We start from the raw sequence: 288358 nt of genomic DNA on the forward strand, positions 1-288358 counted from the left end.
TGGATTTTGCAGTTGTTCGGTGGTGAAATTCCAAAGTACTGGAAGGGCCCACTGACCTAGATACTTGCCCATACTGTCCCACACACCCTGCCACTCATGGCTGTCCAGCCTCAGAGAAAATCTCTTGGTCCTCCTACTTCGTCGTTTAACCCCAGACAAGACCCAAACCTGACTCTGCTTAACTTTTGAAAACAGATGAAATAGTTGTGGCCAAAATACACTCTGTATACGTGCCAACATGGTGATCCCCATCACAATCAGCAAACAAGTCTCAATAGCATTAAAAGGCCATTCAAAACTCTCAAATGATGCTGTAAATGCTCTGGGGGGAGGACTGGGAGGGTAAAAGAATACCTCCTTCACAGGTTGACCACCCGAGAAGGAGAAAGAATATGTGTAATTGCTAAGCACTTCTATTATATACCTCCCAAAGTATAAAGGTGGTGACCATACTGGGAACATAAACCAGATAAGTTTCATGATCAATAATTCTATTGTGTTACAAGTCATCATCATAAAGTACACTGAGACAAGAACTTTAGCCTAAACCCCACACTTGAAAAACACTAATACAGCAAATACCAGATCTAAGTAAATTACAACATTCTGAAGCTGTGAGATCAAGAGGAACAACTTTGAGAGCCAATAAATCAGCATTGTGATGAGTGACTATTAATCCGGTCAGATCTGTTGTTATCTCAACCCCTTCGTGCCCCACGTTGGGCGCCAAAAAGAACTGTCGTGGTTTAACCCAACCAAACAGCTTGTTCACTTACTCCCAGTGAGTGGTGCCAGGCTGGAAGCAATCGAGGCCCACGTTAGTCCGCCCCCCCCCCCTTCCCCAGGGGTTGCCGCCCCCTTTTCCCGCTCCCAGAGGGGTGGGGAGGAGAATCGAAGGAATGCAACTCCCACGGGCTGAGATAAGAACAGTCTAGCAACTAATGTACAATACGAATCACCACCGCTACCACCAACGACAACAATGATAAGAGAAAATAGCAAAGGAAAGGAGTACAATACCACGCGCCGAACCACCAGTCCGACCCGGCTGACCCCCTCTCCTTCCGGGTACCTCCCAGTTCCCCCCTGGGCATGACGTGCTGTGGTATGGAATACCTCTTTGGTCAGTTTGGGTCAGGTGTCCTGTCTCTGCTTCCTCCCGGCCTCCCCTCCTCCCTGGCAGAGCATGAGGCTCACCAAGTCCTTGGCCAAACCAAAACATCATTTTTATCAGCTTTGTTCCCAGCCCGAAAGTCAAAACACAGCACTGCACCAGCTACCAAGAAGGATAAAAAATGACTGCTGCTGCTAAACCCAGGACAGTTCCATACAAGTACAGCTTGTCATAATTACCATCTATAGTTTGTGAGATACAAAGACTACAATCATCGACAAGTTTCTTACTGTTAGTCCATATGAAACCATGGAGGAATATTTTACATAAGCACTAGAACTGGTCAAATTCAGAATAACTGCTATGAAGTAATCTATTAATGAATTTTTACAGCTCTTCTGAAAGTCAGGAAAGGTATTGAAACATAAGAGTATTAGAAAGTTTTGACTTTGATTTGTTTCAACATTTATATGACACTCTCCTACACTTCCACAAAATTGTTTATGATCTGTATAATGCTGTTTATCACCTGAGTCTCTTCTATGGGACAAACCTACAATTTGCTGTTTCTCTGGGTGTATCCCACAGGTACCAAAGAGCAGACCATAGTGAAATGTGGAAGAAATCCTGGAAGAAATGTTGCCATTAGAAAAGAATGGGGTACTCTCCATGATACCATGAGGTATCATGGGAGCTCTTTAAGTACAAGCTAATCTCTGAATGACAAAAAATGTCAGTTTCTTAGTAATTCATAGAATTATTTAATTTTTCTGTCCACCTAGTTCCATGCAGAATCTAATTACTTCAGTTTCTAACAGCAAAAAATTAGCGAATTTACTAATTTTCCTGCAGAAAAGTGTATTTCCAAGCACTTAACTGCTTGTTGAAAAATATTTTGAAGCCAGTAAGGCTTATGAGCAAATGCATACTCCAGGACTGTGCTTTACTTTCATAAATAAAAAAGGAAGGTCTTCTTTGTATAAATTGCAACAATACTGAAAGCAGGGAGCAACATTTTCTCATTTCAAATTCTTCTGTTATTCAAAGCTATTTATTGGCTTCAATCTGAATGCTTTCACATATAAAACATTATAATTGTAAGATTTTTTGCAGTATTCATAATTCTACACAGGGCCTTGGAAATTGTTTATATTAAAGGTAAATGCTTCTCTCAATTTGCAAGACAGAGAGCTGGATTAAAACCACATCCTATTCATGCCTATCTGCAAACTACCCCAATACACCTTTCTAATTTTTAATAGCTACCATAATAGTTGATGTGTTATATTTTGTTCTTAGCCTCTATTATTTTCAGCTGTAGAGTTGGGCATTGTTATCAGTATTTTTCTTTTTCATTCAACTGCATTATTTGAGTGAGTTTCTTAGTCTGTACCCTTCAATTTGCCACTGAAAGCAAAAAGTATAAATGGGATTTTAAGAAGGGATTAAAGAATTTAGTCTTCCAGACAGCACTGAAGGTTATTTATCACCTTAACTCATGTGAAACTCAAACATCTATAAATCTCTCACCATGTCCCAAAGCACTAATAGTTGCAGTAAGCAAAATTAAAAACCACCCAAACTACCAGAGAACATTTTATTTCAAACTATACTTGATGTAATATCAAATATTGCATCTAATGTGTTTTCCACATCGACAACTAGTTTAACTAAATTGTCACTGAAATCCAAGGACCTTTCAGCATAAAACCTGACACACCAGCCAGTGCCAGGACTGCAAAACTCATTTTATTCAAAATCCTATAGACAGTGCATTGCTATTACAATGTATCTTTGTCTTTTTCTGGACAAAGTAAGAAATGTTTACTACATATAGAGCATAACTGATAGGAAAAAATCATGTTTACCGGTTTGTCAGTGCTTGTCCTGCATGCCTGTTATCTTCTCAAAGTTTTCTATTTTATTTGAAATTCATTATAGGGAGTTACAGGGCAATTATTCTTGCAGGAACTTTACTGCATCACAGTTATTGTGAATATCAAAAACTGCACATTGAAATTAATGTTGTACGTTCAGTGGTGGCTACTCAGCACAAGTCTTTGTTTAACAACATTATTTCCTGCTGAGGAATTTGTTTTCTTTGTGCCTATTCAACACAAGCTGCTGGAAGTAGAACTGGTGAAGAAATTCTGAAAAATAGGGTGCTTAATTGAAATCAGAGCATTTAATAAAACTGGATAATGTTGTCATTTAATTTCAAAAGAAAACCAGAATATAAAGCTCTGAAAAGATGCAAGAAGACAAAATGTTCCATCTTTCAATTTTCAAATCATTCTTTGATTTCTCAAGTCTCCAATTTGTGTAATAGCATAGTAAGAAGTCGAAATTTTAACACACAACAGTTTGATTTTGTAAAGAAGATAAATCTTGTTTAACCTATCTTAAAAAAAATATGTATTTTCCTAACAACAAATTTTAAAATGTTAGGGCTTGTTCATCAGGGGGAAATTAAAAGCCAGAGCAAATTTTTAGTGTCTTCAAGTCTTTGCAAAATTTCTTTTCATATATTTAACCTGTTGCCCTGATACTCATTGAAATATATTATATTAGAGCAGAATTCAAGCAGTGTCTTGGGAAGTGGGTGAAAGGAAAAGAAATACAGTAGAAATGTCAAAGAATTTGAGGAGGAGGAACAAGAGAAACCATTTTTAGAAGCAAAAGCTCGAGTGCGAGGAACTGAGCAAGACTGAAGCATCATACACCACTGTACCTTAGCTTTTATTTTTTGAAGGCAGAACTACCTTGATTTTTGGTATCTCTGCTCAAGTGTCTCCAAATGCTTTCTCCAGGTCCCAAAAAAACATACTTCTCTGTTCAGACACCAGGAGCTTCTTCTTCAATCTAATCCATTAGGCCTCAGTCAAATTTGATGGAAAAAAACAAGCTTTCTGAGTCATCCTAGACAGGTTTAAAAACCAAGAAGGGAAATGAAAGTACACAGACTGGAATGTAAACATGGCTTTTGGAATTGCATAATGGTCTAATAAAAAAATGGAGCTTGAAAGAAAGAAAGACATTTTTTAAAGAGGTCTTAAAGATGATAGGGCTACAGAACTGCTGGACAGGGGTAGAGCAGTTGATGTCATCTACCTGAATTTGTGTAAAGCGTTCAACACTGTCCCATACAACATCCTTGTCTCTAAATTGGAGAGACATCAATTTGATGGATGGACCACTTGGTGGATAAAGAACTGGCTGGATGGCTGCACACAAAGAGTTGTGGTCAATGGCTCAATGTCCAGCTGGAGACCAGTTACGAGGGGTGTCCCTCAGGGATTGGTGTTGGGACCGGTCTTGTTTAACATCCTTGTCGGTGACATGGACAGTGGGATTGAGTGCGCCCTCAGCAAGTTTGCTGATGACACCAAGCTGTGTGGTCCGGTTGATATGCTGGAGGGAAGGAATGCCATCCAGAGGGACCTTGACACACTTGTGAGGAGGGCTGATGCCAACCTCATGCAGTTTAACCATGGCAAGTGCAAGGTCCTACACCTGGGACAGAGCAATCCCAGGCACAGGTACAGGCTGGGCAGAGAAGAGACTCAGAGCAGCCCTATGGAGAAGGACTTGGGGGTACTGGTCAATGAGAAAATGAACATGAGCCGTCAGTGTGTGCTCAAAACCCAGAAAGCCAACTGTACCCTGGGCTGCACCCAAAGGAGTGTGACCAGCAGGTTGAAGGAGGTCATCCTGCCCCTCTGCTCTTCTCTCGTGAGACCTCACTTGGAGTATTGTTTGCAGTTCTGGTGTCCTCAACATAAAAAGGACATGGAACTATTGGAACAAGTCCAGAGGAGGGCCACGAGGATGATCAGGGGACTGAAGCACCTTCCATATGAAGATCGGCTGAGAAAGTTGGGGCTGTTCAGCCTGGGGAAGAGAAGTCTGTGTGGAGACCTCATAGCAGCCTACCTGTATCTGAAGGGGGGCCCATAGGGATGCTGGGGAGGGACTCTTCATTAGGGACTGTAGTGATAGGACAAGGGGTAATGGGTTAAAACTTAAACAGGGGAAGTTTAGATTGGATATAAGGAGGAAATTCTTTCCTGTTAGGGTGGTGAGGCACTGGAATGGGCTGGCCAGGGAGGTTGTGAATGCTCCATCCCTGGCAGTGTTCAAGGTCAGGTTGGATGAGGCCTTGGGTGGTATGGTTTAGTGCGAGGTGTCCCTGCCCATGGCAAGGGGGTTGGAACTTGATGATCTTAAGGTCCTTTCCAACCCTAACTATTCTATGATTCTATGAATACGAAAAAAGTAAAGAATTGAGGCATTCACAGAACATCAGAATTGCGTTGAAAACTGTATTACTAACTTAAACCTAAATTAGCTAATTCTTCTACAAGTTCTTCTGTCAAAGTTATCTCTACTCCTTTGTTTCCCACCATTTTTAAAGCAGGGTATGAAACTTAGCCATATATTTCAAACCTGTACACAGAAATGCAGCAATTAACTCCAGACTTTGATTTCTATAGCCCTGCCAGGGTGCTGTAGGGGCTCCCTGGGGACATCAGGAAGGGCCTGGCAGCTACAAGAGTGCATCCCACCACCCCCACCAGAAGGATAGCAGCTGGGGTACAACCCCATCCCTGGGCATCAGGCACCTTCCTGGCAGAGGGACAGGCCAATGCTGGGCCTGCAGGACTGTGGGGAGCTGGAGACCAGCACCACTGTGGTGTTGCTGGGACAGAGACTGACAGCTCTGGGGAGCTGAAATGGGGTCTTGGGCCCTGGGCAGATGGGTGGTGGTTCCAGAGTGTGGGCAGGGACACAGCACTGTCAGTTTCCTCAGGGGTATGAAATCCCCTGCTAAAGGAAGCCGAACTACAGGATAGCTTAGCTTGGAGACTGCATTACATCTATTCATTTGTGAACATGCTGAATGCCTGCAGTATTACCAGATGCTTTATTATATTTCTCTAGTACCCTTAGACTCCGGTTTCCCTTCATTGCAGAGCCATCTGGCCATCAGTTCCCTTTTCAGCCTCCATATTAATTCTGCCTATGTCCTTGTTCTGGCTCTTTCTCTTTCCCCTTGAAAATCCCTCCTTATGAACCCTGATAAAGAGCTGCATGGAGGAAGCCCTTGGCTATGGACAAGATAATATCTCAGTGTTACATGTTATTTAAAAACACCATTGCATGCTGACAAGTACTAATCTTGGCATCTTACATTTCTTCTCCTAGCAGAATAGAATAACAAAAAGTAGAGATGAAAGAAATCCTGAGAGATTACCTAGTCAACTTTTGCAACTCCAGATGGAATCAGAGACATTCAAACCATCTTAGACATGCAATTTCTTTCCCTAGAGTTTTGGGTTTTTTTCTCTTTCTCATTAATTATGCATTCATCTCCATAATCAAGGTTTCTAGGTGGTAAACATCCTACATGATGAACACATGAAATATCCTAGCTTTTCAGGCTAGAGATCATTAATCACGTACATCTTTATACTTCAGAAGACAGGGACATTATCTGTCCATATGGTTCCACTCTATTCTGAGGTTAAGTGTGTATGGGCTGTGTCATACACAGATTGAAACCTGTACATAGGAGTATAAACAAAGCTGAAGGTTCAAACACAGATGTGAATCTATACAAGCTTTCAATAACAAAAAGCAAAATTTTCACTGAGAGTCTTAGCTTTTACCAAACCCAAATAAAGACCAAATCTTTAACCTGTTGTTTGCATCTCTGTAAGTCTCAGAGAACCAAGCTGTTAACACAAAGCTAGGTAAGTGTTCACTGTAGCAGGTGGGATGCTCAAGAGAGCAGAAGATATCCTTTCAGCTGTCTCCAGTACTTTAATATGTGAAGCACAAGAAGGTTGTCACGAAACAAGCAAGGAGCCTTCCAGAGGAATTCTGAGACACTTGAATAGCAATCATCTAAGGGGGATTTTTGTTTCTTCTACAGTTTCAGATTTAAAGAGAAAAACCTCCATGGGAACTTGGAAGACACTTTGGAAGACTATTTCAAAATGTTCCTGAAGACCTAACAGTGGTAGATTCAGTCTGCTAGCGACCAGGATGTTTTCAGAGTGCAAAGTTACTAAGGTGTTTGTGACTCACTTCGTCATGTCAGGTAACTGCTCACATGTGCCAAGGTACACACCTGTTCAAATGCTTGCAGAATCACAGCTTTAAATTATAAAAATGCAACTTCATATCAGCAAAACTGAATTACATTTTATTATAATTAACTTGAAATTTCTTCCAGCATGGAAGAGAATGCCAGTCCTGCAGTAAAGGCAGGAGTCCCAGACACTTGGGTTTTATCATTAAACAGTATACTGGCTTCCCATGGGATCTCAGTTTAAGATTCATAAATCTTATAAAAAAAGACATCTGAAAGCTTCACTCATTAAATTCATATATATTCCTCCTTTAAAACCTCTTGTGTTTAATGTCTATGAAAAGCCAGATTGAAGTTAGGCAGTTCATGTAACAGGACACTTCCTACACTACAGCTTAACGTGTCTCACCAAATCCTAAAATTTTGTTGCCTATCATCCCTCATTTTTTGCTTAGATGGTAAATTCTTTGACAGGAGCTCATTATTTGCTTTTGCTTATATAGTGTGTAAAAGAGCAGAATTCCAGTCTGTGATAGGATCTTCTCTATGCCAGGAAATGACAAATAATCAAAGTAATATCTGATTTATTGTGGAAATCTCTCTCAAGTGATTTTCTCCATATAATTTTTATTCAGTAGAGCAATGCTCTTTGGCTTCTGAACTGTAGCACACATTTTGTATTCTACCCTAAATATTTTATTCAGTTATTCGTTATTTAATGTTTGTATACATCCCTGAACAGCAAAACATAATGGAAATCCTAAGTATTACTCATAGTCTTTTAGCACATTTTATCTTACTGCTCTAAATTCTGTAAAGACTTGCACACTGCCAAGACACTAAATTTGGTGTTGTCTGTTTCTATATACTATCTGAGCTTAATGGGATGTAGCTAAATCCACAACTGCAAACATTAATATTTTTTCAAAAATCTCAGATAAAAAGTCACATAGGAAAATATCTGGGGACACCATCATATGCAGCCCTCAGACAAAGGTTACTGCTATCTATGAACGAAAGCCCAGTTTGGGGCAGTACAGCGGTGTTACTTTTGGTCAGTCTGATGAGAAGACTGCTGAGATGACTGAAAGGAAGTGAATGAAAAGCCACATGAGGTAAGAAGTGTAAAAACAGAGGAAAAAGTGTAAGTTTGGACATGCTGATAGTTAGCAACGTGAGAACTCAGGAGGAAAAATGCCAAAAAAATGGAGAACCAGAAGAGGGCAACACAGCAACATCAAGGATCAGCACAATTCAAGCAGCAAAAATGATTGACCTCACCCATGTGATCAGCAAGCACTTGTCAGATGTCCCATCAGACTGGTGAGCGTATAATGCTCAGTCTGGTAACATTAATCTTTACCTTCTAGCTCGTTAGTCCTAGCTGTCCACAGTGTGCTTACCAATAAATAGCTGTTCTGTACTCTTCTGCTGTGTAAATTCTGTGCTTTGTGCTCACAGTAAAAAGAGCAAAAGGAGTGGAATCTGCAAAATGGATCAGATAAAGGTTACAATTGTAATTCTTAAAAAAAAAACAACAAAAAATCACCAAACCAAAAAATTAACAAAAAATGTTGTGCTTTAGAATTAGTTTTTTAAAAGGGTGAATTATGGTTGCAGTACCATAAGCCTATTACATCCTGAAGGCATTTTCATACACAAAATACTGCTAGAGGCCTTTATATCCACACTCAAGTGGTTATTATGAAATATATAGTCCCCTGGTGTCTTTGTGCTAGTACACATTCCATATAGAAGCTATGCATAGAAAGTTTCACCTGCAAAAATTATATGAACATAAGCTTGACATATGAATGGCTAAGAAGAAATAGGCTTTTCATACTGGAAAAAGTAACACAGTTGCATCCAGCGTGGCCTGTGCAGTCCTGAGTAGAAGTTTTATAATCTGATTCAGTGGTAATGTCCATATTGCCTTTGACATGCCTAAATTCAGGCTTCAATTTATAAAGACAAGTGATCTGCATCAGCAGTATCCATCCTGTAAGCTGCCTTTGCCCCCAGGCTCAAGACACTAGAACTCACCATACAAGACAATCTCTCTAATGCGCCACCGACAACAGAGCAGCATAAAGTGCACTCCTTGACTAACTCCTGTGCCCTGTCCCATCACAAGAGTCTCCAAACACATCCTTTTAGAGTGAGCTCCATCTCATCTTGATAACATCTGTGCTAATTTAGTTTCAATGAGCTTTCTACCAGCTGCTGGTTTGATAGTAAGTGCTCAGAAGCCCTTCATTACAGAAGACCTCAAGCCTCTTTCTCTGTGCTGATGCCAAGTGCAACAAAAGTCTCAGCTTACTGGCATAGGAAGGCACAGCATGCATTCCAGTTAAGGGGATGTCTATATCAGTGCATTTTACAGGAGACTATAAAAGTGAGAATTACCTTCCTGCCTTCTGTGTAGGGTCACCTGTGAAATCTGCAACACTGACACATAATGTTGAAAAGAGGGCAACCTCTGCTCCCTGGATTCTGGTTATTTCACTCAGACTAATGTGGAAAAGTGCACCACCCTATCACAGAAATAGGCTTCATCATCATCCAGCACATCTTCAATGCCTACACATTTGTCTCAAAGATGATACTGATCATTCCCCAGCTGGTGGTGGTTGCCCCCTAATCCACTGCCCACTGAAGGTGTATATTCAGACTTTCGGTATCACTGCACGGATGCCAACATCCTCAAACTTCCTGGCCTCCCTGCTTTCTGCCTTACCAGTTGAAAGTTTACACCACAGATAGTGTGTCTGCTCCACGCATTGCTGGCCTCCAAACTCACTGACTTTTTAAGAAGGCCCTGAGATTCTGCACAGGGAAGTGATGTACATGCTTAACTGGTTAACTGCGCTGTATTGAATTTCACACTATCACCTAGGTGCCAGCATCTTGACAGAAGAATATAACATTTTGCTCTAAGGTCATAAATTGTCTAGGGACTGCAACAAGTTTGTCTGTCACAGCTGAGGTGTCTAATGCTTCCCTGTTTTTCAGCTGATGAAATCAGTACAATCTGAGATTCCTGGATGGTTGAGCTTCAGCACAGTTTTTGGTCTTTAGGGGTAGAGTGGAAGTTTAAGATGGTTTTCTCCCATCCACACCAGACTGAACCTCTTTTTGTGATCCAATTTATTCCAGTTATAACTCACAGTAAGTACTAAATTTGTCTGCCTTTTTCGTGTTTAGACCTTTATCTAAGCTATGTCACTTGGATAAGCCCACATTGGGCACACAACTTTTCCAACAGATAATGTTCTGAAATGAATTTGATGAATATGAAGGGGAATAAGACAGTCTGATACAAGCTTCTGTAAAATCTCTCTAAATTATGCATAACATATGGATTCAGAAACCACATATTTTTCCCTCCTGATACACAAATGTATAAATCTCTACTCAGAGAGCTAAAAGCAGATCTTTCATCTAACCAAGAGAACAGTTTGCATACCTAATGTACATTGCGAACAATGGATGTAAAACTGGCCACACATAAATATCTAGTATTTACAAAATACCAGCATTTCAACATTGTCTCTGACAGATCTGGCACTTCCAAGCAGTTTTCATATGCTAAAATATCTGGGTTAATACAGTGAGAGAAAAGAACATTCAGGCTGAAAAATCACATTGTCCCATTCTCAGCACCACTGCAAATGTTTACCCTCCCAACATCTCATACACATGCAAACAAATTCAGAATTAAAGTAATGCAAAATGCTTTTTTGTGGAGATGCTTAAATTGCTGCAGATACTCTGAAATACTCTGAAAAGAGTCCAAATACAAAGAGTCCAATACACAAAATGTGCTGGAGAAATGTGGACTGGACTTTTTCAGTAAAACCTACCTCTCTAAGCAACAGAAGCCATATGTAATTAAAATATTTTGTTTATATAATAATCGTTGACAGTATCAATTATGAACCATAATATATAATTGTACAAATCAGTTGACACTAATGTATCTTTACGAGCAAGAATATGTTTTTAAATTATTATCTTCTACAAATTTTACTTTTTATCAAAAATAAAATTCAGTTTCTAACTCACAAACAATTTGATATATTGTGTAAGTCTTCATTTGGAAAGATGTGAAATACATTATACATCCATAATGCATGTCTCATCTATGTTCATTAATGAAATACAGTCAGAAATAAGGCTGAACATAGGAATACTACATAATAAAGAGCAATTAATTTTGTATCTTTCTCACATTTAGAAAGGAAAAAAATTGGAGTCACTTTATGTCTAAACATGGAGTCAAATAGCATCACTGACTTCTGCTTGCAAAAAAATCTATCAGGCTCTTACAAAACAAAATAGTGCTGGTATCAAAGATAACACTTCCAAGGATACCCTAATTATCAGAGTACTCTCTATCATTAGAAATGACAAAAAGTTTAATTAAAAACATTAACCAATTTTGGGGGTTTGACATGATCTCAGTGACTTTAAGATTCTAACTATAAAAATCTCCACACATCTGCCCCAGTTATGTCCACATCAATAGTGCTGTATTGTCACAAAGGGGTTTTCAAACCTTTTGCATTATGAATCCATTTTTTCTGTAGATGACAGTGCTTTTTCTGGAAAGCAATTTGTAGCATGTACCTAAGTGTTTTCCTGAGTAGTGATGAACTGATACAGATGTTCAGGTTTTATGTATTAAAAAAAGGAAGACAGAAAAGCTTTAAGCTCATCTGGACTGACAGAATAATAACAGCCACTAACCTGAATGCTCAAAAATGTGGAGAAAACTCATAATATGTCCCTGAACTTTCAAACTGGTAAAATAAAAGTTGTTCTTTAACATAGCTAGAATTGCAAAACATATTTCTCCCTGAAATATATTAAGGTTCTAAATATTCTGACCAACTGTGATTTACTCTTCAGATATGATGTGCTACAAACCAAGCACTGAAGCAGATAAATATTATACATTATGTGCCTTCTGAACACGTATCTGTTGCCATTCAGCATCACTGTACATGATGGCTGTCCTGTTTCAAGGTGTAGACAGGGAAAAACAGATGCCTCAAATGCTCTGGAAACGCAATGACTGGCTTCTGCTGTCATTGCTGGATGATCCAGCATGTGGCCAGCACCGTTCCTCACAGAAGCAGAAAATTTCCCTCCCACATCCTTTCTCCAGGAGAGAAATAGCAGTAGAGAAGCCTGGCCCCAGCCCTTCCCACAGAATGAGCATCCCAAAGCCTGGCCCCATCCTTCACCTCAGGGCATGACATTCAGTGTTTCTTGTGTGACAGACTAGTCTAGAGTTATCTCCAAGCAGGTGGATCTCTTCCAATGGGCTCGTTTCTGGCCTCTAACTGTGAGTTAGAGACAGGTAGTAGAATTGTTGAAGCTTAACATTAGGAAGGGTGAATAGAGTACCTAAACTGTACAAGAGATAACCCCAAACCAAATCTGTAGTTACTGCAAGAGAGGCATGGCTAAATTTAGTGAAGCTCTATCCACTGACATAATCCTAGAACAAGGCTCTTTGTATATTCAATAAACAGAGTAAATTCCAAAGCTTCCCGTCTTTGTTCAGTTGCTGTCAAGTTTCAAGAGGTTGGTTTGGTTTGTATGGGTTTGTGGTTTGCTTTTTGTTATTGTTGTTGTTGGTTTTTTTTTAATGATGCAGTGCTTGCCTTTTAATCAGCAGTAAAATCTATTTTAATAGTTTCCATCCAATCAGTTTTTTAAATGGGTAAAACAGAAGTCAGGATCGTGTTAAGTGGAATAGTAAGCAGATTTAATGCACTTTATTTGTCAGACCCTACTTCTCAGCACACAAGGTAACCCTGAACTTCCTGTTGAAGCCAGACTTTTCAGGGTGAAACTGATGGAGTTTCAAAGACCCTCCATAGACGTGTCCCTCCTATCTACCATCATATGCAACACCTCTTCATTTGCAAGCCTTAAGGCATTTTGACTGCAACAGTATTTGGTAAGTTTTAAGAAGCCAGCTGGGACTATAGAAATGGAACACATTAATTACTAGCACATTTGCACATGAAATGGCTCTAAGTGTAAGGCTCCAAATGTAAATCACATGCTTTTGACAGACCATCTCCCGTGACTCAAAGCCTTAGGCAGACAATCTTTTATTGTGATATAAAAAAAACATATCACTGGAGAAGAAGGAAGGTCGTTAGATGAAAAAAAACTTCTCTTGTCCTTCGAAAATTATGCACTGACACTTACTTTGCCGCATCATGCAAGAGGAGCTAGAGGAGCACAAAACGACTGCAGCTTTCTTTTTCACTTGGCTCTAAGGATAGTGATATTGGACAGCCCAGAGAAGAAAATAACTGAAGTGACACACTCTCTGGCTTGCTTGTCTGTATAAGTTTTCAGACACAAAATCAGCTGTGACTGTCCTCGAAACTCACAGTATTAGATGGATAAAAACACTAAGACACCATCTGGTGTACTAGAACCAGCAGCAGTTTTCAAGACATTGCAGCAGTAGCAAGAAGGGTAAAAGGCAGCAAAAGGTTCTAAGGGAACACAGCTGGGCCAGCTGACCCAAACTGCTGAAAGCAATATTCCATACAACATAATGTCTTGTTCAGCAGTAAAAGTGAAGTAGTGGAAGAAGGGGAAAAGCAGGTTGATTCTCAAAGGAGGGCACTGCTCACAGACTGGCTAGGCACCACTCTGCTTGTAGAAGGTGGTGAATAATTGCCTCTGCATCACCAGTTGGGTAATCCCCGCTCTTTCCTTCACTTTTTAAACTGTCTTTGTCTCAACTCACGAGTTTCCTGAGCTTTACTCCTCCTAGTCCCTTCCTTGTCCTGGTGGGGCAGGTGAGGGTGGGGTAAGTGAACAAGCACCATGGTCAACCCACCATGCATACTCTTCTAAAAAAACTGTCCTTGCTTGAAGAATGCAATTCTTCCTTGGAAAAGATGTTCCTACTTCACTGCAGTATTTATTCCAAGTACTTTCACCTTTCCCTCTTATTGCACAGAAAAGAAATGTATGAACAATAACAACGTGACACCATTTTAACATGTAATTTGCTTCCAGGCATTACTACATTTTCCTAACTTTTAAAAATCATTTCAGATCTATATCAGTTATGATGAGACATTCATTCCTATAGTGTTAAAAAGCTGACTCCCATTTACAACTTTGGAAAAAAATTGTTGCTGTCACAGAAGTGCTGCAGCAAGGAGAAAATGGCATCACGGGGGCAAAGAAGAAATCGGCATTAGCTGCTTCTTAGTGTTCCACAGGCCACAGCTTCATTAAATAATGCAGCAAATAAGAATCTCTTTTATATGAAACTACTTGTGCTCTGGTTAATATTTATTTTTTTCATTAGAAGTGAAAATAAGATAGGTAATTCGCATGTATTCATACATTTATACAAATCATATTCTATTGATCAAGTGGATCAATAAAAACTATTTAAACATGTTTTATTGTATGTGCAGTTTACTATCTAGTCATCATTTATAACATAAATACCTACCATGATCTAGAATATCATTGATATTTGTTAAACATAATGTTTGCATAACAGAAAACATGGTTAAATTTCTTTTTTTTTTGCAGCAATTTAAAGTAGGAGATTCATAACAACTTCACATTCTGTTTTGCCCCAAGCTTTTCTTTCTCTTTTCGAGTTAGGAAAGTTTCTTCCCGAAAGCTACCTGCTCTTACAAATGCCCCAGCTTTGAGCTGTAAGAATTTTACAGACTATGGACTGTAAAATGAGATAAAGATCACACTGAAAAAAAAAAAAAAAAGCCTTGTAGAAAAAGTCCAGCTATCTCAGACTAAACCAGTTTCCTATGCTTCAGCCAGTTCTTCACGTGCAGAAGACAGAATGCATTGATGTCTGGAGAAAGCTGTCCTGACAAATCTGCACTGTTGATCCAGTTTTGTAAATTTAACTTAGGGGTTTTCCCTGATTCTCACAAGGAAGTCAAGGGATTTTTTATAACACCTCCCACCTCTCCCGCGCTCACCTAAATCAAGGCAAAAAAGAATACTGTCTGTGGCCTGTGAAATCCACACTCTTCCCACTCTTCCCTTTATTGGCTGCATTCCTTTTCATTGCTACCTGATATTATCAGTCATACGAAGTCCTCTGATAGAAACTCTGATATCACACAAGCTTCATCATGCAAGAAAATAGCCAAAAATTTAAGATCACTGGGAATACATAGATAATTAAATGTGTTAATCTGCCTTTCAAAAATAAATCGCAATCAAGCCAGTACTGAACATCCAGTTTTGCAATGAAAATATGTACTTTCCCTGATTAAAAAAAAAATAATTAAAAAAGTCTAAATGCATAGGGGAAAGATTCAGATCTAGGAAAAGGCAGAATTAGGAATGATCACAAGCTTTTATTTTCTTGAAAGAAAATTTAGATTATTTTAGTGGATTTACTGATTTTTCATCTCTGTCCTGAAAATGTGCACATCTTAAATCTATTCTTTCAACCCTTGCTTATGTAAAGATATATCTATGAGCTTCTTTCCTTGAACTCTTAGTGGGATCTATATCATGTTGAGTTTTGTTTTGCTGCTGCTTTTTTTTCCCCGCAATGCAAAATGAGCAATCAGTGGCTGAAAATATAATTAATATTGTTTTGAATTGTGTAATTCTAAAACATGAAAAGCCCATGACAAATTTTTCAATAAGCTTTGTCTGTACAGGAAAAGCATCAATGCTGCCTAAGAAATAAGCCAAATGTAAATAAATTTTCATGGTAATTTGACAAGACTGTTATCAATTTCAATATATAAAGTAATACCATCTACTTCCCTAAAAATTCTTCTAAATGCATCTTATTTTATATCCATAGTATTTACTTACTACATTTTTCTAATGCTTACTGTTTATAGGACTGAGGGGCAAGTACAAAAAAGGGATAGACAAAAATGAGTGTTGATGTTATAAGGATCTTAACCTTCCTATAATGATTTTTTTTAATTATTATTATTTAGCTGTATTTAAAGATGCAGCTCAGACTTCCTTCCTGCTTTGGCCATCTCAATATCAACCACCCACTGTTACATATCTGCATGCCCAGACACAGAACCACTGGAGTGACTGACAGGAGCCCCTACTCTGGAAAACATCGATTTAAGAAAACAGGGAGCTGCAAGGTAGGTGCAGATGGAAAGAAAAGTGTTGAAATAGAGACTGGAAAAATATTCTCGTTTTCACTGTTTGTGATGTTTGAACACATAAATAAATAATCCTTCTGTTACTAGCTAAACCTCTGCAAAGAAAGTAACAATATCCCAAGGTTAAGTCAGCCTACACCCTGCATCAAAAACTGCTTCATCACTGAAAGAAAAGAAGACAGGCCATTGTCACATGAGAATCCCTTCTGAAGGGAGCAGAAGGCCCAATATTCAGCCTGGACCAACTTCTTGGGGAAGTCTGCTGCATCCCTGGGGTCCAGGTTAAACATGTGAAGAGGAAGCTTCCTACCCTGGTATGGCCCTTAGTTTATTACCCATTATTGATTTCAATAAATACATTAGCAAGAAAAGGAGGGCTAAGGAAAATCTCCATCCTTTATTAGAGGTAGAGGGGGAAAAACAGCGACAAAGAATGAGAAAAAGGACGAGGTACTTAATGTTTTCTTTGTCTCAGTCTTTCATAGTAAGATCAGTTGTTCTTCAGGTACCCAGCCCCTTGTGCTGGAATATTGGGATGGGGAGCAGAATGAAGCTCCCATAATCCAAGGGCAAGTGGTCAGCAACCTGCTACACTACTGAGACACACACAAGTCTATGGGGCCTGATGGGATCCACCCAAGGGTACTGAGGGAGCTGGTAGAAATGCTTACTTAAGCAGGCCAATTTTAAGATTCTAAGCAGGTCATAAAAAGCCTCAAATCAATCTCCAGCTTATCATCAGATATTTGTGGTGTTTTTTGTAAGTATGTCTGAAAAACATTTAGTGTTTTGGTAGTCTTATTAGAAACTCAGTGTTTATGATTCCAGCAAAAATTGCAAAACAGGGAAATGGACCTTAGTATCTTACACTGTTCCATCTACATCTTCCACAATTCATAGTCAACTGTATAACTGATTTTCAGCCTGGAATTAGAAGGATTTCCAAACCCTCTTCACCTTGACTTACTTGTTATGGAAGTTAATAGCAAATTTCTCACTGTTTTTAATAGCTGTGGGTTTAATTTCATGCAATCCACTTTAAAAATCCATCCTGCTTTCTGAAGGAGAAGTATCACTTCATGAGAACTGTATTGTAAATAAAATACCAGATATTAAACAAATAATCTAATTTGACATATAATTCATCACTGCTGTGAACATAAATCATTCTGGGCTTTCTTAGTTATTATTTTATTGAATTCTTTACTTTGATCTTAATGACTGAATACTTCTTCCTAGTGAAATCAACAAGAATTCTGGCTGAGTTACTGTTTCAATTACGTCAATTAAGCTTAGGTATTCAACATGTATGTCCCAAAATCCTTTTGAAATATAATTGTAGGGAACTGAGATCTTAAGTTAAAGACAATTTAAACAGTAAAGAAAGTAGTTACCATAACTTTCAAAGAGTGGGAGTCACTGCATGTGAGTATACTCACATTTGGCAAAAAAGGTGCTTCACAGAATTCAGTTTTAATCCACATAGACAATCCAGCATAACATGATAGGCATTTAGTTCCTTCATGCATTCATTTAATTCCTCCTATTGTAAATTTAAACTCTAAAAAATAAATTCAGTTGAGATTCATCTTGTTTTGTCACATTCTAGTGAAACACTGGTAAAGTTCATATATGCTAAATAATCAGGCTTTTTTTGCTTCAGCCTTCTCTTCTTCCCTAAAGATTTTCTTAATCTTTGTTCACATTCTGTACATCCCCAAAGTGCTTTGCTTTACTGCTCCAGCAACTTCACAGGCAAAACTGACAAAGCAGACAATTTAGTGATTTATTTGACAAGAAATGCTTATCTAGGTGGAGTCCATGAGAAACCAAATCCTAGTCCTGAACATCCTTGAAGTGAGAGGAAGTTTGGCAGCTACATTCTCCCATTATGACTTTGGAGAAGATTACCTGGATAAGGGTTGGGAAATGTATTTCCTTTATTTAATTGAATGATTTGTTAGCTTTTCTAGCCTTCTATTCTGAAATTTTACAATACCCAGTCATAAAATCTTATTGGCTTAAAGCATCCTGCAGTATTTCAACAGCATGAAGAATAGTCTTTATGGCACACATGCATTAATGTGTGTATATCTTGATCAAGAACTTTCCTTCTCTCCTTTGATCCCTGCCAAAACAGTGGCTTCAATAGTATAGTACTTGACCTGCTTCTGCCAATTCAAGGCCACAAACAAAATTTGTCCATACTGTGTATGGAATCAAGATGTAGAGATGCCCATGCTGGCAGCATGCAAGGTGATGTCTCACCTGGAAGTTGCTTAGGGTGACCAGCACAGTGTCAGGCTCACCCTATTCTTCCAGTCTGAGGGAAGTACACAGGTAGCAACTGCACCTGACACAAGCCCCTTTGCTCAAGCTCTTCCACTCTGTTTAGCTCATTCTGGTTTGAACAGGAATTTACTGAAGTACTAGAAGCTTATAAAGTCAGACTGTTTTGTGGAGTAAGCAGAAACAAAAGCTGAATTAGCTTACCTCCACATGTCTGATCATTCTCTGAGACAAGAAGTTCTCCTCAAGGAGAGATTTCGGTTTATGTCTTTGCTTTCATTTAGGCGGAATAAGAACTTAACTCTCTTCCCTTTCCCAGGTAGGTACTTTTACTCCCAGTTTACTAGTTTTTCCTTAATGGCTCACTATGATTTTGTTCACGGAAACTTTTTCACCAGAACACACAGACTACTATGAAGCAGTTCTGATCTACAGAGTTTCATCATGGCTTCTAGCATGTAGCCTCAGAAGATTTATACAGGGTAGGTAGAATATGATATGACATAAATATCTACATGAACCATACCAACGAGCCACTCAAAGTGAGAAAATTCACCATAACTCTGAGCACCCAGCACTGGCAAGACCTGTCTTCTGCAGAGACCATTGGGAAAGCCACTGCTCTTTTATTCCTTACGGTTTACACAACAGCTATGGAGCAAAAGCAGGAAAAAAGGCAATTATACATTGTGAGGAAAATTATTTTCAACCTGAAAGGTGAAAATGAAATGCGAAAATACTTTCAAAGAATAAAACACTACTTTTGTGTAAGCAAACAGTTCCTATGTCAAATATCTGCTAGTATAGTAATGCTATTGGGTTTATATTACAATAATTTAAATTAATTATTAGTAAATGTAAAATTGTATCATATTCATACTTTACTAGTTTTAAATGCATGCAGTTTTACATCAAGTAATATATGTTTATCAACATATATAGAATATATATAGAATGCATTTGGATGTATTTCAATATTTAAGACATCAAACCATTTATATGATAAAAGTATTAAAAACACTAAAAATATACTTTTTAGTAGTAAAAAAGTAAAAGCAAAAATTATTTCAATGAAGTATTTCTTTAATGGTTTTTATCACATTTGTTTTAGGTAATACTTTTGGTAAGATGCCATTATTAGCTGAGGTCAGACTTCTAAAACTGTGCTGACGCAACAAATCATTTAATCATGTCATTCCAATTAACAGTAGGAATGCTACTGCACTAGAGGTGTGCGAATTCAGAAAGCAAAACAAAGGAGACCTACGGCAGAAATAGATAGTACCAGGCAGCTGCCTGTGGGGATGCTGAAAGCACTGCTGGAAGCACAGTAATAAGTAAGTCTGCTATGAAAGTATTAAAAAAAGCAAGAAGTTATCGATCCAGCTAAACTTTGTCCTCTCACTCTTCCTATCTGCACACACACACACTCAGTAGGGGCCAGAAAACAGTATCTTATTGTCAACACCTAAGACAGTCTACAATTCAATTTTTCTTTCTGGCATCTGGAATGTATTTCAGATAGCTCACTGACCACTACGGTCTATTCACATATCTATTTAAGTGCAAAACTACTATCAAACTCCAGGAGAGCATCTTTTTCAATAACCTTGGACAGAATTTTTCCAGTTTAAAATTTCCAAATTGAAACTTAGAATTTAAAAATAATATGCAAGCTTGTTATCAGTTTGTTTGAAATCTAACTTATACTCTTTCTTCCTCAAAGAAATGCATCCATTGTTTTTGCATTTTTGTCTCAGATATTTAAGGAAAAACAAAGCAAAGAGATACAAAATTAGGGAGGGGGAAAAAGATAGGAAAAAGAAGGTTAAAGCTTGCTTTGGTTACGCTATTTTCAGTTTTGCTTAACTCATTAGATGACAGTGTGAGAGCATATTGCAGTTCTTCTGAGGTAAAATATGTTCCAGAAATTGGAATTCATCATATTTCACAGGTTGGTGGAGTCCAGCCATTCTGCATTATTTTCAGGAAATCAAGGCTCAGACCTTTTGCAATTTTAATAAAACTCTTGATCTTCTTGTTAACTAGCAGAGGTTAAATATTTTGATTTTCATTAGCAAAAATTAATCTTATTACGTCATGGCCAGTTCAGAGGATAGTCAGATTCTGATGATGTAATTCTGCAGTAAAGGACTATACCGGCAACCTCATAATTGCTATTATTTTTAAATACAAGGTAATATAGTAATAGATATTTATTCCAGAAAATCTGGGGTATTTGGGTATCAGTTTCCCATCCTTTCAATGAGGTTATATTTACACACGAAAAGCTAAAACTTTGCATCAAATGGAAATTCCAATGGAAATTGTCATTTGCAGCAGCTGGAGCTCTGAGAGCAATGCAACATTGTAGCTAAAAGCCAAGATTTGTTTTATTACTGTTAGTTCTATAGTTTCAGTTAACAACCAGCAAAATCAACTTTAAAAAAACAATCGGAAATAGTCCAATAGAATAATACCATTGTTTCTTATTTTCTCATTTTTAGACAACATTTTAAACAACAAATAAAACTACAGCTATCAGAAGTTTGAAGACAGCTGCCTGCCAAACTGTTTATTGACAAAGAACAAACTTCAACCATTCATAAATACTGCGGGGCTTTGGGGATTGTTTTGTTTTATTAGTATGACAGGACAGGTGTGGTGGACCCTGAAACGGACATGTTATGGAATTCATACAGCAAGTTTTCTCCCTAATGTTCTGCCCTTTGGATTAGAAAATACTTTTATAAATATGGTACAGTATTTTACACAGCTTCCAGTGTAAAATAATCTTCTGATTGTGACTGATGAGGAATGCTGGGGTGCTTGACTTACTTTTGTCCTCCTAACTCTGCAAGATTTCGGGTAAGATTTAGATGGACTTTATGTCTGCAGCTGGTACTTAACCAATTTGTATTGTTCTCTCCAGGCAGATGAAGATATAATTGTAACTACTAAAGTGGAACAGAGCAAATAATGTTAGAAAAGAACATCTAGACAAGGGAGCAATAATAAGATATTTGGTCTAGATACTTCTTTTCATCAGAGCAACTAGTGACCCCTTTTGGCTTCAAAAAGCCAACCTAGCAATTTTGTAATACCCCTGGAGGAGTCCTAAAGAAGAAACCTGTATTATTCTGATTAAAATAAGAAGCTGACTACTAATAAGTCAGGACAAATGTAACCAGAATATGCTAAAAGAAAGCCTTGAAACTACTGGTTTCACTGAAAATTAGTTTCACAATATCACTGTATGTATGGAGTTAGGAAGGCCATATTACTCATGAAAAATACAAAAGAGGAAAAGATTTAAGTTACCTATGCTATTAGAACTATCTCACCTGCATTATAGGAGTTAACTAAACTGATGAATTTCCTTTATTCATCTGGTGAAGGACAGCTTCTGATGATAAAACAGATTTTTCACAGGCTAAAAACCCCAAAATAAAATCAGCACCCTTTCTCTAAAATATCTGACTGTCATTGTTACTTTCAGATCTTCCTCCCCAGAGATATTTTAGGGAAACTATCTGGCCCAAAACCAACTCAGCACCAGATGAGTACGTCAGAAAAGGGATGCAGAATACTTCATTTTTACTTCCTCTTTCCAGAATAAACACAGGAACAGACCTTCCCAACACAAAACTGACAGGTCTACCAAGGTGCATGTGCTGCAGCAAGGCCACACTGGCTTTTCCTGGAGTTCACATTCCAGCCACATTCCTGATCATTTCAATGTTCCCTTTCACCAATACACAAGAGCTACACAAATATTTCTGAGTTTGGAAACGGTTTGTTTTTTTTTTTTTTTACAGCACTTTTGATTAAAAGTGTATTAAACTTTTTGACAAAAAACATCTTTTCACTTCCTCAATTTTTTAACAATATTAATTTGCAGAAATAAAATTTTCATTGGCTAACAGTATTAAAACAATAATCACCCACTATGTTCTTTTAATCATCACGTTTCTAATATATTCTGTATATTCTTTGGTATACCATTTAACAGCATTTTTTCAACCTATACAAGTCTACTTATTTTCCCTTCTAATGGTTCCGAGATAATAATTCTCAGGCAGTCTTTTTTTGGATTAACAGTGTTATTTCCTACTCAGAATTGGCAGAATACTTAATGCAATTAATGCCACTTGGAAAATATTAGTTGTCTTCAAACCAGAATTTTGTAAAAAAGTTTGAATTCAGATTTTTTTAAAGATGCTTAAGCATATTGTTTTGTCTATTCAAAATAAAGGGCTTGTAAACCATGATGCAAAAAATCAGAAGGAGAAAGTGTTACAAGTTATCAGTCTCCAAGTTATCCTGATTTGTACTGTTTTAGTGATTTATTCTAATAATGCCAAAGGCTAACAACTTAGATGCCTAAATGTTAAACCCATGCCACAGACTCACTGTGAGTGACTTCCTAATTTCTAAAGTTCATTGCAACATCCTTGTGAACCAATGACATTCCAATACACATTTAGATATTCCTTAAATGATTTTATGGTATCTGCAAAGAATAAGAAACAAACCCCTATTGAAAATTATTGGAAATTAGGTACATAGCATAGACTTCCAAAACTACTCATTGACAGACTTAACTCTGTTCATGCTCACAGCCACAGAAATATAACATTTGGCTACAATTTAACCAATGTTTAATGCCCTTTAACATTCATAGTCCCTTTTTTAAACTAATATTTTTTTTCTTTTTTTATATTTTGTCAGGATAAAAGGTGCTTTAGAGTTGAATTAAGAAGTGAAATGTAAATATAGCAATGTACGGAATACAGCATTTACAGTTAGTAATACTCTGGACTTTCAGAGCAAGCAAATTAAAATAAGTGTTATTTATCTAGAGGGAAAATACAAGGATTTATTAATACAAGTTTTTACAAATCATTTACAAACCAAAGGCAGGAATATTTAAAACCCAGAAATACACAAACAGACCTAAAACTATGGAAATTTCCAAAGCTCTCTGCAGATAAGCATGTATTTTCAGTAGACATATTTTGTCAGTATCTATAGAAACGTACTAAGGGCAGAGTTAACAAAGAATTTCTTTGTAGTTACCAGTACAGAGCCGCTCTGATTAAGTGCATATAAATTTGGAGCACATGACCAGTTTCCACTAATCTTTACTAAAGGCCATGTAAAATTGTGATAACATTAAAGTTTATGTATTATTCTAGACATAACTAGCTTCAGCTACATAAATCTGAGGAAAAACCAAGCTTCCTGCTTCTATAATTCAACAGTCAGATGCACATTAATATTAAGCAGATTTATACACACAAGTTGCTCCATTCTATGTGCATTTAAACACTATGTTAAGACCATTTTCAGGCTCTTTTGACTTGTATGTTAAATCTCAGTTTGTGAAAGAATGAGGACAGGTATGTAATATACCTGTACTACATTTCCAGAGCAGTCAATTTTTTGTGATTATTATTCCCTAGCTATATGCCCCAAACTGTGTGTTCCCTTTCCATCTAAGCTATGACAAGTTGAAACTAGGCATTTTAAAGTTGCAGCTGAAGGACTTTACTCTTTATCAAAACATGTAGCCTTTAGTTTAATTAATGCAGACATTAGAATCATAACAAAGTAGTGTGCAACCTAAATATTCAGTGGGTTTTGCAGAAGATGATCATCTTTGGTTCCTTCCCTTCTCTGCAGTAATACTATACCACAGAAATAGCTGGATAACGCAAGTCTGCTACAGTATATTCAGTACATTCCTTGAATTTGAATATAGAATCTATACAATTCTTTATGAGCAATGGCACTTTTTCCTTCTTGATTAAAAACCAAAAAAAAAAAAACTGTTCAATAAATTGGTTAGTGCAATACGTCATCACTAAAAAATGTAGTAAGAAAAACTTCAGTAAGAAAAAACAGGAATTTTGTACATCAGCTATTTCTTCTTTTCCTCCTGGCTCATATATACTGAAATGTATCTAAAAAAGAGGAAAAAAGTGGAACCTAATTTGCAAGCAGAGTTGATATGATGTATCTCAACAATTACCAATTCACTGTATATGTAATATCAAGTCGTTCTGCATTTGTTTGCAGTACCCATTTGTCTAATGTCATATGTAGAAGAAACCAGTGTACTTTGAAAAAGAGAGGAGACTTTTGGTGATTAATATTATGGTTCATGTTGCTCTGTTAAAGATTTGTGCTGTTTCAATGGACAAAGTTGTCCATTGACAAATATTTCCTGACCTTGCAGTTAAAATCTGCAGAAGCAGATTAGTGTCTATACCAAGAATTTGAGTCACAGATTCTACCTGGAGAAGACTACCTAAAATCATGTGCTGCAATACTGAGGGTACTGTGAAAACTGAGCTCCTTGAAGGAAGGATTAAGTTCTGCAGTACAATTTCAGAAGCTGTCATAAAGAAGGAGAATATTTTTCATCGAATCATAGAACGGTTAGGACTGAAAAGGACCTTAAGATCATCTAGTTCCGCCTCCCCTGTCATGGGCAGGGATGCCTCACACTACACTATGTCACCAAAGGCTCTGTCCAAGCTAAGATAATTCTTCTTAATGTTTCAGGGTTATGTTTTTAAGAGATGAGTGAAATAAATGCAAACAAGTCATTATTCATCTTTAATTGCAAAGCACCTTATCTACCTGGCATGTTTTATAAGCACCTTTGGCTCTGCTGGCTGACATCAGCACATACCAACTTCCTAGTATCAGAAAGAGGATTTTCCTTCCAAAAAAATATGTACTGTAATTTACAAGAGAATGAAAAAGGTTACAAGCTACGAAAAGCTTATTTAAGGAGAAAATATTTTGGAAAAAGACTGTTTACAGCCAAGAAACTAATCAATTGCTTCCAGAGGATACCAATAGGGAGTTATCTTGAAAGCTACTACTTGGCAAAAGCCTGCTGAGCTGCACTGCAAGAATTACACAGATGTACTAACACTGCACGTACCTCAGAAAAGACCTAATTTTTAGAGGATCCTGCAGTAAGAAGTCTCCTAGGGGGCTAGAAATCTAAAATACCACTAGACCTGACTACAAAGAAAACAGTAACATCTTTAAAGATGCAGTGAGGAATGAGTATTGTTTTAGGATATCAGTTTATGCTTGTTCACTTCTTCATATTCTGTGCATCTTGGAAACTCACTTTATATCAGTTTCCCACGATGTAACTGAAGCAAAAGACCTCATGAGTAAGCTAGACAAATATTCACACACTGAACAAGTAATTTACTCTCCATCGATACCATATTAGTGCCGCATGAGAATATAGCTGCACATAGACCAGTACGAAAAGATTCCAGTAAAAGTGTTATTCCCGCTTCTCCTGGGAAATTGTTCTATATTCAAATATAGCTTAGTAAATTAAGAACAAGAATTTCCTCATCATAGTCCACTTACATTTCACCTTTCCCTTAATCTTTTCCTGTTAACTCTAGTTGCACCACTAAAGGATTTTTCTTCCTTATTGTCACTACCCTTCGAATATTTATGGGTTATTCTCGTGTTTCCCAGAACTATTGTGTAAAGGACATGTAATTTGCTTTCAAAGTATGCAAGGTCAGGAAATGTCAGCTACATCACGATATCACAGAGCTATGCTGGCATTGTCTGGAACAGTCTGGATTTCTAGGATCATTACTGATCCACTTTTTAATAGTTTAATCAATTACCCAGCACAGTATAAAAATACTCTCCTGCCCTTTCTAAGTTTCTACAGTTATATGTGCTTTTTTGTGTGTGAGTGTTTTGAGGGAATGTGTGGATATAACTCTCATTTGATATGTAATATTAATAGACTTTTTTCTGGTTTATAATGGATGTATCTCATGCATTTTAATAAACCTTTAATGGCTATAAAGGAACATCTAAGCTGCTTGCAGGAAAAACAACACACAAGGCACTTCAAGTGAGATTTGTGGTTCTTTTCACCTCTGCTTCAAGACTGCTGTTACACTAAATGTTGTGAGTGATGAGTGAATTGTGGAGAACATCAGCAGAAAAGCCTTTCTACGTGTGAGCTTCTCAGAAATTCTTACTCAAGAACATTTTTTTCCAGAACACCACTCCCTGAATAATTCATATGTGAATGCTCTTGGTCCAAGATAACATGATCCATTTTGAAAACAGTTTGAGATAAACCACTGTGGTAATTCTGTCATTCACAAACACAGTTATTCTAAGGTAATTATTTAAATCCTTTTGTAACTTTAATTGAAGTTATCCATCAAAAGAAAATGAGAGTTAAGTAACTGAAATACTCCAAATACGCATGGAGCAGAACAGCAACAAAGCTGGAGATCATTGAGTGAGAAAAGTGGAATGAGCATCACATTCTACTGCTAGTATGTTTTTTTGAGGGAGTGATATATCTACTATAGGAGTTGTTTTTGGGGAGGAATAGGAGACAACAGTAGTCTAAAATAGCAACAAATAAGTAAGGCAGGAGGGAATTCACAGCAGGGTTTAGAGGGCCCTACCACCGGTCTAGAAGAGTGTTATGGTATCTCTCAGAGCCAAAATGGTAAATTAAATCCTGGAAAAAGATGGACAGAAGACTGGAAAAGAGGCTTTTCCCGGCACCAGGTATGTTGCAGCAGGGCTGATCTCTGGCACCGTGGGTCTGGGCAGAGATCAGAGGCCTGACAGCAGCCCAGCAAAAGCCTGCCACAGACAGCCAGTAGACCAAGAAATCGACAGCTCCAGGGTGGCAGGGTGAGCATCTGCTGGCACCAGCCCCTTGCAGTCCTTCATGTGTCATAGCAGCGCTTGTACTGCCATTTGCACCCTTGTACTGCCATTTGCACCCTTGTACTGGCTGTAAATGGCAACGTTTTGTTTGGAGGGAGACATGGGGATGCATGCAGTTAGGGCCCTGTCTTAGAAGGCGGGGGCTGACCCCTAACTGGCAACAGCTGGTTCCAGACATCTTCCAAATGGACAAGGCCCAGGATGTGGCTGAGCCTGTCAGGGAGCCTGTGGTGCTTCTTGAACCAACTAGAGCTGGCAGTACTCAGGGCTGTGGCCATGGAAGACCCACACCACAGTGGTGAATATGAGCAGGAAGGATGAGGCAGGGAAGAGTGTGAAGGAAGGAGCAGTCTTAGTCTTGTTTTGGCCACAGTGTGCTGCACCAAAAGCCTAGATCTAAAAACCAAGAAGATCCAATCAAAATACAGCAAGCAGGCTGGTTCACACTCACCTCTGGTAACAGCAACCCATCCCTCTCCCCTTTGTGCCATGAACTAAAGACAAATGGCAAGATAAACAAAGCAGCTGTCAGGCTTGCACTCTTTAGGGGCTTGGAGGGCTTTACTGTGCATTACCTAAGCATTAATCAAGAAGTCAGATACTATCTCCTTTGTACTTCTAGTACCAAGGCTGAAAGACAAAGAAATGCCATATAAAGCAACAGTGTTTAAGTTTAAATTCATCAAAATTATGGTATCCTAAACACATTTGCTGATGAGAAAATTGGGGCTGCTCAGCCTGGAGAAAAGAAGGCTGTGAGGAGACCTCATAGCAGCCTTCCAGTATCTGAAGGGGGCCTATAGCGATGCTGGGGAGGGACTCTTCATTAGGGACTGTAGTGATAGGACAAGGGGTAAAGTGTTAAAACTTACACAGAGGAAGTTTAGATTGGGTATAAGGAAGAAGTTCTTTCTTGTTAGTGTGGTGAGGCACTGGAATGGTTTGCCCAGGGAGGTTGTGAATGCTCCATCCCTGGCAGTGTTCAAGATCAGGTTGGACAAGGCCTTGGGTGATATGGTTTAATGTGAGTTGTCCCTGCCATGGCGGGGGGGGTGAACTTGATGATCTTAAGGTCCTTTCCAACCGTATTCTATTATTCTATGATTCTATGACATGGGAGGTAGTCTACAGCCCAAAGCTGAATGGTTTTTTTTGCTTGTCAGTACAAGACAAGGTATTTTATTACAAAGTCCTGCATGCACTAATCAAAAATACAGGCAGCCTGATATAATGCAGATAAAAACCTCATACTTGCTCTTCTCATCTCTAAGCTCATTTTCTCTAACAAGAGTTGCTAATCTGTAGGTACAAATATTATTCGAAAAAGATAAATAAATTGTGAAATCTGTCAGTTCTGACCTGACAAAACCTTTTAAAGTCAGCTAATTTCTGAACTTTCATGTGCTTTTATCACTCCAACCAGATACAAATATTATTTTTTTTTTAGTATTTGAAAGCTGTTGCTGAAAGGTATTTATTGCTGTCATCATCCACTCCTAACATTTAGATGTAAAAATTGACCCTAACTCGTCAACCATTAAGCAGCAATAATTACGTCTGAAGTGAATGTGAAGTGTGACAGCCATTTCATACCTAGCACTTTAACAGGTTTTATAACCTCCTGAATTACTTTTATTCTATGCACCAGTCAAAAGATAAATGTGTTTAGGGGAAAGAGTAAAGTTTGTACATGGCCAAAAAAAGTGAAATTTTATTGTACTATGGTTGCGAGAGAGTATGATCACGCGTCAGTTAGATATTAAGTTGAAAATTCACTAAGAAAATCTTGTTTTTTCATCTGTGGTTACACCAGTAACCAACATTTTTTAATTAGATACATTGGCATTGCAAACAGGGTCTTGCTACTGCAACTAAGCAAGAATTAACAGACTTTGTATGCAAGCAAAAGATTACACACTAATGGAAAGGTCTTTGTGAACTTCATGAATCGAACAAACCACACGATTTTGATCACAAGAACCATATAGATACATTATAAAAGTTTTCTGTAATATAAAGTGTGCATTTCAAGCACCAGTTTATGATGCCTTTTGGAACTGGCATATCTATTATTGTAAAATCTCTTTGGGTATGCTTGCTACTTGTCGATGCTTTCGCATGTCATAGCAGTAACACTACTGTGTACGTATTTCTCATTTATTTCATTCTGGGCACCAGAAAGAAGGACGAAGATAGCGCCTCACAATTTCATTTGCTTTGTTAAATTGGGCCTGACAGTGGAGTAATCCTTCAGGTAAAATTCCTGGCAGATACTTCTCAAGAACTGCAGTAAGATCCCCTCCTGCAGCAGCTCTGTAGACCAGGCAATTACTAAGAGCTGCTATATAGCATGCAGCCATACAATTAAATTCCTTTTCTCAAGTCAAATGGTTAAAAAAACATCACTATACATAGTGATATACATACAAGAATAAAAATCATTCAAATTTTAACAATGTGCTGCAAATTAGTATGCAAAACGCACATTTTCAACTTGTTTGGTTTTACATTATCACACATTAATACAGTTTATTTAGAATGACTGACTCATAATGGGAGATTTGTTTGACATGTAAAACTCACTTCATTTTTAATGAATGGAATTATTTTCATAACTTGATATCTCGTAAAGTTCTGCACTGACCTAGTCATATATATGCTTCTTGTTTACATTTCAAAAATTAAATAGCATAGAATGACAGGAAAGTTATATGCACATAGAGCCAAATTTGGTTGCCCGTTTATACGGACTGCACCTCAAAATCATAGAATCATAGAATAGTTAGGGCTGTAAAGGACCTGAAGATCATCAAGTTCCAATCCCCCTGCCATGGGCAGGGACACCTCACACTAAACCATCTCACCCTAGGCTATGTTCAACCTGGCCTTGAAGACCACCAGGGATGGAGCATTCACAACTTCCCTGGCCAGCCCATTCCAGTGCCTCACCACCCTAACAGGAAAGAACTTCTTCCTTATACCCAATCTAAACTTCCTCTGTGCAAGTTTTAACACTTTACCCCTTGTCCTATCACTACAGTCCCTAATGAAGAGTCCATCCCCAGCATCCCTATAGGCCCCCTTCAGATACTGGAAGGCTGCTAGGAGGTCTCCACACAGCCTTCTCCAGGCTGAACAGCCCCAACTTTCTCAGCCTGTCTTCATACAGAAGGTGCTCCAGTCCCCTGATCATCCTCATGGCCCTCCTCTGGACTTGTTCCAATAGTTCCATGTCTTCTTTATGTTGAGGCACCAGAACTGCACACAATACTACAGGTGAGGTCTCATGAGAGCAGAGTAAAGGCGCAGGGTCACCCCCATCAACCTGCCAGTCACGCTCTTTTGGATGCAGCCCAGGATACGGTTGGCTTTCTGGGCTGTGATCACACACTGAAGCCAGCTCATGTTCATTTTCTCATCGACCAACACCCCCAAGTCCTCCTCCTCAGGGCTGCTCTGAATCTCTTCTCTGCCCAGCCTGTAGCTGTGCCTGGCATTTCTCCAACCCAGGTCTAGAACCTTGCAGTTGTCATGGTTAAACATCATGAGGTTGGCATCAGCCCACCTCACAAGCTTAAAATTTTTTAAAGTAAATCACAAAACCCCTACTACTGCCACCAATAATAATAATGGTAAGGGAAATAACAAGGGAAGAGAATACAACCGCTCACCCCTCACCAACTGATACTCAGCCCGACTCAAGCAGTGATCTAGCCCTCCAGGTTACTGCCTCCAGTTCTATATCCTGGGCATGACATGCTGTGGTATGGAATACCTCTTTGGCTAGTTTGGGTCAGGTGTCCTGTCTCTGCTTCCTCCCGCCTTTCCCTCCTCCCTGGCAGAGCATGAGACTCAGAAAGTCCTTGATCAGAATAAACATTACTTAGCAACAACTAAAAGCATCAGTGTTATCAGTGTTGTTCCCAGACTGAAAGTCAAAAACACATCACTGCAACCAGGTACTAAGACGGAGAAAAATGACTGCTACTGCTGAACCCAGGACAGTATCCACCCCTTATTCCATACCATTCACGTCATGTTCAGATTCTACATTTTTCAATAGACCATCACACTTGTTCAGATGCTGTCCCATATAGTAAGTGCATTGGTTCTTCATCTTTCTTCACTGTATGGGTTGCTCTTTGTGCCTCTTGTTTGCTTTTCCCTTTGCGTGCAGGGGCAACCGATATTGGCCCAAATTGGTCCTCTGGTTCAACTGCAGTGCTTACCACTGTGGTTGGCATGTTTGCAGTATCTAAATAACTGAAAGTATTCTCCAGGGACTATATCTGTTAGCAAAATAAAAAAGAAAATCACAGTGCTTCAGCAACAAGGAACTGATGTCTGAAAAACATGGTCAAAAATAATGACGTTCATAAGATAGTACACAGCAAAAGGAAAAGGAAAGATTTTTCTCACTAATTCTACTGGAGGATCCTTCAAACTGGAGTGTCCTATATTTTAGTAGAGAATCTGCCTCTCAAATCATCCTTAGTCATATTTATTTATCAGGAAAGGTTCCAGAATAATTTTAAGTATTCCTTGGAAGAAAAGGGCAAAAATAGATATTTGGAAGCTTACATTTGATATTTTTAATGGCAAAAAAAAAAAAAAAAAGAAGAAATACCCTAATAAAATCTTCATGGCAATCTGAGGTTCAGTCAGATAATGAGAAAAAAAAATAGAACAGCTGTAGCTTTTGAAAGTTTCTTAACCTTTCTTAACACATTATGATGAAAGGTATTGGTAAGCAAAGAAGTAACACTAAGATTGGAAGAAGGAGTAAGTGCTAAGAACACAACCGGTAAGATAAGGCTGAATGAATTAAGTTTCCAAACCTTTCTTAGAAAAATGGAGAGAAGTTTGATACATTCAAGGCTAATTGCAGCAATCAACAGGCACATGACAGAGTATCATCCTACTAGGTTGGAAGGGACCTCAAACCAGTCCAGTCCAGTCCAGTTGAATCGTCAGTGTTCAGTGTTGTCAAACCCACTACTTCCCTGGGGAGATTATTCCAATGGCTGATTGTTCCCATTGTGAAAATGTTTCCTCTTGTGTTCAATTGGAATCGGAATCTCCCCAGGAGAAACTTGTGCCCATTACCTCTCATCTTTTCCATGTGACTCATTGCAAAAAAGGGGGCCTCTGTCCTCTCTGTAGCCACCCACTAAATACTGAAAGATGTTGATAAGGTCTCCTATGAGCCTTCTCTTCTCAAGGCTGAACAAACCTAATTCTCTCAGCCTTTTCTCATAAGGCAGGCTGAGAACCTTAAGCTGAAGTCAACCTGTTATATATATATATGTTTATTGTCTATTCTCTGAACACTCAATAGCTATTCCCAATACTAATAATGTTTGCAATACTGTAGTGTTCAGTTTTGCAAAACTGATTTTATTGAACCTTCCATAGCATACAGAAGTGTAGGTTAGCTTTCTAAGGCAGGAGTTACTTTTTCATTCAGAGCTTAACACAGTAGATACCTGGCTCATTACTAGCAGTGCTAGCCGATACATCAATACCAAGAATCCTAAAACGACATTTTTTTAACTTGCAACCCATGGGTGAGAGCATATACTTTAGGAAGAGAAGAATGTATGAAATACTATTTAAAGCTTTAGCATCTTTCTGCTTGTGCTGTCAAAGCCGCTCCATTTTGTGCAAAACACTTCAGTATAGATTAAAGCAAAGCCTGGGACCTACATTGCTCAGATGAATATGGTCTCTACCAGGATACAGTGTCACTGTCATCATCATTCTCTTTGGACCATAAAAGTCAGTATGATGATGAATGGGTATCTAGGTGATTTATTTCTAGACCATTTTTATATAAAATTGTTATGAAACTTTTCTTTCAGTAATGTGGTTTGGCTAACTGGATGAAGAAAATAGCTCTATTTTAGGTAAACTCAGTGTCAGTATATACAGATATGTTAGTTAAACTTCTGTTTTCATTGATTCGATACTTTGATAAAGAGCAGCGGATAGCAAAAATATCTCACCGATTTCTGTTAAAAGTTTTCTATAAGCATTACCTTCTTGAATACTTGTCTTTTTAATTTCAGAAAATGTTTTTCATTTAGTTGGAAGACAGTAATGTTATGGTAAACTGCTGTTCAGGGAAACAGAGTATTCTGATAATCAAAGTAACTGCTTCAAATTTGTGCTATTTCTACTTTCATTTAACTGAAAAATTATAAAAATCCTTTTTCTAGAGTGAAAACAGATTTGAGTATCTGGCATACACCTGGAAAACTTCTCCAGTAAAAACATCAGCACACTTCATAAAGCTCCAGTTTCTTTATAACATAATGCTGTACTTATGGCCTCATCTCCATTAAGAATAATTTTTTACAAATTATTGACATCAAGGTGTGTTCTGTGAAAAGCAGAATGGAACCATTTGGGCCATACATGTTTATTTCTTAATGTTTTTTTCCATAAAACAATAGAAGGTAGACAGAAATATTAGTAAAATGCAGAGAAGCAGTAAATAGAATTATTTCCAAAGGATTCCTTGCAAAAAGGAGAATATTTTTCTTCTCAAATAAAACACTAACACCCATATCTGGTATTCAGAATTCTAATATAACACAGGAACAGGAATCTGACCTGGTTTTAGCTGGTTATTTTATGTTGAAAGAAAAGGTAAATAACCATTACAGTTTTCAAGTATACTACTAATCATCTTCAAACAATAACTTGTATTAAAAATAAATTAATGAATACATAAATAAATAAAATAAATAAAAAACAAGCTTTTTTCGAAGCCTTCAATAAAATAATTCAGGCATTCTGCCTGGCCCACATCACTCCTAGGATGACAGTATTAAATCTTTCTGTAAGTTTTGCCTCAAGAGATTTGTGCGTAAATGGCAAGTAAATGCCCCTCAGTGAAGGAGAAGGTACATAATACGTAAATCATTCTCTTCTCACTGAAGAAGTTCAGCTGCTCAATGGCACTTCTGTCTTCCACAGCTCAGACTCAGTACAGTCCTCATTTTGGGGCAGATGACAAAGATTCAGCAGCCAAAGGAATGATTAGGCAGCACAGAGGCCTATCAGCAGTTTATGGTCTGGCATTTTCACCTACATACCATTGCATATTACCTGTTCCACAAACAAGAAAACAAATTCCAAAAGCAAACTGATCCAGAAGCAATGCTCATCAAAGCAAGTATGAGCAACATAATGGTATCCAGAGTACCACTCTACCTTTGACCCATTCCAGCTTATCTTCTTCATCTATTTCCAACAACTTCTGCTTTTTACCATTACTTTCACCAAAAGCTGGGAATTTGCAAATGTCTACAGCTGACTTTGGAAGAGACACAGAGGTTTTCCTTGGGCCCAAAAACATCTCTTAATACTTTTACTTTTCTAAGGAACAGTTCTGTTCTAAGAAGATGGATTACAGAAATGGACGAAAACGGATTACTTTTTGACATACTGCCTTGATATCCAGTTCAAATAATAATAATATGAAAAGTTTGCACAGATTGTACATGTCGGTATCTGCGGGGAAACGACAAATCTAGATTTCTTTTTCTAAGTGTGTGAGGATGGGAAGAGAATATGTATAAAACACCTGTGAACTTAGAAAAAAACTACACAGGTACACAAACGTTCACACACCTCATTATGGTGATGAGTTCACAACCCACCTTCTGGTGTGTTAGATACTCTCATCAGAGGCTGACAGACCTGGCAATGAGCAGTATCTTCTTCATGAAAAAGTTGAACCAATTGGTCCTCTTGTCAGGCACATTAAGAAAAAATATTTGTATTAAAGTAACTAAATCTTTTCTATTAGTCCTTTATAATGTTCATCATCACTCTAACGATCCTTTCCAATTTCATCTTACTTGGTATTACAAGGCTCCTCAGAATTTTTACTGTGACATTCCTATATGCAATATTTCTCATATCCAAATGTTATATTTTACCCTATCATTCCACAGAAGCTACCTTGGAATTTTAATGCCAACCACTGGGTTTGCTTTTGATACAATATATATTTATACTTGAGTCTTGAAGTCAATTTTGCTCTACAAAATGTGAATGGTAGCGATGTGAAAGAGGAGGAGAAAGTGGTAAAAATCATTTTGTTTCAACAGACAACCCTTTGAATTCTACTAACAATTAATAGGTGGGAAAAAGTAAAAATGAAATATTGAAGTAAAGACAAAACTGGTAAGTTTTACTCTAATACAAAAGGGAAAAAAAACTAACTTTACTGTAAAGAATTTGAAAAGTGTGCCTGGTTTTAGAAGATGTGTATAAATCAAGTGAATGCACAGGGTCTAAATTATCTTCATCTATATGCACTATACAGGAAAAGACTGAATAAGTAAATTGTAAAAAGGTAATGTCTACATTAAGGGCTATGTAAGCTACTACATGATGAAGAATTTGCTTCAGTCTAATCAGCGTGGATTTCACTGTTGGAGTAAAAATGAGCAAGATAAAAAGAAAGACAATGTTGTAACCTGTGCTAATCATAGAAATATAAAGGTTATGAATAACTAATACAGGGGGAAATGAGAAATGGAACACAGAAGACAGGCCTTAATGATGAAATGAAAAATGTGTCTCCAAGTAAAAGAGGGAATCTTCGTAAGTGAAAAATAGTACTAACGTAGCTAGAATTAACATCTCCATTATTTACAATTGCTTAGACTTCCTGACTGATTTTTGTTCTGCACTCGAGGTTCCAGTGCAAAAGCACATGAGCCAAAATTCACTTTCAATCCCTGAACACCACACAGTGGACATATGCTGCATCCTGAACATCACCTCCTGCCATGATACCCAAGAGAACAGACAGTTTAGCCATTCGTATTCTTGAAGGAACCATGTTATAACGAGTGAAAAGTGGGACAGTAATAAAGTTTAAAAAAACACTAATGAAAGAAATTTAATTATGCATTTACCTGTGACAGTGGAGGACTGATTCAACAGAAATCTCCAGTTCTTTGTTTTTACCTCAGCAGACTGCTGAGAAGACAGGCAAGTGTGTTACAGAAAACACTGGCTGTGTGATTCAGTTTCCATCCACTCCACTGTGTGAGATTATTATCTCAACTTTTCATTTTTATTCTGAGAAAGTATAGCATAGGCTCATGGCTGACAAGAAGTTCCTAATTTCAACCATCCCAACAAAATCACATTCACAAATACTGTTAGTAAAATCACGGGAAACCACCCAGTAAAATTATGCTTTCACATGGAAAGAAAATGGCAGCTACCTGCCCACAACTTGATCTTTATTAATGCACATCATATCAGACATTCAAATTCTGCAATCAAAATCAATATCATTGTGTTTGGGATTTTTTTTTACTGTTTACATCCAACAAGCCAACATTTCCTTTTTCACTTCTATGGTACTGTTCATGTGCTTATTAAAGTGTAGAGCCTGTAGAAATATTCATTCCACTCTTACTTACCTTATCCTAGGTAGTCTGGTTTATGAAGCAATTTCTGTTACAAAAACATATAAGAACTTTTAGCCTTCAGTGTTTTGTATTGGAAATCATGTTGTGTGGTATTTTAACGATTTTAATGTATTTTAAAAGACTTTTGTATTCGATCCATACAATTCTTTAAGTATTGCTCTCTTCTTGATGCATTTGTAAACAATATCATCTTTAATTATAGACAAGCTACAATTATTTTTCGGTACATTCTCAATATCTCAGTACTTTATTTTCAACACTTCTTACTGAGCTCATTTTTAGCAATCTGTCTAGTACTAAGTGTGCCAAATAAGCATGGAGGCAAACACCCATTGTAGCATAACTCCAGATTCTTCTATCACTATTTTTCTCACGTTAAAACTATATGACAATTTCTAAGCTTATTTAAAATGCAATCTGCATAACGTCTTTTTTTTTTTCTTAATAATTTTATAGTATATTTAGTCTGCTCTGCAGCAATGCCTTGAGTAAATTTTGGAGATCAATTTTATTATCATGACCACTGGTATTTTCGTCAATAACTTTTATACATGGCTTACATTCTCATTTCAGTTGCATGAATGGTTGGAACATGGTGCAAATTTCTGTTCATTTTCCCTTCCAAGTTTATTAATGATACACCTGCCCACTTAACTCAGTTAAGGTTACATTGAAGTATTTATTTCATGTAGACATCTCTGCCACTCACACTAGTACCAAATTTCCTTCAGTAATACATAGATTCTTCTAAATCCTGCTTTATCTCAGCTACAAGATTCTACCATTCTTTTCCTATATCACACCTCATTTCAAGAAAAAAAAAAAAAAGAAAAAAGCATTTTCCTGATAATTCCATTTCTAACCTCTTTAGGCAATTTTCAGTGAGAAAATTATAGCAAGACAGGAACCAAATATAGACCAGTATAATGCAACTATGAGAACTGAAGAGAAGCAACAGTGCAATAAAGATGGTAAACTGTCAAAACTAAGCATAGTTCTAAAGATCTCTGAGTAAAAAGGACTTAGCATAGGAATTTATACAGAAAGCTGAATGGAGCTGACTCAACAGAAAATTGTCTGTGGTGTGACAAGCAAAATCATGAATGGTAGAGATAAAACTGGTGTCAGAAAATGAAAAAAAAAATCCAATAGACATAAAGAAGAACAGAGAAACTACAAATGTAATACTGCACTTACGGATTCATTTCAAATCAGTAATGAAGTCTGAGTTGCCAAAGAAACATGCATATGTTATATACTGAGCATTCCACAGCAGGACACCTTCTGAATAAAGTACGAATTTGCTGTAAATCTAAAGCATAAAAAAATGATAGCAAACATACTCTACATATTCATGAAATAGTATTTGTAGGAATACCCCAAGATGAGACATGAGTGAATCTGCAAATTCATCCCAGAAACTGTTTATGAAGCAGTAATAACTCCTCCTTACAGTCTTTAGACTTCAACAGTAGCAGAAAAAGAACTAAACCTCATATTTCCAAAGAATCTTTCCAGGCTATTAATAAGACATTAGCTCTAATAAAAGACTTAAAAACATCAGTGAACATTACATTCTGCTTCCTTTCCATTGTTAAAGAAGATGAACATGTAATACAGAAATTGGATGATACTTAACACTGGCAACATTAATTGTTGCACCAGACTGTTTGGCAACTTACAATACCAGAATAATTTGCAAACATTAATTAAGCCATGCCACACCTTTCTGAAGTAAGCATAATTAGTATTTACATCTATGAATGGTACCAAAGACTCACGGAAGGCAACTGACATTTCCAAAACTCATCTGTCAGCCAGCATAATTAGTAAAAGATATCATAGTTGACTAAATAGGGAACATTAAACTTCCTTTTTTGCTAACATGAATATTCATCTTCATATACTAAATGGAATAAAACCATTCAGTAAGTTAAATCAATATACCTACAAGCAAGAGATTTAGATCTAAAATACCAAGTGAACAGAGTATTTACGAAGATTCAGGAGAAAGCTCTTTAGACTGCAGTCACATGAAGACTATATGACAAAACAAATTTAAATAAACCCAAATGTAAAATAATTATGAGTTAATGAGATTCTCTCGTGTAAACATACAAATCAGATGGAGCATTACGACAATTAAGCAACTCTATAAAGACACTGAGAATATAGTCCAACAAGCAGCTTAAGCCAGTCTCTGCTCTTTGTCCTTGCCTCACCTTCACACCAGCTTCCTCACTATCAGCCTGTGCCAAATTAGCCTATAAATCAGACAGTAGAACTGATACAACTTCATTTTTTAGCATAGCATACAATTCCATACGGTCTAAACATAAAAGTGTAGGGATGGGATTTGGGGGTTGTTTAGTCTGGAGAAGGCTCAGGGCGACCTTATTACTCTTATACAACTACCTGAAAGGAGGTTGTAGTGATGTGGAGGTTGGCCTCTTTTCTCAAGTAACAAGTGACAGAACAAGAGGTAATGACCTGAAGCTGTGCCAGGGAGGTTTAGATTGGATATTAGGAAAAATTTCTTCACCAGAAGGGTGATCAGGTATTGGAATATGATGCCCAAAGAAGCAGTGGAATCATTGCCCCTGGAAGTGTTCAAAAACCTGTAGATGAGGCCTTTGGTGACATGGTTTAGTGGTGGACTTAACAGTCCTGGGGTAACGGTCGGACCTGATGATCTTAAAGGTTTTTTCCAACATAGTTGATTCTATTATTCTATGATTCAGTTGGACCATCTCTTTTGCCTAGGTCACCAGTCAAGCTTACCACTAGTCTCACCTGGATAACATGTGTGGAAATGAGAAACCCAATTACACAGAACCACATCAAGAGCCTCACCATGGCCTCTCATCCATCTCCCACCTCCTCCACCTTATGCCTGCTGGCTTTTGCTCATGTTTTCTACAAGGGCACATAGTAACAGGACAAGGAGGAATGGCTTTAAGCTGAAAGAGGGTAGATTTAGATTAGACATTAAGGAAAAATTCTTCGCTATGAGGGTGGTGATACCCTGGAACAGATTGCCCAGAGAACCTGTGGACACCCCATCCCTGCAAGTGTTCAAGGCCAGGTTGGGCTGGTTGGAGCAAACTGGTCTAGTGGAAGCTGTCCCTGCCCTTGGCAGGGGATTGGCACTAGATGATCTTTAAGGTCCCTTCCAACCAAACCTTTCCATGATTCTGTGATATTCACTGAGAAAAGACAGAACCACAGTTAAGTCCATGTGGGCAGCTCTAACAGCACAAGGTGCTCTGAACTGGCTGCATCTTCATCCTTAGACAAACATCCTGGAGTGTTCCATGCCCCTTCGAGGTGGCTGCTAGCAACACCCCCAACCCTGAGTGGGACATGTAAGCTATGCAAGTGTATGACTGAGTACAATTACACTGCTCTGATTGTCCTGCCTACATTAACTCTGAAGCCAATTAAGCGGAAATGTTGATGTTTGTTGTTCATCTTATGCCTCATCTTGCAATGGGATTTGGGCTCTTTATGTGGAGATCTGACGTGCGAACTCCTCAAAAAAAAATCAAGCAGAATTCACCTAAACACAGATAATAACAACAGTACAGAAGTAAGAAACCCTCTTAATGTACATCACTTCAGTCATCATTTGGCATCCTCCATTTGTTCCCTTAGAAAGTACTGTGAGGCTAGAGAATCACAGGATTAAACCTCGTGGAAGAAAAACTGATGGATTTTTTTTCAGGAAGAAACAGCTGGTTATGACTTTATAACTGCGCAAGATCTGTACAAGACCAAGAAGTTGAAAAAACAGAAATATTCATCCTGAACCATCTAGCCATCACCTAAAAAATTGGATCCTAAAGACTGCTTAAGTGAACTCTGGGGGCAGGCTAGTGCTGCAAAGTATCACAGAGCTGGAACTACAAACTTGTTTCCATTTGTAAGCACAGTCATAAACGCGATCCACTGTTTTATACTGCAGAACATGATGGTCAGCAAAAATGGATACCTTGTAAAACTAATATAAACTAATACTGCGATCTACACACATCACTCTGCAATAAATACAGCTTACCTTAGGAACAGAACTTCTGAAACAGATGATCTGAAACTGTAAATCCTACAAATAGATTGTGTCTGAGTTATATCTATTATAAATTGTGTCTCAGTTATATCTGTATTATTTCAAATAGTTAAAGCAGTCACACAGAAATGCAGTTATTGGCAGTAGAGTCAAGAAATCATCACTGAAAGGCAGTGATTTAAAAAAATGGAGCTTTGGATGGGCCTTTGTTATGAACATAATTAGGTCCTCCATATGTGACAGACCTCTAAACCAGTCTCTTGGGGACAGATGAAGGATAAAGGTCAGAAACAATAATAAGGGAAACTGTAATTGAGCACAAAATGTGTAAGAAAATTGTTATAGCTACATGCTCTGTACCTCTAATAGTTGATTAGAGTCAACAGCTTATTGAGGGTGAGAAAAATTAATTTCTCATACAATATGGCTATGGAAATATGTCACAAAGCAGAGGCATAAAGCCAAACTTACTGCTGGGTCATATGGTCAGTGCCTCTGCTTCTGCTTGCACCAGCTGTAGCCTGTAGCACTTTCCTACAAGGTAAAGGTCCTTGGAAATGTACAGAAAGTAAGCACTTGAAAAGCTGTCTTCAGTTTTGGGGGGTATAATCAGAAACCACTTTCGAGGGGTGCTGCAGCTGGTTAGCACCTTCAGAAAGAAACCCAGCAATCTACCAGACACTCCCTCAACCTGTTAACCCTTTTGCTTTGCTTCAAGTATTGCCATAAACATTTAGGCCTATAGTCAAGTGTAGACAGATGCATAACCAGCTCTGATTTAATTTATTTCAATATCTCATGCATGTGTATAATCTGTAATTTAAATCAATAAACATTTATTAAGCAGGTTGTCTACTGAGGCACAAATGCTCTTGCATCAAATCATTACACTGACTCATGCTCCACAGTACCCAGTGAGTGCTGGAAGGAAAAGGTATTGCAAAGTAAAGTGATAAATGCTTAATGCCTCCAGCTCTTCCAGGAAAAAAAGTAAATTAAAAAAAAAAAAAAGAAAAATTAAAAAAAAAAGTATTACAGTGCTTGAAACTTGAGCAGTATTAGTAAAGAGTATGACTCAAACTCCAAGCTGGAGTCCTGCCATGTTTGATATTAGCTGGAAAATATTCAAGAGTAAGAAAAACAGCACTGTAAGACCAAAACCACTTCACGGTAACATCCTCAAAGCCTCAGAAAATGGACATGTTGCCCTGAAATTGTAAATGAATCACTACATTGCTAATCAATGACAGGTATGGCATAGAAATTTCATATAAAAACTTCCGACAACTGGTAGAATAATTCTCATGTTCACAGATTACATTAAAGGTTAACAGTAAACGTAGTATCTTCTTTGAGATGACTGCTTTTACAAATACAAGGGACATGAACGTTATATTCAGACTAAATAGGGTATTTAAATTTTCTGTGATGAATAAAAGCAGATGGGAGAGCAGCAAAATGACTTAGAAACAAGCACGGCAGATTGTAGATGAAAAAACGTAGTTATGTCCAAGTCTATTTTTAACTAGCAGTTGACAATCGTATTGATTGAAGTGACTGAAAGTATCAGAAAAACAAGTATCTTCCATTGTATATGAATAGAAGTTTCTGTGAAACTCTCCAGGGAAAGGTAAAACCAAACTGCATTTAAATAAAATTTGGAAGGAATGAAAATTCCTCAGGGGCAGCAGATACCCCTTGGGCCACAACACACACAACTGGTTATGTTGCTATTTGGATGGTCTAGATGTTCTAGGACATGCACTTTTTCAGAAATAGATGGACAAGCTTTGCCTACAGCATTGCAGTTAATCTCTAGGAAATGAGAGTTCCATCAATCCCTGGTGCTTCTGTCCAGCTGGTAGTCTAAGTAAATACCTCAAGGAGGTTACATAGATATCCATCTGCAAATTAATTGTGTAACTTTCAGTCCCCAAAATTACTAAAACCAGTATTGCTAATTAAGTGGTCAGAAGAGAAAAGAATGTCCACCATACAGAAGCCAACACTTGACTCAACATCCCTACACAATACTGGTTTTCTTCCACTGAGAACTGTTACTCGGATTAAGCTTTGCATCAAAGAAGAGGCTCAGAACTCACAAAGAGGTCCCAGGACAAAACAAACACAGATCAGAGTAATGTATTTCCACAAATACAAAGGTCCTTTCATAATTAAATCTAAAATGCTACATTTCAACAAAACAATGTGACAAACATTGTGACAATGTGACAAACATTGTTGAAGACAAACAGTCCTCACAAATTTAGATAGTATGACATAGCTATAAATAAAGGCATTAGCTGGTCCTTAAAGATAGTCCATTAGTCCATTCTCTTTGCATATTTAAATTGTATTCAACCATCCAGATAAGATATTGCACCCGAGTGCATCATGAAGTATAGTTTGTGCAGTCATTAATATATAACAAAGACAAGAGATTATTCTTTCCACAGATCCTATACAAACAGAGAAATAAAATACTCTCCTGCCACTATACAAATGTTGCTGAACTGTTCAACAGCTGCAGCACTTTAGTGAGAGATTCTATGAATTTGAAATCTAACATTTTTCTAGTCCTCAGTCACAGAAGTGCCTTCAGGTAAACTGGTGAGGCAATGACGGATAATTATCCCGAAGTCTGCTAGTTTGCCTAAACAGAGAAGCTATATCATACACTTACCTGTGTGAAATACACAGTGCACTAGATAATTTGTGAGAATTCCCCACTACACACAATCCTAGTTTAATCTGAGCAAGATTACATACTCTTCTACTGAAAAACATAGAGCATATCTACACCATTTGTCAGCATAGAGCACAGACAGCCTGCAGCTATCTCTGACAAGGCTGGACATTGACCTGACATTATGAAGAGCTATTAACCAGATCAATCTAAAAGGAGTATAGCTACATCAACTTCATTGCAATGTACCTGTGACATAAATGTACCGCTTTGATTCTGAAGCTAGCATGGGTGCTTCTGCACTACATATGGTGGACACATGCTCTGAAATTGTCTATGCAAGGAGTTAGTGTAGAGAGAGCACTTAGAGCAAATTATATAGATGAATATAAGCTTACTTTACTTGCAGCAATTTTCCTTTGTAGGCAAATCCTATTATTCCACAGGGTATGCTTAAATACTGACTTGGATTAAACAGCCATGAAATTGAGAGCAGGAATCTGAAAAGCTTTTATCACCAACAAAGAGTAATGTAGTATGGACAAAGAACTGAGAGATTTTAGTGTTTTTCAAGCTTTGAAGAGTTGGGGGGTTGTTCCCTCACATTCCCCACTCAAATAAAATCGGTAACAGTTACAGGCTAGCAGTTTTTAAATGTAGGTTCCCTTTGCTATCTAAGTCTAATTCCTGTAGTTTAAGAAGTCATAATCCCAAGTGAAGACAATGAATTAGCAAAGACTTTTTGATAATTCCACATTTTCTTCAACTTTATTGTTTGAGCACAACTCTAAGTCAGGAGACCTTAGAAGCTGTTCATGTGGGGGAAAGAACATAATTTGCAATTTACCAGGTACTTCATGCAACACATAAGGATACAGTAATGAGAATGAATTCTCACAGCAACAGAGAAATCTGTTAAACTTCTTAGAAATATGCAACTGATTGAAGCAAAGTAAGTACTAGTGTCAACAGAGATCTTTAAAAGCTAATTGGGAACTTGAGAAGAAACTGAGACCAAATTCAAGGATTTGCATTTCATTCAAGAAACTCCACTCATTCATTTTTGCCTGAAAAATAAGACAGATCAAGTGTCTCATAACATTTACCAATAAGACAGATCAAGAAAATAGGTAAGTTACACCTCTCGTCAGAGGTAACACGTTTCTATGATCAGACTGGTTGTAGTTTACTTGCATGCTCTGGAAAGAAAAACTAGCAAGTTCCCTTAATTGCACCATGAATGTACTTTGTAAGAGATTCATGCAGTCTTCGTAAGGGCAGTCATAGCAGAGCACGGACCTACTGTTGAAAGGTGCTCAAAATATGGAATTCTGTCACTATTGTGTAAAACATAAAACTCCAGTGGATTTAACTGACACCAAGCAGCCCCTCTTTCTGAAGGGAGCTGATTTTTCCAAGGATTCTCCAGTTCTACAGTTCTAGTCCAGAAGAAAACCAAAGACAGCTCTAAAGAACAGAGGTTAATCCGCAGGGTTAGCTCACAGCACAGACCTCATGAAGTTTCAGTTTCTGAAAAAGATTCTGGAAAACAGCATCCTTCAAAGTCTTTGGAAATTCACACCCCTATTTTTCTTTTCCTATCCATTCTAATAGAGGTTATTATTTCATTTAGAATAGCCCTCTTAAAACTGGCAGCAGTAACACTTATCCACCTATTCTTTACTTAATTTCAGGAAAAAAGTACTGAGTACAAATAATCTCTCACCAGCAGCCCCTCTCATTTCCTTCAGGTTGCATACACACAAAAAGTGCATACTATTTCCATCAAGAATCCAAACTACCACCAGCACTATACAGTATTTTCCATTTAAGTCAGAATACACTTAACATAAAAGAGAGAAAAGCACATAGCAACACCAACTAGGGGAGGGGGAGGAGTGGAGAGTAAGACAGGGAAAGGAGTGTCAAACATGCTATATTATTTTTGTAGACTTTTAGCATGAAAGGTTACTTAGGCTTTGTCAGTATTAATTCACGGAGAGAACCAAGGTTCATAGCTGAGTACTTAGCTCGGTATAGCTGACCAAGGAATGTTATTAATAAAATGTGCCACAAAGATAGAAGTTTCATTCACAGAATTCAAGTTTGTCCATCTAATTAAAGCTTTTTGCATTCAGTAATAAAGTGGGACTAAGCATTCCAATACCACTGGATGCTAAGTTCCCATAAAGTGCATAATATGATCAGTACAAACTCAGAACCAGGAGTAAGAGGTTACTATAATAAGAGGTGCCAAAAGTTAGTGGAAAAAGACTTGAGGTAATTAGCGCAAAATAATTCACCCCATATTCAGGAAAGCAGATTCTATAAATAAAGCAACATCAATGAAATGCATCCAATTTCTCCTTATAATTGAAAAAAGCTTGAATGTTGCGCTGGCCAGGTCGCCACTGCCTGTAACACTTTATATTTCATGTTACAACCTCTGCAAAGCAAATCCCATCACTGTGAATGCCAGATACATAAGAACCTTGAGATCACAACTAGAGATGTGTGCCCAAAGAAATGATTGCAAATTTGCTCTATTTAGTGTAAGCATAGTTCCCTATTAACATCTAACATATTATCTGTCCCTACAAATTCAACAGCACATTTGTAAAATAGCAGCCAAAAGATCCTGAAGACAAAAGGCATAATCCAGAAAACGACATTTCATTACATCGCAGAAAAGTAACATTAAACTTCAATATCAAATACCTAATCTATTCATTTACTTTTTTTCTGATAAAATAAATACATAACAGTAAGTACAGGCATACAGCACAAGAAGTTAAATACATCAAAGTGGAATCTGAACTGAGCAAGGACTTCAAGTTGAACTCAAAATGTTTTAATCAAGAAAAAGGTCTTCTTAGAGCAGGATTTCCTTTTCCGTGGTGCAATATTTAGATAGGATTGAAGTTGTTCAGTGACCTTGGTTACCACAAGGATATGCAGACCTGTCACTCGAAGGAAAATGTTATTACCTTTGGGGACTGGAGTAATTACAATCAATTTGCTGTGTTGATTGGCTGGTGACCTCTTCTTCAACTTCTGAATCTGCAATACAGACAAAGCTCCAAACGAAGTGAATGAAGGCCCATAAAGTGATCTGACATTCTAAGAAATACAGCCACATCACTGCTGAAAACTTCATTTAATATCAATTTGAAGTTTTAGAGCCACTGCTAATTCCCTCTTTGCTTTCACCTACTGTGACCCCTTAGGAGACCGAGCCTCAGTGTTGCCTAAAAGAGTGAATAATGTTAACAGTCGCCATTTACAGCTACTCGTACAGGGACCAAGAACCAATTCCAAAGTTAAACTGCTCTTTTCTGGTTGCGGTCTCACACCATTCTGTACCACTGCCATTTCATTGATTTATGTGGAGTGCCTGCTGCTTGACAGCTAGCTTCATGATGTGGTAACAAAAAGTACCTTTTCACTGATAATGTATTTTAAAAACAAAGCTGCAAATCATTCAAAAATAAATTCTTGGAAGCTGTAAATGCCTATGCCTGATTTATTACTTAACCATATCTGGCAAAATGAACTTCCTCTCTAATGTCTGCTGTGTTCTAGGTTCTTGTTTGAACCCCTTTCAGAAGGAAATCTGCGTTTGAGCTGACAATTTCCATGTCATGCTTCATTCAACTGCAAATTAGCCTAGCTGAATTGCATAAACCACTGAAAACAGACTTTAAAACAGACTTGGGTCCTCAACTCTGGCAATGCTGCTGAGTTTGACTGTAATTATCACTACCTCAGCACTTCATTTACAATCCCCTAATGCTCTATGTCTACTGCTATCAAGAAATTATGGATTACCAACCCAGTTGGTTGCTGTCAAATATATATTGTCTGTGTAGTTTTCAGACTAATAGTCTGCAAATAACTGACTGGAATTATGTCATGTCAATACAACACCTACAGGAATAAAAGGAAAATGAGCACAAATGAGAAAAAATAAAGTGAAAGGTGCGCATAGGTGATCTCAGCAATTTTTTCATCTTTTATAAGGAGGTTAAGTATATATGAAGCAAGACCAAAGAATCTGGAAGTTGAAGAATGCTTAACCTACTAATAATGGAACAAAAAATGTTCTTTGATCCAGGAGATAACTGCAACTTGTTTCACTTTATATTTTTAAATACCCTTTTCAGCAAAGCAAAGGTTTCAACTACTTAAAACAAGAAAATCAGCTTTGTGGAATTGTGATTAATTGATGCAGTCCAGTGACACAACCACAGGAACAAAAAATTCCTTGATATCATGCCAATACCTATTTCTGATAATAAGTGACATAATAAAGGAAAAAACTTTTCTGTTTGAAGCTTAGAGTTGAACTTTTTCTCTTACACTTTTCTCTACATTTCCTACTGTATTTTGGGAATGCTTTCCACTGGATTTAGTATTCAAATAATTTCCTTTTTTCTTTTTCTTTCCAGTTTGGGAGTTACAGAAACCCATAAAAGGTCGCACGTGCAGAGATAATTTTGGAAATCATTAAAAGTGTGTATATGTCTATGTCTATGTCTATATATGTATATGTATTTAAATATATATGTATATTCTCTTGGGCTCATAAGCAGAGTGATTAAAAAATTGATTGTATGAAATATCATAAGTATGGCTTTATGCACAGAAGCATGTGATCTATATGCCCACCAATGTGATGTGCAAAGGCTACCCACATCTTTTGGGGATATTTGTGGTGATCCCACTGAAGTGGTGTTCTGAACCACATGTTCTCACCTCCATTCGGACTTCAACCTTTCTATTTTATATAATGTTCCTGGACTATGTGGGAAATAGAAAAAATGCAGGTAAATATCCAGCTGAGGGAAGAAAGTATATAGATTAACAGTACAGCATATCCAGAGTCATAAAATGGACTTTATATCAGGACGTACTTAAGCTACTAAACACAGAAATCTGACTAACATGCCAGGGGAAATACCACTGTTGCTTTCTTTTCTAAGCAGGTGCTACAAACACTGGATGCCAGACTAGATCGACATCTGATCTGACCCCAGACCATTCTTCTCAGTCTGTTATTACTAGATACAGCAATTCCTGATAGTGTCGCTGATTGCAAATGTCCATCAAAGACATACTGAGAATTAACCAACATGCCTAGAACACATGCACAAATCCTTTGTGTATATGAACTGCTATAATTTCCTTGCTGCCAAAATTGCTACATTGATTTATATCCTGCCCTACAGGTCTCTTTGATCAAGTATATTTTACCATGCTATTATGACAGCATTTAATAAATAATCAACAGGGTGTAGTGAAATCAATGGAAGTATAACCTTTAATTTTAGGGACAGAAATGTTTTCAGTGCATAATGAAGACTGAAATAAATTTGTAATTAAGAAACCTACTTTTCTAGTGTCTTCTTATATTTATAGGCACGTCTTCAGAGCTCATTTAGTAAGTTCTTTTAGTTACACAGTATTATGTTTTTTTCCACTACTACTTTTTGCTTCTGCATTAATGCAATCAGTTCTGGTAACAACATTTTCTCTGAAATAATATTTCTTGAAAGCAATAAAATTGCCTGGAAATAAAGAACTTCCCAAAAAAAATTCTCTATGGAAATTTTGAAAAATCAATTTTCAAGAGAATATTTATAGATCTCTTAACTGAGCAAGGAGCATACCAGGACAAAGAATGATTATTCACTTTCTTAGAAGTCTTTTGTAAAGTGATTTTCAGAACATACAATAGCATAGGATAATAGCACATTACAGGAAACATCTTTTTGGTTTATGTTTACAGAGCACAAAGCACAGTAGGATCCTACAGCACAGATCAGAGCTCCTAGGACATGACAGAATGTGTACAAAGGGCAGTATGATGTAGTTTATATTTAAGTATATATTTTGATGCTATCTTTTTTTTTTTTTTTTTTACAATTCCTTCTTAATTTGAAACTGTTTGTCTGTTGTTTCCTTGTTTGCACCTGGAGGAGTAACTGCTGAAGATAGCTGCAGAAAATACTGTTTTATTCCTTGAGAAGAATGATCTGTCAAGCTCTAGTAAGAGTGACTGGCATATGAGAGCTTTGTAAACGAGGCCATCTCTTGACAGAATTGGCAGTAGCAATATATAGGCTGCTAGAGAGACAAGAGATTGTGGCTTCTCTAAATGCGGGCATGATGCTGTAAGCTGGTCATCTGCTGCATGGATCAGCTTCTTAGGGTTTACAGGTGTACAATTCAGGATTTCATAAATTTGGCTAAGAATGATCAAAAGCTCCTTACCTATAACCCTACAGAAAAAATAACTGCCCAAATAATTATGTACAGCTCTGTAAGCTGGTGATATGTTCCCACTTTCCTAACTACAAGGGCACAAAAGATGAAAAGATGTTCATTTTCTAAGGTATACAATGACTTTTGAAATGTACCGCATCCAGCTTGGTAGCTATTTGAAGAGTTTCACAACTACTGTTACGTTTCCTGTAACTAGGAGAGAATATGACACAAGAGGCATTTCTCTCATTGCTACCCACATCTTACGAAAAATGTCATATAGAATGTCAGACTGACCTTACAGAACTGAAACAGGGCTGCCATCTCCTTGGTAATGCTGATATCCCTTTTGCAGGGACTATGTCCCCTCTCATACTGGCTAGTAGCGATACTTGGTAAATTCTTAGCCCCATGAAGGACAAAATGGTGTCACAAGTGAAATGGTGCTTCCTTTCTGGGGAGACTTCATACAGATCCTGCTGAAATACCTTTCTATACTCTGGGCTCTATACTTCATTTTGAAATTACAGTTAACATATACGAAACTGAAACATGCAGCTCTTTACTGCTGCTTGAGTGATACATGACACGGTAGCAACTAGCTGTTTTGCATTTCTAAGTAATTCCAGTTTTACCTTTTAAGGAGACTCTTGAAAGAAAGGTAATAAAAACAGGGAGGAAAATGAGTGCAGGAAATAAAGGAAAATAAAGAGAGAGAACTGTCCTCATAACAGCAGAGTACTTAAAGCGGTAATTCACCTGAAGGGAAGTAACTACCTGATTGTCAGTGTACAATTTGCTTTCATTGATCTCTCGGTTAAATATTGAAGACGTTTGCCTGCAGCGTTCAACAAAAGAGAATAAATTCCTTAATCACCCTACTTTTTGTGCCTGTGCTTGTAAATCAACATGTGTCACAAGAGGAAAACTGGCAAGGTTTTAAAGAACACTCTACCACTGTCAGCTGTGTCTTCTAATTGCCCATGTCTTAAAATTCCCACAATGGTACCCTTTCTTTTACGGTCTGATATTTATTTCTTTCATAAAACAATATTAAATACTGCCAAATACATGTATTGAAAGTTGAACATGTGCCTCATGTTTCAACAATAGTGTTATCAGTATTTCAAATTCAGCTCAAGTTTTTCATCTGTGTTCTGTAAAATACTACAGTTGAGAAATATTCTATATAGTTATATGGTCATATAACAAGCACATATTAGAGTACACATTACAAGAAACAGCTTGTCAAACTTTGAGTTCTGTCTTGATAGACTTTTAAAAAAAAATTAAATTAAATTAAATTAAATTTCTCTACCTTAGATATAAATAAACATGGATTGATCTTGCTACATTTTTCACAAAGACTAACTCAAAAAATTGACTTACTTCTCTCCTCACTGAATTATCTGTGAAACAGTCAGGCACATAAAAGCCACAGAATCATGCTAGAAGTCCATTTAGTCCAACATCCAACAGTGGCCAAAATCGAATGCTCAAGAATTAGCAGAACAAGATAAGCATATCTGCAAAGCAACCTCACACTTCTGACCATTTTAGTTCATGGACTTACTAAGGCAGGTATGGTTAATTTGTATTCAGCAATCTCAAAGAATAATTGGACTTATTTTAACTTCATGTGGCTCTTCATTTCTCCGTATCTTGTAGATACTGGCCAAATACCTCTACTGCTTAGGTTATAGCTTTCCGCAGCACACCCCTGTTATTTTGAGTCCACTTTCTGTTGTCTTCATGTGATGTCCCTTACTTTTCATAAAAATGGAGGTTCTCATAAGATGTTCATCATTATTTTCCAAGTAGTCTTGATGAATATGTTACTGGTTATCTTTCAATTATTCATCAACACATTTAAATAATTATTAAGTTCACAGCATCAGCTGAGGATGCTTTTAAGGTCTGCAGCTGCTCAGGAGAAAGCTCACAGCTGCTGTCAGGGGAGTTCATGTTCCTTGCTCTGCCAGCAGCACCACTTTTCAGTGCCTGTCATTTATGCACATAACAAAGCAGAGGAGAGGATGGTTCCAAAAGCAAACAATCTAGAATTTAAAGCCAAGCTGGATTCCTGCCTTCTCAGCCATCACACTGCCTGGTTTTGCTGGCCAGCTTGTACTTTCAATCAAATCTGGGCAATCCATGCTTGTTTAAAAGAATGCCAAATAAGTAATATTTTACTGACAGCAGTACAAAAATTTTACAAAATAATTTGAAACTCTAATGGAGTACAGTTACCTCATGGACATCCAATCCATTTGTGCTGGACTTCCATTGAAGTACTCATGACTTAAAGGAAGCTTCCCCTTGAGAAAACAGAAGGAGACTTCTCAATTCAGCTACAGGTGTTCCATAAACTTTTGGGGTTTTATTAAAGAGCCATTTATCTTTGAGAAATACACTATCTTGCAAACTAAAGCCCCCTTTCTTTTTTGAAACTGCAGTCTTCTGCTTGCCTTCCTCACTTCCCTTAGTATTTTGAACTCCACTACAGACAAGGCTGTCATTAACGATCACCTCCTTGACTAATTTTTCTATGTTCCTGAATAGCAGATCCAAGAGATCCAAGGTGGCTACAATGACTTCCTCATGTTAATTGGCTTTTCTGTAAAAACACCCAGAAACAAACCATCCTTAATTGCCTCTCCTCAATCCTACTCCAAAAGGCCCTATTTGTCATTCCATAGAAAAGCTCCATATGTTCAAGCTGCTGCTTCATGTAAAAAGATACCTCTTTCCTCATCTTCCATAATGCCTTTTATATAGAGCCAGTCTCCATGCATCAGAGAAGGCCAGTCATCCAAGCCACCCCATGTATCTCAGTTCCACCAACAGTGCCATATTTCAGTGTCTGCAGAGGAAACTTAAAGTCTTCCTGGTTGTTTTCCAATCAAGTGTGCTTTCACCTATAAGCACTTGAAGTGAGCCCCATTTTAACATCTTATCTTTTCTGAGGACTCCCTCACTTCCATCACCTTGCTTCACACACTTGCTACCATGACCTCCAGTCCTCACTTAGATGCAAGGTATTAGCACCAATGCCCAGAATGAATTATCAGAGCAAGTTTTAATTCTTCTGCAAATTCACTGATGCATATGGAACACAAACTGAGAAAACACAGCAAACTCTGTTGTTTTCTTTCCTTGAATGGATTGCAAGCATTGATACAACTGCTTCTCATGACAGAAGGATAAGTATATAAATACTGTCATGTCAAAACTGAGCAAATTCTTAAACTCTTACCTGAATCAGATTTCAAAGCATTTCTTTGGAGATGCAGTGGTTGAGCACTTAGGTCCCAATAAATTTCAATGACTGTGGTCAGAAGAAATTGCCAGTATGTAAACTTGTGCTAATTTTCATTATAAACTCATAATGATGTAAGTTTTGTGTGACCGTACTTATGTTCATACCCAGCACATTAAAATCATAAATACTGCACTTATAAAGTGTTAAACAGGCAATGACTACATCCTATACTGTTTTACATTGTCCAATAAATAATATTGATGCTTTCAGGCAAACAAGTGTGCTGGGAATACTTCCTAAATGAATGAGGCTCTGGATCCTTATTTCTTTTATTGATGCTAAGAATTTATACTCTTTTGACTTAAATGTCCATGGAAAAAGCTGAAGCAATTTATTACATTAGTGTAAAATCACACCAGATAAATTCAAGTCGTTGCAAATGCCAATAGAATGAAACTTTTATTAATGTTGTACTTTAAATTAAAATGAAAATAAACTGCTTGCCAAAAGTGTCTAATATGCCATGACTTTTTATAGCAAAAAGAATTATATTTTAAATACCTTTCTTTTCTCTATCTCGCTATTCTTCCAACTGACTTCATTATAGTCAGGCTACAATTAACAGGCCTGTGAGTTCCTCCAGGGGAAAGGGGGACTCTGGTTAAATTCTGTAATAATTTGTGTACAAAAAGTTAAATATGAGCAATTTCACTTCTAACACAAGAAAAAGCTTCAAAATACTCATCATTTACTGCTATTTTGGATTCAGAAAAAGAAACCGCTTCATCAAAGGACACCTGAAGTACAAAAACTCAGTTTATTATTTGTATTCGTGAACTGCAGGTAAATAGGTAAATAGAAGGGGTCTGTGCTTGGGGAGCAGGGGTTTATGGATGACAGGCACTAGAGAAAATATTTAATAATGCAGGCAATATCATCTTGCTAGAGAAAGTGCTCTGGAATTATGCCTTTTCAGACAAAATTAATGACTTAGTTCAAGCATACTCAGCCTAACAATTAATCAGTGGAAGTTCTGTGAAAGACTGTCAAAGGAAATGGTGGAGGTGAAACACTTCAGGGATTTACCACACTCTTAATTTCTAGAAAGCAGCGGGTCGGTATACTGATCACATGCCTGCAGACTTGGAGCAGAATTTCATATGGTTCTGAATGCATTTTACTACTATCAACAAAACGTAGAGTATATTCAATGAGAGAGCTGAGTTCTTATTTGCTAAAGGCTATCTTAAAGGCATAATAGCTGATGTATGACAACAGAACCTTAATTTTGATTTAACAGGACTGTTTTAGTATTTTAGTATGTTACAGTTATTCACATATGGCCCACATAAGGAATTATTTTTCATGAACTCATCACAAGGAAAACATGTGGCATAGTAACTTCAGAGGGATAAACAAGGTAAAATACCTAATCATGCAAGTACTTGAGAACTGTGCTAAAGAGTTTGTTGACACTGGATGAAGTGAGAGCAAGATATCAATAGCTGAAAGCACTATTTAACTTTTAAATCTGCTTTTCATGCATGGCCTTAGTTAACTTAAGATTGCCTCCCTAAATAAATAGAAGAACCCAAAAACATTGACTTCACTGGGATCTGGATCATACTCTTAATACTTTGCATATATTTCAATGCACCAAATTTTCTTCATAGTCTGACAGTACAATTCCAGTAATTAAAAACTGACCTTCAGTGTATCTGTGGGCATCAACTGAATATGGAAATAGCAAGTAACTGGCACAAGTTCACAAGAAGACCCTCAATGAACACAAAAGCTCCAAACAGTTGTCTACTAAGCCATTCTATCTCCACACTTCCAATTTTTGCTTAGAAATAGAAGCAATTTCAACATAGAGAGTAAAAGGTGAATCCACTTCATAAAAATGTAAGAAAGCTTGGACTGAGATTTGTATCTGACCAAGTCCATCCACATCAGGATGTTACATTTATTATAACTTCTCTGAAAAAAATTTCTTCCCATTTGGAAAAGCTTTATTATTGCCTTTAGGCTGTATTAGAAGGGAAGAGCTTCATCTTAATTTAACCTCCTTTATAACTTTGCAGAGACTTTTACAGGAGTCAGGCTCTAAAAAGCAAACAGCAGATGTTGCTTTACAAAGTCTGTTCACATATACACCACACTTTCACCTGATAATCAAAAAATACAGCTCCTTACAGCAACCTTCTACATAAAAATCATAGTATCCGCCAAGATTCTGCCAAGAGTGTTTCGCATACTAAACATCTGAATAAAGGCCATCACAGATCAGATTCAAGTCTCACAAGTGTTCCATCCCTTCCAAAAGGCCTACAGTACACTGGTGGAGAGAAAGAACATTTAAATTATGACTAAGTATTTTTCCTGCTTCAACTAGGCTATTTATTTGTTTATTAACAAAGTCTCTTCTGCAGCCATTATGCCTTTTTTTTTTTTCATTAAGCAGTGCAGATAACATTTCTTCTCCTTTTAAATGTCAATAGACTTGATGGACGCATTTAAAACAGCATCACAATCAGACCCAATGAGCATTGCTATCAGATACTTCTTCACCTAGAAAAAATGTGTATACATATGGACAGAGATGCAGAACAAAAAAATACTACAATATCAAGCTGAAAGTATTTTCAGTTCAGAAAAAGTGTTAAGTTTTACAATCAAATGGAACCGTGAAAGGACTATGTTTAATGTAATGGTTTATACCAAGCACTCTCTAGTTCAATCCTACACATAAAAAAAGGTAAGAAAGATGACAACAGAGGTGTTGCACCTAGCACCCTTCATAAGGGTAATGGGGAGGTGTCACTCACAGCAGCCCAGCAGGGACCTATATTCTTACCTGGAGAGTAACAACAGTGATGAAAAGCAGTAAGAGCTGCTCAAATAACAGCTACTGGGACAAGCTAAATGTCCATACATCAGTACTAGACATATACTTGGTTACTCTTTGATTTAGTCATAGTCATGGAAATGTATGTCAGGGTGAAATCATTACTTGACTTTCAGTGTAGAGCATGTGCCTTGTGATACTAAAGACAATATTTAACTAGTTCTCCTGTGCGATCTACATTTACTTCTGGAAGCAAATAACTCTCAGCATTAAACATCAACATTTTATGAACATTAAACATCAAACTTACATGGCCATTAGGCTACTCAGGTGAAAAGAAACAGTGCATTAAAAAAAAATATTAAAGATGTTTATTTATTTAGATAACAAGCTTGGCAGTAATGGGTGTGAAAGGGACAAACTGGCTGATCCCAGAGCACCTTCCATGTTGCTGTATGACCTTATTTTTTCTTTTCTCCCATGCCATTCTCTTTACCCCATCCTTGCTTAGTGGACAGTGGACTGACAGCACAGAATGAGGTCACATCATTAAGTTAAACAGTATGAATAATTATGATAAACACACTTGGATGAAGCAGGATAAATGCAAAAGCAAGATAAGGAGCAATTCAATTCTCACTGTAACATAATCTTTCTGGTAGCTTTTACAGGGGTTGTACTGCAATCTAGGCATAGGGAAGAAGCATGTGTCACTTTCCACGCTCAGGGACAAGCTGAGTGAACTGAGATGCTAAAAGCAGAAGATTCAGATAGTGAAACTCCTTCCTATTTCTTGGGAAAGCCCTAAAAAAAGCTTAGCATCAGAGTTGGAGGCAGAGAAGAATTTGGGTATTGGGATGATAAAAAAGAAGAGTAAATATGTTCTTTGGTATAAATGTAATTTTAAAAATAATGTAATCCATGACTGATTGTTCCTATTAAAAAGGCAAATAAATTTCCTGTAGTCTGTAGTGTTTCCTGGCTACTATTTCCAATAAGAAGGCACCCAGAGAGTTTAGTACTACTTACACTGTGGATAAAATTAATCAGAATATGGTAAGCTCTATCTACATAATAAAAAAGAGTGTTTGGCCTTGAAATGGCCCCATCTATGATGCCATAGGCAAAAGTGGCTGTTGGCACTGATTTTAAGATTTTTTTCTTAGTATGTCACTCATGATAAGTTGTTTAAAGAATGATTGCTCTGTCTACTTTGGTCACATTTAAATGCCAGATTGAGGCTGTCAAATGTGACTGGATTTATCAATAAGGCAGAATGACACGGAGGAAATTAAAAGGCTGCAAAATAAATTATTTGGGAAGTTAATTACAAATAATATAAACTCCATATGCAAATATTAAATGTGTTTAATTAAATCACTGCAGATTTTGAAAGTTCTTTCTGGCTTCTTTGACATGTCATCTCATAAGGCTGTTTCTCGGGGATATAATTATTTAGTTAAATTATTAAATGAATGCTGTTATACATATTAGCTGTTCTAAGCTTTAAGCATATGAAACTGTTTTGTCAATATTCTAACAAGGGACTGAACTAATTGTGAAAGGTTATATCAGGGAAGAAGAAAAAAGTCATTAACTAAAAAAGCAGTATCATACAGTTATTCTCACTTGCATCTTGAGGGTCATGTGTAAGTTGCACACATAATACTATTAAGTCACTCAGACCCATTTAGAAGCTTCTCTTTCACTGGCCTGGAAGCCTCAAAATCATGGCTTGAACTCTGTCATCACTCAGGAAGGAAGAATGCAGACTACTTTTTACTTATTAATTTCAGAAATTAGCAGAGATGACTAAACCACTGTCATCCCTTGACAGAAGTAATAGCAAGTAATGATTTTAGCCATGTGTTTTAGACACTGTCCTTTATCACCACTTAGTATTATCTTAACTCAGCCCACATTTTTTAACAGATTAGATGAAATAATACATTAAAAAAAACCAACAATTTTTAAGTTTCCAAAACCCTTCTTTCCAATGGACAAACAGCATCAACCTATTGAGTTATGGCATTCACAGACACAAGTCTGTGGTCACTACCACAAGGTGAGCCACTAATGCACTACTGCATGGCTGAAAGGGCAGGGCCTCACAGCTCTAGAAGCTCCCTGCTTCACTCCTCAGGGGTGTTGTTTACTTTTGTGACATATCAGACAGCCACCACCAGGAGAAACTTGCTTATGACTTATCCATTCACAGCATGAGCCTAAACCTCAGTGTAGTCTTAACTTTCAGCATCACATTTTATAGCCCAAAACTGACACATAAAAGTGTGTTGCTCTTTAATGGCCTGTCTTTAATGCAGCTGGTTCACTACTTTAATTGCTTGGGCTCCTGGTTCATTCAAGCATAGTTTTGCAGATTACTCCAGCCATGGCATTCCCTGGCTAGTACTTCTCAGCTTTTGACAATATGTTTAGATGATTGTACGCAACACTGATAAGCTCTTATGTTTTATTACTCTTTCAATTCAACTTTGCGATGAGAAAAGAAAAATAGAACCTTTTAAAGAATAACTTACTTTCTCCTTGTCATAGTGTTTCTTTCAGAGTACAGAAATGTCTAAAGTAGCTATTTTTCTTGAGATCTTAAGCCTCTTTTATGTCACTACCAGTAAGACTGCAGTAGCACCAGAAAGAGTACGACACATATTAAAAACAACATAAATTGTTAATGATAGATGCTTCTGCATACTCAAAACTTTGCTGCTGTAGTTGCCAGTACAAAATGGTTTCCAAGATAAACTTCTTTTCAATATCTAATGGCTTTCCACAGTAGTCATCATGAATGAGGCAGTTTCCATTACGGTTCTAGTACTGAGGATCTCTTTCCTTAAGCATCAGTAAAACCCTCAGTTGCCTTTAAGAGAGCTCACTGATAAATCGACTAGAAACTTTCTTTTTAAAAAATGGATACTTAAACGTGTGTACTTCAAATACCTTTAAATGCATGAATTTTGTATCTACTTTCGAAACAGGACTTTTCATAAGCATTACGTAACTAGGAGAGTACACTTTTCTACATTAATTGAAAAAAACAAACAACAAACTTGCATTTTCATATCAGAAATATCACTCCTAAGGATGTTCCTTGGTGAGGAGAAAAGATCTCTGCTTCTCAGCTAATCCTGTATTTGCACTAGTTTAAAAATTATGCCAAGTAAGCTGTATCTAATGTTAACTAAAATCCAGACAAGGCATAAGGACCTTCTAGTGAAGCATGGGAGCATCATGCAGTGAAGAGATGGACATTGCTTGGAGATACTAGACCAGCACTCTGGGGTGATCACATTTCATGAAGAGACATTTTCTTTATTACAGCAGGAGCACCATTATGATGAAAATGGAATCTAGTGTCTTGTCATTTAGCCAATGACTAAAGACGACTCTAATTAGTATTGATGTACAGACTTTTCAGTAAGCAAATATGTCTAAAATGATAACAGTATGCAATTTTTTTCTTTTGGGAAAATAATAAAGTGAATAATAAATTATGCAACACTCACTGCTGAGAAAAAAACATTTTCAGCATAAGTTACACTACAATCTCCCCTTGCCTGTTAAGAGAACTTAAGAATATGTTTTTGTTAACCTTTGCATTAAAGCACTTACATTCTCAGGCAAACACAGCCAAAACAGCATTCAAAGAGAGCACCACCATTCAGTCAGCTCTTTCAGCGTCTCACTCACAGCTACAATGACCATGCTTTTTGATTTATTTATCAGGTATTTACAAACTTACTTCATTCCAGCAAACAGTTGTAATTGTTTTGTATGATCAGTGTTTTCTGATACTTATCCATATTTTCAGCTTGTCCACATCTGAGAGATGAGGGTAATGGATGAGGTGGAGACAGAAAAGCTTTTATGCAAAACTGAAAATTCAAGGCTTTCTAGAAAATTGCAAAGCAAGGAGGTTTCATGGGTTTGGAACTGGATCAGGTATTTTTGCATTTCGTGTCCACAGTATAGGGTTGCCTAATTATCTAGTCTTCTAGTACCATTTTCTACTAGACTGGAATGGGGAAACTTCACTTTTCTCCTAATATGTCCCACTGGACCAAATTCCTCATATGCCTTTCCAGTGTGCACCCATGCTCCTCATCATGTTTCCCTTTCTCTCAATACCACCTCCATTTGAAATATGGGAAGTGCCTCTTCCTATACTACTCTCTGTACCAATTGTTTTTCCACTCACATTTCCTCCAAGGATTGTTTCATGCCATGATCTGTGCAACCCTAAAATTGCCATTGTGAAGCACAAAACTACAGGAGGTTATTAGAAACCATTATTTGTGCCCTGTGCGCACACACACAAAAAAGACTGAGTTCTAAAAAAAGGCAATAGAAAACAGCCAGCTAAACAAAACAGCATCACTCTTTTATGATTTATGTAATCACTGATATTTCTCTTTTGACCTGAGCTGAGAAGCTCTTGTTTCCCTACTTGTTTCGGTTTTAAACATTCCCAGAGCAAAGGCCTAGTCTGACTATGCAAAAGGCATCATATAAAGTTTATTTGGCATTATTAATTAATCTATCTTCTTGTCATGGTTTAAGCCCAGACACGCAGCCTCTCTCTCACTCCCTGGCTTCCTCCCCCAGCTCCCAGAAGGATGGGGAGGAGAACTGAGATAATGTAACTCCCACGGGTTGAGATAAGGGCAGTCCAGTAACTAAGGTATAACACAAATCACTGCTGCTACCACCAATAATAATAATGATCAGGGAAATAACAAGGGAAGAGAATACAATTGCACACCACCCGCCGACCAATACCAAGCCTGACCCGAGCAGTGGTCTAACCCCTCCAGGTTACTGCCCCAAGTTCTACATCCTGGGCATGATGTGCTTTGTCAGTTTGGGTCAGGTGTCCTGTCTCTGCTTCCTGCCGGCTTCCCCTCCTCCTCGACAGACCATGAGACTCACAAAGACCTTGGTCAGAGTAAACATTACTGAGCGGCAACTAAAAACATTGGTGTTATCAGCGCTGTTCCCAGGCTGAAAGTCAAAACCACAGCACTGCACCAGCTACTAAGAAAAATGTCTGCTACTGCTGAACCTAGGATAGTTCTTTACAAGAAAGGATCCAGAAGAAAAGTTTGTTGTCATTAACAAGTTGTATAAATTAACAGGAAAGAGCACTCCAGATCCTCAGTGCTGATTATTTTTATCAGTGAGAAAAAGATCACTACAGCAAAGATAGTGATTTTTGTCCTCATTTGAAAATAAATGAGATCAACACATAACCATTTTACAGCTAGCCTTCCACTATTACAGATCCCATCCCAGAAATGAAACATAAGTAGGCTTTTTTTCCCATCTGCAGTCCATTGAAGTATCCAGTCTTCCCCTAATGAACTTCTTTCTTAGCAGCATTGTGCAACACATATTACAAGCTGCAATTTGCATCATAATAATCCTTTTTAAAAAAAGCAATCCATTTAATGCATTTTCCTCACTTCAAGTTACACAAAGATGTAACAAAAGGTGTTCATGAAGAATAGATGAAACAGGAAAAACCTCTTTTCGATTTAGAATTTAATTGTAGAAGGCCAATTATAAAATTTTAATTTCTGCTATCATCTGTCTTGAATATTTATCTTATCTAGCAGTTATTTTACTCATAATAGAAACCTTTGATGGCTTTTTTGTTATGCTATTCTAAGTCATGGATAATGCACACTACACTGGATTAAATTTGTATGGAAAATAGGCCATGCTGACTTAAGTCTGAAATTAGATGCAGCTAACTTAATTTTGCTGACATCTGAAAGAAAGGGAGCTTTGTTAAAATATATAAATATATAGAGAGAGATAAACAGATATATATAAGAAAGAAAAAAAATAAAAAGAAACAAATTCACAGTAAAAATCTCATAAAATATTTCACTTGCTATTGTATCTATCTAAAATATTAATCTGCAGGAGCTTAAACAGCAATTTACTGGAAATAAGAACAGGACACCTGGGGTACCCACTTTCTGCTGATTATGGCTTCATATATTGAGTATTTAATATCAATGTAAATTTAATGTTATGAGTGTTCAGTGTAGTTCAAAAAGCTGCTATGATTTTTTAAAGCTGGAAAATTCAGGCTCCTGTTTATCTATGGATATAACCTTTAATGTACTGAAAATAACCTCAAACATTAAATTTTTCAATCTTTAAAAAAGAGGAAAGAAGGGCATGCGGTAGATAAGCACAGATTCCTAAATACAAGGTTATTCTAATAAAACAGATTTGCTGAAGGATAAGATAGAGGATGTACATCCAACAGGGCAAAGAAGCCGTCTTTTAATTACTGTGGATAAAGCAAAGCAATCACCACTGTTTGCACTTCAAAAGCATGACATTTTCACAACACTGGAAGGGCTATAGATTGTGTAATATTGAGATTATCATTTGCAGAAAAAAAAAATCAAAAGATCCAAGCCTCTAAATATGATTTTAGCTTATTCATGAATAATCTCTCATTTTGAGTCAGTTCAAGTTATGTGGTGACTTCAAGACTTTGAAACGGTGAGTGCGTTTTCTTGAAGACATATTTTGACACTTCCATTCTGTTCCCCCACATTTTAGCTCTTTTAATATATGCTTTCAGGTTTAATTCCATCAACACTTACATTAGCATCAATCATGATAGACAACTACAAATATGGTAATAAACCAAGAATTTGGGGGAAAGAACTTCCTTCTTTTTCCCTCTTTTTGGTTTAGTTGGAGAGAGGAATAACACAGAGAGCCAGCCAAAAACAGGACCTGCAGGACTCATATACCAGGATCCCATTTTCTGATCACTTTAAGGCTTTAGTGCTATTCCACACCTCTTTTGCTCCTGTTCTCTTTACCTCATCCATTGCAATGCCAGAATGTCTTTCAGTGCAGTTTGTGATAAAGACGAATACTGATGGGAGTGGGAGGAGGAAGGAAAAGAAAGAAAAAATGTTTGGCATGAAACACTGGCACCATTTTTCTCTACCCCCTTGTGACTGAACAAGTCTGAAATTCTGTGATTGAAGCAGTTAATGAGTTCCAGAAACTGGATTGTTCTTCTAACAATTCACAAAACAAAAATAAAGCGTCTGCCGAACGCACGAAGAAGTCCATCAGGCCTGCTACTAAATGACACATGTCACCTTTTAGGTCATAATAAGACAAGGTAGTCCTTTTACAATACTGTCACATGTAACACACCTTCATGAAAGAATGATAAGGTGTGTAAATACATCATGTCCAAGTGGCGTTGAAAGTTTCATGCCACCACATTGCCACTGCAGTACAGAATAACTCAAAGATGTTGAGCATGTGAGGTGATACAAGCTGCTGACCTTCAAGAAGGAGAATACTACCTATAAAGACATAGCTGGCATGAAATAGTCCATTCTAGAAACCACCTGCAAGTAAATTTTAGTGAATACTATTCATCACCCATAAACCCCAGAATTGCGGTCTTTACAGTTAACAATGTAAAATTACTGTCACAAAAATAAAAATTAATTAATATTGTATTTTTTTAGAGATGTACAAGCAACAGAGATCTGAAACACAGCTTGTGGGACAGTCACAAGGACTCAGTAACAAATACAGGTAAAGTGGGCTTATGAACTCCTCATACATGCCAGCATGGAAATTACCCATGTTCTTTCTTGGAAAACCACATGCATGACTTTGTCCTCCTTTCTGATTATCTCTCAACATAATGAGCTGCTACTTGATTTTTATTTAAGACTTCTGCAAAACTGAATACTATGCACTGTACTTAAAAAAGTTGTTTAAGGATGTATTTGCCACTGGGGGGAAAAATGTAAGAAAAAAGATTTCCCAGCTTGCTACATAGGAGTGGGAGAGTTTCAGAGAAGATATCCAGAATCTTCATTCTCCACTTGGTAATTCTTTAGTACAATGGGACCCATTCCACTCAGTCTACATGAATTTGAAGGAGTGCCCATTATTTTGTTTCTCTGAATGCACAGGTCAAGAAAGTCTGCTAAGATGCCAGTTGATGAGGCTATTCACTAACCCAGTGGATGCCTTTCCATCAGTTTTTAACAGTGACAGATTGACTCATTAGTCCATTTAGCTTTAGACAGTCACCTGCAAAGTGACAGCTGTTACACTGACCATGTAGATATAAAACATGCTAACAGCTCTGTTTAAACCTGAAATGTTATACAGCATTGACAGCATTAAGTTTGCATGCTGAACAGCTGATCATTATCACTTCAACAGTGCACGTTTACTTATTGTCTTTAATGTGGAATGAAAATTAAAGTGAAAATTGGGTGTTTTTTTCCACAGGCAGAAAAACCTGCTTGTGGATAGGGCTTAACTGACAGGCTTGCTGGAAGAAACAAAGATAGCAGAATTCTCACTTTTTTGTATATTAATGCTTCCTGGCTACTTTGGTGCTCTCTCTGTAGCACAATCTTCTAGCAGATCTGATAGTCAGACCATGATACACACACCTTTCACATTGCTGTAACATGTCTACTTACTAGGGCAGGCTAATGGACCTTTAATTTGCACAGCAAAGTAGAACCCAGAACAATGTGGGTGAAGGACGCTTAGATGGAACCTACTGCAAACAACAACGACAAATCTCAGTCACTATTTGGACAGCACTCATTCTTGTACTGAGAGAAAGCAAAAAATATTGAAAAGCATTTCCATTATTGGCCAGAACAGACACTGTCACACCAGTGGCACTGTAGCTGTCCTTAATGTTGAACATGGGTGGGGAACAGTACCTTAGAGTGGCCAACATGGAATGAGGGCACATCACCCTTCTCCTCATGGGATCCACTTCTGAAAGAAGCTAAGGTAGCCAGAAGACATCCTCTGGTCTACAGCCCCACTCCTGATTGCTTGGACTCATCTCAGAAGTCAATTTTCATTCTACTTTTTTATTTAGGGAAAGAAAATCATGCTTGTGCCTGGGTCAGATGGGTTTTGACACAAGCATGCACAGCCTGGGCAGAGGATTTGTCAGTTCTTTAACTCGCTGCTTACAATGGCAACTCCAGTACACAAAGCATAAGCTGCCAAGAGTAGTTCTGGATAAGAAACAGAGATATTGGCCAGCAAGGTGCCTCCCCCTGCCCCAGTCTAGCACAAATGTTCCAAACATAGCAGGGACATGTTTCTAAATGGCTAGCACTGGCAGACATCCTTTCATGCAGTCTGATCAGCTGCTCCCCAAGGCAGAGCACACACCAACGTGCCTCTTCTCTCCCACACGCCCCTGGAACCAGCGAGCACAGGCAGCAGAACCAGCTTTTATTGGGGTGGCACAGCACTGTCTCGCACAAACCCGTGCCTCCAACCATCCCATTCACACACCTCACACTGCCCCCAGCCTACAGCCATAGCATAGAGTGTACCAAGCTACATTGAGAGCACAAGGTTCTGAATTTGCAATGTATTTAGTGTAAAGAATCATTAGATAAATGCTATAGCAGTGTGAATCAATTAACTCCCTGTGGTTCATATATTCACAAGATTACATATCCTCTGGTATTATCAATGATTTCATAGTACCAGTACACTTATCTGCATTCATATAGACAGAATGAGCAAGAAAGATTAATAAATGATTAAAATAACACACAGCACACAAGTAAAGCAGGCAATATTTTTCACTATGGCACTGGTCGGTCACCTATGGAGAGCCTGGGATTTCGGCATGCTTTTTGAAATGACATACTTTATTTACTAAAAATGTACACACTGACAAGGAAGTTAAAATGTTACACTGGCTTCTTGAGCCAGTTTTGTTTGGGATAATTAATTTTCTTCACATCGGCTATGATTTGGATTTGTGCTAGAAACAGTGTTAATTATTCAGGGATGATTTTGTCATTGTTCAGCAGTGCTTGCCCAGAGTCAAGGCCTTTTATGCTTCTCACCCTACCCCAGCAGCGAGGAGGCTGGGGGTGTACAGCAAGCTGGGAGGGGACACAAATGGAACACTGGAACAGGCTGCCCAGGGAGGTTGTGGAATCTCCTTCTCTGGAGACATTCAAAACCCGCCTGGACACATTCCTGTGTAACCTTACCTAGGTGTTCCTGCTCCAGCAGGGGGATTGGACTAGATGACCTTTTGAGGTCCCTTCCAATCTCTAACATACTGTGATACTGTGAAATGACCAAAGGGATATTCCATAACATATGGCGTCATGCTCAGCATATAAAGCTGGAGGAAGAAGAAGTGAAGGGGGACATTCAGAGTGACGGTGTTTGTCTTCCCAAGTAACCATTATGTACGATGAAGCCCTGCTTTCCTGGAGATGGCTGAACACCAGCCTACCCACGGGAAGCAGCAAATTCCTTGTTTTGCTTTGCTCATTAAGCTACCCTTACCTCTACCCAGGAGCTTTCTCACTTTTCTGATTCTCTCCCCGTCCCATGGTGGGAGGAAAAGTGAGCAAGCAGCTGGGAGGTGCTTAGTTGCTAGCCGGGATTAAACAGCAACAGTAAACAAATTAGAAGTAAAAGTTATTCAAGCCACAGGAGGGTTTGGGTTTTTCTGTGCAGGTGGCCACTGTTGCTTCTCATCACAACTAATGCAATACTGGACTAAATTCTGATTTTGGGCTTCCCCCATTTTTCATTTCCTAGTTCATACAGCCATGTTGTGCACCTGCTTAAAGTGTTCTTATATAGAGATTCTATGTTGCACAGTCATTTTTCTGAACTAATTCCTGATGTCATAAAGACTACCAATAGCCAAGCTGCCACAGTCTGACCTAATTTAGCCCCTTGCCTAAAGATAGGTTCGATTATATCTATATTATTCCTTAAAGACACAACTTGTTTCTAAAGATCTCCATTGCAGAACAGTCTCTTTAAACTCTTTACTTGTAAAAGGGTTTTACTATCATCTAATCATCCTTGTGAAGTGCAAGCCCAAAATTTAAACTATTCTCTAATTTAGGGTGCATATACCATTTACTATTTCCTTGTCACAACCCTGTAAGCACCTGGAGAATTAAAGACCTCCACCTGTTCCCTCTTCTTTTCATTACAGTACATCCTACCTCAACACATTTAGTTGTAGCTGAAACCTTATCTACACACAGCCCTCCAAAACATTCACACGATGCTGTTGTTTCATGTCCACTTTTAATTCATGACCATGATCCCAGATCATTCTGTTCAGATAGCTGCCAATAAAAGATCCTGTATCTCTTGTTTTCCATGAAGCAGACTCAGATAGAAGGCATAATTTGAAATGAGTATTTTGTAATATTGCAGTAGGCAAGTATCTTCTCCCTCTCTCATCAAGTACATCTATACATAGATACTTTCCAGTTTTCCTGTTCATGCCCCACCAAGCACATTCTTTTCTTTTCAGACATGTCTTATTTTAGGAGACTGTTTAGACTTTGGATTTACAATTGACAATTAAAATGTAGAATTTTCAGTGTATCGGCTCTACTGACTATTTCAGAGGACAGTATTGTCTCTTAAAAATACCTTGATGAAATATTCACCAGGCTTCACATTCATATATAAAAGCCCATATTAAAAAAAAAAAAAAAAAGAAAACAAACAAAAAAAAGAAGTCATATATAGCCACACATTTCAGTAAAGTTTAATTCACTTCAGATTACCTTCACATGTTAGAAGCAAGATTACTCAACCTTTATTGGCTCGGCCCTTATGAAAATCTCCCACTGTTTTGAGACTAACTGTAGTGTTATGCAGAAAATGGTATTTCTGATGGACTTGATTTTGTGAATCCTGTGCAGTGTAAAATTATGCTTTTGTGATTTGATACTAGCCCTAGAAACTGTACTTATATTATTTTGTGCATATTTTCTGGTATTGCTGGCACTACCCCAGTATTTGTTCATATCTGATGAGAATTCTGCCATATAAAATACTTCTTTAAACATAAGAACATGGCACTGAAAGCTGTTTGTGTAGGTAATAAACTGACTGGATACGATAAGTTTTATGGTATTAAAATAGTAACAATCAAATTTAAAATATCTATTTTCAGTATAACTTTTTATGCTGAAGCTATCATTTATGTTTATGGATGAGTGATGGTGATATATTGATACCACAGTAGTAGCTGCAATTCTAAACAGCCATTATCAAAACGATTAAATGCAGTACATGTGTGTAAAACTGCAGTATGCACAGCAATAAGCTCAGGTTCCAATTCTGGTTGCTATAGAGCTCTTTCCTCAGTCTCTGCCTCCAAAAAGCTGGGGCACTGCCCTCTGTGCAGGTCCTTCACTCCACCTGTGACCAAGGTCGGTTCATGCTCAACCATTCCCTCCTCCAGAGTGCCAGAGCAAAGCTTTAGACAGAAGTGTCATGTAATCCAGAAAACAGGGACCCCAGCTCCTGGCTGCTGCTTACATCATCTGCAAACATCACACCAGTGTGGAATACTGGAAATTAAAGGCTCTCATTCATGGCTTTCTTCATCCCTCAAAGCCCCTCAATTCACTATTTCTCTCCAATAGATAAAACAGTGTGCAGTACTTTCTGTTAGTTATCTTTTTTTTGGTATCAGTATTTTGAATCATTTAAATCATGTTTTCCATTACATTATGAATCCCTTAAGGCTAGTTATTACTAAGATTTAATCCTGGTAAACTTCGATGATTACGATAATAAAGACAGCCACTGGACTAAAAGGTTACACCAGTTATCAGTGTATTTTAAAAATAATTGAAAACTAAGTCAGAAGATTCTGCATGAGAAAAATTATCTCCTCTGAATACGCACACAAAACACTGTGATCGACTTGACTGCATGATCACAGTTTTCCCAGCAAGCCTCCACCTTACTCAGCGTACAGGTCATATAACATCACAGCCAATTGTAAAAGACAAAGTATGAAATGAGTTGTTTGGGTTCAAAAAATACTCATTGAATTTTCAGAACATGGCATTTCAGTATGCTTCAGAAACACGGTCAGAAACGTCCTTAGTTTCTCTTTCAACCCTTTTTGTAATGCAAAACCAGTTTCCACCTAATTAAATCACTTTTTTAAAGTTCCTAATTTATTAAACTGCTGAGTCCTTGAGCCACGGAAATGTTCCCACCTACTTTTTCAGACACTGCCATCCTATGTTACTTTTAAGTTATTTATAAATACATCTCTCCTGCAGCTTCTACCAGCAGGGCACCTTCACATGTTGGAATTTAATGAGGCTCAGGCACAAGTCATGAGTCCCTGAAGAAAAGCGTTACCTGATCTGCTTCATTTATTTCTACCAATAATCATACCATTACCTACAGCTTCTGTTTTTAATTAGTGGTATCTAATGATTAACACTGGCCAATTTGCATCCAATTATGTCCCCTGAAAAATTAGAAGTGGATGAAAAGGCTGAATGCAATTAATCATTCTGCAATGCGAATTTGCTTAAATATCAAGGATGAATGTGTTGTACTTTCCTAAATAAGATTTCATTGAAAACATACACTGTCTGGTTATGAAGCAAAAGCATGATGCTTCCCATGACAGTAAGAAATCTGGATATTAAACACTACAGAATTGCTAAACACATTCACACATATCCTTTTAATAACAACTAAAAGGATGTGACTGGTATCTGATTACACTCTGGATTCACATGCTACAGGAACAATTAAAAACAATAAGCAAGGTGTGACACAGAGACAGATCTTAGTTTTGTCTGAGACAAAGTTTGGGTTTAGTATGTGGTCTTTAGAATATAATTGCCTCATCTTTTATTTAATTCTTAAGAAGTTTGGCTTTAGAAAATATTCTGTTCCTGCTCCAAAGCAAACAGTGCTACTTAGCTATGGGATCTTCGGACAACTTCAAGAAAACTTATAAATACACACCTTCAGAGATCAAACCTGATCACTCAGTATCATAGATAATGGATGACAACAGGGTGCTTTCAATGAAGAGCTCTCTTTCTCCTTTCTCCTGCACCCATCTCTCTGAAAAAGTCTGAAGAGACCTCATATAAATACAGAAATATTAAATACCACTGGTGAGGGAGTTTTTTTGACTCATGATGGTGAAATTACTTTGTTCCTGGGATAACTTAGAGATAATTAAAATAACCTGACAATTATTTTAAAGGTCAGTACTTGTATAGCAACTTGTAGGTATAAAACAGCAGCAGCCCTCTGAGCGTAACTTGCAAAACTAGATTTATTAAACTACATTTAATTCACCCCTTCATCCCAAAATTTTCAAATTAAAGCACCATTCAACATATTGTGAAGATGCTTAAAATACAGTAAAGGTAACAGAAATCCTCTGGAAGATAACAATGAAAATGGGGTTTAAGACAAGTGAAGACCCTCTGTGACACTTGATATATCTTTTCTGACTTTTAACCCACAAAAAACAAAGCTCCAGCCTTGCACCACGTTATTTTTTGCCCAAGAAAAAAACAAAAAAGCATCCAAATAAAGTACCTGTTTCAGTGGCATACAAATTAATAGTGTTTACCTGCATTCTTCACCTTTTCATATGTCCTTTCTTATTCTACCCCTGCTTCAATTTTTTCAGCCTTGTTGTCAGGAGTTTCATGTTCTTCTTCATCATACCTGGGGCATTACTTTCTTCCCTTGATTATTGTACTCTTCCATCCCAGTTTCTGTTTAGGACACTGGTCAATTTTTAACGTGTCATCATTTTGCACTGCACTTTGGGAACATGGGCAGACTTTAGAGGGAAGGAAAGATTATGCTGTAGATGTTAACTGGTTGGTTGCTTCCTCATGCTTAGAAGTACTGTTAAACTTAATTTTACAAGACATGCTTTTTTTATAAATGTTCTTTTTAGCTGGGTTCTTGTATTCGTTATGCCAGACATTCCACAAATCATTTGGTTTTGAGGTATATGGTGCTTGTCATCTCTGTCCCAGTTCCAGGCAAAATCATCAAAAAATTCCAAGATGGTATTTTAGGAAGTGTGGTGTGCCAGGACAAGCGCTTTGGTTTTGAACATGAGATTCGTTGACAGAAGCTGTTCTGGAAACCATCACAATACTTTAATTCTGATATGCAAGGAGCCCAAAAGGTTAGAAGTAAGACCTAAAGAATACATTGCATCCATTTTTTTCCCTTCAGGATCATCAAGTTTCAATTAGGATGGACTCATTATTGTACAGTACTGGGTAACACTTGATGAAACAACCTGCAATGACCACTAGCAGACTTACAGTTTCAGGCAGGTATTTTTACTAAGAAAGTTGTTATGCCGTTCCCCAAGAGCTGGGTGAATTCCTACTATCTCAGAAACTTAACTCCAGCAAAAATCTTGACTAATTATACTATTTCTTCAAAGCACCTCCTCCTCTGAACACCACAGCAATGTATTTCCTCGCGGCTTTTGGGAACACCAATGGGGAAATCAGACTCAAGATATATAATTTATTGTTAAAATTATGGTTTATACACTATTGAGTGTACACTACTGTCTTTGATCTTCATGTGCATTTATTCTAGAGACCAGAATGGCATCATAGTGAACTCAAATCCTGAGATGATTTTAAGTCTTGGACAGAGATGAAAGACCTGAAGACTGAAGGTGTGACTTAAAATAGTATCACAGTGTCATTCTAAGGCACCTCAGAGTTATCTCCCTGCATTCCTTATAGATGATATCTTGAACAATTACTTTCCTAATCCTATTATTCCACATTTCAGCTGTCTCTCAAACACAATCTGGTTGGGGTCCCACTGTCAAAATAACTTGTCTGGCCTTATTTAAAATACATATCTTTCCTTTTACACTTCACCTACTGTATATATTCTTTTAGTTCTGTTAGCATCACTGACATATCTGCCACTCAAGGCCACACATCTTTGACATCTTTGACCTACTCTCCTTAGATATCCAGAGCATAAACATCAGAGTATTTGGTACGTATCCAACATGCTGCCAAAACTTACAGTATTCAAATCTAACTCTCTTTTAACTTACCTCCACGGAGCTCAAACTAGCCAGCTTCTGCAGTGTTGTTTTCCCCAGTCCCCGCTGTTTTAAACACCACTCCATTAAGCATTCACACCATTGCTCTTCTCTTCCAGGAATATAAAATTTAAAACTTGTTCTCGTGCTTTCAAGACTCTTCCTAACTGCATACTGTCTCCTATTGCACTGCCACTGTGCCACTTCCTACCTGGCCCCAAACTCTTGCCTTCCCCATGCAGAATCAACAGTTGTCTTGCACAGACATGCTCACAGATTGCTTAGATAAGCTTGTTATACAACTATCTTAAACATCTCAGATAGTCAGAAGAGAGACTGGTAGTCCTATTAAGCATTCTAAGTGTGGCCAGACAAACTGCTACAATAACTTATATTAGGATACAGTTTCGACCTATTTGACAAATTAGAACCACCTATGTTCATACAGTATCAGAAACAAATTGTACCACCCTTTGTAAGGCCTGTGCCCATCCTCTCAATAATAACTTTTGTAAAATAGTATGTGGAAATGAATTGAACATCCCAGAAAGTCTTGGCTCCTCTTTAACTTTCCAAAACAGGAATTTCCACTGGTAATCAAATTACAGATGAAAACACACAAATTAAATATCTGAACTGTTTGCAAGACGAGAGGGATTTAAATAATTAACTCTTATTTAAGCTGTAGAATGAGGTCTCTAATCAGTCTTGCTGTAAGGAAAAAGGTCATGAAAGGAACAATACATGCAAGCCATTTGTGCTGCAGATGCTTTTATTAGGAATTGTCAACAACTGATAAGCCAAGAAAGTAAACAACCTCTGGCACAGCAGGCTCATTCAAGTGGACTAAATTTCCTTACTAATAAAGAAGCATCTTTATTTCATGTTGCCAGAGAAGATTTTAATATTGCCATGCAGTTGTATCTCCCTGATACAACTATTAGTCCCTGAGACTAAAATGTGGGCTTAAACCACATCAATATCAATAGTTAATGTGAGGAGTTGTCAACTGTGGGCAAGTGATGTCCAAGTAACTTTCTTGGCAAACTTATTAAAATACACCAAATGGATTCATTTATATTCCTAAAAGTCTCGATTCGTCTACAATGAGAGTTTGACTATTGATTTTCCTTGAGTATTTGATGTCATGAAGAAATAGCCTAGAATAAAAATTAAGCACTAGTTGTCAGCATACCCAGGATTATGAACCCATTTAAGTCACTTGATCACTGTGACTTTGTCTGCACTAGGAAATTAATATTGATAACTCAGTGCAAGCAATGCAAGCAACTCAGACAAAGCCAAGGCAGTGTCAATGCTGATGGGGCAAGCTTCCTCGAGCTACCTTAAACAAACCCAGCTTTTTCTGCTCTTACAGTTTTTGCTCATTTTATTGAGAATTTTACTGTAAACTTCTAACTCCAGAACTGCAGCTGTGCACAGCTTTTGTACGTAAGCATAACAAAATAGCCCAGGACAAACACAATATGGCATGTACTGCTTTGTTTTGTAAAGCAAGGGGCATCCGGCAGATGTTACCTTTACTTAAAGGTGCTGAGCAGCTGTAGCCAAAGCAGTAATAATTGCTGATATAAGCCAACAGGGAGCTACTGGCCAGCAGTGTAGAAAACAAACAAGGGAAGTATTGTGTTTTGGAGATGTGTTTGGGGGTCACTGCTTCCTGGGGGTACTTTTGAGGAGCTCAGTATTTCACTCACTTAGGGCTGTATTTAAAATCAATATCTAGCCTGTAGGCAGCAAGGACTAGCTCGCCCTTCATAAAGGTACTTTCTTAACAACATATAAGGTTTCTTATGGTACTGTTTATAGGGACAAATGGGGCTGTGGACTGAGACTCTTTTGGAAATCAAGCACCCAGAAAGTGGGAGTCAGCAGCAGAGGGGAGAGCAGACCCTGTCAGTCCAGTCCCTCTTCTCTGCCTCAGGCACTGCCAAGTGGCTCTTCCCTCCACGGCCCCCAAAGAGAGCAGCCTGGCAGAGGGTACAGATGTCAGGCAGAACATCTTAGCCTGCAGGTCAAAGAAGTTAAGATTAAAGACATCTGAAATTATTGTCTTTTATAAATTAAAAATAACAAAGATGATTACTTCATTGGAGCAAGATGAGCTTTGGCTATTCCCTTGGCACTGACAAACGTATAGCTGTGCAGAGTCTATATAATGATGTTTGCAAATGACATAAAACACCCAGCTAATTGAGCTTGCTACTCTAATGTGAATCAGAGGAAGTCTATTCATTGATCTAAATGTTGTTCTCCTTTTAGTTCTTTTATTATCTTACGAATTATGATCTTTAAGAACTTGATGACTTAAAGCCATATTTTGCTGAACCTCCTCCACCCCAGTCCAATACTGCCACAGATCCTCAAACTGACAAATCTTCAAATGACATATTAAGGGCATTCTCTAGAAAATAAAGTCCTAAAGAAAACCTCTCCTATACAGGAATACTCAGAATTGCCTTTAAACTTCACCCAGATCTATGTTGCTGTCTGTTCTTACACGTTTACAGGCATCTCAGCCAATGATTATCACATATTGCAAGGTTAGCTGTAGTCAGCTTTTTACATCCCTTTTTTTTATGACAGATGAAGGAAAAGTAGTCTGTGTTATTCCTAATTCTTCCACTTCCACTAGCTGCCAAGTTAGGAAAAAATGAAGATGCAGGAAGTGAGTTGAAGGCCTTTTTCTTCTCTCATCCACTTTTAGAAGAATAAAGCAGGAGACCCAGTAGTATGTAGGGTGCTAACAGCATGTAAATGAAATAAACTGATATAATCCTCCACCCATGAACTACTATGCAACTGACATTTAGCCAAGATCAGGACAAACATGCATGTCAGATTTGTTATTAAGCATGTAAATAACACAAAATGGAATTAATTTCTTACAGGTGCCTTGTCATTTATTTTCAAGGGCTTTTTTATGCACTGTCCTGAAGTTTGACAAGTCTACAGCAAGCAAAGCAGATAAAAGGGTTGGTGAGAGAGAAGCGGGTTGGAAGATAACTGTGGGAAAGCATGTAAAGTTTCACCAGAAAACAAGGGGTTTAAGGTGATACTTACTTAAATGCATATACTTGGGAATTGAAATTCTTCAGGAAAAAAACCACCAAAACCAACTTCACCATCTGAATACATTGCTTACCTTTGATACACAAGAAAATAATGTTTTATATTCCTCTGCACTCCCCCACCCCTTTTTCTATGTGCCAAAGTAAAAAAAAAAATAGAGAAACAAAGAACACAATAGAAATATTACTTAAGACCAACTTAAAAAGCTAAGAGGCTGTGAGGAATACTAGTCTAGGGGCTCAGACAAGCACTAAAGGCAGGCAGCAGGTGCGGAATGCAACCAACCAACCTTCCTCTAATTCATGCACTGCGCTGTCCTGAATGTTACAAAATCCTTTATGCACGTTCCCAATCAGGCTTTTTTACTTATGATGTTTTTTCTACCTGAGCACTGCTCGGTTTTAGAGGGGAGGAGAGACTTGGAGTTTGATAAAGGCAGATCTGACTTTTGCTTGCCATACACCAAAGCCAATTAAATCCTGCTGAGTGGCTCAAGAGACATTTTTGGTTTTCTACTGAATATTCAGGAAGTATTACTAGTACTTTGAGTACAAAAATACAGAAAAAGTATGGACAAAAAGGGAAAATTCTGATTTGATGGAAGTCTAAATGAAGTGAGCGGTTTCAAGGAACTAGAAATATTAACCACAACACAGTATCCCTCTGCTAGACTGTGTTTAAGGGACCCGTTCCCAAAACAACGGTTTATAAAAGAGAAAACAATTGCAAAAATTTAATAGAAACAATTAACAGAAGCTAGGCTAAGAACGCACATCTTGCAGATAGATGTCATTGGGATCATTTAGCTGTACAAAGCAATGACTGTCTTTACTTTAGTTCTTTATAGGTGTGTCATATAAGGAGTCAAATCCACCTGCTGGAGCCACACAAATAATTAGTAATTGATGGAGAAAAATTATTCCATAAAACAACTTGCTTCCTTCCAGCCAGATATGCATAGAAAGCTTGAAATACAAGTTTAGCCTTGCAACACCTTGAAGAAACAATTTTTGACTATTCAAAGCACAGCATTACAATACCAAGTGTGCTGTAAATAATGCCAACAAAAACAGCTCTCAAAAACACACCCCTTTACTGTATTGGGAGTGTGAAGAATTTTAAAGAGGAAAAGCACTAGTACACACTATTTCACAAGGCCTCAGAAGTTTATACACACACCAAAATGAGAAGATAGAAGGGTACAAATAGCATTTCAAAAAGCAGACAATGGAAAGGAAATATACGATCCTACCATTTAATAATATTATGCAGGGTAGTGAAACATTTGTAGTCCTCCAGTTCTGAGCTTCTACTCACAACTGTGCATTTTATGACTACGGGCATGTCTCAGTGCATTCTGCTGATCAAGAAACAGATGAAAACTTACCAACACAAAGATTCAGAAGCTTTCCAGCTCAGTCAGCCTAGCAGCAGCATTAGACGCTCCTAGGACCCCTTACAATTCATAGCAAACATCACAAAAAAATTTCAGCTGAGCTATAATTACTTCAAAACAGATCATAGTTCCAAGAATAGAGGAGGTCTCGAGAGTTCATTAGGGCTTGGCTATGCTCTAAGTTGCAGGATCAGTTTTTGCTGACATAGAACTATAGAATCACAGAATGGTTTGGGTTGGAAAGAACCTTAAGATCAAGTTCCAACCCCCCTGCCATGGGCAGGAACATCTCACACTAGACCAGGTTGCTCAAAGACCTGTCCAACCTGGCCTTGAACACTGCCAGGGAAGGAACATGCAGAGTTTCCTCCGGCAACCCATTCCTGTGCCTCACCACCCTCACAGTAAAGAACTTCTTCCTTATATCTAACCTGAACTTCCCCTGTTTCAGTTTAAACCCATTTCCCCTTGTCCTTTTGCTACAGTCCCTGATTAAGAGTCCCTATCTGGCAACCTTGTATGCCCCCTTCAGATACTGGAAGGCTGCTATGAGGTCTCCATGCAGCTTTCTCTTCTCCAGGCTGAACAGCCCCAACTTTCTCAGCCTATCTTCGCACAGGAGGTGATCCAGCCCCTTATGATCCTTGCAGCTCTCCTCTGGATGTGTTCCAACAGCTCCATGTCTTTCTGACATAACCAAGAGCTAACTGATACATGCTGGCATTGTAACCATGATAACAAAGCTGACTGAACTGTTTTTTCAAGCAGATTTTTCTGCACTGGTCTCCACTGTACTTCGTTTAAGCAGTACATCATTGCCTAGGAAAAGCTCAGCACTCCTGTGTAAGTTTCACTCATAAAACACAGGTTCACTACAGGTACGCATATTCAACCACTCCTGACATCCCTCCAAAGCATATATAGAGCATATGATTTTTGTGTGTTTGAAGTAGCAAAATGAGAGACGACTTTTTAAATAAACTTCACATAGAAAGCTTGGTGTATGAAGTCTGAAGCTTGCAGAGACCTGAAAAAAAAGCAGCAATTGCAAAATATACCCTAGAAAGAGCTTTTTTTACAAAATGTTAATAAAGACTATTTTGTATAAGAATAAACAGTATTTGAACTTATATCTCTGTATTTATTGACAGTTTAATTTGTAAAAGGGTCCAAGCCCACTCATAATCAATCATTCTATGGGTTATGTGTTCATTGCAGAAATATGCAAGTAGCAAATGTTTTGCAACAGGCTATTAACTGCAACTACAAAACAATGCAACATTTTTATATGCTTAAAATACCCTTTTCAAAACATGTTTCAAGTAACTGAATAAGGCTTTTGTAATGTAACTGTCATTTTTAACTAACAGCAATTATTTACTTGTTCTGCTTCTTGCTTATTATGCCTATGTCACTTTCAGCTTTATCCATACATCAGGAACTAAGTATCTCCTTATTTGATGGATAGGAGAGTTGAAACATGATGTAAAAAAGGATGCAAATATTTCAAGGCTGCATTAAAAAAGAGACAGGGAAAAAAACAGCACTATTCTTTTGAACAACCTAACAGTTCTTTAACTTTACCAAGATGACTACTTTCTATCTTAAGAGTTAGGTCCCTTATTTACTAAATACCTGCTATAAATTCAAGCATTTTCAGTAAGGAATTAACAAGGAAGTCTGTCTGAAATTAATTGGAAGGATTATCTAAGTTATTGATGTGTCAAAACCTCCATAGCTTCTAAACAATACCAAGGCCAAGAAAAAAAGCATTACCGTCTGTGAAATACAGATTTTTGAAAGTCTTTAACTAGACTTTATCCCATCAATAACTTGGCTGTAACTTTTAAAAACTCATTTGTTTTTCACATTTGAAATCCATGCAAGGAAAGTAACAATGAACTGCAACAGCTTGTTTCATTCTACGGTCCTTCAGAACAACCATGGTAAACAGGACAGTGGATTCTTTAAAAAACCTCATGATTTAACATATATGCAGGCTTTCCCAGATCATTGCAGCCTGTTTCTGTGTTTACAGGACTCCTCCTAACAAGACAGTGTTTTCACAGCCAAGAAAATAACATAAAACTTCTTGCACTTGCCTTCTAAGGGTCCTATTAGTTATCTCCCAAAAGTAAAAGGATATAAAACAAGTGCCATTCGTCAAAGTAATTACTGTCAAGGCTTTCTACTATTTTCATTTAATTGTGTCTTTTCCTGACTGACACAGCTTCTTTCCTCTTTCCACCTCTCCTTGATGGGAAAGGACTTGTTAACTTTTCCAGGAGCTGTTTAAACCACTACTATGGATAACTGCTTTTGCTGACCGACTGAGGTTCATTTCAAGACGACTTGGGAGCATAATTATTTTATCCTATTTAGACTGGATTGTCAATTCAACTACTCTCATAGGTTTTTTAATGACCATCCAACTTCACAGTAGCAAGAAAAGGGCGTCCTCTTTCATATGAACTGTTTCCATCTAGAAACTGCAGATATAATTGAACTATGGCAGTACTTCTTCAACTACAAAAATTCAAAACAGTCAAATATTTCAGTTTTTAAATTGGAGCAGTATTTCAGAATTTGCTTGAGTTGAGACAAGGTCCCATTGACAAAATTGAATAAAGCATCTCTGTAGACATACTTCCTTTTTGTTCATAGAAGAAATAGGAAAAATACATCTTTATGAATTATATTTATTCTGTGACAAACATTTTTGTGCCTGTGAATTACTTGTTCTTCCATGTCCTTAATCACAACTAATGTTTTGCAACAGAATCATATAAAGACTGAATTTCTCCAGTTCCTGATATACCGCATCTTACATAAAGAATTATACAAGTAGAATATCAGGAAAATAGATGTCCAAGGTCCTGCAATTCAGGTTCATGTGAAGATGCACACAATGTGATTTACTATTGAGAAAAAGGATAAAGCACACATTTGCTCTTCACCTGATTCCTATTGAAGGAAATAGCACCATGATAAATTTGCCATTAACACAAATACTTATCTGAATTAAAAAAAAACAAGAAAGTGTCTCCTCATTTACTAGTTCACAGAATTTTTTACTGCTTTAAGCATGTTTATGTTTTGGAACTGTAAAATACTCTGCACTGTTCCTGCTTTATAGCTGCTTTGACAAATTACATTTGCAAGAACTATGTATTTAGTAAGTACTGGGATAAGCATTATAATTTTCTGTGTGCATATAATAAAGATTGATTATTCCCAAATACACCTGACATTTTAAAATAAGTATTTATTGCAAGCTGCAAAGAATCAAGAGGGAATACTCCAGATCCAACTTTAAATCCAAGCCCAGGCATTCAATGTGTGACCTTAGGCAACAGACGACCTCCTTCTGGTTCAGTCAATTCAGCTGGCTGAGAGCAGGAAATCATTGAAAATCAGATGCTGCATCTAAAAACAGATCTTCCCCAAGTAAATAAATTACAAGAGAGCCACAGGGATGAAGGAATATAGTGTTTCTTATTGTAAGAGTCAGGAAGGCATATGGATGTAAATTGGAAATAACCAAGAGGTCTTTCAGCCTCAAGCTTTACTTTGATAGTGGAAAAATAGCATTTATAGTGCTGTACAGATACGAAGATGCTTGTGCTGTAAATAGACTGAAAGGTTAGACCATCTTCATTCAAATGTATTCAGATCATGTAACCAAGGATATTTATTTTGCCCAAATTACTGCTCACAGACATGTGAGGTATTAACACCAATGCCTGATTACGTCTGTAATAATGCAGGACAGTGTCAAAATTCAGACTTCTGAAGGCTTTGGGAATTATTGTAAATGAAATTCATGGTTAGTTTGGAATACTGGGTGAGCCTGGGTCTCTTTTCTGTAAAGTGGAGAACACTTGCAGCTTCTTAGCATCTCTTCCTCTTTCCCTATGTACAGCTCACATCAAGCCACTTTAGGGTTATGGTTGCCAGAGTTACAAGCACAAAGTCCATGTAAGTCTCAGAAGAGAAGCTACACATCACACCTTGTTCCACCAACATGAAATGGAAAAGAAAGGGTTTATATTTTTTTTACTTTTCCCACATCTAGTAGAACGGCTGCTGTTGCTCACTGAGGTCTCTAAAACCTTTAGGGCAAACACAGTCAACTTTTGATCCAACCACTGGACAAATACAATTGAAAATATTAATGCACATTACTCAGATCATTAATAAATTGGCTGGAGGAAAGAGGAATTCAATTTATTAATTACGGCTTTGAAAAGGTATTAAAATGTACAGGAGAGTTTTCCCGTGATGCTCAGTAACTGACAGTAGAGAAGGTTATGTGTACAGTAATAATACAGCAGGGCATGGGAACATCTTGATCTCCCTCTTGAAAATTTACACCACACTTAACAGAAAGACAAAAACACATCTGCCAAAAATGGAAAGAGTTTATATCTACCAGCAGCCTGGGTGTCAAGAACTTTAAAACTTATCTGCAAACATTAACTTTCACAGGAATGTCAGTAGCACATTACTATCAGCATTATATACAATCCTATAAACATTCTAATGCGTCCTTGGTTGATTTCTCTGACATTAAGCTATCCTAACCAATAAGTTAAAAGGACACAGATAATAAATGTAGCTGTATTTATACCTGATTTGGTATAAAAGACTTCATGAACACATTTGTTTATTTATGCAAAATAAAAATGAACAAAATGCCAACTATTAATAGCAAAACATTTAACTAAGACAGGTGAGAGAACAGACTTCCAGGGTAAATTACTAGCAACTGGAAAACGAATTGCTACAAATTAACTGAAAAACATTTTTTGTACAGAAATTTGAGACAAAAACCAGCCTGTCTCAACAGTTGCGCCATTTGAACTGTGAACTCAAAGACTGATGTGTCTTCTAATTCTCATCCCCTCTACAATTCAGGGAAGGTTCTGTGCTACACAAACCAGTGGCTGTGCTTTCTAGCTAAAATAACTATCAAGTTCAGTAGGCACACAATTTTTCACAGGAGTCATGAAACAGCTACAGAGAATAAGCTGAGCAGTCAGGTTCTGTTACATCTGTTTACTGCACACCAGTCTCTTGTCCAAGAACTATATAACAATAGGATTTTTTTTTCACCTTTATCATCAAATGTCTTGTGAATGGTATTGTTTTCCAAACACAAGCACAACTGTGCATATGTGTGCGCCCATGTACACACACACACTCAAGTCTTAAGTAAGGAAGTTAAAAATATTGTAGTAAATGTAATACATTCAGGCTGCGGAGGTCTGGATACAATACCGATTCTGACACAATGCTAGGCCAACACTGAACAAATGCTCTGGTTTAGATTAATACCTACAAATTCTGCTATGTACTATTATCCATTTGCTTGGAAATCTGAATTCCCTATCAGATTCTTTTTCTGCTGCTCTATATATACATATATCAAGCTCATTGCAAACTACTGATACAAGGTTTACCATAAAATAATTCCGATCAATGTGGACAGGTAGAGAAAAAACTACAAAAAAGTTCAGGAAAAAAAAACCCACCTCTCCTGGAGGAGAGAAAAATTGAGTTTGCTTCTTATCATAAATAGATACAAAATGTTAGAACTACCCCTCTTTTCCTGTAATCAAGATTGCAGATAATACGAACCATTATCTTTCCACATAAGACAATCTAGTAATGCAATTAACTATTTAGTTTTCCCTTTAAATATCAGTCCTTGTAGAGAAGGTCAATACCAGCTTTTAACATAACACTAGAAAGAAATGACAAATTTAATTTAGGCTTGCATCGTCCCACTTCCTGTAAGCGCTTGATTTCCTAATCTCTATTAAGAAAAGGCAGAATGTCAGGGAAATAAGCGTTTTTACTACATACCCCTTTGCAACAAGGTCCAAAAAAAAATTTATGGACCATGAAGACAAATCCTTGCAGCACTTCTACATAAGCATTAAGCACTCTGAAACTTCATGTTAGGCATTCAGTCTCCCTATACAGTATACAGAAACAGGCATCCTAAAAAAAGGATCCCAATAGTCAGATCAAAAAGCATGAAGTAAAAATAAAATAAGATTATCTTCAATCCCTTACCTCTCCTGGTTTGGTGCATTATTTCTTGCCTACCAGCAAGTTCCTTCCTCCCCTTAAAGAGTACCCAAGTTAGTACTTGGTCACCAAAGTTCGTCTTCTTCACTCAGTCACTGAGGCATTGAACAGAGTGAAATCACATGTTCTTTTAGCAATAAAGCCAGTTGCTTCCATTTGTGTACTGAGATCAAAACTTCATTTTGGTCAAAACCTGTACAACCCTTTCCCAGCACTGTGCAATACCTGCTAGGTTGGGAGCTATTCTGGAACTATGAAGCCTCACTGCATCTTTGAGGTGAAAAAGCCTGCAGAAGCTTTATATAGATGCAGCATATGGGAGTGGGATTGCTCATCTGCCAAAATGTAAAATGAGGTATTCAACGATGGGGTGTTAATTCATTTTTCATTAACTACTTTCTTTTTTCCCCTAATTTTGCAGCTGTATTGTCACAGCTTATGCTTATTCATGGATTTAATAAACCTAAAAGTACAATCATGAGATGAGTAACCAATAGTCACAAGGGATCAAGAACAAGCAGCCACCACTTGATGAGAGCTGTAATATAAGCTTTGGTTTGCATTAAATTTCCCAGTCTTGAGATATTCCAAGAAAACAAAGATGTATGCTAGAACATTCTCACAAATAAAATAGAAGTGAAGTTATCATTGAAGCTCTTATTCAGATTTTGCGCTTTCAGGCTTAGTCAGTAATTGAGTTTAGGGTTTCCAGGATTACACTTTTGGAGTAAGGTGCTTACATTTCACCATTTCTACCTAAATAATCTTTTCCTGTAAAGAAATAGGTAATCTGTAAAGAAATAGGTAGGTAATATTCTCTTTACCTAGCACTCAGAAAAAAACAGACACAACTCCCATTCTTTCTCTTTTCCCTGAGGTCTTGAAATCAACCATGAGGGATTTCCCTCATTGAAAGGGAAGCCACTAACTAAAGTCTCCCCAGAATTGTGCTGCCAGAGACATTTGAAAATATGTCAGCAACAGCTCCAATTTGTCACTGAAGCGTAATGATCATAGGTACTTTTAAGTACTGCAAGGTCTTTGAAATAGCTTTGCAATTTAGTGAACGTGGTAAGACATGCTGGCTTTCAACTTTCACAGAACAACTGGAAGAACTTCCACTGGGAGCCCCAGATACCAGCTGCTTCTGCGGGATTCTCTAAGGAAAAGATCCGAAACTGGTGTTTGGAAAAAAGTCTGAATGTGATAGCAGGGTCCTGTAAGCAAATATATAGCAGTGATGTACATGCAGCAACCTCACAGCTGTGTGAGAAGAATGTAATGGGCCAAAAATCAAAAGCAGAATCTTCTGAATGCCAAGGGGATTGTTTTCTATTTAGGCCATATGCAAGTCTGTCCTGGGCTCAGCAGTAGCAGTCATTTTTCTCCTTCTTGGTAGCTGGTGCAGTGCTATGTTTTGACTTTCGGCCTGGGAACAGAGCTGATAACAATGATGTTTTGGTTTGGCCAGGACATTCTGAGCCTCATGCTCTGCCAGGGAGGAAGGAAAGCTGGAAAGAAGCAAAAACAGGACACCTGGCCTAAACTGACCAAAGAGGTATTCCATACCACAGCACGTCATGCCCAGGAGGTAACTGGGAGTTACCCAGAAGGGCTAGGGGACTGCAGGGTTGGAGGAGGTATCAGTTGGTGCTTGGTCGAGCTGGGGGGTGAATTATCAGACGGCTGGTGCTGAGATATTGTATTCTCTTCCCTTGTTATTTCCTTTATCATTATTATTATTGGTGGTAGCAGTAGTGATTTGTGTTATATCTTAGTTACTAAACTGTTCTTATCTCAACCCGTGGGAGTTGCATTCTTTTCAATTCTCCTCTTCGTCCCTCTGGGAGTAGGGGGAGGGCAATAAGGTGGGCGGGAGTGAGTGAAAAAGCTGTCTGGCCGGGTTTAAACCATGACAGTCATAAAGGGCTATAATCAAAACATGTTTTACAAAACAAGGTTGAAGAGAGGGAGAGAAAAATTAAAATAAAAAATGAGAAAAACAACAAAAGTCTTAAATGAAAACTGGGGCACTTAACAGGTCTAAGGAAAAAATCAAATGCTAATTGGACAATAGTGATAACAAGAACAACCATAGTGAATTAAAGATATTGCATTGTTTCAGAAAATTATGTCAAATTATACTGAGGGAATGAGTTAAGACAAGACAGTAACTGACCATTAAAAGTGACCTCAAATTCTTTCAATTATTTCCTAATGTCAACAAAACAGTAATTGAACTATATGAAATGAGGCTGCCTTAACACCCAGGTCACAGCTTGCATCAACCACCATGAATTTAACACTATCTTTGTATCAGATAATTAGTGGCAACTGTAAGATATATAACAAGCTGCACATTACTAAGTAAGGTGGATAAAGTCATACAGTAATTCATTCTGCAAGATAAGAAATGAACTCACTAAATGTTTTTATTTAATGTAACTAGCTCAAAGACTGACAGAACAAAGGACTCATCAACAAAACCATTCAAGGATATTATCTAAAATAATCTATTTCTTCAACATGTGATGCCCTGGATCTGAAGAGGATCCAGATGCCACATTTGCACACACAAGACAACTTTGAGATCCATAGATGAAACTAACCATTTAAATAATGTGTAGAATACTAAGTCCAAATTCCCAACGTATGAAAAGTGGTACTTGTCTCTGAAATTCAGCCACACACAATAACTAAAACCTGCTGAGAATCTGCTCCCTAAAAATATATATCACTGAATTTACTGAAAAGTGAAGCTCTTGCCCATCTCAAGTTTAAGCAACAATTTTTCAATAAATATTTGTAAACAAGGCAAAGCATCAACTGCTCATAACTGACAAAACAATAAATAGCCCCATTATAGGCTTTATCAGTTTAGCAAATGAACAGAGGCAACACACATTACACTCTCAGAATGAAACACTTATGCCCATGCTTTTATGCTTCTGTGAGAAGCCAATGAACATCTTTGAAAGCATGTAAACATAAGACACATATAAACTGCGGGAGAACAAGTACCTCCTCTCAGGACTTGTACTCCAGAATCTTCCTCTGAATTCTTCCTTCCTCAATCCAGTCACTTTAAAATTCTTAGTGATGGGAACAATACATCTTTCTTCCATTGCACGACAGAGAGGCACATTCTTCTCAACAATACCACCTGGCAAGAGATCCACCCATCAATTAATAACATCAATAACAGTTTTAAAAATCAAAGTCATTTTTCCTACCTACTACTTAATATTTACAATCTAATTTTCATATTTTTATTTTACATCCAGCTCTACTACTTATACCACCTTGAAGAGTTAGATCATCTTGTATGTGGATATTATGGTTGAAACTGCCCATCTGGCCACTGTGAATCTTCATATGCAAGGATAAAGTTAATGCTAAAGCACAATTCAGACCCTGACTGAACTCTTTCTGGACACAGTTGCAACTGTTTTTCAAAATGTTATGGGTATCTGCTGCCTGACATTGACCATATCTTCAATTGTTAGTAATTTATTCTTTTTTAAAGACATTGAACAAACCATTATGACCACTGAAGCACAAAACTCCCAAATACTGTAGATTAGCTATACAGCTAATTCAATGCAGCTAATTCCAACAACTAGTTGACTTTCAGTTCTGCAAGCTGATTTGGTAAAGACTGTCGCCACAAAGCATGCAGTGCACAACCACAAGAGGATTCTCAACAGACTGCAGGAGAATATTGCCTACTACTGGAAATGAGTTTTAACAAATATCTGAGAGAATCCATTTATTAACAGTCCTAGTTTATATTCTCATTCTAGTTAGGACTCCAGGAAAAGCTAGCATCCAGTGAACGTTTTGAAGTCAAAGGCATAAGTGGAATCCCTCTCATTTACTATGTATTAGTTCTAACACATTTTTTAACATTAATCCTTTGAGCAAATGACACGTTGATAGTCTGGGACACTAATAGGATACATTAATTGTAAGTAGTATAAGAAAAGAGGATTATCAAAATGCATGCTGGAAACAGAAAATGAGATTTAAAATGGCATTTTGGCTAAAGTTCTTCAGGCTATTAAAAACATACAAGACGATTAGTCAAGGAGAAACTAGACAGTCCATAAGTGAAAAACGCTGAGGGTCAAGGAGAATCTGGGAGAAAGGATTTATGACTCAAAGTGGAAGAAAATAAAGCTAGAAACAAAACCAGTACTTAAAGTGCTGTATGGTATGGTATTTCAAATACTACAAAGCCATATTCTTCAGAGAGAAGAGCAGACTTAATGCCCAGATCCTGCTGGTGTTTAAGCACATGATTGTGCTGACTTCAGTAAGCATGTGCTTATAGATAAGAACATAACTCCTTAAAAATATAGCACAAGAAGGCCAGTTGTGAAGGAGACACCAATATCTTCCACCAGAAAATGAAACAAAGACTGACCACAAATGACGCGCAAGGAACAACTCCTGTACCAGAAAACAGATATTACAGAAGATGCTAGGAGAACAGTCAAAAAGCTAGGTAAGGAAAACTAAACAAAAAGCAGAAAGAAACTTTGACAGTGAACTCTACAACACAATAGAGGAAAAAAAAGTATCACCAGACCCAATAAACCAGTCATTTAAGAGCAAAGACTTTTAGGGTGGTTTCCTAAACAAACAGTTGATTTTCTGTCATTTTCTGGCAATTCAAAAGTTAGCATTTGAGATTTTGATAAATAACATTACCTAGGACATACCAGAAAAAATGCAATTTCTATGTATCTTGTTATGAAGTCAAACTAATCATCCTTTTCCTATCATCTAGCCAGGAAAAATGATCGTGGACATATGAAGGCGAAAAATGACTGACACTTATTTTTGGTAATAACAATCTATAAACTGCCTCAAGGACTTCCCTTAGTTGGTAGTCTCTCAGTACTGCACTTATATGCATAAGTAGTAGACACATCTGAGACCCAGATATTTGGGAATGCAGAACTAGTATATAGAAAACGCAGCATCCTTAGTCTTCATTCCTATAGACTTCCACACAGTCGGACACCTGCATCCCACAGATTAATATGCAGCACAAGCAGTTGATTGCATAATATGTTGTTAAGAGGTCTGCTATTGACAATGCCTAGTGGAGTCAAAGGCATTGTAAGCTCATCAGTTGGTCTGATAATTTTGCTTACATATCAAATATAAAATACTTTCAATGGTATTTAAAAGGTCTTATTTTCATATTAATGTAATTGTTCCTTATCTTAAAAAAAATAATAATTTAGATTTATTGAGAATGAATGGAAAAGTAAACACTAGAAAGTACAGGACAGGGCGTAGCCTTTCTTCCTCTCTCAATGCAGGCTTTTACCCTAGTTAAAAGAAGGACATAGGCTTTTTAACTGAAAGTGGAAATTTTTTTCCTCAGAAAGATAAAACAATCATTTTGGTCATAATAATGGAAAACTTATAGAAGTAGTAGAAATGCTATCACCTCAGCTGAAATGTTCATCACTAAGATGCTTTGTAAAAGGTGATCAAACCTAGGCTAGTTAAGTATCAGCTAGAAATTAATTTATTCCATTATTTTAGACCTAAGTTCTAGTGTACTGTCATGAAGAGAGTGGTTTAGAGTCAGTCAAAGAATTAGTAATATCAAAAGTATTAGCAAGAGCAAATTTAATATAATTTATAAAGACATGACTTAATAGAATTAAATCTCTATTACTACATGAATGAGGCACACAAAGGAAAACTGAGGTAAAAAAATCAAGCTAGAGATAATTGATACAGAGAGCAAAGGAACAAAGGGTGATAGAGACCCTTCAGTTGGCTCATGATGATCAGAATAAACCCCCTTGCTTTCTAAAAGCCTGACAGAGCCTAGGTATGGCTGGGTCTAGTCTTAGTCTCACACCTGGTCTATGGTTTGGGTCTAATGCATATATAAAAGGAAGATCCAGGTAGAATCAAGTTAAAATTATTTGTATAGATACTGAATGTGAAAAGGATAAGACATACTCCCATTGAGCCATGAGGTTCAGAATGGATCACCTTGCCTTCTGAATTCCTGATGGAGTCTAAGTGCAGCTGAAGCCAAACTATGTCTAATTGAAGAAATACCGGCAATAAGGAAATTCTCCTGTTGAGTCACAAGGTTCAGAACAGACCACCTTGCTTTCTAAACTCCCAAAGAAGCCTAGGTATGGCTTGATCTAGTCTTAGTCTCAGACATGGTCAACAATACACATCTAAAGTGTTATAATCATACCAATTCACCACAGAGGTAATTGCTGTAACAATCTATGCACACGTATATAAAGACATATAAAGGTAGCTGCTAAAAATTCTCTTTTATGCCACTCTGCATTTCTCAGTGGGTGAGGGTTGAGTCTCAAGGAGTGGGAACTTCAGCCAAGGTTCCATTTTTCAGTGATATTTATCCCACTACGGCAAACATTAGAGCTTGCAAAGTTCGAGGGTGTCCCACTCAGAGATGGTAATTGCCAATCACTGCAGTCCAGGAGACCTCAAAGGGTCTCACTCACGAATACTATTTATAGGGTCACAAGATGACTGGATTTAGTCAGTAGTAAATTTCCACACTCACCAAGGATGGTAATTACTAGAAACAAAACTCCAACAATGGTTGAAGTAACAATGGTATCATTCCACTCTGGCTACAGTCAAGAGAATGAGTGTTCTAAGGCTGTCTGGATTATCCCCTCTCTCACTTCCCACCTTACCATGGAACAGGAATCCCTGGTACAACCAATGCCTCCCTCCTTAGCCGTGCAAGGGTTCCTCATACGACGAAGGGACATTTCACCACTGTCGTGGTTTAAACCCAGCCAGACAGCTTGTTCATTCACTCCCCCCCTTCTTGTCCTCCCCCTACTCCCAGAGGGATGGAGAGGAGAATCAAAAAGAATGCAACTCCCACGGGTTGAGATAAGAACAGTTTAGTAACTAAGGTATAACACAAATCACTACTGCTACCACCAATAATACTAATGATAAAGGAAATAACAAGGGAAGAGAATACAACACCTCAGCACCAGCCGACCGATAACTCACCTCCCCAGCCCGACCAAGCACTGACCGATACCTCCTCCAACCCTGCAGTCCCCTAGCCCTTCTGGGTAATTCCCAGTTACATCCAGGGCATGACGTGCTGTGGTACGGAATACCTCTTTGGTCAGTTTGGGTCAGGTGTCCTGTCTCTGCTTCCTCCCAGCTTCCCTCCTCCCTGGCAGAGCATGAGGCTCACAAAGTCCTTGGCCAAACCAAAACATCATTGTTATCAGCTCTGTTCCCAGGCCGAAAGTCAAAACCACAGCGCTGCACCAGCTACCAAGAAGGAGAAAAATGCCTGCTACTGCTAAACCCAGGACAACCACTCAAACCCACTATACAAAAGCCAAGGCCTGACAGAAATTCCTAAGATCTTACAGCATCCCAGAGGATAGCACGGAGAAATACAGAAAATACAAGTACACATGGTGGTGTGGCTTCTCTAAAGGGTTTAGAATAACCAAACTTATCATGATCATCATGTTACCCAAGTTAGAGCATGTCATAGTTATAGAAAAAGCTGCCTATTTGTGCTCCCATTTGTGGCAAGCCTGGGATTCAGTGCTTTAATTTTTAACAACGATAATGTTTCTCCTGGCAGAGGAGCCATGGGATTACAATTATCTCTTTTATTAAATTCCATATGCAAGGCAATTCCAACCAGTGTTAACACATCACAGGTGCACATTCAGGTAAGAATTACAATGCAAGTGACGCAATAACTCAAGCTGAAAAACTTGGTGGTGTTATTTATCCATTGAGCAAAGAGTCATCAGGGAATGCTTGCAAAGTTTTCCCACACTTTCTAGCCCCATGAACTCAAGTAACTTCCATCATTTTAAAGGAGAAGCAGCATAACTTGATACCCATGTAATTATTCTCTCTCCCTCAGGTGGTCTTCGCTTGCTTGCTTGCCTGCCTTTGCTCACTCAGACTTTTATGTGAAGATAAGGATCCTCTTTGATCTTCAGCTACTTCCTTGAGGGAATAAGACGTTCTGTTCTCTGTGGAACCACCCCAGTAATTTTGTTCCCATTGATGGTGCAACTATAGTCTCTTCAAGAAACTATCTTTGTTATTTTTTTCCTACTCAGAACTTGCACTGGGGTACATTTTATCTTATTATTTCACGGTTACAGAAAATAAATTCATACTAGGCCTATACGGATGGAAAGTGATATATTTTGTGTTTGGAAATATTATTTCAGACACTGTTATCTTAATTAGTGCAACTCTTCACAGAGGCAAAAGAGATAGCATACACAATGTGAGCAAGACTGTGCATATGTTCTTTGGTTTTCAAATATATGCACACCCAATGTGTTTTACAGGGTTTCCTAAAAGAAGGCAACTTCAGTATTTAATTCTCCAGATTAATAAAAACTTTTACAAGTGTCTTATCAGAAGGGAAAGAAAAAAAAAACACACACACAAAATAAACAATAACATTTAACAAAATATTTTTATCATGAGTCTTGTGCCCAGTTCCAGTCCCAAGCTAAATGCCATTTAGCACATAACTCATCATTTTCAAGTCATTCAGTGCATTTCAAATTATTTCCTTCATTCTAAGCCTCTATCTGTAATCACTGGCATTCTATCACAGACCAAAAGCATGATAGTAAGAGATAAAAGTAGCAGCTTCATAAGGAACTAATTAAAAACCTCCACATTTACTTTAAACCATGTAATTGGTGTAGAAATGTATGAATCAGATAGTATCTTCTCAATATCCTCACAACATTTTCAAAGTTGATTACTGTCACATTTATTTCAGATCCTTCAAGAAGTGTCACTCTCCCCATTCTCTTTTTCTGAAGATCTATTTTCATAGCCACAGTCCAGTTAAATAAATCATTAGCAACTCCTTGGAGCTGAATGCCTGATGAGACTTCTGACTGCCCATTCACACCTGTTTTGGCTAGATTTTGGTTTGCTTTTTGGTTATTTTTGGGGGGGCAGAGTTCTTTTTTATTTTGTTTTTGTTTTGATTTCCGTAAATAATTGCTGCTTCTATTGATTTCAAACACCATGCTCCTACTTTCAGCCTTTTTCAAATCATTAGCCAAATCAGGCTATATTTATATCTGCTTATTTTAAAATACCGTGCTTATTTTAACCTTTTCATAACACCCTATGTTACAATTCTCTAAACAGCCACTTGCACTGGTGCTACCTTTAAAAATGTGGTCAGCAACACCAGCTTTGCAATTTTGTTTTAACTCAATTTGAATAACTTGGGGTTTGTTTTCCTCTGTGTTCTTGAAAAATTCAAAGAAACCCCACAGAGCCTATCAGAAATTACTCAGATTATTTTGTCAAAAAAGAGAAGGATTCCTCTGTGGCCCTAAAAAAAATATGTTATAGGAAGAGAGGAAAGTTCCCATAAATAAAGAGCAACCTCCAAACAGTTGTAAAAGAGCCTACTCAGCTGTATAAAAAAACAGTACCCGACTTGAATCTATTTAAAAGGTGATCTAAACATGTTAGGCTTAAGGAATTTTCAGTGTAGAAATAATATTTGCATTTCCTAATCCTGAAGAAGATTTCTTTCCCCATTGCTACAAAATACCCTCAAAAGACAATCTTACAATTTTCAATCAAATTGATGCAATCACCAAAGTGAGCTACCACACCACCCTAGCCTAATCTAATCCTCTGCCCCGTCCTTTCCCATACGGTATAGCTAGTCTCTATCCTAGCTATTCTCACACCAGTAGCTATCTAGTTTTGTCACCTATAGAATGTCATCTATAGAACTGCAGTACAGCCATAGCAGAGTGACACTGACTACATCATATTTGACACCAATCAAAGTAAGAAGAGAAAGAACCATAGTAGTTTCTTTCTGAATACTCACTCCTTTTCCTATAATCCCAGAAATTCTTGGTTGGAAGAGAAAGGCGGTCAACAGGGAGACTCTTTTTAAGATGACAGATTCATCTTTGAGATCACTGAAATATGAGGTCTTTTCTGAGACAGTTTTAGAAAGCACTTGTAACTGCTAATGATAAAAGATTTTGACATGATAGGCCCACTGTTCCCCTTGGACAAAAAACATTTTAAATAGCACATCAAGATCGCCTACTACTTGAACCTACTTCGGATAATAAAACGTTACAACTTTAAAGGGAGATATTGTCAAGGAATACAGACATACAGCAAGACTTAATTATGCCTTTACAATATCTTAAATGCATTTAATGATCTATATAGGCTGGATCCAAAAATTACGGCACTCTATGAAAAGACTCCTCTCGACACAAAAGGTGCTCTGAAGCAATTATTCAGTTACTTGAAATTCCTTTTCTATTTGGAAAGCCATTCAGCAGATCTGTCACCTGCAAATTGTCGGCTTGCTGTGCAAGGAGCAAGAGTTCACATTTAATATATTTTTTTATAAAATTACATAGTCACACAGGAAACAGGAATGGCTGCTGTTATGAAAGACATCCAGTAAAAGAGTTTTGATAACTTTGCAAGCCAGTTGGCTTGAATGGACCATGGAAAGGTTGCAGCAGAAGAAATAGGCCTCAGATTAATTATGAAACCATGGTTATAAACCCAAGAAAAAGCAGGCAGGCATACATTCAGTAGCCAAGATCAAAACTGTAAAATAGAAATCTACAACTATGAGCAGACAGAAGTTTTCTAACTTTTTAAAAAAGACAAAAATCAAAATACAGTACTTTAAATATATGACTGTGTGGCCAGACACAATCAGCTAAATAACTTTACAAGAACATTAACTCCATGTTGACCAAATCCCTTACTGATTTTAATGGAATACCAGTACCATCGTTCTATTGCATTATACTAGCAGTTCCATTAACTTTCAATATGCAACTTTCATGTAATCAATAGGCAGAGTGTGGCTGGTTTTGTAAACCTGAAACCATTCAGCAACTGGAAGAAACTAAAAATTCTATTTCATGAAGACAACCTGAGCAGACCTTTTGGTGAGCTTTAATTTTTCTCCCAATGTCAGGTAATCCGATTATAACATTCAACTGCAAACTCTTCAGATTGAACTAAAAAACAGATTTAATCTGCTACAAATGGCAAATTACTCCTTTATCTATCCTTGTACTGTATGTAGTACAAATTACTACATTTCACATTATCCTCAGAAATTTAAGCAAAAGTGAATGAAGCTATAAAGAGAATTTTCTTCCAGTATATCAACCAACAGTACACAGATACCTAAAAGCCAGGTCTGTGAAACTGCCCAGCAGCTGCCATTTATTCACTCAGAAACATAGCCACATTGTCAAGTATGATGCCTGAGGCTTCCTCCTTGCTTAAAAATGGCTTGCTGATTACTTCATATTCCCTTTAGTTAACCTGTCAAAGGGCAGACAACAGCAACAGAATAGTACTTATGCACTGTTTTCCTGAATTTAATAACCTAGACAGGAAAATGGGCTTTTTTCTTTTGCCTAGCATCTCTCTCTTACATTAAGGCCCTGGTGGCTGCTTTGCTTGTTAGGCATCCTGACTTCTTTCTACTACTTCAATAAAAAAGAATATAGCCACAGAATAAATATCAAGTTACACAAGCAGATCTCAATCTCAAGTCAGAAACAAAAATTTTGTAAGTAAATATGACTTCAGATAACTCAGCCATTCTAAGAAAAAACCCTGTATTTACTTTAAGTGGCAGTTTGGTGGCTGAATCCATTCTTTAGTGACTCCAACAGGTAACAGAACCTCTTGTAAACTAACGGCCATTTGGAGGCACACCATGGTAGCAAGCACATCAGTGCTAAACTCTGTACAACTATTACACTTAAGAAAGAGCTGAATGTTCTCCTGCCAAGGTAAAGAAACAAATCAAAACACATGTGTGAGGTTGACTCCTGCACTGATATTCAGAATAATATAGATGTTAGAGAGGAAAAAAAAAAATAATAAAAATAAGACATTAGAAGAAACACTCAACCATGCTCATAGCAGCAAGAGTGGCACATTCACAGCAGCAGGAATCAAGTCTTAGGAGTTACTAACTGACATTATTGCCAATTACTTCTGTAAGTATACCTCTTTATTTAAGATGCTGTCTTGAATATACGACCCAGTAAGGAGACCAAAACAGCTTCCATTCTCAATAAGCCTATACTTTTCCTTTCAAGGAAAGATCCTAGAAATAGTATAATAGAAATATCCCATAATAAGAGGCTGTTATAGAATTTAATTCAAATTTTATTTTTCCTCTACTGATTGCTTAGACACTAGAAAAAAATTACTCTGATTTAAGTATAAGAAATACCAAGAAATAGACCAAATATTCAACAGGAGAAAAAAAAAAGTAAATAATTTACCACTAAACTCCATTTCTATTCAGCTATGAAGTAATCCCACTGATTTCAGTGATACTATTCATCTGCTTAGGTTAAACAGGTATCTTGTTCCGCACAGAAGCTGGATATTAGTCACTGTTTCTTTTCTCACAAGAATGAGGGAAAGAAAAAGAATCTGCTGTAGTACATAGCCAAAATAGAAGCAGATATCTCTGACATGGCTTGACTTTGGTTTTGAGTATATTTTAGGTTGATTGCGTGCTTCTAATGCCGAGTTTGTCTCTATTGCTATATTTGTTAACTACAAATCTCAGGCTGCTATGAGAAGTGGGAGAACAGTATTTCAATATCATGCTTTTAGAATATTAACTGTAATTTCCAAATAAAGACTGCAAGTTGCAATCACAGTAATACAGGTTTTCCTGTTACCAGTTACTCCCAACTCAGAGCTCACAATACAGATGAAATTGATTGTTAAAATATCTTCTCTATGGTTTAATTAAATAACTAAAATGTTTTCCAGTGCCTATTTTAACCAAACCTCTCAAATTTTTCTCATGTCCATATATACAGAGTACAACTACCATAGTGACAAGGTCATAAAAAATAATAAAGTAATAAGGACCCTGAGTTAAAAGTCTTCAATTGCTTTCAAGACTTTTTTTTAGAGATAAACTGTTTTAAAAGCAAAACAAATCGTTCTCATTAATACAATGACGTAGGAAATTTTATTTACTCTTTACCAGTGAAAAATACCCCAAATCATAGCATGCTCAAGCAAGAGGAAAACCTTTTGTAGAAGTCATATGAAATGCACAAAAGAGGACCCGTTTCATACTGGCATTTGCAAGGCTGGATAGCTAAATCTTAGGCAAATAAATATATATCCAAGATAACATAAAGACAGACTCATAGTTTATAGCACCTGGCAGAAAGATTCCTAAGAAAAGCTTTTCTTAAACTCAGGTCCATTTTCCACTGTTCAAGAGAAGGCTGTAAGGTGGTTATCACATCATATAGAGTTATGTGGAGAGATGATATATTTAGCATTTGCTGACAAGGATACAAAAGCTAGTAATTGCAAGCTGGAGTTAAGCTGTTTCAGTGTTTATTCATTTTCACTGTTTGCTTGGAAACTTTCTACTTTTTACAGTCTAACTCGGTTTAACTCAGATTTACCATTTGCATACAGCTTTCCTAGGGCAGCCTTTGGTCTGCTTAGGCAAGTAATCTCTATTTCAGTCTTTGTACTAATACTTTTGGGTCCCTTTGGATAACAGGACGTTCATTTTACCCAAAATGGTCCTGACTTTCTAGGTTGTCAATGCAATCATAATAAATCCTTTATAAAGTCCCTGTAGAAGGAAATGGTTATTTTCTGACCTCTCTTTCCCAGTAACTTCTACAAAAGGATTGTTGTGAGGATAAACTTTCCCCTGCAAGCACAAAGATTTACTACAGCTGGGCCAAGGATACCAAAGCAATTGGCTGTCTGAAATAGTTTAGAGCTTTCCTGCCTGTGACTTGATGGCATCCCTGCTCATATATTAATGCATAAGATGCCAAGACGGATTTTTTTCAACACCTCCATCTCACTCACCTCTCTTCTACTATATCAGTGTAGCAGTGCTTTGAAAAGAGGTACAATTCAGCACACCTTGGGCTCCCTCAAATTTCAAGTCTCAATAACATTAGCATCACTAACAATAGCCCACCATTATGAATTGCCGCTACTAGATCCAAAATAGTACCATTTTATTAGCCTGACAGAGCCAGGATTGGAATGAAATGACCAGTTCTTGTCTGTTAGCTGAAACATTCTTGGCAAACATGGGATCATCCTTCAACTAAACCAAGGTAAAAATATCTATATTTCTAAAGCTAGATGGAGAGTCAATTCCAGCACCCAAACGGACCTGAGTACACTCAGTACTCCGTAACTCCATTAATCACATCAGACTACCTATTTCCATTTGTGATAAGTTAAGCACCCAGTTTTTAGATGTTTAATCTTGAAATCTTTCCTCCCTTTCCCTCACCATCTTCCCAGATCTGCTGACAATTACTTGGTTTGTTTTGAAAACCATTCTTACACCCACTGAATGTCAGGGAAGCTTCTTTTTGATAGCTGTACAACAGAGTAGACCAACATTTTAAACTCAGCGTCAAAGCACATATCAACACATAGGCCTTCTGCCCTGCTTAGCTGCCATGGGAACAAAATTCTTTTAAGGGTGGATTTGAGTCAATGATTTTGTCACATGAGAACAGTCTCAGCTAAAAGACACCACAGTGATTTATATTACCAAGAAAGCTGACTCTCATTGTGAAACTATAATTAAATTATTTATTAAAATGCCTGTCATAGTTAGCAGTATTATTATTGTCAGCCTCATGATAAGAAAATATGACTGCTAAAAGAGGAATCCCACTGGCAGCCAATGCTGTAGGGAAGTCAGCTCATATGCAACACTACATCCATACAAATAATTTGTTTCCTAGAGACTTGCAGTAAGGTTGCAATGAAAATCAAAATGCTCAAATCAGGAAAACAAGAGCATGTTATTGCCTCTAGCAATGAATCCTGATGAATTATCAATTATCTTTTGCTGCCAGGTCTTGCGACTTCATGAGAAACAGGCCATAGCAGAAAGATTTAAACACCATTCCTGACACTACCCAGATTTGTCTAATCCAACCTTAAAAGAATTTTGTAATATAAATTGCTGCTACACCAGCAGTTGGAAGAGGAATTGTTCTCTTAGTCCTAAAAGAATATCTTTATTGATACTTTTGTCTCCCGTATCAAAACAGCAGGTGTTGAATAACCTCAACAGGCTAATGTGGTCCTTTAGAAATGCTTTAGTACTGCTAAGGAGAGACGGGAGACAACAAAGTAATACTAGTTTTCTAAAATACAGACAAAAAAAAATAAGCATCTTAATTTTACCCATAAAAGTTAGAGGAAAATAACATGTTTCTCCCAAGCATTCAGGTTTTTAAAGAGGTTTTTTATTTCTTTACATTTCTTGATTACGGCAGATATCCCCTTTTAAAGTGTAATTTAGATCTTAAACAGTTGTATGCTGCAAGTCACTAAGGACACATCACAAGCATCTGAATATATGAGAACGTCACACAAGTTTTAAATTGCTTCATCTTATCAAAAAACGTGGGGTTAGTCAAATAAAATACTTAGACACTGAATTCAATCAATTTCTCTCATAGGGAGGTTTACTTTATATCCTTAGTAGAACAGAGTTGACCTTTATTCTTGCAAGGCAGGATGCAACTACTGAAATATCTGGGACTGTATGTAAGTGGCAGGCATTGGATAGTTCTTATAAGGTATATTTTTGCCTGCAAGTATTTTTTAATCCTTATACTTTTGTAGCTTCACCATCAGAAGCTTAGTCCCATAAGGTTTTGTCCAAAGGAAGACCCAGCTCTGCTGAGCCCATTAGCCAAAATGTTAACACTAGGCCTGTTACATCAGTGTATTCACATGAGTCTACAAGAGAGACATCAAGAGTAGTACGACTTATTTATCCTGGGCTGCCACTCTTACCTGGAGGCAGCCTATCTAACATAAAGTCAGCTGAGCTCCTTCAGCTCCAGAGGACAGGTTCAGGCTGTACTTCATGCTTCCAGTTATATTTTCTGTACTAACAGCAATTCCTAAAGCACCACAGAAAAAAAATATTCAAGGATTAAAACAAACCATGCGTGTAAAAGCTTTCCTAATGCAGGCCATAATGATTGATATCTTTTAGGTCCCTTCTGGCATTACCAGACTGAAAAAAGGATGGAGGATCATCCTCTTTCAGAGTTTAAATGTATCCCTAATCTTCATTTTATACACCTGGTTTTACTTTATACAGTTCATACACATCTAGCTAAACAATTATGTTCTCATCTTTATCAAGGAGATAGGTACTATTAAGTGATGATAATCATTACATACACTTCTCTATTTAAAAACTATATACAACACAATACCACAATAAATTTTAGAATTTACAGTATTAAAAGTAACAACATCAACAGTCTTTGGGAGAATTTTCTAGATTTTTTGCTGTTAAATAATCATATGCAGTGATTTACAGAATAAAAATAAGGCACAACCTTTGCGTAGCTGAATCTACATAATTGTACAGAAAAAAATATGCTTAAGGAACAGCTTTGCAATGGGAAGACATTGTGCTTTATAATCTCTCCTATTTGTTTTTCCACAATGAAGAAATGCTGTTTCTGTGACTTAAAAATGCTCAATTGTCATTTTCAAGTCATTTTACTCTCATATATTCCTTCTTTCACCCACCAGTACTAGATACCTTGAAACTCTCTCCTTCCTGCTTGGAAATCCCTAGTGCTGAATTCTTTCAAGCTGAGCATCAGTGGTGTTGAGTTACTCTGAGTCACTTTCCTGACTACTGGCACTAACTCTAAAGCTGGCACTTCAGAATTTAGCTAAGAAGGATTTGGGCAAGGCATCCTAAATTAGAAAACAGAGTGCTGCAGTCTGAATAGAGGGTCCCATTAAAGATAAATCCTTTCTCTGCCTCTTTAAATCTTTGAGAAAACAATAAAAATAAAGGAAGAAGACAAGAGTGGACTCATCATTTTGAATGCTGTTAGCTGTAATAAGAGATGTAAGGCAAGAAAAGATTCACTACAATAACATTAGTAAGATCAGTTACTCTGAATCATTTTCTTGAGCAGTATGTTTCCTAAATTCTCCCTGCCTCCATCACATTTTAGGCATTAAAAACCTCTCCTCCTTAGCAAAGCAAATTTTGAAGGACTTAAATGGCTTTGTATTTCCAAAGTGAATATGTAATTCCAGTATAAATTTAGGATGACCAATACATAATAACACTAGAGATAATGGAGATGATGTGATACAGCAGTACTACAGCAAACGACCTTTACAAGCATTCAGGCAAGTTCTACTCCAGATCTACTTCCTTGCAATTTTGGTTAAGCAAAGGACCTCCACTAAGAAATGGTTTGGGGGTTGGGTTTTTTGTCAGAATCGCCATGTGATAGCAGTGAGGGTTAATTAGATCACAGCTTTAATTATCAGACAACAATGTGAAGGCCATTAGTTCTTTCTCTGTCACTGTCCTTGCTTAAGGGATGCTGTCAGTCACATCCACATCTCAGGCTCCAGCTGAGATCACATGGCCACAGGATAAAAGAAAAAAAAAAAAAGAAAAGAAAATAAATTCAGTCTGAATCAAGAACATTATATTCCGAACCTTATAAAAATCACAAGTACAAACAATACCAAGAAAGGGAAAGAAAGAGCATATTGGAAAGAGATTTCCGAACATGCATGCTTCTCTACCAAAAGCCATTCCAACCCATTTTCCATACAGTACCTAGAATGAATGTTTTATAAATCTGACTTAAGACAAAACCAGCAAAATTCCACATGGTTATGATGGAGGAGGAGATAAATTTCTATAGAACAGTAACTGCTTGACTCCCCTGTTTTCTCTTAACTATTTTCTCTCAAAACCAGACTGGTTTGAAAAGAATGACACAATATTTGCCAGCCTCTGTTCAGCCCCACTACTACTAAGACTCAAAGCTTTCCATGATAAGCACTGGCTAAGCCTTATGCAATAAACCTTACTGCCAAAATGCGGCCGATCTCTTACTGCAGCCTGCACTTGCCTTTGATTGCCCTCACCTCAGACTGAATGTTAGACAAGCCCAAACACTGCCAAAATGAAAAATTTCTCAAGGTAACTCCACTGTGTGAAAATCTTCCATCAGGGTGATGGCTGTTGGATTACTTGTGCATGGCTCAGCAACGGTTAGAATGAGGGTAGGCAAGAAGTCTAAAGCTCCCAGCGCCCTACCAGTGAGGACTTCGACCTCCTTTGGGTAAGCTACTGATGCTGGCTGCTACTCCTTGCTCCCTAATGAGAACTGTCTCTTCCACGATACTGACTTCCAACTGCTTGACACCTGCTGTCCCAGACTGGCTTGTGAAAACCATCACCAGGGCATTATTACAGTAGCCAACTTTAATTCAGTGTGAAGGTAAAGCTTCAGTGGAGGAGTCAGTTCTGCTGGCAGGAGCTCCAAATGCAAGTGCATTGAGCTTGATTCCAACATTCACAGTAGCATAATATTGGTTTACCACATTCTAACATCAGTAAATGAACTGCAACTCAAACTTGTGTTGCTCCACATCCAACATCAAGCACAAAGTTTGAAAGGAATAAAACTAGCATGTAGTAGCCATTTTATGGTGTTAGTCATTCTCCTGATTTCTGGAGTCATGTGCTACACACACAAATAAATAAAAAATAAATAAAAATAAAAAACCCCACCAAACTACACAAAATTACAACTTTAAAAACTGCAAGACAAGTTCATTCAGATGGAGACACAAATGTTTCCCATGTTTCTTCTCTAACCCATCACTAATGACAGTCTTTATTGCAATAGACATTCACTGCAATACCATTTTCATTGTATACAAGCAAGAAAATAATTTAAAACATCTGGTATACAATCACACATATACAAATATCTTATTTCTAGACTTAAGATGAGCAAAGAAAGCAAAGGTGCTATTTGCTTAATAATTTGCTGCTTTAGGGCAAATTAAAAACAAATAATTGAAATTAACTGCGTTCAGATCAAGCAATTTTTCCATTTCATTTCCCTGAAATCACACTGTAGACCTTTGTCACAATGATGAATGCCTTTCAGGCATTAGGGTAAGTATCTCAAAGGCTATGTGTAGGCCAAAGTCTGCCTGTATAAGGGGTTTATCATATGCAACAGTGTGTACTTCGTAGAGAGCTCCTATTTCTTAAAATTGGGCCAATACATTGCATTTTGTCTGTTTGTGACATGGCCAGTAACCAAGTCTGCAAGTACTTGCTTCCTCGCGTAAACTGCAATTATCCAGTCCTCACCTACACTGGGTTTTTTGCATTTTCACTCTCCATTTCTAATTTCTCCAGACTCTGATTTAGTAGACTGTGTCCCAAGGGTAAATTCTCTCAGAACTTTGTTTTCCTTTAAGACACCTGCACTGAGTGAGAAGAGGCAGCTGCAGTAATATTGACTGTAAAACACATGAGCAGAATGGTGAGAAGTTTAGCAAAAAAAAGCCTGTCAGATTCACATTAGCATTTTAACATCATATTTAGTAACTACCTCTTAGCAAAGAGATACATAGGAAATTAATAGGTTTAAAAGCTTGATCAATTTAGAATCATGATCAAATTCTAGGGCTAAGTTTTTGCACAAATAAATTACACTTGATATTTCAGTAGGATGGCACCTTATTCAGTTCTAAATGTGATTTTCCTGCTCCTAGAGCATCATTTATCTATGTTCTCTAACCAAAATGGATTGGGCTATGATTGTGGTAGTATGAAAGATATAACTAACATTCATAGAAGTGTGAACATACATCATCCATTTTGTGTGTATCAACCTAAAATACAAATGCAGAAGTACACTTCAGGAGGGGTTAAATCCAGTACAAATTATCAAAAGCAAGAAAACTGTCATCACAGTTGACATTCATTCTTCGACTCAGTCCTAAGGCTATGGATATCGTAGCACATCCAACACACAACATCACATCAGGTTCTCGTCACCTTGTAAAACCCAGGCACAACAGGCTGCTTTCAGACATGACTGTCAAAGAAAGATTGAATTTTCTTATTATTTCTAACATTTCTGCAGAACAAGATTTCCTATCCCGTCTTTTATTGTTTGCATTATTAATCCATTTATTTTGTCATAGGATAAAAACAATAAACAGATATGACTCTCCCACTAAGATCTGATTTTGTTTTCTAAATGAACACCCATAAAGGCTTTGTACATTCATTTTAATGTAAAAAATTAACAGCGTTATTTATGCAACTAGACTTTGATTCTGTGGAGTGGTAGCAAGTCTTCAATACACAAAGTCTACAGCAAAAATGGAAACAACAATTCTTCCACTAACTCCCAACATTTACTGTAACAGCCTGCTTTACCTCCCCTTCCACTTTCCTTGGAAGGTAACATTATGAATAATTAGGCAGACACCAATTTCTGGATAATATTGTTACTCTAATTCTTTTACTTAACAACTGGCAATTGTTTTCCTAGAGGCTTCTTCCTTCAATTTTTTGGGCTCCTAATCTCTTAACAATGATTCATCCACTAGATTCTGTTAAAATCATTTCCTTCACTCACACTAAGCTTCTCTAAAGGAGCACTAGCTGCCCCTAGCTGCATGGAGTAGCAGCACAATATTACATCAATTACATATGATCAATTGCATACAAAATTTCCAGAATTGCTTAATATATAAAGCACAGGATTACATTTTTATGACAGCAGACTTTTCTTAGTGGAATTCTATAAGCATATTTCTTTTTGACCAACAAGTTGCAATAGGACTTTAGAGCCCCTGAGAACTATCAGGCAAGTCAGAATCAATTATTTTAGTTTATAGGAAAAACTACCTTGGAATGCCTTATTTATTTTGTTTAGAGCCTACTGCTGCAGCAGAGCAGATATGCTGTGTTACATGTGTGCACTGGAGGCCACACCTTCATACTTTCACCTGGATCCCCAAACAGCTGTACCATTCCTACAGTTACAGATGAACATTCATGTTTGTTCTAAATACAATTTGGAATGGAAAGTGACATGTAGTTAAAACCGAGGCTGCCTTTAGCTTTCCAATGCACCTGTATGTATACTTTGTGCACATACAAACACCAGAGAGAGTTTGCATGTGTGAAAATTAACACACAAGACTTCACAGATTCTTTAAAACAGTGGGATTTTGTTTTGGTTTTGATTTTTTTAAGTTGCTCTTTCTGCTTGCCCCTTACTCTCATGTGGCAAAGCTAGGCCACAGCAATTTTAAACACCGTACACATGGAAATATGCTTACTGTGAAAGATTTAGAAGAAACAAGCCCAAAGTTCTTTGTGACTTGTCATTAATAACTACAAGAGAGTCAAATAAGACTCAGGCAGAGGGGCAGAAAAGGCAAGCAAAGAACATGAGATGCAAGTAAAATAGATTCTGAAAAGTAATACATTCAAATCTTTGACACTTGACACTACACTCATACTAATCATGTATTCTCTGCTCAGTCACATACACCATGACCAGGATGACTCTGATCTGCACTGACATCCTTAACCTGTAAGAATCACCAGGTTCATTCCTGCACCTACGAGGGTAAAAGGAAGGACATGTGAAAAGTGATGAGTAAGGGAAACAAACAGAACACAGCATACACGTTTTGATGCTCCTTAAAAATATATAAAATTTGCAATTTGTGGAGAAAAAAAATAGTTGTTTTAATCACAAGGAAGATAACCAGTCAAATGAGAATGCAGAATTTGAGGCATAAAGCACTGCCTGTGTCGGGCTCACAAGTAACCCCACGACACCAAAAAAACTACCATCCTAAACATCAGCAGAATGAAAGAGAAAGGATGGAAATAATATTTGTTTGATCTTCAACTTTTCCTGTTTAGTGTAAGTCTGGGTGTATTCAACAGCATGTGTAATCCAGGCATACACTTGCTGATGCTTAGAGCAGCTCCATTGATGGGTCAAACTGCACAGTCACCATCCTTGCACAAGTTTACCCTGACAAACATTCAAGCAATTTTTAATATTACTTTTCCCCCTACATTTTCAAAGCATCATATAAACATCTTAGTTTATGTGATTCTACGCAGTAGAATTCCATGAGAATTTTATAAAAGGCCATACTTTACCACTAAGCCTCCTTCAAAAATTGAAAACACAAGTTTTGGTTACATCTCTTTATATAAAGAGGTAACCTCAGAGCAGTACAGTTTTGTTTCTGTTTTTTGTTTTTTTTTTAAATGTAGAATGTATTCAACTCATTCTTCACCAATAAAAATGAAATAAGAAAATAAAATTTTAAAGGTCTTTAGATAATGATGTTCCTACCACAACATTCATTCATAGAATCATAGAATCATAGAATAGTTAGGGTTGGAAAGGACCTTAAGATCATCAAGTTCCAACCCCTCTGCTATGGGCAGGGACACCTCACTCTAAACCATATCACCCAAGGCCTCATGAAAACCCAAGCTGCACCATGGGAGGTTTAGATTAGATATTAGGAAAAATCTCTTCACCAAAAGAGTGATCGGGCATTGGAACAGGCTGCCCAGGGAAGCAATGAAACCACCATCCCTGGAAGTATTCAAAAACCTTGTAGAAGAGGCCCTCAGAGAGATGATTTAGTGGTGGATTTGGCAGTCCTAGGGTAATGGTTGGACTTGACAATCTTAAAGGTCTTTTCCAACCTGGTTAATTTTATGTTTCTATGATCTAATGCCTTTTGCTCCCTCACTAGGAACAAGAATACAGATCAGGGTCACAGGCATCCCTGATTCATACCAACACTATTAAGCCCTTTGTGATGAAAAAGGTTCCACCAGAAAATTCCTGGTATATTCTATTCTTAATTCACTTCTTGATAGCTTTCACAATGCCATGGTACCATCATTCTGTATCTCTGATATATTTTTGGTAGATGAAAGTAAATGTGACAACATTTGAAAGGACACGTACTCTTCTTGCACATAAGGAGAGGAAATCTGTTGGTAGCTTAAAAATACCAAAAAAGACATACATTCCTTCTTAAAGATGATTAAAAGGCCTAAATGTAATATAGTCCGTCATCACCCCACACTTCTGCCCCATTATATTTGAGTACAAAAGGCTTTATGACAGACACTAACCCTTTCTCTGCTAGTCCTTGACTCATTGTTATAGATGTTACTACTGCAAAACTTATCATAAATTAAAGATATGAAGATAGTCTTATCTTCCTTGCATATAGATTTCCTCATAACCTGACTTGGGCTTAACTGAGCAATTTGTTATGCTTTAGTATCACAGATTTTCTGAATAATAAAAGTAAGGAGAAGCTTCCTTAAGTGTAATATATATCAAACATGGTTTAAAAATTCCATTCTGCACAAAATTCCTTTTGAAAGTAAGATCTGTTTTTCCATCTATCTGCTTTACACACCAGTGAATGCTATTCACATCTTGAAACCATGAAGAACATAACATTAGTGTTTCATCACTGATCACTGTAGTCAATCATATGCAGTAAAACCTGGTTGACTTTAATAGTCAGATATGGCCAATGTCAAGGGAGTTTTACAAAGATAAATCTGATGAAGGATCTTTATTCTGCAAACAGTATTTCAATGCAGAAATTGAAATGCAGCTGTACAAAACCAGTTAGTTTGCTATCTAAAATATATGGCCAAGTAGACAAATCCTTTATCTAATGGACTACCATTAATTGAGAAATAAATTAGTAATGATACATTTGCAAGAAACCTGCAAGCATAAAACACTGGGAATATTCTGTGTAATCAAAACAACCATGTATGTTTAATAGCTGGCTTTTTCCAATTAAAAGAATTTACCATGAAAGGTGAAGCGAGCAAGAAAATATTGTTCTTGTGTACCATGATATTTAGTGCTCTGCTAGATCCCCCATTTTTTAGAGATCTGAACAGCTACACAAGCTCTTGAAATATCTACAGCAAGTATTTTTTTATAAGCATACTCTTGAAGCCTTAAAGAAAATCCAACAAAGTACTAGGTTTATAAACCAGTCCTACAGCCTCAGCCTATCTACCATAACCAGATAAAAGAAGAAAAACTATCACTTCAGACCCATCTTTTAATATATAAGTAATTTCTGAAAAGAACATTTCTAACAGTGACCACATGAACAGTGCAATTATTAAGCCATATCAAGAATAATATGTACACAAGACGCCCATCTAGGGAGATAGCCCTCAAGTTTCATTCCGGTTGCATTATTATAAAGTATAGTAGTTTGCATATTTAATACTCCACACACAGTTTTAACCTAATTTTCAGTAAAAAGGAAGTCACTCATCCTTTGGATGCTCGCTCCCTTCCTGAAGTTGATATTACCATGTCCTTAAGGCATCTGTTCAGCCGAGTTGGATAAAGACCAGTCAGGTATGACTTGGCATGCTGTAATTACACCTCTCACTGCAATGCAGACACAGATATGAAAGAAGCAAGAAGAACATGCTCCGTACACAACTTGCCTCTAGCTTTTCTCTCCATAGGAAGTATTTTGATTTATTCTCCTCCTAATTGCAACTCAGAACTACTCTTCTTGCAATTCTCGCACAAAGGTTGAGCATAATGTAATTTTACACCAGCTGCAGGCAATCCTGTGTATCCAACAGTTAATTTGTTCAGTCATCCAGAAAGATTTCAGTCTTATCTAGTCTTATCTAAATCTCAGTCCTCTTTGCCATACCAGACACACAAGTGCTTTTGTTACATGAGCTGGCCTAGAGCAAATGGTGGCATTTCTGAACATATACAATATTCAGTCAACCCATGAATATGTGGGGCAAATAGCATGTAGCATATGAGTTTTCTCAGACAGTGTTCAACGCGAGGACACACCTTTATAATTTATTAATGCTAAAATTTGGAGGGAAAGGAGAAAGGTGTTTGCACTGTTGACAGAACTCTTCATTACAAACCTGAAAGCCATGAGCACTCTGATAGGATTCTTTGCATACAAACATGGTAACACAAATTATGAATGTAGGCATCTGTTTCAGGAGATACGTGTCATTTTCCTACTAGTCATAGTCACAACTCCATCCAAGTTATAAAACAATTCCGCTGTCTTTTCTACATCCACAAGACATTTTTCATTATTAAATATATTTATGCCAATATACCCTGGGTTATGTACACTTCCACAAAAACTTTATGCACACAAGTGCAAAGTTTTACAGGTCTATGTCACCAGCCTGCTTTTGTCTCAAAGGGGATTTTATAGCTGACAGTTAACCTGCTTGAAAGAAGAAGTTTTCTGTACCAAGTGTCACCAATTTATTCTTACAAGGCTTTGATCACCATTCTTGGGAATAAAAACAAAGATGCCCGTTTTCTGATTGCCACACCTCCATTTTCAGACTGAATGAGGAATGGGTTTTTCTAGTTAACAAATGAACAAGCAATCAGCAGCAGGTTTCAAGACTCATTAATCTAATAGTTCTGCAGGATGTCTCCTCTCACTCTCTCCTTTGCTCTAGCCACACAAATACAAGCCACAAAAGAAGTTCCATCAGATTCCTTCAGAAAATTCAATAACTTTATATGCAGCTTTATCTTTATACTATGGAAACACTGACAATGCAACTAAACTTTATGAACAGAAGAAAAATGATGATGATCTAGTTCCAAAGCAACTAAGTGCCAGAATTTAAAAATGATCTAAGCTGTACCTGTAACACACTAACTATAATTTAATTGCCCATTTATTTTTTTCTTTTATTGAGCAAACTGCCATTTGCTCAATATATTCCCCATTTTCCAGGATTAATAAAGATGGTTTTCCATTTGCTGCAGTGGTCCTCTGAGACAGGGGAGGTAAGTGAGTGTGCATAAACACCTGTCTGACTGAAGCAGAAGGAAATCCTCTCTTGGTATTGAAAACCCAAAAATGCACCACCAGAAACTAAGACGATGAAGTTGATGCTTTTGCAGGCTCTTAGCAGTAAACTCAGTCACCTTTGCTTTCTACAGCAAAAGCTTCTTTCTTGCAATTCTTTACATACTCAGTTACTGGCAATAAGAAATACTGGTAAAACAGAGGGTGATATTTCATGAATATTTTAAAAGTTACACCACCAAGAATTAACTTCCCAACAGGATTAACAGTAGCAGCACAGTTTTAAGGAGAAATTATCCACTGGGCTTAAGAATCATGGTTTGTTTCCTCAGTTTTTCACACTGTTTTTCCTTATGAAAGTTTCCTCTTTGACAAATCCTTGGTTAAAATCTATTTACTGTGTAAAGACAGACAAATGGATCAACAGCAGATCATGCTGATCTGAGTAACATGTTATTAACCCAGGGATTTATTAGTCTGATTTGGGAGCCTATCTACTTCCTCAGAGTGAACAGTTTAATTACCAGACCAGGACTGCCCGATTCTTGATTTTCTTTATAAATCAATGCTGCCCCCATCTGGGAGTACACCCTGGAATCTACTACTGCGTACGGCATGTTGCTGCAGCAATGAGAACGTGTCAGGTCATATACTGAACAACCTGTCCCACTGCCTGCCCTGGGACAAACAGACATCCAGTTTCACATGTGTGAACAGCATACATGATTTGAGCAAGATCTGCATCTCTCCTGTGGCCATACTATGCCAGGGGGGCTGGAACTAGATGTTCTTAAGGTCCTTTCCAACCCTAACTATTCTATGATTCTATACATGTTCAAAGAAGAATAATTACTATATGCATTAAGTTGCAAGGTGGGAAGAACTCACCAGTGCATTATTTGAAATAAGCCACTTATGAGCTGAACAAACATTTAACTACCTGCAGTGGGCGCAGTGTACACCACACGAACTACAGAAAATGCAAAGCACACAAAGAAATAGATGTCTTGTGAAGTGCACATGGTGCACTTTTCTTACTTGCATGAAGGATCAAACCTTGTTACTGCCACAGCCCAGACTAACCCAAATAACTGTAGATTAGCAAAATACTCTTTTATTTTGATACCTTAGGTAAATACACAGATTTTGAGGCCACCCTTCAGACACCTTTTTCCAAAACTGCCTACCTTTGACATATATTTGAGAATTCCCTTTTGTTACAGTAAGCCCCACATTTAAAACCTAGCCTAAGAATAGTCTTGTAAGAATACCAATGGACAAAACTACCAGAGGGGTTTTGTATGAAACAAGACAGAATAATACTGCATCCTGAATATGTTTATAGTGTAATTAAAACATTGTTGGAACAGGTTTCTTTGGGGTTTTATGAAACCTAGCCTTTCATTGTGTATGAGTCTGTTTATTTTTATATTCCAAAATCTATACAAGGCTTACAGCTTTTTTATTAATGCTATGATAGATACTTGGGTCTGCATTATAAAAGAGTCAATGCAATAACAGAACTGGGGAAAGCAGTCATCCATTACATATAAAGCACATTTTCCCCCTTGCTACTATTACTGGGGATTCAAAATTGCTGTAGAATATGGATAAAATGTAACAGAATCAATGTCTTTTCCACTTCTTCCCATTCCTCCTTTCCCCAGTCTCATACAGTTTACTATAATATGACCATTAGTGCCCATTTCTACTACTTAACTCTGCTTTGAGGGGTGCTGTGGGGAGAGGGGGACACACGCTTCAGGGTTATTAGATGTCATTTGACAGAAGTAAGGTACAACAAAATCACACTTTGTTAGCAAAGTAATTATTCCCAACTTTACACTCTCTGCCCTTTAAGATACTGAGGATCACAACAAACACTACTGCAGGACTGCGGGCACAAAGAGAAAACTTTTCAAACACCCACTTCGCATACACTGAGTGTCAATCTTCACCATTTAATCTCATTTTCTTTAATCACAGGGTCATTTGCTAAACAAGATGTAAAAAAAAAACTAAAAAGCATAGGGCATATTTAGCTTCATTATAAAGTATTTGGAAAAAAAATAATATTAATTTGCAGGCACTTATAAAATATCTCTAGAGATCAGCTATATTTTTCCCTTTAAGAAAGGTTTGTCTTCTTATATCACTTGGAGCCCATATGTTATACAGGTTTTTGCATGTAACCACGGATTTCAAATTATACAAAAAAATAAAGGCTTGAAAACACAACCTAATGAATACATTAGCCAGTTAAAATACAGCATGATCTGAGAAACAGTACGCATTAATCTAATTAGGAACTGTGATGTTACACATCTGCAAGACCAAGATTTGCCATTTCCTGGCTTTGGAATCCTTAACTGAGCAACTTAATATTCTAAAGCCAGCCATGCTATTAACATTAATGAGCAACTTTTGACTTGAGAAGTATTTCACCCTTTCATTGAAAATTTGGCTCATTGACTTCTTGCTTCAATACAATATAATTACTGCTTACAGGAAGATCTAGTAGACAAGAGATCAATTGGTTTAAAGTCCATGACAATATTGCCACTCACCTCTATGGACAGAATTTCATCCTGGGTATGACAAATATTTTCAACAATTGTTAATAGATAAAAAGTACCCTGAAGAAGAAACTGAGTACTGTAATTAAATATAATTAATCAACTAAACTAATTTCAATCAATAAATTAAATGCAATTAAATCAACTAATCTCCATGAAAACCAAAAATACCATCACTTGGGAACTCAGAATACTGGTGTTTTATAACCTGTGGAGGAGGTCAGAGGGGGACAGCCTTTGGCATTCTGGTTGCTACTGCAGCTTCCCAGAAGACAACCATTTATAGCTAAATACCAACCTCAATCATATTTGCATATCACTTTTCTTAAAACATCCTTTCAAACTTTTCTTCCAAGATGAAATTCACCTTTTATTTTCTGCTTGAACTGAATACTATCAACTGTCATGTGCACTTATAAAATGCATGGTTTTATGACAATGACTTGGACATCTCTGATTTTACAGGTCACAGGATACAACTGGACCATTGCTAATGAAAATAAGTTATCCATTGACGTGAATCACAGGTAAGGACATTCTCCATTATCTGTCATAGCCATTATCCCAAAGTGAGTGAACCATCATCTTGCTACTCCTTTTCCCTGGAGAGAGACATTCTGACATCCATGACTGCACTATAGGATCATGCATCCAGAGACTGAAACACATTTGAGCAGAGCCCTTGAAATTTCTACTTTTTAAATTTATCTTCTAATACTTTTTCTCCACTTAGCAGCAGAACATGCCATTGACTTCATAGAACTTCTCACTGAATACAATACTGTCTTTTCAGAACAAAACTTGTCTACAATTTTTTCCACCACCCTACACTGCAATAATGTGTGCTTAAGGAACAGCTTTCAACATGTGAAAACATACTACACAATTTAGCAGTCAAAAGATGTTTCCTCTATAAAATCAATTTATCATACTGTAGAATTTGTGGGGAAAAATCCCATTTTGCTGCCATGCTTCCACAGTGAGATGGAAAGTGCCACATCAGCATTCAGTTTTCAAAATAAATCCAGAAGTGATAATGTAAAAGATATTAAAAGATTTAGATGTTAAATATCTACATAGATTTTTATTTGTCTCAGTGTAGATCACAGAATGATTTTGGTTGGAAGGGACCTTAAAGATCATCTAGTTCCAGCTCCCTGCCATGGGCAGGGACACCTTCCACTAGACCAGGTTGCTCAAAGCCCCGTCAAACCTGACCTTGAACACTGCCAGGGATAGGGCAGCCACAGTTTCTCTGGGCAACCTGTGCCAGTGCCTCACCACCCTCACAGGGAAGAATTTCTTCCTAATGTCTAATCTACATCTCCCTTCTATCAGTTTAAAGCCATCCCCCCTTATCCTGTCACTACATGCCCATGAGATGCTCCTCATCAGAATCTTAGAGTTTGGCACAGAAAAGCCATAAAATAGAAGGTCAAACTTCTGCTGAGTTACATGAATCTGCAACTGTGGGATTATGCATTTATGCATACTAACACTGTACAAAAAGCATTTGGTGAGCCAGATTCAGAACTACGTTATTACATTGTCATGCCAGAAGATCAAGGAAGCAGTGGTATAAAATTCAAGATCCCTTGACTTTTCCTCATGCACCAAGACAAATATGATTCCAAAGTGGAGACTGAAATATTTGAAGTATCCCAAAATACACAACTTCAAACCTTTCAGAAATTAGCTTAATTTTTGTCCTTAAGTGGAGCAACTCACAGGCCGTATTAACCTGAGACCAAAAGAGCCTTCTGTCCACAGAGCTGCCATGATAAATAACGGTAATGAAGAAAGGACTAGCCATAAGCAGGAAAGAGATTTCACATCTGTCTCTTTATAACTTGCTTATAGCTATCTTGTTTATAGAAGCAGCAGCAGTGAGCTGACTTAGAACTAGCGGATGCAGCAATTTTTATTTTTATCTTTTTTTAAACAAAAAGTATGGGAGAAAAATTGTGACATTTGATATCTTGCCTTTTAAAAGCACTTCACTGGTATGTAAGAGGGAATACAGATTAGAAAAGAATGTACCCAATTAGTACCGTAATATTGAATAACAGCCTTACAAATAACAGCCTACATTATTTTAGGTGAAAGCAATGGAGGGAAACACTAAGTATGATCTTGTAGCTATGATTTTTTCACTTTTTATTGGGTACATAAAACAAAATTTGTTTTAAAAAGGCAACAGGTAAAAAGGAGGGAAAGATCCCCATCTGTCATGCTCTAATTCTAATCTAGCTCTAATTATTCCGTTCTTTGAAAGAAGGAAAAAGTCTTGACAAAACAACATGTAAATTAAAGTTGTCAGACAGCCTGTGGTAGCACAGTCCATATGAAAGTATGTACCTTGGCTGTTTTAGATTGTGTCATTTCGCTTAGTCCTTCATCCTGCTGCTACTTGGTTCCCCCAGGGATAACACTCTCTTGGGTTGCTGAAATTCCAGATTCTCCTCTGTAACATATCCAGTTGCAAAAAGTCACTAATGTGTCCTAATCTCAGTGTCTCAGACTCAGCTAAGTAAGTCATATCAATCCTCAACTGTAGCATACGATTTGGTTGGAGGTTCTTATATTGGAACGAGAGTGAGCATACAACTAAGAACCTGATGTCATGTTTTCTAAGTAGCAGCATTTCAGCAGACAGCACCACACACTAGAACAGACCCTGTACGCCCTGTATTTTGGTAAGGTAAGTCATAAGGACCAAATGGATCTATTATGGACACTTACCACATTTGTATTTAGTGCAGAGTTTGTGAATCAAATTAGGTGTTTGGGAGTGACACTCTGATATGTTATTTCTGGACTGTGAAAATAACAGCCATTCGAAGGACCCCAGGGTAATTATATAATAGGATGCACAAACACTTCAGGTTTAGCCTGAGGCCTTTACCTTTCCTTAAGTATGCTAACATGTAATGTCCTTTGTCAGACATTGAATCACACCAAATATTAGGTTTTGCCCTTTGCTTAATGGCATCATCTGCCTCCTTTCTGAGAACGTGGTCTAGAATATCTCCATCCTTATGCTTAGCTTGGCTTCGGTTTTTTTCTCTACCTTTATCTACAGCAATTCCTATTATTCTATGATATCGTGTCTTTCTGAAGTATTTTCTGGGGCATATTTTCAGCTCCAGAATACATAATTTCATTTCCTGTTGGAAGCCATTCTAGCTCAGACACATTTAGCAAGCATGTCCCCCTGCTACACAAGCTGAGACACAAAGACCAGTCTATGTTCAATGTTACTGGGCCATATATCCTTTACTGTAACTTTAGTTATAGTGTGTTGTTTTCTTCATGACTGGGTAAATTTTTAAGCATGTAAGTTACATTTGTGTTCAGGGTGATAATTTAATCTCTAGACAGAAAGGTCTATGGAAAATTTCTCACAATTACTTTCCTCTGCTGCACAAAATGCACCTTATTTCTCCTCAGGTGTTTTCCATTCTTACCTTCAGGATTCAGCACACGTATCTCGCACCTCACAGCTATCTGTCAAAAAACTGGGCACAGATTAAGACAGAGGTTTCTTTTACGATTTGTGAAATCCTCTGCATTATTTCTTACAAGCTTCTTTTGATTAAATTATAAAATCCTTCTTAGGTTTAAGGATAACACTGTCCAGGTTTTCCTCCAGCTTTATAACCTGATCTCAGTCTGGAGCAGCCAAATTTTTATTTATTTTTCCACATCCCACCAGGATGTTCTGGCAGTCTTTGTAACCATGTTGCTCCATTACAACATGGTTTCAGGTAGAGGTTCCACCAGCCTCAGAAACTGTATACTTGACCAAGTCTCAAACACTTCAAAACATTTCCAAAGTTTATCCAACTTGTCCTTGAAATTCCTCTCAGAAAACTGTTTCCAAGACCATGGCATCATTCCCTTTCTTTACCACAGTTTGATAACTGGATTGCATGTTATTCTCCTATTAAATGAATCAATTTCCATAACTTCACTGATCTCAGAAATTACCATTATCCTTGATCCCTCTCCAATTGTCTTCAATGATTCTTGATTAAGATACTCTTTCCCACCCACCACTCTGTTTCTACTTCCAACCCTGACAATGGATAAGAAAACTCAAAGTCAGAACACCAAAGAGGAGGCTTTACTCCACCCACAGGGAATCTAACATTCAGAAATAAAATCAGAGAAGAAATTAATGTCTCTAGCCCCACAGCTGCTAGTGTTTCCAGCCAGAATGTTCCTTGCCAGGCAATACATACATAAATACCACTTTCAAATAAGCCTCCTTTAAAGAAAAGTAGCCAGCCAGGAAAGCAAAAAAAACATCTAGTACATCTTTCGGGCCCTGTTCCAACTCACCAGCACTACTTATGCAGCAAGAAGGAATGAATATGTCTGATTTGCCTCTGAGCAGATCTTCAACAGCTAAGAATAGGCTTCCTGCTGGCACAAACTCCCCCACCCCACTTTGCTGGGGGCCCGTGCAACTGCCACCTTCACACCTCCTGCAATTATACAATTCAATTTTCTTACTGAAGCTCAACAACCAACCCTTGAACTATATGTGATACAAATTCCCTGTACTTCTATTGCCTCCGAGCTGCTCACAGGAAGAAGTAGGAATGTTACTTATTTTTGCTGACTTTTCAGTCTGAGAGGGGATGTTGAGCAGTAAGCCCATTTTACACAATGCTTTTCAACAGACAGTTGCAGCTTTTCAGCACAGAGCTGCACTTCAAATGTAGGTCAACAGAAGGTAAGACTGCATAGGAAGATCACTGCTAAGAAATTAAAGCAGACTACATATTCTGAGGTTTCTGAACTCTAGGTAACTAAATATGATATTAAATTATAGAAAATAATGAAAGGAGCATTAAAAATCTGTGGATTTTCAGCAACAGAATTGCTTAGACAGGAATGTTTCACCATTAAATATCTATTGCATTAAAGTCAGTAGCTAGCTACTTTTTTTAATCCTTTTCAATAGTGTGCTGTTGTTCAAACACCTTTTTTGCTGATCTCAGAGAGCTTAATTCATCCTATTGAACAGCAGCATAGAAAAGAGGCTGTCTGCTCTAGAGAATATGAAAAATATTGTCCCTTTGCCTAAGATAAATTGCAAAATGAGAAGGTTTCTCATCAGCTTTCACCTGTGAATAACTGATAGAAGTTAATCTGCATATTCTGCTTCTACTTAATTATTCAATCTAAGAAACCCAGTTACTAAGCACATATTCATTAAAAACAGTGTTAAAAGCTAGGTACTTAAAGGGACAGCATCTCTACAACAGCAAAATGACTGACACATTTCTGAACACCCACACACTTCACTGCTACACTGGGGATATGCAACCAAGCAATCACTGCTTATGCTCAATGACTTAATGGTACTGGTTCATGTCCTGAACTTCAAGTTCACTGATTAACTCCAGAAATCACAATACATCAGAGTTCTATGTGTTATATGGAAACAACAGTATCTTTTTCCCAAGAATTGCTTTGTTTTTTCCAGTTGAATGCTATAATCTAAGCAAGTACAACCTCTCATTATTTATCTACAATATAGAAAGTTTAAAAGCACATGGATTTCCTACTTCTGAACAAAGAATTACACTCTACTGGTTTAAGTATATTCTATTAAGTTCAAATTCTCTTCCTTGTTATATCACATTTACCCACAGTGAAGTGCTCACTACAAGGTACAACATGCCTAAGACAGAACCATCATAAAATAGCACTTTAAAGGGGGTGTCTAGGCCACATGTGTGACCTAAACAAGGATCAAGAATACCTGAACCATTCTGACATGCATATCTAACCTCTTACACCCCCTATGGGTCCAGACTGTCTGGTGAAGCTCTTTCGATCCCTTTGCTTCACAGCTGACATCCAGAAAGCTCATCCTGTTTAACTTAAATTCTCCTCACTGCAGTGTAAGTCAGTGATGAAAAAGAGAGTGAAATGTTCAATGGTAGATAAATTGGAGGAAACTCTAAACTAACAATTTCACATTTAACTTAGTAGGAAAACTTAATTTCATTTAAGCAGTCTTGGGGTCCACAATCCCCAAATGTAAGTCATGAACATGCTTCACTCCTGCAGATTTGTAGGCTTCTTTTATATTTGCCAGTGTGTTTCCTTGGACAAAACAAAAACAAATACATTTAAAATAAAGTATTAATTCCTGAAAATCTACTAAAGAAATAGTCATAATTGTTCAATAGTAAAACAGTGATATAAGTTTATGATCAGAACAGTCCTTCCTCTGAGTTTGGCAATGAATTTCAGCATATTGTTTAAGCTGAAAATAGGTCATTGAAATATGTTCTTCATTCAGAAATTTTCATTGAAGCAGTTCAGATCAGACTGAATCTACTTAGACTCTAAATGCCACCAGACAGATGTAAGGAGAAACATCCTGCGTCAGTGTTTCTGGAAAGTAGACTGTTGTCAACTGGCAGATTTTTCCCATGTAAGGAGGAACAAATACTTAAATCCAGAAGGTTTTTGTTGCTTTCCTTTAGGAATAACTATTAAACATCATGAACAGTGAAAACTGGCAGTACGAAAATAACTTAATATGCTACAGGATTTTAGCAAAAAAAGAAATTGATATACAGTCAGAACTTGAATTTTCCCTCAGAAAAAAAGATGTAGCTAACATTGATTCTGGCAGTTTTATTAAGTGCTTTATATTAAAGTCAGTGAAATTCTGCAGGTACCAGACATTTGTGTACACAGTTGTACACAGTTGCTGGCAGTATTTTTTGTTGTTTTAATAGCAGAATTAGATTTACCATTATTTCCAGCTCAGTTCTTGCTCAAGCTATATGGCAACTGGGCTTACAGGATGGAAACATTAAAACACCTACAACTCTCTATCCAGCAGTGTTAATCCACACAAAGCCAAAAATCAATTTTTAATTAGTGAAATAGCTTGAGAAATCATGTTCTTATACTATGTGATCCTGCGGAAGTTAATAGCAAAGCTACCATTGACTTTAAAGTAAATAAGGTTGAACTTGGCATTTTCAGGCACTTTCCCAAGTAATTTCTCTCAGGCTAGGTCTCGAGCAAAAACTTGTATGTGCTTTTTTAAGTCACGTTTACTCAGCTGAATGGGTGTGATATGATTGAAAAGCACTGTTTAGGAGAAGGCTAGAAAACCTGAAGCCATGTGTTAGCTGGCTAAACTAAAGAACTAAACTAACAGAAATAAACCTTTATCAGGAGAAAGGAGAAAAAAAAAAAAAAAGAAAAGATAAAAGCTTAAAGACACTATTACTTATGTTCAAGACACTATTATTCATGTTCAAGACCTATCAGAGATACGATGCTAGTAAACAGACTATGGATTTAATCCTGTATCAGAAAGTCCTCCTTCTTTCTTTCCTCACCTTTTCCAATATCTTTAAAAGGAGGAATAGGTCCACAGAGGATTAATGTCACCATCAGGGGTATTTTATCCAGGGAGGCAGTCAAGAGTAAAGAAGGAAGAACTGGCTTTTTCCCTTCCCCCTTTCCAATCTCAAAGAAGAGAAATTGTATCAAGTAACTGAAAATCTTAAAAACAAAAACAAAAAATAAAACCAAAAACAAACAAAAACACAAACAAAACCAAAACCCAACAACAAACAAGCAAAAAAAAAAAAAAACAAAAAAAACCCGCACACAAACACAACAACAATTTCAGAAAAATCTTTCAGAAAAGACATCTTTTTGAAGTGACAGGACACAACTCTTTTTCCCAGAGTCAACAACCACCATGGTCAAGGCACACAGACTTGAGCTGCCTAAGGCATTATCCACAGCTTTGCTACAAACATTTGTGCACTGATGCCAAGGCATTTATTTCATCTATCCATTTGTATTCACAACCCAAGATATTCCTCAGAGTCTGCTAAAGGTAAATTTCAAGCCCTGTCTTACAACAATGAACTTGCAGCAGTTGAAGAGTTCATGTGAGATGGACGCAGGCTGGGGTTTAGAGGGTACATAAAATAAGTAAAATTAAAGAAAAAAAAACACAAAAGGAAAACATTTATAAGTGAGCTTTTGTACCAGGATACATTGAATTTTGTTTTGTCAGAATGACAAGGCAACACTGCTGTTACTACAGTTATACCAATACCTAAAAAGAGTTGCTTCATTACATTAACTGTTCTAATATTAAATCAACGGATCCTACGAGACATACCATAAGGCAACTTGTCTCTATTGTTGTACATCTAAATTAAAAATATATTAACTCTATACAACCAGTACAATGGTCTCCACTTTTATCTGTGGTAAGTACGCACTGTTCAATAGCACATAAATATTTTTGGTCCACCATTACTTACTGCAGGGAAGACAGTGTTCTAGACCTTAGCACTTCCTTACAATCCATTGGTCACAACTGATGATGCTTGAAAGGAAAACAGTTACAGAAGCTGTACTTCACAGATAGGTATTGCTGTTAAATGATGCATATTAAGTACCTCTTATTTTCATCATCAAAACAGAAAACACTGAGGTGAAAAACTGATTCTTGTGCCAGGAGACAGAGTTATAGATTCATAGAATGGTTTGGGTTGGAAGGGACCTTTAAGATCAACTAGTACCAACCCCCCTGCCACAGGCAGCGACACCTTCCACTAGATCAGGTTGTTCACAGCCCCATCTAGACTGACCTTGGACAGTTCCCGGGATGGGGCATTCACAGCTTCCCTGAGCAACCTGTTCCAGAGTCTCACCACCCGCACAGTAAAGAAGAGGCATTTCAGACAACGGCCATACACTCCCAATTCTAGAGACTGGTATTTGTCAGAGCCCTTGCTATACAAACAGGCCCTTAAGCCTAACAGTGTTCTAGCACATACAGTTTATCATATATCTTGACATTATTTAGCATGATAGATTAAGATAGCAGGGGATGCAAAACTAAGGAAACATGTATCAACACCAGTAGGAATAGTTACATTATAGCAAGCTTTAACATGACAATTCCTATTTGTAGCATTCTTTAAAAAACAGCTAACAACATTTTGTATTCAGTCTAACCTGAAATATGTTTTTTCGTAAAACATACGGTACTCTTAAGGTAACAAGTCACTGTCGTATAGCTGTAAATCTGGGTTTCTAAGTTACATGCTTAGCTGTTCAATTCCTCTTTGGGACCTACATCCCTTCAATAATAGTAAAAACCAAGGAAATAATAATTTCCTTTATAAATTTTTAAAATTAAGCAATTTGAACTGCAGTAGTGAAGACTGTGTATGTTACATAGGCTATGTACACCATGCAATTTATCAGCATGAAAGCTATTCTATTTCCACAGCTTTAACGATTGCTGGCTCCATTATCTCCTTTGATATTGCTGGTTAAATAATATCCAGTGCTGTATCTGTAAAAGATACAGTAGTACTGTACTGGATGAGGAAAACTTGAGATGTTTTCTTCAAAATTAGCTGAAGATGCATGGAGTAAACAACCATTTAAAAAAATAATCTATAAATAGACATTGGGCTAATAGTTATTACATTCAATAATTTAGCATGATATGCATGGCAGCTTCGACCTCCAAAATAATTTAGCGCCTTGAGCTGAGATTAAATGCAGAACATTAATTTTTCCCTCTGGTTGTCAAGCCAACCAAGAGGCCCGTCAAATCCATTTAAATTAAGCCTGCATCATGTAATGATATTAAAGGGGATACAATATTAATATCAGTCTGTGATAGAACACTGGACAAAATAGCTGCAGCTTCAATTTAGTCCACAACAACATGTCTTTATGCAGAAAGCAGGATTTAAATGTCTGAAGGAATACATATTTGAGTTTATAGGATATGCTCATTTATAAAATGCTTCTGATTTTCAATTGCTGAGAATAGTTATTACGTAGGAAAAATATGGTTCCAAATTTAATCCTACTGATGTAGGGAAAAATAAAATATTGGACCACAGTCGCCCATAAGCAGATGTTACTTCAGTGATAACAGTATGGCTGTATTCATTTATTGCCAGTAATGAATTTTCTTCCTTCAGCTGGAATTTGATAAATGTCATGCAAAACTTCAATATTTCATGATATAAACATGGATTGAAAGGGCAGGTAGACTCCCAAAGACAAACAACTTAAATATTTAGGCCACAGGTGCTTTATCAGAACTGTAGGGTTTATGCTGTCAGTACAGAACTACTTCAATAGTAAGGTGGAACAAATTAAAACCAAGCCTGTGCAGTTTCCCACACACAAAAAAAATAAAAACAAACCTTGAAACCTGCAGATTTAGACATGATAAATGGGATTGGTTATATTTACATTTAATATCACATGCATACAGAATATATTCAATGTGGCATCCTTAATCTCCATTGCAGTTACCCTTTTTCAATCTTTAACTTTCCAGATCGTTTACTTTTCTAAAGTTGGGATTCCAACAAGAATGCAGACTTAAGATTTATCCCATGCCAGCTAAATCCAGAGACAACACTGCACATTGCAAGCTTGTAAAAACATTGCTGGTTGCTGTCAAAAACTGGATCAAGGCTCGCGTTCCTATTTAAGAACAGTTTTCTCTTAGCAGTTATTATTTTTTATTACAGTTTTTTAATATGATGGCATGCTTCTATACAATGTAAAATCTCAGTTCCAAAAAGAACTGAAAAATTAAACTGTAAAGTCCTCATCTCAATGCACTTAACTGCAAATGCAGGGCTGCACTGAGGTCACTGTAATCCTGCATATGTGCATAATTACTATACACAGTACTTCATAGAAAACATGGATAGGGTCTGCATTAGCTTTAAAAAAAACGGCACAGAGCAGGATATGCAAAGCAGGTAGCAGACAAGGGAAAAGGTTGAGAGTCACCAATGCAGAATGAGCGCAGGCAGATGTCTGCTTGGGCTTTGAACTCTATTTGTGGCATGGCTCTAAGTTATCTCCCAGACACAAAGTTTCTTGCACAAAGCCTGTCCATTAAGCCTAGTTGAGTTTGTTAGTTATGTTGAACTGTTGAAAATTATGAACTTTAAGAGACTAAAACATTGGGCTGTCTATTATTCTTTAAACATCGCACATTCAATGCAAACTAATTCAGTCTTAACACGACAGGTTCTGAGCTGATACATGAGACTGCTCAGGGCAAGCTGAGTAACTGACCAGTCCTTAGTGGGCATGCTTAAATGGCTGTTGTAGAATATTTCCCAATGAGTACTTCACTAGATATGCCATAACCTGTAACAGTTGTCATACTAGCTTTTTTTTTTAGTTCATGCATACTGCTCAAAACACATGGCATTCATAGGTCATACCCATGCAAACCCCTCAACAAATCCTCTCTCACACACAGGAAGAATGTAAGATAAGTGGCACACTGTGAGTGAGAGGCAAACAAATTTATGCCTGAGCTCATAGTTTTGATTAAAATTCTAATTTCTACCAAAAGAGGTCTAGACTACACTAACTTGAGTGCTGCAAGACCAAAGCAATTACAACTTTGTCTCCATGTTCCTCTAATGGAGGAAAGGCTTGGCACTATTACATTTTGGAAAATAATGGCTGCTAGAAAACGACCCTCTTCCCACTGTTTTCATGAGATAGGGTGTAGCTCACAACTTACTAAGAATCCTCCTTGAAGTTACAAAAGAGCATTCCAGCAGAAAACACACCGATGCTTATAAGAGACTAGAGTGAAACTAAATAACCTGCATCTATTTTTCAAAGCAATTGCAGTTCCCATTTCAAGGCTGATGAAACTGATAAATATTGAGCAAAGTGCAAAGAACTACATAAGTCTACAAAAGTCAGCAGAAAAGTGTTGGGGTTTGCTATTTGTTTGATGATAACATTCTTCATTTTTATTTTTTAAGCTGACTGTTCTTTTTTGCTCCCCTAAAATGGACATTTTAGGAACAGTTCCACTTTGACTTAGCTTACATTTGAACATCAGCACTTGGTCTCCAAGAGCACTCTCCCAGTCCCGGTGCTATGCAAGAGAAGCACAAAGCTGCTCAGTGTTTCCTGGCGTATCTCAGTTTGCACCCTGAGTGCCAAGTTGTGTGCCCAAAAGCCACCCAAAAAGGCCTGGCAGAACAGAACCACAGGCTGCAAAACACAGCATTTTGGCTGTACAGAGCATGGAATCAGCAAACTGCAATAAATCACGGTGAAAGACTGTGGGTTTAGTCTCAAAGTTTAGCAAATTCATGAGTTTACATTTTTTCACAACAAAGTCCTGAAGTACTCAGTCTTGCAAAGTTTACAGAAGGTAGAGGTTTATTTTTCTGCACCTTCTTTTGGATGATGTGAAATAGGTCTTGTCTTGCTTTATATCCTGGATGATTTCTGTGCATTTTACTTTGTTCAGGTATTACCGCAGGTTCATCACTAGGGCACCTCCACACACTAGTAGAATGTTGACATGTTGCTACTCTTTTTTTTTTTTTTTTTTTGCAGAGGCAAGTCAGGAGCATACATTTAGAACTTCTTTTTGTTATACAGACATTGGAAAAATAACTTTGTCAAGTGTTTTATACCAGGATAACTGAGGGTAGCGAATCTGCAGCTGTCCAAAACTTTATCAGCTCTAACAACACATCAAGTGTCCTCTTAAGAGATTTGATTTTTTTCTGTGCTCTATTGCAGAATTTTAGGTCTGTTGGATACGACAACAAATGCCTCCTTGGACTAATTGCAGCTATGTGCTTTGAAGAGAAGAATCAGAACCTTGGATATGACCTCACGTCAGAGGAGTATTAAGGACAATATTTCCAGGACAACAGCTCATCATTATATGTGACCAAAGGAAACAGCTACTGCAATTAAAACAGCTGAAACTTTTCTGAACATACCTGAAAGCAGCAGCCATCATACAGCTTGACAGATTATCATTACCCTTTCTTTTATTCTTCTCTTCACTATGAAATTAAATCCCAAGAGACCTGGAACTGGCAGAAAGCAAAAGACCAACTTCAACTGTAGTAGCTGGGAGCCGCATCACTTGGACTCATACAAGGCCAGCACAGGTAATCTGTCCCTCCTGTGGAGGGGATGAGCAGGAAATCAAAATTCCTCTAATCTGAAGGCAGAAAGGTAGAAACTAATAGCTTCATCTGTGACTTTAACTAGTATCACTAGATGTAAATAATCCTTACCTTTTAATTTACCCCATATATATAACCCTAGGCTAAGGAAACAACAAAACACAAGCAAACACAGCAAGACACGTCTGTGTCTAACAATGTAAATGAACCACTCTGGGTCATTTTTATAATTTTTTATTACTTAATCACTCTAGAACATGACATTTTATTAAATATTTTTCAGCTTATTGGAAAAAGTCCCTGCTTTGGAGAAATGGTAGGATCTGAAACAAGTACTGAAGAGCAAGAATGGAAATAAGGGAGGGAAGCAGAGACAAGCAAATCAGAACAGCTCTCCACACGGAGTGACATGTCTTGCTTCTAGCTAATCCTCCATTTTTCTGACAACAAATAATGATCTAAACTAAACTTCAGATTGAACTATTTGAGAATGACTTGCATCTGCTGATCAGTTTTGAAACATATCCTTTAGGCCTTGATTCACCAAACAATTCCAATATCTGCATGGTATCAATCAAGGAATTATTCCAATACTTGAAGTCATATCCTTGGAAAAGGTCAGCAACAGATATCAAATTATTCTAGCTGTCACAATTTCATAATGCTACCAATATAAAACTGAAGTCAACAGCTTATGATCCTCAAATGAGTGCTTTCCCCTGATGTACTACAAAAAGAATTACAGCATACATGACAGTAAAACTTAAGAAAGGATCGTTAACCACCCCTTGTCCCTAAAATGGAAGGGAACATCTCTGAGTACAGGGACATTTAGACCACTGAGCTCTTTGAATGTTGATTTTAGTGCAGCAGAAAATCTCTATCTACTCCACACATTAGAAAAAACTCAAAATCTACTCTAACCTATACTAACCTTCACATACTTCACTACCACTTAAACCTGTTCCATAATATAGCTAATTTACTAAGTTACTATTGTAAAATTTGAGAACACATACTTGCTTTGAGGAATATAACTTCACATATTTTGAACCAGTCTTGCTCTTGAGTTTTTCAGCAAGACACCTATTAGACCCCAGTATACCCCAATGTTACATATTCTTGTAGTCCAAGCAATTATATTTTTATCAGACATGCAGTCTTTGGCAGAAGGAGACAGATGCTGCTTCATGCTACTTTATTAATGGGACTACTCTGAAACATTCGGACTTTTGGTTCCCCTACCAAATGGAAAAAAAATGGCTCAGCTTCCATTCCTGTACAGACAGTAGTAGAAAAAACAAATGGTGTGCTTCCAAACTTTCCCTAGACACAGAACTTCAATTGCAGGTAATCACAAATGTTTTGTAGAAAACACACTCCTTTCCCCCCCCCCCATAGGTATAGATTTCTTAAGTTCAGAGTTACTGAGCCCAGCATTTTTTTCCCTCAAGGTTATATTAAATATGACAGACTGGATATCACAGATGTGGATAATTTCAGTCATAAGGTGTTTTCCCATTGCTCACTATTTGCAGTTGATTGGGATCATCTATTAAGATTCCACTCTGTAGAATCCATACATAAAATTTTCAGTTCACACAACACTGTTTCCTGTCTTGTCTTCCTTTCTGTTCATTTTTTTAATGAGACATTAATACACCTTGACTAAAGTATGCGGTATGCTACAAGAATATTGTATTTTATATATATAATATATGTATTATATATCTATAATATATATATTAGAGATATACATGTGTGTGTATATATATATATACTGCATACTCATTTGGTTTCTCTAGAAAAGCAATGTTGTTCTGTTTAACTCCCTTAAAATAGCAAACTCTTCTAAGTAAAGACTTGCAACCTCTGAATTACTTTCCTGACAAAGAGTCCTGATTTCATCTAAAATTCTGCTATCAGTGCAAATGCAGATCTTCACTTCCATTTAGCACTTTTTAACCAGTTAGTCCATTCATCTTTGCTTGGAAAACAATCAAAATCAGAAAAGGCTTTTCGGCTGTTGCAACTGATGAGTTAAGGGAAACTATTATATCATCTTGTGAATATTTAAGTAAGCAACTTGCCCCACAACTAAACAGGGACCAAACAAAACAACCATATGTTACAAAATGGAACATTATAAAGCATGGCCTCTGATCTATACACAGTGGCTAAGGGGACACTGTCACCCTAGTTTCATATCCAGCAACTACCTAAGGCATAAAAACAGGCTCACGACCCTGCCCTAAATATTTGATAAAACAAAGAAAAGCTAATAGTAGATTATGAGAAAATATGTCCCACACTATGTTTTGCATTGGTGTTTAATGTACTCATCTGCCACCCAGAAAATCCTGCGCAGGGTTCTGCTTCACATCTCATATAGCCAGTTTTGACCCCAACTGCAGGGTCACAAATCAAATGTTAATGTTACAAACTTTAAACTACCCTGTGGTAGGGGCTTTGGCCAAAATACATTCAGAGTTCATGAATGCTACTTCAGGGAACCTCAGGCTTCAGTCTAAACAGTAGTAGTGCAAGGCATGAGGAGCTGAATCAGGCCTCTAGACAAGACTGACAGCAGAAACACAAGAACCTACAGGGTAAGATGGCAGCTGAGCAACAGCATCTAACTGAAGGATTCTGACAAAATACATCTGGGGATCTGGCTGTTTCAACCCATTTCAATGAGATAGTAAATCATTTAATAATGTATGATTTCACTGATATAAAGAGTCCTTGCAGAAGACACTATGCTGGAAGCTATCTTCTTGTGCACCCCAGAACTATGCTTCAGGCCAAACCCACAACAGTAAGTGGGGAAACAGTCACTCAAAACCACTCTCCGAGCAGAAATGATATTGCAGTATAGCCTGCCAGCATTAGCTCCTAAATTCTCTGACCTTCCCATTTCTACCAATCTATAAAATTGAAGTAGTCATTCTGCCAGCGTCTGAGGAAAGATTAATGCATATGACACTATGCAAGTGGGAGACAAATAACTTTAAAGACATTTCTTTTACCCATAGATATGTGGACATCTTCCTGCACACTCTTTTCCCTAAGAAAAATATGAAGTTGCAGTATTTTTCAGTAAGTATGATTGTTTCAGTCATATCAGTTACTGTTTTAATAGCAACTCAAAGTTATAGCTCTTCTAAAACATCACTTGCCTTTTTATTTTTCTCCCTAAAGAAGCCCATCTTGATCACATAACAAAAAAGTCTGAGAAGATAATGACATGTTTCTATAGATTTGTGTCTCATGCCTGATTGATATTTTTAACTGTGTTATAATGAAGCAAGGCAAGGTTTATACAGAGTGGCAATACCTTTTTCGATCAACTGATACCACTGACAGAGCAGCATGGTTTTGAGCACAAAAGCCTTTTTCAGAATCTACAGTTCTAAAAGAATATCAGCTCACCCCTTACTAGACAGTAGACAGGAAAAGCACACTTTTCTAGGGATTACATCCTCTGACTTCTAATACAGCACAAATTTTATCAAAACATTTTAGGTTATTATTAATAATTTCCCTTTGAGAATTCTGTGTTAAAGAACAGGGCTGAGTTGACACTGCAAAGCCCCGGTTCTCTGGAACATAAAAAGATATTTTCTTTGCTTGGCTATTTTTTTTCCCCCCCATGAAATTTGAAGGCAACCATTGTCTTCTAGGTCCTTACCCTGTCAAACAATTCAGGCAAAATTCTGGTTACCTTAGGATTTCAGGTCAAAGAAAATACCATACAACACCCAGGTAGGAAGAAGTACTCAAGACAGGGTTTATTACCACTATATATAAATCAAAAGTCTTATTGCTCGTAACGTTTCCAAGTCAATTGTGTAATAAGAATCTGTACCTAAGAATATAAAATTTCACATCTCAACTTACCATTCAGGTACTACAAGCATGCAAAAAAAGAAATGTAGAGTGTAATGCAGTTTGGTTTTAATATTGGCAGAAAATCATAACTAAAAATCAGTGGTAAGCTTCAGAACACTTTAATGGTATACAGAGTTCAGTCTGATTCTGTACTGTTAAATTGGCAAGCATGAGGGTTTTGGGTTGGTTCAGGCTTGGGCTTTTTTTCCTGGCTAAGTAAGAACTATAGGACTTCGTTCCTTGCCACCTAAAGTGGCATTTTGAAAAACGATGTTAGTTTGGTTTGCAACTTCAGCTGACAAAGGGAAAATGCCAAGATGAATTGCTAACATTTCTGCATGAGCTCAGGACAAGATGATGCAATATGCTGAAACAATCCAAACAACAGGAAGTGGCACAGGAGCAAACAAACAGCTAAAGCAGCCCAGGTAGTCCATGAGTGATTAACTGCCTGCTCTGATAAAACTGGGACACCCTTTCAGTGCCAGGTAGCTATTTACTTTAGAAACAAAATCCAAAACTTAATACTCTTGAACAGAGTCTGCCCTTAATACTCTTGAACAGAACCTTCATTACTGCAGCCTATGAGGACAGGTATGTCTGCAAGGCACAATGCAAGGCGCATAATGAGGAAGATACAGCATAATCATTCCAAGAAAAAAGTACCTGAAAGGTTACAATGTGATTTCCAGAGCAACAAAGCAATTAATTGACAGCAGCAAATATGTAGATTTCTCCTTAGAATATCTTGTTTAGGGAAATAAGCTGAAAAGGAATTTATTTCCTTTCATCTTCATGTTGTAGATTTAACTGTCAGCAGTAGAGACTGGGCTAAATGTAACAACCTTCCGGCCAGATCACACAAACAAGGAGAATGGTCTTGAAAGAACCAAAGGGTGTCAACCAGGGATGAAAAAAATTAAGCAAGACAAAAATAGCAGCGAATCTGAGCTGATATTTAGGGTTGAAAGAAAACAGAAGTTCTGGCACAAAACAAATATGTACATCCAGAAGACACAATAAGCTAGATTTACAGAGAGCTCTGACTGGCTGGAAGCTAAAAAGCAACGTCAAACATCATTGTTTATCCGATATCCACTTTTAGTGGTCAGATTAGGTGCACTTTCCTCTAATAATTGTGAGTGAAAAAACTTTCTCAATTTTTTTCAAACAGGACTGGAAATCTCAGAACTAAGCCACAATAAATCCTTCCTAAAAATGTTCCAAAGATTGAGTTTTTTTCTTATGTGCAATGGAACTTGTATTGTCTGCATTTACCCAGCACTTTTAACTAACCTTCACTGCACACAGGACCTACCCATCTCACTTGTTTCACGCAAATTAAACAACTCAGACTTCAATTTGCTGTTGCAAGTTAAACAAAATTGAAACAAATAAAAGGAAAACAAAGTGAGGCATTATTAATTATGTGAAGTATGAGCTGCAGCTCTTGGATTTATACTTTAATACAAAGACAAATTGCTGTAGTATTATCATAGTAAGCATTCTGTCACAGATAGGAATTTACGTATCTCCTAATGCGTTGAATAGGACTGTATTGTTCCTCTAGTGGTCTAACAAAAAAAACATGAAAATCCTAAATTATGGATAGAGACCATCATTATTTAGGATGTGTATTCAGGCTTTCAACTCTTCTTGTAACACATCTTACACAATCCCAAAGCAAGACTCTGACAATGTAAACAGCTTTTTTTCCTGTCATCACAGGAAAGAAGGTAATCAAGAAAGCAAGCAAGCCAACAGGCAAAAAGGGATGAGTGACAAATAGCCTTCTGGCCTTTCATATGCGTTTCAGGACTACAGACACTCCATGCAATTTTTTAATGCCACATTTAGAGCTGACAATAGCAAGTTAATTAGGCCTCCTCTCCACAGCAGACATGAACTGGATTGAAGCAGATCAGTAGACGGGAACCTCATGTCCTCAAGCAAATGTTTCAATTGAACGAACTGGTAAATGAGTACAGACTGACACAGCTCTGCTAACTGATGAATTAAAAGCTCAGGCAGTTTGAGGCCTGGTAGGTTTTGTATCTGTATGACTGCAGTACATCACTATTGCTACCAGCAAACTCTTAATCAATACGAATAGGGAGCTGTGCTCTGCAGCACACCAAATATCCTACTTCCTTCATCATTAAGATGGTGGGTTTCACTAGACAGGTTTCTCAGTTTCCTTGCTCAGAAAGTATTCCCACACCCACAAGTTTCAGACACATTCTCTAACGAGGTATTGATCCCTTACTTAGCAAACTTCAAAGCTCTAAGAGACCTATGGTTGCATCTCTGCCATGCCCCCTTCTGTTTTTCCTTTAATGCCTAGCCACCAGATGCCATTGATTCCTCACTATTCACATCATCCTTATTTCCACTGCCTTAATACATCTGTGTGAAACGCTAATCAGAGTTGACTTACCACCACCACCTTGTATTACTACACTGTCCCATAGGGTCATGGGTCTCCCAAGTTTCCTGGTGCTGTTCCTTTCCTGTTCACTTCAGTCCCTACAAGTGAATGAAAGCACTGTAAAGCCACTTTCTTCACTGAAAACACAATCCTTTTACAACTGCTGTGGGCTGCCTTGTCCCACCATCTCTCAGGCATTTTCAGAATACAGCTTTCTAAAGCAAGCACTGCTTGAGTGTTGTGTGTCTCACTGGTCAAGCTGTTTCAGATTTTGCTCCATCAGTACTGGAGTACCCAGAAGACTCGGTAGCCTAGGACTGTTCTTTTATTTTAGTCAATCCCTCAATCTACCCGATTCTAGATTAACAACTCAGCAGATCCTCTGGTATCTGACTAATGATTTGCAGTGCTTCACTCCTCCTGAGATCCCAGGGCTGAAGAGGAAGGCAGAGATGAGAGAACTGTAGTGGTAAATGGAAGGAACTGAGGCTTAGAAACAGAACAGCATCAGCTGTCAGTGACACAGTGGATGCACATTATTTATCTTCATCATCTACGAACTCCCAGAGCCTGTCTGCTGGAAATGTAGCAGTGGTCTCAAGTTGCAAACTGGATCCAGATCCAAACTTGCCAGTACAATTTGTCTACACAGAAGACTTCAGCCTTTAGACTGTGCTTTAAAAAGATAGAGAGTGTTTCTGAAGTCCCTTCCTTCTATAAAGCACAACCACAACAATCAAAATAAAGCAATCCATCTCATGGTCTGAATGCAACTTGAAACATACTGCTCAGGACATCAATCACTAATATAGCTCCACTTCTAACACGATGAAAAACATTTTCATTGGGTGTAGTTTTAAAGAGCTAGTAATGACTGGATTCCCTGTTCTCATTATCAGGTTTATAGAACTAAATCTAAATCTGTACATGACCTGGAAGAATGTATTTAAACACAGTGATACTCAGAAAGCCTTTCTTGCCAGAAAAAGAAGCTCTGACACAGGGTGAATACATTGTGATTTTACAAAAAAAAAATGAACTATAGGGCTACCTGAGGTCCAACTCCTTGGGAAGCACAGAGTGCCTCTTATTACAATGCAAATTCACCTGCCAAAGAAACAGGCTCATAACCAGGTCAATGATCAGAACTGAAGAATGTCAGAAGCACAAAGGGTGATGCTCTCTGGGAAAGGAGATAAGGGGAATATCTACATGAAGAATCTTCAGTAATTATTTTACAAAGGGACACCTAAGGACCAAGGTTGTCTGGGCAATGGTATATCAGCTCTGGAGAACCATAGAAGACAGTCTGGGAGCAGCTTGATTTGGCAGCCTGCTAGCTGAAATAAATAAAAGGCACGCTTCAGAGTTAATCCTGAGTCACAGGTAGCTACTACATTAACTGTTTTTCAGTGCTCTGAATCTATCCCAACACACAGTGGATAAGAAGAACTTTGCAAAGCACTAGTGTCATGCAAGCACCCAGCACTACAGCTCGAAGGAAGAACAGATCTTGAACATGCGCACATTTGCAGGATCTGCCACCCCAGGGAAGGTCATCACCATTCAGCTGTAACAGTGCACTGTAAAGACCAGACAAAAACAGTTTTCAGGGACAGGAACAAATCAGTCTTTAGCACTAAGCAGCTGAATGAGAAAAGGGATTAAGGAAGAAGATGAAATTGCAACATCAATATTTAAAGTACACCTTTGCTTCCTCTAGACATTGTATCTCTCAATTAGCAAGCTATGAACGAGACACTGCCCTGGGTTCAGCAGTAGCAGGCGTTTTTTCTCCTTCTTAGTAGCTGGTGCAGCACTGTGTTTTTGACTTTCGACCTGGGAACAGTGCTGATAACACCGATGTTTTTAGTTGCTGCTCAAATGTTTAGACTGGCCATAGGACTTTGTGAGCCTCATGCTCTGCCAGGGAGGAGGGAAGCCGGGAGGAAGCAGAGACAGGACACCTGACCCAAACTGACCAAAGAAGTATTCCATACCACAGCACGTCATGCCCAGGAGGTAACTGAGAGTTACTCAGAAGGGCTAGGGACTGCAGGGTTGGAGAAGGTATCAGTCGGTGCTTGGTCAGGCTGGGGGGGGGAGGGAGTGAGTTATTGGTCAGTGGGTGGTGAGGTGTTGTATTCTCTTCCCTTGTTATTTCCTTTATCATCATTATTATTATTGGTGGTATCAGTAGTGATTTGTGTTATACCTTAGTTACTAAACTGTTCTTATCTCAACCCGTGGGAGTTGTATTCTTTTGATTCTCCTCCCCATCCCTCCGGGAACAGGGGGAGGGCAAGAAGGGGGGGAGTGAGTGAATGAGCTGTGTGGCTGGGTTTAAACCATGACAGACACCATCTGAAAGTCAACTATACTATGACAGCAAACATACAGGCCACAAATCCACAAAAATCAAAACTTTAAGGATAAATCATTTAATCAGTTATATGCTACAGCTTCCTTACTTGAAAGGACTGCTCAAATGAAAATCCATTCCTCAGAGGTATTTAGAATCTGTGCGATCAAAAGGGCTGAGGACAACATGGATTAACTTCAGATATCTGTGTAAGAAACCTTAATTTATGGCAATATTGAAATGGTTACATTGTTCTGGTATAGTGCTGTAGTACAATGAAACTTTTCAGTGTTGGTGAAGTGTTTTTTTTCTTTAAAAAAGAAAAAAAAAAAGCACAGTTATCTCTGCAATGGAGCTTCTGAGCATCAGAATGACTTTTGCCATTTCTCAAAGCTGCATGATAACAAAAGGTCACGGGCTGGCTCCAGCTCCCTTGTATTTAGCAAAATAATTTGGTTCAGAACAAAAAAGCTCAACTTAAAGGTCACAACAAAATCTATTTTCCTCCACTATATTATACAGAATATTTCCTTAGAGTCATATTCCACCCTACAGCAGAGTGAGCAGGTTTCAGAATGAACCTGGGTAACACACTGTACATGCCATTTTCTGAAGACTATCACTTTTTCTTTTTTTTTTTTTTTTTGGGGGGGGGGGTGTTTGTGGGTAAAAATAAAATGTTGATGAAAAAGTACCAGAACGCTTAAGTTAGCTAAATGCTACAGCAAACCGAATTAACACCTATGAAAGTCAGCTGTCATGACTTTAAAGGCTTTAGGAAGCAATTCTTGTATCTCTGCTTGGACTATTCTTAATAAAAAGCAATCAGTAGTGATAAAAGGGGTTATTGCATCATCTGTTTCCAGACACATGCAAATTTCCACATGTAAATGCAAAAAAAAGGACAAAACCAGACTTTTGTCTTTTTGCTTATCTTCTCACTAAAAAGAGCGCTGAACTGTGAGGTTCAGCCTCTTCATTCTGATCTGATTTCTTTGGGATCAATTCTGAGTAACAAAGCCAAGAGAAGAATTACGGGAACAGGAGAACAGGAGTATTTTAGGGGTTTTCTACCGAGTGAGAATCAGCATAAACCTTTACTGCCCAGATGAAGCTTAGAGAGCAACGATATTATCCGTGGTTACTGAAGAGGGAGACATGGGATAAAACTTATTCCCAAATTCTTTTCCTAGTGCTTGTGAAAAAGTTACCACCCACAGAATGCTGTAACAATGCAACTCAGTGAATGAGGGTGCAGCTAGATTTTAGACAAATAAAAGGATGGAGAACCTCTTTAAATCTTTGAACCCTTCCTGAAATTCACTTTTTTTGCTTCTGTTTACTCCCTAAGTTTCAGATACATTATAAAACACTAAAAGCAAAAAAAAAAAAAAAAAAGAAAAACAAAAAGGTGATACATACGATGTATAGGAGATCTTTTGTCATATTCATTTGTGTAGAGGTTCATGGAATCATAGAATGGTTAGGGTCGGAAAGGGCCTTAAGATCATTCATTTCCAACTCCCCTGCCATGGGCAGGGACACCTTACAGTAGATCAGGTTAATCAAGGCCCTCTTTCTCCTCTCATCCTTTAAAATGCATCTGTTTGACATGGATTGTGATTCATTACCTTCTTTGGGGTGGGGGCACAGGAATTCTCAAACCACAACCACTACCTAGAAACCAGGTACTCTATGAAAAAACAGAACATATATAACATGTATATTCACATACATACCACTAGAAAGAACCCTGTTCACACCAGAATGATAAAAAGAAAACGAGGCATACTAAGAAGATTCTGATAAAGCAGTGCAAAGGTGAGGGTATTTCACGTCTGGCAAAGCTAAACCAGTTTTTATTAAGAAGCAATAATCTTTACAAGCAGGCCTCATATACAAAATGTTTCAGGGCAATTTTTAATCAGCAGGATAACTGAAAGTTACAGCAAAAAGCCTGTTAGTCAAGGATGTAATTTTACTGCAGAAGAATCAAAGTATATGTCTGAGTTTTCACCTTTCTTGTCCGAATTAAAAAGAACAACTGTAGCTCTCGCTATGGACACGTAACATTATAAACTCAAACCAAAGAGTGAGAGCACTGATGCATAACACTGCTGGATGTAAAAGCCTGCAAAATAAGAGCTACATGACCAGCCTGTAACTGAACAAGACTGTAAGTTTGATTTTTATTTTTTATCCTTAATAAGTATAGAAGCCAGAATATAACCTAGAGTTATCTTGGAATAAGTATAAAGGGTATAAAAGAAATCAAACTTAGTCCATATAAGATGTTTTACCTTGCCTAGGGTTTTTTTTCCAATTTGTTTGAAGGAAACTATTACTGATTAAAACAGAAAAAGCACCTGGTATGCCCACTTTAAAGGTGAGAAATAAACAACATTATAGATTTTCTTCCTTGAATCTTTCACAAGTTTTATTTTATGAGTATCAATTGTTCTTATTCAAAAGAAAGTCTTCTAGTAGTAACCTAACTATAAATACGTGTGACTACAAATTTGGACATATTTCTCCTGTCTAGCTGAATTAGTAGCCAACCTACTCAAATGCACATGGAAAAGTTTTGCTCACTTGAAAATTTGAATAAATCAAGAGCAATTACTATAATTGTCATCCACTAATATTTTTCCCATCTTTAGAGGTTGATGTTTGTTTAACTATGAAATTAAGCTTCCAGATAACAACCAGTTTTAAAAATGATTGAGATGGGAAATCTAACTAGTGACAGAACTGCCCTACTAAAAGCAATGAGAGGCTTCTGTCACTCAGGTTTCTGCTCAGCTATAACATATACATATTTTGGGTCACTTTAAGGAAAGATGATGAAATGAAAAGCAAGTATTTTTCTTCCTGCTCATACTTACAAAGGATCAGCAAAAACTGATTGGCCTCTTTTTATATGCACACTTCGTACTCAGCTCTATTTAGCATCATGCCATCTGGGCCTAATTTTTTTTTTTTTCCATCTGACATCAGCAAGCTTCATAATGCAAAGCAAATTTCTCTTAATGCTAAGGCTACATAAAGAAGAATGAGCAGGCCAGCATGTTTCTCCACATTTAGACAGCCAGATGAACTCCTACTCATCTTCACCACATGCTACTGAAGTGTTGAGATTTTCCAATAGAGGCTCAATGTCTTACAAGAAAGAACGGATGCAATATTTAGGCATTGTTGTACTGTTAACAGGTGGCAACTTTCAAATTCAGCAACTGTCAGCAAGCTGATTGTCCCAGCTCCTTGGATATTCAGTTAAGTTATTCCCTTCATAGATTTTTTTTAATAAGCAAACAGAGACAAAGTTTCGATCCCGGACATACCTATAAACCATTAAACAAGATTGCTTACATCCTGCCTCCTAATCAGCACTGTTTATCAGCATTTGTTTGAGCATCTCATAAAAGAAAGGTGTCAGCAATACACACTCATGTTGCCAAGCCATAAGCTTCTGTTAAAGCTCTGCCAGCTTCAAGGTAATAGTGTCCTTGATTGTAGCGTGAAGTTTGTTTTCACATACAGAACAGACTTACAAAGACAATATTTAAGATTTTCCTTTGTCTTCATCATAAGATTTTTTTCAGCTGCTTGTATCTTAGCACGTTTGTTAGCTTCTCAGGTTGAAGTCTGCAATCTTGTCTGAATGGATAAATTTTTTTTATATATACTTTCACTTCAAGTAAAACAATGCAACCACTTAAGCTAAAATGCCTTCTCCATGTCAAAAAATTGACACATCAATAATCAAAATCTTGAGCATGCACATGGTCTGGAGCCAAAACTTGCTATAACACAGCTACAGGTCACTAAGACTAATATATAGCTTTTGCCTCCATTATTTGTGCTTTGAAGATTAAGGTTTGACAAAGATTCAATGCCAAAACTCTGATAGATGTCACTTACTCTCATCTAGTTCGGCACACAACTGATGAGGAATTTCTTTACAATTGTAGCTGTAAGCTGCAGTGAAGCCAAAAATCAGAACTGGGAACTTTATTACCACATTCAAAGGAACAGACTGAACCAATGCTTACAGAAACACCTTTGTACATATTCCTCTTGTGGAATAAACGTGAGAGCCAAGGACTGCCTACCTCAAAAACAATAACAAAATACCCTCCATGCTTTAACAGCATGTCTGAAAGGTCAAAACTCTACACCAAGGGCAGGCACAAAATCCTGTAATGCTGAGAATCTCCTGCCTGTCATCTCTTCCCTTTTTTCTATTGAAAGGAATCTCTCTTCAACAATCCCACTCATAAGATGACAAGAGAAAGACAATCACTCTCAAAGGACAGGCCCAGCCCTCCTGCTTAAACTACTGAAGACAGAGCTGCAAACTGCATCTTTCAGAGTCAGCAATATGGAGCTCAGAAAAAGACTGCATATTGTATGAGGAAAAGAAAAAGCTCCCAAAAGGCACCATGTCTGTTTGAAATAGACTCATTACTGAAACTAGCATATTTCTACACATCACTCACAGTTATGAAGCAGTTTACTCTAGAAAATACTCCCTCATTGCATTTCTCATTATATGATACACGTAAGGCTTGAGTAGCAAGCAAAAAATAGCCTCATTCCATTAATTCATATCCATAAATCCAATAATTAAAGTTCTCTTAACACATGCCACAAAAGTTCTTCTAAACACTACGCAACTGTACTGTGCTATTTCAACAGCTTCTAGAGCACTATTAATAAGGTAGCAGTACTCTGCATTCTACAGCACTTTGGCTTTTGTTTTGTTGAGTATTCTACCTTTTCTTAGTGGTATGCCAGCTTTGCTAATACATATATGATTTATGAGATATCTGAAAAGAAATAGCTTTTCTTCCTGAAAGCAACATCTGCAGAAAGGTGTTTATTTTATTCCAACAGTAATTCAGATCATACACCTCTTCCTTGACCAAATAAACATTCTCTGCTCCTTGCTTTGCAGTAGAGATTGACCTGTTCAGGCCAGAAATAAAGATTCACTCTTTGTTCCAGTGTTTTACAATTTTACTCCTCGCCCATGTTAAAGACTGGAAATTAGTGACAAACATACCAAAACTCCTATAGAAAGGTGGATATTACTACCAACACATATTTCTGTGTACTGCAAAGTGCTATCAAAGGAAACTTAAATAGTTAAAATTATAGGATATTTGTTGACCATTAATAGACAAAAGCAGTGTGCAAAGAGGAGGATGTATTTGAACTGACTTATCTCATGACTGATGGAGCTGCTACAAGTACAGCCTGGAGTCCTTCTATCCATTGCAATATCAAGGTTAAAAGCACAAATGATCAGCTGGAAAATACATACTAAGCAAATTGACAATGCATTTCAAATAGAGTCATTCTTTACTTGCCCTGGATTGCTACTCAAGCAGGAATGACTGCTTCTAAGATTTATATCTGCAAATACAAGTTTGTGTACCAATCCAAAAAGTAAGAATGATACAAGGACGGTAGTATCAGCATAGTGCCATGTAAAATCATCACAGCCACAACAGTACTGAACACCTAGAGCATGGTAAAATTACTAGTGAAGTGGCTGTCATCTTTGGCACACAACTAACTGAGAAATACAAAAAGCAAACCACCACAGACTGCTTATTTCTTAAAATGTTCAGATACACATTAACAGAAACAGGGCCATATGAAATCCAAACTTACAAACATTTTAATAGTAAGCTTTTAAAGAGGAAAATGGTGCATTTAAACAAAGAGAAGAAACAAAGGTAAAGATAGTGCATTGAAATCCTGAGTTTCTTCTAACTATAAATAACACCAATTCACTACTATAAAAAAAAACAAAACCCAAAAATATTTTTCATTCATAAGCTGCAAAATCTACAGGAAATTTTTCCCAGCAGATAACAACAGAATTCTCTCTTGAAACTAGGTATGGATTTGGGGGTATGTAACACCACTTTGAATAATAAAAGTGTTAGTTCTTTGTTGTAAGGAGCACCTTACGACCTTGCAGTCAAGGTGTCACCTCAGAGATGTAGGCCAGGCTCACTATTAGCAAAATCACTTCTGCACAGATGCAGCTCAGAGACAAAAATTTTGTTTCCTGCCAAGTTGTAAGAGGTTAAACTTAAGCTAAATAAGAAACAAGACTGAAACTAGACAATGAAGAAACACCTGACATAAAGGATGTGCTACTGGTAGTTTTTAGAGCATTCCTGGTGATCACAGGAGATGAAACCACAGTGCAGAAAAGCAATACTCATTACTTCTATTTGCTGTGATTCCACTTAAAATGCTGTGTGCAGCTCTGGTAATATTCACCACCAAGCTGTGAAGAGTAACATGAATGATACGACTGAGAAACTGATTTATGGAGAAAAATAAGAGTTAAACACATGGATCTTCGTTAACAGTGAAGAGTGAGCATAAGTACCCATGAATATTTGACAGATGTAACTTCCAAGAAGGAGGAGATCTATCTAGTGTGACACACAAGAATTAGAAGTAAATGATGAAGACCAGAAAAGATAAATTCTTATAAGAACTTCCTTATTGAAATATTTCATCAGTGAAATAATTACACTGTGAAACCACTTCATGTTTCAGGCCATTACAGATAAAAGTTTTTAAAGTGTGCTGCAGCAAGCATTTTCACTTTGGTAGGGATACAGACTAATATAGCCATTTCTCCTAGGCCACTGGATAGCTCTACTTAAGTTTGAATGGACAAACAACAGCTGATGTGTCAAGGACAAGTGTGCATTTCCTATTCCATTGTCATCCTATCTTTCCTAACTACACACTCCCTATCCAAATATCTTATCTGCTTTCCTTGCCTACTCTCTTTACAGCTGCTGCTTCTACCCTTACACATTGCTCTATAAGCAATGGACAGACATGAACTGGTACAGATACATGGAATAGCACATTTGTGCCCTGCATAATAAATTGATGCATAGAATCATAGAATAGTTAGGGTTGGAAAGGACCTTAAGATCATCAAGTTCCAACCACCCTGCCATGGGCAGGGACACCTCACACTTAGCAGCAATGACAGAGGTTTTTAATTGAGAATAAGCAGGGGGAAAAATTAAACACCAATTGTGAGGCATAAGCACTGACTACAACAGAACTGTCTGACAAACTGTGCCAAATTAATGCACGGCTGCCATGCTTTTGATGCTTCCATGTGGGTTTCCACCTGAGTCGGACTCCAAATGTAGAGTGGAACATGTTGCTCATGATATTTTTATCTCTAACAATGAACATCATTGTCACAATGTCACAAGCCAAATACAGGTAACCAGCAGATATTAAGCTTGGTGTTCATCAACACATCCTTCTAACATCACAAGTTTTTTATGTTGATTGTGACCGTATTAACACTCATAATTCTTAGGTGAGTGAACATTGAAAGTTTTGTTGGGAAAAGGGAGCTCTTGAGCAAGAGAGCAGTTACTGTCAAACAACACTATTTATCCAAACAATACTGCTGGACTTGTCACTCCTGATACGTACAATGTTAGGGTGATGACAGATAGTAAAGCTGCCCAAAACAGCCTGGTTGCACAGAAATTCTTAAGGGAACAGCCTTCGAATTTGTGTCCTCTGTCACTCAAGGCGACTGTTATTAATGAACAGATAAATAAGGAATAACTTGTAATCAATATTGAAGTATGCCTGTTTCTTCCCCCCCCTATAACCACCACATTCAATAGTGAAAGCTTCTAAAATTATTTAGTCAAAGCTGCTTCCTTAGATGTATAAATTCACTTTACTGGAATGTAATTTAATCAGGTGGGCCACTATCTTCCCTAATCTACATATTAAATGTTTTGGGTTTTTTCCATTCTTAATATATATTATCCTAAATAAGTGGTCAGATAGGCAAAAACTAAGCAATTTAAAATGCAGATCATTTAGAGCTGACACTGGTGTTCAATTCAATTCTGGTTGATGACTATTTCCTCAAAACCAACATTTTATAGTAAATGTATGTTTTGGCACATATCTACTTTCATGTACACTAATAAAGACCTCAATCACTCTACAGAAACATTGGAATTCGCTCACTTTTCAGGTGCCAAGATTTAAGCCTCTGAAACCAAGAGAGTACCCTAATCTCTGTTACAAGGTTTTCTAGTTTAATCTTACCACTCCTCATGCACATGTCAAGTAAGTATCATGATCCCTCCAGCTCTTTAAGCTTGCAAAATAGACAACAAAACTGTTAGGGCAGAATTCTTACTATACAATTAGTGTTTTACCTTGGAATATATTTAGTAACACTCAAAGATTACCTATGAAGATTTATGGAATCTAGGTATTTTAGGGACTGCAACTAAAAGAAAATCAATGCAAAGTATGACAATGTAAAATTTCAGCTTACTAAGAGGAGGGAAGACAAAAAAAAAACCACAAAACTTTATTCTGAAAAGATGTGTCTACTTCAAGTTTGTTAAATTCCATAGTGATGGCAAACCATGATTCTATACCCACAGCATATAGATAGAAAATACTGGAAAGCCCACAGACCCTCCGTGTAAATAGTGGCCAGCTAGGGGATTGTACAAACTCAATTAGTGAAACCAGATTACAGTATATATTAGAAATATGAAAAGGGCTTTATATTTATGCTGTAAAATAAATTGAGGAGACTTATTGCCACAACTGTTCAGGGAAGTAAGTAATTTCATAAAAGCAAGAAAAAAAGTGATATGAATATCACTGAATGACTACAGAGATCCCCTATGAAACTTGTGCAAAAAATAATGCATTTGGCCCAAGAATAACACTATCTCTACTCATAGTTGGTAGAAGTTACAAGAATTACAAAGTCAGAGGCTTTAAGACTCAGATCAAAAGCTTTTTGAAATCCATGCCTTTTTCCTTATGATTTGCATAATAGGTACCACACAAATAAATGAATTATTACAGTTAGTTTCCTCAAAAGCTACTGTAATAAGAAATAGTTAAGCACAGTCCATCAGTGAAGGTGCATTACTTTCTTTTCTGATGAACTTACTTTTTGTAGTTGTTTTATGAAGAACAATGAAAGGTAATGCAACACAGATACCATATTCCCCAATGTTAATGCAATATGCAAAGGGGGAGAACATAGTCCTTTCATCAGTTAACTTCTTCAGAAATGAAAATGAGAGGAGAGCAGGGATCACTGAAAGACAACTGTTTGGTTTTCAGTGGTTTATCACGCTTGAATCATTATCCTTCTAGCAGGATTTCTCATGCATTTTCCCTGCAGGTATAAAAAGTTATACTGAGCATCTCCATATCAGATTTGCCCAGGAGGAAACAGAGTGAGAAGCAAGGCAGGTCTCTTTCTGCGTGGCTGGGGCTATTCATACATTGTGCCAATTTGTTCACATATGAGAAACAGAATAAAAGCAGTAACAAGTACGCCCTTGGGTAAGTCTAATGGTTAGAGAGCAGCAGGTCAGGTTTCCTGAAACATAACAGTCAACCTTTAAAATCTACCTTGAGTGTCATGTATCTGAAAACTAAGCAACATTCACTTACTATTTTACATTTATAGTTATGCTGTGTCACAACATCCTAAATGCAGGTTTTCAAGGTTATGGAAACTGAGCATCTTTCCCACTCCGTTACAGGCTTTTTTCTCCAAGACCAAAGTTATCAATATGTGGGATATAAGATATAAATCAAATCATGGGTATACACACACCATGTTACAGTACCTTTCCCATCATATTCAAAGATTCTGTCAATGTTTGTGTTAACAGCATTACTAAAAAATACCCAGGTAATTCCCAGTGACACAGTGTCATCACTGAAATCCCTACTCATAACACAAACAGTTTTTAATGTCACCAAATAAACTCTTTTTTCTAAAGCCCAGCTCTGTTACCCAAATTCACTGCAACTAAGATGCTTCAGCTGAGTGGGACTAAGTTGCATGAATAAGCAATGCTATTGAGCAGTAACAGAATTACATTATGACAGAAAGATCTCTCTGATTTCTGCTCTTTTGGTTAAAATTTCTTCCCAACAAGCTGAGTCAAATATGCCAGTAGCGTAAAATTATATAATGCAATTTTTTTTTTTTTTTGTGATATCTGTTATTCTCCTTAACCTACAAGTCAGGAAAATACTAGATTAAGTCCAAGGTGAAAAACCAAATACTCCTCCCACTGGTATGTCAGCCAATTTAAATACTCAATTTCAATTCTTGTTTAAAGAACTTTGCTTAACCTAACTACTACTTTACACTGTGACCACAGCTTTTATTTCTTGTAATCATAAATAAACTGCAGATTTTACTAACATTTAGCTTCTGGAACTACTTAATGCCAGGAAATAAAATTGAATGACTAGCCATTGTTTTGCAAGTTTTTGACAAGGAGTAACATAATGGATTTCTGGTTTAAAACACACAATGCAGCCTTTCTTAGGTAATCACTATTAGTCCTAACAGTGTCACAGTTAGTACTAACAAATGTCAGCTGCCTGGTAAAGATGATCCAAAACATGGGACTTTCACATTGTCACCTAACACAGGTAGGTCCTTCCTGGAGCATCAGTATTTCAAAGAACATAGTCACTGTACAACTACATAACATTAAGTATAGCCTCAGATCCCATGCCTTCACACAATTATGTGAAATTTGTCACAAATTTTGTATCCATTTACCTAATTTTGAAACATCCCACCTCTAGGTGAAATTGCAAAGCCATATTCAACCCTCTGTCTGTTGGAAGGAACTGTGAGGAGAAAAAGTCACAACACTAATTGTAGTGTTAAAAAAGCATTGTGTTTAAAAGCAGTTATATCTCTTCTGTTTCCTTTCTCCCCTCCTTATACTTTGTTCAGTGTGGAAAGAGTAATGGATACAGGCACCTACATGGACATGTACAAAGCAGTAAGAAACAAGTCTGCAGCCTTCTGTTCCTTGCATTCCAACACAGGTTTAGGGAATTAGAGTGCAAGCTCCTTGGAAGAGATTTTCTTCACAGCTCCTGGAAAGCAGACACAGCATTGTATCAATAAGCCGCACAAAGAATGCCTGAAGCTAGGGCTCTCTCCCTTGCCAATCAAACAAAAGTGTCATAACAGCTGATTCTTTAGTAAAATTTGTCCTTAATTTCATTGCTTTTAAAAGATAGGAACTCCCTAGAAATTTTCACTGGCCAGAAATGCAAACTATCTCTGCAATGTTGTTAAGCTGATACAAGACAACAGGGTGGGAGGATGGTTATCTAGCAAAATGAATAGGCACTGATGTTCTACTCCAGCAGAGATGAATGTTCCTACACATACTCAATATGTTTCTATTTGTAATTAGGACCTTATTTAAAAGTACTTGGGTGACTACTGATCCTGCAAGCCCATTGCTATAAACTACAAACCTCTCATTAACTTTAACAGTGCAGCGCAAATTTCACTGTTTTTAATGATTTAATTCTCTTAAAACCTAAATTAACAAGGGATAACAAGCAGATCCCTGCATGATTTCAAAAATATTTAAGGGAAAACCATGTTTAAATATTTAAGTCACATAAATTTTATACATCCTATTTTTTTGAGAGAGTTCAAAAAATTCAAAAAGGACTCGTAAGACTTGAACAATCCATGTACAATGTCCTCTCCTGTTCAAGCAAGTAAGTGTGATCATAATATGAATTATGTAAACAGAGCTCTATGTATCATACAGGCAAACAGAATTATACTTCTGATATACTTTTTTCCTGTTACAAAGGCAAGATTGATCTGCCCTAGATTTTGTAAACTACTTGCCTTGAGAAATTCCAGGATATGCCTCAAGTCTGATGACATTTTTCAGAGGTGCAGTCCCACAATGTAAAGCTACATTTAAAAATACAAAGGTTTTCAAAGAGAAAGGACAGATTTGAGAATCAAACTACCATTTGTAACTGAACTAGGATATGAGAGCTTGGAAAATGCTGATGTTTTAATTTCAGGGGCAGAAGAGACTAGATACTGTGATTAGCTACAAAGACTATGAACTGAATTCAAGTGCTATTTATGGTCAAGACAAATGGCATAGAACAGAAGAGACTTATTTTCAAGAGGAAAATGAAGCTACTGCAGGGGTCAGATAGACTGTATTATTGTCCATCTTAGACTTAAGAAGCCGCAGTTAAACAAGTGATAAAAACAGCCACTTGCTTAATGTAAGAGAAGCAAGTGGAAATGTATCCAACACCTGAGCTTTGATCAAGTTAAAAACATTGAATTCCTATTATGTTCTGGTTAGGTATGCATTTTGTCACCTAAATGATAGACATAGGATTTTACCCCTGTCTGTGTTCAGTTAGCTATCTTAATTCCATCCAAAACATAGCCCCATCCACAGTGATAGAGTTCCTTCACACAGAATAAAAAAGGTGCACGCATATTGGGCTCTTCAGACCCACCATTCGTTTCCTTCCAAATGCAGCCCTAGGGTAGGGCCTTGGAGCATTTCTGTGCACTCAGACCCTACCTCACACATTGTTCCCACACTTACCCTTTCACAAGGAGAAAAACAGGAGCATGCAGTTGAGAACAAACAGTATTAACCAGCCCCAGCCGTGAAGTGAGAGGCTGGGGGAATCTGGACTGAAAAGCACATTAGCCAACAAACCTGCCCCTCCAGGTCGGACTCTGCCTGTAGTCTGTAAAGTAAATATGTCAGGGAAAGAAACAAAATCTCAGCCTCAAAGCATCTGCCCAAGACAGCCTGCATCTGGGTTCTCCAGACCATGCAAACCATAGCCTAGATCCCAGCCCCTCTGCTTCAGCCAGTCCCCACAGCTAGCTGCTTTTGAGATAAGAAACTACTCATATGAGTGAATTCAAATAATTCATTATAACCTTTCCAAGCAGAAACAATAACTGCATCAGGGCATGAGGGGTCAGGCTGAAAGTCTTAAGCCACACAATGCAATATTATAACTCCTCTCTTTACAATTTCTGCTCATTTCAGGGTGCATCTTTCTGAGGCAGCCACCAGCCAAACCTAATTTCTTTGTATTATTCTAAGCTTGTAGATCCAGCGCTCCTTGAAATAGTAACTCCTTAGCCCCATGCTATACAGCCTTCAAATTAAATAGAAGTGGCTCACTTGATAGATTTTATATCCAATCACGCATACAAATGAAAAGCTGATATCAGATCGATATGTCTTTCTTTCACAGTACAGAAATATATCTACACTATCTCGGCACTATAGATACACTAAAGAGTAAGACCAAGACATACAGACGTAATAAAACATTAGACCATGTAAAAAAGAAAAGAATACCCAAGCTTTTAGCAAAATAGGCACTGGAATATAAAATGCTTTTACAATTTGTCAGTTACAATAAATTTTTCATATTATAAAAACTTTTTGCAGCATTTTGAAAGTGCCACACTTCCCTAACCTTTAGTTTTTGAAGTACACATGTACATATGTGTACATATGTGCAATATTTTCATATATATAAAATACACATTGAGAAACTTCTGGCATCAAAACCCTTAAACCTCATATTCTTTAAATGCTGAAGTCAACTTCGCACAGTAATTTGCTTTTCATTCTGACTTACTCAAACTTTGGAGAAAAAAATTTTATGTGATCCAACTGCCCCATTCAAATTCCAACATAAACAGAACCAAACCCCATAACCCAATTATTCCCACAGTTACACCGTATTAGTGTTATTCTGCTGTAACACCAAAAACCTTTATGCCAAAATTAGGAATCTCAACATTAAGCTATGTGAGCCTCTGAAACTTAAGGTTTCAAAACTCACTTGTGGAGCATTTACAAATGTTCACATGGCTCTCTTTATGGAGAGACAGAGTATCCTTCCCTAGGAGCCAATTCAGAACAAAACTTCTTCATTACTTTAAATCATCACTGGAAGGAGCTTGTCTCTTTGCCAGCAGTTGAGAATTAATGAAGTCTAGTCACCATAAACTCAATCTGACTAGCCTGAACACTTCTTTTGGAAGACTTAAAAATCAACTGGAAACGATAAGTTACTGTCCTCTAAACCAAAACAGTAAGGTAACAGCTAGATCATTAGTCTGTCATAAACCACAGCAGTACAGCTGCAGCTTTGAGCAGGGCATTTATCATTTTTGTGAAATTATTGTGCTTGTGATTCTCATAATGGTTTATTGACTTTTCCAGACTTCCCCTTAATTCCATTATCTGTGGAAAATATTTTCTTATCATTTAATGGTAAAATGAGGTTTTGAATAATGGAAACTGGTGAAGATATACCGGAAGAGCTGGGGGACTGACTGAAGAGTCTTAGTACAGGCAGCTTTTTCCCCTGAAATACTACTTACTGAATATGCTACCTTCTGTGTGCATAAAAATAAATAAAGCCCCTCTGCATAGTGTTGTAATTATGTGACTCCTATAAGAAGCAGCAAAGCAGCTGCTACCCTCATTAAATTAAAGATAGTAGCAAAACGTAATCGATCTTAATTTGTACAGTGATAAGCTCTGAATAGATTGCTAATTGTCCTGCTAGATGTTGATTTTATGATTCTCTTGTGGTTCTTCATTCCTTCCTTAATCTTGTGACAGACATGAAGCAAAGGAGGCCAGGCAACTGCCACCCTAGGATATGGTGAGAAAAGCCTGACTAAAGTCAGACTGGCTTATTTTACATTTCATAGAGAGCACTCTCTGAAGGAGAAGCATCTCCATTGTTTTCATGACCATACAACATTTACTCCTCCAAAGTGCAAATTCCCTTTACCTGCAGCAACCTGTATTATGCCTCAAAGTATACTTCTATGAACAGGGATATTTTTTCTTGCTGTTGAACATTACAATTTAGACAATTTGAACTTTTTAACAAAAGACTACAAGCGTCTTGATTTTAAATGAGGTGGAAAAGTAGCCATGGAATATGTACATAAAGATCAGCATGTAGTCTTCCTAGATGAGATACACTTCCTTCCAAAGGTAAGAGAGAATATTAAAAGCATACACTGAGTTAAATGTGAAATCCTAAGCTAATTCCTATCAGTTTCATTGGGGTTTTATCACCATAATGCCTGCTGCAAAAATTAGTCAAGCTACATGCATATCATGTAGTTAACAAGCAGATGATGGAGAAGGAAAGGGAAAAGAGAAATAGTGCCTATTTAGTAGGGTTTGTAGGAATAAACTTCCTTCCACGTGCAACATGAAAATGGTAGAGTCACTGAGATTCAAAGAGTAGCAAGAGCATTCAACTGTTAGAAGTCCTCATGTAAAACTCACATCAATGCCATAAACCCTTTGCCACACTGACTTGCAGCCATCTCTAAGGAATACAATGACAATCACACTGAGCACATCTGTGCACAGAAGGGATAATGGGAGACGCATGAATGGCTTAGCCCTTTCAAAATAGAAAAAAAAGTCTCCAGGCTTAAGTGGCACAGGTGCAACAGATCAAACGTTAATTGAATTTAGGTACTTTGGTCTTTTTAAAGGACCTAGACACTACAATGCTTAGAACCTCAGTACTTAATTTTTAAGCATCTTCAAACTGAAACAAATGACACAAACCCCGAGAGCTTTTCTGTTTTCCCCCTAATAACACAAGTGGTAATTACAAATATATAGGAAAGATTAACAAATCTTCTCTTCTCTGGAGCACCTCCCGTATGTGAAGATAAGCTGAGAAAGTTGGGGCTGTTCAGCCTGGAGAAGAGAAGGCTGTGTGGAGACCTCATAGCAGCATTCCACTATCTGAAGGGGGCCTATAGGGATGCTGGGGATGGACTCTTCGTTAGGGACTGTAGTGATAGGACAAGGGGGAACGGGTTAAAACTTAAACAGGGGAAGTTTAGATTGGATATAAGGAGAAAATTCTTTCCTGTTAGGGTGGTGAGGCACTGGAATAGATTGCTCAGGGAGGTTGTGAATGCTCCATCCCTGGTAGTGTTCAAGGCCAGGCTGGACAAGGCCTTGGGTGATATGGTTTAGTGTGAAGTGTCCCTGCCCATGGCAGGGGGGTTGGAACTTGATAATCTTAAGGTCCTTTCCAACCCTAACTATTCTGTGATTCTATGATTCTCATGCTGACCAGACCACAAAAAAAGCAAAAGACACCTCTACCCTAAACCCACTTAGCTATGCAATTCAGGTGTCTTGTTTTCCCACTGCTAAGGACTCCCCCACTTGAAATTCACAACCTTTAATTGTAACTTATGCTTTGAAACAGTTCAAACAAAAAACCCATGCAAGTCTCTTCATTTAAAGTATGGCTGGCAGGCAGTCTAGCTACTCAATTGCTACAACAGTCCAGCTAGCACGTATTTTTCTTAGCTAACACTTGCTATGAAATTTGGAACTCTTCAGTTGAAGCTGTTGCAGTTCAGAAAGGAGTAATAGATTCTGTGAGCCTAAACTCAGAAGTGCACTCCACAGTCCTACTGATCAGGGCAACAAGCTCGGCTCCAGTTCCTGCTTCAGTGCATGATGTTGTTTCACTGAACAAGGATTTATATAACCCTCCATCCACAAACAATCACAGATATCCCGTCTGTGAACACCACATTTTATTATCAAGAGAGGAACAGCTTCAAACTGGAAAAACTTTACATCACAAAACACCCGTAACTTTGCAGTCAGGAGCTTCCATTGAGAAAGGGAATAAGAGTCTGTTTCACAGTATTCCAGCAAAGAGTCTAACTGCTGCTTCCCAGGCAGCTTCCTGGGGAAGTGTGGGGTTTGAACTACAGCAAAAAAAACACCACCGCAATCTGGAGCTGGGCAGCCCTACAAGGTAAGGATCCTAACAAGTACAAAAGACACAAATACAGCCATTACTCATCTAGTTTGGAGTTTATACACCAGTATCTCACACTCAAAAGCAGAGGAACCCTCCCACACACACTGAACAGGATAGCTATGTGTCTGGTTTGGGATACTGAATTCCAAAAGGCAACAAGAGTTCAAAATTACATTGCTAAAACGTCACTACGATGTTGAGTTGTGTCAACTCAACCTTTTCATAAACTTGAATGAACAGAAGTTTAGGGAGGGTGAGAGGGTATTCGGTATTTTAGAAATGCCCAACCATCACTAAGTAAGCAAGAACAAGCCTCAGGATGTGGCTTTCCTCAAAGGACTCAGTAATATCAGAATGCAGCTATCTTTATCAATAATCAAAGTTTAGGAGTTTAGAAAGTTTGGACTGCATAGTCCTGAGTACCTACAGCAAATAATGCATTTGGTGCAAGAAATGCAGTGTTTGATAGAAATGGCAATACTGAAAGAGGTATGTATGAATGTACTTGTAAATATGTTGGATAAATCAGAAATCATAAATACAGCATAACTTTCCATCTCCATCTCCAAATCAGGAAGGTACGGTTTTAAACTAACTGTCAAGATACCAGAAAACATATGACTTCATCTGAAATCAGCTAAACGCAGTTTTTTCTAATCAAGTCATTGCATCAGTCTTCTGTAAAGCATTAAGAGCCTTTCTCTCACTGTGAACAACCCATTGTTTTGACAACCTTTTTAGGCATGCTGAGAAGCATTTTTTTAAATAGCAAGGACATTTTAATTGTGGGTGACATAAATCAACTATCTGAAAGAACAGCTGCATCTTCAGCTGACATGAAGAGAAGTGTGATCTGGATGTAAAGTATAATAAAAGAATGTTTTCTTCTCCATTTACTATTTTTGTGTGAGTTCTACCTCAGAAATGTAACTGTTCACAAAAAAAACACAGAAAAGAAAATAAGGCGGGAGGGAGGAAGCTTTGATGTGCATCTAAAGCCTATGTTCATGTGTTTCAAAGATTACCTTAAAAATTTGTTTTCTGTTCACTGAACCAGACTGCTTCACTGAAGTCAGGGCTGAGCGAACTCAATGTTAAATAACTCTGATTTCTTGAGTCTAAGAACTGAATCTACTCATTTTATGCTTTATAATTGGAAGCAAACACTGAAGTCCAAACAGCTATGAAATTCAGCCTTTGCAGTTTAGGCATACTCTAATTAATCTTGTAGAATTATTACTTATGTCTTGTACAAAAGATGTCAAATACAGGAGGATGCCTCAAGAATTTAGACAGAAAATGAATTACAAAGCATGCCTTGAACACAAGAGCTGACATCCAGCCTCTGGCATGCTGTCATCAATAGTAATCAGTGCTTGGTACTTCAGACACCACGACAAATGCAAAACAAGAAGTTAGCATATGCATTCCAACTAATATTTTGTGCTGTGTACTCTTGTTCTAACTACTGCAGAAACCCTTCTGTTCTAGGCAGTGAAGTGACATGAAGACCATCACTTCAGGTGTTTGCACTTTCAGTTGAGTCTAGTCTGCGAGTTGACAAACATCATGTCTATGACCACACTGTAGCAAAGTTACCCTGTGAATGACAGCAACGTAATCCAGTCCAAAGGAATAAAAAGAAATTTTACTCACACTCCATTAAACTGCCAGGTACATTAAAGTTAGTATCAGCATAAAAGCAGGAGGGAAAACTGTTCAGACAATTCCAAAACCTCGCCACAACAGCTTCTTGGATGACTTTTCCTAACCCAAGATATTGCAAGAAAGCCCAAAATGCAAACAAATACAGATAAATGGCAAAGCTTTGAGAGGGTCTGTTTTTCAGGAGAGGCCTTTATATTGAGGTTAAGTTTCACAAAACAAACATCAGTTTTGTCAATGGTGTATTTCTGAGAAGAAAAGTCTGAAATACCTTCAGAGCAGATGGGGAAGAGTTTGAAAATTGGGTTATAAACAATATTTCAATCAAGATGAGGGATTGACTCTCTCTTGGAAGTTTTCAAAAACACTCTTATACTTCATTCAGACCTCAAAATCTTCCATATAATACTGGATTCTCCTCATGGGAACAGACATTAGGTAAGCTATCATTTTAACAATTTTATTTATTGAAAGCTTACTGCCAGTTTTGTTTACAGGAACTTGTAAAACAAAGACTACACCTGGATACACAGAAGTCAATTGACAATCAGGTAAATAAGAATTTGTTCATGGAAAGCAGAGCAGCCAGCATGGCTTATAAAATATAAAATATCATAGTTGCCCTATCTTCTAGGGACACTGAAAAATAGAGATAAAACGTAAACAACTGAAAGGGTGATAGTAGAAAAACCACTTTCTTTTATGCAAGTCTTGACTAGAGTGCTCAAAATACATCCAGTTTCTCAATTTATTCACCCCGACACAAGCACCTTCACAGATCCCTAATCAGTTTAGATGTGATCCTCAAACCTATAAAAGTATCTTATTCCCACACTCTGTATGCATATTACTTAGCAACTAAATTTTCAAAGCAGCTTCTTCCAATGACAACTGATTTTTAACTTAAAATTTAGTTTCCAGTGCAATTTTCACATCCTTTCCATCTATGCGCTCATATGGGAAATACAGATAGTCAAGAGGCTTGAATATGCATTTTCTGTAATTTCTTCTGGTGGAATGAAATGCTGTGGATACAAATTACAAGGAGAAAATGGGCAGATTAGACCTCATCTCTCTGAATATTTAGCACTGTAACATTCTCTGCCTTGAAACTCTAATTTACAGGTTGGGAAAAGAAGCTTCTGCCTTAAACTACAGGAAGATTCCTTTAAGGAAGGGCATCTGAAACACAAAGAATTTCTTCCACCAAGGCTAGTCCTATCAGTCCCCTAGAGCAGGGGTGGAAATCCTATGGGCTGGCTTATGCTTTCCACAGCTTCAAAAGGTATCCTTCACAGCTGAAGAAAAACTTTTGAAGTGACCAGTTAAGCTAAAATCTTTTTAAAGAACAGGCTATTATGGAATACTGCATTCATTACAGATATTCTGTAAATTGGGAAACAATCGAAGATACATAGGGATCTGAGGAATATGCCAGTAAAGTTAAGAACTTTCCCACTTATCTTTCAATACAACAGCTTTTGCTAAGTAAGCAGGCAAGCTCAGCTGGACAGCTTCCCTCTGAACTGTCCAGCACTGCACAGCACAGTTTCAGACTTCAAACTCTCTCATTAAGCCCATACAGTCTTTATTACCCCATGGATTCCAAGGCCTTTCTGCTACTTTCTGAAAGATTTACTTTATATGCAGTCCCAGAATTACACAGTATGCTCATCACTCCTGAAAGAGAGAATAATCAGGAGAACTGGTCAGGCTTTCAAGCTGCCTCAGCGATGCCCAAGCATGCCTGTAAATGTCTAGGGCTGTGCTGAAATATGTGACAAAATTTTTACTTTCTACTTACTTACAAGCAAAACCAAAATACATCAGAATCTGTAGTCATTTAATATTACATTAGAGAGCCATCAAAACAAGAAGGGGGGAGGGGGGGAGGGAGCATGTTAAAATTTGCAGTTTCATATGGTATGAAACTAAGCCCAAAATTTTGATGCAGCTCTATCCAAACTAAACTTCATTTGACATGATACAGCTAGATTACAGAGGAAGGTTTGCAAAAACAATGTTTCAAGTAGGTAATTCAAGTCTTTAGAAAATACCAGCAACATCTAAATAAATAAGTCTGAAGACAGGGTATACAATGTCTTCTCACAAACAGATCAATGCATAGTAATATTTCCATTTTGAAACTGATGTTAATTTTCATTATGAGAGAGAAAAATATATGGAAGTATTTGACAGTGGAACTCATCTAAGAAACAAACATATAAACTTCTCATACATTATATTCCTCTCACCTCTGGCACTCGCATTTATTTCCACTTACTGTTGGCCACAGCCCAGATCTCTACAAGATGGTTATGGCTCCTCATCTATGGCTTTCTCACTCTGCCATTTGAGCCTCACTCCTTCCACTCTTGCAGGCTCACAGCCCTGTACATAAAGTACTCTCCTCCACCCCCACTCCCCACCTCCAGTGAAGCTCAGCCACAGAATCTTTTCAAGAGCACTTTACCACCTCCAGATGCTTTAGTTTCAAGAGACTCATGCCATAGAAGCCAGAACTGTCAAACTGACTGACAGCTGGAGGAGGCTCAAGCATGCCACCTGATAGGAAATCTTCAAAAGGTGTCTATTACACCTCAGCCCAGTTAGCTTCAGAAGCTGCAACACTGTCCATCAAGACAGTAAAGAGAATAAAAACACCAGTATTTTACCAAGCTTGACATGTCTAAGGTCCAACAGCAAATATCCAGCGCAGCACCTCAACAGTCTTTTGTAAACAGGTAGCCAGGAATCAACCACACACTTCCCTTTTCGAATCATGATTTTCTTGCAGTATAGAGTGAAGAAAACTTCAAAACTCCTTCAGTGTGACAGTTTTCTACTGAGTTTTAAAAAACTCTAATACCCAAGACTCATGGGTAATAGCCTGTACTGCAGAACATGATAAATGTCAAGAATGTTTGGGCACATTCCAAGAACATTCAATAAGGTAATTAATTTTCTTAATAATATTTTCAAATATTTGGCTCATCCCTACCTCTGCCTATGGTAGGTGCAGTCAGAGCAAAGCTGGCATCTGGGTAAGTTAGGCCCAAGGTGAGCATGCTAAGTCCAGTTTCTAAAAACTTACTGCAAGTTTCAGCCTGAAGTACCTGCAAGGGCAACAAGCAGCTATCTAAAAGTGAAAGCACATTCATTCAAATCCTGACCCCAGCTACTTCAGGCAATCCCACAACATTCATCAATCTTTCCAACCACCTACCAGTCCCACATCCATGTGATAATTTCTCCTAAGAATTCCTGCACACAAGGAAACAAGGAACTTCTCTAAAGAATCTTCTAAACTCTTTTGTGGCTTAGAATTTTGATTCATAATTCCTGGGATTCCAAGGACACTCTCACAAAAACAGGTAATCATTTACTTACATATATACTTAGTCCTTCAGAGAAATTAAGGACATTCAGACATACTCTATATATGAAGCCATTTTATTTTGCCATCTACTGAATTTGTCTCGTGAATATTCTTGTTTTCTATGTTTACTTCCATCATTCCACAGTTCATCTTACTTGTACTAATCCCTGCCTTAGTTTTACTAATTAATCAGACTAATTTATATAACTTAATTCCTGAGGAATTAACTTTCACACATTTAACTGCTGACAGTATTAGAAAAGCACTAAATCCATTTTAAAAGCAGTGACTTATAGAATGAGTGCAAACAGGGAGCAAAACAAAAGCAACTGCATAGCTAAGAGCTTTTGATGAATGCTAAAATGCCATTAAAATGCTGTTCATAGCCTATATGATAGTCAATTTTATCATTCTTTCTGTGCATGCAATTGCTTCCTCTGAATATGCTGACAGAGAAGTACAAGTTCACAGCTTGTTGGTCTTTGCAGAACCATTTATCATTTTTTAAATTTAGTGGTGTATGAAAACACAGAAAGCGAGTGTGCTTTACAAATCCAAATTGTAAAACTGAGTTTGGCTGAGGCTGTCTCTTTGAGGGTTTTGAATCATGCCCCAGATAAGAGGAAAAAGGATGAGGAACTTGTCTGGGAGAGAAACAATGAAATATAAAATACACAAAACAATGACAGCATATCAAGACTCACTTGACACAGGAATAAAGCTATTTTACAAAGTGAGACTGAGTTCAACATCAGAAGAAACCAACTGTACTATTTAAAAACAAGATAAAACTATCCCTCCTAGAACCTTCTTTTTATTATTTGATGATGAATTAATATAACCTTATTCAATCTATATCCATCACCACTAAAGAAGCATTTCCAAGCTGTACCAAACTGTAGAAATTATGATTTTGCTTCAATCTTTCCTGTTATTCCAACAGATAATACATTAGTCTGACTGTCCTACAAAAGTTACATTGTGCATTAGAGAATTAGACACAGTAGCAGTAAAACAGTTTGTCACTGCCCAAGGACAGTTTTGTGTTTGGAAAAAACAACTAAAACACACCACATTTGGTATCAAGTAGCATGTAAACAACAAAATGTACCTTGGTTATAAACTAAACAGGTTGGTTAAGGATATCCACTGAAATGAAAGGAGAAATTGGGTGCACTTTAACCGGGGTGCTGTTCCATATAATATGAAAGAACATGATGCAAAAGAAAGCAAAAGGAGAAAGAAGTTCAAGAAACCAGTTACAGAGCTACAGGTACAAGAGGAAAGCAGGAAGAGAAACAAGGGACTGAGCAATGAAGAAAATAAAAGAAAGTAAAAAAATTGAGATGATGCCCAATGACCCTGCAGCACTGCAGAACTCAGGCAGACATGAATATACTCCATGAAAAAGAATCACCATGACCACCTGCAAGGACAGAAGCCCAAGAATCTAAGCAACAATGCATATTTTTCCACTCTTGGGATTGCAAGGCTCAGCACTTGTTTAAATAAGGATTACAGAGTAGAGAAAGATGCCATAATTAAAAAGAGACCTTGCTTCAACCTGAATTAACGTATTGACATTATCAGAACAACAGCACATTCAGAAATTTCACTAGGAAAAGGGCAGCCACTGTCCACAGAAGAGAAACCTGGTGCTTTGAGCATGTTCTGACAGAGACAATATCCTCAAATATGAGAGAAAAAAAAAGGCAAAATGAGAGATGTTCTGAGGAAATAACAAAATAAATACACAAAGTGTCCCTGAAGTACTGCTATGAATGGATGGCACTCACCCTCAGTTCTTCCCATTCATGCCTAGTCCTTTCGTAACTTCATTCAAAAGGACATTTAACCTTCATTGGAAATTAACTTGCTGTCAACATTATAGAAAAGTTTTACAAAGGACAGAGCCGTAGCTTCTGAAGTTTCTCATCAATTTTAGGTTTGAATCTCAAAGGCATTGGCCAACAGCGAGTTACATGTGATATGCCGAAGTGTCCCATGGTATGTCAACATACTAGAACAATAGCCACTAATGAAGTTAATCAGGAGATGGAGTTGGTCCATTTAATAAGTCTCTACAAATATACTTTCCCAGGGTTCTCCAAGATTTTTAAAGAGTCCTAGTTACAAGCAATAATGGTGAAGTATATTAAGCTAAGACTGGATATCATAGGGTACACAGCACAGGGGAGAATCTGCACACTTCAAAGGCAATAGCTACATAAGGCAATCTCCTCAGATTCCCTGCACATTCAGAGTGACAGAAGCACCTTCAGGCTGCTTTAGGAATTCTGTATCATCTCTGGAGCCATGTAATGATTGCAGGCAGACAACCACTGCGAGACTGACTGATACAGGATCTTGCTTATCCACACCCCGCTCTGGTAACACATGTAGACATCTCTTCTCAGAAGTAGTTTTCTTTTTACTACAGATGTAATTTGAACATGAACTGAAGAAACTTGGCTCTGAAGAACAAAAGCTAATGGAACAGAAGCACAATTCTATCAACTGCTGAATATAAGATTTGAGTCACAGTAGGATATAGAGGAACAGTCTGAATTATTTGTTTCTAAAAGCAAGATCCAGAAATTAAAATTTAACAGATAAATGTCCAAGATGAGGTAGCCTTACTCTTATGACAAGAGGCTGAATTCTGATCAAGAATTAGCAACAAAGAGGTATCCTCAGCAGTGTGAAGACCAGATACAAAACCAGTAAATTTTTCCACTCTGAACAGACAAACTTCAAAATACACAAAGAAACCATCTCTGGCACCAGCTGTCACCACACCTGAGAAACATTTTTTTCTCCAGGCAATGACAAGAATGAAACAACAATTTACTCTTCCATGATCTCATTCTGCCTTTAGGATCATTCCTTATTCCATGCCACTCTCGCATCAGACTAAAACATATGACCTTGCTAGGAACAGATCATACCAGGCCAAGGGAGAAAGGCTTTTGCCTGCACTAAATGAAAATGGGTAATAAAGGCTGGGCCCAGGGAACAACGTATGTTACAAATAATTGCAAGTACCCACTTCCTGGGAGATTTACACAATAGAGTTCACATGTCAGCAACTGTTTGCCTATAATAATTTCAAATCGACAAGACTGAGGTATTATGGAACAACATTTATCTCAAGATTGTCAGGAAAAGTCATTTCATTTCTTATGATTCATTTCATTTATACGTTAGTGTATTAACTGGATACATTATTGATCTTTGCGCCGTCCAATTTCAGTTTCTATAGTATGAACAAAGTGATCTGAAAAATATCACTCCTGGCTTTTTATTTTCCTCTCAAAAAAAAAAACAACACAGGAGTGTCTGATACATACCTAAGGAAAACACTTCATTGTATTAGACATCCTATCAAAGGAATGCATTCCGGAATAAACAACTCTTTTTGAAGAATGTAGAATTATAGAACAGTTAGAGTTGGAAAGAACCTTAAGATCACCAAGTTCCTACCCCCCTGCCATGGGCAGGGACATCTCACACTAGACAGGTTGCTCAAAGACCTGTCCAACCTGGCCTTGAGCACTGCCAGGGATGGAGCATTCACGATTTCCTCTGACAACCCATTCCAGTGACTCACCACCCTCACAGTAAAGAACTTCTTCCTTATATCTAACCTGAACTTCTCCTGTCTAACTTTAAACCCCTTGCCCTGTTGATACAGTCCCTGATGAAACATCCTTGTAGGGCAGAGATAGCACCCTTCAGATACTGGAAGGCTGCTATGAGGTCTCCATGCAGCCTTCTTTTCTTCAGGCTGAACAGTCCCAACTTTCTCAGCCTATCTTCATATGGGAGGGGCTCCAGCCCCCTGATCATCCTCATGGCCTCATCCGGACTTGTTCCAACAGTTCCATGTCCTTCTTATGTTGAGGACACCAAAACTGCACACAATAAACCAATGTTACTGCAAAACTCAGCTTTTCTAGAGTTTGTAGTAGCATATCTAGAAAACTATATTCCTAGATACCATGTCTTCCTTTCTGCTTGGTTGGAAGAGGGATAAGATGAAAACAATGATGACAGCCCTGGTACATGTCAATGTCTGTCAATCAGAAAATGACTGCTACATATCTGGCTGAAACCTCCTTTCAAGCACAGAGCGTTGCTTTAAACATATACAAGCCACAGCTGTCACTCTGCAGAACCATAAGTCCTTCACTCTAAGACAGCATCATCTGACAGCTGCTATGACTATTATAAATAACATGGATCTCTCATTACTTTCGTCTAATAGTCTCTGAAGAATAAGGAGTGGCCTTTAAAAATAAAAGACCAAATGATGAGCACCAACAGAAAGCACACTGACAATAATGTCCTCCTAAATCTGAGGTGGTCAACAAGATCTGTTTACAAGCAGCTGTTTAATTTTATTTGGATAGGCAGTCAGATTTGTAACTGTTTGAGAACCTTTTTTCACTGCTTCCTAAGGCCTCTCCCATTTTTGGGATGCATCAAGTTCTAAAACCTTGGATAAAGATGCTACAAAGAGGTTTTTACTATGCAGTTACCTCAAAAGAGAGGGAAAAGAGCAAGTGACAGCACTCTATTTGTTTTGCAATAGCTCTGATTAGGGGCCAGCAAGATCAGGTTCCCACTGAAAAAGGCACTACATAAGAGAAGAATAAGAGAGTTACTTTCCCAAGGAGCTTACAGAGAAAACAAACAAAGAGTCAGGAAATTACTCAAGTAATCTGTAATCCAAAGGACAACTAATGTCACATCTCTTCCACTAATTCTCTCTAGACACAGAGCCAAAATTCTCCTAGCAGTTTTAGCTTCCCACAGGAACGAGAGGTACCTTTGATCTTTGCAGTAACTGTGTCAGTGGATGTTTACATCCTAGATTCAAACTGCTCTGCCCTGCTGAGACCTTCCTGATCTTTGTGGCTACTGCACATCAGTGATGTTTTGCTGCATACAGGGTGTTCTGCAAACACAAAGGTACTGCCAAAGTCAGCATTTTTTTCTGCAGAAGGCAGGCCTTGGCAGTAGCAATTTGCTTCTGATGTTTAAAATGGCTGATCTCACACTTACCCATTTTCTGGTATTATGCAGTTTTCTCATGGGCAGCCATTCCAGTCTGTCACGTTAAAATTTCCACCTTCATATCATCACCCTATTTTGACAGCACCACATTTTAATTGTGATGTACAAGTAGTAATAAGCATTACTGGCCGAAACTTAACCCATTAACTGAAATGCAGATAGACAAGCTGTTCAGGTGGGACTCTTAATTTCGAGTTTCAGAAACTGCCTGCAGTGAAGCAATTACAGACAAATAAAATATGCCAATATGATTTAATCTGAAATTTGTACTTAGTTTTGAGTTCACTACCTGGAAACGAAGTGCATATGCGCCATCTCATGGCCAAAGAGAGCCGGTGCGAGCCTACAAACCATGCGTTTCCCAAGCTACCTTTACATCGCTTGAACCACCACACCACCACTGACTCAGGTTTTAACCCTAATGGTTTTACTCCCGACTAGGTCCTCTGCAGAGAGTATCCTATTTTCCATAGATTCACATTTAGTAGATGTTAAATTATCATTTAAAATAGGGCACTAAACACAGAGTAAATTTGCTTTAAAACTATGAAGAATTGTAAAATCCCAGGCTACAGTGTAGCTCCCTAAGGGTTACTTACACTTTACACTAAAATTGATTCAGTTGCAAAAGCCACATCTCTGTTGAATTTTCATGTTCACTGTCTCAATTGTTTGCTCTCCTCTTGCTCCTCTTAGAAGGAATATTGTTTTGATTTTTTGGAAGTCCATAGAGGAGAATAAAACAGTGCAAAAACATCATTTGCCTAATGTCCTTGTTCTCCTAAGTCAAATTTCGTTAGGGATTTTCATTCTATTTGTTGGTTGGTTTTGGTTTTTTAACCAGTAATGGTGTTACGTCCTAGCTTATCATCAGCATATAGAGATTTTGAGGCAGAATACATTTTTAGATGACAGGAGATGTTCCTCATTAGAAACAACCTTGGGCCTTAACAATGCTTCCTGAATTAGCTGAGACTTACAATAAAGAGCCATTGTTCTAAGTGTGCATGTAATACACAAAGAACAAGGAAATAACTATTCTTACATAGTAGAAAAACAGAGCACTCGATTCGTGGTTGCTAAGGAATAGAAAGTGATGCAGAAATCTGCCATATGAATACAGTGGGCATCAGCATCCAGACACTGGTACACTTTATGATTCCCTTTTTTTTTTTCCTTTCAAATTTGTTTCAGTAGGATGACACTATAATTGGCTAAGAGAGCAGACAACGCCCACAGAAATCAATGGAAATGTTTCTTATGACTTCTTTGGGCTTTGGTCTATGCCACAAACTGCACCACTGAAACCCAGAAAATGAACACACAAAAGTACACAAAAACCAGCTCAGATTCAACTGGTGTTTTCACAGCCTGCTCCCCACACAAGTTTGGCATCTCCCTATATGTGGGTGCTTGGGGACAAAATCAATATACCCAGTGGTTTTCTTACAGGCTGTCATTCTCCAAGTTATTTCATATTTATATGCCTGTCTTACATTCTTGTCTGTACATCACACTATTGGAAGGCAATTACCTAAATTTAGTAACAAAATTTGATTTTCAGTGTAACAGCATTCATATACCAACTAAGCAAATAATCCTTCATCACTAACTGACAAGAACTTCCATCACAAACTAAGAAGGAACTCCATTTCTATTTCAATCCACTTCATCTAATTATGGAGCCTTTCAGCAGATCTGAGCATCACGCAGTCACCCAAATTAAAGAGGAAAAGATATCTTATTATGGTGCTGCCTCTCTTTTGTTTTTTAGAGCCACCTTGTTGTCATACCTCAGATTTGCCTTGAGCAGGTTTTAATGGGTGCCAGTTTAAAAGATGCCTTAAGCACAAGGCACCTTAAATCCTGGTGATTTACTGACTCAAAGCCTAGAAATGCTCCAGTGCTCCCTTACAGCATTTTTACTCTCCTGCCTCCAAGCTAACAAGGAAGACCTACATGCTATATGTGACCAACTTAACACATTCCTGCACTGGTTTTTCAGGCCGCTTTATAGCTAGACCCCTTCCTTCCACTTTGCTCTCAGGAGCAAGGCCCATACCACCCCTGAAGTGCTCAAGTCCAAAGACCAGGAAACACCACCGTGTCTCTGGACCTAAGCAGCAGCAGCAGTAGCTCCCATCATATGTGCTGCCCAAAGCACAGCACATGGCACCCAGGGAGACATGTCACAGGGACATGTCACAGCACTATGGATCCTGCTTTTCCTTGCACTGATGTTGTGGTTTAAACACAGTCAGCCACACAGTTTCTACTCCCCCCCCCCCCCCCCCCACTCCCGGAGGGATGGGGAGGAGAATTGAAAGCATGTAGCTCCCACGGGTTGAGATAAGAGCAGTCCAGTAACTAAGGTATAACACAAATTACTGCTGCTACCACCAATGATAATGATAAGGGAAATAACAAGGAAGAGAATACGAACCAAGAGCCGAACCAAGCGCAACTGAGAGTGCCCTTCCAGCTAACTCCTAGTTACATCCCGGCCATGATGTGCTGTGGTATGGAATACCTCTTTGGTCAGTTTGGGTCAGGTGTCCTGTCTCTGCTTCCTCCCGGCTTCCCCTCCTCCCTGGCAGAGCATGAGACTCAGAAAGTCCTTGGTCAGAGTCAACATTTGAGGAGTAAATAAAAACATCAGTGTTATCGGCAGTGTTCCCAGGCCGAAAGTCAAAAACACAGTGCTGCCCCAGCTACTAAGGAGAAAGAATGACTGCTACTGCTGAACCTAGGACAACTGAACCTGCTCACCTGTGGGAAAGAAAAACACACACTACTTTCAGATGTCCCCCACCAACTTCTATCTAGATCTTGCTTCCTTTTATCAACAGATGCCGTAGTGAAAACATGGTAAAGTGGATTAGAGCATAATTCAGTTGAAAACTGAGAATGTTCTTGCTGGGCTTTAACCAAAGGTAGTTCCTTCAACCTTTACAGCTCCAGAAGAGGAAGCCCCACCAACGGGTGGAGGCACAGACTGACTGCTTTATGAAGCTTAGAGCATAATAAAAACAAAGCCTGTGGTTACTCAGTTACCTAATTCATATGTAAAGCACCACCAGATATGGTTCTGTTCCACAGCATTTCCTCTTTCTAGTGACTTATGATTGTTTTATTAGGAAACGGACGTATTGATCAAGCAGGCCAGGCCCACTAGTCCATCCTCCCAGATGAAGGAAAAACAAGAGGTTTCACCTCCTCCGCTCTCCCCATAACCAACCTTTGCTTTGGCCCCGCAGCACTGCTCTCCGCACAGCTACGTCCCCCCGCTCCTGAAGCACGGAATCAGACTCTACAACTCAGAGTTATTGTCCTGGGTTGTACTGTTACTGGGCAACAGTAACCTGGAATGACATAGTACCACTAACAGTGGATGAAATGGTTCATAAACTCCGCGAGTTCGAAGACAATCTCACCCCTTCCATCATCTCAGATGTGGAAAAACTGTCCCAGGATCTCAAACAATTGAGGGACGATATATCTGACTTATCCAACTCCTCGCGTGGTATTGTACTCCTTTCCTTTGCTGTTTTCTCTTATCATTGTTGTCGTTGGTGGTAGCAGTGGTGATTCGTATTGTACACTAGTTGCTAGACTGTTCTTATCTCAGCCTGTGGGAGTTGCATTCCTTCGATTCTCCTCCCCACCCCTCTGGGAGGGGGGAAAGGGGGCGGCAGCCCCTGGGGAAGGTCGGGGGCGGACTAACGCCTGGCACCACTCACTGGAAGTAAGCGAACAAGCTGTTTGGTTGGGTTAAACCACGACAGTTATAAAGCAGGTATGTTTATTATGGTGCCGGGTGCAAGGGGGATCACTCCTCCTAACTTGCACACTGAAGGGTTAAGCAGGCAGATATTTATTACACACAAACATACATATTCATTAGGTTCCTGAGAGAGCGGTGGGGATATTACAATTAGTTTGGGTACTCCCTATCATAAGTCTCCTCCCTTTTGGCACTTGCACACTGCCCTCCGATGGTCGTGGGTCTGCAAGATGCAGTAAGCAGTCTTCCTCAGGGTGCACTTTTCACCTTTCCCACAGTTGGATGCCCCAGTAATCACAAAACTAGCTGAAACCAGCCAGATCTGTAAGTTTCTGGTAGCTGGCAAAGATTTAGAATAGTGTGACCTTCGTACAAAATATACTGCAAGCAGAACAGGACGGGCAGATGCTCAGGAGTCAGTTTCCAAACTAACTGATAATTAGAAGGATGCTAAGAAAAATCCCACTCCTTAGAAGGATGGAAAGAAATAATTCACTTGTTAGTAAGACTACTAAATTCTGTTATCACACCACAGACTTACAACACAAACATTGTTCTCTATCTTAGACCTAAGTTTAAGGTATCTTAACCTTATGTTTTCCAGGCACTTGCTTTCCTTATATCACTCCCTCCCCTCTCCTGCACCTATGGGGCCCCACGCCGGCTTTAAGGACACTACACGTGAGAAGCCGGTGGGGGAGCGGTGCGTTTTGACTTGTGCACGAATCTACACAGGATCGGTGTCCAAACCCGCAAAGCGAAACCCAGCCCAGCTGCCCCTCAGCCCCGCACACCCCGCGGGCAGCGGCCTCAGCTCCCGGCCCGGCGCCCAGGGACCTCCCCCGCGGCCACGGAGCGGGCGGGCCCGCACATGCCCAGCAGCGGCGCCCACCACGGCTGCCCTGCCCGGCCGCCGCCGCCCGATCTGCCCTCTCCTGCCGGTAGGTGAGAGCGCGGCCGGGCCTACGGCCGCCTCAGTGTCCTCCCCACCCCACCGTGAGGTGCTGGGGCAGAGGAGGGCAGGCGGGGCAAGGCGGGGCAGGGCGGGGCGGCCGGGGTGTCCCCTTCCGGGAAGTGGGGCCGCGGCGGGTTGTCGCGGCAGAAGCGCTGCCCTGGGGCACAGCCTTGACATACATCAGCACCGCTGCGGCTGGGCCTTGGTGCGCCTCTGCTGGGGGAAGCACGCTTGTGGGCGTTACGAGGAGGAGAGTGAAGAACGGTATGTTCAGAAAGCAGGAGGTGGCCTTTGTTCTTTAAAGCAGCCTTGATCGACAGATCAGTTTTTAACAGCTGCCAGCACGTGTGTGTTGCTGTGGTTGCCAGGGGATTATTTGTTGTGAGTTCAGGAGAAGCACACTTGGAAGCAGTGGCCAAAGTGCCGGTCTTTTTGCCCTTTGTTTCATTCCTGGGCTCTCCTTTACCGAGTTGTTTTCCTGCGACAGCAGGCCTTGAGGCTTCCCACGAGCCTGCAGTTCACTATCCACCAAATCTCTGTGGGCACCAGGGGAAAGGGGGCAAAACATATCTGAACCGTTTTGAGACACTGATTCACTGATGGCTTGCAACAGTTAAATCAGTTTAAGTGCAAGACCTAACACAGCTACATAAAGCTGGATTCTCATTAAAAAGAGCTAATAAATAGTTCTTTAACATCTGTCAGATCTTCGAATTTGTAATCTGCCTTTTTAACTCCACAGCTAGCAGTAAAGGGCTTTTTCTTGTTCACTGGCACACCAAAATTCCCCAGATCAAAGCTACAGCACTATTTATTTATTGGAACAGCATCTCACTATGCCAGTGTCACAGTGGTCACTGGGAGGCTGTTGACAGAGCCTGTGAGTATGAAGGTGAGATCTTTTCTGTTAATTCAAAGAGGGAAATAAATTCCAGCACTGATGTTAACATAAAGTGACATTTAATTTATGATAGAGCACATCTATGGAACTAATAAATTGGAAGCATTATTTGTGTGAGATGCACTAGGGTTCCTACTCGCTTTTCTAGCTTCATGTCCAACCAGTGACTTTCCTTTTAGATATGAATTACTCTCGGTTCATCACCACTGTGAGTGCAGCAAGAAAAGCATCTCCAATAAGACTTCTGAGTGAGTATTTGCCCATTCTTTCCAGGTTCTCTAGAAGGGTATTCTACATTCTGGACTTTTCTGGGGCATCATCGTTAAGGGCTTGAAAAGGCTTGAAAGAAAACCATGCTGTAAGCTGATAAGCAAGGCCAGTTAACTGTTTTTGCTTTTGTCAAGTTGAGATGTCACAGAGGTGAGAAGAAGAAGAAAGTGAATAGCCTTGAACCATTTCAGAAACCCATCCAGACAGAAGAGAGAGAGTACTGTCACTTCAGCATGGGCCCAGAAAATCTCTGCTACTGCCTCTGAAGGAGGGCTCGTGGCACAGTTTTCCACTGAATTTGCTCTGGGTGCCCAGGAACAAGCAACTCTTAATGACTTGAAATTCAGGTCCAGCTTCTTTACGTGTAGCTTTCCTGTGTCCTGTCCATAAATTCCTCACCACACCAACCCCCTCAGTGTTGCTGCACTTTCCTTTTCTGCATTATGCTGTCTTCAGGCTACCATGTTACGTAGTCTTCTGTGTGACAGATAGGAAAGGTTAACTGCCTATTTATTTACTCAGCTGAAACCTACAGGGACCTGACAGAATCAGAGCATGAGACATACATCACTAGTTAAACCTTCAGGGGTCAATTTCCTCTCTTTGTAAGGGGTTGGCATTTGCTGTTCCGCTTAAAATGCTCCATGCTAAGTCAACTAACTCACTATAGACAGTCTCTGTACTTTTTTCAAGTAATACACTGATACACATCATAACACCAGTGCTAATTAACACAGCTTGTGCTGAAAGACACACTGAGGCTGCAGTTTTGATGACAAAGTAAATCTCTCTTTACCAGACCAAAAGTCACAGACATGACCCCTGGTACTGAACAGATAAGAATTAACTCCCCATGTTCAAATTTGCTAAGTAGTAGTGGAGAATAAACTCTGTAACAGGAGGCTTTAAACCAGATCTGGTGTCATCTGTCCTCTCATACCCAATGTAAAACCGTCAAGTCCGCATGACTGCTATATTGTGAGTTCTTAGCTTTAATGCAGTCTAGTGCTCTTGCCGGATTAAGGTCTCATCTGTGCTGCATAGATTGGGTCTGAGTGATTATGAAACTGACTTTAAAGCAAGAGTTGTTAACTTTTCCTTCATACTGAATTACTTGCACAGTGCCTCCGCCACTGAAGCTGGGTAGTCAAACTTTCCCATTCCCTTCTGGAAAAAGCTATAATCATATACATAACTATCAGTGTAGCTGCACTACTGCCAGCCACATAAGCTAAAGTGAGACTGAACAAAAAGCCAATCATGCCAAGTCAGTCTAAAAAGAAGACCAGTAAGATTTTGAATTCTTGAAGCTTAAAAGACACTGGTCACAGAACGAGTTGTTGTAAGAGTAGAACAGACCACGTAAGATTACAAAAAGCTATTTATAGTTTAAAGATGATTTTTTTTCTTTTGGTCTGTCTCACTCATGTACCCCTATCCACTCCCATCCCACAGACACACATTTAATCTGGATAGAAAGGTGAGTTTAAAAAGAATCATCAGCCTTCTGAATTCATGACAGTTTAAAAAGAAGTGAGAAATGGAACAAGCTTCTTTGGAGTATAATTGCATACTGACTGAAGGATATGATCAGTGTTGCAATAATCAAATTGTAACCAAGGATTTTTTTCCTTTTACTCTAGCTGAATTGATGGAGAAGTCTCCTCCATCTCTCATCTCTCTGGCTGGAGGAGCACCAAACCCTGACCTTTTTCCATTTAAGAAGGCTACTGTTGCCATTGGACATGGAAGTGCTATTGAGATTGGGGAAGAGTTGATGAAGAGAGCTCTCCAGTACTCAGCCTCAGCAGGGTATCCTTCACAACTGCTTGCATATCAAGATACCAGAATGAAGGGCTCGCAAAACCCTTTATTACTGTATTAATTCACATGTCTTTAAAACCTGGTTATAAAATCCGTTTTACAAAAAAGGTTTAACTTCTCTGAATTTGCCTCACTATTTACATTTTGGTTTAAATGGAAAGTTTTCAGCAGATAAGTCATTTTAAAAAATTACCACAAAACTAATATTAGCAATTCTCATGCCAGAGCACTTCCTGTCTGTTAGTACTTGAGACTCCATACTCCCAGACCACTAGGAGAAATCATTCTGTGTTTTGCAGTAGGATACTCATTAAAAGATGCTGCATTGCACTACACATTTCCCACATTCTGGAGTGTTTGGGTTACTTTCATTTGGTACCATAGACTAAAATCAATATATACTGCTAGTGATAGTTGGAACTATTTATAGTATGGTCATTTCTAGTACAAAAACTGCATAAGTTACTTTAGCACTCGTGAACTCCCCAGCAGACAGCACTGAGTCAGGCTTGTGACAGGTTGGCAAAAATATTTAGGTACACAATTTATAGATGCAAGCAGGTCATTAATCAGTGAAGTGAAGACTTTTCTCTATAATGAAATGAACCCAGCCATTTGTGAACATCCTCAAAAATCTTTATACCTGTTTAAAAAAAAAAAAAACAACTTTCAGAAATCCTTATTAGCTGCAGCCTATTACTAGCAGCATTGAGAGCTTTATCACACTGCCACATTTGAGAATGGGAAGATCACTCCTAAGAGTGGACATAGTTCAGCCTTCACCCCTATTCCATCCTTGTCAAATCATTTCTGCCCAGATTTCAGATGATTTGGTATACGGACCACAAATGCCCATCTCTTCTGCTCTCCCATAACAAACATTTATCTGATTTTCATAGTTGATAAAGTAGCATAAAACTAACATCAGAGTATATCTGTATGACAGCTGAAATCAGACTTAGGACTGTGTGCTAGATTTGGCAGTAGTTTAAAGGAACAGCCTAGCTTTGGCCTATAGAAGACATTAGATACACATTATTTATTCACATTTCAGGGTTCCAGAGCTGTTGTCTTGGCTAAAGAATTTCCAGCGAAATCTACATAATCCCCCCACAGCCAACTACAGTCCTGAGCAAGGACAAATGGAAGTGTGTGTCACAACCGGCAGCCAGGAAGGCTTGGGTAAAGTAAGACTGAAAGTTTCATATGTTAAAAGTAGTTCTTTGAGATGTTTGTTCTCCCATTAGTTCAGTTATACGTGATTCATTATTCAGTTATATATGGCATGACATGCCATTGTATAACTATGAACAGGGTACTTTATTAAATACATGTCCCAGTATTATCAATACAAGATAATAGAACTGAAATAAAACTGGTGTGGCAGTCTCGCTGTCATAAATGCTGAGGTAAACCAGAGCCTGCCAGAAAATACACTATTAAGGTAACATTTTACATCACTCAGGTAGTGCAGTAGTAAGTACATAAGTGCATTATTTGTGTTACTGTAACTCAACTCTAATTGTTTCACTTAATTACCCTTTCCAGTCCACTCACTCAGTTGATCCTTTCTCTAACTGTTTCTACTGTGTAATAGAGCACTGTCTTTCCATTTCAGATTGGTATGCTATAGCTGATTACCCAGCTTCATTTGGCTCTAAAGCTGCCTTTTTTTTTATCCAATCAGTTCCATGCTTTTCTCACAGACAGCATAATTATGTGGTTAGGGAATTACTAATACCTCATCAAGATTTTTAATCCAATGAAGAAGTCAGAAGTATGAAGCGTGTACACAAGAATAGCACAATCTTTTAAAATACTCTTTTACAGGTGTTTGAAATGCTCATTAACCCTGGGGACAACATCCTCTTGGATGCACCAACATACTCTGGAACACTAGCAGCTGTAAGTATTTTTTAGCTACACAACATTGTGAGGTTACTTTTGAAGTAAACAGCAATTTAGTACTTGATCTGCAGGCTTATATACGCTCTGTTTACTGTGAAAAGATATTTAGGAATCACATTTTTAGTGTTAGTCAAGTTCATAAATATTAATTCATAGAAGCCCCTCTACTAAGTTCTATAAAAGCTATTCCGGGATTTGGGAGAGGAACTTCTGTCCTAATTCAGTCAAGGACTAGGGTCACATTTGGGACGGGAAAGAAAGCCATTATAACCTAGTTCTGTTGAAACAAAGCTATAACAAGTGGGTATTTTAACGTCAGCACATTCACCTGAAGTATTTTGTGGTCCAATTATACCATAGCTATGGATAGCATAAAATTGGAATAGGCCTAAAACATCCTTATATGAGTATGAAGAGGTGAATTATTAAGAACTATACAAAAATAGCAAATTTTACTTCTGAAAAATAACTATCAGTATGTACTCAAATGTCAGCTCAACATGCATAAGAAGGGTTAGAATAATACACAATTTCAGTCGTCCTCATGCACCAAAAGGAATTTTGATGTTTACTGTGCCAAGTTTGAATAGCTCATCTAATAAATATACTTTGTTAAGAATATATTTTGGCAATGCAGCAGTTTGCATTTTTGTTTAAAAATGGAGACTGCTACCTGGTACAAATTAAAATTCCATAGAGGGGAGACAACATGCTTTTTTGTTGGAATTTTACCTGTATTTTTTCATACTGCTGTTAATGTGTCACTGCAGTAGCATCGTTCCATTCCCTTTTGTATTGCTGAGTATATCTGTTAAGAACAGATTCTTTGCCCTTTGTCAGTGAGAAATAGCTTGCCATTCTGGCACTTCCACTGAAGTAGAATGCAAAATGTCAGTAGGAAATGAAGGTACTGTGAACATAACATCTGTAGTGAGACCAATGGAGTCCTGAGAGAACAGAGTTCAAATTCACAAAATCCCTTTTTGATTGCAAAAACCATATGCAATTTCCTAGAGAAGAGCAGCAATTGGACATAAGAGCTACTCCTTTCTCCTCAGATGGCTTAACAGGACAAATAAATAGTAATGTGGTAAATTTGACAAGCTCCACAGCAAATTCAGGCAAACGCTTTTTAATCATGAGCAAATGGAGCTTGAGATTATAGCTATAAATTCAGAAAGACTGTGTATTAGTGAAATCTAACAATGTTGATGACAAAAGGAAGACCTTTGAATTATGGGATTATGACAGTTTTGTTCTTTCTATCAACAGCTGAGACCACTGGGTTGTAACATAATTAATGTTCCTAGTGACCAACATGGCATTATTCCAAATGCTCTAAAAGAAATTCTGTCTACTTGGAGCCCAGATGATAGCCATCCCCTTCCCAAATTCCTGTACACTGTTCCAAATGGGTGCAACCCAACTGGAAACTCTCTGACCACAGAGCGCAAGAAGGAGATTTACCAGGTATGTAGCTGAGGCCTTGTGAACCTTGTAGCTGGAAATGGATAAGTGTCAGTCTCAGTTGAAGGTCCAGTAGACACTCCTCAGACTTGCTTCTAGCAGAACCTCTTTCATGACAACTCTTCAAAGATGAACTATGCATTAGATAAATTGTTTTTGCAATAGTACCCCATTGTTTGCAAGTATCTTTGCCATGGGCTTCTAACTCGACTTACTGCAAGATTCCTACACAGCTGGAACACTACTGTGGAACAGATTCAGTTATTACACTTGACTTTGTACTGCAGGTACCATGTTTACTCTTATAATTGCTTAATGTCCAAATTGGGCATTTGAAAGCTTCTTGTGATAGGGCCTTGTATACAGTGAATGAGCAATACACAGGATAATGTAGTCCTGGTAATAGGCCCAGGGTAGAATAAGTACTTAATTTACAGTGTCTTTACATTTTATAAAATCTTTTCTTTTTATGAATTTCTTTAGCTTGCAAGAAAATATGATTTTCTCATAATAGAAGATGATCCTTACTACTTTGTTCAGTTTGAAAAGGTAATTTGTCTTCCATAATCCTTAGCTATACCTTTTCTGGTCCAGGAGAGACCCAAGATGTGAGCCATGGGTCTTCCTGCATGTTCCTTCTTCATGTCCTACTCCAGGGTAGTTGTAGGCCTCACAGTCTATGCTACTTTCAGTTGTTGTCCCCTTTTTGGCATTTCATTGCCTTAGGCATATTCATATTCCTCAGGCCTTATTAGAGGACAGAATTTCCTGCAGTAGTCAAAATAGCTAAGACTGCCTCCAGAGCAAAACAAGTATGCCACTGAAGCAGCACTTGAAAACAGCAGCCCTTTAATGATCCCTTCAGCCCAGTCTTTCAATGGAAGATTGCCTACTCCCAGTCCACTATATGCTAATTTTACCCCTTGGCCTTCTGGAGAACTTGAGAGAATTTTCCCAGAGACCACAGGAAGTACTACTGGGTAGGCAGGTTTCTTCCTTCATCTAAGTGTTCCCCAAATGGGTAACAATTGGCTGTTGACCCATCTTTACACAGGGGTCTGCAGTAACACAGTCTGCACAAGTACCTAGAAGCTGGTCTTACAAAGCACTAAAACACTGGTAGAATGCTGAACACTGGTTCAGCATTTTCTGTTTTGCAATGTTTTTATGGAAGGAGGCAATAAAACTGCTTGTTGAATAGCATTACATAGCTTTTCTATAGAGTGTAATGGGAGAAGGCATAAATGTAGAACTACTGATAAGGAAAAAGTGTGCTGAAGTCCGATCATCAAAATTTGGCCATAGCTTCTGATTTATTTTATTATTATTATTTTTTAAGATAAATCTAAAAGCCAGAGAGCCCCATCTTAGAAATTACAGTGTCTGTTCACTCCATAAAAAAATCTTGGCAAAGAAATAATTATTTTTCTGTTCTACTTTGGCTTCCTACCAAAACTTGAACTGAGCACTTGTATGCTGAACAGTGGGCTAAGCATCAAAAAACCAAGGCTGCTTTCTTGATGACTTTCATGGAATATTGTAATCACAGACAGCTACCCTAAACAGCCCCTTGCCAGCAAGTTACTGCATTTATTTTCCTTGGAATGCACATCAAAATACTTACTATCAAAATAATTCATTAAGAAATTAATTATGTCTTCATAGTAAAGAAATTATTATTACATCATAACCTTGACTAGCATCTTGAATTTACTTTTCTTTTTCTCCCAAGCCATGGGCTCCAACTTTCCTCTCAATGGATGTGGATGGTCGAGTTATCAGGACTGACTCTTTCTCTAAAATTCTCTCATCTGGGTAAGGCCAGCTTTGGACTGCTCAGCGCTGCCTATTAAGGCACAAGACTTCATACAAAATGATCAGATATATCATTTTTTTCATCTAATACCTATCCATTTCTGGAATGCACTTTTGGATCCACAGCTTTTGCAGTCTACTCACTTTTCATGTTACCTCTTGGCAGTCATGTAACTCCAATTTCTGTTTCTCTTCTGATACTGACCATTCCCCACGGGCAGCCCATTCCTGCAGGCATCATCTAGGCAGAAAGACAGATGCTGGATCTAGCTCTGTTCCTGGAACTTCTAGCAGCTTTTCTCTCTTCTTCCATTTCTCCTATCTCTTACCATTCCTGCAGACTCTCTAAGCTTGTAGCATAGAAAGAAATGATGGCATTCTCCACAAACTGTTCGTAGCGTTGTAGTGCTTTCTAGTCTTCTGGACATACAATTCTCTGCCTGAAAAACTAGGCTGGCTGTTTTGCCCTTCACACAAATGAACATATTTGATTAACTTGCTTTTGTTTGGTATAAAATATAAGAAAATAATATGAATTCTGCACTGGCAGCTAGTCATTATAACCCTATGCCTGAGAAAGTGAGGCAATAACATGATGCTAAGTGTGATTGCACTTTCGAAAGTGACACTGAAAAGCCATGGTTCATTTTTGTCTTTATCAGACACATAAGTTTACTGGTTCTATTTTTCTTCAAAGAAAAACTTGAGCCAGTCTGTAAAGATGGATCATTAGAATTGAAGCAGGAATAAAAATCTAGTTTATCAGTCTAAATTCCATTTATCCTGCAGTACTGAAAGGGAGTGAAAGAGTAAAGCTGTTCATCGCTTCCATCTGTTTTACAGAAAGCCTGAGCACTCATGATTTTTCATTATGTGAAAACCTATCCTTCCTTACCTTTGAGTCATCTAAATCTTTATGATTGCAGAATAAAACTTAGAAATACAGGATATGTTCTGAAGTCTCAGAACTAAGAAGCTACTGTAAGCATTAAAAAAAACCTTAAATGTTTTTATTTCATTACTTTGAATAGTCATAAACTGCATAAGCCTGGGCTTAGGGCAATATTAAAGTACAGATAAAAGCATAAAAGATCCTTACAAAACCAGTGAAATGATTACATGTTTTCCCAGTTAGAAGTTAAACCGTAACTCACGTGAAGTATTAGCACATTGCATTTCTGTAATACCTTTTTTCTATTGTTTTGTTCTGTAGGTTAAGAATAGGTTTTCTGACAGGACCCAAGCCTCTTATCGACAGAGTTATTCTACACATACAGGTTTCAACAATGCACACCAGCACTTTCACACAGGCAAGTATTGAACTGTCAACTGAATTATATTTAGAAAAGCTAAGATATTCCAGGTCATAAGAAACCACAAGCTGCTTTGCACTTTTGCAGTTTTGTTTATAAGCACATACGTTATCAATTTTGCCAAAGGAAGACAAACTGCCATAGAAGTTAGAACCAGAGCTAGATGGTGTCTCAGTGCACGGAAAGCACAGCTAATATGCCCTTAACTCTGAGATTTCAAGAATAGAGATGTAAAGTACTTCATCTCTTGCTAGTAGGTTCCCTTGGAAAACCTCAATGGAAAGCATACATTGGAAGAAGCACTCAGGGTTGGGTTTTCTTTGATTGGTTGGGGTTTTTTCCCCAATTATTTTATAATTAGAACAATATTGGCAGCCCACAAAAACCTTACAAAGTAGTCTACCAACTACTGCCCCATTATGGTTAATTATAGGGAAAGGAGACGTTGAGCTCATGTAAATATTACTTCCGTCCTCCAGCTCCATTAGTTTGTGAGAGACAACATTAAAGCAAAGAGGCTGTTATAGGCACAACAGTAAATCAACATACACTGCCTTCCTTTTTCTTCCTCATTATCATATTTAGCTCTCCATCCATTTTTAACTCCCTCCACCCCAACATCCAAACACTGCCATGATCCTTAGAGACAGCAACCACATGTAGTTATCTCTAACTATACTAGTTAACTATAGTATAGTTAACTCTAACTATACTATAGTTACTATACTACTATATAGTAACATGTAGTTATCTACAATATAACTCATGTCATTGTAGACATGAACTACAATGGCCTGTTTCTGTTGCCAACTCTGTTTATAAAAGGCTCCAAGAGACCATAAATGCAGTTCTTGCTTGTGTGGAATTTTGAATAATGCATCAGGAAATGTATCTTATGATGACTGCAGAACAGTCCTGTTTAAAATATGTTATTGATGATATGTTTTATTTCTCTAGATTATGATATTACAGCTGCTTCAGCAATGGGGAGAAAAGGGTTTCTTGGAGCATACAGAGAGGTAGGGTCATGTCGTATGCTGAATCCCATCATTTGTCGTTCCGGTTCTTGTTTCCTACATAAAAATTCTTTGCAGCAAAAAGTCAGAAGAGGTGGATCACTTAAGCCAGATCACCAAGGCTGACAGTATTCACACAAGAGTCCTGAAGGAGCTCAGTGCGAAACTGCAGACATGCAAGTCCAGGCATATAACCTACCACTACAGATCAGCAGTCTGGCAGTCCATAGGCCCAGTCATTACGCAAGCTCCCATGTGAAGGGAATGCAAGAGGATCTTGGGAGCTCCCAGGCAGCGACTCTCTACTGATGTGGTACAGTCTATAGCAAAGGCTAAGATCACTGAGCACGTATCTACTGAGAAATGGTCAACATGGCTTCAGTAAAAGGAATTTTTGCCTCACTTAACTCAGCAGGGATTCACCCTCTTAACATCCTTAGTCTAATGATTTTGGAGAGCAAGGTTCACCTGTGTTTGCTAAGCATTGTCTTTACTGCCACTCTTGGAAACAGAACATCTTTTTGCATACTGACTGACATGCATTTTGCTTTTATTTATTATGCTGGAGGAACAGTTTCTCTTGACTATCCATGGTTCATTTCAGACACCATACTTGGTTGCTGTGAGAACCCCAAGCTTCCTACTTTAGCAGGGGTAAACTCTACAAAGGCCTATAAATAGGAATATGAGCAAAACATTGAAAAAGTTCTTACACCTCACTGTAACAGGCACTTCTATCCCCACAGCACCTGCCTGTTGTCCATACTGTAAATACCAGCATCAAAAAAAGCAAAACCCCCAAAGCTGACACAGCAGCCCTAGCCCTTGTTTTAAAGATTAGGAACATAAAGATAGGCTTTGCAAGGAAACCTGAACCACACTTCAGCTCAACTTTCAGCACTTTGAAAAACATACCCCAAGTGCATCTCTCCACTTACCTCCTTCTTCTAGGCCAAAAGGCATGCCTGTTTAAGCCAGAAGATCATTCTTCCTCTGACATAATGAAAATAATGTTGCAGTGGATTAGCTGCAACCCTCTACAACCTTTTAGGCTCAGTTGTCAGGTGACTTATTGATGAGGCCAAACAGCTGACTGGAATGTCTTCCAGGTGATTTTATTTAGACAAGATTGACTTGTTAGAGTATGCATTTCAGTAGGAGTTAGTCTGTTGTTTGAAGCAGTTACATTTTTGTGGAAGTCTTGTCTTACTACTACTTGTAATTTAATTCTGACATGAGAGAAAAATGATAACAGAAAGGCAAAATCTTGCAAAAGAATTTGTGATGTGGTAAAAGTGAGATCCACCATTTCATGTAGAATGTAGCAATTGGTGCAGACTGAGTCCCACAACTATATGAGTCTATGTTGGTGTTTGTCTGTCAGGTGTACTAAAATACACCCACAAATTAAAGCTATTGGTTCAGAGAGTATATAAGAAAAAATATTAAGTTATGCAAATTACTGAGTATGTTTTCTCTAGAGTTGGGAGCACATTTGCCATCTGATTTATGAACTCTGTATCAGGCATTTCTCCTGTGTCTCCCCTGGCACAGGTGTCACATGTTAACAAAAGCAAGACTTGTCCATGTACTTGGGTTTGGGTCATTTTCCTCATTTTCCCCAGAAAGAGAGTGAATTATTTGTAAGCTACACTTAACGTGAGAAGGAGATAGATTCAGAAGTGTAGAAAAGGGGAAGCTGTCAAGTAGCCGTGATACGTTTATCATATGTTTTATGAAATACCATTTCTATGTGTACCTATTACAGAAATTCAACCCAAAGGCACAAATGTTGAGTCTGTGCTTTTGCATATGTGAAAGGTCCTTAATTCTCTTCAATATGCCCATTTTGTGCAGTAAATATTGCTGACAGGGCTTGCATTCACTGATACAGACAGAATGGATATAAGTTTTCATGACATATGTAAAGTTAAGAAGCAGCCAGGCAGGCATTTTCTTCATGTGGTTGATCTGTGCTTTGTTGGAGACATGCTGAAGCATTCAAGACCTCTCTGATACATATACAAAGTTTTATACACACAGTATACTGTATTTGCCCATCTAGGATATGTTTATATTTCCATTAAGTGTACTCTTAAGTTGTTCAAGTAGAACAGCTTTGTTTCTGCCTTTGGAAGGAAATGTACTCTGAAGCTCTATGAGATCATGACTTTGAACTGATAATTTACTTTCAGAGTGGTAGAGTTCTACAGGACCCAGCGGGATGCAATGCTCACTGCTGCTGACAAGTGGTTAAAAGGTCAGTGAGTGCAACATGGCTAATTACTTACATTTTTTCCAAACTGTTTATCATGTTTGTGTTCAAGAAAAATCACTAAAGTTCATCTCTTGACTGAAGTGACAGATAAGCACTATAGCAAATCAATGACATTAAATATTCAGCTTAGGAGAAATTATCTGGTACTGCTGTTTTCATGTTTTTCTGGTGGGACAAGGGGATTGTGATGAGTACAAAGCTCACCATATTACTGCATAAAGCACTTTAACAAAGAGCATATATTTCAGTCCAGTCTGTTCTTACACTGTTTATGTTTAAAATCTCTGTCCTTAAAATCTCTGTCTGAAATAGTCATCAGATTCAGTGGCTTTAATTTCAAAGAAATAAATAATTGATACAGCAGTACTGATTTTTTTTTTTTTTTGTCAGAAATCAATTTCAGATGTTCCCTTTTGGGGTTAATCGGACAGCATAGAAAAAAATTGATCAACAATAATGCAGCTACACTTAGGTGTTCACTCCTTTTAGTCAGTTTAAGTGGAATCAGTAATAACTGCTGAAGAACTGCCCGCCTACCTTAGATGATACTTTCATGGGACATGGGTACTTGGGTACCACACAATCATTAATGTACTTATCTTGCTAATTCCAGGGTTTATAGATGAAGTATTTCTTTTTTTTTTTTCTGCATGGATGTGAATAACCGGGGGTTGTTGACCTGGCTGGGCCCTCTTTGTCTCAGTTCCCAAAGTGTCAAAACAGTATAATACCACTGGGCTACCCTGAAGTGTGTTGGAATTTTGAATAATGCATCAGGATATGTGGCCTACATTCCCTTTGAGGTTATCAGAGCAACAAATCTACTATTCACCGAATCAATGATAGAATCAATGATATATCAGTTAAAGATGGGCTGGAAGTTTCTTTCCCAATTCCTTTGTTTTCTCTCCCTCTCTTTCTCCCCAGACTTGGCAGAATGGTACCCTCCTGCTGCTGGGATGTTCTTATGGATCAAAATTAAGGGTATTTCTGATACACAGCAGCTCATCATGGAAAAAGCTTTGCAGAAAGAAGTATGACCTATGGTTTAATGGCTTATGATGTTGAAATGAGCGAAGGATAAAATAATTTTACTATATCTATCCACACATATGTGCATACATAAAAAAGCAGGGCAACTTGCTACCTACCGTCACTGAGTCTGCAAGTCAGGCACAGTCACATAGTGACTAATTATAAAATACTTTCATTTCTCTATTCAGATGTTGATATTTAATCAGCTTACTTAAATTTAAACTATTATAATAGTGCAATACATCATGTACACAACATATATACAGAATATTAATATACATACCTATATGAATAATGGCTGCCCACTATCTCTTTTCAATAAGAGAAATTAAGTGGGATTTTATTTCTGTAAGAGCCAGAACTGTGTACTGAGTAAACTACATCCCACCTTACTGGTGCCTCAAAACACTGTGATGATAGGGGACCTGGTAACCCACCAGCCTAGCTAAACAAAACATAAAAAAACTTTGTTTTTGTTTTGAAAAGTGTGACTCAAATGCATATTTTTGGCTTCTGATTTTGAAGAAATACATTATGCCATGTTCTGATCCCAGTATTTTCAGCAGCGAGACTTGTCAAGTTTAATTTAACATGGTGTTTTAAAACTGCACAAGTGGCAATAACCAGATGGCTAATTAATTTTTCTTAGGTGCTACTGGTTCCTGGAGGAGCATTCAATATCAATAGTTCAGAGCCGAGTTCTTACGTCAGAGCCTCCTTCTCTTTGTCTTCTCCAGCCCAGATGGATCTGGTAAGTGAGGTTTCTTTCTTTTACTTTCTTACGGAGACAGTATCTCATGTAATAATGCTCCCTTATTTCTGCTTATTTCTCCTTATGTGTTTTCTTGAGTGTTAGTACTTTTTTAAATGTTTGTAAACGTCTTTAAACATTTGTTTAGTACTTGGGTTATGAAGCAGTACTTTTGAAGCAGTATTAGCTGTTTCTTAGCCAAAACGTTCATATCCAAATGACCTGAAAGGTGCCAGATTTTTAGAACCACTTGAAATTCTTCTGTGAATCTCATATATGGAGATTCTCACACTTAACCCCCCCAGATATTACCCATAAAGGCTTTACTGGAGGCTAGAGTAAGCTTTGCTATTTGCTTTAGCATTAGCAGGCATAGTATATCTTTTATTTTCCAGACTTTCCATTCCTGAGATTGAATTACCTGTTTCTCTGTGTGTTGTTGATCCTTTATAAGAAAGAATATTGTTTTTCTTGCATACAATTGACATATATGTCGTATTTCATTTCTCAGGAACGAATTATGTATTTTACAGTTTGGATGATATTTGGCTGTATCTATAAATTCAGCGGATAGATAGGAGACATTAATTTGTGCAGATTTAATACTCATTTGATTCAGGTGCTTGAAACAGTTCGGTATTTGTAGTTGTACTTTCATTCAGTTGTGAAGGTTTGTAATTTCTAAGTGCTTCTACTGCCTTTCTGTTCCTTCTTTTGTAGTTCTGTTTCTTCCTTCCTCTTTGTAAAATTCACAACCATACTATTGATAGTCAAATGTATCTTTTATATGCTTCTCGATTCAACTCTTCTTCCTTTACTTTTCACCTTTGGAACCTCCAGACCTATACATTATAAAAGGAAAACAGAGAATATCAGCAGAATTTTGCAGTATAAAATACTGAGTTTGTATATGGGTAGGTTGGTTTCAGTAGCTTTACAGGTTTGACATGATGCCTGTTTAAGTAATGCTGGAATATAAATGTGAGCCATATTTGTGTCATTGCAGGCCTTCAAGAGACTGGCTGACCTTATAAAAGAAGCTTTATGAAAAAGCTAAATAGAGATCTTGCAGCAATCAAAATCATCTCCAGAAAATATTTACTAACATCTGTATTTCATCAGAACACTTTTGGGGGGTTTACTTTGACAGGTCATTGCATCACTGTTTATTCAAATTCAGAAGCATTTAAAATACTCAAACCCAAAATGTTCTGTTTCCCATCAAATCCATGGTTTTGTTACATTTGAAATGATTTTTGTTTTGGCTTTTGTTTTCCATTTGGGTTGCAAAAGAGGGAAATCAGTCACTTACGAAGTTGCACCTGAGGTGATTTTAGCCACTATTACTTAATCCCAGCTGACACATTCTTCCAACACCTTATGCTGCAATTGTCTTGTGTGACACTTTCCTTCTTCTCCTGTTGTATGGCATCTGGTTTTGAAGATGTGAAGATCAATATTTAATTTTACTAACATTTTGTCAGGTAAAACTGATGTAAGAGTGTGGAAAAATTGAAACTGATCCAGCAAAATTAGGCTATGATTATATTTCATTTTCTAACTTGTACAAGGTTCTCTGATTTTTGGCTTCCAACTTCAGTCTGTGAATAATTACTCTGTACCTGTGTTAGAAATTCTGTGGTTTGCAAAGGCAGGTGGATGTGCTAATAGGACTGCTCGCTGCTCTTAGTTAATCAATCAGATGTGCTTTTGAATGGGGAGCATGAGTAACTGAACAGGGGACATAGTGGAATGGACAATATTCTGACACTGCCAGGTGTACAAAGCAAGCAAAATGGAAAAATAAAGAAATGTTTTGATTTCTAATCTCTTGGCCCTTATCATCCCAAACATTTGATTCTTGGCAACATACACAGACCCTTCAGAAAGTTTTAACTGTACAGATTCTCCAGGGAGAGCCCACAGTCCCAAAGCTGCTCTCAGGGCACCACCTCTGTCCTTGAAGACAAACTTCTCCTTTTATACAGTGTGTGATGGTGCTAATGGGAGGCCAAAACTAGCAGTGCCTTCTGCGTAGTGCTGCTTAACATCAACGTTCATGTTTCAACTTGGTTTCTCAACCACACGCAGAAATTTTGGAAGGTCTGACTTTGCTAAGAAGTAAGGTAATTTTTATTTTGGGTTCGATTTATTAAAACATTTTATACAACAGAATGAATTGGTGTGTCTGTTTAAAACATTTTACAGAGGAATAAATGTAAATCTTATGTAAGACTGATTTTAGTTCTCAGGCAAATGCTATTGTCAAATACTACTGTCATATTGTCATTCAGCCTGACCTGAAATAGAAAAACATAATCAAAATATCATTATTAAGCAAGCTCTGTATTAGTGATGTGTTGGATAATACACCACTTAACTAAATAGTAATTTAGTTGAATGTAAGCAAAATGCAATCCCATTTGCTGCACATTAGAGGCTTTTGCTATCAACTAATTTAATTTAGAGATTTTTCCCTGACTGTGGTGAGGCATCTAAAATTAAATTAATACCCTGAACAATGCAAATTGAACAATGGCAGTGAAATCTTATGCACATACTGTTTCCCTGAACCTCTGAAAGCAGAATTTCTGGACCCCTGGGAGAGAGCATTCACTGTAATTAAATGTTCCTGGAGGAAGCCATGTAGAGACAAAAGGCAAAGGGCAAAAGGCAACAGGTTCACACAGAAAGAAATCACATGGTAAATGAAAGGTTTGTTTTTCCCTTTCTGTTTCATCCATCTAAGAACAAATAACCTCTCCTTCATAGCAGATTTAATCTGCTGCAAGTGGCACAATCCGCTGCTGGGGAAGAGAAGATACAGAGGAGAGAAAGGGCTTGGTGTCATAAGCACATCCTCTGGTGCTGGATATGGGTAGCTGTGAAAGAGCTTACAGCAGTGCTGTAGAGAACTGACCAACATGTGGGCAGCTCTGGCAGGCTGAGTCTCCAGACTTGTTTCTGAGTGGTCAATACCTGCACACTCTCTCGTACCTACACTTTGGTTCCAATGGATTTTCAGACTTTCGGCAGATTAGAAAGACCTAGAAATTCTGAACAAGTAGCCACAGTATATGACCCAAACAATTCTGCTGTACAAGGGACATAAATCTCAACTCACCCTATTGCTCCACACATTCAGACTTGTGCAACACATCCACTTCTGCTTTGCAAGTTTTAGCAATGTAGCAATGGGCAGCAGTTCTTCCCTGGGAGAATGGAAATACTAACGGTAACAACTTCAACATATCTCCTGAACTTCTGCATAAAATACATTTACAAATTTTAGGTTCGTGCAGGTCATTACTCTAAAGGAAAATATTCCCCTTTACATTCTAAAGAGAGCCCTTCAGCACTGCTGTGCTGATTAATGAATAACTGAGAAGAAAAGATTTTTATGGGGAATTCACTAGAAGAAATAATGTATGTGTGTATCCAATATGACAGTTCTTACATTAAACCGTGAGCGTGCAGAGGATTATTTCATCTAATTGAATGCCAGTCCCTGATCATCAGTGATGGTGTCAAGTTCTTGTGGAAAACGGAGTTCTTGTGGAAAACACTTGATTTAGTTTTGGAGGGTTGTCCCCTAAATTTCATTTTAAACTTCATCCTTTAAAATTAGTTTGTGTGTGTGGAAGCTTGTATTTTAAAACCCTGTGGCCTACAGCACTTTCAGTTCTGCCATTGCAATAAGAACTGTGATATACTGGGGCAAATATTTAAAAGAACTCTATAGGGCTCTACTGGTGCATGCCCTAAACTGTCCTGGGTTTTTTTATTATTTAATAACAGTTTTTGAACAGCCCACTGTAGACTGTGTTTTAGATGGGAACAGAACAATTGCAGTGTTTGAACTGTAGTCATTCTGAATGAAAAGCATTCTGCAAATACAAAGAAACACACATTTTCATTCTTCTAACGTTGATACCAGTAATACCTGTGCCTTGTAGTGGCTGTGGAAGCTATTGTGTAACCCTGCAAAGCTCAGGTATCACACAAAAGAATAAGGACCTTGTTGACTCTTTTTGGGAATGCTGCTAGATTTCCTGCTAGGAGAATACCTTTAAAATTACATCTTTTTATTTTCAGCTTCCAGTAAATCAGGTCTGGATTGATACAGCAAGTGAATATGCTGTGATGTGACTTCATAACAGGAAGGTATTTCTGTTCCTTGATTTACATACCTTCTCATCATGATTCTGTGATTAACAAGAGAGAGGGATCATCCTATTGAGAAGTAAAGAGAAAGAACACAACCCTGACAGCACAGAGCATCCAGGTGATTGGAAGCTTCAGAAATGCCATCAGTGAGCTCTCGCCAATGTCACGAAGCCTGAAGCAACAACATGCAGTCTGTTTCATCAGTGTTGAAGTGAAAATACGCACTCTCTAGGCTGTGCAACCTGTGAATAGGATTTCTTGAATTTACATTCAGTTTTAGTTCTCCAGAGTATTTTCAGAATATTTGGCAAATGCCTCCATGAACTGAAGGACTGAGCTTATAATAAAGTAACAGAACTCTTTCCAGCTAGAAAGCAATATGCAGAACAACCAGAAAAATAATCCAGATTTCTTCCCCCTGAAGCTTCTTCTTACTTCCCCCATCAGAAAGGAAAATTACCCCTTTTCAAAGTTCTATGGAGAGCTGTTGCCTTACACTTCTTGATAAAGCAAGAGGGAGAGACTGATTCATTACATAGCAATTTTATCACATATAATCTAGTTTAAATCACATCATGTCATAAGACTAGATTTTAAAACATCATGAAACTCCATCCTTTTCCTCCTGTACAAAAGGTAGCCTAGACACACCACAGCAAGGACTCAGCCTCCGACCAGTGAGACAGTTACTGGGACTGCTGAATGCACAACTTTCTCTAGCAAGGTCATGGACCTGCTGGAAAATTTGGCTGCTATAAATTTTATTGACTTTCAGTTTCTGATAACACTAAGTGAATGCACACTGAACTCTGGCATTGTGCCACGAGAGACTATTTTATTTGACAGCCAAACTCCTCAGCTCGCTGAGTCACCAAAACCTTGCAGCGATGTCTGTGTAAATGAAAGGCACCTTTTGTCAATGACAAATTTGTAATGTAACTTTGGCCAGACTTCAGTTACTTTTCTGGCCCTCCTACAGGGGAATATAACCAGAATATAACTCAAAGAGAAAAATACTGGTTCTGCATGTGCAGGTGTCAGAAAACCCTCTAGTTCACCCAGCTTGTAACCATTCCTCAATTTCCCTAGTGAGTGAGTGTGCTGAGAGGAATAAAACAGCTCCAGGAGCAATATAATTTAATTCCACTCATCCTTGTTAGACGATCACAGATCACACTACTTCTCTGTCAGTATTTTTCAGTGATATGAAGAAAATGTAGAATATAGCTCCTTTTTAAACACAGTTTCCTTTTTCCTTGCACGATTTTGATTTCCTTTGACAGAGGGTGACCCATATTACATTCTTCAGTGGGAATAGATAAGTACTTGCTTGTGGTTTTTAGTATTCCTGTCATGAATAATTTTTCTTTCACAAAGAGCAACGTATTTTCATCTGCCCCAGTTAAAATACGCAAATAGTAAAACATATTGAAAGAATCCTTCACTTTAAATGTATTTTGGCAGTTAGAGGCCATTCAAGCTGTCATTCAGTCAAATCAGGGCCCACAAAACCCACTTAGACTATTGCAATAGTGAAATGTATACAACTGTATATATGCAAATTCAAGGAGCTGCTTAAACTCACTGGTGCTTATGGTTATGGACCTGTGCAGAGTGAAGCAGGTTGTGAGTGTTGATCCTATCAGTCTGCCTTGGCAGTTCTGCTGGTTAACACAATACTCACCTTGAGAGCTTTCTGTACTCCAGCAGTGCACTTGACAGCGGAGGGTCACCAACACACACTGTAAGGGATGCTAAGTGCACCATTTCCCTCCTCAAAGATCCCAGCAGGTGATGTTGGCCAAGCTAGCTGGAGAAGTAGAATTTCCACACTCATCACTGAACTTGCCCTAAAATTCAGCTTCCCTGGAGCTCTGCTCCAACAGACATTAGTTCTACACAGTGAGGTTCTCCTAGGCTTCACTCAATCCTTCACAGGGATACAAAGTCAAAGAGATTTCCTTTCTACACTATACCAGAAAAGCCATCCAGGCTATTTCTGTGCCATCTAGGCTGTTTAAATTAATACTAAAAGCATAAGACACTATCTTTTCTTTCTACCAACACTGAAGCTAAAGTGGTCAGGTTTGATTTGTTCTTCAAAATCATCTCTTCTGGGCAAACACCAACATTTTCTCATACTACCAATTTCCAGAACATGTTCATTTCTGTAGCAGTCACATGAACAAAGAGCCTCAAGTCGTCAATAGTCTTTGCTAAGAAAATATTTTTAAACTAGAATGTCATGCTGTGTAAGGCAAACCTGTAGAGACATAGCCAAGGTCAGCAGAAGTGCTTCATAACACAGGGCTAAGATCTTCCCTTCTCCCTCTGACACCACGCTCCTGAGCAGTATGCCCTCTGCAGTGCTTCAAAGTAGTGTGGCTGATTGTAATAGTCCTTCTCCCTGGTAAATCTTTGAGGAATCAAGTACTGTCCTGTCTCATTTCACCTATGAGTGACCAGAGTGGCCTCTTCTGATTATACTTTAAAAAAGCAAATGTGTAGATTTATGATTCCTTTGGGGCTCGTTCTTGGCAAGCAGGCTTTGTATTACTTAGCAAAGGCAAACACCAAATAGGCATCACCCCTCTGTCTATCGATGAAACCTTACACTCCCATGTACATGATAACTCCTATTTAATCTTTACTATTAATGGTTACTGGTAAGGCAAACTAAGCACAGCTACTTCACATAATGCACAATGTGCATATGATATGATAGGAGACAATAATTTCACCACAAAACCGCACTCATTGCAAGTGGAGTGACTCTTCAGCTTCCCAAAATGTGATTAAATCTAACAGATTCTAATGAAGCAAAACCACAGTCTAATAGAAACTGCTGCAGATCATACGCATTTGTTTTGATGCTTTTTCTTTTTCTCTGTGCACATCAGAACAAAAGTAGGGAAAAGTACCGCTTGAAGGTAAGAAAGTAAACTATCTCATGCCAGGGCTCAGAAGCTGAGATGGTTGTAGGCATGCAGCATGTTAGAGGACCCAGAAAAAGCATTTTGCTCCTAAGATGATCTTTACAAAATATGGTACCGTCACCTCATGCTTCAAATATTTTTATTCTGTAGTTTGGAACATTGTGATAAAGATGAAAACCTAGATCTCTTGACTTTCACTTCTATGATTCAGCCACAAGACCTTCCTTCATTGTGCTGGTTTTGGCCGAGATAGAGTTCCTTTTCTTCATAGTAGCTAGCATGGGCTATGTTTTGGATTTGTTTGAATTTGTGCTGAAAACAGTATTGATAATTCAGGCATGGTTTAGTTGTTTCTGAGCAGTGCTTACACAGAGTCCAGGCCTTTTGTGCTTCTCACATCCGCACACCAGCAAGGAGGCTGGAGGTGCACAAGAAGTTGAGAAGGGACACAGCCAGGACAGCTGACCCCAAATGACCATATGGGTTATGCTCGGTATATAAAGCTGAGAGAAGAAGGAAACGGGGACATTCAGGGTGATGGCATTTGTCTTCCCAAGTAACCATTATGTGTAAGGGAGCCCTGCTTACCTGGAGATGGCTGAACACCTGCCTGCCAATGGGAAATGGTGAATTAATTCTTTGTTTTGCTTTGCTTGTGCTGTGTTTTTTTCTTTACCTATTAAACTGTCTTTATCTCAACTCATGAGTTTTCTCACTTTACTCTTCTGATTCTCCCCCCATCCCACTGCATGAGGGAGTGAGCAAGCAGCTGTGTGGTGCTTAACTGACAGATGGTGTTGAACCATGACAAACATATAATCATAGTGGTGCATTACAGACCAAAGTCTACTATAACTTACATTTACAGAATACCTGTAATATACAGCAGAATTTGACATTGCCCTTTTTTTTAGTTTCACGTATTCTCAGTATGAGAAACAGCTATTCCCCAAGGGCTGTGCATCTCCACTGCCAGATACCAGCAGGCTGGACAGTTTCTCCAGTGGTTAGGCAACAGTTAGCTGCACTTTTTGCCTGCTAGCTTCCTCCCAAAGCCAGGCATTCAATTAACTCATCAATTGCGACTGGTCAGCCACCAACTTTGTTTTGCTTTTTAAAGCTTGCATGAAGAAAAATCAAAGGAGTTGGAGAAAAACAGAAGAAGCTCCATCTAGGATAGCACTTAAAATTGATTTCCAATGAAGTTACGGCTGAACATGACAGGGAGAGCAGTAAGGAATGACGTCTCTGTGACTGACTCATGTCTTTTCTGTTCTTTGAAATCAAAAGCATTGATTTTTTTATACTTTTACTTGGGTTTGCTTCCAGCATCCTGGGATTCCCCAGGGCCCAGAAGGATACAATGCTCGACACACCGGCAAACTGCCGAAAGGTCAGTGTGCTTCGTGCACATCGGTAGCATCTGTGCTGCTGCTGTATTTGCAAGCATCCAAGCAAATTCAAAGAAGAAAATTATATTTCAGAAGTGTTTACCTGCAGTTCTAGCTCAGCCTCCTGAAAAATACCCATCATTGATAAATTCTATTTCTACATTTGTGCAGGACAATCCACATCAGTTTAAACAGGCTTGCATCTGGAGTTTTTCCACCCTTTCATCTGTAGAATTGCTGTTGTTGTAAGTAGAAGCCCAGAGTTTCCCCTAACCTAGTGACACCATCCAGTCCTACATGTACGGAACATCACAGTGACACAAACTGGTGCTGACACCCAACATAGTGTGGCCACCTCTGTGTAACCAGCTTGTCAGCAGCACTTACTGGCACTAGCAGAAGCAAATCCCAGCTTGTACCCCAGCAGTAATACTAATCTTTTCCCCAACCTTGCATTTAAGCCCCAGAACAAAAAGTGGCTCAGAAATGGAATTCAGCATCATTTCTTGAGTAAGTCTGAAACCATTAGCCTTGACTCAATATGTATCTCAATCTCACCTCCATACTTTCATAGTGGAATTTCCTACCCTGCTACCAACCTGCCATCTGCATTTCTCTTTGCAGGCACTCTCCTTTACTCTGGAGCAATGCGAACTCAAGCTCCAACTCTAGCTCCGTCCTTTGCCTTCCATTTCTTTTCCCAGATGTGGTTTTGCCCCATACCTTTTCTGGGACAGCTAGAAACTACAACTAGGATTATGATGGAGTTTAGTATTACTTTTCAGGTTTGCATAAATCATGGTTTTACTCAGTCTGACTCCTCACCTTCATCCCAGCCACAGCTAATCATCAAAACTGCTTTAGGATCCAAACATAAACACAGCTCAGTGCTTTATGCCTGAACCCTGAAAGGCTTCCCAGGTAACCTGTTATGAACACAAGGTTTGCCTTTTTTCTTTTATTGCTGGAGGTTAAACCCTGCTTTACCCCACTGTGTTATCCAGTGACACAACACCCCATCTCAGAGCTCATTTCACAATGACAGTGGGTCACACCTCTCAGTTTAGTTTGGGGGGCCCTATTAATAACTGTTAATTATTATATTACTTCATAAATTTATATAAACAACCTTGAATTCTATGCAAAATCTGTTCATTCTCTTCAGGACACATAACCTTAATTGGGAAGGAAATACACAGCCAGGAGTACCAGCCTTTCAGATCTATCTTGCAGAAAACTGTCTTTCATTAAGGCAGAAGCAGTGCCAAGAGAACTTCAAACACATTAAAAATGCTCAAAGCTTGATAAGAATCAGCATTTCTTCGAGTTTGTATGTAAATTAACTTATTTTTCTTGTAGTAGGCACACGATGTTTTAGAGATGAGAATGTTTGCTGTGCACGTGTGCTGTCTCATATTACCCTGGAAGCCACATTTCTACTTACACTATAGCATCAGAACACATTGACTAACTTAAAAGTTAATAATCAAGAAGGTTTTGTGAGGCAAAGGTATTATATCTGATAAAAAATTGCCCTTTTTTTTTTTGCCTTTTTTTACCTGCCTACATTTATAGTAAGCATCTAATGAGACTAAACTATAACTAAAAGCAGCTGGGAATAGCTGTGAATGTAATCCGTTAGCAGTAGTGGTGAGCCACATAATCAAACAAGGAAAAGAGGTGATGCAGCCTCTGCCTGTCCTTGGATGTGAGTCTGCATTTGTAGACGCACACACGCATAGAGAAAGACTACCTCAAAAAGGTTTAAACTAACATAATCATCTATGGCTTTCAACTTACAGGTCACACTCATTGTAACACCTCGCCAGACTATTAAAAATTAGCTTGGCAGAGAAGCCCCTCTTCACCCAAAGCTCAAAGGCACTTCCATACAGAAGCATAGGCAGACAGTAAGGACTACATGTGGATGAACTGGACAATTTTCACAGCTTTCTGAACATGAGAGTTAGGGCGATTTCAGCTGGGAGCCCATCCTGAAAGGGACACCCTGCCACGCATCTTCAGTGAGCTCCTCACACAGAAGAAGTGGAACAGACAGAGGCAAAGAGCAGAGAGCCTAAATGACCCAAGTCGTCACAGATTGTAAGTAATACCTGCAGCTCTACCAGAAGCTATCAGAGAGCAGGGTGCCAGCAGGAGCTAGGCATGTCAGCCCATCATACTGCAGTGCTCACAAAGCAGGTGACTCATCTGCTGCAGGAACATCACGGGAATCCAAAGGCAAATCACCCTGGCTCTTCCAAGGGTTGTCCTGCTGCCTGTCGAAGGCCAGCGACTGGAGGCAGGTCCAGTGACATCTTTTGCCTAGCAAAGACATAAAAGATATTCTGAGCACTGCCAAGTGCAGGAGCCTCACAGACAGAGGAGGACCTAACTTTGGAGTCACTCTGGTGATGCGAAGTGACTGCACACTGCTATATTCATCTCTCCTTAGGTAAGTCATGACTTCCAGACAAAACATAAAACATAACCTCATTTTATTTTATTTTTTAATCCATATTACTGCTTGTGGGAGAGGAAATGGTCAGTAACTGACCATTAATGGTCACAAGCCCCTGCAGCTTGTGCTCAGAACAGGAAAGTTTTGTGCCTGTCCTCCTGCCTTTAGGCCATGAACTGCTTGCCTCAAGGTTAGTCTGCGTGACGAGCAGTGTCTGAACCACACTGCTAAGGAAACTGAATGCGGGTTTGCAGACTATGAGCTTGTACACAAGCTGCATAATACAGAGTACATCGGGTTCATGTTCTTCAGGGAAATATTTTTTCACCTGATAAACTGCAGAGGTAGTTGGTGTCTGTGGGGTAAATGATCTATGCAAGGCATGCCTTGCTGAACAAGCTAGACTTCCCTTTTTAAGACTGCTACAAATATTAAAACTATTTAGAAAGCTTTCTGAAGCTTTCTAACTGCATCGAACAACACTGCAGTTCAGATTTACATTGAAAGCATAAGTTTACTCAGAGGTAATTATAGAAGAGACGTATGTTCCCAGGAAGTTTTGTGATGTGTCTGTTTTATTTAAAAGAACAAATGCCATGCAAAATTGACCTGGTGAGCTGGACTTCCCACAAAACAGTGTTTAGCTTCTTTGACAATGAGCAGAAAATGGGTAAAAATCAAATAGATCCTCTGAGAGAATAATCACTACTCAAACAGACACCGTCAATGAGCCTACAGCCCACCACTTCTATGAGGTAGTAGCTACTGGAGTTAGCAGGCCTCTCACCAAAAGGTGCTACCTACAACTAGGCTGACTGGAAACAGTATTTTTTCAAGAGGATGCATGATTTTAAAGTTACAACTTTCACAGTGAAATATGGAGCAAACTGGTTCCATAATTTGCCTCAAATATAATGATTGAGCAGCAGGCACAGATCACATAATGAAGTGATGGGAAAAGGCAGGGTACCAAGCTGCCAGACTCTGAAAACGTGTCCAGAGGGTCTACACATGGATCCTTGCATGCACACACATCTGCTGCACAGAAATCAAATTACCATTACCAGTGCAAATGAAGACAGCCATTCCTGCACCTTTTGTGTCAGCATACATCTGGTAGTAATGGAAGATAATTATGCTTCCAAAGTTCTTTTTAAAAAATATTTAACTTAAAGCAAGCATTGATTAAGGTATGCAGAACTGCATACATCAGTGATTTGGAATTATCATTGATTGACAAAGGGAAACCTAGCCCAGGCTCCAGAAAAAGAAAGAACTGCTTGGTCATCGCATAAAACATGGCCATAAAACAACTGGATAGCAAATTAAATCTTGCCCATCTTGAAGTTACTTTCAGTATGACATTGTTGGAGAGTTGCAGGATCAATAAAACATTAATTTTATATCTTTTCTTTTGCCTGGCTTGGCAGAGTAGAACTGTTCATGCACTGGAATGGTTTTATGGATTACAATTAAGGAAACCTCCAAAACACAACAGCTAATCATGGAAGAAGCCACAGAGAGAGGGGTAAGCAAAAACCATCCACACAGGGGAAAAAAACATCAACTTACTCCTCAGGTAGTTTTGCCTGCATTGTGAATTTTTGTTGTTCTGAATATGCTATGAGTCAAGTGATGTTTTCTTTCAAAAGGCAATAAAATTTCAGAGGGTGGGAAGGGGGAATCACATGGTTATTACAGTGATTTGGATCTGATCCATTATTAGCACATTGTTTCCTCTGAGAATGTAATATAATAGAATTCCATTAAACGAAATGGACACAGAAAATACCAACAAAGAAAAATGCTTGTCTCCTCAGGCATGTATAAAAGCCTGGGGAGACAAGCCTGAAGGAAACCCTCAGGGTGGGTGAATCTTTGTACCAGTCTCTCTCACTTACTGATGGAAAAGGTTCTTCCGATTGTTTTACCCGATTCTTTGCAGAGGTAAACATGATCAGCAAGTAGCAAGAAGTATCACCAGAGAGATAACCAGATTAGCAAGACTAGGGTGTGAACTTTTAGCACTTTTATAGTTTTTACACTAAAGAAATGTAAAACACTAGAAGAAGTAAGAATTCTATTATAAGGCCACCATCAGCCTATAAGGTCTTCTGAGTGACCACACGTATTCAGAACTGCTGACTCCAGTAACAGCGCTTCCACTAATTTCTTTCAGCCCCAGTAAAACCTGCCCTGAACCTTGGATATAATTACGTAAAATGTATTTACACAGACTATAAAGAATTCTAAATGGTGTGAGCTTGCTGGTTCTTGGAAGCCCCCAAATTAATGTATTGATTAATTTTTCTTTATAAATACTTGGGAACATTATGCAATTTACAAACATCATGCCAAAACTAAAAGGAAACTAGAAAAAAAAAAAACAAACAAACACAACAAAACTTTAGAGTAAAAAAAAAAAAAAGAAAATCACCAAAAAACCAAAACCAAAACCCCACCAAAGAGCTGTCTAAAGTCTAAGAAATACCCTGGCAATAGTCTTGGCTTTCTTTCCATCTTCAATTTTTGTTCTAATATTAATCACACTTGTAACCAAGCCACTGACTTACTTGCTTCCAGTACAAAACTAGACACACATTTCTGATCCTACAGTCACTACAGTCCACACAGAAAGAACTTTACAGGAGTTTCCTAGGTCTGCAATGCATCCTCCTTCGCTATGGTATTGGCAAGAGATATTAATACAAAAAATATAACCAAAGTGGCACCTAAGTCTTCCTTCACTACTAATAGGAATGATACTTCTACAAAATAGAAAAACCCTCAGTTATTTCTGTAAATAGTTGAACAGGTTATTTGTCAGAATCTAGCCCAAAAGATTTGCAATTACTTATCTGAAGCTCTGTTAGGTTCAGATTAAGCTTCTGACTCAAGGAAGCATAACCTCCACAGATGGCAGGGAATGGATAGCTCTTCTACCTAAGCTTGTCAGAAAAACATATGAGAGTGCTGTGAGGAAAACGAAAGCTGTGACTGAGATGCTTAATTTTAATCCTGCTGAATCCTGTCAAATCTTCCTCACTTTTGTTTGCCTTCATATGCAAACGATTTGTTTTAAAAAACTGATGAGTGCCCAAATCATATGAACTGACACTTAACAGCAGTTGCACTGCACTACTGTCAAATATTTACATTCATTTTCCATCTGGCAACTAAAATGCAATTAACAACTTTGGGTTTATGTCCCCACTGGAGTTGGCTTGCACATCCATCACAAATGTATTCATTGACTCTAAACTTGCTCTACATTTAAATTAAGGAATTACAATCTTTCCCAGCTCCTGTTAGCCATAACCTCTTCTGTCCATCAGCCTAGAGAGTCTGTGATAACCCTTTACTAAGTTATTTATAGCCTATAATCACATCTGAAATTGTCATGACATTACAGCTTATTCTGTTTACTTTGAGCCTGGATTAGTGTAATGCCAGGAGAGAGGAAGGATCTGCCAGGTAGTGGTGAAATTAGCTATCAAAAACTCTCTTAAAAGCCTAAAGCTGGTATGTGACCCTGCATGTCAGTAATTACTTGAAGTCACACAGACCTAAGAAGTGGTATTCTGAACAAATTTAGAAGCAGCATTGCTTCTGCTTGTTGGAGACTACCCTAGTATTGGAATGCTGCATAATAAGCAATGTAGGTATTTTCACAATAGGACTACTATGTAGATAAAATCTTCATTTGACAGTTGGGAGCTTAGGGAGTAAAATCCACAGTGGATCATAATTATTATTCATTCCTAGAAGCAATACCTCTTTGCTGCACAAATGAATCTGCAGCCTCATGAGGGGAGCCCTACAACCTGATTGAGCAAATGATGGCTAAAGGGGATGGAGCCCATTCCGCAATTAGCACAGATGGTTCACTTTACAGCTGGCAGGAGTGAAGCTACATTAGAGTGGTGATATGTGTAAAACTGAAAGAGAAGGCTTGTTAGTTCTGGCGTGGTACCATTCTAGCAAAGCCGGCTATCTCTGAAGACTAGGGTAGAAGTTCTGCTTGGTATGTCTGAACTCTCAAGACTCCTCAAGACACATAAACACATGCCCTCCTTTCCTCTGTCGTAGGAATATTCCAGAAATACTTAACTGGCTGTCACCCTCTGGATTAGAAAATCCAGGGAACCAATGCATTGAACATCTCAGCAGTTCCAGACATGGCAGTGATGGACCCATAGCTATTCACAAGAGTCAGTCAGCCCAGGCAGACAACGGATTTGTCTACAGTGACCAACACCGGTTTGAGTACCAAAAAGCAAGATAATGACACATGGTTTAGCTTTCTCTCTACTTAACAGGCCCATCCAAAAAGCCACCCAGTTTTCATTATTTTCAACCAAATTCATTTTTACAACACTGGAAAACTTATAACTGTTAATGTCTGGCAACTTTGAGCTATACATATTATTGTTGCAAACTTCTCTGAGCTGTTTTTATGCAAAGTGTATGGCACAGGTGAGATGAGCAGGACAGAATCAACACTGGGCATCTGCAGTGCCAAGCTCTGCTGCTCAGAAGGCACAGAGCAAGACCACCCATCTGCTCAAGGAAAGGGAGCAAATGCAACGTAACAAATCACTGCAGTTTTCCCTATATACTTCACTGCTTCCATATGCTTTTCTCCAGAGCTGAACCACCTATCTCTAGATCATGTATGATTTGTGTATCTCACCAGACAGCTTTCACAGACACCACTGTGTTTGCTGATTCCAGGTGTTGGAGACTGTCCCAGGGAAGTAGCAGTGCATCCCATTTCTCCCCTACTCCCTCAGACTGGTTATTCAGTTCATTTCAGAGGAGGGTCATTTCAGATACTGACAAATTAAATTCAGATACTGCTGCATTAAAGTTTAAACTTGGAAGCATAAGACATTATCTTATATGCCCCCCTAAACTTGACTTAAGTGGGTCAAGTCAGTCATGATTTGAGAGAACAAAGGCTCAACATGCCATCGAGTGGAATGGCATGGAGGGGAAGCAAGATGGAAAGTTTGCCTGGGGTTTTTAATGTGCCTAAAGTTTCTTGCAGGCACAGTATTACAGTTTGATATTAGCAGTCAGTATGTTAGTTGCTGCTGTTTCGATTAAGTCAACTCCAGCTTCTCTTCTTTTATGACACTTGATTTTTTCTATATTTTTAACAGCAAGATTTTAGGACACTATCAGAAACTGTAAGAGAAATTGCATGAGATCAGAAACAAAACTCTCTTGTGAACTGGCTCTTTTTGAAACCTGCATTCATTAAGGTATAGAAATTGTGTCTCTAATTTCACTCAGATGTTGAAAAAAGTAACAATCTTACCTTCAGTAACTATCAAGAATTGCACAATTAACTCCAAATAGTAATACCTTACACAGTACATGCAAACAGAACATCCAGCAATGACCTGTGTAACCTAATTATGAACCTACTACCCCCATTTTACTGGTGTATGAACAGTGTGACCAAAGTGCACAGCAATTTTGTGCACTTTTTAATAAGTGTGTTTATGCTCAACAAGCCTCCCAAGAACACAGTGAGAAAGAAATAATGGCTGCTTAGCAGTGTCACTACCGTGTCAGCCATATGTTTGCAATACTAAACAAAGTGGCTGCATACACACAGTGGCTTCATATGCTTTTTCTAGTGCTTTGAGATCGTAAAATCAATAGATGTTGCAGTAATTCATTTTACCAGCAATTTAGATTTTCAAAATAAAATAGAGTACGATTTTTCTAATACATCTTGATATCCTACCTAATTTTTCTATCAAAATCATAGATATACTATCAATTTTTTTTTCACTTTTTATGCTTAAATACTGTTTGCTTTTATAAGCCCTGCAGTACACATGATGAGTTACCCTCTGGACTGTGGCATTTTCCAGCATTTTCATAAATTAGCTTTCTAAAGTGATTAAGCTTTCTCTGGACTCCAGAAATAAACTGTTCAAGCAAAATTATGTATCTTTCAATAAACAAGAGTGGAAATAGTTTATTTTACCAGCACTGCAAATACTTCCAACAAATGCTTGTCATCAATACATGGGCTATATATATCATGCAGAGAGAAGCCAATTACCCACATACCAGTTCATTTGAGGTGAAGAGAAAGACATGCGCTCCTGTTGCTCTGAGGAATCAATTGCCTTGAATTACCTATTTGCTTGAAATGACAGCTACACTTCCCACCAAATACTTGATGTGGATAGCTTGAATATGTTTGCTCCACCACATCTGTGAGGTGGCTGGGTTTACCAGCTGGGTTTATGACCTAAGATGACTCCTGGCTTGTACAAGCAGGAAGAATGGGGTAAAGAGCATCTCACAGTGTTCTGCCACTGCATTGCTTTCCTCCAGAGCATCTCCACTGTAAGCAAGCACAGACACTATCCTCCTCTTCAGAGTGGACATATAATTCACTGTGACACAGTGCAAGCGCTAAAGGTGACATGTATTTGTCACAAATGAAAATAAAGGGCAGAATAACATTCTACAGAACACACAAGAAGGCAAATATATCCTGTTTGTTCTGCCAGTTGGAGTTACTGTGGTTCCCCTTTCCTGACCATGGTCAATGTATTCACAGCAGCCATTCCCACCTTCAGAGCAGGGCAAGTTGCTCGTGGGAGGTTGTGCAGATGGATACTCTGCTCTGTGCTTCCTGTTTCTCAAAGAATGTTAGTACATCTATCCTGAAAAGTACATAGGTAACTTTCTGCAAATAAGAATTACCCTATTTGACTCTGTAACAATGCATATTTTGGCAGTCTGTGGGCCTTGGAATGTCTTGCAATTTTATTTATTCTAGCAGATGGTACCACTTTCTCCATCTTAGGCAATCTGCCAGTACCTGTTCGGATTTCTCCTACAATGTCTCATTAATGCAGGCTTGGGAACAATGAGAGCAGGCAGCAAAATCAACCTGTGTTGTAGACAAAAGGCAAGTTTTATAATGCATAAATATCAGATCCCTGTGAAATGGATTGTGAAAGGAAGCAGCAGTTCTAATGAGCTTTTAAAAACTATCAGGAGGAAAAAAGGAAGCATATGGGCAAATAATAACATGCTCTGAAGAGAGCAGACATAGCTGTTTTTTCAGGAGGTGAAATGCAGGGGAGAGGAAAGAGATTTTTCCTACTACTGCCCCACATGCAGTGTTGTAGTGTGACGGGAGAAGCTAGAACAGAATATCCTTGGTTCCCTTTACAATCTAGCCATGACTAAAATTGTCCTGCTTTTGTTCAAGAAATACTTCAGTGTAATACACAGAGATACACTGCAGCTGCAGGAAAAAAATATCCCAACTCACATCAGTTGGCTGACTGCATGAAAGAGACGTGGCATTTGCAGGGAGGTTGAGCAACATCACAGCACCTCGTCCCACCCCATGCCACCCTTCTCTCAGCCTAAGTACAAGCAGTTCTAGTTCAATGCTGAAGCAGAAAATCAGAACCAATTTCAGTGGCAACCACCCAAAATAGCCTTCTTGTTTGTCCTCTCATCATGAGCAGCTTGATCATTTCCTGTATTCTCTCCCTATGAAATTACCCCTGTCTATGCTTAGAGCAAAGATTTTTCTGCAGAGCCCAAAGGCTGACCCCACCACCCCATCTCGGATGCAGTACTTTCTGCAGTTTATCCCAATTCAGTCCCAGATGAATTATATCCCATGTCTGGGGCTTTAAAACCTTGCCATCTAAAACTTCTGTCTATTATAGTGTAGGAGAAAATCCTCTATAAGACTAATAACTTGAAATGGTTTCGAGCTTAAATTTAAGTAAGCCCATGACTGTGCCAAGCCTCCTCCCTTCTAATATACGGTGGGAATAAATTATTTCTTCAACAGAGGTAAAGCTGAAATATTAACATCCAGACAATGTGCTGGTACTTTTTTTCTTTTGCTATCTGGAAGTAATACGAACCCTACTCAAGGTCTTTCTGTGAGGAGGTGAGCTGTAAAATGACAATTTTAATGGAGGGTAGATAACAATTTTGGTCTTTTGTGCTAGCAAAGAGAAAGTTACATCATTTCCTCCATAACAGAATGGTCTCCTACTAAGTACCATCTCTTGAAAAATAGCGTGTGGAGAAAAGAAAGCACTAATGACACTTTGATTACAGCTTTGCCATTACATGATAATCCTTAAAATTACCTGCTTGTTGTATCTTGCTTTTTAATCTAATCTTAAAACCAAAACTGAAGCAGATGCTTAATATACTTCATTTGTACAGCTGTTTATGCTCAAAAAACCATTCTGGAGAAGCTTTTGCTTGCTAATGGGTAGCTGTCACAGTTGCTAAGCCAGTCATAGTTTGGCATAGCTGCATTGCCAGGTGCTAGCACATCTAACCTTGCTTCTTCTGCAGTGAGCCCCTTACAGTGACACAACCCAGGATGTTCAAGTCTGATCAAGCACCATGTCCTGATAACCACAGCAACAGGCACCACTGAGTTTATTTGCTGGGACTAAACACTGTGCAAAACATATAGCTGTACTGGAGCTGAAGAAGTTGCCTGTATTGTGCTAACAGTACAGACCCCTGCATGGGCAGTTTTAGCTATGAAACTCTGCATGGCAGTTGATTAAACAGGGAGAGAGCTTCCAGACCTTGTAAACCAATGCCAGATGACTTATGAATCCCTTCAACTATTTATGGGACAAATTTTGCCTTACTGTTTTGAGTTTGATTTTCTTTCCCTCTCTTCCAGAAGACATAATTCCTTTTGCTCTTTAGATTGACTTTTACACAAAGCTATAGGCTTAATTCGGGGGGGAGTCTTATGGAACAACTACAGCAAAACTCCCCCCAAAAGAGAGTAGATGCTTCCAGAAACACAGACATAGCACACATAACAGCGTATGTCTGACCAAGTTACAAGAACTTGTTTGCACCTCTCAGCTATACAAACACACAGGGAAAGAAAAACATGAGCTCAGAAAGCCAAGAAAAGCCTTAATCTTTTACTAGACCCAGTATTTCCAGATGCCAGCAGTCTACCAGATGCAAAGTAGCCTACAGACGAGGACAAAATTGGACCAAGTAGCCCCAGAGCCTCTTCCACAGCATCACCTGCTAGCAGAGACTAGCAATGTAGAAATACACACAGCTCCTTCAGTACAGCTGGTCTATCAGTTGGTCTATCCATGCTTGCTTCTGCCTTCTCTCCAGATGAATCTCATGATCACCAGGGTCCAGACACATGCTTAACTGGAAATCAGATGCACACGTGCAGAATCTCTGAGTTGTTAAAGGAGCTGTGCATTCCCGACTGCCCACTGAGCTCCCAGTCTTTCCGACCATCTGGGAGGACAGGGGACAACCCAGCAATCCTTGCTGGTCCTGGGACACCATCCAGAAAGTAGCTAGAGTGGAGGATGAGAGATTTGAAAACCTTTGATGGAGAAAATGTTGGCTGTCCAAGAGGGAAAGGAAAAGCTCTTGTTTACCAGGTATTTGATCCCTTCCCAGAAAACTCATAGTCTTTGCATTTCAGATGCATGTTTCTCCTGAACAACAGGAAATCAGCCTCTGCTTTTCAGAAGTGGCCACCTTTGTAGGTAAAAACTGTAGATATTCTCCACCCCAATTTCACAAACAAAAACCATTACTGAAGACTTTCCAGTAGATGGCAGGGTTACGTTATGCCAAAGCTGAGAGTCCTGAGCTGAAAACGCTCTTGGATAAAGGTTCAAGTACTGCCTAAGTATGTTTAATTAGCAGAATGAACTGATAGCTGAAAAGGCATAAACACACGTTGGATTAACTGATCTAATGCAAACTAGGAAATGTAGATTTTAAGATAGTGACAAATCTTGAACCTAAACACAGTATTAAAAATGAACGTTGTTAAAAACGAGCTTCATTTAGACAATTGTTTATACCACAAGACTGACAAGACAAAAACCACACTGATGTAAGAATCCACTGCAGTTGCCAGCTGCAGAATAAAGTCATGGGAAAAGAGAAAAAACAACCCACAAATCTCACTGAAAGTGATCAGCAAAAGTGGCTTTCAGGACCAAAATCAGTTTAATTGCATGTTGTAGTGTTACCATTTTCTAGCGACTGAGCAGAAGAGCACCCCAAAAACGGAACTCTGTACCACGTTTGTCACTATGAGAAATTATGACCGCAGTGGGTAAAGAATATGTTCACAAGTTGGGACCCCTCTCAGAAGCGGATGGAAGGAAAGCCTGATGCACTCAATGCTAAACAAAGATTGAATAATTACAGGATCCATATATAAATGAGAATCAATACAGACTTCAATAGCACCACAAGGTACAGCATACAGCAACAGCAAATACAATCGCAAATATACCTTGGTTCTGAGCTCCCATGGAGGTGCGAGTAATCAGAATCAGAAATGCTTTTTTATGTGCCAGGAACCAAACTGTTCAGCCCAGTTTGACTTCAAAATAACTGGCTGCAAATGGGCAAGGCTTTGGCTTCTTAAAACGACAATTCTCTGAATCTGCTTTTCCAGCTGAAGCAGCAAGAAGCACCCCACTGTATTTCAAACACTCGTAATGATTCTATTAAGTTAATTCCTTTATAATTGTCCCAAGGTTGTTTGGGCACATGCTTGAAGGATAGCTGGATATCCATGAAGTGGATATAAATGTGGTCATTCTGGTTGTGTCAACAGCTTCTGAAATTGTATGTGGATGACCACTAACACAACCCTCTGTACACTGCAGGTGAGCTGAAATGGCTACATGAAAAAATACCAGGCTACATTTTACATGGTTCTCTTTAGCAGAAAACATTCAGACATCAGACACCCAATACTTTTGCTTTTCTTCTGGTATGTGCCAGATTTGGCTTGCCTCACTGAAATTACTCACATATTTAATTTCACTATTATACTGTGGTATTAGAGGATTAGTGGAAATGCTATATTTATTCATAAAGAGAAATTACAAGCTTTCTTTTGTGAAAATCTAATAAGAAAATGCATGGGCTGATAACACACAGGGCTTCTGAAACATGCCCAGCCTGGCACACCTGTGTGAGGACAAATTCTACCTTTATTACACCAGCGCCCCTCAGTAGCACTGCCCGACTGCAGACCACGCAGAAAAACAGAATTGTCATTCCTAGTGATAAACAGTATCTTCAAAGTCACATTCCCTATTATTTCCTGCAATAATATACTCAACTTCCTCTGGGAAGCGTGGAGTGTCACTAAAGAACATACCTTTGACTACATCACTAAAAATAGTTTTGGGGTTTGTTTTCATTTTACAAAATCCTTAATAATTTTTTTTGTCATATTTTGGTGGTTTGTTTTGGTTTTTTACATATTAATGCATGATTACATTATATTCCTTAAACGTTTCCCTCATCCTATAGCCACCTGACTGACAAGTCACACCTATTGATTCACCTTGTTTATGAAAGCATTTGCTTTGTAAAAATACAACCTCAAAAAGTAATAAAATGTGCATCAACTGACGCTGTAAAATCCTATTGTCTTTTTGCAGTTGGATAATACACACAAAGCTTGACATATTCCTAAAATTCTGCTTCTGGTGAGAGTGTAACAGAAACGGTAATATTAACATGATCATCTCGATCTTTTCCCACAAGACTAACATCATTATAACTGCTCCGAGATCACATGTCTTTTCCCCCCTTTCAGCCTCATGAATAATTTGGCTGCTCTATCTCACTGACATAAACACTGAATCTTGCTGAAGGTCATGCAGCATTCCGAGTATCTTCTCATTCATGTGCAATTCAGCACTGTATTCTGTGCCTCATATTTACATTCATGACATGCAGTTGTAGAGTGTTTCCATGGTGGTATAACGCCTGATAGTCAGTTCATGCAGTGAATGGTAAACACTAATGTTTCAAAAGCTTATCCGTGGCGTAGATTTGTTTTTTACTGCCCTATCTCAGTCTATTCAGCTGGGCCAGGCAAGGTCAGCAAAGGCGATTAATGACCATTGTTTCATACAACAGAAGTTGAAATAAATAAGATTATTTCGTGTAGAAAATAATTAAGCAATCTGAGGCATCTGATATTATTAGGGCAACTATAAACCAGTTGTTTTGATCCTTAGGCCTTTGGCTCATCCAGGGTCCTCATTAATCCATTTGTCACCTAATATTTCTGTCTAAATACAAAAGCCCTCTTAGGCTTTAACACAGAACCAAGATCCTTCTGTTCCTGACTCAGTGACTCTTCATTTCTAGCTTCAAGTTTCATCTCATCAGTGTCCTCTGAAGCAATACCATGACTCTAGTTTTCAATAGCTAGAAGGAAATGTACAGGAAATCATGGGCAGGAAAGTGGTGGTGAGGTGCAGAAAAAGAAAGAAATTAAAACTTTATCTATAAGAAGTGCTCTCAGTTGGCTTCAACTTACACATGGAAAGCTTTTTCCACAAGTTGCTGGGGGATGGGGGAGAGGATGGGGACAGAAGAGCTTTCACCAGTCTTTTATTTCTTCATGTCCTAAAGAGCTTGGCAGCTTTTAAACAGTGGTGCCAAACCCTCTGAACAGTTTCCTGTGACCTCACTGTGGAATTTTCCCTTCCGATCACAAGAGGTGTGGATTTCACCCTCTCCTCAGCTGCCAATAATTTATGCAGACATATCTGCCCTTGGCTCAGCATATCCACAAGGCTAGGCCTCCTGTAGCACACATCACTGAAAAGCCTGAGCAACAACACAAGCACATGTAGAAATGTCCACACAGATGCTGTAGGCCAGGGAGAGATCTTTACCTCAAGGAAATGTACTGCAAAGCCAAGAGAACCTCAAAGAGGTAATTGCAAGAAAAACAATATTTGCATTTGTGTAAACTAATGTTATAGCACCCATGTAATTGGTGGGTTTGTTTCATTTAGGGACTGTGTCTGCAATATAGTTCAGGAAGGAAATTCCCTCAGAAGTGAGTGATTAAAGTGGATCACTGCAGAGAAGGTCCTCCTCAACAAGACAAGAATTTTCTTCCTCTGGGAGGAGCAAAAAGAAGGATCACAGTAAAAACATAAAACCAGGTTACTTTTGTAACCTCATTCCTTAAAAAATAAGGCATAAGGAGGCATAAAATTTAATCGGTCATTCCCATTCTTACACTTGTAGAGGAAGTAGGAAGAGGAAGAAGGAACCACCAACAAAACTGGAAAGTAACAAATCCAGAAGTGCAGAAGAGAAATAGTTATCATTACACGGTATTGTGAGGTACAAATAAAAATCACTGTAAGTTCATGAGCTTTCTGCATAATCTTTTTTAACCTATTTTGAGTTATTTCAAAAGGTAGGGAGGAGAAACAAGAAAAAAACACAAGCCATGATGTAAGCCACGATGCTCTAGGCCACAATCCAGCGTAAGATATTTCCAAAGGGACAGATACAAAGCAAGCTCTCTCCCTGATGAGGCATCAAAAGAAATGTGTCCTTTTCACTTGCCACAAGAATGAATGATGGTTTAAATAAGTTAATAAATAAAATATGTTGAAGTAGATAGACCCCAGTTGTCCAGTTTGAGGTAGGAGTGCCCATTCCCTCCTGCAACACCTCATCCCACACGAGTCCAGCACATTTGGAGCAGGCCTGGAGCTCCCAGGACCACAGCATTTCTGCATCTTCCTCCCAACCAAAATCAGTTGTAGGCCAGATCCATGCCTTTCAGGTGTCCATATCCTTCCCCAAAATTGGGGTGCTACTCAATTAAGAATGCAGTGCTGGTACAGCTTGGAACTGCAGTCTTTCATGTGATTACAGTGACTATTGTAACAATCTTAAGTAACAGATACAAATAAAAATAAAATGCAGCACATCTTTCAGAAAACAAATTGAGTTAATATAGCATGGTGAGGATGTACGTAATAATAAAGAAAGTCAGCACTTTCTCATTAGTGTTCATGCAAGATCTAATTGTACTGGGGTCTAGATATTTTAAAAAAGAAATGAGTAACATCACCACACTGAAAAAGGCATTTCTCATCATCCAAAGTTTCATTTCTACTTTACCTGAAATACGTCAACGTGATTTCCAAATTAAATATCCCCTCATGCATCAATATATAAGTAAGAATTAACCAAAGTTCAATATTGCATTCTTGAAAGTTGTAGGTGAGAACATTAACCTATACTTGTTTTTAACCAACTTTAGGACGACTCTTCATTAGGAACTGTAGTGACATGACAAGGGGTAAGGGGTTCAAACCTAAACAGGGAAAGTTCAGATTGAATATAAGGAAGAAGTTCTTTACTGTAAGGGTGGTGAGACACTGGAATGGGTTGCCCAAGGAAGTTGTGAATGCTCCATCCCTGGCGGTGTTCAAGGCTGGGGTGGACAGAGCCTTGGGTGGCATGGTTTAGTGTGAGGTGTCTCTGCCCATGGCAGGGGGGTTGGAACTTGATGATCTTAAGGTCCTTTCCAACCCTAACTATTCTATGATTCTATGACTGTCACATTAATAGTTATTTTCTTCAATATTATTTGAAAACTTCCCTTCTTCTTTTGTTTCTCTGCTGCTACTTCCTGTTGTGTGGCACATAAGGTTGTCTCAGGCATTCCTGTGTCCCACTCTGACTAGTGCATGGAGGGACGGTAATTACAGAGAATGTACAATTTAATCTTATCTTAGACATCATTACAAGGCTTCCCTGATCATGCTGTTCAGATACAACTATCAGAAATGCCAAAGTTTTGCTGGTTCTAAGGTAAAAGGCTGCTTTTTATTAAACGATACTATATTATAGAAGTAAAATTGTCTCACTGTTGTACTGTCTAAAACACCAGTGTTTAACTATGGCAGGCATTATCAAAGAAAATAACAACACTGTCAATTTTATTATTTATGTGCTTTCACAGGTGTATAAACTATAAATCTATAAAAATAGATTAGGGAGATTTTCATAGCTAATCTTAAACTACAGTACACATCCAGAAGACCTGTGTTATAGCCCCTGCTCCACTCAGTGCACCAGTATTTTGCATGCAGCTGGTGCAAGCATTATTGGAAAGGTGGGAAGTTCATGTGCTCATTTGGCAAGACTGGGATTTCAGACCTTGCTCCACGCTGGACAAAGCACAAACTAGAAGCCAGCTCTCCCGCTTTCTCCCACAGACCTCAGATGTTTTTTTCCTATGCACCAAAAACATCAAGTTTAGCCACCAGGGTGCAGAGTCAGTTCAGAAAGCCTGCCAAACTTGCATCCTCTGAGGTACAGATGATATACCAGTTGGGTATACCTAACGCTGAAAGCAAGTGAGAAGATCAGTCACTTCAAGCCCGAGGAATGCAGTTCCTCACCTGTCTTTGGGAGTTCATTGGGTGTTGGAAATAGGCAGTTTGCCATCACAGCTCAGCTGTCTTCCTCAGGGCTACATGTTGGTGGCAAAAGCAGGAGATGGGGAAGGAAGAAAGGGACATCAAGGAAGCACTGAATCAAACGAAGCTCTGCAGGATAGCTACTGCTTTTAACTGCAGTGACGGTTTAAGTCCTGCTTCCTACCTGCTGCAAACTATGAAGATCGAGAGACTTCTCATGGTAGTCTACATTAGCTACATCTCCCTGGGGAGTTACCCCAGAACAGCTATCGTGAATGGGAGGACAAGCACAGGCCACACCAGACATAGGAGACACTGATCTCCATGGAAAGGGCACAGAGCAAATCATGTGGTGCCTTTGCTGTCAGCAGTGCGGTCATGCTCCACATTGAGGTGTGGAAGTGCCAGGAAGAGACGGAAGTTGCAGGTGTGTAGGCATCAAAATTCCTACAGCTGTGTCCAGGCTTATGTTCACTGAAACCTGAGGACACTGAAAGGGAAGCCACTTTCATGAGACGAAGGAAAAACGCATGACTTTTCCAAATACAAAAATTCAACCTCATCTCACACAGACCTGACATGCACTCAAGAGAGCTGCTGGGTGTTACCAGACTTGAAAGAGTTTGTGAGGCTGGGGATTCAAGTTACCTAACTGCTCCATCATTAAGCAATAAATATAAGCCACATGACTCTGTTCAAAACCAGTACTTACTTAAACACAGGAAGAAGGAAAATCAAATGCGTAGTAAGTGGTGCCAAGCTAGCACACCTCACAAGACAGTGGCAAACAAGGTCCTATGACCAAAACAGCTCCTCCCATCAAGACAGTGTTATGCTGGGGAAGTGGATGAGTAAGGAGCACACTCCTTGACCTATTCACTCAGTTGGCACCTGGCTCTGGCCAAGACTGACTATATCAGATGCGCCTTCTTCAGAGTCTGCAAATTTTTCCATACTGGAGACCCTGAACACAAGACGCCCTGGCTGTCCGCAGCCCTGGCCTCACCAGTGCCTACACTATTCCTGAGCACTGGCTGCATCTGTGTTCAACCGCTGCAGCCACCCCTGAACAGCATGCAAGGTGGTGGGTCCAGGGACCCAGAACCTTGCTGTTAAATAGTCCAGTTTCCTGGAGTGGGTCTTCCTCTCTGTTTCTCAGCCCTTCATTGCTATCCCTCTTCAGTTTTCCCTAAGCAGGTTGGAGATCTGCTTTGAAATGTGCCACGTATTCCTCCCCCTGCAATGAGATGCAGCCCTAACCCCCGGTTTTCCAGCAGTTTCAGCAAATGCTCACTCATCTAACTACTCTTATCTGGAGCAGAGAATGTTACTACTGCCCTGAAAGCAATCAGAAGAAGGTATCAAGAGCAAGGTCCAAGCCAATTCTCTGTAGGAGAATTACAAACATCTTGAAGCACAGACCTCCATGGTTTAACCTGCTGCCCTTCGTGCTCAGTTGAAGATAGCCCCTCACCCTTCTCTTCTGATGTCACAAGGTCGGGAAGGAAGCACAGGCGCAGAGCAGGTACCTGCCAGACTCCTGACTGCGGCTGCCCACCTACTGCACAACCTGCACAGGTAGCACCAACCACAATCAGGCTAAAAGACAGCTTTACCCTCTTGTGACTTGGATACCTACAGAGCCAGCTTCAGCTTCCCGCAAGCTGGGACCTCCACAGACTGGCTTTAAAGTGGCGCTGCGTGCTGTAATCCCCTTATGAATACAGTCCTGCGGGAAAACCACGCGTGCAATTTCTCTGAAGGACAGCCTTCTGATCTCGAAGACTATCCGAACAGGTTGGCCTTTCCCTCTTTTCCTGCATGCAGCCCTGGCTCCCGCGGAGATAGCTCATCAGCGATATGAGGACAGGCGTGCGCATCCCGGCGCCCCGGCTGCGCGGCCGGCCCGGCAGGGCGCTCCCGCCGCACCGCAGGCTCCCGCATGGGCAAAGGGGACTCGGGGGGACGGCGGACTGACACCTCCGTTCCTACCACCACCGCCCCGCGCACTGCCCGTTCGTGTCACGCTCCGCCGCCTCGCTCCTGGCCGCCGCACGCCCCCGCCGACCCTACGGCGGCACCAACACCCCAACTCCCACCTCTCCCCGGCGGCCCCGGGTGCTGCCGCCCCCCACGGGCCCCGGGGCCGCCCCCCGGCCCGGCCCTGAGCATGCTCAGTGCCGCCCTGACCTACTTTCCCCTGCCGGAGCCGGCAGCGGCGGAGCGGAGCGGAGGGTAGCGCTGCGCACGGCACGGCACGGCACCGCGCAGCACTGCGGCAGCGCCGCGCTCCGCCCGCCCCGGCCCCGGCCCGGTGCTGCGCGGGGCGCGCTGAGGGGCACGGCGGCGGCGGTAGGCGCTGCCGCGGGGCGGTGGCAGCAGCCGGCGGGCAGGTGAGCTGGTGCGGCGGAGGCGCGGGCCACGATTCTTCCTGTGGGAGAGCGAGCGGTGGTCCCGGGGAAGCGCTGCCCGCCGCCGCCTCGACCGGCCTCGCCGGCACCTGCCGCGGCTGCCGGCGACCTGCACGCCGGACGCCGTGCTGAGGGGACTGCGGAGCACCGCGGTCCCGGCGCAGAGGCGCTGCGGTGAGCCTGGGAGCGGGCGGAGGGCTGGGGCGCGGAGACGGTGACCGTGCCCGGGGGAATAGCTGAGAGCCTGGCATGCCCGGCACCGTGCTTCTCCCGCGGCGGCAGTCCTCGGCAGTTGGCGGGTAGCCCGCTGTGGAGAGCAGCAGCTACCCCGCGTAACGGGAGTGGGGTAATGCTGTGTTCAGCATCAAAGTTCAGAAGATTAATTCAGATCAGCACCGGGGCTTGCTGGACGATGTGATGCTTCAGGCAAGAGAGCTAACGAGTCCCCTGCTGGAGACCGTCAGCTCGGGATGCTCTCCCACGCTGGGACGGAGAAAGGAAGGCAGTAATCCTGTGCTCTTCAGTGGAACCGGTTTCTTAGGAGAGCTTTAAAAGCTGCCTCCTGATGCTTTGCTTTAATTACCTTTTACTTCACAGGATGGTCTACTAAGATAAAACTCAATTTCAGAAGTGCCCTGAGGGAACAAGAATCTAAAACTTGAGAGCGGTCTTGAAATAACTATCAGATACTATTTCTTAACGGGACAAATTCGAGCAGTATAGGAGGAGAGCTGAGGAGAACAGAGAGTTCTACTGAGCAAGCAGTTTTCTAGTGCATTGAGCTGGAGAGCCTTTTAAGAGACTACACTTTGTAACAGTCCTTGTCCAGTTGTTAAATTGAAGCATCTCAAATGGAGCTTCCCTCATAACCCAGCTCCGGAAATAAAAGCACCAGCTGTGTAAGCAAAGCAATGCTAAATACTAAATGCGACCTCATTTGCCTGAAAGGCTGTAAAGTTAGTTCAAAGGAAAAAGGACAAAGAAGTTAAAAGGGTGAAAATGTAGCATTTTAGTTGTTTATAGCCACTAATACTGTGGAGGAGTTTCTCTCTTCATTGCAGTATGACAAAATACATCCAGTCTATTTTCAATGGAGATGATGTTTGCACGGCAGGAGTCTTTTGTCTAGCTTAGCATGTGCAGTTAGCAACAGCACCACTGATCTACTTGTGGTTGGTGTAGTCAGAATCCTTTTTTATTAGAAAGCCTTCTTACTTCGACTGCAGTATATCAACATCAGTTGATGTTGAGTGCAGCTTACACAGCTGAGTGCACGTTGTACACCCTTTATTTCTGAAGAATTTGTAGGTGTCGGGGGACCTAGATAAACAGCAGGGCATCCACAAAAAAGGAAAAAAAGGCTCTCTTCCTACTCTAATACAGTGACATGTAGTATTTGTCCAAGGCATCTATCCCATGCTGAAAGTGGTGAGATAAAATCAGTTGCTCTTAAAACATTTAACACATGGTGGGAGTGTGACAGTGAGTTTGGAAGTGATATGTATTGTACAGCTCCATTTGTCTCCTTGTCCTGTCCCCTGTGCCTCCCTGCCCTTAGACAGGTCCTGTGCTAATACAGAGGAGGATGGAGTTAGCTTCTTAGGAGAGCTTTAAATTTAAAATAAAGTGATGTTCATCCCATTTTCACAGGGGAAAAAAACAAACCCGACCAACAGAAATATGCAAAGCCGTGCCATACAGTTTAGGAGAGGGTCACGTTTGTGACACAGTGCTGTGGGGACTGATTTAAATGGAACAAAACCAATCTCCATTTCAGTTCTTGCCCAGAAAGTCTGGAATCTGGGGGCTGTAATTTATATTGTGGTTTAAACTTCTCACCGGTGTAAGGCACCACTGAGATATGGATGCAACTTAGAACAGGAAGAATGAGCTTGCCAGAAGTACCAAACTTTGCTAGCAAGGTCTTATTTCTCTATAAGCATTTTGCACCTTTACAAAAAGTTTTTGCAGGTGTGACAATCCTACTTTGAGACATCCTGGACCAGATTAATGTTACCAGAAGACACTGGTGTAAGACCAAATTGCTGGATACTTTCTGGAATTTCTCAGTCCTGCGATTCTGAGCTGCTGTCCATCCATGCTGACTCGTGTGCCTTCACAAATGCCTCTTTGTAATCTTATTTCTTTTTTAGTTCTCTTCACTAAATCAGTGGCATTTTCTGTCCACATACAGACCCATCTTGGAAACATCATTTCCAAGACAGCAGAGATGCTGTTGCTTTTCACTGGTTACTATGAGTGAAATCATTTGTTGTCGCATTTTAGAGTATCCTGTCTTTTATCTGCCAGGAAGGCTGTAAAGGGCAGACGAAACTTGTACCTGTTTGTGTCAAGACTGAAAAATTCAAAGAGGTTTAGTGATTTTGATTTAGCTATCCAAGAAATTTTTGTAGTGGGCTCTTATTTCAGAGTAAAAGTAGTTACAATGAGTAGCACCAGTTTATCAGAAATAAGGAACTCTGTACACATGCCTGTAAGTGTCTTATTTTGGAGAGGGCCACTGTGTGCAGAGGAATTGCATTATGAATAACCTACCTAGCCCAAACTTAGCAGTTAATTGACATGGTTCTGCCACTCTAGAGTTTTATACCAAGACGGTATTTCTACTGAGGTTTTTAAGTCATGCAGGGACAGAGCACATATGTGGCACAGCAGCTACCCTACTGAAAATAGTGGGTGCTGAAAAACTTACGTTACTTTAATGTTACACTTTTCAAACTCATGTAGAAATAACTGGCACAAAAGTCTGAAATTACAGAGGTTCTTCAGTATAAACTCTTGAGGGTTTCCAGCTAAATTATTGCACATACATGGCCTTCTGTATACATGCTTGGAAAGAACAGAATTGATTGCTTTTATGTAGAGGCAAGACTGAAGTTGTTGTGTGGTACAGGCAAACTCATTTGAATCCCATTTGCTATCCCCTTTGTTACTTGAGGAGGAAATAGGCGCAGGCACTTTTAACCTGAAATAATCCTTTTCTACTGCAATCAGTCATGAATGGTTAGATTTCCTATAAATTCCCCCTCTGACAAGGTTAATCCTTTTCTAATCACGGCAGCCACGTGTAACCTCTGTGCCCTGTATCCTGGAAACCAATAAATGTGAAAGCCAGTCATTAAAAATTATACCTATCTTGCAGTTCTATAGGGATAGAGAAGAATTATCTGTACGCATGTCTGTTTTCTCCTGGTTTTTTATTTTTTTTCTTTTTTATATTCCAAATAAAATGGGAGCCTTTTGTTAAAAAAGTATAATGAAAACTAGATCAGTGCATTGAAAACATTCACTTATTCAAAGCACATAAAAAAGTCAGAGTTTAAATAGCAGACATCTTTAGCCCTGCAAAGCCCATCATGTCTTTGTTTAAGCAAAACTTAATTTTTCACTTTATGTCTTGTTTGAATGTCCCACATCTGGAATTTTTAGTCTTCATTTGGGAAAAGAAAACAAATAGGTGTGCTTAAAGGATGGTTAGCTTTGGCGAACAGCTCAAAAGAGGAAGTGGAGGGAAGTGAATCAGTAAAGTGAATGCATTCCGTATTGCTGTGTCCTTAGCAGGGTCACTTAAGCCATGCCAAGAGCATATGAGATCTGTTGTATTTGCTGACTTTGGTTATTTAAACTGTTGACAGAATAATGCTTACAGAGTGCCAGTATAAATAAAACATAAGAGGTGAGTAAAGAAAATGATAGATACGTAGAACTTGGTGAGGCCAGGCAGCACAGAGATGTATATGGAAGTGTGGGAGAGTTTATCTGTACATCTTCTTTGTTCCCCCTTTCTCAGCAAAGGGAACCTTTAAGCATTGATCTATTTGCATGTACTGCAGCAGCATGACAACAGCTATGCTGAAAGCTTGCAAGGAGTTAAGCAAGTATCTCTTAAAGCCATAGGGATGTTTCTGGAATAATAGCTTTGTATACAAAAATACATTAAGTGATAGTTGTCCAGCCTCCAAATAAATATAAATGCTAAATAAATCTAGATAATCTAAGTAAACAAAGTATTTATTTGTAAGATTAAAAATCCTGTAAAGAGTGCATAAACCAAGCATAACCTGGGCCTTAAAAAGTCTCCGCTACTTATAGTGTTGAATTTGCTTTATGATCAGGGTAGCCCACAACTCAGTAGGATGTTTCCACCCCCGTACCTGTTTCGATTAAAAACAGCAAGTTTCCTGACTGAATATAAAACTATGTTTTCACTGAAGTCATTAAAATACCTTAAAGAAAGAACCATAAATTTCTCAGTCCATATGAAAATGCACATACAAACTATAGCTTATTTAATGAAAAGTTAAGTATCCAAGTGCCTGACTGTTCTTGTTACTTCAGTGTGTTTTGCAAGAAGTTGATTTGATAGAGCAGAGATGCTGGGATTACAAGAGCTGTGATACCAAAAGGGAACTTTTCAGAGATTTGGCATTCCTAAGGTACTTTAAAATAATCTCTTTTAAGATTACTTACTTTCATAAATTTATTTTTAGATTAATGGATTAGGGTTTCTGAGTGTTAATTGACATGAGGGGAGTGCACATCAGATGATTCAAAGATATGGTTAAATCAACGGATCTGATCAAATACTTAAAATGAAGGGGGTCTTAAAGGCTCTAGGATACCATATGCTCACTAGTTTTGCAATATTGAGACATGAAGTAGGATAAAGAGGAACAAAACCAAAGAGTCTTGAGAAAGAGAACAAAAGAGAACAAAGAGAACAAAAACCAAATTTACAGTAAAAATATTCTAAAACATTTACACACTTATAAAGGCAACATGAAGAGCTCCTTCACTGTACCAAGAGCTCCTTCACTGTACCACTGCTGAACAGAATGGCATGTGCTTCTTTCCCTCCACCAAAAGTCTGGATATAGCATTTATTTTCAATCACACATACAAAATGTGTAATGACCTTATTGCTTGGTGCTTTCTTGCTGGATTTTATTCACAGAATCATAGAATGGTTTGGGTTGAAAGGGACCTTGAAGCTCTTCTAGTTCCAACACCCCTGTCATGAGCAAGGTCACCTTCCACTAGACCAGGTTGCTCGAAGTCCCATGCAGCCTGGTCCTAGCACTTAATTCATACACTGCGTAACCATGACAGTAAGATAACTGAATCATTGACTTTACTCTGTTACCCCCTACAGCGTTGAATGTGTTCAGAGCACTTTAGAAAATACCCATTACAAATTTAACTCTGTTTCTGCCATTAATGGCAGAATAAGCTACAGCCCCTGATTTTTCCATTTTCTTTCTTTCGTTATTTATCATTTGTCACCTTACAAAACTGATTGACAAACGTTTGCCTGTAATAGCTTACCAGTGCCTACAAAACACAAAATTAATTTGTAGGCTTCTTTATTATCATTTCTTTTAGATGGGAGTCCTAGAAAAGGGCTCCAAATTGCCATACTGACAGCCTGTCTTGTTCACTGCCCAGGGCCATACACCCGGAGGACAGTGAACACACAGAAAACAGTTAAGTCCCCGCATTCTGTAAATACCATCATAGTCTATGAACCTGCACAGATAAATTATATGCAGTTTCTCTTGAATCTCCCTAAATTCCCAGCTTTTATTTTATCTTGTGTTAAGGACTTGCAGTCTAGTCATTGTTAATCAAAAAAACTTCTCTTTCCTCCCAATGCCCCATCTTCACTGCAGTTTCTCTGTTTAATATTATGAGAAGCAGTAAATACTTATGCCTCAGCTGTCTTCTTTATGTCATTCAATATTGTGTGTATTTTTAATAACATCTCTTCTTATTCATCAACCCGCTGAAGTCAGTAGTCTGAAAAAGTTACCTTAGTCAGTCTTCCAGGCTGGCTTATTTCTGCTTTATTCTATTTCAAGATTAAATTCAGCACAACTGACAGTTCTCTAGCATGAGGAAGCCAGTTTTATCAGCAGACAATAACCCATGAACTTGAGAGTCTGGCTATCTACATGGGGAAAAAAAAAAACATTCCCATGTAGATCTGCAACATTCACTATTGCAGACACCCCAAATAAATGATATTTCAATAGTTACCTAGGCTGGAAATAAGTCTTGTCTATATGGTAGAGGACTTACCATTGTACTTATCATGTAAGTACAATGGAGAAGGCCAAACAAGTTTTTTTTCAGGCTGTAGTCAACATCCTCAGCTTGTCTTGTCATTCTGAAGTACTGCTACTCAAAAATAAAAAGATTATGGAGATCATGAAGGCAATTTCCCAGCACCCCATATAGCAATTATTAAGAGTAGCCATATTTTTTTCACAATAACTTTTCTACAAGGTGATTCTTGTATCTGTGTTTCTTGAGTATTAAAGTTTCTTTAGGTTAGAGGGGGCCTCTGAAGGCCATCTGATCCAGTACCCTGCTCAGAGCTGGGCCGTGTAGACCAGTTTTCTCAGACTGCCTGTAGTCATGTTTTGAACATCTCAAAGGATGGAGATTCCACAGCCCCTGTGGGAAACCTGTTGCAGGGTTTCACTGACCTCATGCTTAAAAAATTCTTCATAAACAATCATAATTTCTGTTGTTGCAGCTTGGGTCCCTTGTCTCTTGTCCTTTCACTGCACAACTCCAAGAGAAGCCTGAGTTTGACTTCTCTACACTCTTTCACCAGGTGGCTGGGCATATGTGGCCAGGGCAGTACCACACGGCCCTGATGAGAAGTTTCTAAAACATGCTCAGACAGCTGAAGAGGCTGAAACACACCCATAGTTGTGAGCTGCTACCCAAATAGGAAGCCCCAGTTTAGATGTCCAGAAGAAAGCTCTTCATCTTACAAGCATCACCAGCATGCAGCCTGTTCAGCATAGCCAGGGACACTGAAAAACACGAAGTTATGAAGGACTGAAATCTCCCCAGAGGGAATGAACAGAGCCTGTCTGAGCCCTAATAGCTTAACCTTTTCAGGAGGTGGTTCTCATTCTTAAGCCTGTGAACTGGCACTGAGCTGCTAGCCTTCTGTGTGGCATAAGTTCCTTCATTTGCATTCCTGTTCCCATAAAACCTGTTAGCTTTTACTTTTGCCCACTCTGTAAAGGCATTGCCCGTGGAAATCAGGAAAGGTGGTAACTAGTTTCTGAATACTACTGAAATAGCTCTAGTTTTGTTTTGTAGCATCATCCTTGATACTTACTTATAGACAAATAAGAACTAGAATGAAAATTACTTTGTTTTCTTGATCACTTACAAGCCAAGACAGCATTGGGATGTTAAAGCTATAGGAAATTAATTTATGCATTATACAGTAAGCTGGTTTCTTGTACTTTACTTCTGAATTGAACAACCTCACAGTTAATAGGATTACACATTATTCCAAGAACAAGAACAGGGCAGTCTTACGGAAGTGAGAGCCAGGAAAAGGTATGCACCACTGCCCTGCTTTTCTGTTCTTTTGTGCTCTGTCATCATGTTGTTCTGCACAGATGCAGTATTTGCAAATGTAGCTCCTCACCTGTAGTAATTTTCTTTGGTGGTGGTAGTACTGGGAAGCAAAGTCATCATTGACATGAAAAAATAAATGGTCAATCAAAACATGTCTCTTGAGTGATTAATGTTCCCAGCCAGTCCTAGCTGTGTCTTCTGTTCAGACTGATGCTTGATTTTGGACAGAGAAATTTTATCCTCAGTTTTTGTCCCTGATACACAGAGTACCATGATCCTGCAGCTGTGCTTGTTCTGGAGCACATCTCTGGATGGAAGTGCATAGAGAGCGCAGTAGAGTTGGATATCATGTCACTTGGAAGAAAAGCCTGTCATAGGTCCCTCATATGGCTCAAGTCTCGTGCAGTTTTCCTTGGAAGTTAATCCCATAAGCAATAAATTTATTACTTTCAGATTTTCAGTTTATACCATTTGGGTTGGGTAAGAAAAAACCAAAACTATTAAATGTAAGGATCACTGGCAACCAGTGGCAAATGTTGCTACAGATAAAATATGGCAGAGCCAGTTACCTATATATATAAATTCTAGGTCCTGAAGGAGAGTTGGGGGATTCTTCTGTTTTCCATCTTGGGAGTAAGCCTGTCCCTGACTACAACTTTGGGTGGAAAAGGTAGCTCAGAGTAGCTGGAAGTGTTCTTTTTGCTTTTCATGCACCACAGTTAAGAGATTAAAAAAAAAAAATAAAAAGAAAAAGTCTGTGTAAGCATATTATTGTGAACTTTTACTCTTTATAAGTCTTTTACAAGTAGGTCATGTGCTTTGGGATGGGAGAAAGGAATGCTTGCATTCATTCCATGACCAGAAAGTTATAATGACCCTTTTGTGGCAAAAGTGCTCCCAGAGACTCAAGTCTGTTCCTAGAGAGTGATACTCAGCATTGCAGATGGCCTCCTTCACGAGTTTTGTGAGTTACTGTCAGTCTTGAGGAGTTACTACAGGAATCTTTGTTTTAGTCTGGTCAATTCAGCTTTCTCTGACTTCCGAGTTAGATTAAAGGGTTACAATTTTGCCTGCCTTCATCAGGTTTATCATGGCCCTTAGATGATCACCGCCTCTCATGACCAAGATCTAGGGCAGCACTGTACCTACTTTTCCAATACTCTGGATTGTCTTGCTTCTTTGCCAGAAGTGGGCAGATGTCACTAGCAGTCCTCTTTTGGTCTCCTTAGCCTTCTCCCCATTTAGTTGTGTGATTGAATCATAACCCGTTACAACCTGTTACATCATTTATGCTTAACAAAGCAGCTGGCTTCCAAATTTGTTTTCCCTGATGTCTTCAGGCCGCTATTGTGCCTAGAGCAAAGCAGTGGTACAGAAACTTTCCTTTGCACCAGAGCCTGATGTGGGCACATTTTCTACTCTTTCAGTTGTTTCTCTCTGCTTTTTCCTGCTTTCCTAACCTGACTCCATCATTTTTTGTTCTGTCCGACAGGTTAGCAGAGGGTCTTGGGCCTGCAGGCACTTTCATGTCCATCTTTGAACTTTCTGGTTCTAGGTGAGGCTGATAAAGCCTTCTTTGGTTTCCTTCATTTTTTTTGTTCCCCACTAGCAGTGCAGAGGATGCGTGCCAAAGAAAAGACTCCCTGCCCCTTCCTAGTTGCCCTGGAACATTTGTCTAAACTTGCAGTTTAAAATATTGTTCAGAGATCTCTCTCCCAGACTCCTTGAACATCCAGAGCATTTCCCTGGATGGCACATGAAAGCAGTAGCCACCATTTCCAGACATTCTGCTTTAAACATAGTGCCGGCTTATTCCTCTTACTAGCCATCAAACTGTATTTATTTCAAACAGAAACGTATCTGCAAGTATTTAGTGTTTTCTTAATATTCTTTATTCCGGGAACATATATGGGAACATACATTCCCAGGAGTGACATGAGTAGGTATGCATTTCCCACAGTAGGCATAAATAATTTGGCTCTATTTCTTAACATTTACTTTAGCTATTTATGGTTCAATTTTGTGCCAGAATGAGGGAGTCACTGTTATTTTCAGACAAGTAATTGGCCCTTTGACCATATTAAGAACCAGTCATGTTTGTTACCACTATACAAAGGTACGGGTTTTGTTTTTATATGCTCTGCATTAAACATGAGTAAACGTACAGAGTAGGCACCTGCTTTAAGCTTCCCAATACACTGCAGGTGCTTCCATACAAGTTTTCTATTCACCCATTGGGGTGATGCTATTTAATTGCTTTCCCTGGTAAACACCTTTTTTGATTGCTACCGGTTTTTCCGCCATCAAAAAATATGGTAGGCTCAAATACAATAACAACAAGCCACAGTTAGTAATTAGCAACACAAAGCATAATCAGTTTGTTGTTCTTTTGCCCTTCCCATTGTCTTAATCCAGCCAGTCTTTGTTCTTGCTCCCTTGCCAGGAAGTGTGATGTGTCTTGGCTTTTCTGTATGGCGCAATGCAGATCTATAACACTGCACAGAAACATTTTATAGAGTGAATATGTGTGACCATATAGAATGGCTGTCTCCAAGGTTAATGGAGTAATAGGAATGAGATGTAAATAGTTACTGAATTGAATAGGCAGAATTGAAGGATTTTTTCCAAAGTGCAGATTCAGACAGGCTGCACCTATACAGAACTTCAGACCCGCAGGCTCTACACATATTGCATAATTTAAAATGGGTTTCTAAAGTCATTGCTTTTATAGCTTTATATGACAAATGAGAATTGCATATTAATTTAAAGTAAAAAATTACTCTGACTTTTCAAGACAAAAGATGTCCACATTCAATAATTAGAAAAACAGAGAAAAATGAGAGCAAGCTTGGAGCTGTGACAGGCATGCACACCATGTGTGCAGCTTATCTAAAAACATGTAGTTTGTCATTTCTAGTAGTGATTTGTCCTGCAAAATGGAGGAAACTGTTTTGCTCTTTTAATAACAGTTATATCGATTTGTATGAAATTAAGTTCATTGCTTTACAGAGAACAGAGAATGGAGAAGAAAATACCCTAAGTCAAATATTACCAGTGAAAAACAGTAATATTGTTTCCTTTCCTTTTTGAATAAAGAAAAAAAGAGGGAATGGGATTGTTAGTTTGTTTTTATTTTAGTGTTTCCTTTACATATGGAACTGACGTAGCCTTGTCAGCAGTCATTTTCTGTGCTATGGTAGAGGAGTTACCACAGTGTCAACCAGATTTTTAACACAATATAAACAATTTTGCAAGTGAAATCTTAATTTGGGGAAATTTTTTTAGATAGTTACCTCTATTTGGATTCCAGGTAGACTCCTCTAACTAGTAAGTTTCACCAAGTTTCAGTTATTTACCTTTGAAACATGAGTAAAACCAGTGTAGTTGGATACTCTGATGTGATTTTAGTATAATTTATGACCTTCAGACTCTTGAGTGAAATTTTCAGAGGTGCTCATTTCGAGGCAGACGTTGTGTCCTGACTCAGTACTGAATGCCAGTTGTGTTTGCTGAGAGCATAATGACTGCAGTACAGAACACATTTGTAAACCCCCCTCCTCTGTCTACAATTTGAAATCACTGTGTAAGAAAGGGCTCATTGTAGATGATAAGTTGAGGGAAAATACTTCGTGAGAGTGTGCAAAAAGTATATGCCGCATAAGGAATGGAAAAGTCCCAGCTTCATTTGCTACTTAGTTGCTGGCTGGGCTTAAACCGTGACAGTCTGCTCTAAAAATGACATTGAAATGACTTTACCAAGTACCAAATATCCTCTTTTAATATGTTTTATCTTAGATAACTTCAAAAAATGCAGCAGCTTAAAAAAAAAGTGAATGGCCTTTCCTATATGTGCTGTTGTATTTGGACAAAATGGTGTATGTTAAGGATTCCAACAGCAGCTCCGAAAACCTTTCCTGGAGCAGTTCCTTCTTACACCATGCTCCGCAATTCACCTAAAATCATGCACGTGACATAGTTACAGCACTGAATCCATAGTGACAGCTTTAATGTGCTGTACCTTTGTTTCTCCTGCTGATTTTGCAAATGTTAAAAAAAAGAGAAAAATCAGTCGAACTTTTGGCATACAACTGTAGCTGCTGCTCTAGCTAAATTGCTGCTAAGTGTCTAGGTGATAAAAGCTTTCTCCCACGCCTGCCACTCTGAACAACACTATTATCAGGAAAATGTATGCATCTTTTTCCAGTAAGAATAAGGACTGTGATAACTTTAGCATTTAGACAAGACACTGAGCTGATGATTGTGAAATGCATTAATGGATGTGTCACTATTTTAAAAGAGCACATCTAATGGATTGTTTATACATGCCATCTCATTGTACTTATTTATTTATTTTACAGGATATTTTAAACATTAAATTGCACAGATCAAGGTAGAGCTCTCCTGTGACCTCCTCACCTCATGGGCCTGTGTTGAACGGAACAGATTCCAGTTCCCAGCCAGTTGTGTATGTATACCACTGAAGGAAAATGAACATACTGAACAGCCACCACGTTTTGTACTTTCTGCCTACCACACGCCTTGTCATCTTATTAGCAGCTTTAACAACTGCTGAGGATGTGACTAATAGCACTTTCAACCGCACTGACATGAACACGGGATCCATGCCCTTGGTGATCTCCCACATCGACCATATTATAGTCAAGGAGGGGAGTAGTGCCTTGATCAACTGCAATGTCCAAGGTAGTCCTAGTCCACATTACAGATGGTACAATTCCAACGGCTACCTACTCAAAGAGGAGGAGAACAAAGGTAAGATCTTAGTGTTCTCACTGATATAGCCTGTCCAGACAGTTTGGATTTCAGCAGGCTGACTAATAACCTGAATTTAATAGCCTGACTGTGGTATTTTCCTGTGTAAAACTGTGTGAAAGCACAGTGGCAGCCATAAATTTGTTGTGTGCACCTTGGAAGAAAACAATAACATTTTGTTGTATTATTTATAGCAACACAAAGCATGAAGCTGAAACATTTAACAGAAAGTGTAGATAGGCTTCTTTCACTGGAAGATTTCAGGTTTGATCTTGTTTCCCTTTCTGTCCTCTTTTGTTCTTCTCTGGAACCAAAAAAGATTAAAAAGCTGTTTTCCAACTCAAGGGAGGATTCTCTTGACATATGACAGTAATTCGTTGATGTGAATTCAACACAGCTAACTCCCTGATACACTTGCGGTCTCTATGTGTAGTGCCGTGGAGGATGAGATGCAGGAGCTGCCCTGAATGACCAACAGAAAAACCTATATAGGGCAGCAGTCAGAAGGACAAGCAAAGTCTGAGCCTTCCTGGCTTTAGTTAAGACTCTTCAGTTGCATTTGCCAGAGACCTTAATTACACAAGCTTGTTTTCCTTAAATGGAAGGGTTAGGTTATAATCCTAGTTATAGTTCTAGGGAACATTTCATTGTAGGTGGGGGGAAGGTGTTTTGCTCATGTAATCCTTTCATACTGACTGCTTTGTTCACAGCATGATGAAATAAACTAGTTATTCATACTAAATTCAAGATAGCTTGCCTAACTAATAGCTGACCTGAGGGAGAATGCTTCTATGACAGGAGCAATGATTGACCCAGCTGGATACTCAAGAGCATAATGTGTCTGTAAAAGCTTACGGCATAATTGGTTATATTTTACATGATAGTATTTTGTAATTTTCTGAGTAAAGCTAGAGAAAGGAACTACTTGACCTAGTGTTTTCAGGTATAATCTGTGCAGTCATGGCAACATACTGTGATTACTGCACTGGAGTGGTTTCCTGAGGCTCACTAACAAAATTTTTCCCCTTTTGTTAGGCATCTAACCGTATGTCTTTGTATAGTCAACTGAGAGAGGCAGGTACTAACACAAATATTTAGGCAGGTGAGCAAAAACTTTGACCAAGTCAGTAAAAATTGCAGATGTAGTATTAAGACAACATCACTTGGACTTTCAACAGTGCACTTCCCCCTTTAAAAAAATGACTGCCTTCCTGTAAGAAATATTTCCTAGCTCGAGGCCTTTCCTTACTATGTGTATAGTTACGTTGCATACGGCGTTGAATTGTTACCAAAACCCAGCAATGATACCTTTTCTAATCATTATTTTCTTGTTAGGCTTATACTATCTGCCAGGATCCACTACCCCAGACCTAGTCATTGAGTCACAGTTCAATGCTATTATGTCATTTATAACAGCTGGAGCCAGGATACATCAGCAAGGCAGCTTATCATTTAACAATTAATAAACACCCACTTTGCCAACATTTCAATTCAAAGAAATACTGAGCAGCCAATATTCCGTATTTTTTTCTTATTCTAGAGACGAAGAAAGAAGTGTTACCTATTACAGATAGAATCATAGAATAGTTAGGGTTGGGAAGGACCTTAAGATCATCTACTTCCAACCCCCCTGCCGTGGGCAGGGACACCTCACACTAAACCATGTCACCCAAGGCTCCGTCCAACCTGGCCTTGAACAGTGCCAGGGGTGGAGCATTCCCAACTTCCCTGGCCATCCCATGACATTTCCTCTATAAGAGTGTTGTCCTCTGAATTTTCCTAACTTTAGAAGATGGGGGTGATTTGTTTATGTGAAGGTCTGCTTTAGACTGAGCTTTTTATTTATATTTTTAAATTTCAGGCAAAGTGATGCAGCTGTTTTCACGAATTACACTAAGCAAAACCCAGTGTTTCAGCTGAGTTAAAAATTATAAGTAAGAAGATAAAAAGATGTAACTAAGAAGTGTCCATACAGGAACTGAGGCAAGGATCTTGTGGGAATGCTTTCTGTATAGGCTTCTATAAGCCACGCTTAATTAGAAAAACTTTCAAAATGGTAAAAGCCCATAAGTACTCTGAAATAAAGGCTTTTCTTGACTAATGAGTTTCAAAATTGCCCACAGATTCTTTCTTGAAAGAAATAAGGTAAAAAAAAGTAATCTTTTTAACAACCAAAGAACTATGTAAAGGATAAAATAAATATAGAAGCAAAGTGTACACCAACATATGACAGGAGTGCAGACCTTGTGTGTGATTTACTTGCATTGCACAGGGGTTTTAGTCCTCTAATCACAGATTCTGTGTGTTTGCTCAGCTGCCTTAGTAGAATCATGAATGGTTTGGGTTGGAAGGGACCTTGAAGATCATCTAGTTCCAACACCCCTGTCACAAGCAAGATTGCCTTCCACTACGCCAGGTTGCTCAAAGCACCATCCAGCCTGGCCTTGAACACTGCCAGGGATGGGCATCCACAGCTTCTCTGGGCAACCTGTGCCAGTGGCTCACCACCCTCATAATGAAGAATTTTTTCCTAAATGTCTAATCTAAATCTCCCCTCTTTCAGTTTAAAACTATTCCCCCTCATCCTATCACTATATGCCCTTGTAAAAAATCCCTCTCCAGCTTTTTCTTAATCATTCAGTATGTCTAGTAAGACAGGAAAACTGAATTTCCCATTTTGTTTCAACCTACTTTCAGCACATCCTTTGGCATCTGTTTCTGCTCTCCAGGCTGGCACACAGACAAAAGCAAAGCCTGACCTGCTCCCACAGGATCTGATATCACCTGTGCATTTTGTAAGGGCTTCTGGAGCCATTTCCCATTTGTGCTGCATGGCACAACTGTTCTTCAGTGAGCTGTGAGCAGATTTTCTGTGTGGGCACATGTGGGAACTGTGCAAAGGCAGCTGGGGTCCAAAAGGGCTCGGGTGGGTTAGCGATAACTTTTCCCACAGAGAGTGTGTTGCAACCCCAAGTAAAAACAACATTCATGTTAATAGACTTAAACTGGTTAGGATTAAGGAAGACCAACTTTCTGATAGTAAAGATAGGTGCACACCTGAAACTCCTTCCTGTGGAAGATTCCATTACTGCCTTCAGCAGATACCTGCCAGGTGCCTGCTTGGGATTGTGTTACAGAGATTGAAAACAGTTGAGCCTCCCTCTAAGCAGCAGTATTAGATGATCTTACTGTCTCACCTGTCGGCCTGTGTTGTTGTTCTAAAATGAAATCTGTATGACATCACTCTGTGGAAAGTGTTCAGAAGACACGGAGGCACTCCTACACTTTATGGCTGTTCTTTTGACCATGTGAACCCTTCTAGGGACAGGTTTACATGAATGAAAGAATTGATACCAGATTTTCCTATTGAAGTTGAATCATGTTTTTTATAGCAAAGTTGTAATTTAATAAGTCATATCACATCAAATAAAGCAAAATATATATATACATCCTCAGGTCTAAAATGGTAGTGATATTTGAATAAAAATGAAACTCACTTGGGGAACTGAAAATCTAATTCATTACCGATATGTAATGCCAAACACAGTAATGAGTTGAATCTTGAATCACTTTAGCAGTGATAGCAGCGCTGGATTTTAGCATGTTGTTTAGTCTCAATTTAATAGCTAAATTGTTCTGCTGTGACAGGTTCAAAGGATATGAAATGTATGTGTACAACTGCATATAACGACAAAAAATACCACTTACATTTAATTGATAGAAATGACTCTTAAAAGTAAAATAAGTTCTATCGTGTTGTGTAGAAGTTCACACTGGCAAAAAAGGTGTTCTCTGTCATGTCTTTTCCCTTTCCCATCCATTTTACTCCCTGGTTCCTATTTCTTCTTTTTAAAATCATATTTCAAAATTAGATTTTCAAAACCTGAGAGAGTAGGCAGCATAGTATATGATCTCTGAAATTTTAGGGGTTTAAAGTTTACATTAACAGAATTATATGAGATACTGTAACAAAACACCAAAAATAACCCAATTGTAAGAAAACGCATTGTCAGGGAACAAAATAAGGAGGGCTTAGTAGGTTTGTCTGCTTCGCAACCCCATTGTTAACTGTTTTTTAAGGAAGTGTGGCATGCGTTTGGGAGGCTCTCTGGGGTAAAGTAGTTCTATCTTTATAAATTAACTGGCTGTAAGATTGTGATAGATGTCATGCATATTAATTTTTTTCATGAGACTCTTTCAGGGCATGTTCTGACTATTCACAGTTGATATCAGGATTTTATAGTAACACATCTAGGGATAGAGAGGCCTTTGTGATGGTAAATTCTTTATCTTCTTGTGAACATTATTTCCTTCTTCCAAAATCTGAAGCCAGTTTGACAAAGATGATGTTTAAGACTATGATGATTATGTGAACAAAATGCTTCTAATTAAGTTACTTTGTCTCCTCTCCAGCAGGAAAATGGTGGTTTCTTGACAACGGGCTACTAAACATTACCAGCGTGTCTTTTGAAGACAGAGGTAAATACACGTGTGTGGCATCTAATACGTATGGCAGTGTTAACAATACTGTGACGCTGAGGGTTGTCTTCACCTCCGGAGATATGGGCATCTATTACATGATTGTCTGCCTTGTAGCTTTTACCATTGTTATGATACTGAACATTACTCGGTTATGTATGATGAGCAGTCATCTGAAGAAAACCGAGAAAGCAATCAACGAATTCTTCAGAACAGAAGGGGCAGAGAAACTCCAGAAAGCCTTTGAGATTGCAAAGCGTATCCCAATTATCACCTCGGCCAAAACACTTGAGCTTGCCAAAGTAACCCAGTTCAAGACCATGGAATTCGCTCGCTATATCGAAGAGCTTGCTCGGAGCGTACCTTTGCCACCTCTCATCATGAACTGCCGGACTATAATGGAAGAAATTATGGAGGTTGTCGGTCTGGAGGAACAAGGACAGAATTTTGTACGGCAGACAGCAGAAGGCCAGGAAACCACTGAAACAGATGAGCTGTACATGATCCCAAATGCTTTGAAGCGCAGTGACTCTCCCACAGGTGACTCTGACGCATCATCACTGCACGAGCCACCTCAACAGATTGCAATAAAAGTATCAGTTCATCCATTGTCTAAAAAGGACTGCATGGACGGTCAGTCCCAAGAAAGCATGCAGCTGGACAGCAAGGAAGAAGACACTTCTCAAACACCAGCACTTCCTGCAGAACCCCTTCCTGAGCCTTCTGCTGAACTCAGTTCTGATGACACAGCATTGGCAAATGACAAAAATACATGCATTATATATGAAAGCCATGTATGATAGTTACTCCTGAATCTATGCATAGCAGGAAAATCAGGTGGAGCTCTTTTAAAAATACATATTGTAATTGCCGCTAAGCCTTACCTGGAGACTATCATAGCAAAAGCATGTATGTGGATTATTTGGCACTTTCTTATCAGTTTGACTTTATTTTACCATGATGTATGGCAGAGTAATTGCTATTACATTAATATGAATTGCTCTTTTTGATTAGGAGTATTTCCAAGAAACATTTACCTCAGCACTTTCTAGGTTGGAGTTCCCTATAGTGGCCTCCTGAAAGTCACTGGTAGTCTTCGATGCAGGACACTTGAACTTACTAAGTATAAAACTGGTTTTCATTTTCCTCCTTGACTCTCTTATTTCCATCTATTGCATTTTTGCAGATATTATCTTGTGAATTTGAAATACTGCCCAAGAGGCAGCACTCCAGTAGCCAAATAAAATCCTAATAGATCCCATTTAAAAAACCTGTTTGTTCAGCTGCATTGTCATTTAGAGGGCTATTAAAGAAAGTTAAAATGTTTCCATTTCATTTGAGACTACACTGCTCAGGCACAGGGGAAATAGTTTTCCCTTTTCCATGGAATGAAGATGCTAACAATTGTGTTTTTTTCACATCAAGGAACAACTTTGAGGTATATTTTACAGATGGGAAAGCGTGTAAACATCTTACAGAAAGTTGCAATCCAACAGCTCTGCAGGGATTTTTGCATATATTTGACCATTTCTAACTTTGCCAGAAGTTTATATGGAAAATAGCTGCAAATATGCAAGATGTCTTTGGTTTTTGTTTGGTTGTTTTTTTTTTTTTTTGTAGTAATTTGGTAGAAGTAAGTATGCACTACCTTACCAAAAGATATGCAGGTTTCTTAACAGTCCTGCAAATACCAGTAATCAGCTGGTAACAAGGCTGAAATGGCAGAAGACCATTTTATTGGGATTCTCAATTTGGTGCAGATTCGTATTTTGAAGATCAAGCCTAAATTCATCTATAAGTCTGACAGTGTTTTATCCAAACTATAAAAAAACAAATATAATTCTCCTGTGAAATTCCAGTGATGATCACACACAAACTGTTTACTGCATTGTAATTGCTGTGTTATCTTACCTCCTACCTATGTAGGATGTTCACTGCTTGAGTACGAGTCCCTACCCCAGTAAAGCTTTAATCATCACAGTGACTGGGGCATTAAAAAGGGTCAATGTTTATGCCAGGAAACTACAGGAGTGGAAAGGAAGTGATAATTCCTATTGCAAGTAGACAATAAAGAGGACCTTCTCTGGAGTGAGTCTGGAATGAAAGCTCTTCCAAGGAGGAGTTGTGTAAGATTCATAGCATATTACTAAATCACCTGGCACACTTTAATTTGGAACTAATGAACAAACTGTCACCTTACAGTTTTTAAGAAGGACTGTAGTGTAAGTACAGATACTCAAAACTAATCTGGAATTACGCATATTGCAGAAGTCACTTAGGTCTCTGGGGAGATGAGGTGTGGATGGCTCTCTGGACATTTTACTGAAGTAGCCGCATAGAATCATAGAACAGTTAGGGTTAGAAAGGACCTTAAGATCATCAAGTTCCAACCCCCCTGCCATGGGCAGGGACACCTCACACAAAACCGTATCACCCAAGGCCTCGTACAACCTGGCCTTGAACACTGCCAGGGATGGAGCATTCACAACTTCCCTGGGCAACCTATTCCAGTGCCTCACCACCCTAACAGGAAAGAATTTCCTCCTTATATCCAATCTGAACTTCCCCTGTTTAAGTTTTAACCCATTACCCCTTGTCCTGTCACTACAGTCCCTAATGAAGAGTCCCTCCCCAGCATCCCTATAGGCCCCCTTCAGATACTGGAAGGCTGCTATGAGGTCACCATGCAGCCTTCTCCAGGCTGAACAGCCCCATCAGGTTTATTAACTGCACAGATGATTGAGAGCAAACAAAGTCAGTGTTGTAGCTCTCTAAAAAAATCATTGATAATGAACAGACATTTTATCTCAACTTCCTCACATTAAAAGTGCAGAGCTTCACTAGAAGCATAATACAGGAACACCCCATGACTTAAGTAGGTGATGTAAAGAAGGCTCCATATTTACCTTTCTAAAGTTATTAAAAAAAACAAAACCATGTTTAATAAGGGACTTAAGATTTTGTGACCAACTTGTGAAAATTGTGGTATTTAATTGCCTAATGTTTGCTTGTGCTCACAATGGCAGGCATCTATACAAAATGCATTTGCACTTTCACAAAAGGAAGCAAGGGCAAAGTCCATTTAGGAATGTGGCTGGAAATATTTTATGTCCAGTGAAGTAATGTAAATCTCGAACACAGGGTAAATTAAGGGAATACCATAAAGAACCTCACTTCTGACCAGTGTGATTGCAAATACTACTGAAGCAAACTGTTAACTTCTTTTCTGCATCCAAAGTACGTTTCTATTTAGTGTTTGCATCAGTTTTTCAAGTTACTTAATTTGCTTCTGGTACAAAAAAGGCTGAGGGCAGGAACTTGCACTGAAGTCCTTTAATTCACCTTAAACTCCTGAAAATAGGCATCTTGATTTTTCTGCCTGACCAGCATTTACAAACAATGCTCGTACATTCTGAAGTTTCCTGCCCAATGCCCAGCTAAGATTGCACAGATGAGCAAGGATGTTTTCCTTGAAAACATAAAAATAGGTTCTAAATTACACTTAAAAAAAAGAAAAGTTTCAAAGTTATTTATTAAAATAGGGTATTTTAATTTTTTTCTAATTATGAACTTTTTACAATAGAGACCAGACCCCTTCATGTATTCATATGGTGATTGGTACAAGGCAGTTCTGATCCAGCTGCTGCCCTCAGACTGTCCTCTATCCTGTTTATTTTTGCTGAGATACATTAGAAAGCAATCAATCCCTATGGTTTTCTCCAAGATGTCTGTGTAAACTTCCTTGAAGATAAAGACTTTTTTCTCTCCCAGAGATTGCCCACAAAATGCATGTGTATGAAGCACACACAAATGTACATTGCAAATCACATATGAGCAACAGTGATTTGGCTTAGATGCATGTAACAGGTCCAGTGCTCCAGCCAGTCCACTATCATTTCTTCAGACATTTAGCTTTGTGGTGTTATGGGAATAAAAACAGAACAGCACTGTATCTGAAGAAAATCCAGACTGTAATGGGTCTGATTTAAGTATGTTTTCTGCTTTCATGTATGCCGCTCAGGATCTATATGTATCCATTTAATGATCTTAAAGATCTCTTCTGACCTAAACGATTCTATGACTCTGTGATATAATACGTGTAAAGCCTAAAGCTTTCTACATACTTTCGGGCACTTCCTTTGTGAGAGATAGATGGGAAGCAAGACACAAACCCATCTTCCCTGTTCCAGACTTTCTGTCTGTGCTATTATAAAGTAGACAATTCTGTCCTGCAGTATTTCTTAGGGAATGGCCATATTTTACAGTGCAAGAACACAATTAAGAAATGTAAAAATAATGATGGCTCTACGAAAATACTAGTTTTTGCTTGTAATGTTATTTCCATGCAACTTAAACACTTCAGGGACATTACAGCTATCTGTTCCCATCGCAGACTATGCTCTATATATTATAGCACTAAACATTAATGGTTTTTACCATACTCAATCTGGAAAATCCATTCCAACTGAATTTGCATTCTAAACATATAAGGAACACCAGGCCAGGTTTGGAAAGGAAACGAGATTTGCAGAATATATTTACACCACTGTAAAATATTTTTGCCAAAACTTCATGAAACATGACTAGATTTCTGCAACACAAGAAAACAGTGTTAGATTTGAATTTTACACTTACTATTCTTTTCTTTTTTTTTTTTGCTAAATCTAAGACCACATTAATCAGACCACTGGTAGAGAGTACTACCTACTTACTCAACATTTTCGTTATGAGCAGCATTTGTCTACTGCTGATCCTTTTTTGTTCTCTGTTTTGAGTATGTTTGTGATGAAACCTGCCCTTCAGTCATTTTTTGAGATTGTCACTGAACAGTTTTAAAAGAACCCATAGATCAGAATTTCAACACAGGTTTATTGGTATTAGGGAAGCACAGCACTTTGTTCCTGTGCTAAAGAATTACTGTACAGCCATAAGATTTGCAGAATGGCATATATGGGCAGATACTGATTTTTTTTTTCAATCAGTGCCTGGTTTATTCTAATGTACATACTATGTCAGTTTCTCAATTTGCAGTCACATTTTGACACAAGTACTGTAACACATAACTAGGGCTTTCTGACATTCAGTTTGGTTCAGATCAGTTAATTCTGGAAAGTGTTAATAGCGTTGAACTTTAAAATTTCTCATGGAGTTTCTTGGCAGCATGCTGTTTTAAGAGTAGGCCTCTTAAGTATGCCATACTTAGTGGGACAGCTGAAAGCTTCTTAGATGCAAAGGAAATGCTTGCACTAAAGTATCTTAAGTTATATTTCATTTATGATGAAATCCTTTTTGATTTTACAAGAAATGTAAGACAGATATGAATGTGCTCTTTTGAGAAGCGGTTACTGTATTTTGATTTAAATAACTTATGATTTTATAGTTCGCAGCCGTAAACCACAAAGAGACCAGTTCACGCTGAAGTGGCAAAATGAAATGTGATCCAGCTTGTAAATTGATTGTTGTTTCAATAAAGAATTTGCACAGAGTATGCTGAGTTTGTACATACTCAAAAATGTGAGTTTCTTACTAAGAGTATGCTGTTGCTCCAACTCAAATGGAAGTGAATTATGTATTCTATTGTACATCTGCTAATATTCCAGAAACTTTGATCAGGAAAAAGAGTAAATTACCTAGAAAGGAAGTTTTAATAAAGCTCTGAAAGGGAGCTGTTGTTATCAGAATACAGACTGCATTATTAATCAGTATTGTTATCAATAGTCTAAATTGTTCATGTATGTAAGCAGTCTCTCTTTGGAAACATGTCAGCAGTTCTGCATGTAATCCAAAGGACTTCCTTTGTCCGCTCTTTCTTTTCTGAGCCTTGTCTTGGGGCCTTGCAAAAAGTATTGCTGCTATTTCAGAATTGGGGCCGACAAATAAGTGCCTCTTCTCCCAGAGGCATCCTAGCACCAAAACTAAATAAAATCTTGAGTATCTATACCCACGCCCCCATTCCTTCACTCACCCTAAAAGGATGAGGTGAAATGGCTTTCCTGTACCACAGCAGTTGGACTGTATCACTCCCTAATAGTTTCCAGCAGGACTTGGTTGAAGCAGACACTAATACCTTGTCCTGGCTCTGCTACACAGCTAACAGCCAGTGGCAGTCATTGACAGAGATGGAATGGGGGGCTTGCCCTTTCACACATGAAAGATTTGCTCTTGCCAGTTGCCTGTTCTAGGCTGAAGAACATAGCCAACAGCAGGAAAACAATAGCTATTTTGTGTTTTAACTCTGCTGTTTGAAAGACTGCTCCAATTTTGAAAAGTATTTTCAGAAGCATTTTTATTCAGCAGTCTTGGCTGAGTTAATGTGGGTGAGACATCCACAATTTGTGGACAAATATCTACAAAACATCGTGAAGAAGTCACAAACTCATCATAAAAATGGAATACATATGGCTAGATCCATATGCTATTTTACTGTCTCAGCATGGGACCTTGTCTTGCAGTTCAATATGCTGTGATGGGTTTTTTTCATCTAGAACAGCACCACCCCAGGTTGCTCCCCTCCATCATGCTGAACTCCTGCAACAGCTTTGCTGGAGCATTTTTCAGGAAGGTGGAGTACCACCAAGCAGTTGGTCCCCGTGAGCTACACTCCTGAACACTGAAACAAGCTGCTTCCAAGTCTCAGTGCTTCTTACGAATAGAAGATCTTTATATCATGTGGAGGAGGCTGCCTTACATTAGTACTACAGAGGCACCCCCAGACTAAAAGCTGCTGGTGGGTAGTATCTGCACAGAGACAAACCTGTGGACAGTGGGGTCTCTGCTCTCGTACTAAGACTTGAGCCAGGGAAAGCTGGTGCGTAGCGCAGGGCTGGTAGCAGTAGCTACCAGTAGCAGTGCTACAACACCACTTTCCCACAGGACTGCTGATTTTCTGACTTGCATTGTGCACTAGTTCCTGGAATAATCAGCTGAGACTTGAGAATCAGTTCCTTCTCAGCATCCATTCCTTCCATCTCTTCCTCTCCCTGTCTTACCTTCCTGTGCTTTATTCTGTCTCCACTTCTCCAGTGTTACTTCTCAAGTGAGAACAGAGTGGAACTAGTGGTCAGGGCAAGTGTTTCTGCACTCCAGGTACCTCTGTTCCAAACTGACCTTTCATTAAGTCCCAAAATGGATTTCATTTTTCCACCAACTGTACCAGGCTCTAATGCAATGTACTATATTTAGCTGTCTGGCTCCCAGGCCCAAACTGAGTCATACTCTTAAAGGCTGACTTGTGAATCCATAGCATCATATATAAGTCTATAAATTGGGCAAAGACAGTAATATAAACTGAAGCTAAGTTCCCTATTTCTTATACAAAATTAGACTGCATAGCAGCAAACAATAAATGTGATAGACTTAGGCCGCTCAAGTTATGCAATGAAAATCTATTCCATACCACAAGAAGATGAGGCAAGAATGAGAAAAATTAGCAGCCAACCTTGTATAGGATGGAGAATACATGTAAACCCCTGCTTATGGTTAAACAGAAATTTCACATCAGTATCAAATCGATCTGCTCTTCTGTAGCCACATTCTATTTTGACAACAGATTCCTTTAGTACCTACTCTAAGCAGAACTTCCCTATGTAAGCAAGCACCTTAGCTATGGAAATAGTACAAGAGTTATCAGAAGGAGCCTTACCTCTCACATCTACTGTTTTTTACTATTTAGCTATGCATCAAAGGCCAGCCAAAGATCTAGCCAACCACCCTGTCTTAGTGTCTAGCCACAGAGTTTGGGAGCTTCCATTTGAGATACATGAGCGAGTTTTTCTGAGATGTCCGCCTTCTCTTGCATAGGTTTTGATTATACCACCCAATAAACCACTCAATTATTAATGGCACCAGTCATTCTCAATTAATAATTACAGAGAAGAAAACTAAATGCTGCCACAACTTCCCTCTTTCTGAAGCCTCTTACTGCTTCTACCTCAAGATTAGCCCTGATGGACAGATAGCTCCTGAGTTGTTTAGGTATCCATTAGCTCATTCCTGCTGGGGAACACTACCTTAGCCAGAGATCAGGATTAAAAAAAAAAAAAAATTGTAACAAAAATATTTATCCAGAAAATAATCTCCCTTCTAAGGAGGCAAGCATGGATCCTGCCTGATAAAAATGCTTCATTATCCTTCTCTCTAATACGTAAACCGCCTCAGGAAAAGGTGGTAAAAAATAGAAAGAAATTTAAGAGGATTAAAATGGAAAATCTTTCTCCTCATTCAAAACATCCAGAGGTGATTTATCTTCAAAGTATATTAAATTCTAACTCATTTAATCATGCTTTGATGTGCTTTTAAACATACCCAAGTGGAGAAAAAGGAGATACCAAAAACCAACGACATTTTCACCACCAACCCCAAAGTAAATTATCACAAAAGTACAAATCATACTACTCAGCCCTTCTCTCAGGATACCATTTATCAGGGAAGATATTTCTAGTCCTTTTTATGGTTCTGCTTAGGTGACTGCAGCTTCCTTAAGGGATTGGTGAAGGTGCATTTCTTTTCTGCTGTCTTCTTCTTGGTTAAATAGGCTATACCCTGTATGATCTCCTCTTTATGTATAAAAATCAATGTTCCATCAAAGATTTATCTTCATTCTTCCTCTCCCCATCCCATTTGGATACCTTTTGGGTTTTTGTGTGTTTTGTTTTACTGCTTGGATTTTGGGTTGTTTGCACTGAAGTTCCTGATGTTTTAAAACATCAGAGGATCCTAATGTTTTTTCAGTTGCCTGGTTTGGGGCAGGATCACTCACACCCATCTGTATAATTCAATTTTAATTACACTGATGTACATATTACTGTTTCCAGGTTGGTGCAGGATGAACTAATCAGTAGACTGCAGCAGACTTCTTTTGCAGAGCAGCACCAACAGAACAGGTAAAGCCGTAATTCCCAAGATACAAGTGAAATAAGTGTCCTCAGTCATATATGCATCTGTGAATATATGTTCTTTTGTTCATTTCAAAAAAGCCTTAAATAACATGTTTCTTTTGGCTTAGCCTCTGATCATTGATGGACTAGCACATTTGCACCATCCCTACACTTTTACATCAGCTATCCATTATGTGAATTGATTTATCTTATTCGTTGGATAGCATGCCAAGTGCAGGGGTGTCAGTACATTAGATATTTGTGAAGAGACTGCAGACAGCTTGGTGACACTATGTAAATGATATTTATTTCAAATGCACTGATAAATGCTTTTTTGCATTCTTTTAATGGAAATGCTGTATTTCTATATAGGCTGATATTTACATGTTGATGGAGTCTCTTTTTCTGTTTTAACTAGAAACTCCAGTTTTTCATAAGTGTGCAGTAAAATGACAGTAATCTGCTGCCAAATAAAGCTGCTTTTTGCAACTACAGTTTCTATATTTCGTAATCCCCCTGTAATCTCCGCTAAGCACAGAGCTCATTCTTTAATATATACATCATGAATGAGGTGAAAGGCTTCAAATCTGTTATACATGTAGTCTGCATCAGACTGATAGTTATTTTATTAGAACATATACCTACCCTGACACTGCAACTCCCTTTGCAGTTACCAGAAATAGCCCCAGAGCATTAGCCAAATGTTATATGATACAGTGCCACAATGCAGTGCCACTGAGAACTATGCACTTACTCTACACCAATTTCAGGAAAAATACTCCAGAGAAAACCCATCCCTTCTCATCAGGGAAGCAGGGACCGAAAGCCTCTCAAGTACTTCATGTTTCACATGGTTTTCAGAAAAAGGAAAACAGCCCCAAAACCCCCAACTGCCAGCTAGGTAATTACTGAGGTTCTTACTTGTGAAACTAATGCAGGAGCTCCATCACCAATGACGGAGCTCACTGCAGTATGGAAACTCATCACTCCCGGTAGGTAGCTGTCAGTTATCAGACAGCAGCTAAAGACACTTCTCACAGTAATCCATGATACTATATAAGGAGGGCAGTGTTACTCCATAGCATGTAAATTGGTAATGTCCTGGAGTCTACGGATGACACTACAAGATGCAAGCCCCAAACTGTTCAGGTGATGGCACTGCACCTGAAACTCAAGCCTGTTTCCTGACTAGAGAAGGGCACTGTGAGCATCAGTAAAGGCTCTGTGCTGGGGTGGTGGAGTCAGACCCTTTCATGAGAACCCAAGTCCTTCCTTTTGGCTTGGTATCGTGACCAGGCTACACCTCTTCTTTATTTGGTCTAGCACTACCTCATAGTTCTTCAAGGAAGACTAAGTATGGACTCTTCAGTGAGGCAACTGCTGAAAACCATGTAAATGCGGCTCAGCTGTACTGACAGATGTGCACTTGCCTTTGTACCATACCAGATAAAGATGTTCACAGGGGCCTGCCAGCGTTGAATGGAAAACGGCGGTGATACTGTGAGTCCGGAAAAAAAATGGAAGCAGATGAGAATGGGCAGGGGGGAGTGAGCTGGAGGCAGTGGCCCAGTCCAATAGGCATAGAATTAAGATGACAGTCCCACACTTCCTGCTGAAAACACCTCCAGCAAAATCAGCTCCCTGTCCCTACACACTCTCCACCAAAGAACTGTCACCCATTGTCAGCTCAGCAACAGCTCCTTGTCCTTCTGCCTAGTCAGGCTCTGACCAGCCAGGTTTTGCTTCTTATTGAGCAGCTATAAGGCTGTCTAATCCTAATGGACATTTGTTCTGGCTTTTCTTGCCCTGTCTCTCCCTATTACTAACATAAAAGAAAGCATGGGATTCACTTGCCAGCACACAAGTAAAACGCTAGTCCTCAGAGACCTAACAGACCAACTATTCTGTTCTAAATGAGGATGTGCAGAAGCTAGGCACTTCAAAATGAATTAATAGGTTTAAAGCCTCTGCCTGGTTAAGTCCTGTGTGCTTATTCATCTTCTCATTTCGTGATGACAGGGTGCTGGCCAGTTTTAACAAACTACAACTTGACCTATTGCTGTGTTTTAAAGGAGAGGATTATATAGGGTTCTTTTAAAACCGTGCAACTTGAGCAATGAAGGGTTAAGAGAACAGATTCCAGACTTAATCACAACACTTTCTTCTCACAATGCTATAAATTGTGTTCTCTGTCTATTGGCAATTTGCAGAACAAACACAGCATATCCTAGCAAAATCAATATTTTTTTCAGTGATGGTGGTTGTCCTCATCTTGCCTCTACATAACAGAATAAAAGGTTTCAAGGCACTGTCAATTAGCAGAACTGATAACAAATGCTTTTGATTAGGTACCCTGTTGGAAAGCAACTACAGTGGGAATTCCAAGTTTGTAAATGAGATCTGCTCCCTTTATATTGACTTGCCATATAATGGATTATAAAAGGCCAACTTTACTGAGCAGAACTACACGATCTTTTACAAGTCTGGCTTACTGCTGCACATTTTTTCTTTTCTCTTAATAGTCTCCCATTGGATATAATATGTACTACAAAACTTTAATGCTCTACCCATGCAATTTGAGAGATTTTATTCAAATACAGAAACAGAAAATAATAAGTATTCCTTCCTATTTTTTCTTTCAAAAGTTATCATCAATAACTTAATCATTTGTGCCATGTTATAGCCACAAACACTGAGACAAATGCTGGTAACTTTTCTGCCCACTTCAGCCTAGACCACACCACTTCATTAGAGTGCTGAGTATTTGCTGGCTTCTGAGAGGCCAAAGCATGTATTCTCAAGGGACTGAAAGGAAAATGTTCCACAAATGCCAAGCTGGAACTTGGCACTATGGTCACTTGGCAAATGAATGGCACTATACATAATAAACAAGCAGAGAGAAGGAGCTTAGATTCTAAATGTCCTCTTGAGAAAAGATAGAAAACAGTTCCTAGGAACACAGAACAAAAGCTGTCAGAAAACTAAGATCATTGATTTTTGTCATGAATGACTTATGATTATGGCTATGTGATTGGAATGGGAATGGAAGATTCTGCACTACAAAGCTCTGCATTCTCTGATCTCATGTGAGGTTTCATTTGCATGCATTAAATAAAGCACAGTGTCACATTTGTTAAATCTGATGGGCTCAAATATTGTATTTTACACATTAATCTAATTATCTTCCTGTTTCACTGGATCTTTAAATGACATTATCATCAATTAATAAATGCTTTTTCTGTTTCTATGTATATCTATGTAGAGAAAAATATGGGTTAGAATAGCCATTAATTTTCCATTCAAATGAATTAGCTGCTTCAAACTGAAACTGACCAAGTTGCAATTTCCACACCTCTCATGTTTTTATTATGAAACACAAACATTAAAAGCAAGAAAATATCTGACACAGAGCTTAGGCTTCCAACTGGCTACCTGACAAAAGAACAGATTAACCAAGGAAGCAGGATCTGTGATCCAGCAGATGAACAAGCTGTATCTGCCTTCTGCATATTAACATTGCTCAGATCTGAGGGAATCTGCTGTGACCCACATGCATGTCAGTTGTACACTGCACAGCACTCAGGATACTCACCAATCTGTTACCACACCTCATACCCTTGATATCCTTGATTACCTATGATTACCACACCTATCATACCCTTCACAGTCCCCCATCCACTATGAAATCAGAGTTTCATAATGTATTACAAAAGCTTTCAAAACCTTATTCTGCACTGAAACAGGAGTCAGCATACTCAGAGACCAAAACATACCCTTGTTCTTTACCTCTAAAGGACTTAAGTCCACATCCAGTCCCATTCTCTTAAAATACAACCAAAGATTAACAGAAGGCAGAAAACAACCTTCTAGCTCAACAAATAAGCACCTTCAATTTTAAATACTAACACTAAACCACCACTGTGCAAAGGCACTTTCTACTCTCTTCCCTTTTCCAGGTCTTTTGCAGCTTTCCTTTACAGTCCTTAACTTTCTGAGTTGTGGACCTGAACTGCACCCTCCACCAGAGGAATCTAAGTCTAAATTTGTGTTCTGATTTTGCTTGCACTTACTTGCTGCTTGAAAGAAATCCAGTTGTGCAGTTAGGCCCAGATCCAGAAAAACACATAAGCATGCAATTTATATATATGAATAGTACCATTGTGAAGGGTGCAGGCTCTTTCCCAATATTTGCCATCAGTCTTTTCTCTGCTAGTGCTTCTTTGTTCCCCATTACGGCCTACATGTGGCCTTTCTTTTTCTCCCAAGATTTTCCTACAGATTCATAATGGGGTGCATGCTATGCGTATGATCTTTCCCAAAGACTGAGAGGAGAAGCCTCTCAGAAGAATGGAGACATAAAACACACTCTATGGAGACAATTAAACACTCTGTGTTTAAAATGAGATGTCAGTTCTCAGCACTGCATTTCATCCCAATCAATTCACATGTATCAGAACACCTGTTGGCTAGCTTGCTTGCTCAGCTTGACTTTTTAGAAAGATCATCCTGGTAGCTCATTTAGTTAGGGAAATATCACTGCACAAGAAGCAGTTAAGACTTACAAGTTACAATATAGTTGGGACGTTCAGTGCTAAATATTCTAAACCTAAACTACTTAATAAATAGTGTGGATTCTATATCGTGAACCTAATAATATACTTTCACATATCAGCAGTGGTCTATATTTAGAGGAGAGATATTAACATGTTTCAAGCAGTCCCATAAGCAAAATAAACATTTAGCTATAGGTATTAAATGAGACTGATCATTAACATGAAGTCTCTTGGAAAAAAATAAATCATATAATCTGGTCATTTCAATTATCCGACTTTAGGTTTAGGAATTCCTGTTGGAGATGCCCACATACTGAACCAGACATTTAAAAGTGCTGATGGGGTATTTACTCTAAAATGCTAGACACAAACTCTTTGCAGATGGATCTGTGTCATCGACATGATGCAACTTTACACTGAATGACTTCACTCATATGGTCAGTGTTGCAGAAATACCAATGGTGGTCAAACATTCGTCATCATTAACTTCCATAAACTCTAATGGGAGTTGACAGCCTGTCTCAGGGAGCTATTTAAATCTTGTAGAATCAAAGCCCTGATAGCCCTATCACGTAGCAGATAACTTTGTGATAAGGCTTTCAATCTCAGCTGACATTAAAATCAGAAAAGAAAGTTGAAAGAGCAATTTAAAAAAAAACTGTATATATACAGTGACATGTAACACATGCAACATCATCACTCCGGTTCTTGGAGAAAGGGATAATGATTTTGAGAGAAATTCTGCCTCAGCAGTGCATGCAAAGTCAAGGACAAGAAGTTAATCTTACTGTAAAAGTACATTCAATGCTGTTGTCCTAGTAAAATTCCCACTTGTCCAGAACCTGACAAAGCAAAAACCTCTTTAATTCAATATTCATGGGGTGTTTTAAGAAATCAGACTACAGGCTTTTGTGTTAAAACTCATTCTGGTTGAATCTTAAATCCACCAAAGTTACAGTACTGACAACTTACTAAATGCTGCCAGGCAACAGAAGGAAAATAGCAAAAAGTAAACAATTCAAATATGCTAAAGAAGAACAAACTGAAACGAAAATAAAACCTACTCCTCACTTCTAAGCAACGTTAACTCCTTTTTATATTCCATGCATAAAGAGGAAGTACAGAGTCTCACAAAACAAGAAGTGTTTTTCAGAGGTTTCTGGATATGTTATTCTCACAAAGGATCCTTTTATTTCTTTTCAACACTTGAGCAGACAATTCCTTCCAATTCCAGTCAACCCATGAAAACCACCAGTCTCCAAAGACTTCATGAAGTCACTGGGGCAGACCCTAAAAGTCTCCCTGTGCTATACAGAGCTGTTGTGTGTTTCCTTATAACCATTCTTGTGTAGCTTGTATACTGATGTATTTTGTGCTTTGTGATACTTCTATTATTTACTGCTCCAACAAACCAGAGGTCCTGAAATTTCAGTTTGTGCTGACTAGACTGAACTGCCTTTTGGCCAGCCAGAATCAAAAAGTGTTCTCCCATTCAGAGTCCTGAAGTCAGAATCCTAAGGATAAATCTTTCTGCAAATTCTCTAGTATTTTTCTCATTGTCAATATTTTTCTGCCATCAGATCTAACCCATCACCAGAAAACCCTTCATGAAGAACTGCAGCCCATGGGAAGGACCCACACTGGAAAAGTTCATCTAGAACTGTCTCTCATGAGAGAAACTCATGCTAGAGCAAGGGAAGAGTGTGGGGAAGAAGGAGTGGCAGAGACGACGTGATGGATGAAGTGACCACAAGCTACATTCACCATCCCCCTGTACCACTGTGAAGGGAAGAGGTAGAGAATTCAGGACTAAAGTGAAGCCCAAGACGAAGGGAGGAGTAGGAGAAGGTGTTTCAAGATTTGGGTTTATTTCTTATGGTCCTACTCTGATTTGATTTGAAATAATTTATTTTGCCCAAGCCGAGTCTGTTTTGCTTGTGATGGCAACTGGTGAATGATATCTTCTTGTCGTTATCTCCACCAATAAGGCTTGGTTATATTTCCTCTCCCCTGTTCCATTGAGGAACGGAGTGATAGAGCAGCTGCAGTGGGTGTCTAGCCAGGGTCAAGAAACCACCATAGAGCTCCTTCTGTCGACAAGGGGTAAAACTGTTCCCTTGTCCCTGGTGACTTATTGTACATCTTTCAGTTTAAAGTCCAGTTAATGGTCCATATTGCATATTCATAAATTTGTATTAAAAATAAATAAATATGAGGCTTATTACTAGATCTGTACTGCAACTGTGATAATAATGTCACCTCCTCAGGCTGACAGTTGTTTCATTATGATCCTTCCCATCTTCTTTCTCCAAAGCCTCCTGTAAATTGACTCCACTACTAGGACAGGAAAACATTCTTCAGGCGGATGGTTTTAAATTTCACTTCATCTTCCATACTGCTATGGTGTTGCTCAGCCTAATGCACTTTGAAATGGAGTTAAGCTAAAAATGAGAGGCAAGCTAAGAATGAGAGTCAAGCTAATTAGGGAATAGGGATACCCACATATGGAGTTAGTCGTGAATACCTGTTCTTGAGTAACATCATATAACCAAGCCTGGAACAGTTTTGAGGTTTTGTTTACAATCATGACAAGTAGAGCTTTGGAATTTTTAAATTTATTTTTTCTTTGTTTTGCTTTCCAATTTTTTTAAATTGAAACAAAAAACCTGTGGCACAATAATTGCTTCAGATAAGTAGTTCAGAAAGTTCATGAGTATTTGTATCCATGACTTCTACCCTAAATTTTGGCAAAAGATACCCATTAAATACATCACAGAACCCAGAATCATTTCCCGCATTCCTAAGAGCAGAAATAGCTATATAGTTTTAATTATATCAGGAAGTATCAATTCAACACACAATGGGAACAAGATGTTGGCCTCTGATGTTAGCTTGGTGACTCAGGCACCATGGCAGGATTTCCTTCCCTCTGAAAATTCTTTAATTGGAGTGGATGATGAGGCATCTATTCCCTCTCCTTTAGACTCAGTACAGCCCTCTATGGAAAGACACGACTGCTTTGGCAAACAGACAATGGAAAATCTTTTTGACAAAGTACAAGAGCCAACAAACAGTGGAGCCAAATTCATTCCTGACATCCCTGACGAATCTCAGTGGCACCATGGCAGAGATTATTATAGCCTATGTGCTAGATGTTCTGCTACAAATTAAAAGCGTTGGAGTAACTTTACAGGCCTGGCTCACAGAAACAGCTAACAATTAGGACATCTGGCTGTGGGTTAAATGTTTCACTTCTAGGAAAATGTTGCTAACTTTTACCTTAAGAAGACAGTTGGCTCTTGAGTCTTGCTTCCTCTTTTCCTGGCCCTTCAGAAAATCTGGGTGCACATCTAAACAACAGAATGGTATTGTTGCAGCAATACTGCAATACAGTTATTGTTTCTGGAAAAATGGGAAAGATGTTCAAAGACAGGTAACTTAAATTTGTACCCCTGTATGTGTGCAGAGAGTAGGCCAGGCAGAAAGCAGTAAGAAGCACTGAAAGAATCTGAACATATGCTTAGTGACTACTTACTAGATATTTTTATTAAAGGTACAAAGTCTTTTAACTTCCACATGCTCATACTTCACAGTGATGAACTAACTAAACCTAAGGAAGAAAAGCTACACATGTAAGCTAATGCACACACACAGAGCACTCCTTAGATACAAGCACAAAAGTGGGGAATAGTTCTGAGGGAAGCTGATACACATTTGCTCTAAGAGCTGCCTACCATTACCTACAACATGCTGCAGTGCTGACCTTGCTAGGAACTGATGCAGCAGCCAAATTACCAGCCCCGGAATCATGGAACTGTTATTTTGCCAAGGAGTATGAAGCATTTTAAGGAGAGGTAAAAGGCTTCTGTACTCTTGGGTTCAGAAGAGTCAAGAATTCACGCACACATACTATTAGGGCCATGCAACAGACTAATGAAATCATCTCCCTGAGATGAACAGAGGTGACTGTGTTAACGACATGTTGTAGCTGAGTGTACTAAAATATGGAAATATATGCATTTCAGTGAAATTTTGCATTGAAACCTGACAAAAAAGAGGTGCGAGTATTTTAAGAAAGACACATTTATGGACTGATTTGCTCCACATTAATTCTATTCTGAAGTTAGCAATAGTGTCTGGAAAGAGTATTAAAATTATTTCAGTAAGAAGTTATATAGTACTCTCCAAGATTTATTGGAAGCTGCTATGACCACAAAGTACAACAGAAATACACATAATATTCAGAGTCCTGAAGTCATAAACCTAAGGACAAATCTTTCTGCAAATTCCCAAGAAAGCATCATTTTTGCCATCTTTCCAATAAAAAGATATAAACAGAGAACAAAGTAAACAATGTAATAACAGACCTATGCATAGTTTTACATTAGACTGCAGGGGATTTCCAGACAATTGGATCTTCACAATATTGTTCTCCTCAGGCCCCTTTAGGAATTAATGATGCCTCAGGAAGTACTAAGTCTTGCAAACTTCTTTCTACTGCTTCTGCTACATGACTATGGCAACACAGCTTCTGCCCAGCTTGTGCTATTAGAGGAAGGTACCTGCAATGGAAACAGAGAGGCACCAATTCCCCCGGGACAGCTTACTGATCTGCACATCACTCAACTCCATTAACCACATATCTGGGATTCCCACACTTTAACATTCCCACAGAGTGCTCCATCTTCCGTAAGGCTCTCAGAGGACAGCAAACATCTCCTGAAAACTCCTGGTTTGTTTCCCTTCCTGTGGGATATTGTTTCTGGGCTACAGTGTCTTTGTGTGCACCTTTAATCAAGTCTCGATACATCCTGTCAGCAAAATATTAGGTTTATCAGAATAAATGGGTGAGAAAATTTGCAGAAGTAATGGAAGCACTAAACCTTTCCTAAGTATACACTACATTAAACTTTTATGAGAGAAACCATACAAAAATGCTTTGCTTTGAGTGCATTCTCAGAGAAGGTCATTTAGTTTGGTCAGTTGAGCTGATCAGGCAAAGAGAAGTTTAACCCAACGAAGTAAAAATGTTAATGGAAGGGTGGAATCCCACATCAATATCTGAGCAGAACGAAAAGAGGTTTCCACATCAATATCTGAGCAGAACAGAAAGAAAGACAAAAGCTTATTGCTGGCTCTAAAAGGTAATAAAGAGTATCTTGCTCTATCATAAAATCCTACCCTAATTCTGAAGCAAAAGGTTGTTCTAAGGCAAGATTTCCAAGCATACATATTTGTCTTTTGCTCGTTTTATTTATCTGCCTTTGATACATCAGATGATGCTGAATTTTATACATATTACTCTATTTCTGCAGCTCCAACTCAGATGCACATCCCTTTTGTGTAGTACAAACAGGTACGTAATAAAACATCATCTCTGTTTCAGAAAACAAAGAACTTGAGGGCTAAACAGATAAGAAAAGAAAATTGGCAGGGAAACAGAAGATTCGGAACGCTCATTTCACACTGTGCCATTGAGGCACAAGATTATGATCTTACACTGGAAAATGGCAGCAATGTTTTGCCACAAAGATACACAGGGATAGGGTTGCATTTTACATAGTGTACACAGAAGGACATAGAACATCCATGGCAGAAGGGAAGGCTGAGCTGCGTACCATTCAGAGATGTTATTTTTTCTTTGACTGTTTACCAGTGCAAAATACTTCTGTATAGCATAAACATACACATTGTATGTATATTCCATACACAGTATAAAATATAACATACCATTCATATCATAGCATCTGTATTGTTTAAACAGTACAGTATACATTATACTTAAAAAAAAAACAAAACAACAACCTCAGAGCCAGTGATTTTGATGCCTGCTTGGTATTTATTAGAAAAACAGTATGTGGCTCTGCTTCATAATTTGTGTCAATACCTGCTGGTAGACTTTTGAGAAAGAGACTATTTGGTGTCGCTGATCTGTGACAGATGCTGGTAGGTTAGTGGGTGGGCAGCCACCTCTCTAGATCTTTCATCTCACCTTTTAAGGGTGCACTGTGGAAAGTGTGTGCACTAAAAAGAGACTGTGGGCTAAAATGACCTGACTCCATCCTCAAATCTGGTACTTAAAGAAATTGCCTAAAAGTCAAGGCAGGTCCTGCTTTACCAGTAGCCATTGCCATGCTGGGCAGATCCTTTCACAAGTTTCCCCATTTGGTAGCTATTGGAGAAAGACAGCAATTGCAAGTATATAATGCAGACTAGACCTGGGTGGAAAACAGAACTTTGTCTAACAAAAGGTGGTGATATTTCAAGTTGGAAAGAAGCCCTTCAATATTTTCCAAATTCTGTACAAAGAATTTTTTTTTTTTAAAGGGAATATTAACCAAATATTCATTTCTGTTCCATCAGAATCCTTTGATCCAACTTTACGGTTGCTTGTTTGTTTGTTTGTTTTAAAGCTAGGAAAGAAATTGAAATAGATACATCTTTCCAAACAGCAACAAAAGACCCCAACAAAAGTCATTATTTTAAATATGCCAAATTCTTTTTGGCTTGATTGCTTCATTCTTTCTTCCCAAATTAACACTGGCAAAAAGGAACTTTCAAAGCCCTTCAAAGTCACATTCATCCCTGATATCTTCCCAATCAGCTCTAACAAAACTACTGTCACATAAGTCTTTCAGAACCACAAATAGAAGGCGATACATACACACAGTAAATAATCATAATTATTATTGCAGAGAATGGTTCTATACTTTTTGAAGCTAGGCTATATATTCATATTCATAAGGTTCATATTCATAAGGTAGAATGGTTCATATTCATAAGGTAGAGAATTCAGCAGTAAAGTTAAGCCCAGGAAGAACGGAGAAGTGGGGGGAGGCTGTTTTAAGATTTGTGCTTATGTCTCATAATTCTACCTTGATTTGATTGGAAACAAATTTACTTAATTTTCCCCAAATTGAGTCTGCCTGTGACGGCAACTGGTGAATTCTTCTTGTCGTTAACTCTAACCATGAGCTTTTTGTTATATTTTCTCCCCCCCATCCAGTTGAGGAGGGGAGTGTTAGAGCAGCTGTGGTGGGCACGTGGTGTCCACCCAGGATCAACTTACCAGACAATGAAAAGTGTCATGAAAGAAGTAGCTATAGTATTATTATCATAGGTACTATTGATATGATTTTGCAGTTCTATTACTACTGGAGTTAGGTCCAAGCAACAAAGTTTGGATCCTAATGCTCGCTTTGCAGGTTAAATTTTTCCTGCCTAATCACAGAATCATAGAATTACTTAGGCTGGAAAAGACCTTCAAGATCATCAAGCCCAACAGTAACCCTAACATAAGGTGTTAAAACAGTAACAGTCCCTTATACAGGAACTGTACCATAGGCATCTTGCCTTCCACAACCATGTAGGTGTGCATACATAATATGGGCCTGGGAGGTGCCCGTAGTTGACTTGTACTTCCTTTTTTTACAGTTTACAGTTCCTTCACTGCTGGAACCTGACAAAACTCCACCAATGTTACATCTTTTTCTTTCAAGTATGGTAACATTTTCTTTTAGTATTACAACATTACCAATTGTTTGACCATTTTTGTTGGATTTGCTTTTCAGAAATCACCCGTGAGTTCAGAACAGGAGTAGAGAATTCCAACCCAAAGGAAGATTCTGAGAAATTATGAGTTCCTAAAATAGAAGCAAAGAAAGACAGGACTCTGTTTTTTTTCCTTTGCTAGTCAAATAACCATAGCAAGGTACATCACTCTGTGACCTGAGACTCAGTAACTTTATCTACCAGATTTTCTCCTGTAGCTGAGGCACATAGTATGCACGGAAAACCAGGTGTCGTCTTGTCACACAGAAAGCACCTCAGATATTAATACAGGTTCTGCCTGCATCAAGACAGCAAAAGTTTACCCCAGTTTCACATTCAATATAATTAGAAATAGAATGGGCAAAGTTTGAAAGAAGATCAATCCATCAAATACAAGAGTTTTTATTAAATCCATATGGTGCAATAGCACAGTGGACTAGTCTGTTTCAACCTCAGCAAAAACAAAAATTAGTTTTTCTCTATATTCAAATTTTATAGTTTTAACTGAGTCGGTAGGATTTATTTTTATATACATGAAAGAATTACATAAATAAGTATTATTTAAAGAATACTTGTAAACTTTTAACATTTCTGACTTCAGTCCGGTTCTGAAGAACTTGCCAATGCCAGGAATCAGGATTTAGAAGAGAACAAAATGTACTTTACAGAGAAATTACTTGTAAAAGCAGATTACTTGTTCTGAGAAGGGTTGTAGTATGTGCCCTTTGAAAATTATATGCCCCACCATTTACAGCTACAATGAGTCAGAGATGAGAACTGGGCAAGGCAGACTCCTTAGAGAGAAAAATGACTCACCAGAATCTGCTTAGACTGAACTCCCTGGTCCTGACTTCCTTATAGAAAGAAACAAACTATGGGAGACATGGGGGTGGTCACATGAAGAAACATTTGCCACAGTGGGGCCGCTTTTTCCTAGCCCTTTTTCAACTGCTTTAGTTGATAACTTCTTCATATGAGGAATTGTAAGATGAGGAATTTGATCTCACTGAATGAACAGGTACTTGGAGGGGGATAACGACTTGAATGCAAGGAAAGAAAATAACAGATAAAATGAAGGGCAAAGTTCACTGACATCAAACAATTACATGATGGTCTCAGAGATGGCCTTAGAGACAGCAGAGTTTCATTTGTGGTCACTATTTGTAATTATAAATGTTTTATTCTGTATGTGGTCCCCCTCGTCACTGTGCTGCAGTCACAGATGGCAATCACAGATGACCAAGACTGATTCTACATTTTTGTCCCCAGCTCAGCAGAGATGACATGCAAAAGCTAATTCAGCTTGGAACCGTAATGTGTCTTCCCAGAGATTCACTCAGGGAAAAGAGCCCTTCAAACCAGTTATCAAGGCATTCAAACATAAGGAAGGAGTCCTTAGTGTGGACTTAGTAGAATTACAGAGTAGAACTGGTGATGTTATAATATGAAGGCAATCATCATCATGCTCTACTCGGTGGAGCAATGTAGAGTAATTTCTATAAAGGAATATCCAAAAACATCTGCTCAAGTAAAAGCTCTGGCACTGTTGGGTGAGGAGCTTGCTGGGAGGGACTGATGCCCAGGTGGATCCTTGGCTAAGAACTGCACTGAACAGAGCCAAGCTGTCTCTGACATGCCACAGCTGTCAGTGAGTCAGCACAAGGGCCACGTATGGTAGGAGAAAGGAAAGGTTCACTCCTTCCCAGTATAACCTCCCAGGGTAAACATGACCATTCCCATCCCAAGTGGATTTAACCAGCCACCAGGAACAAAGAGTCTCCTACTTTCCTACTTACACCAAAAACTGGTTTTCACACTTTTTATAAGGTTTACATCCTTTTCTCTGTCTGTAAAGAACAAGCTGTTGAATTTAATTTGTGTTATTTGAAATAGCACAGGGTAAATGAGTGTCTCACAATGGGACAGAGAGATTTCCTGATTTTTATTTTTTTTAATAGTTTTGTCCTGGTGCAGTCATTCATTCCAAATACTTCCCCAAAATATTTCTTTCCAGGGATGTTACCTGTGGGATTATGCTTCTTGACAGGAATGATCTGACAGTAACCAGAACTGGAATTAATTCATCCACTGTATAAAAGGGAATCACAGCAACCTTGTCATTTAGTTTAGTGACAGAATATTATTGAGGAGCTTCCACAGGCCCCTGAAATCATGTTCTGCAATGAAATCCAATTTAATTTAATACGATCCCTGCCATCTTGAGAAATGCTGCACATTTCAAGCTGCCATTCAGCCCTAGCTAAAACCCAGCACTGGCATTTCGATGGACTTGGGTTTTATGTATAATAAATATATTTATTTTGGATGATTTGGTGGTTGTTTGTTTTTTTTTCATCCTGAAGCTATTAAAAATTATTTATCTGTTGCTTTCAGCACTGATAGACAGTTTCTTTCACAATCAGCATTAACCATACTACTTGAATTTCCTGTTGTTTAACAGCATCTGAACTGATTAAAAATGGAGAAAAGGGAACACTGAGTGCTGCTGCAGGAGACTACCTGCCCTCTGTGAAATTAATGACTGAGATCTGCTGAATCTCAATACTTCTCTAAAGAGGTTCACACAGACCATGCCCAAGGAGAGCAGAGGTCTGAAATGAAAAATATTTCTCAGCTTTTATACTAGTTAAACCAGTATTTTCCCACTTGTTCCATGATCATTTTGTTCAGAGGTCACTTGTGATGCTTTTTTAAGTCAATTAAAAATTGTTATGTCTCAGAAAACATCTGAGTCAAAACTGAGCCAGCTACAAAACTATAAATCCATAAAAATATTTTTTTCTTTACTTTATTCCCAGAAACATATGTGGCTTCTCAATCCATGTGTATGTATCACCATTAAATGTGGATAAATACATCAAAGAATGCAGATATGGCACCTGGATTAAGCTACACATTATGTCAACACATTCTCAGTGCAAGCTCTTAACAGTTGTTTTACATATAACTATCAGTCAGATTTGGCAGCAAGCAGTATTTCTCAGGAGGTGGTCTGAAATGTTGTGACACTGGTGTTATGTCTAAGAAGTTTTCAGCAATAAGCTAGAAATTTCTACTGGCCACTGTTGATTAATATTTATTTCTTATTTGTATCACCATAATAACTAGGTACCCTAAATAAGGATAAGCCTATCTTCTATGTTCTTACGCTAACACTGCATAAAAAGTCCTCAAAGAATCTACAACCAAAGCAACAATTAAGCCATAACCTGAGCCAAAATCAGACCTGGTAGACAAATTCACATGGTCCCATAGGCTTTAAGCATAAGAAATACAGCTGTCAGAAGAACAGATGCACTTGGAAAAGTACTGTGACGTGATTTAGGATTGAGCAGGTACTCAGAGAAGGGCCTCTCTTTGAACTCATGTCTTCCACATGATTTTTACTTTCTCAGTCTTCTGAAATGGGTAAATCACAGCCATTCACATTGCTGCTATGCAAGAAATCATAGCAAATCACACAAAAAGAAATCAAGTTCCGTGTTTTTATTGCTCTCCAGTGTGTTTCCCTAATAATTTATATGAAACATTTAACTTACTGCATATCTCTGGTGAACTTTTTCCCTTCTAACTGCCAATATTAAAAAAGTATTATGAAGGGCATTAATTTAAAAACACATGAGTCCATATTACTCTTCCATTTTTACAGGTGGTTGGTTATTAAATATCTGATTTACTATCACAGAATCATAACATCACTTAGATTGGAAAAGACCCTTAAGAGATCATTAAGTCCAACCGCTGAACAACTTTTTTATTGTACATCACAGGAAACAGAAAGGCATGGGAAATATGGGTATGGTGACAATGATTAAAAATAATGTTACAATTCAATTCAATTAATAATTTCAATTTCTATTAGTGGAGAAAACTTGCTATTCTACTAGCTGTTAATAACAAGATTATGTCATAGAATCATAGAATAGAATCATAGAATAGTTAGGGTGGGAAAGGACCTTAAGATCATCAAGTTCCAACCCCCTGCCATAGGCAGGGACACCTCGCAGTAAACCATATCACCCAAGGCCTCGTCCAACCTGGCCTTGAACTACTACAGAGAGAATAATTAATTGAGAAAAGACAAACAAAGATAATTTCAGCATAATAATTTTTTTTCCTAAGCTATCCTGCAGCACATAAATCATGTTTATTTGGTATGCATACAAAACATTCAAATGCTTCGGTACTGATTGTGTTCTCATTTGCACTGATTTGCCCTATTTACAGCAATGAAACTACTGATATTTGCATCAGTGTAGAAGAAAAGAAACAGTCCTTCTTTAATTGAATATAAGTTATTTGATTTGATTTGATTTGATTTGGTAAGATACTGTTGGATTTTTGACTGATTGATATCAACCACATTTAGCAATGAGATTATGGCAAAGAAAAAAACCCTGAAAATGTACTGAAATTTTGAAAACTTCTTGTAAGATGCCTACATACCCACATTTAGGAATTTCTTTTTTGATAGCAGCATTTTTCTTCAAATAGGGGAAGATGTGAGCTGGAGATAAAGCCACTACCAGTAATCATTTGCAACTTTTATTGGTTCTGGAAAGTAGTTTTATGTTCTTTTATCAGCCTTTTTCTCCACTCAGAACTATAGAAGTACACTGTTTTCTGAAGCCAGTCTTCTCTGAAGACCATCATTCTGATAATGTAACATAATAACAGAAAGCACTTAATTTTCAGTCCTGCTCTTCCAGAAACTCTGTCAGTCTTTGAATAAGCAGAAACTAGAGCTTGTCACAGAAAGATGAAATCTGTACTGAATCACAAAATCTTTCTGAACACCTTCAAAGGGCAAATTTTAACATCAACTACAATGAGATACAGAATAACTAAAACTAAAGTAAAACCACAAATTCAAGTAAAAGATGTATTTCCAGGAATCTTAGTATCAGTTTTAAGTAGATCCACATTCAACTAATGTTTAACTGAACTGGGGACAAGCGAACAAATGAATTCATCAAGATGATCCAATGCAGAAGAATGATTAAAAAACCCTGAAAAGCTCAGTTTTGATGTGGTATATGAGCACCAGTTGTGCCTCTTGGAATCTGGGAGACTCTTGATCAGCTTTGTCCCCATGCCTCTACATGCTAAATAATGGACATAGGGATGCTTTCAGCTAAATCTGTAAAACTGTTATCACATAAGCTACTGGCTTGGAAGCTGAGAAGAAAAATAAAATACCCCAGCCTGAAATGTTTATTCAGTTTTTCTCTAGAGAAACGAACAAGGTAGCCTATAAAAGTACTGCCACCTTGGAATGGCTATTCTTCCTTACTGCATGGGTGCAAAATGTTCTGAAATGGAAATGTAAAGCAATTAATAATAATAATAAAAAAGTAAACTAAAAATACTTTAACTTTTGATGTAAATATTTAAATTTCTGATAGGGTTTCTTGACCAAATTGTTGAATTCACACGTAGTTTTCCTTAATCTAAATTGGCATTATATTCAAGTGAATAAAATATTCAACTGACATATTTTACCATCAGCCAAGAATTTAAGCTGGACATGCTAAAAACCAGCTGACCCATCACATTTCTTTCAGCAAACAGGCTATTTACCCCATCACCACCTCTCATTGTCTACACACTTTCTTTCTCCTGGAACAAGCTCTCTTGTACTTGTTAAGTCTGACCCAGAAAACGAGGAGGGAGAAGAAAGCAGCCTCATGCATTTCTTCTTGTGGCATAGATTCTATCAATCTCTCTGTCTCCTATCCTTCCTCTCAGGCTCACTATTCCTTTGCTGGCAGACAAAAACTGAGTTTTCCAAAACCTGTCTAGAATGGCCCGTTGCCATACATACCTACCAGAACTTAATGCCCCTTCATGACTATGTAGTTGATATGCTTGTCAACAGGTCTTTAAACAAGTGCTATTAAGGTGGGGGACTGGGGGGTGGGGGCGGTGGGGGTGGTGAGGAAGAGAAGGAAGAAGAGAAAATGGTTTATCTCTGATGGATATATCAGTTCGGAGTCAAGGGGAGGAGGTGAGAAGTCCAGGAGAGCACAGTATGTTGAAGTTGGGAGTTGCCTGCTTTTGTAAGAAAATCTGTAGAAGATTCCTATGGAGAACAGGGAAAACTGCTTCATTCCCTTCATGAAAAAAAAAAGAGGCTCATAGAATAAACTTAACCCTTTCAATTAGAAACCTATTTTATTTAAAACAGTTAAGCATTTTTTTAACATTGAAGTGCATTCTGCTTTGAAAAAGGTTGGTGTTTCTAGCTCAGCACCTTAATTAGCCTTAGAAGAGGATGAAGGGTGGATCCTAGACCTCTGGTTTCAAGCTGCATGCTGTGAGACACATAATGTGACACCAGTCTTCATCATTATTAGACTTAACGCCAGTGACGCACACCATGAAGCTTAGTGGGGAACACAGCTCTTCGAACAGCCAAAGGGCTTAAAGGCCAAGTTACAGTCATCGTTTCCGTGTATGCAGAACAAGAGAGTACTCCAACCAGAGAAAGCATTTATGCACCATTTGAGATTCTCCTGAAATAGCACTGGGAAAAGCTCCAGGGAAGCCAATGAAATTACACAAGGGATTCATCTGTTTGACAAGCATCATCTCTGCAAGCTTTATCATAGCAAACAGAAAGACACCCTCAACAAAAGTAAAAATCTATTTTGAAACAGCACTGTAAGAAGGAAAATATGACCAGTCTCTAAAAAAAAAAAAAAAGAAAAAGAAAAAAGCAAAAAGAAAAAAAAAAGTCAAACCTTGAAGATTTTTGATAGTTTTGTCTTCTGATATGAGGACATTTATGTTCACATTTTCAAGTTTTTCTTCACAGCTAATATTAATATGGCTAGGAGCTTTCTTTTATTCAAACTAACATTCCCAAACTATGCATAAACTAAGTGGATTTTATAGATTAGAACCTTAGCAGTGACTCGGGGGGTGCCTGCCTAATCCACCCAGCTAGGTTCACCTCCCCTGAAAAGTGAATCAGAGAGCAGAAGGCATGTGGAATAAGGTCTCATCCCAGCATGGAGCTAGGACAGGTGCAAGGCTCCTGCACAGGCCCCAGAACTGGGAAGTGCTTCTCTCAATAGCTCTTCATAGAAGCACTATTGTGTCTGATAACAAATCAGTTTTAATCTCAATCTCAAAGATGATAATCTAAGGAAAACACACCAAATGAGATAAGGCTACGATGTAAGATACAAACTGGCAACACTAAAAAAGTACTACTGTTGTACATGTTCATGAAGTTTTGGCTGTATGTATCTGTAATGTTGAGCCACTGTCTGCAAAAGTTACAACCTTCCATGAAATTTAGACAAGTAATTCCAAATCTACTACCTACTTTAAACAACAGATTTTGTTGACTCAATGCCACTAACAGACTCAATGGCACTAACAGAACTGCAAAACAAGGGTGAACAAAAAAGGAATTAATAGATCATTAGGCTGCATCAATTGAAGTCTGACATTCTGCTCTATATTTAGGCAAAACTCCAGTGAGCACCAGTGAAGAATGTAAGAGCTAGACTATGTTGTAAATGTGAGGAAATACAATGAAGTTTTCTGAAGAGCTCACAGTTCTCTTATGTTAAAACTTTTAATGACATTATCTAACTCAGTCATTGCATCATTGCAGTGAAAAACAAGCTGTTATGGTTCCTCTTGAAATATTCTAAAACTCCAGCTTCTTGTCCTGAGGGTATGAATGAGATATCTGGTATTACTAAAATATAGCAAAGGGCTGCAGTTCACCATTACTGATTAGAATAATCTGTAAATGCCCAAAAAGAGCTGCATCAAATAATCCTTATATAAATTTAACACAATTGTAATGATAAAAATATAAGATAAATAAAAAAGAAACACAAGAAAAGGAAGTTAAAGGAAGAAAAGTTTTTTCTTCATTTTGCTGTAAGCATTCTTCCTAAAATTACTGCTGATCCCCCACTTTTCCTTTACATGAAACTACATCACTGCAGAATTTGTTGCAGCTCTGGACCAGTCTGGATTAGCAACAGCACCACTTATTAACTGTGGCTCAACACCACAGTATTTGCTTTTATCATACTGAGCATAGGCAACATGACTACCTACCTCTACCTTTGAATGTAGATTTCTGCTCTCATCTTACTCTATAGAAAAAAAAAAATAAGTAGTTACTGAGTATTTTTCATATAACCTTTTAAACTATATGTTTAACTACATGTGCTACTAAGTACTGAAGTTAGAGAAGGTAAGCGTATGAATGGCATATTAAGTTGTAAGTGCAGAGAAGGGAGGTTTGTGGCAGTCTAATTTCTGTGGTCATTTAGCCGCATGTCTGACTGGCCAGAAAACCATATGACATCTGAACACACAAGTTGCACAATGTCAGGCAAAGAAAGTTTGCTTGACAGTTTGATGGCTCTTATTTGAGACTTTAGTTGGTTGTTTCAATCCACCATGGAAAATGTTGACTATCAGGGCCAAAGCAGTGACATAATTCAAAACTCAGTAGGAATTTTAGTAGAGAAGGGGCAGCTTGAATGTGGCACTGATGATCTGTGAGGCAGAAGACATTTCTCAGTAACATTTTGTACTGGATGGTGCCAAAGTATGGCAGGCTTTATTTCCTATTGTACACAATTGAGAAATGAAAAAGTGTGAATAACTGATGCCATATTAAGATAAAGTCTTTTAAACTACCTACTGAAAATACTCACTTGTAGATGGGGACAAAGTCCTTTCTTGAAAGATCCTAAAAACCATTGTACAAAAAATATAATCCAATCATTTTCCTTTGAATATCCTAGACTGTAGGCAGTTTGTTAGTCTAACACATTTGCCTCTATTCCTAGTCCTGCATTTATGTAAATCCACTTACTTCAAGTAAGTTATTCACAGCTCGCATTAATGAAACTGAGATCAGAATAGAGTTCCACTTTATATGTAATCATAGGTGAACATGCATCTGTATACAGTGGTATGCTATGCATCAGTCCCAGTTTACTACAGTTGTTCAGACCCAAATTGTATTAATCCTTTCCCCATCCCACCAAAGGCAAAGACAGATAAATGGAATAATACTTTAACCCTCTTGCTAATAAACAGCAACAGATTCATACTGAAGTAAGAACACTATGCTTCACTTTTGCGGTGGTGTGCCAGTAACACATCAGCTGTGCTATCAAACAAATTCTGCTCAGCCTGAGCATTAGCACAGAACTCTTTCCCCTTCCCCCCACAAAAAGGAAATGTGTGATATTTAGAAAGAGAACAATGTGAATTAAATGTTCCATGTACCAAACATTAACAGCCCAGCCCAACTCTCTCTGAAGTCAACAGGAAAAATCTCGTAACTAAGCGTTATGTTATGAAATGTGATTAAACCGGGCACAGCCGCAGTAAAGCCACTTTTAAAGCACAGCCTCTTTTTGACCTTGATTCTTACTGAAAGAGAATAAATATTATATGAAAATGAAAAATCCTGTCTGAAATCAGTTCAGACAACATTGAACTGTGTCCATACACACTGAATTCATCATATACATACTGCTTTCATCATATTTTGCCAGCCACCATGGTAGTTAGGACTGATACTTAACTACTTGCTTAAACATCTTTACTTCAGCACAGTGCTTCTATAAAAATGCTTTGGTGGCCAAAAAAGGTAATTGTTCTAAGCAGGTTATCCTTATTGATTTTTTTGTTTGTTTTCTACTTTTCTTTTCTGCAAAACTGGCAGTTCTTCAGGACTCCATGCTGTTACCTTTCATATTCTCGCCATTTATTGAAAATCTGCCTGAAAGCTGAATTCACAAGTATGCAGTAGCACTATTTATTTACAAGCCTTTTCTACAATGCTATTAGAACTGCAGCACTAGCACAATCTAAACAATTTATAGAGTGAATTGAGAATCCTAGCTTGTCCAAATAAAAAACATTTGACTGAAAGCAGGTAGGACAAATGGCTCATGACCCACTGGGAGGATGTGACTAATGCGTGGCTGTACCACTGCCCATTGCTGGATACAATTAAAACAGGTTGCCTTACATCTCTGGCCCAGAAACTGCTAGTTATAATCAGCACTTCATCTGATTTCTTGATGTAAATATTTTAGGGGAAAACATTTCTTTATTTACTTATGTGGTTTAGGGGTATTCTTTTCATCAGGTTATTCTATTTCTGCATCCAATAATACACAATACGTCATTTGTGCTTGCCCTGGAAAGAAGTCCCAAAAGGCTCTAAAGTCCACCAGAGAATAGCTGATCAGGACTGCTGGTATTACTGCATACTACACAGGCACTGAGTTGTATCCTCCTGCAGAAAACTTCAGTTAGCTGGGACTGTAGTGAATTATTTACATCCTGCTCTCTATTTTACAATTCAGCTAACCCCAGGGAGAAATAAAACTCCACCTCTCCACTCCCATAAACAAAATCCTCCAAACCCTTTTTATTTTCCTCTTCTTTTTCCTATTATTTGGGCTGCTCATAACTTACGAAAGTTTTCATATAACATCTGTAATTTCCTTTATATCCCTGTTCTCCTGTAATCTCCTCTAAATCAATGTGCAATTTGAAATTTCCCGGCACCTTGTATGATTTTCTCTCCTTTCATATCCTATTGACCTTCCCTGCAATCTTTTGTTTGGCTAAGTCCACAGCATAATTTCCCAGCCTCAAGGCCTCAGCTGGGCCCGAGAAGCCTCCTACTTTCTATTTAATGGGGTTTTTTTCTTCCCATTAAATAAATGTGACACTGTCAGAATATTTCTTTCAGCTATGTTTCTGTAACTGCTCTGTTATACCTTGGTTATTGCACCTCCCTTTCCTCTTTCACTGCTTTTTATCAATGCCTAAGTTACAGTTTCTGATGGAATCCACAGCAGCTTTTGTAGCTATGGCACACTCTTCCCAGACATTTGAGTAATTAGACCTTTGCTCGTTCATGAAATCCGTAGAAATGGGTTGTCTGGATAGCAAATGTAAGTAACCTAAACTGGATAAATAGATTCAGACATCACATTCTGTCAGAGACACGTGAAACATGAAGAATTTCTTCACTTAGGGGTTTTCTATTGTGCTAAAAATTTGTTTAGTTCAACTCTTTTGAATACCTGATTTCAGCACTGACAACATAAGAAACAAAAAGCAGGCTCAGAATCTGCCATCATTACAAAGCCTAAATAACTATTTCAATTTTGTCTTAAAGAATGTCTTTCAGGTACTCTGTCTCCAAGGCAGTGCAGAGATGGCTGCTGGCAGGAAAGTTTTTAATTCTGATTCAAATTGACAGTCAACCTTCCTCACAGTTTGGAAGGTTGAACACTGTGGGGGTTTAGTTCATATTCATCCTTCCTCTGAAGAATATCTGCATACAGCATTGTCTAGAAAAGAGCTGCAAGCAGATTTTTACATATTTTAAATTGCAAAACATTTAAAGTAACAACCCTCTCCAAACAGCCTTTGGGCTTTTTAGGTAGTAAGAGACAATAGAAGGCATTTATAGAATAACCAGAATTTCAGCAGCAATATCAAATGTTAAAAATTAACTGATTAATTAAGCAACATCTGTTCTATTTTCATGATACCCCATCATCAACTTGGCACCTCTTTCTTATGCACTCCTACCAGTATTTGCTATTTCAAATATGAACATGGGCAGGAGATGTGGAGATGGTGCACTACATGTAAGGGAGAGGTTTGATTGTATAGCCCTTACAGTTAGTGATGTGACTGAGAGCCTCTGGGTAAGGATTAGGAGGGCTGGAAAACAAAGGAGATGCTGTAGTGTATATCTATTACCCAACATCCAATCAGGATGTAAGCACTGCTGAATTACTCAATAAGCAATTTCTAGATTGGTAACTCTGGTCCTTATGGGAGGTTTTAATTTCCCAGACATCAACTGGGAATATCATACTCCTGTGACGAGCAGGTCTTGGAAATTCTTGAAGTTAGTAGAAGGTAACTTCTTGTCACAGGTACTCACTGAGCCAACTACAAAGATGCCCTCCTAGGCTCGCTATTTGTGAGTAGCAGGGACTTGTGGGGGATGTGACGGTAGGTGGATGTTTGGCTATACTGCTCATGAAATGGTTGAATGCATGCACAGCAATGGCAACATAGTGAAAATAGAAGGAAAGGTTATTTCTGGGAAAAGCCTGGGTAAAGAATATAATTGTTCTCCAAAAATACATTTTGCTTTACAGTAATCATTACATTTTCTTGCCAAGAGCTTTCTAGGTTATGAGAACAACAAAAGTGGAACTTAAATACGCAAAAACAAATCCCTCAAATCAGATTATATTCACCTCTATGGGATATATGCAGTACAGATATGTATTACAATGTTTAATGGCAAAGTTTTAAAAGAAAATTAATTATGTGCTGGAGTTATTCATATACTATAAAAAGCTACTCAGTTGTTTGTTTTTACAAGTAAAGTCTCTAGTTGTCTTTGGAAGAAAAAAAAGGATATATAATATCTGAAATGCAAAAAATTGCTTTGAAAAAATATTTCCTATCATTAATCTGTACTAAATAAATGAACGTTCCATGTATGGCTGAAATAAATACATAATAAAATATTCTAGTAGGACAGCCGAAGCAGCAAGTTAATACTCTGCTCTGTTGTTCAGTTAGATACTTCTTAGATTGCCTGTTCAAAAGTTGTTGCTTAGGAGCTGCACTTAGAGCAATCCATTAGTAATAAGGGTATTGATGGCAAATACTGTCTATGTGCCATTTTAAGTGTTATTCTTGTTTAGAAATGTAGAGACAATTGATTTATGAAGTGTGAAAGAATCAGTCCCTTATACTAACTCATGAGTTAAGAAAATCACAAAGTGACAGTTTATGGTAATGTACTCCATATCCAGCTACCCCAAAAAAACAAATTCTACAATCAGATTCCATTTTTCTGTCAACTGCCAAAAGCAAAACCAAATCCAACACAAAATACAACTTGGTAACGACTTGTTCCATATGCTTGCATAAAACCATCACTGTCACTTATTACTTTTTTGGTTTTTATATACTGTCCAAGGTATAAATTGTGGATATTTTTTCCCCTTCAGGCCCGCTACTTTAGTGGAAAATAGTAGACATTAAGAAAGGGAGTGTCTCTAGCTCTACTGGAGAGCTTACGATTATTATCATAGGATCATAGAATGGTTTGGATCAGAAGGGACCTTAAAAATCATCTAGTTCCAACCCCCTCTGTCATGAGCAAGGTCACCTTCCACTAGACTACACTGCTCAAAGCCCTGGCCAACCTGGCCTTGAACATCACCAGGGATGGGTCAGTCACAGCTTCTCTGGACTACCTGTGCCAGGGCCTCACACCCTCACACTGAAGAATTTTTTCCTATCTAGTCGGTATCTACCCTCTTTCAGCTAAAAGCCATTCTCCCTTGTCCTGTCACTACATGTACTTGTAAAAAGTCTCTCTCCAGATTACTTGAAGGTTTCATTAAGGTATTGAAAAACCATGATAAGGTCTCCTTAGAGCCTTCTCTTCCCCAGGCTGAAGAAGCCCATTATTATAAAAATTGCACTTCCACTTTCACTGACTAAATTGAATTATTCCTTAAGTCAAATCATATTTTCCCATCAGTCCATTCTGTCTGTCCTTCAAGGTAAATCTCGAGTTAGTTTTACTATTCCTTTAGACTATTAGATGACAGTTCTAAGCACTGAAGCTTAGTGTGAGTGGGTAAATTTTAAGGCCATGTAATGATAATGTTCATTGCTTTTTGTGATGAGTGGCTGTAGAAATATTTGGCGCACTAACAGAGAATATTTATTGGCATTTTTAAACAATATCACCTGTCCTTTTTCTTTTTTTTTTTAGAGGACTGATTTCTACCCAGATCAGCTACATTAAGTTTTAAGAGGCTTTCTCATACAAAATCTGTAGTGAAAAACCTGTCTGACAGCTTTTATGAACTTCCTTTTACAACTTCAAAACCAGGAAAACACACATCTGTAAACATAGACTAGGACATTGCTAGAAGTTAACAGTTCGGATTTTGTCTCTTCACATTGTTAGAAGCTAACAGTTCGGATTTTATCTCCACACTCAAGCATGACTACAGCATTCATCAAATTGTCCAAAGGATAAGAAATACCAAGGTGCCAGGCACTAGAAAAATCATTGAACTGAGAAAAAATGAAGAGAAAGGGGTATGAAAGAAAAAGCAAATAAGCAAATCAGTAGTTAAAAACCAGTAAGTCATCAAGCTTAAAACAGTGTATCTATCTGATGCAGTTTATATATAAAGTGACTGAATTATTAAAGGGAATATTCAATGCTGCATTAAAAAAATAAATTGCAAGGTGACAAAATGTCATATCATACCAAGTTACTCAAGTTTGTAATGTCCAGAAAAGACTGTAGGAAAGTGCAGAAAGACCTAAGCAAGAGAATTATTATGATAGCATGATGGGGGTATTCAATACGCACACTGAAGAGCATACACATTTAAAGAAATATATAGATAACCCATACAGTTTAACAGTATCCAAAGAGATGTGCATGTTACTACAGAAAGCCCAATAAACTGCATTAAAAAAATACTCCCCAAATCCTAGCACCACAGACAATACATTTCTATGAATAAACAGAAGAGTCTTGCGTGGTGTACTCTGCAGGTACTGAGCACCTACCCTGTAAAAATATGTATTAGAATCAGAAATAATTGGTTATCAACAGAAAAATGAAAGGATGCTGTAAGGATTTGTACTTTACATCAGGAAAAGGACATAAAGTATATCATGTATATAATGAGTAGAATACTGAGCAAGTATCTCTGACTTGTGGCAGAAGAGTAAGGATATACAGTCAAACAAAAAGTAAGTTCCCAACTGGTGAGCTGTATTTTCACACAAACTAAAACTAAGGAACCCATTGCCAGAGGCTGCCAGATATCTACCAATGTGCATGTCCTGGGTTCAGCAGTAGCAGTCATTTTTCTCCTTCTTAGTAGCTGGTGCAGTGCTGTGTTTTTAACTTTCGGCCTAGGAACAAAGCTGATAACACCAACGTTTTTTAGTTGTTGCTCAGTAATGTTTACTCTGACCAAGGACTTTGTGAGTCTCATGCTCTGCCAGGGAGGAAGAGGAGCCAGGAGGAAGCAGACCCAAACTAGACAGGACACCTGACCCAAACTAGACAAAGACGTATTCCATACCACAGCACGTCATGCCCACTATATAAACTGAGGGCAGTTACCCAGAAGGGCTAGATCACTGCTTGGGTTGGGCTGGGTATCAGTTGGCAGGTGGTGAGCAGTTGTATTATCTTCCCTTGTTATTTCCCTTATCATTATTATCATTATTATTATTAGTGGTAGCAGTAGGGGTTTGTGTTATACCTTAATTACTGGACTGTTCTTATCTCAACCCGTGGGAGTTGAGTCCTGAGACAGTCTTTCCACAGCTGAAATAATGGAAGGGGTGAGATTGTCTTCGAACTATCGGAGTTTATGAATCATTTCATCCACTGTTGGTGGTACTATGTCATTCCAGGTTATTGGAGCAACCTCATTTATATATATATATATATATATGTGTATATATAAAATTCTGCTTGATACTTCATGTATTTTCAGACATCTAATATTTAAAAGCACCCTTTATCATTGCTAAATGAGTCAAACCAGTACAAAATTAAGTGCAAGAAAAATATCCATTCACATAGGTTTTGCCACTAATACAAAAGGGACTGTTCAGCTTCTCACATTCACAGCCATTGAGGAATTTGGCTTTAGAATGACTAAGGAATTAATAAGGCTTTAGAATGACTAAGGGATGACTGTAGAATGACTAAGGTTAGTCTCCACTCTCAAAGGGCTTTGCTGAACCAGTTGAGTACTATTTTTGCTGGAAGTAACAAGTGGTCAGTAGATCCTCGGGTTTCAATCGCCACAGCAAACATAAGAGAATACAGCCTGCAGATACAGGATGTCAATGTGACAGATGGTAGTTCCTACACTTGTTTTGTGCAACCTCAGCACACACCTAAAACAAAGCAGGTGCACTTAGCTGTACAAGTTTCTCTGAAAATATACAGTATTTTGAGTGACATCGTTGTGAATGAAGGGAGCAACGTTACCCTGGTGTGCCTGGCCATGGGGAAGCCAGAGCCTTCCTTTTCCTGGAGACAAATCTCTCCATCAGGGCAGAGATGCAACATACATATGGGCTCATGATCGAGGGGTGGACTTAATAATGGACATTATTGCCTAGGTTTTTCACGAGTGTCAAACATGTGCTGCAATTAAGCAAGCTAAATGGTTAAAGCCTCTTTGGTATGGAGGACGATGGCTGAAGTATAAATATGGGGAGGCCTGGCTGATTGATTATATCAGACTCCCACCAACCCACCAAGGCAAGCACCATGGTGGAAGCAACCACCAGATGGCTGGAAACTTTCACTGTGTCCCATGCCACTGCCCAGAACACTATCCTGGGCCTTGAGAAACACATTTTGTGGCGACACGACACCCCAGAGAGAATTGAGTCAGACAATGGGACTCATTTCCGGAACAACCTTATAGACACTTGGGCCAGCATGGCATTGAGTACGTATATCACATCCCCTACCATACACCAGCCTCTGGGAAAATCAAACAGTACAATCAGCTGTTAAAAACTACACTGAGAGCAGTGGGTGGTGGGACTTTCAAACATTGGGATACACATTTACCAAAGGCCACCTGGTTGGTCAACACCAGAGGATCTGCCAACAGGGCTGGCCCAGGCCATCAAGAACTTTTACATACTGTAGAGGGGAATAAAGATCAGTGGTGCACATAAAGAATTTGCTGGGTAAGACAGTCTGGATTACTCCTGCTTCAGGTAAAGGCAAACCCACTCGTGGGACTGCTTTTGCTCAGGGACCCGGATATACTTGGTGGGTAACGCGGGAAGATGGGGAAGTCCGATATGTACCTCAAGGGGATTTGATTTTAGGGGAAAAGCCAATGAAGTCAATTACATGCTGCTGCCTGCTGTGTAATACTTTTATAGCCCACCAACTAGATGTCTTCAGGTCACCAGCGACTGGCTCTGACTTTCTTCCGACCATCATCCCAACAAAGAATGAGCTTTGATGAAACCACACGAGTTCTGCAGAATCATCAGCACGCAACAGTCCAACACTGCATACAGCCTCTCCTGCTCTGAAAGACTGTTACAAGAGATGGAGCCCAACATCATGGACCGGATGAACCCAGCAGCTTTATAGGGATTGGTCCATGCATTAAGGAATATCTCTCTCTCTCTCTGTGTATGGATGCATATATATATATATATGAGACAAAAATGATGATATGTTGAAAATGTGGGATCTGAGCATGGTATGGAATAAGGGGTGGATACTGTCCTGGGTTCAGAATGTGTATGGATGTATATATATGTGTATATATGTGTGTGTGTGTATATATATGTATATATATGTTATATATATATGAGACAAGAGTGATGATATATTGAAAATATGGGATCTGAGCATGATGTGAATGGTATGGAATAAGGGGTGGATACTGTCCTGGGTTCAGCAGTAGCAGTCATTTTTGTCCTTCTTAGTAGCTGGTGCAGTGCTGTGTATTTGACTTTCAGCCTGGGAACAGAGCTGATAACACTAATGTTAGATAACAATGAAGGGTTAGATTGCTGCTCAGGTTGGGCTGGGCATTGATTGGCAGGTGGTGAGCGGTTGTGTTCTCTCCCCTTGTTATTTCTTTTATCATTATTATTATTGGTGGTAGCAGTAGTGGTTTGTGTTATACCTTAGTTACTGGACTGCTCTTATCTCAACCTGTGGGAGTTACATTCTTTTGATTCTCTTCCCCACCCCTCTGGTAGCAGGGGAGGAAGGGGGAGCGAGTGAGTGAGCAGCTGCATGGTTCTGGGTTGCCGGCTGGGTGTAAACCATGACAGTGCAATAGTTAGACTACAAATTTGCATTCCACTAAAGTATCAAGTGGCAGCATAAGACTGATAAAGATCTTGGAAAGGACATTAGATCTATTACTTTACAGACTTGGCCAGTCTCTAAACAGGGATCAGAAGCCTCAATAAAGGAGAAATCTGCCAAGCTCTTACACCTTTCCTTGAAGGACCAGGCACTGCTGTCACTTATTTGATAAAGAGCCTAAATCTAAATGACAAGCCTTGTATTCATCAGGGGAAAACTCAACTTGAACAACTCTCTGAAATTCCTAACTCTGTCCATAGGGTACACCTATGGACTTGCAGTTTTACCCAAGCATGGCAGAGCAAGAAATAGTCCCCAAAGTATTTTATTATTTTAAATATTGAAAACTAACTTCTTGATACTTTTTCTAAACAGCAGTGCCTTTTACCCAGTGCAGCCTCAAAGGAGCATGAAACATAATTTCTATAGCAGTCTCAAAAGGAAAAATTACAACAGCAAAAACCAACCAAAACTTCAGAGTAGACCTGCCAAAGAAGTGACAACAGAAAAAGCAAGCAGGGAGAAAAGGAGCTGACCCACCTACAGATGCTGAGCTCTCATACCACTGTTAAACAAAGATAATTACTGCAAGTCACCAAGTGTCCTGCAGCTTTTTTGTGGTGGTGCTTTTAGTCTATTGGAGTCAGTCTTGAATTCAAGAAATGCAAGCAAGAGGGAGAACCACCACAAGCAGGTCTTCAAGTATCCCTGTTACATTGGACTTGGAAAATCAACCACACTTTTCTACTTAATCAGCTGATGGCACTGAACTCTTTATTCCATGTATCACATTTTACTCTTTCCTTTTAGTCACCTTTCCTAAGGGCTAAAATTCTTGAACTTCATCATATACACTGCTAGAGTAATTGCTCTAGGTGTACAAGTTATTGGGTAGGTGTGGTCCAGCTGCCTATTGCACAGTGGGAGGCCCAAAAGGTGTTCTAAATGTGAGAAGTCTTGAGATTTGATAAAAGAAGCCTTCACTTTGCTTCCAAATAAAATATAATTACATATTCTTATCACCAGGGCAGTGGGAGGCATTAATATTTCGCTTTGATTTTCAGTGCTATGGAGAACTGCTAAATGTCTTCATTAAGATGTAATAATAAATAGAGCAGCCTTTTACCAATTATTATTTCATTGTTGTGTTTTAAATATTAAGTATGTAAAAGTCATTTGTAGCTCTAGTGTAAATATATTAAACTAAGAAAAGAGGGAAGACCCTCATTCAAGATCTAACCCTACTTCCTACCCTAAGTGGGAGAGATGAGCATCTTCTCTGCTGACTAAAGAAGGATGTTATCAGACAGCTTTTCATATTCTCCACTTAAATGATCACAATTCAGGTTATCAGAGGAATGCGTATGACAGCTTGAAAGCTACCCTCACTTTTCCCCACAAAACTGAGCTGTGATCACTAATCAGGAAGGGAAAAGGTCAGAAGGGAGAAGCAGAGGGCAAAGTGCCTGGTGTTTGCTCTGTTCAATAGGAATCCTCCTGACTCAGGTTGGACGTAGTGCTAGTTTTAGGACTGCTCAGTGCAACACAGAGCAGTCACAAAAGAAGTGCAGTAACAGATTTACCAAACACAGTAAGTTTTCCTCTTTAGATGTAGTTTCTTTGCCTTCTTTTCTGTGTTACATCTAGAAAATCAAGCTTTTTATTGTTACCAGGGACAGAAGGTACACTTTTTCCTGAAGAGTGTTTAACAGATGAAGATCAGGAGTTGTGTACTCCAGCATAAAAACAGGGTCAGAATAATTCAGTGATGAATAAGTAACAAAGCATCCACGAAACCACTCGTCATCTTGTCTGGAATCAAAAACGAGAATTTAACAACAGAGTCTATTTTCTCCTTTGTCATCAAAAGTTGAAGTGTGATTTTCTCATTTTGGTATTAACTCCAGTCTTAAAACTTTATTCTTTTTCACATGTATTCTGATATTGTGATGTTCTCAGTATATTGAATACTAAACACACAGATGTTATTATCTGTTATCTTATTAACCACATCTTTCAGGCGTGAAAGGAAACGGGAACCTCACTGCAGGGCAGTAAGATGCACTCATGTAGAAATTGCTTTGTTCGTCTGTTTCATCTTCCCACCTTGGGGAAGGAAATCTTTGCAAAAATGGCTGACATCATACCCGCCATCCGTATCCTGCTTTGATGATCCCCTAGAGTCATGACTGCCAACTACTCACAGCCTTTCCAGGGGAAAAAGTATGCTTTGGGATATGATCCCACAGTTCCACATGAAAGGTTTGATTGTGATCATTCACCTAATGTGCCAACACCAGGCTAAACAACCAGCTCTCTGGATGTGTTGATCTTATTTAGAGTACTGTGAAGACCAAACTAAAAGCTTTGAGAGAAATAATGAAGAACAGATGCACTCCATTAAGCTATTATTAATACTTTGTCAAAAATAGCTATAAAGTCATTTAAAATCAGACTCCATTATAATTGAGAAACACACAAGAACTCCTTCAAAAAAGCAGTGATTTTTTTTTTTAAAAGATTGATTTTCACATGCACAATAGATTCCCTTATTTAAATTTGAATATTTTGTTATTTTGGATAACAAATTATTCATCTTATTTGGGATAGCTGATGTTAAAAAATAGCTAAAGAAACTCAAATAACGTATTTCTAGAAAACCGAAGCAAAGTGAGATTAATTATGAATATTCAGCTATAAGATCTCAGATTTCTTCTGTATTATTCTTAACATCCATTTTCTGCCATTGCTGGTTTTGCTACTTTTCTCTACATCAACCCATGACTCATTGTTGCTTGCAAATCTGAAGCATTTAATTTTAGACAACGTTTGTCTTCCGGGAATCAGTCATAAATGACTATAAAACCAGACAATCTTTTAAGCCAAAAATGTCACCTCCCTTCAGAGATGTTCAGCCTTATTCTCCATGCTCTTATCTTTCTGTTACTCCATTTATTTCTGCAGAGGTATTCTCAATTCAGATCAGCCTCAAAGAACAATCAAGTCCATAATTTCAAGGCTTAGCAAAGAATACATGGCTTCAAACTGTTTATTTGGTCTGTAGTAATGATCTATTCTCAGCAAATGCTATTTTAAGAGATTTTGCACCTCCTGCAGTAGAAATTACTAAATCTCAAACCAAAGAGATAACATAAAGAACAGTAAGACTCAGGTTTATTATTTTAAAAGTAGAAGCAAGATGTTAAGAGTGGGTTAAATGTGTATGGTGCCTCCTCCAACAATTTGCATATTTGCCTTGTAAATAATTTTAAGCTATGCTGTTTTTCTTTCCCCTGCTTTGAAACTGAGCCAGTGATTTCCTGGTTTACTGTGATATCCAGCAAAAACCCTGCTGGGATATCACAGCTACTGTGGAGCCCTGCCAAATGAGTGAGCCCACACAGAATGGCCCAGGTCAGTGCTGTCATAGGAAATTATATTGATGGCTTTAAAAAAGGTACATGTTTATCATATTGCAAAAGACAAACTGCACGTGTGGTTTCTTTGACTGTATATATGGTGGTCAGGCTGGGTGCATAAATACATCATGAAGAAACAGAACTCCATGAAAACCAAGGCCAGAGCATACCTTTACTTTAGATCCCACTCATACAAGCACATCACAGGTTATCCTGAGTGGTATAATACATCCTGATTTTTCTTAAGAAAGCATCAGTGTCTTCACAATTTTAATGCTCTGAGACTATAAGAAAGCAGACAGGCTGTGTTTCAAGAGGATTACCTTACAAAAAGGTAATCCTTGAAGGCCATGGAAGACAACAGAGGAAGAAGTAAAAACTCTGAGGGACAGAGGGAATGTCATCAAAGCATATCTATTGAGGTGTGGGTCTTCCCCTGCCCCAAATAGCTACTGATGTGAATATATCAAAGCCAAAGTAGTGACAGGGGAAGAGAGGACAGAGGAAGACACATAAGAATGAGGACAAGGGATATGGGGAAAAGGAATAGTGGGCCTAGGGAGAAACACGTAAACAGGCAAAAGAGCTCAAGGCGGCAAAATTACAGAAATCAGAAATTAAATGCAATCAATGAGGGTTAAAATGAAATTCACAAAGAAAAGAGGCTCTTTAGAAAGGAGAGGCTGAGAAGGCAAGGAGAGGGATTTGCCCTCTACATGAGAAAGTGATAGGAATGCACAGAGCTCTTCCCAGGGATGGACATGAGCCACCTGACAAATTACAGGTTAGGATTAGTAGGCAGACCATCATGGGTCACATTGCAATGGGCATCTGCAGCAGACTTCCCATTCAAGAAGAATTAAATGGAACTGGTTGTCAGCCTATGTTAAAACCTATGAGCTCTTCAGAGGCTCTGGGTATGTAGTCTTGTGACCAGAGTATGCTTAAGCTTCCAATTCAGTCACCAGGTGAATACATAAAAGTCATAAAAGAGATGGCTACTCAGTCTACAAATATGCTGCTTTTTTTGTGGGTTTTTTTTTTTTTTTTATTACTTGTCAGGAAAACTCAGACCTGCTCCAAATGTCTTTGCAGCTTAATGGGAATCTTTCCATTGGCTCCAACGAGATCTGAATAATAAATATTGCACCAAAGATGTGCAAGGGAGGCTCATTGTGCAATATATATTCATAACAGTGACATTTTACTGAGCTGCAATGGGCCATGAGTCATGTACTCTGAGATGTAATAGTCTGAAGACAAAAAATGTTATACAGTAATAAGGAGGGGGAGGAGGGATATGAATGTTGTGCAGAATAACCAAGTTAGATTCCTCCAAAAGCCACAGAAACCAAAATATTATCCAGCCACAAGTGCATTCAAGGGTCTGACAGCAGTGAAATTTTAAAGACCCGGAAAACCTGTAATGTGGGAATTGCCCACCCAGTCATCTGGGGTAGTTATGTCATGCAGTATCTAGTCTGAGGTGAAGAAATTATGGCCTGATAAAAGCCTCTTGTTTTGCAATAGGTTGGACTATAATCCATAAATTTGCTAAATATAGTCCTGTACAGATTCAATATTCTAATGTACATGACCAAGTACAGCTCTGTAACAACTCCTTAACCACAGACTCATGCACGTAACCACTAAATATAACTATTTTAATGAACAGGATCCAACTAAGGCTGATGCTGCCTCAGATTTCTTTTTAATATTTCAGGGACTGAATCAACCCAATGAAGTGGTAAATGCTCCATCCCTGGCAGTGTTCAAGGCCAGGCTGGACAGAGCTTTGGGCAACATGGTCTAGTGTAAGGTGTCCGTGCCCATGGCAGGGGGTTGGAACTAGATAATCTTAAGGTCCTTTCCAACCCTAACCATTCTATGAGTCCACGATTCCATGATCCCAACATCCATAGGCAACATCCCTTTGTCAACTAGGCTGAACCTAAGTTTCTCTAACTCATTCATAGTAGACAGTTATAACAGTGTACAGTGAGGGCTGGCTGCTCTGTAACCCAGAGCACGTGAGAAGGTGGGAGCCAGACATGATGCCCAGCAAGTAAGGCAGGCATCTTGCCAGCCAGGGCCTAGCTCTATGGTACCCAGGCAAGGTAAACAGGGCAGGACAGATCCAGAACAGGCAGCCAGGCTCAACCAGAAGTGCTGGCAAATCGTGGTGACGAGTCAAGGCTGAGGTCAAGACAGAAAATCAGTCTTCAAGTTAGTGTCTCAACCAACACAGCCCATGGCTAGGCAGGACAGAGCTGTGGCTGAGCTGGAAACCAGCAAGTCTTCTAATATTGCTCAGGTGGGGACTGGAATGAGCTGAAAGCAGGCTCCTGGGTCCACGGCAGGGTGTAGGCAAAGGCCCAAGATAAGGCTGGTCAGGATCGTTAAGGTCTAGGAGTATCCCGATAAATCCATATTCCTTCAACAGCAGCATCTCATCCGAAGATTGAAGACACAGTTAAAATTTGCATGTAATGAGCACAGCTTATTGTTTGTTGGACACTTCAAATCAAAAGGCTAAGAACAGTGATGACCACACTTAGGAATAATAACCAGAGTGACCAGTATCAATTTAGTGTTCATTTAGCAGTGACAGATTTGGGACCATCTTTGTGATCATCATGAACTAGGAAGAAAGCTGACATGCCGTTCATGTTTCACAAAGCTTGATTTGGTGTGGGTTTTTTTTTCCTAATGTTTATAAAACATTATGAATTACTACCTATGACAGAATTGCAGTTTTGCAATAACTGCCTCTGTTACATGCATAATCTTAAATCTGCGTATTTATACTTCACTTCTTTAGTTGCTAAGCCTATAAATGTTCTATGAAATTCTGACCCTGCTGAAATCAACGATCGTTGTAATTCTCCTTTATTAGTTAGGTTTTCAGGTTTCCATTCCTTAGTATTTTACTGAAAATCAATGGATAAAATAGGCAATTCTTGCTACACTGACTTCTGGCTCAAGGTTTCATTAAAATATTGTTAAAATATTAGACAGTGGATTAACTGAGAGCAAACATTACCCCGTATAAATTAACCCTACAAATACAATGAAAGCCCTCTTTCACACATGCTACTATAAAGCCTTTGTTAGTAAGAATTCCCCTTCTTGGATACTCAAAATGAAGTATTGTTCATTGCCATATGGCTCATATTAAATACAAGGAAGCAAACAAAAACACAGTAAGTCGTTGACATTTTAATGACCATAGATCAGCTACTCCTACCAGAGGCTGCTCTATTGGCTAATTATACTCTCTGCAAAAGAAATTAACTTTGTTTCAAATCTAATTTCAGCTTCTGCCTTTGCCCATTAATTTTGAGTTCAAATCGTGATGCTGGAAAGGATTATATGCATTAGCCCTTGAATACCACATCTAAGATGAGGGTCCCTTTGGCATAGTTAGAATGCAAAAGAAAGCTCTTGAATAAGACTGATTACACAAGACAGAAGGAGGGAAAATGCTGAAAGTGAAGGGACATCACAGTGCCTCCATTTTAGGATAGGGGGATGTCCTATGGAGGAAAAGGTTTTCATAGGATCCGTGCTGGTGGTCTGCTTGGCTCTGAGAGCTGGTCAATAAAATTTCTCACAAACACAAGCTTCCCAGTAATCTTAGCTTTTATAATCCAAGTGAATTCCTGAATGGTGCCAGCTCCTACTGCTATCAGGAGCATTTCTAGGTTTGCAGTAGTTCACAGGATCTTCTCTCAATCTCCATTTGAAAAGCAGAAATTTGCTATTGAATACAGATGAGACAGAAAAGATCTTTCCAGTACAGCATTGTGTTAAATGTAAATGACTTATCTTTTGAAGGAGAGACATGGTGATCAGACTTCGGAAGCGCCGTCTGATTAAAGAAAAAATTGGTCCATACAAAATGGGAACAGAGCAATTAATTTAAGTCATATGAAAGTTAAGAGAAAGACTGTGGCATATGGCAAGAACAGAAACACCACTGGATTGCTGTCTACCATGATGTCAGAGTACCAGCTTATACTAGCAGAGATGTCCTGTCAAATGAGGACAAAATCACAAAACAATGTTACTACCTAATTATGAACATTATCTTGATATCAGGCCACTCACAGTTGGCACCTTCACTTGTAGACAGTCCATATTATGTGGAGAGAAACTGACAAACCTTCATGCATGGACAGACTGAGTCTGAGTACCATGGATTTATGGCAGCATATCACAGATATGAGAAGTGGAGTAAGATTAAAACATTTCTTACACTGTCACCCTATTAAAATATTTTAAGGCTCTAGGTGATCCCACATAATTATTTGGAAAGAGGACAGATTCCAAGAGAGAAAATAGCCTCTTTTCAATAATTTAAAGCCATGCAAACAGAATGATTTTTCTAAATAATAGTGTTAAGAAAACAAGGCGTAGATGCTATGTGAATCTGATGGTGATGAAGGCTGCTGCACAGACACATGACTAGGGCTGCTAAAAGCTTGGAACTCAGGTAACATACCAACAATTCAAACAGGGAAGTCTGCCCGCATCGTTCTCTGTACTCTTACATTCACTCTTGTAAATACACAGAGAGAAAAGGATCTATTAGCCGCCTCCCTAGTCTCCTCTGAAAGATGATGTTGACAGGTTTTTTTCCCATTAAAAATCTTATGTTATTTTAAATAAAACCAAGGTAAATGGAAAAGATTACATCTGGACTTCACAAAAGTACTGAAAAGATAAGCATACACCTCCAAAGGAACACAATGACTTTCAGCCACTTGAGTTGCTCTGCATGGAATATTAGACATGATGGAGGAAATGAGCACAAGAAACAGGTAGGTATGACACAGGCTAAAATGAACACAGTGGTCTGTACTGAAAGTGGAACTAGTTGAATGAGGTACAATTCTTAAAGGAGGTCCTTCAAGGGTCCATTTTAGGGTGAGTCTTTTCTTAATATTTTCATTGATGAACTGAAAAGACAAAATACATATACCAATAAATGTTTGCTGATGTTAAAAACTAGGAACCAGCACCGGTCTGGCTTAGGACCAGAATATCATGCATAAACAGCAGTGTGACCTTGCAGACTGAAGAATAAATTTTAATACTACGAAATACAGTGTTATGCACTTGAGGGCTGCTATGAAATATAGACAACTGGAAGCAATATAGGAAAAGGATGGCCTCACAGGATACCCAAGACACCCATTTGATACATCTGTGAAAAAGACAACTGAAATCCTATAATGCATCAGGAAAAACTATTTTCAGCCAAGAAAACTACAAATGCCATTGTATAAAGGACTTTTGTCATTGCAGCACAAATGCAGACCACACCTTCCAATCATCTATGCTAATAAAAGATACATTCAAACTGGACCAGGTGCAGAAATGTCTTCCAGGATAATCAAAGTAACAGAGAGATTCCCTGTTTTCGGAAGGAAGATTTAAAGAGACTGGCCCACTTACCCTGGGGGAGAAAAAACAACCCAAAACTCAATTATGACAGCACATCTGTATTGGGTTTGCATGGCAAGGTTTTGTCAGTGGCAGGGCTACAGGAGTGGCTTTTGTGAGCAGCCGATGGAAGGTTCATGTCCAACAGAGCCAATGCGAGCTGGATCCAAGATGGGCTTGCCATTGGCAGGGGCTGAGCCCATCAGCAACAGTGACAGCACCTCTGGGATAACAGGATTACACATTTAAGAAGAGAAAAAAAAACCCACCTGATGTCGTTTCTGAAACCAGAGCTGAAGACTACACTTCATGACACTGAGATCACTGCAGGCCTCTTTCCTATGTCACCTATTACTATCCAACACTTTAACCCAACATTACTATCCAACATTTTAACATTTAAAGCATACGCTTTAATGTACATATGCATATGTAAATGCGTAATTTACAGAAGTAATTATGGACTATGCTTTGCATCACAGTAGGTGTAGCCATGAAGTAAGGAGCTGTTCTGCTCCAACTTCACGTGACTGAGCAAGGGAGGAGAAGGGGTAAAATGCCTTTGCTCAGCTTCTCAGTAGTTGACATTTAACATTTGTTTTTTTTCCCCCACCTAAAAGTCTGAGCTTATTTCAAGTCACCTTATTGAATAAACACACATTTAAACAATTACCTTTTTCTGTAGCTAGGTGACAGAAAACAAAAATACAGGAACAGTCCCAGTTTGTGGCTGGAGTGGAAGAGACAGGCTCTGCTTAGGCATCCACTCTTGTTTGGAAAAAGCAAATAACATCTGCTGTCATCTAAATCACTTTGTATATTTTCTCCTTTGTAACAGAGACTGTGACTAACTTTATGAAAGGATTCAAAATAGCTGATAAAAAACAAAATAACAAAGCTGCAATCCTGCTGCACTGCTTTCACACTCTACAGTCTCCCTCTACAGTCTCGTCATCTTCACACAAATAACTGATTTACCCTAATGGTAACTGTGAGAAACTAGGATTCTGTGGAAGATCAGCTCTTTGAAGCTTTAAAAAAAGCCCCCCCTTTTTTTTTAGCATTTCAGTAATTTAGAAAACATATGTGGATGTAATATAAATGTCACAAAGCATAAGCACAGAAAGGTAACGATGAAGAATGTACCTATAACAAACAGCAATGTACATGGGTTAACGTATGTATGCCTTAGCTTATAGGAATGTTGCTGTCTGAGACATAAATGTATGTACAACAGTTAATGTATATCAGAATTACTTATTACATAACTTGTTTGAACAAATTAGAAGAAATTTAATAAAGAATTTTTGAAACTATTTTCTGTAAAAAAGCTTGTTTTCTTGATCCTTTCCAAATATCCGCCTTTGTCTATGTGAACTGGAAAGCCTTCAGAACTCTGTAATGAGCAGGAGTCTTCTACTTATATATGCCACAAAGAGACTTTATGAAGAAGGTCAAATGTTTGTAAGTATGACAAAAACAACACAGAAAATTAAAACATTTAAAATCGGGAAAAACAAACAAAATACCCTTTACAAAGCTTAAATTCTTTAAATGTAAGACACATGCTCATCTAGAAAGCTACAAAGTTAATAATTGCCTTAAAAACCAGACAAATTGCATGTATATGTCCCTCACAAAGCAGAACATTGATTTATGAGCACATTAACTTGTCTATTATAAACAATACAAAGCAACTGCATTAATCTGCTTTTAAATGGAAGGAAAAAGATTATTTTAGATTGAAAGTATTTGTGTCCAAATGCTCTGAAGTACTATTTATGATTCCTTGAGAGTGTATGTTAGTAGTGACCATCTAGGCATTGGTATCATTTAAAAGGAAATTAAATCAGAAACAAGGAGATTGGTTATCAAGACCTATGGACTCATGTGAGCAGAGAGTTTTGAAGACATGAGAGTCATGCACTGAAACTGCTTGAACAGCAATCCCTCTGCAGAGCGGAGAAGAGGTATTGGAACTACAGCAGTAAGATCAGGGTTGACATTTCTGGTTTTATGACAAGAACTCATATTCCTTAACAAAGTTTTCCTTCTCCTTCCCTCCTCTCTTGTCAGTATTCGAAGATATAAAAAAACAGGAACTCCTACTTTGAAATTAGGTTTGGTGCAAAGGCAGATTCTTTCCAGTCCTTCAATTTGAACTGAATTACAAGACAATTTATCAACTGAACACTTCAGAATAGGCATTTGAAAAAGTCCATAGTATTAGTTCTCCTTTTTGCCACTTAGTAGCATGAAAGGGAGGAAAGTTAGAGAAAACCAGCGTACACGTGGTTCACTATCCTGACAGTATCAGCATCAAAACAGATTTATAACACTCTTTGTAAATGCAAGGTCATTTGCAAGTCTTCACTTGCATCTTTTAAAGTCTTTACTGATGAAAATTATGCATCCTTTTCAACATCAAGAAAGAAGAAATGAAAAGGCAAACTGAATTAGTCTAATTTCCATGCATTGACAGAGTATTTTTCACACACGTTTATGAAAAAAAAAACCAACAAAAAGAGTTATTTGAGGAAAGTGCTTTCTTACAGATAGATCATTTGTTACAGATGCAGAATACATTTTTTTATGAATTTAATTCTGATCTGGCCTCTGCAGTTCTGTCTCTATGAGATCTGGGAGCACCTGTTATTTCCTGGGTTCAAGCACACATGCCTGGTTCCACAGCAGCATATACATTACTGCTTATGTGTGTGTTGCTTTCAAAGAGGAAGGCATTTAATCATATGGTCTGGAGGGTGTCACAGCATACTCCCCTTTCTTAGCATCAGAAACCTACATGTGTTTAACCTGACCTTCTGACTTGGAGAACATTTCCTAATCATGGGAAAGTAAGAAGAATCAATGTTTATAATAGGTTCTACTGCAATATTTTGGATCACTGTGCTGGCACTTCTCTCCCAGAAATGTAACGTTTGTTTCACATACATTACTGCAAATATATATATATGTATGATATATATACTCTTTATCCAGCTGGAGCAATGGAGCAATGCACACCGATAGGTAATGCTAAAAATAATTGACTGACACGTTTCAGAAGTGAATCTAGAGTACTTTCTCATGACTGTCTTAGTATCTCTATACAAAAGGAATGCGAACATTTCTGTCACAGTAAAAAGATGATAAACAGAGAAGACTGGAAACTATCACTTCTCAAAATATGCTAATAAACCAAATATCGAGAATTGGTCAGTTTGTAACAGCTACTAATACTGATTATCTAAATAGAACAATTGATCAGTATAGACAGAGCTGCTGAGACCTGGGATTCAGGTTGAGAATCCCAAGGATCTATGGAATGCCAGTTATACTGTGAGCCATCTCAGCAGAAGGGAATGGTGAGAGTGGCAACAGCATGTTATCAACAGATTCAGAAAGCCACAATTTCATATGCTGCATTCGGATGACCAAATATAAATGGGCAAAGGTCATTCAGATCAGGGATCCAAAGTTATTCAGATTAATCAAAGAATTTATTTCACATGCTGGTAGTTACAGAATCTGGTCTGCAGACAGAAAGGGACATTGACTGTTATACAGATCTTGACGCCATAAACTATACAAAATGGGCTGAAAGGAAAAGAGGAAGATCATAGAATAGAATCATAGAATCATAGAATAGTTAGGGTTGGAAAGGACCTTAAAACCATCTAGTTCCAACCTCCCTGCCATGGGCAGGGACACCTCACACTAAACCATGTCACTCAAGGCTCTGTCCAACCTCTTTTGACCTGCTAGTCATGCTCTTTGATGCAGCCCAGGATACAGTTAGACTTCTGGGTTGCGAGTGCACACTCCTGGCTCATGATAAGTTTCCCATTGACCAGCACCTCCAAGTCCTTCTCCGCAGGGCTGCTCTGAATCTCTTCTCTGCCCAACCTGTAGCTATGCCTGGGATTGCTCCGACCCAGGTGTAGGACCTTGCACTTGGCATGGTTAAACTTCATGAGGTTGGCATCAGCCCACCTCACAAACATCTCAAGGTCCCTCTGGATGGTATTCCTTCCCTCCAGCGTATCAACTGAACCACACAGCTTGGTGTCATCGGCAAACTCACCAAGGGTGCACTCAATCCCACTGTCCATGTCACCGACAAAGATGTTGAATAAGACCAGTCCCAACACCGATCCCTGAGGGACACCACTCATTATTGGCCTCCAACCACACATTGAGCCATTCACCACAACTCTTTGTGTGCAGCCATCCAGCCAGTTCTTTATCCACCGAGTGGTCCATCCATCAAATTGATGTCTCTCCAATTTAGAGACAAGGATGTCATGTGGGACAGTGTCAAACACTTTACACAAGTCTAGGTAGATGACATCAACTGCTCTAAACTTGTCCATCAGTTCCGTAGCTCCATCATAGAAGGCCACCAAATTGGTCAGGCAGGATTTCCCCTTAGTGAAGCCATGCTGGCTGTCACCACCTTGTTTTTCTTGTGCCCTAGCATGTGTTCCAGGAGAATCTGCTCCAAGATTTTGCCAGGCACAGAGGTGAGACTGAGTGGTCTGTAATTCCCTGGGTCATCCATTTTCCCCTTCATGAAAATGGGGGTTATATTTCCCTTTTTCCAGTCACTGGGAACTTCACCTGACTGCCATAATTTTTCAAATATGATGGACAGATAAGATAGATAAGAAAATCTAGATCATATGAAGTTAATAAAAAAGTGTATTTTTACCTACTGTTACTGTAACAACACATTTTCATCATACTTTTAACCTTGCATAATATTTATTTCTCAACTGGTATCACCAGGTATATTGCTGTTGTCCATCAACAAAATATTTGACTGCTAGCATATGAAACAGCCAAGCAAGATGATTTTTACTGGGACTCAACATTTATTTCTTGAATAAATGTCGGCAGTGGTAAGAACTAGCACAAAACAATACAAGCTGCAACAGAAGCATCTATTTCCTTCCACTACCTCACTTTTGGGTAAGTTCTTAGGTTAATAATTTATGAACATATCTATGCCCAACACCTGATCTCAGACTATTCGTACCTCAGATACCAAAACATCATAGCCTATGTTGCTACATTGCTAGCAAACTCCATTGTCACTATCTCAATCGGGGGCCATCCTTAAGTTACTACTGCAGAAAGGGTAGAATTTTAGCAATGATTTTTCTGGATATTGCTAATGGCAGAACCTTTCATCTGCACATCATAATTCAGAGCTGGTCTAGCAGTATGAATGTTGCTCAGTAAAAGCTAGCCTCTGTGAGATGAATACCACATTGTAAATATGGCGGCATATCCTATATGAAAACTGAACAAAGTCACAGCTTTCCAAAGTTACCCTCCCTATTGACAGGGAGTTTAACAAATATGAAGTAAACTGTTTCACTCCATAAGACATATTCCTCCAGGATGAACTCCTGCTTTATACTCCTTTCTTAGCATCATCAGAGCTTTGTAACTCCTGTATCTAAGAGCCAACAGAGCATCTCTTTTTAGTGTATTATACACCTGAAACTAAGAAAGGGAGTTAAAAAGTATCACTTAATCTCAAATAAAACTTCAATTTATTCAAAGGCTATTTAGTTATGATATGCCAGCAGAGACCTATGTGAGTTTTTACAAATTTGACCAAGTTTTGACAAACACAAGTAAACAAAAAGGATGCTTTCTACATAAATATTGACAGAAAAGTACATAAACCTTTTGGAAAAATGGAAATCATATAGAGAACTTTTTTTTTTTTTTACATTCCCTACCCATCATATTTTTTTGTTGAAACCACTGTAAAGATAACACAAGTAACATAAAATCCTGACCTCTGTAAGACAGCAATTGACTTCTTGCAATGAACTTAAGACTGCGGTCTAAGATTTACCAGTGCAAAAACCATTTTAAGCAGTTTTTTTAATCACCCAAGTTGTCTTGACCTAGTTTAGCTAGAAGTGTCACAAATGGAATATTTAAGATATACACGCAAATTACATGTTTTTTTTATTCTGTCCCAATACTCAGAAAAGAATGATTCTTGCTCAGTTTGCAAATAGATATGAAATTGTCTCAGGTCACCTTCGTGCATGGTGCTTTGTTGGAAAACCAAGAGTAACGATACCCCTTGGGCTTTGACAATTTTTGAAAGTGAAAAATGCAAAGGTGAATATAGATAGAAGAACAGCATTCCAGAAGGACAACGTCTCCTTTAGACATGCAAGCCAGTGCTGAAGTTCTAGTAGAAATAGTAATATGGGATTCCATGGTAATGTTTCAGTCACTGTATTATTGTGAACTGCTGTAACTGCTATATTCATATATTCACAGCAGTGAATTATGCTGCAGTTAAAATCATTCACTATCTGGATGTGTCTTAGGGGACATTTACCTCATGGCTGGGCTGTTACCACAATTTATATAGCACACATACCTGCTTTTAGCTCATTCGGATAACAAAGCAGCCATTAAATGGGTTTTTAGCCTGACACAATCATCCATTCTGATACTCAACTCTTTCATACTCAGCACTAAATACCATTGAAGTGCTACTTTTAAGGCTCTGATGAGAATAATAAGGTATCACCTCACAAACTCTTAACTGTTTTGTCCTCCAAGGGGCAAGTATTTGAATAAGGATAACACAAAACAGACTCTAAATCAATCCTGAGTTAAGGGCCAAAAAGCAGGAATCCAATTAGTTTGTGGGTGAAGTCTTAAGTCTCCATTTGAGTCTGTAAATACATAGGAGTTTTACAGATACTTTTAGAGAAGCAGTTAGGCTACCTGTGCTCTTCAGAGAAGCAAATATATCTGTACACAGACCTCTGTTTGAAAAAGACAACTTGGCTGAGCTTGTGGTTGTAGAGTTACCTTACACCCGACCTTCACACAGGTTGTTTCATGGATCAGTTATCTTCTGAAGAAAAAATTTTTAGGGAAGTAAACAGAGACCCTCTCCTCACTCTTCCCAAGCACCTGTGCAAAACTCACTCTCCACCCTAGCATTTTTTGTTTACACATAATTTTTTCACTAAGTTAATATCTGCTTATAGGAATGATGTTTAGGGAGTCTCACAGAATACCAGCCACTTGACTGGATCCACTGATGTGCCTCATGCATGCAGATATCTGACAAAAACTGCATAATAAGCATTATTATTTGGTTTCTGCAGACCAAAAAGGGGAGCCCATCCTTTTGAAAGCCTCAATATACCTGTATATTTAGCATTTTTGCTTCCAGAAGGAAGGACAGATTTACCAGGGGGCACATAAAGGAGCTACAGTTCCTGCTCAATCCCATTTGTTCTACACAGATTGATGTGCTCTCCATGTCATATGACAGAGGATGCGTTGTGCTGTTCAACAGCACCCTTATTCACATCCCAACTGCATCCAGCTCTGATGCACAGAAGTACTGTGTGAACAGATTGCTTTCATGACAGTTTTGAAACTCAGAAGGAGCCAGTTTGAATTGTAATTTTATTTTTAACTATCCTGCAAGTGATGTCTACAATCTAAGACACAACTGCCTCCAATATGATGCCAGTGTATATAAGTGGATGGATCTGAATGGTTATCTTGTATACCTTTAAAGGGCAAGCCATGACCCTGGAGAGATTCAGAAACCCAGTACTGAGTTAGCAAACAGTCTTGTCATTTCTTTTTATATCCTGACTTCTTTCTGTTGTGCTAACTGCATAAAAATGTGATGAACTTAGGAAACTGCTCAAAAAAACCCCCCATGAATGACACATGTGCAGCTTGAATTCTGGATTCCTGGATAACCAAAATAGTCTGATTCAGAGGGCTTGATAAGCTTTCCAGTCACCCAATTCACAGAAGTACTTGAAGTACTTTTTAAACACTTCCAATTACAATTGTGTGATTCTTTTAGCCCTTTGCACTTACACTGTGAAATACTTAAACAAGATTAATTATGTATATTCTCTTTGCACAGGATGATACTTATCTCAAGTGGTATAATTGGCACTTTGGTTATGTGTACACCATGTAAGGCAGTGTAATACAGACAGACAAAGCTAACAGGAAAGAACACAATCGTGATAATTACAGCAGGAGTGCAGACAATGTGGAAGGGAGGAGAACTTGGAGCACAACTATCTTCCGGAACAAAACCTTCTTTAGCTTCCGTACTTGGGCTTCTCTTAACAGCTTTAGCGTATTTTTTACCAGTGAATAAATCAAAGTGCCACGCAGTAACTGTCTTTGAGAGACACAAAACAATGTTTGTATCTCATTACTGGATCCTACTAGAGCAGCTTTCCTTTAATCAACCAATTCCAACTCCTCTACTAGACAGAAGCCCAAGTCTTCCTGAATAAATGGCCACCTGATTATATGGTCTCTGGGGCCTTATTGCTCTGCCCGGATAGTAATTACCCCATCAAGGTTTCCATGACAACTTCCTTTGCTCATAATGGACCCCAAGTAAAGCCATTCATTTAAAATGATAGAACACATTTTGGTTCAAAGCTAGATGCAATGAACTTTCCATCTTATTCTATCTATTCCAATGGGATACTCACAAGGGATTCCCGGCTTCTTTACCATGTGTTACATTATCCACTGAATTACAGCTCCTGAAAAGTGTAATCTGCTTTCCATTTGCGAAACAGTTCAGTGAAATCCAAAGCTACTGTCAGGACTGAATAGGAGAGAGGAAATAGATAAATCACATGGAAATAAGATTACATGCACTGACTATATGTGTGTAGGAAATGCCAGATACCACATCATTTACGCACTTCTTTCCAAAAGCTTGTGGACTCATTCAACAGCTGTGCTGCATCCCATTAGAGGCAATATCATACAGGCAGAAAGAAAAAACCCATCCTGGGGAAGGATTCCTGAGAAAAGCAAGGAGATGGCAATTAGCTACAAATTGCTTACTTAATTAATGAAGAATAAAATGATGGCACTAATTAATCTTGTGATAACAAACTGATTTAAGAATCTCTGATAAGTACTGTTCTTAGTCAGAAATGCTGCCATGTTATACAGTATATTATTTGCTTTAGAGAAGATGAAACTAAGATAAGAGGATAATGCTCTTTCTGATTTATAGAACTTCATTTTATATAGAACTGCTTGCCTCCAATTATCATTAACAGCCATCAGGTTAAAACACCACGTTTTATTTTAAAGAAAAATAAATTCTTTATTTAAATTCTTAATTTCTCTTGCAATAGAACTGTCCATTTTGTGCATGTGGGATTTTGTCTCATACTGCAAAACCCACTGATTAGGATTATGATACTATGCCTATAATTGCTAATATGATGAGTGTGCAGTCAACTGTAGGGCAAACACAACTGTTTGCAGTTGTGCTTTATAGCTGTTTTCAAGTGTATACACATACCCTGATAACTGTGTAATGATCCTGCCTATTTAAAATTATGTTTCTGCTGCTTTAGTTGACTCACTCTGGATTTTTAATTTTTCTTCTCCCCCCTCCAAATGAAGTAAATTAAAAAACTTTTACATACAACGTCAACTGAAATATTGTGATGGGAGTGAAGAGGAGGGAAAATATATTAGCCATATCACAAAACAAAGCTCATATATTAATGGTGGATATGAGAAGACAATGGCAAAGTTAAACAGTAGCTTGTTACAAAGTTTCCAGGTCAAATTTTGTATCATTTTGTAATGCCTCACTTAACTGGCTGAGCATGAAGCCTGCTTTGTACAGGAGTCCCTGCTGCTCTGTTGGGCAAAATTAGAAGAAATACTGAGAGGAAAATTTATGTAAATGGAAGCTTTGCATAGCATGACTATTCCACGGATCTTGAACATTTTGCTGTTCAAGAATCACTATGCAGGCAGCAGTGCTGGGCTGCACCAGCTACCAGAAACCTCTCAGTAGTCAGGAGGCCATCAGGGCAAGGTGGGGACTAGAGAATAGGAATCTTCTGAAAGTTTTAATGACGGAGTTTCAAGCAGGTACTTTTTTCTACCTCCAACTCCATCTGAACTGCAAGTCTAAATCTCAAGGTTCTCCTTTGTTCTGACCTAAGAAATAAGTCACTAATAAGTCAATTAAGTCAGTTAAGACACTGCAGTCTTCTCAGCCCCGTCACTCTCCTTCGGATTCCTGGTTATTAGCCCGATAGGTATATCCACCAAATTTGGCCCCTAACAGTAAACACTGCTGTCCTAGTAAAAAGTCTGTATAGTATTAAAAAGACTAATTTACAGGTTTTTCTTAGGAAACCAGCCTCATTGGACAAGTCCTTTCTTTGAATGACAAAAAATACTCCTGACCTATTCTTTAACCAGACATACACAGCAAGTGCTTTTCTACAGGGTTTCTGAGATATTATTCCACAATTATATATAACCATACTGTTTGACAAAAAATGTCAAAAAAACCCTATTTCATTCAATGGTTTAATGCTAGGTGGTCACCTGAAAGCCACAGGAGTCTATACACATTAGAACAAGAGGTTTTGCTACAACACCCTAAAGTACAGATGCCTACATTCTTTCTTAAGCAATTAAAATAATTACTGATCATAACATGATGCTCACATACAATAAGGTACATCATATGGCATTTTAAAATATGCTGGAATTAACTATCACTATTCAATGCATCTCTCTGGAATGTCTCATGACATTGCGTGGATGTGAACATTGGCCCTGGAATATCCATGTGGTTGAATATTTCTGGGTGTGGCAGTAACACCTTTGGAATCACTTCTTATTTATGTGTACCTAAGTCCCTCAACTTCTACAATTGCTCAAAGCTTTGAATAACTCCCTTGTCCTATGCCCACAACAGTTTTATGCATACTTTCTGCAGTTCACATTTTGCCAACTTCGTAAGTCACTGATTGTAAGCTGTTTAAGGGATTAATTACACCATATAGTTTACCATTCCAGAGGACATCCCTTTCTTGTCTGTCCACAGGAGTGTTTAATGATGATTAGGGAAGTAAGTTCATGGAAGACTTTCAGTAAAATACTACAGGAATCCAGCAGAAAACAATTTTAGCATTTTGAACTCTGTTAGGAGGCACCATGGTTAAGCCCTATGTTGATCTGTTTAGATATCACAGAGATGATAAAGTAGTGAAAAATGACCATGTTTTAGTTTTTTGAAAATTGTAAAAACTGTCCTTGTAAAATGCTGACCTCTGTGAGAATTACATTTGAGAATGAAATAAAGACAAGAGATGGAGTCAATGACTATACAAGGACTTTTTCATTCATGTTGCTATATACTATAGTTTGGTTTTGTTTTAAAATTCATGTGTATTATATTGCTGGAAATACAAACTGCTCCAAAACGATAAGTGATGAGTTTGCTTATAGAAGTCTGATCCTGAAAGGTATATTGAACCTACAACTCAGGCTCCTAGAACCGTGCAGAAGGTATCAGAGATCCAAACTTTTCCAGCAAAAGGGAATTTTAGGATGTTTGATGCTTTAGCTTAAATTCCATGCTGTCAGCTGCACCAACACCATGAGGGCTTTATACACGACCGGTGATAGAAACTGAGCATATTGCTTACATGGTATATTTAGGTGATAAAATGGGTAGACACACACTCTAAACACACTGGGACTTTAAAGAGTTTGCATTAAAAAGTGTGGTTTGGAATATATTTGCAATATCCAAGATTTATTTCTTTACAGCTGAGACCCTGCAATCCATCAGTCAATGCTGATATCTTGGCTAAGAGCACATCAACATAAGAGAACAATGCACCATGGTCTAATTGTAGCAAAAGCGGTAATTCAGCAAGAGTTCATAAAAGTCCTACTTACAACATCCATCCCCTATTTACTGCTTTTCAGTACTATCCTTTTCCTTAATTAGTTCCCTCTAGTGTCACAGAATTATTTAAATGATAGAACCAATATAAGAAGTATTTCTATTCTTTAAGCTAGCCCTGGCAGTGTAAAAAAAACAAATAAATGAGTGGCAACTGGCATATTGATGAGTACATTTTCTATGATGAGGTCCCTGCATAGCTTCCTCCCTTTCTTTTTCAGAGAAAATTCTACACTTGTTATCTCTTCTAACAGGCAACAAAAGAAAGATGGGGTAAATAAAAATAACAGAAACAAGTAAGGGGAAAATATGGGAATTATGCAGGAAAAAAAGCAGCTATGTCAAATTATACTATATTTTGGGGGGCACTACAAATTCCTTAAGCTATGTCCTGCTAAACAATTCAAAGCCTTAAACCTGGTTCTCCCAGTTATACCTGCTGAAAACTGGAAGTAGAATGCAGAGGTTAAATGGTCAGGGATCAGATACAGCTGAGACCCTGCAACTCATCAGCCAATGCTGACACCTTGGTAAGAGCACATCTACTTAAGAGCACAAGCCTGTTAAGAAGTCACACAGCTTTTTCCACAGAGTCACAAGCTTTAGTACACATTGGATTTTTTTTTCTGTCTTACAATGGTAAGCTTTTTCATTTAGAGTTGCTTGGGGTTCTTTTAATCAGCTGGGGTGTCTAATTTTTAAGAGGTTTTATTCCATTTTGCTCTGAGAACAGTGGAAAAATGGAGAGCTTTGTCTAACAATAGCTGGTGTATTTATCTTTTTGCTAAGAAAGCAATAGCTGCTGACTCGTAGTGGTACTAGCTGGGTTGTGTTGAGATGGAGTGCTGGTTGGACTTCTTTATGAAATATGAAAAAGATATTTGGGCTGTGAGGGAGCTGAATGGTAAGAGCTGGGTTATGTGGCTAAAGTGTAGCAACTGGCTCCAAATATAACATAAAAATGTCTTGTTCACTTAAATTATTTTGTAACTAGTGTTCTTAAGCTTTAAAAGTATCTTAAAAATAGAAAATGCTAACCATCAAGTAGTATTTTTAGTGTAAATACAGAATAAGAAGCAAAAGGAGTGAAGAGAGAACTACTGCCTTGTAGTTCAGTGATGCAAGTTGGAGAGTCTTGCTGTTTGTTGCAAGTGTTGAAGTTGATGATAAACATAAGGTAGTTCCTGGTCTTTAGAAAACTGATTTCTCTGGATGTAGAGAGTTGTATCTATGCAATACTTAATGAGACTCTTCATTATCTTGGCCTTTTGTGTGGTAGTATTTGGTGATTTTTGGTAGTGGTGTGAGGGGGGTTTTTTGGTGGATTGTTTGATTTAGTTTTTTTGCTTACTGAAGATCTTTTTTTAAATGCTTTTTCTTATTTTGGAATTGGGGGGGGGCACAGAGGTATTTTCTCTAAAGTCATCTTGGCTAGCTCATACTAACTGTTAAATGTGGGAGTCCCTATAAGGGGTGGCACGTTAGCTTTCAGGACAGAGGCAAAACATGTTATTTTTTTGCCAGTACTTTATGGAAAAAAAAACCCTACCAAAGCCTAAAAAGCCCCACAATCAACCAACCAAAAAACCACCACCACAAAAAAAACACACACAAAACAACAACAAAAAAGAAAAAAAAAACAACCCCAAAATACGCAAACAAGCCAACACTTAAAAGTTTGTACTGTGTTGGTAATAAAGTTGGTGGCTTGCAAAGCTGGCATACTGTTATGGGTAGATGATGAAATGCAGTGATTAGGGATATTCATGAGTATACTGAAACTAAGAGCTATGGGTGTTTGTGGCTTGTGGAAAGTAGTACATACCAGCAAAGACAAAGCTTAATTTTACAACAGGAAACACTGATGATGCTAAAGATAAAATCCTACTATGAAAGCAGCATTCACTATTTCTTGGGGCTATTAATCTTTTGTTTGCTTTTTTGGTTTTGGGTTGTTTGGTTTTTTTTGGGGGTTGTGGGTTTGTTTGTTTTGTTAGTGTTGATAATTGAGCCGTGTAAATTACTTATATGTATTTTACAAATCTGTACAAAAGATTCTGGGTCTTAGAAAACTGATGTTGGCTAAAATATGAGTCAGAAATATGTTTGCTTCTTGAAGCTGAGGCAGCATGTAAGTCTTGTGGTGTGAAGGCCTGGTCTTTTAGACATGCTGCATTTGCAGCTTCCAAGTGGAGTCTGTAGTAATTCAGTTACTGTATTAAGGGCAAATTCAGCTGTGATGTGAAAGCAGCAGCAAGCCCTGGGCTGCAGCAGGTCTGCATCAAGGGGGGATTCCAGGTTCTACTTTCTCCCACCACCATCCTGCTGAGAAGAGGCTTATTTGCTGATGCTGGGCGTAACCTGCCTTAAACAGTGCTTTTTGTCTTTAAATATGCTATAACCAGGGCTTTATACATATTTTGCTGCTGTGGCACTTGTTTATGGTAGTTTATAGTATCAAGACAGGTGAATGGAAATAGGATGACAGAAAACAGAGTTGAATATATTCCCAGTACTACCTGTGCCGTGTACAGAACCGGAAATGGTAGAGCTGTGTCAGCACAGTGCTGCACCTGAATTAGTCATGCTTATAGACAGAAAGCTAACTTATTTGGGAACAGTCTGTGCTAATGCAACACAGCTCTAGGCACTGAAGCTGTTAGCTGAGAATGGCACAGTGAGAATATACCAGGTTGTGTTACTAGCTGGAAGTCAACAGCAGAAACCTACTGTACTGTTGCAGTAGAAGCCATATGGAGTGGAAATAACCAAGCAGATTTCAGGGAAAAGCTTTAAATATGAGCACAAGTCCAAAGTCAATGTTATAAATCTTAGAGGCAGCACTGAAGTATGCTAACCCCAGCTTTTGTTCCTTTAAATACTTTGTGCTTGCTAGGGTGTCCAGAAAAATGCAAAAGGGTACATTTCTTACAGAAGCTGCTAAATATAATTGGATTTTTCACCCTAAACCATATACCAAATACTCATATCTGGGGACTCTCACAGCAGTAATGACTAAAAAAGTTACTATTTGAGAATGGATTATCTGTGAATGTAAACTACTTCCTCTCAGGAAGTTAAAATACAAAAATGGATTTACCCTGTTCCTAGAGGAGTCTTGCCAGTCAGTCAGTTATAGCCAGTAACTCTCTGTTTCTAAAGACCAGATAACAGGAATATGATCAACTTGTACAACTTTATAGACCCTGAGGAAAAAAGAGAGAAGGAATGAAACTGAGTTGCTTGCATCCTGACTCACTGTAGCCTAAGCTGAAATGACTCGGTGCCACCGTTTTCCACCCCCTCACCCCACTGTCTGTTGGGGGAGGAAACCAAGGCATATATACTAGATGAAATGTTAATGTCATCAGTCAACATTTGGTGAATGCATATTGTTTCACTATTTGTACTGACTGTCACCCTAACATCTGGTGACAGCAGAATGTGAATTGTTCTATATGCTAGAACAAAGCCTTGCTGTTGTACTGCTTTTATTTTTCTGTATTGGACCAAAGATATTTTTTTTCCACTTACTGTCTCCAGTGGCACCCATTTGACTGTACATGCTTTTATCTGCCTTCTCTGTATGCTGTATTTTGTACATATACAGGGAAGGTTTTAAGGTTAAAAATGGCAGATTAAAAGAAGCATGATAACCATAAATGACAAAAAAATAACTAGAGAAATTAACCTTGTACATAGATTACCTGACAAATTACCAAAAGCAAAACTGGATTAGACCTACTAACTCAAAGGTTCTGCTTTTGTTGGGGGAAACACTTTTGGAGAGGTGTTCACACTAGCAGCACCTTAGAAGAGCAGATTCTTACAGGAAGACTCTAACTTCCTGGGATAATACATTCAGCTGAACTGTGCCTCACTGCTCCTTTGAACATAAACAGTTGTGCTTCCAAGTAAGTCAGGCAACTTGCAGTATTATATGCTTATGGCTAATGTAACTAGTAGGTACAGCAAACCGTCCTACATAAATCACAGTTCTGCACAACTGCAGGACTAACAAGTAATTTAAATGGAGAATAGCACAGATATTCTGTGCCCCAAGCCCTAATTTAGGTGAGAAGGATGATTTCCCTATAATCAAAATGGAGCAGAAATAAATAAGTTTGGCTTTCAGTAAAGTACTATTGCCACCTTAAATTAACAGTCTACTGCTAGCTGCCAGATCTAAACAGTGGTTAAAAATGCTAGGATTACAGCAGTACCAAGCTGTGAGTTTGCATTCTTGTCAAGAGCAGTTATTGCAAGGCTCACTGAATTAATGCCAAAATAATATTAACCTCTATACTAATACACATAACTAACTACAAGTGCTTTCACAGCAAGATTACTGTGTATCTTCACTCATAATCTGTTTTAAACATTCACAGTAAAAGCAACCTGGAGCCTCCAGGATTTCTCAGGAAATATGTCCTGCAGTATCCTGATAAGCTTTTTTATTTTTTTTCCCCAGTGACATTACTTTTTCTCCACCACCTCCTACTGTACTTTCTTTTTTCATTCATCTTGATGTATATAGCCTACCCTGCAGAACTGCAAGGGGAGCTGGCAGGGA

At 38.5% G+C, this 288358-nt stretch overlaps 2 protein-coding genes and 2 long non-coding RNA genes across 5 annotated transcripts; 3 read left to right on the plus strand and 1 right to left on the minus strand.

The window, feature by feature from the left end:
* The first annotated feature begins 1291 nt into the window (after nucleotides 1–1291).
* LOC133222810 (uncharacterized) lies at nucleotides 1292–233543 on the plus strand. The gene is made up of 2 exons (XR_009728380.1): nucleotides 1292–1322; nucleotides 232115–233543. It is a non-coding gene; the product is annotated as an uncharacterized LOC133222810 (long non-coding RNA).
* Nucleotides 164448–180676, plus strand: AADAT (aminoadipate aminotransferase). Its single transcript, XM_061372674.1, has 14 exons — nucleotides 164448–164535; nucleotides 165352–165420; nucleotides 167086–167254; nucleotides 168321–168453; nucleotides 169097–169171; nucleotides 170447–170644; nucleotides 171125–171190; nucleotides 172374–172456; nucleotides 173670–173766; nucleotides 174727–174788; nucleotides 176981–177045; nucleotides 177991–178097; nucleotides 178748–178849; nucleotides 179856–180676. Exons 2-14 carry the CDS (start codon nucleotides 165354–165356, stop codon nucleotides 179895–179897), a joined length of 1266 nt encoding a protein of 421 aa, XP_061228658.1. The 5' UTR covers nucleotides 164448–164535; nucleotides 165352–165353; the 3' UTR covers nucleotides 179898–180676.
* Nucleotides 207358–225443, plus strand: MFAP3L (microfibril associated protein 3 like). 2 transcript variants are annotated; one of them, XM_061372872.1, is made up of 3 exons: nucleotides 207358–207499; nucleotides 219283–219694; nucleotides 224108–225443. In XM_061372872.1, exons 2-3 carry the CDS (start codon nucleotides 219412–219414, stop codon nucleotides 224971–224973), a joined length of 1149 nt encoding a protein of 382 aa, XP_061228856.1. In that variant the 5' UTR covers nucleotides 207358–207499; nucleotides 219283–219411; the 3' UTR covers nucleotides 224974–225443. The 2 variants fall into 2 exon arrangements, with proteins under 2 accessions (XP_061228856.1, XP_061228865.1); XM_061372881.1 differs by having other exon boundaries at nucleotides 224111–225443.
* A 32624-nt stretch (nucleotides 233544–266167) lies between the features above and the next one.
* LOC133221348 (uncharacterized) lies at nucleotides 266168–267221 on the minus strand. The gene is made up of 2 exons (XR_009727984.1): nucleotides 266723–267221; nucleotides 266168–266244 (listed from the first exon to the last, which is right to left on the minus strand). It is a non-coding gene; the product is annotated as an uncharacterized LOC133221348 (long non-coding RNA).
* Nucleotides 267222–288358: the final 21137 nt, after the last annotated feature.

The sequence above is a fragment of the Neopsephotus bourkii genome, unplaced genomic scaffold, assembly GCF_033783945.1.
Source record: "Neopsephotus bourkii isolate Nb327-2 ecotype Australia unplaced genomic scaffold, CSIRO-AGI_Nbou_v1 NB_168, whole genome shotgun sequence".
In the NCBI taxonomy this organism is placed as follows: Eukaryota; Metazoa; Chordata; class Aves; order Psittaciformes; family Psittacidae; genus Neopsephotus; species Neopsephotus bourkii.

Excerpts from the sequence above, each read along its gene's own strand:
- AADAT (XM_061372674.1), top strand. The coding sequence starts at position 165,354 with ATGAATTACTCTCGGTTCATCACCACTGTGAGTGCAGCAAGAAAAGCA. Across the intron at positions 171,191-172,373 it reads ACTTTGTTCAGTTTGAAAAG|CCATGGGCTCCAACTTTCCT; the intron begins GTAATTTGTCTT and ends TTTTCTCCCAAG. Across the intron at positions 178,850-179,855 it reads CTCCAGCCCAGATGGATCTG|GCCTTCAAGAGACTGGCTGA; the intron begins GTAAGTGAGGTT and ends GTGTCATTGCAG.
- MFAP3L (XM_061372872.1), top strand. The coding sequence starts at position 219,412 with ATGAACATACTGAACAGCCACCACGTTTTGTACTTTCTGCCTACCACA. Across the intron at positions 219,695-224,107 it reads CAAAGAGGAGGAGAACAAAG|CAGGAAAATGGTGGTTTCTT; the intron begins GTAAGATCTTAG and ends TCTCCTCTCCAG.